The following is a 288358-nucleotide window of genomic DNA, read 5'->3' as shown; positions in this document are numbered from 1 at the left end:
TGCCTTTGGAGTGAAATAAAAGAGGAAGAAAGCAGATGAGCAGCTGAGGGAATGGTACGTTTGTTTAAATGCAAATAGCTTGGAAAGGAAGCAATTATGGGAAGGGAACTTAGGAAAATATACTAAAGAAAATGAATTTGGTTTTCTCTGATAAAATCCCTTTTCTCCTTCCCCTTACCTAGTGTGATAATCCTCAGTACAATCTTCTGCAAAAGTGGGTAACTAGAAGTCATAGACTATCAATAGAGACTCTACTCCCTCCTGACAAGATTCTCAAGAGCCAAGATATGGGGATATTTCATGATGGGAAGAGGTAAACATAGAAGCACAAAGTTAAATGTTGTTCATATTGCAATTTGAAATGTCAGAAATAAAGGCTGATTTTGAGGCTGTGTGGTATAGTAAAAAGATCTGGGTGTAGGAGTTAGAGGACCTAAGTTTCAGTCTTGGCTCTGCCTTGACTGTATGATCTTGGTCAAGTTTCTTCATCATGTCGAGCTTCAATTTCTCTACATTTAAAATGTAGATAATATCAGTACTACAATACCTACTATATGTAGTTATTGTGAGGATCTGAAGAGATGTTTTTAAAAAGTTCTATGTGTTCTGTAGTTTATATAGAAATATCAGTTTTTGTTATTGTTGTAGTTGTGGTTACTAAACTGAGGTTGAGATTGGTGTCCAACCAGATTAGATTAATGCAATCTGAAAGAGTATTAGACTGGGGCCTTGGAAAGAAAGAAAGGAGAAGGAAGGGGAAGGAGCCGGAGACTTGATGTCTCCTTTCCCCAGAAATCCTATTGTATTGCTAGGTCAGCATCATGGGGTAGCTGGTCAGTGCCACTATAGCATATCTGCATATTTCTCATAAAAGCTATCCCATGTCTGAGTAGACATTCAATAAATACATCATAAATGGCTGATTTCTGGCATGAAATTAATCACATGTATGTCATATGACCACCATATCATCTGTAGGGCATAACCTCCCTGGGATCATAGAAAGAGCATTTGACTTGGGAGTCAGAAAACTTGGGTTCAAGTCCCAATTATATGATTTTGAACAAAGTACTTCCCCTCTTCTGGAAATGTTTCCCCCTTTGTAAAATAAAGATAATCACTCTATTTCATATGATTACTGTATAATTGAATAAGGTAATTTATCTATGATCCAATGAAATGGGAAGCATTTTATAATGAAAGCTGTGATTATTATTTTTCATCCCAGGGTTCTTTCCCTTTCTTCCAAATGTAATGACATTTAGACGCTTAGATATTTGAACCTCATTTTGCAAGATTATGGGAGTTTTGATCTAATACCAGGGCATTCTTAACCACTGACCTTATAGGAAGCTAAGCAGACAAAAGTAGGGAATCTGTTCCAATAGACAGTCTTGGCATTTTTATTTCCTCTCTCCTAGTCATCTCTTCAGGATCTGTCTGACTTTCTTATTTTGGTCTTCTTTGGAAAGTGAAAGAATTTTGTTCATAGCGCAGATTGATTCCAATTTAGCACTTGAGCTTTGGGACCACCGATTATTTATGACTTCTCTCTCATAGAACAGCTGGATCCCCCAGGAGGCCTTTGGGGGCAGGAGGGGTCCTTTCTTGATATCTCTGAATGGATGTAAATGGCTTCATTAGGTTGGGACCATTTGAGAGGCTCAGCAGGATAATGTGTTTGTCTCTGATGCTCTGGGTTTTCAATTGCTGTCTGGGTTGTCGCCCAACTGTTTTTTCTTTATCACTGCAGCCAGATACAAACAAACATGGATGGAATTTCAAAGCTGGAAGGAATCCAAGAGGCCATCTCATTTATCCCTTGCCTCCCCCTCCTTGCCTTCCTGCCCCCTCTCAGAAAATAGTCTTAGAGAGAGGAAATGACTTGCTCAAGGTTATATGGCTTATTAGTGGTGCCATGACTCCTGGTCCAATACTCCCTCTATTTGACACACTGCTTCCTATGCACATTTGATGCACATTTGATTTTTGTTCTTCTTGATTTCTGGGAGTAATGTATTTATGAGGAATTATATGCACAACAATGACTATATCCATTATAAAACCGAAAAGAAAAGCAACTAGCTATCCTGCCCATTTTCATATATTTACTGATATACATTTCCTCCCTGCCCTTACCTCTGCCCCCATCCTTGCCATGACTAATGAGCAGAAATTCATCCAGGACTGGCAAATAGGTAAAGGAGAAAGGGGGTTGAGGAAGGAGCAATTTTCAGCTGCCTATGGAGAATATGAAAAGAACTAAAGAGACAAAAAAAGACAAGACATAGGACATCATAGGAAGAGGAGAAATCTCTCTGCATGCCTGGCCCATGCAATTACTGGTGAATGAGCCATGGGAAAGTGATGGGGTTCTAGATAGCCCAGCCAATCAGCCAGATGTAATGGTAAACTGTCAGAGTGGTCCCAACTAGTACAAGACTGCTACACAAAGGAAAAAAGTGGATAGAGGACAAAGCAGTTCCCTGAGTCCCAAGTTCCCTCAAATGAAGGGACATTGACTCTCCAAGACACCAATGGAGGGATAATATTAAGATGTTTGCTGGTTCTGGTAGAAGTGGATGATATGAGGTTTGAATCTAAGCACATAAACGGTGTTCCTGTAACTATGAATTTGTGATTCACCTAATGGGTAAATAAAAGGCTGCCTATGTCTCGGAGGAGCCATGGGCACACAGTCCCATAGTAATTATTTTCAATATATTTTATTTTATTCCTTTTACTGTTATGGTAGCTAAGTCACACAGTGCATAGAGTATTAGATCTAGAGACAAGGAAGACTTGAGTTTGAATCCAATCTCAGATATTTTTTTTTTTAGTTATGTGACCCTGGGCAAATCACTTAATATCTGTCCGCCTCAGTTTGCTCAACTGTAAAATGTGAATAATAATTGCACCTACTACCTAGGGTTGTGGTGAGGATCAAATGAGATAATATTTGTGAAGTGCTTAGCACAGTCCTTGGCACATAGTAGGTGGTTAATAAATGCTGTTCCCCTCTCCTCTCCCCATGGTTAGGTGCTGGGTCAAGAGTATTCTCACATAGATTGTCTTATAGACAAAGAATTCTTAACGACTTTTGTGTCGTGTGCCTCTCTAACAGTCTGATAAAACCTACAGAACCCTCTTCAGAATGTTTTAGATGCATAAAGTAAAATGCATAGGATTACAAAGGAACTCAGTTATATTGAAACAAAATTATCAACAATACTGAAAACAGCACCAACAAATTCACAGACTCGATTTAAGAAATCTGTTCTAGACTAACAGGGCAATCAGTGCCATCCACAAAAATGATGGAGTAAGGGGATAGAGGCAAAGAGATCTATGAGAACTGCAGAGTTTGGAATTTTCACCCCAGTGCTTTCTGGTGTTATATGAAAGGAAAAAATAACTACCAATTGAGCTTGTGATTGTCAGAATCTTGTCTGTGTTATTGAACAGGTAAAGGCAAATGACCAGAGGTGAACTTTAGAGGTTAAACGAATAATGTTCAAATACTGAACCAGAAGTAGTATGGGTAGACAACTATGTCCAAGATGCTGATGTCTCAGGAGACTCACCTCCTGGAATCCACCCTCAGTTGTTGCCACCTGATCCTCCTGCTCCATCTCCAGCTCTCTTGCTTAGCCCCTAAGCTGCCAAACCTTGTGTATCATGACCATCATGCCTCTCCACTAGATGCTTTCCTGCTAATTCCCACTATCCCTGTCCTGGCCTGGGGACCCACACCATGAGAGACACAAGGTTAGAAGGTGGATTTTGTCTTGATTCCAACTGTCACTTTCAAATCATTTCTCTGACACAATTACTCAGCAACAACTTCTTAAAAGTTTACTCTATCCTGTACCAATCCTTGTTACTGTCATTTATGAACTTCTAGGTCACCCTTTTTCATCTCCAAAAAATTTATTTATTTGTTTGTTTGTTCATTTATTTACTAAGTAAAGAGTAGAATTTGGTGCTATAAATAAAGGTTATTTTATTTTTAATTAATTAATTTATTTTTAGTTTTCAACATTCATTTTCACAAGATTTTGAGTTTCAAAATTTTCCCCCATCATTCCCCTCCCCCCACCCCAAGACACCATGCATTCTAATTACCCCTTTCCCCAATCCGCCCTCCCTTCTATCACACCCCTCCCTTCCTTTATCCCTACCTCCTCTATTTTCTTTTGGGGCAAGATAGTTTTCTACATCCTATTACCTGTATGTCTTATTTCCCAGTTGCATGTAAAAACAATTTTTAACATTCTTTTTTAAAACTTTGAGTTCCAACTTCTCTCCCTTCCTCCCTCCCCACCCATCCCCACTGAGAGGGCAAGCAATTCACTACAGGTTATGCATGTGTAGTTATGCAAAAGACTTCCATAAAAGTTATGTTGTGAAAGACTAACTATATTTCCTTCCATCTTATCCCACCCCCCATTTATTCTATTCTCTCTTTTGACTTTGTCCCTCCCCAAAAGTGTTTACTTATAATTACCCCTTCCTTCCATTTGCCTTCCCTTTTATCATCCCCCCCCCCCCCACTTATCCCTTTCCCCCCTACTTTCCTGTGGTGTAAGATAGATTTTCATGCCAAATTGAATGTTCAAGTTAAGCCAAATGTGATGAGAGTAAGCTTCCCTTCTTCCCTCTCACCTCCCCCCTTTCTGCAACATTGAAAAAGCTTTTTCTTGCCTCTTTTATGAGAGAGAATTTGCCCCATTCCATTTCTCCCTTTCTCCTCCCAATATATTCCTCTCTCACTCCTTAATTCTATTTTTTTTTATATCATCCGTTCCTATTCAACTCACCCTGTGCCCTCTGTCTATATGTATGTAATCCCTCCAACTACCCAAATACTGAGAAAAGTCTCAAGAGTTACAAGTATTATCTTTCCATGTAAGAATGTAAACAGTTCAACTTTAGTAAGTCCCTTATGATTTCTCTTTCCTGTTTACCTTTTCATGCTTTTCTTGATTCATGTGTTTGAAAGTCAAATTTTCTTTTCAGCTCTGGTCTTTTCATCAAGAATGCTTGAAAGTCCTCTATTTCATTGAAAGACCATTTTTTCCCCTGAAATATTATACTCAGTTTTGCTGGGTAGGTGATTCTTGGTTTTAATCCTAGCTCCTTTGACTTCTGGAATATTATATTCCAGGACCTTTGATCCCTTAATGTAGAAGCTGCTAGATCTTGTATTATCCTGATTATATTTCCACAATACTCAAATTGTTTGCTTCTGGCTGCTTGCAATATTTTCTTCTTGACCTGGGAACTCTGGAATTTGGCTGCAATATTCCTGGGAGTTTTTCTTTTGGGATCTCTTTCAAGAGGTGATCGGTGGATCTTTTCAATATTTATTTTACCTTCTTGTTCTAGAATATCAGGGCAGTTTTCCTTGATAATTTCATGAAAGATGATGTCTAAGCTCTTTTTTTGATCATGGCTTTCAGATAGTCCCATAATTTTTAAATTGTCTCTCCTGGATCTATTTCCCAGGTCAATTGTTTTCCAATGAGATATTTCATATTTTTTTCATTCTTTTCATTTTGTTTTGTAATTCTTGATTTTTTATAAAGTCATTAGCTTCCATCTGCTCTATTCTAATCTTTAAGGAGTAATTTTCTTCAGTGAGCTTTTGGATCTATTTTTCCATCTGACCAATTCTGCTTTTTAGGATATTCTTCTCCTCATTTGCTTTTTTGGAAAGGGGCAGCTAGGTGGTGCAGTGGATATAGAACCCGTGCAGCAGTCAAGAGGACCTGAGTTCAAATCTCACCTCAGATACTTGACACTCACTAGCTGTGTGACCTTGGGCAAGTCACTTAACCCCAATGTCATCTCCAGTTATCCTGATGAATATCTGGATCCAGATGACTCTGGAGGAGAAGGGAGGCTGGTGACCTGCACAGCCTTCCCTCACTCAAAAAAAAAAAAAACAAAGTCAAGTGCAAGTCATGTCATTATTTCTCTGATGGCATGGTCTTCTTCAGCAACGAAGGACAAACACACACACACAACACACACACTTTTTGGATTTCTTTTGCCATTTGGGTTCGTCTATTTTTTAAAGTGTTATTTTCTTCAGCATTGTTTTGAGTCTCCTTTAGCAAGCAGTTGACTTGTTTTTCATCATTTTCTTGTATCACTCTCATTTCTCTTCCCAATTTTTGCTCTACTTCTCTTACTTAATTTTCAAAATCCTTTTTGAGCTTTTCCATGGCCTAAAACCAATTCATATTTTTCTTGGAGGCTTTGGATGGAGGAGCTTTGACTTTGTTTTCTTCTGTTTGCATGCTTTGGTCTTCCTTGTGACCAAAATAAGATTCTCTAATCTGATTCTTTTCCCCAGCCATTTACTTGACTTTTGAGCTCTTTGTCAAGGTGGTTCTCTGCTTCCAGTAGGGGTGGAAGGTGTACTGTCAGCTGTTCAATTTCCCCCACAATCTGTGGGCCTAGAGCTCCAGAAACAGGGGCTGCAGCTGCCCCTGCTGCTGCTGCGGCTGCAATGGGTTTCTCCACCCCCTCCCCCCTCTGCTGCTCTAGGGCTAGTGCTGCACCACTCCACTCTCCTGCACTGGTCCCACAGGCTTTTTCCACTGACCTTACAATTTGTCATTGGTGTTTTGAGGTCATGAAGCCTGGAAACTGCCACAGGTGTGAGAGATTCAGATGCTTCCCAGCAACCTTCCTGGATGTCTTGTGCTAGAGATTTGCTTCCCTCCATCATTCTGTGAGTTCTCCAGCTCCAGAATTTGTTTAGAGCCATTTTTTACAAGTATTTTGCTGAACTTGGCAGGAGTGCTCTAAAAAGTTAGTGCTGTTACTCCGCCATCTTGGCTCTTCCCCATCTCCAATAAATTTAGTGTCTGGATGATAATTCTTTTCTCCATCCCTTCTGACTTTCACTGATTGGCCAATAATAGGTCTCAGCCCAAGCCTCATTTGCTCATTATTTGCATTTTGATGGCTCAGAGTGAGTGTAAATAGCAATTATTTCTGCTCTGGTCAGAAACTCTTAGGGTCTTCCCCTCCTAGATTGATTCTTTTGTTAAGGCAATGTAGGCCATCTTTTGCCTCAATTCTTACCTAGCCTTTAGTTATGGAGTGGGCATTGCCTCAGACAAACTGAGACATGAGAAAGACTTTAGCTTAAAAGGTCCTGGTCTCCCACTGCATCTGGGGCCATTACCGGCCATCTTGACCTATATCTTGACACTGGACTCTGATGACTGTGGAGGAGAGTGAGGCTGGTGACTGCACATCTCTGCCTAACTTAAATCCAATTCACTTGCAAGTCAATACATTCTCCTCCTGATGTCATTGGTCTTTTTCAAGAACAAAGGACAAACAACAACAACATTTCTCATTTCCTAGTACCTGAATTCCTGTAACCTCAGTCTTTGGTCTAACTAAAACATGGACAGATGTAATCATACCTTAGACAGTTTACTCCATCCCAACCTCTGCTCAACTGATTTTGCCCCTAGTATCAGAAATCTTAGTTTTATCTCTTCTAAAATACATAGATGAATTTGTCATTTCATACTTGTGAGTGCTGCTTTCATTGATAAAGACTGAAGCTCATTTATGACTTATCTCCTTGTTTTCCATGTCTTTCCATAAAATGTCCAAAGAGGAGCTATCCAACATGTGAGAGACCTTCTGCTGTTTTCTTAGAATTACGTGATTCCAAGTGCAGTTCTTGGGTTGGCCGTTTACTTATACTCATGGATCTGTGACCTCTTTGATGTGGGTACAGTATTTCCTTCAACAATGAAGACTAGATCAATTAATGACTATCTAACTCCCACAACTCTTGCCCATGTTTTCCCAAGAGTTTATAGGGCAACTTCTCTAGTTATCCTGAAATTTCAAGGATGCTAATAGAATACACAAGCTATTTGTCAGTTATTCCCTTGCTTTCCCCATATGACTAGTCCAATTTCTCTTGAGATTGGCTTTTTTTTAATGATATCCTTTTTTTTTTGCCATTTTTGCATTGCAGCTTTCCCATGGGGGCCATTTCCAGTCACCTTGATCTATGTCTTGCCACTGGACCCAGATGATTCTGGAGGAGAGAGTGAGGCTGGTGACTCTCCTGATGCCATTGACCCTCTTCGAGAATGAATGACAAACAACAATCTGTGAGCAGTAGTAGCTGCCCTACTGAGGGCCCAACTGATCAGTTCTGGTTGGGCAATGCTGCTCCTTTGCTCCCTGCTTCCTTCCTTCCCTTCCTTCCTTCCCTTCCTTCCTTCCTTCCTTCCTTCCTTCCTTCCTTCCTTCCTTCCTTCCTTCCTTCCTTCCTTCCTTCCTTCTTTCTTTCCTTCCTTCCTCCCTCTCTCTGTCCACAAGAAGAATCATACACTTACTTATGGGTGCCCTGTCCAAAGGAAAGTGGATTTTTTGAAATAGAGCTCAGAAAAAAACAGGCTTTGGTAAGACCCATTGGAGTTTAAATGGAGCAATTTAAGTATGTCTTAAACCCAAATCACTCTGCCTCTCACTGATTGGCCAATAAGCACCAGCCCAACTATCTGTTAGTCATTGTTTGTGTTTTTATGTCTCAGAAGAATGAATATAAACATCAGTCGTTTCTGTTCTGGCCAGAATCCTGAGGGTCTTTCCCTCTTAGACTGATATTTTTCTTTGAGGAAGTAAAAGAGGCTTCTTTTGCCTCATTTATTACCTAGTGTTAATCACTACATGGGTATAGCCTCAAACAAACTGAGACCTGGGAAAGACCTTAGGTCTCCCACTATATCTTATCACTGGACCCAGATAGCTCTGGAGGAGACAGTGAGGCTGGTGACCCTGCACAGCCCTGCCTCACTTAAATCCAAATCACTTGCAAGACAAGATATCAGCTTTCTGATGCCATTGGTCCCCTTCTAGACAAACAACAACAACAAGCCTTCCCATACTGACTATACTCCCTATTGTTTTTTGGGGGGACACTCAATTTTAATTCTTCAGAGTTAGTAATACTCCAGAACTTGAAGCCACACAACACAAAACACCACTGAATTAATAAACAGTGAAAAGGTAATAAAAATTAATGGTTCTTTGCTTTTAGAGAAAAGCTTTCTTCTTTTCCATAGGCAAAGGTAAAATTAGCCTCTTCTCTTCCTCATCTTCAATTTTGAGCCCAACTCTCTATTCAGTTATTATTGTATCTATCTCTATATCTGTATCTTTTTTACTTTTTTTCTGTCTTTTTTCCTACCTTTCCATTTATCTCCAAATCCCTATCTATATCTATACCTATGTCATTTATAGGCACTTAGGTGATATAGTAGATAGAGCACCAGCCCTGGAATCAGGAAAACCTGAGTTCAAATCCAACCTCATATATTTACTAGCTGTGTGACATTGGGTAAATCACTTAACCCTGTTTGCCTCAGTTTCCTTACCTGTAAAATGAGCTGGAAAAGGCAAAGTCAAATCACTCCAGTATCTATGACAAGAAAACCCCAAATGGGGTCATAAAGAGTTGGACATGACTGACAAACAACTGATGTCATCTATATTTCATCTATAACAAAAGATAATGTATAAATCAGAAGTGTGTTGTGAGGATCAAATGAAATAATGTTAAACTAGAAGAGAACTTAATTCTTTAACTATTATTGGCTTAGGGAGTGGAACTAAGAGCCAAGATGAAGAATTCTAGGGATAAGAAGAAAAGATGGAAAAGAAAAAGAGGAGGAAGGATAGTTCATGTTTAAAGTCAATAGTTTTTAACATTAGGACTTAGTGTGTAAAAGCTTTATCAACTAGTAAAAATTGCTATGGACAAGTAATTAGGAAACAATGCCTTAGAACACAAAAGGTAGAATGTTAGAGCTAGAAGATATTTCGGAATATCAAATATAGAATTTCTGAGTTAGAAGGCTTCTTAAACCATAAAACAGAATATTAGGGCTGAAAGAGATATTAGAAGTACAAAATATACAAGGTAAGGGAAGAGCACTTAAATAAATAGATGGTAATATCAGAAGGGAGGGGAAACTAATTTTAGAGACAGAGAGACAGGCTCAATGTCCGCCTCTCATATTGGCTATTGTTATGGATTCTCTTCTTTCAATGCTCTAAATGACATTCTATAACTATAAGTTTTACATCTATAAAATGAGGCCAGAAATATTGTATTCCTTATTTCATAATGCTGTTGTGGATAAAATACTTGGTAAGCTTTAAATTGCTTTACACAATATTTCTCTAAGGAAATGCAAAGCATTTATGAAAGAAAGTCAGAAATCTCTAATATTAAGAGAAATGCAAATAAAAAGAATGCTTAGCAAATTGGCAAAAATGGTAAAAGATGAGAATCATAAATGATAGAGGAGCTGTGGAAAGATAGGTGCACTAATGCATTGTGGATGGATATGTGAACTGGTTCAGTCTTTCTGGAAAGCAATTTGGAATTATGCTAAGAATGACAAAAATTTACATTCCCATTGACTCAGAGATCTCACTGCTGGACATATACTCCAAGGAGTTCATTGAGTGAAAGAAAGACTCCATATAGACCAAGATATTCATCTTTTTGTGGTAGCCAAGAATTGGAAACAAAGTAGATTCTCAGAAATTGAGAAAGGGTTAAACAATTTGTGGTACACGAACGTAATAGAATATTGCTATGCTGGAAGAAGTGATAAATGTAATGATACAGAGAAGCATGGAAAGCCTTACAGGAACTGATGCAAAGTGAAATAAAAAGAAAATAATATTATATACAACACTACAACAATGTAAATAGAAAGAATAATGGTAAAACAATTGAAACTGAATGATAAGAAATTCTAATACTTTTAAAGAAGAGACATGAGAAGATACAATTCCACATTTCTTTGGAGAAGTAAGAGTAGAAGGAGACTATGGGTATGGAAAACTGTATACAATGTCAAGCTTTTTGGATATGTTGATGGGTTTTGCTGATTTCCCCTCCTTTTTTTACATCTTTATTATAAGGATGTCTCCCTGGGAGGGGATAGGCAGAGGGATATACTGGGAAATGAAAGTGATATAAAAAATAAAAGATCTCAATAGTTTTTTTTAATTAAATGTGTCCCTTAGGACTTAAACCTTGAAAATAACTAGGGACTTAGAGAAGCAGAGGTGAAGTGGGAGTAAATTCTTATCATAGAGACAGGAAATGGAATATTGATTTTGGAATCGTTAATAGGTCTACTTGATAAGTGAATGTATATATAATATAGAATATTTATAATTGGGATGGCATTGAATATATAAATTAGTTTGAGTACAACCATCATTTTTATTATATTGGCCCTGCCTATCCATGGACCTTTAATATTTCTCCAATTATTTAAATATGATTTTATTTGTATAAATTTTTAAAAATAATTTTGTTCACATGGTTCCTGAGTTGTTTTATTTTTGCTTGTTTTATTTCTTAAGTTCAGAACAAAATAAATTAAATTTAAAAAGAATTTATAAAAGCAGGTGGGAGGTCAGAATGCAGAACATTTTAAATGCTAGGCTGAAAAGGACTGTATTTCATCTTAGAAGGAGTCATTGAAGATCTTTGATCAAGGAAGTGAATGATCAGTCATTTAGGAATATTGATTTGTATGGAGGATGATTTTGAGAAGAAAGAGAGCAGAAACAAAGGAGACTAATCATAATGTTACTGTAAACTTCCCTCACTTCTTTGAAGAGGTTGATGACTATGGTAAGGAACACTGCATAAATGTTAGACTTTTTTGTTGTTTGTTAGTTTTCTTGAACTGATTTGCTTTTTCCCTTTTCTTTTATTATTTGTTACAATGGATGGCAAGTTGGGCAGGGGGTAGGGCAGGGCATAATCTGGATATGAAGGTGATGTAAAAATGAAAGAAAACTTTAAAAACCCCTTAAATTTAAAAAGAAAAACTATTATGACACTTTAGGTCAGTGGTGGCTGTTTGAGTGGAGAGAAGGGAAGGATGTGGTAACTCATATTTATATAGCACCTACTATATGCCAAGCATTGTGCTAAGCACTTTACAACTATTATCTCATTTAATTCTCACTCTCAATCCTGAGAGTGGCCTAGTGGAGATAGACTCTGGTATTTGCTTAGAGATTGTATGGGAAAGTTAAAGGAAAAGGTAATGAAAATGGCAATAATGGTGGGAGATGCTGATGCTTATCTTAGTACTCCCTTAATGGTTCCTCATAGGGATATAACAGTGAAATCTGTTCCTCCTGATAATAAGCACCTGAGTCTGACTATTAATTGAGGAAATAGGGCACCCTTTTTCAGAGGTGCTGGATAAGATTTCACAGGTGACTTATGGGAATGCGGAAAAGATAAATTTCCTCAACAGAAAAGAGCAAATAGTCAGTGGATTCAAAGTCAGAATAGATTAAAAAGGAAAGAATTATTTACTGCTTTATTAAGAGCAGGGATAGATTTTGGAAGAATAGATGGTATTCCAACTAATGAACTATGTAAAAAATATGCTGAGAAAAGGGACTTTAGATGGAATAGGTAAATAAGAACTGCCTCTACAGGTCTTCCTGAATCATTGTATCCAAGTTTGTCACATCTTCAGTGGGAATAGGAAATTGGACAAGTCCCAGCCCAGATTAGAGAAATACATAGATGGTATTACAGACCCTGTATCAGTTTAACCACATACTGAAAAAATGGATCAACTATGATAACTAGGGCATTAATAGATACTTGGGTGGAGGCCTCTCTTACATAGAGAAACCTTGCAGAAGGAAGATAGAAATTAATGCAGTTCCAGCGGATTCATGGACTCCAGAAGCGTGACTGTTTCTGGTTATCATCTCCTTATTCTTTCTGGCTTTTGTCTGTTCAGCTTGTTTGCTAGATTTGTCTCCTGCAGATTTAGTACCCTCCACTTGTAGAGGAATAACTCCTTAAGCTGGATGTCACCCTCAGTCCAAGACCTGGCATCAACCAAGCTCCAGATACTGGCTAAAGAACTGACCCCTTGAATGAGACATTGTGAAGCAGGGACAGCTCTATGTCCAATATCAGCAGGAAGTAGTTATAGAAGAAGAGACTTTCTCCCCTCACCCCAAGGAATTTGTCCCATTTGTCTGAGGGGGGAATGATGGGGTACTTCTGCTCAAGCCCCCACCCTAAAACATTTTTATGTGTTTATTTTGTGTTATAGCTGTTATATTGTTGTGAATTTATGTTGCTACCAGCTACCCTCAAAGTCCCATTGACCTGTTAATGGACACAAAAGATCTTGGGGCTGGATGTAATGGAAAGGGAATCTGAAGATCTTCCCTGCCCCTTAATAGGTCCACAGCTTGAGTGACATGAAACCCATGGTGGGAGAAGCTTGTCAAGGGGGTAGAGTAGGAAGGGTGCAGCAGGAAGAGAGAGTGAGGTGAAGATGAGAGAGAGGTAGCAGGCAGAGCAGAGCAGAGCAGCTGGCAGGGTGAGAGAGGGGCATTTTGCCTAACAGAGTTTATTTGTGGGGAGGTCTGATGGATGGAAGGCTTGGGGATGGCAGTCCTCATTCTGTTGGTAATGTGTACAAACCTCCGAAATGACTTTCTGGTATCTGAATAAATATTTTGGTTTTGTCTTTGAGGAAAACAGTTTATATTTTGTGAATTTACCCTGGAAATATGCCTGTATATCCATAGCGACTGCTCTGGGTATTGCATTGGCACTACATTCAGTCAGTTCATTCTTTATGACTCCATTTGGGGTTTTCTTCACAGAGATACTGGAGTATCTTGCCATTTCCTTCTCTAGCTCATTTTACAGGTGAGGAAACTGAGGCAAACCGGGTTAAGTGATTTGCCCAGGGTCTCATAGCTAGTAAGTGTCTGAGGCTGGACTTGGACTCAGCTCTTTCTTACTCTAGGTTCATCTATTGAGTCACTTAGCTGGCTCTCAGCTGGAGATGACATGAGAGATTTTGTATCTAGGACAATTTACTTTTTGTCCTGTGCAGTTTCAACTTTTGGTTTATTCAAATATATCTCCAGAAAAACAGGCTTTAAAAAAGCCCATTGTGTTTTAAATGGAGTTATTGACTATACCTTTAAACCTAAATCACTCTGGCTTTTACTGAATGTCCAATACTGAATGGCTCCAACCCAAGCCTCTGTGGCTCATTGTTAGGTTTTGATGGCTTAGAATGAGTGTAAATATCAATTGTTTTTTGTTCTTGCCAGAAACTCTTGAGGGTCTTCCCCTCACTATTAATATCTTTGAGATGGTAAATTGGGCTGTCTTTTGTCTCAATTCTTACCAAGCCCTTAGTGGGTGAACGAATGTGGCCTCAGACAAACTGAGACCTGGAAAAGACCTCAATTTAGAAAGGCCAAGGTCACCCAGTACATCCTGGGCCATGTCCAGTTGTCTTGACCTTTGTCTTACTGGACTTTGATGAATCTGAAGGAGAGAGTGATGCTGATAACTTTGTGCAGCTCTGCCTCACTTAAATCCAGTCTATGTGCAAGTCAAGACATCACCCTCATGATAGCATTGGTCCTCTTTGAGAATGAAGGACAAACAACAGAGATGTAATGGAAGCAAGTTGGTGATGACTTAACAACTAATTGGATGTGGGAGAGAGAAAAGCCAAGGATGCTTTGGGTTGTCAATCTTGGTGGCTAGGATAACTAGGAAGATGATAGTACCCTCAATAGAAATAGGGTAGACAGAAACCTCATCTCTTGTCACTCTTTCCAGTGCTGATTGCTTCTTTTCTCATGGTCTTGATATACTAGACCAAATGGAAGAATAGGCACACTTTTTGTTTTCCACTGCCACTTCCAGAAGCCTCCTTTTCTGTCCCCACTAAGCAGTCTCTGTGTACTCTATCAATCTATATCAACCTGACCCATATTTCTGTCATCTGTTTGCCTCTAGGTCATTCTACCTTCTTTCTCAAAGAGTTTGATACCTGGCTCACAATCTTCTTTTCCATCCCAACTTCTTCCCTCATCTTTGAGGATTTCAATATTTCTATGGCTATCCCTTGGAATATCCTTACCTCACAATTCATCTCTTCTTAAATCCCCTGACTTACATTTCCATTCTATCCTAGCTAGTCATAGGGATATTAATGCCCCATATTTCATCATCATGTGAAACTGTTTCTTTTTTATTATTTTCAACTCATAAATTCACCCCTTTCTCTCTCTTTTTCCCTCTCTCCTCTCTTTCTCTCTCCCTTTCTTTCTGTCCTTTTCACTACCTCCCTTCCCTCCCTTATTCTGCTAACATCTATTTTGGTTTTTTCATTCTTGCTTTAGTCCTTTCATTACTCATGAATCCTAGTTTCACATTTGGCCATGTAAGACCATAGTCTTTACTCCATACTTAAAAAGCCCAATAATACACAGCCTTTCACTCCAAGCACTTGCCTTTTTGATGCCCCCATTTATATCCCACCAGTCCTCAATTTGGAATCACAGCCACTATCTACTTTGTCTGTTACTAATTCCCAGTACAGAAAGTAAGAAGCCATGAAACTGTGCTGAGAGAATTAGTTACAAATTTATGTTATCTAATTCAATAATTCAATGAAACAAACATTATTAAGCACCTATTTGACCCTCACTGCTACACGGAGACTCTCTTATTTGTCCCTGATTTGTTCTCACTTACACTGCTGGAAGCACCTGCTTAGTGGCTTTCTCTCTTCTCAAGCCTTGAATACCACCTCACTCCACTCTCTCTAAGTATAAAATTTTGCTTCTACTTTACTGAAAACTGAAGCCATCTTTTCTGAGTTTCCTTACCTTCCTTGCTCCCCATCTCAATCCTTTTCACCTGCCTTCTCCTCTGTTCAAACAGGTTCAAAAGATGATGGATCAGAGGTGGGCCTTCTCTATCTCAAAACTAATCCCTACTAGTACATTAAATCTTATTTCTTCTAAGCTCCTCTGGGGGCTTGTTCATTGATCCTTCCCTCTCTCTTCTTTTATCCATTGGTTTCTTCCCTGTTTACAAAAATGTTCATTTCCTCTCTCTTGAGAGAAAAAATCCCCACCAACCTTCACTTCATCTGGTGATCCCCTAAGCTATTATCCAATATATTTCCTTACTTTTATAGCCAAATTTCCAGAAAGAATAGTCTATACTTGTTATCATCACTTCCTCACCAGTTTTCAACCTATTTCAACTTGGCTTCACACCCTACCATTCTATGGTTACTAATGATCCCTTTAAAAATGAATTTAATATCTTTTGTTTTTAGATCACCAACATTCCCTTCCTCTCTACTCTCTTGTAGAGAGCAATGATTTATAGTAACAAAGAAAAAAAGAGGAAGAAAAGAAAGGTCAGTCAACCTAACCAACATATCAAATAAGTATGATATTATATGGAATGTTTCACATCCATAATCTCCCACATCTGCAAAGAAGTAGGGGGAAATGTTTTATATCTTTTCTTTGGAGCCAAGTTCATTCATTATAATTTTGTAGTATTCAACTTTGATGCTTTTGTGGTAATGGTGGTAGTGATTCTTTCATTTACGTTGTTGCAATCATGTGTATTGCTTTTCTGGTTCTGATTGCTTTGCTTTGCATTAGTTCATATAAGTTTTCCCATGGTTCTCTATAATCATTATATTCATCATATCTTAAAGGGGTAGTAATATTCCATTACATCCATATACCATAATTTGTTTAGCCATTTTGTAATCAATTAGCATTGATTTTGTTTCCAATTCTTTACTATTACAAAAGTGTTGCTATAAATATATTCGTGTATACAGGGCCTTTTGTTTTGTTAACTTGTGATCTCTTAACTGATAAATCTGATGTCTTTACCCTTCTTGGCCTTGATTCAGTTTCTGATATTGTTAATAACCTTCTCCTTATTTGCTTTCTATGGTACTGCTCTTCCATGACTTTCCTCTTACCTGTTTGACCAATTCAATTCAATTTAATAAACATTTATTAAACTCCTAGAATGTATCAGGCACCATCCTAAGTGCTGGAGATAAAAATAAGAACAAGAAATATAATCTTTGCCCTCAAGTAGTTTATAATCTAAGAGGGGAAGACAACATACAAAAAAGGAGTGTTGGGGCTGGGGGAAGCACCAGGGGCATCATGTTTCTTGGAATTCAGCTGATGCAAAACTGTGGACTGAAAGCAGACAGTTAGTTAGAGAATCCAGATTTTGCTCTCTATATTATAAGGGAAGGCTTTGGGAAGAGTTTTTCTACCCTTTAGCTCTCCAGTCAGTGGACAGAGGAAGCTGAGAGGGTTAGGAAAATGTTGAGTATCCAAGCCTGAGTTAAACAACATTATGATGAGATTTCAGGTGGTCAGTTCATCTTGGGCAGGGTATCATGTTCCTTGGAATTCAATCCAAGCAGAGCTGCAAATGGAAAGTAGAGAGTTAACTGGAGAGTCCAGATCTAGCCCTTTATAAAGAGAGCCTGGAGAGGAGCTGAGTGCTCCACCACTTGTAATAGGCAGGCCTAACTCAGTTTACGTTAGTTTAGGTTCTGGTTGGAATAAAATGAGACATTTATGTAGGTTATTCAACAGTTAACAAAAGGAAGTTTACTTAGCCATAGAAAAGGAAGCTTATTCAAAAAGGATACAGCAGCACTTACCTTAGGTAGATGTACCATCACTCTCCCTCAAATATGGAAAGGAATCTCATCAGCAGGGCAGTATGGGGTGACTCTGGCTTCTTGCTATTGGAATATCCATCAAGTCTGAAAGATACTGACACCCTGTGGATGGGCTTTTTATGCCCTTAGGTGACCAGAAAGCCATGTAAATATGGCCATAGGCTACTAGAAAGCTACATTATAGGAGACACAACTTAAGCTTTGAGGTACTATTGTTGTCCTTCAGAGGAAAAGCTAGCCCAACCCACATTGGAGAGAGGGAAGGGGGAAGAGTTTGGCATGGGGAGAAACCCTGGGAGATGGTGATCCTACCATCACTTCACAGTCTCATTAGCAGCTCTCTTCCTCTCCCTTATCTTGGGCATCCTTAAAGGAGCTGTCCTGGGTTCTCTTCTCTTCTGTATATTTTCTCACTCTTTGGTGACCTGTTTGATGAGTACAATTGTCATCTCTATAAAGATGACACTCAAATCTATCTGTCTATCTATTTATCTCTCAGTTTAAATCTCTCTCGTGAACTTCAATTCCATATGTCTAACTGATCATTGGATGTGTCTGCCTATATGTCCAATCAGCCTTGATATTATCACATAATTGGTGGAAGTTACGAAGGGTCAATTTAGGCTTCATGTCAGGAAATATTTCCTAACAATGATAGTTGTCCAGAAGTATAAAGGCCTAGTGATGGTGGGTTCCTTCACCTTGGAGGTCCTCAAGCAGGTACTTGGTGATTGCTTGTTGGGTATGTATTATACTGGGGATGCCTTTTGTACAGAAGTTGGACTAAAGGGTCACCAAAGTACCTTCTACTCAAATTCCATGATTCTGAGATTTTGATTCAGTGTTGAATTGAAATGAATCTAATAGCAATGCTGTTGTTGGCAGCTCTCCCTATAAAAGTGACCAATGAGCCCTTGAATGTTTGATATAGAATAGGCATATAACAGAGACCATGAATCCATCTAACTTGCCTTCCCAGGGAGGGTGTCATGTAATGTTCATTGCTCAATGCTGGACACCCTTATTTAGGCATAAGAACTCCAGGTCAAGCTCAGCTTGTACCTTTCAAGTAAGCTGTGCTAGATTGACTCTCACCACAATTCTGATGGTATGATGTGCTATTCTGGAGCTTATTGCCTGAGAAGCATAAATCAGTGTCAGATGAGCACCTGTGAACAGCACTCTTTCCCTAACACTACAGGGATGACACATAAGGGGAAAGAAATATGAGTAAACACAAGCTCCTACCTCAGACTCAGCTCTTTGCTGTGCTCAATTCTAGTGGGTTACCACTGGCTCTACACACCACTATGTATTGGCTGTTTTCCACATACACTACCCCCCTTGCTGCTGTCTGGCACCCATATGTGGTGCAGAGGAATAGTCTGTCCCATCTGCTTCCCCTCATCTCAGTGATTTCCTGCAGAGATAGGAGCACAAGCATTGGAGAAGAGTCTCCCCTCCACCACCTGTGCTCTCTACTCCTTAGCTCTGTAGATCTTCAATCTCTCTACTAGAATGACAGAGGGACATTTGGACTTGATGTTTCAAAGTTCTTAAGAACACATTTGGAATTCTTTCATCCTTCTACTCAGCAGTGGTCACATGTTCTGACCATTTCCTGGCAGGGTGCACAGAACAGTGTTCAGCTGGATCCCTGAAGGTGAATAACTTCCCCTTTGGAGATTCTGCAAAAAGCAAGCTGGGGTGTGCCTGTATTTGGTCCCTGGACTCTAATTAAAAGAGCCCCATCTGCAAACTGAGAATAAAGAGAGCTACAGAGTCACATGCAAGCATGTGGGAGCCCTGAGGGGGCACATTAGGGAAGGATGCTTGTCAGTGAGCTCAGGATGGGGTTCCAGTTTTAGATGTGAATAGCTAAAGCTATCCTCACAAAAGACAATGACAAATATATTGCCGAGTGTTTTGAAATATCATCCAGTGGTATTTGGGCACAACAAAACCCACCTGTAACCCTTCAAATTTCCACTGTTGATTTGATTCCATAAATCCAAGCTTGGAAGCAGCATGAAATTCATTTGTTCACTCAACAGGCATTTGTCAAAGAAGTGGAAACAAGTAGACTATTGGGGGCAGATACAAAGATGAGTAAGTTGTTATGATGTTGCCTTCAAAAAGCTTCAATAAAATCTAGTCTAACTCCTTAGTTTACAGTCGGAGAAGATAAGGCCTTAAAAGCCCTGTCCAATGTCACACAGTAAGTTAGTAGCAAAGTAAGAACCAGAGCTCAAGAGTCTTTATCAGCAGACCCGTGAGGCCACTTTCACTATGTGAGGCTCTCTTTCTCCTCTTCTCTGGCTTGTAGGATTCCTAGGATTTTCAGACATATTAGACATTAGTCTCTCTTGGATCATTATTCTCTCACATCTAGGCAACCAGGTAAAAGGATCCTGCACTGACTGAAAATCCCATAGATAATCTCTCTCCATATCCTTGTAGTCACATGCATATTCCTGGAAGATGAGCTGAGATCCACTCCACAGAAGACGGTTACTAATGCCAGAGACACAGCAGGAGTTGGCATTGTTTTGACAGTATAAAAAAGGCACTGCAACTTAAATAGCCTAAATTTAACATTCCATCTATGTGAGCTGTCACTCAGAAACTTTGCTACAAACCATTGATCTGACATTAGCTCCTTCACTGGAAGACAGATCAATGGGATAGAGTTTAGTTCCCAAGCCGTAGCTGAACAGGGGGAAAAATCCACCATTCATACATACTGCATTTCCTCATGACCCAGCATGCTGGGAAGTTTATTTAAAACCCCTCTCTTTCTCTTGAAGACATTCTTTCTTTCTCCTCCCCCTAACTTAATAGTTTATTTTTTCCAATTACATGGAAAGATAGTTTTCAACATTCATTTTTATAAGATTTTGAGTTCCAAATTTCCTCTTTCCCTTCCTCTCCACAAGGCAGCAATCTGATATAGTTTACATACGCATAATCATATTAAACATATTTCCACATTAGGCATATTGTGAAAGAAGAATCAAAACAAATGGGGAAACCATGAGAAAGAAAAAAACACAAAAGAAAAGTGAAAATAGTCTACTTTGATCTACACTCAGACTCCATAGTTCTTTCCCTGGGTGTGGATGGCATTTTCCATTATGAGTCTTTTGAAATTGTATTAGATCATTTCATTTCTCAGATAAGCTAAGTATAACAAAGCTGGTCATCTCACAATGTTGCTGTTACTGTGTACAATATTCTGGTTCTGCTCACTTCACTCAGCATCATTTCATGTAAGTCTTTCCAGGTTTTTCTGAAATCTACCTGCTCATCATTTCCTGTAGCACAATAGTATTCCATTATATTCATATACTACAACTTGGTCAAACATTCCTAAATTTATGGGCATCTCTTCATTTTCTGATTCTTTGCCACCACAAAAAGAGCTGCTATAAATGTTTTTGAAAATCTGGATCCTTTTCCTTTATTTATGATCTTTTTGGGATATGGACCTAGTAGTGGTATTGCTAGATGAAAGGGTATGCAGTTTTATAGACCTTTAGGCATAGTTCCAAATTGCTCTCCAGAATGATTGGATCAAGTTCACAACTCCACCAATAATGCACTCATGTTCCAATTTTCCCATATCTTCTCTACATTTATCATTTTCCTTTTCTGTAATACTAGCAAATCTGATAGGTATGAGGTGGTACCACAGAGTTGTTTTAATTTACATTTCTCTAATCAGTAGTGATTTAGAGTATTTTTACTATGTCGTTAGATAGTTTTAATTTCTTCATCTGAAAACTGACTGTCCATATCCTTTGACCATATGTCAATTGGAGAATGACTTCTATTTTTATAAATTTGACTCAGTTCTCTATATATTTCAGAAATGAGACCTTTATCTTGCATTGCTCTCATTTCTCTTCCCAATTCTTCCTCCACCTCTCTTATTTGGTTTTCAAAATCCTTTTTGAGCTCTTCCATGGTCTGAGACCACTGCGTATTTATTTTGCAGATGCCTTGATTTTTATGTCTTCCCCTGATGGTAAGCATTGTTCTTCCTCATCTGAAAGGATGGTAGAAAATAGCTGTTCAGCAAGAAAGTAACCTTCTATTGTCTTATTTTTTCCCCTTTTTTGGGTATTTTCCCAGCCAGTTACTTGACTTTTGAGTCCTTTATCAAGAGGGGGTTATACTCTGGGGACCTGTAAGTTCTCAGTTCATCCCTTGACACAATCAAGGGAGAGGAGTTTACTTCTCTCCTGGCCTGTGCTCTGGTCTGGGAGCTACCAAAGCTTTTCTGTCCAGGATCTGCAAGTAGAATTCCCTTTCCAGAGCCTCCACTAGCTCCACCACACCAGCCAGCACTCTTCCTCACCCCTGGGCTGTCAATCAGGGCTGAGACCCATATCAGCAGCTCAATTCCCTCAGGGGCTTTAGGCCGAGGGCTCCAAAATTGGACTCTGCTGCTGCTTCCGCTGCTGCCTGGGACTGGGGCTAGGGGAGGACCCTGCTCCCTTCTCACTTAGGTGAAAAAACTTTCTCACTGGCCTTTGAAGTTGTCTTTGGAGTTTGTAGGTTGAGAGATCTGAGAACCACAGCTGCTGCCAGAGATTCTGCCTCCAAGACTTGTTCTGGTCCTGTTCCTGCAGGTGCCAGAGGCCAAGGCTGGGCTGAGCTCCATGGATTGTGCTTCGCTTCATGCCCCAAGGGATAGACCTTTCCTGTCAGCCTACCTTGGGCTGGAAATCTCTTTTACTCTGTCGTTTTGCAGCTTCTGCTGCTCTAGAATTAGAGTCAATTTTTACAGGTATTTTATGGGCTGTGGGAGAAGAGATAGAGTGTATGTGTCTTTCTACTCTGCCACCTTGCAAAATGAGGCTTTTGTCAGAGACACTGGCTATAAAAATTATTTCCAATCTTTTTGCTTCCCTTCTAATTCTGGTTGCATTGGTTTTGTTTGTGCAGACCATTTTAAATTTAATGTAATCAAAATTATCCACTTTGCATTTCATAATGTTCTCTATCTCTTGTTTGGTCATAAATTCTTCCCCTCTCCTTAAATCTCACAGGTAAACTATTCCTTGTTCTCCTAAATTGCTTTTGGTATCACCCTTTTTGTCTAAATCATACCCATTTTGAAGTAGAAAGACACACATACACACAGCTCCGAACCCACAAACCACAGAACGGCTAGAGGGGACCAACCCAGGGCGAATTCTGCACCCAGAGACCACGGAATATTGGAGCGAGGGAGATTTCTGTTCCAGAGAGACCTCCAAACCTCTCGCGGGGGTTCCTTCACACCGTGGACTGGGCGCCGGGACGGGGAGCAGAGGGCAGCCCTGCCGCAGCAGCGACACCGTGAGGAAAAGATCCGAGCGGGCTACGGGGACGGGATCTCCAGCGGTGGCACAAGCCCCCCCACCAACAGGTGACTGATGGGGGTAGGTGAGAGAGTGTCTTTGGCGGGTCGAGAGTGGAGTGGGGTGCCCCCATGGCTCGGGCCCCCCCAGGAGATAGAAGCTGAGAGGATGCTACAGACAGGGGCTCCCCAAACGGGCGGGAGCCTGGATCCATTGTGGAAGGTCTGTGCATAAACCCCCAGAGGGAACTGAGCCAGAGAGGCGGCCCTGCCCCTGACCACCTGAACTTAATTCTCACACTGAATAGCAGCCCTGCCCCCGCCAAAAATCCTAAGGTGGGAAGCAGCATTTGAATCTCAGTTCCCAAACGCTGGCTGGGAGGACCAGGAGGTGAGGAGGGTGTGAGGAGAACATTCAGAGGTCAGGTCACTGGCTGGGGAGAATGCCCAGAAAAGGGAAAAGAGATAAAACTATTGAAGGGTACTTTCTCGGAGAAAAGACACTTCCTCCCTTCCTTTCTGATGGGGAGGAACAATGCTTGCCATCAGGCAAAGACACAGAAATCGAGGATTCTGTGTCCCAGCCCACTCAATGGGCTCGGGCCATGGAAGAGCTCAAGAGGAATTTTGAAAATCAGGTTAGAGAGGTGGAGGAAAGACTGGGAAGAGAAATCAGAGGGATGAGAGAGAAGCATGAAAAGCAGATCAGCTCCCTGCTAAAGGAGAACCAAAAAAATCTTGAAGAAATTGGCACCTTGAGAACTAGCCTAACTCAGTTGGCAAGAGAGGTGCAAGGGGCCAATGAGGAGAAGAATGCTTTCAAAAGCAGAATTAACCAAATGGAAATCAAAAGCTCACTGAAGAAAATAGATCTTTCAAAACTGGAATGGTACAGATGGACGCTAAGGACTTTATGAGAAAGACAGATATCACAGAACATAGCGTGCAGATTCGAAAAATGGAAGATAATGTGAAATATCTTATTGGAAAAACAACTGACCTGGAAAATAGAATCAGGAGAGACAATGTAAAAATTCTGGGACTACCTGAAAACCATGATCAAAAGAAGAGCCTAGACATCATCTTCCATGAAATTATCAAGGAAAACTGCCCTGACATTCTAGAACCAGAGGGCAAAATAAATATTCAAGGAATCCGCAGAACACCGCATGAAAGAGATCCAAAAAGAGAAACTCCTAGGAGCATTGTGGCCAAATTCCAGAATTCCCAGGTGAAAGAGAAAATATTGCAAGCAGCTAGAAAGAAACAATTCAAGTATTGTGGAAATACAATCAGGATAACACAAGATCTAGCTCCCTCTACATTAAGGGATCGAAGGGAATGGAATAGGATATTCCAGAAGTCAAAGGAACTAGGACTAAAACCAAGAATCACCTACCCAGCAAAACTGAGTATAATACTTCAGGAGAAAAAATGGTCTTTCAATGAAATAGAGGATTTTCAAATTTTCCTGATGAAAAGACCAGAGCTAGAAAGAAAATTTGACTTTCTAACACAAGAATGAAGAGAACCATGAAAAGGTGAACAGCAAAGAGAAGTCATAAGGGACTTACTAAAGTTGAACTGTTTACATTCCTACATGGAAAGACAATATTTGTAACTCTTGAAACATTTCAGTATCTGGGTACTGGGTGGGAGTACATACACACACATGCACACACGCACACATACATAGAGACAGAGTGCACAGAGTGAATTGAAGAGGATGGGATCATATCTTAAAAAAAAAATGAAATCAAGCAGTGAGAGAGAAATATTGGGAGGAGAAAGGGAGAAGTTATATGGGGCAAATTATCTCTCATAAAAGAGGCAAGCAAAAGACTCATTAGTGGAGGGATAAAGAGGGGAGGCAAGAGAAAAACATGAGGTTTTTCACATTCCACTAAAGGAAAGAATAGAATGCACACTCATTTTGATAGGAAAACCTATCTCATAATACAGGAGAGTGTGGGACAGGGGCACAAGCAGGGTGGGGGGGAGGATGGAGGGGAGGGCATGGGGAGGAGAATGCAATCCGAGGTCGACACTCATGGGGAGGGAAAGGACCATAAGAAAATAGAAGTAATGGGGGACAGGATAGGATGGAGGGAAATATAGTTAGTCCTATACAACACAACCAGTATGGAAATCATTTGCAAAACTAAACAGATTTGGCCTATATTGAATTGCTTGTCTTCCAAGGGGAAGGGGTGGAGAGGGAGGGAGCTAAAGAAGTTGGAACTCAAAGTGTTAGGACCAAATGTAATGTTCTTACCACTGGGTAACAAGAAATACAGGTTAAGGGGTCAAGAAAGCTATCTGGCCCTACAGGACAAAAGAGAAGACGGAGACATGGACAGGGAGAGAGGATAGAGGAGAGAGCAGATTGGTCACAGGGGCAATTAGAATGCTTCGGTTTGGGGGGGGGAGGGGATAAAAGGGGAGAAAATTTGTAACCCAAAATTTTGTGAAAATAAATGTTAAAAGTTAAATAAAAAAAAAATAAATCATACCCATTTTGATCTTATCTTGTTACAGAGTGTGAGATGTTGGCCTATGTCTAGTTTCTACCATACTATTTCCCAGTTTTCCCAGTAGTTTTTGCTAATGAGTTCTTATCCAAGAAGCTGTAATCTTTAGGTTATCCAACAGTAGATTCCTATGGTCATTGACTACTGTGTCTTGTATATCTAACCTATTCCATTGATCTACCACTCTGTTTCTTAGCCAGTACCAAATAGCTTTTTGATGATTGTCACTTTATAATATAGTTTTAGATCTGGTATGGCTAGGTCACTTTCCTTTGCATTTCTTTTCATTAATCCCCTAGTTATTCTGGACCTTTTGTTTTGCCAAATGAATTTTATTATTTTTTCTAGTTCTATAAAATATTTTTTGTTAGTTTGTTTGGTATGTCCCGGAAAAAGTAAATTAATTTAGGTAGAATTGCCATTTTTATTATTTTACCTTGGCCTACCCCTGAGCAAGACATTTTTCTAACTATTTACATTTGACTTTATTAGTGTGAAAAGTGTTTTGTAATTGTGTTCATATAGTCCCTGGGTTTGTTTTAGCAGGTACACTCCCAAGTACTTTATATTATCTATAGTTATTTTAAATGGAATTTCTTTTTCTATTTCTTGCTGCTGGGGTTTGTTGATAATATATAGAAATGTTGATGACTTATGTGGGTTTATTTTATATCCTGCAACTTTGCTAAAATTGTTAATTATTTCAAGTAATTTTTAAAATTGAATCTGTAGGACTCTCTAAGTACAACATCATATGATCTGCAAAGAGAAATAGGTTTGTTTTCTTAATTGACTATTTTCTAATTTCTAAGTCTTTGCTTTTTTTTTCCTGTTATTGTTAAAGCTAATATTTCTAGTACAATGCTAAATAACAATGTTGATAATGGGCTTCTTATTGGATCTTATTGGAAAAGCTTCTAGCTTGTCCCTGTTATATATAAATGCTTGTTGATGGTTTTGGATAGATACTACTTATCATTTTAAGGAAAAGTCCATTTATTCCTATGCTCTCTAGTGTTTTTAATAGGAATGGGTACTATATTTTGTCAAATGCTTTTTCTGCATCTGTTGAGATAATCATATGATTTCTGTTTTGTTATTGATATGGTCAATTATGTTGATAGTTTTTCTAATATTGGATCAGCCCTGTATTCCTAGTATAAATCCCACCTGGTCATAGTGTATTATTCTTGTGATGAGTTGCTGTAATCTCTTGGCCAATATTTTATTTTTAAAAGTTTTACACCAATATTCATCAGGGAAATTGGCCTATAATTTTCTTTCTCTGTTTTGGCTCTTCCTGATTTAGGTATCAGCACCATACATGTATCATAAAAGGAAATTGGTAGGACTCCTTCATCTATTTTTCCAAACAGTTTATATAGTATTGGAATTAATTGTTCTTTAAATGCTTGGTAGAATTCACTTGTAAATCCATCTGACTCTGGAAATTTTTTCTTAGGGAGTTCATTAATGACTTTTTCAATTTCTTTTTCTAAAACAGGGTTATTTAATTTCCTTTCTAAAAATTTCTAAAACAGGGTTGTTTTATTTCCTTTTCTATTATTCTGGGCAATTTATATTTTTGTAAATAGTCATCCATCTCACTTAGATTGTCAGATTTATTGGTATACAACTGGACAAAATAGCTCTTAATTATGGATTTAATTTTCTCTTCATTGATTTTTGATACTGGTAATTTGGTTTTCTTCTTCCTTTTTTTTAAAATCACATTAACCAAAGGTTTATCTATTTTTACTTTTTTTTCATAAAACCAGCTCTTTATTTTTTTCAATACTTTCCTTACTTCAATAGTTTCCTTACTTTCAATTTTATTAATCTCTCCTTTGATTTTCAGAATTTCTGACTTGGTGTTTAATTGGGGATTTTTAATTTATTCTTTTTCTAGCTTTTTTAATTGCATGCCCAATTCATTAACCTGCTATTAATCTATTTTATTTATGGAAGCATTTAGATACATAAAATTTCCCCTAAGAACTCCCTTGGCTGCATCCCATAAATATTGGTATATTGTTTCATTATTGTAATTTTTTTGATGAAATTATTGATTATTTCTATGATTTCTTGTTTGGCCTACTCATTCTTTAGGATTAGATTATTTAGTTTCCAATTAATTTTTAATCTACCCTTCCATGGTCCTTTATTACATGTAAACTTTACTGCATCATGATCTGAAAAGGATACATTTAATATTTCTGCCTTTCTGCATTGGATTATGAGGTTTTTATGCTCCAGTACATGGTCAATTTTTATGTAAATGCAGTATACCCCTGAGAAAAAGGTGTATCCCTTTTGACCTCCATTCAGTTTTCTCTATCCATTCTCTATCATATCTAACTTTAAAAAAAAATTTATTCACTTCCTTAACTTCTTATTTATTTTGTGGCTACATTTATCCAGTTCTTAGAGAGGGAGATTGAGGCCCCACATTAATATAGTTTTGCGTCTATTTCTTCCTGTAACTCACTTAACTTTTCATTTAAGAATTTGGATGCTAAACCACTTAGTGCATATATGTTTAGTAATGATATTATTTCATTGTCTACAGTACCTTTTAGCAAGATGTGGTTTCCTTCCTCATCTATTTTAGTTAGATTTATTTTTGCTTTTGCTTTGTCTGAGATCAGGATTGCTACCCCTGCTTTTTAAAAACTTCAGCTGAAGCATAATATATTCTTCTCCAGCCTTTTACCTTTACTCTGTGTATCTCTCTACTTCAGATGTGTTTCTTATAAATAACATATTGTAGGATTGTGTTTTTTAATCCACTCTGCTATCGACTTCTGTTTTATGGAATAGTTCATCCCATTCACATTCAAAGTTATGATTACTAACTATATTTCCCTCCATCCTCTTTTCCCCCTGTTTATAATTTTCTCTCTCCTTTCACCCTGTCTCTCCTCATCAGTGTTTTGCTTCTGATCACTGTCCCCTATTTCATTGAATGTCCATCTTTTCCCCTGAAAGGTTATGCTCAGTTTTGCTGGGTAGTTGATTTTTAATTGTAATCCAAGCTCCTTTGTCTCCTGGACTATCACATTCCAAGCCCTCCAATCCTTTAATGTACAAGCTACTAAGTCCTGTGTAAACTGTGACTCCTTGACATTTGAGTTGTTTATTTCTTTCTGGCTCTTGCAATATTTTCTCCTTGACCTGATAATTCTGGAATTTAGCTATAATATTTCTTGGAGTTTTCATTTTGGGATATCTTTCAGGAGGTGAATGGTAGATTCTTTCAGACTATTTTCCTCTCTGGTCCTAGGATATTAGGGAAGTTTTCCTTGATAATTTCTTGAAAGATGTTGTCCAGGATCTTTTTTGATTATGACTTTTATAGGTAGTCCAATAATTCTTAAATTAGTTCTTCTGAATCTATTTTCCAGGTTAGTTGCTTTTCCAATGAGGTGTTTAAAATTTTCTCTTTTTTCATTCTTTTGATTTTGTTTGACTGATTTTTCATGTCTCATAGAGTCATTAACTAACACTTGCCCAATTCTAATTTTTAAGTAATTATTTTCTTCAGTTAGCTTTGGTACCTCCTTTTTCATTTGGCCAATTGTATTTTTTAAGGAGTTGTTTTCTTCAGATAATTTTTGTCCTTCCTTTTCTAAGCTGTTGCCTCTCTCTTGCATAACTCTCATTTCTTTTCTCAATTCTTCTTTTACCTCTCATTTCATTTTTTAAATTTTTTGAGCTCTTCCAAGATGGTCTTTTGGATTTGAGACCAATTCATCTTCCCATTTGAGACTTTGCATGTAGGCATTTTGATATTGTTGTCCTCTTCTAAGTTTATGTTTTGATCTTCCCTGTCTCCATAATAGCTTTCTATGGTCAGAGATCTTTTCTGTTTTTTACTCATTTTTAGCTTATTTTATCACTTTTAAAGTTGAGCTTTTCTCCTGGGGCACAGGGGGCACTGTCCCAAGCTTCTTGTGTGGGGGCTTGGGGTCTGGTCATTGGCTTTCTATGATGGAGCCTTGAGGGTTGTTGGCTTGCCCACTGCACTGGGGTGCCTGGCCTAGTCACTTTTGTTGTGCTGGGGGATTCCTCTGCTGGCAATTTGCCTTCTATGCTCAGGCTGGAGGCCTCATAGTTGGCCTGCTGTGCCACTAGCCTGCTGAGTCAAGACCCAGGGGCCTCAGTTGCTGATCTATGCTGTGACCAAGGTTCTCCTGCTGGCTTGCCCTGATACTACCTGTGCTGGGTTGCCCGCCCCTTTTTCCCAAGAGATACAGACCTTCTAAGTTATTTTGTTAGAAAATTATCTCAACCTGTCTTTTTATAAGTTCTGTTGCTCCAGAATCCATTTAGAGACTTGATTTAAGGTTGTTACTGAAGGAAACTGGGGAGAGCTCAGGCAACTTTCTGACTTCTCTCTGCCATTTTGGCTCTGCCCCACCCTGCAAAGACATTCTTTCTTTAATCTCCTTCCACCCCTCACCTGGTTTCCTACCCTGAGTCAAATTTACTAGGGGCAGTAATGTTTTAGCAAGCAAGCAGGCGTGCACATACACACGTTTTGTCTTTCTGGAATTTTGGAGGCCTTATTTATGTGCTTGAGAAACAAATTCAATCATTTCTATTTTAATTATTCCTTTGTTTCCACCTTTTCTTATCTAGGAAGTGAAAACTGGATTCTGGTCACTGCTTTGCTACTACCTCAGTGTACAACCTTGTACAAGTCACTTTTTCTCACTGAACCTGTTTCTACACCTATAAATCAAAGGGTTGGACTAGATGATTTCTAAGGACCCTATCTATGTTGCAAGGTCCCCTGTAGTTATAACATTCCATGTTCTAATGCTTACAGATTCTTCTAGGTCTAGCATGTATTGATGTTGGGAGCCTTGAGTGGAATGACCTTTCCAGCATAGGAGCATGGAGATCACTCTGGGCTCTGAAGGCCATTCTAGTGAAGTGCAAGCTCTGGCAGGGCTTACCAAGTAGAAAAGCTTTTGAGCACAAAACCAGTGATGCACTGTACTTAGGTTATGCCTAGTTAGGTTGGCAGAGTTTTGGGAACATTAAGTAGGGAAAGTGATTATCTTCTACATAGGAAGAGGATGACATAAAAATAAAGGCATGGAGAATGCTATCTTTTGATCACAGTATGACCCTTTATCAGAAATTCTCCATATTCTATTTGTAGGTTCCAGAAATTGTCACTGTCTGCTCCCTAAGCTTAGAATGCTCTTCCTGTTCATCTCTGCCTTGTTGCTTCCTTGGCTTCCTTCAAATCCTACTAAAATTCTATCTTCTACAGAAAGCCCTTCCCAATTTCTCTTCATTTTAGTGTCTTTTTTATGTTGATTATTTCCAATTTATTCTTTATATAGCTTCTTTGTACATCGTTTGCCTGCTATCTCCCCATTAGAGCAAGGGACTGTCTTTTCCTTTTCTTTCTATCTCTAGTGCTTAGAACAGTCTCTGGCATATGGGAAGCACTTAATAAATGTTAATTGACTGACTGGCAGAGATTCTTTAGTTCATAGTCATAAGAATATAGAATTTGGAGTTGGAAGCAATTTGGGAATTACCTAGGCCTGTTCATTTGTAGAAAAGGAAAAAGCGACAGGGAGATAAGGTAACTTCTTCAAGGCTGAATAAGTAATAAATAGTGGTAAAATCAGTATTTGAATACAAGCTGTCAGACTCAAACTTCATTGTTTTTCTGTGCACAGTGCTATCTCAGTTTTCAAAGCACTGGGTATGTGCAAATTTGTCTTGAAATTAGAAATGGATAATATGATGATCAACTGTGAGTGACTTAGCTATTGTCAACAATACAATGACCCAAGACAATTCCAAAGGATTTGTTATGAAAATGCTATCCACCTCCAGAGAAAGAACTGATACAGTCTGAATGCAAATCAGAGAATATTTTCCATTTTATTTTTTGTGGGGTTTTTTTTGGACTATGTTTTCCATCACAACATGACTAATATAGAAATATGTTTTGCATGATTGCACATGTATAACCTATATCAAATTGTTTACTATCTTAGGGAGAAAGGAGGGGAGGGAGGAAGAGAATTTTGAACTCAAAATTTTGAAAAATGAATGTTAAAATGTTTTTTTGCAGGTAATTGGGAAAAAATAAAATGTTACTGAAATTGGAACTTTTTAAAAAAAGAGGGTGCTCAATCTCACATCTGGTGATATTATCTCTATCTTGCTCTTTCTGTCGATAGAGCAACAGAACTTGCTACATAGAATGAATTGACTGTTCTAGCCTTCCATTTCAATCATGAGAATGATGAACAAAACTAGATTTTGGTGTCTGGAATGTAGAAGTTGCCAAATCCTGTTTATACATCTACAACCTCTCTCATATCCCTCTTCTTCTACTCTTCAAGAAGCCACCACCTTAGTTCAGTCCCTCACCCCTTCTCTCCAACACTATTCAAGAGCCTCCTAATTGGTCTCTTAATTAAGTCTCTACTCTACTCTAATTCGTCCTCTATTAAAATGCAAAAATGATTTTTCCTTAAGGACAGGTCTGATCCGTCACTAATCTACTCAATAAACTGCAGTGGTTCCCTATTGCCTCTAGGAGCAAATACAAATTCCTCTTTTATTTAAAGTCATTTGCAACCTGGCCTCAATCTTTATTTTTCAACTTCATTATATATTACCATTCTTCACATATTCTGTGGTCCAGCTGAATCTGATGTTGTTCACACAGCACTCCATCTCCCCTCTCTTTACTTTTATACTGATTGTTCCCAGTGCCTGGAATATACTCTCTTCCCATTTTTGCTTTAAAGAACAAATCCTTTTATTAAGGGGATTTGTTCTGGGAAGTTTGGATTTAGTCAAAGGGCTGCATTTGAGGACCTAGAGACCTAGAGGGCCACATGTGTCCTCTAGATCACAGATTCCCCACCCTTGCTTTAAAGGATTCCTTTATTTTCTTGAATATCTGGCTCAAGCTCCACTTTTCTTGATCTCTCCAGCTACTGGTCTCCTCAAAATTGCTTTGTATTTATTCTGTATGGATTTATGCATTTCCACATTGTCTCCTCCTGATAGAATATAAGTTCCTTGATGGCATAAACTTTTCAATTTTTATCTCTGTGCAAGCAGAGAGCCATCCCTTCAAATGAGACATGAATAAATTGATACAATGGCAGAAGGTTTCCAAGTGATGCCTAGCATCATGGTTGCCTGGCAGTACTTTCTGATTGATTTATCTCACCCACTTAAACACTTTCACATAATGTGTTGTTATTAGAGGCTATAGAGTAGGTGCTAGGCAAGTTAAACCACCACCGTCACCTCTAGACCCTGATGGAGACAGTCAGAGACCCTCAACCCGAGTCTTGAGAATAGCAGTGACCTCTGGCCTCAATATCACCAGACTTGCTTCAAACTCTGCTCCTACAGGCACCATCTGAGGAGAGCAATCATTCTGGAGAAGAAGCCCACCTTTCTTACCAGCAGCAACTGCTGACCAACTGCCACCAACAGGTAGGTAGGTGCAAGATCTCTGGGAGTGGTGGCACCTCCCAGCCCACTGGCCCAGTCCTTATAACCACCATTCTGGGGGCAACCCCTGTGGTGAGGGTAGCTTGGCATCTGCTCTTGCAGGTGCTACAGCTACAGTCACAGTTATTGAAGACTGGGAAAGGAAAGTTCTTGTCACTAAAGTCCCTGGCACTGTCAAATGGTTCAACATCAGAAACTGATATGAATGTATCCATGGAAATGACATTAAAAGAGGGACTTTACATTCCATTTGCCACTGCACTCCAAGGGCCATGGGACCTTTCCCTCCACATTGCTCTCTTCTCTTGAGCCTCTTGTCCCTTTATGCTATCACTGATCTTGCCGGGCCAAATCTCAACACTGGAATACTCCCACCATCTGTTGCCTTTGCTCCTACTCATTTGATGCTGAATGAAACTGGAGAAAATAATGAAACTGTGCTGAGTTCACTACAAATTTATATTACATAATCTCAGTTGGACCCTCATTGTATCAAGGCAATTTTTTATACTATCTTAATTGACCCATTCATTACAAAAACTTTTCCAAACCTTCTTCTTCTCCCCTTACCTTCTCCGCTTGACTCATATTTTACTCAAATAATTGAAGCCATTAGCTGCAATTTCCTTCTTCTCCCTTCCTCCTCATCTTACATCACTCATATGCTTTCCACTGCTATCTCTTCCTTCATCTCTCTCTCACAAGATGGCCCTCTACCATCACAAGTGATCTTATTCCATCTGATCTTCTCTGTCATCCCTATTTTTACTGCTCTTCAATTTCTCCCTCTCTATTGGCTTCTTCTCCACCTATAAACATGCTCATGTATCTTCATCCTCAAAAAAATCTTTGCTTGATCCATTTATCCCTGCTAATTATTATCCCACAGCTCTCCTTCTTTCTGTGGTTAAACCACTTGTTTAAATTCCTGTGGTCATCTACAATTAGTGCCTTCTCTACCTTTCCTCTTAATCTCTTCTTAACTCTCTTGCAGTCTGACTTCTGATCTCAAAGGTTGTTCTCATCATCATTACCAATGGTCTCTAAATTGTCACATCATATCCTCATCCTTCTTGACCTCTCTCTTTTTAGCCTTTGTCACAGTACAACAGCCTCTTTTCCTCGCTATTTTCTCCTCCCTAGGTTTCTGTGACACTGCTCTAGCCTGGTTCTCCTTTTATAGTCTAGGTATTACTTCTCAGTGTCCTTTGTTGGATCTTTGTCCAGGTCAAATGTGCTAAATGTGGGTGTTCTCTGTTCTGGGCCATCTTCTCTCTATACTGTTTTACCTGGTGATCTCATCAGCTCCTATGGTTTCAATGATCATCTCTATTAGAATGACTATCAGATCTATTTGTTCAGCCTTAACTGCTCTCCTAACTTCCAGACTCAAATCAATCAAAAAAACATTTATTAAGCACCTACTATGTGTCAGACCCTGTGCTAAGCACACATGTACCTATTCTCAAACTGGATATCTTCAAATATCTACTGGACATTTCAAATTGGATATCTCAGAGACATCTTAAACTCAACGTGTCCAAAACCAAACTCATCTTCTCTCTTCCCCCTTCCTCCAGCTATCTTCAATTTCTAATTTCCCTATTATTGTCCAGGATACCATCATTGTCACAGTCACCTAGTATCACAACGTAGTTGATTCCTCACTCTCTCACCACCTCTCCTCCCTCCCCCCATAATCCCCATATCCAATCTATTCCTTAATCTTGTCAATTTTACCTTTGGAACATCTCTCATCTATGCCTATTTCACTCCTCTGGAACTTCATCCTCCATGGGGCAAACCCCCATTACCTCCCACCTGGACTATTACAATAGCCTTTTTGGTTGATGTCCCTGCCACAAATCTCCCCCTACTCCTATCTATCCTGAATTCAGTTGTCAAATTATTCTTCCTAAAATACAGGTCTAGCCAAGGTCATCCCCTATTCAATAACCTTTAATGGCATCCTATTACCATTAGGATCAAATATAAAATCCGATATTTTGATTTCAATGCTCTCCATAACGTGCCCCCCAGCTTTCCAGTTATAGAAGGCCCCCATGTGTAGTGAGGGATGTTCCCCCAATATGTAGCATGGGAGTGTCACTGTGTAACTTGAAGGGAGGCAGAGGAGACATGTCTAGTCTCTTCTCCCTCCTTAGCCCTCTAATTTTGTTTTCCAAGGGAGAATTAAATTCCTACCACGAGGGGAAGCAGGGAATTGGGGCCAGAGGCCACTCTGCTCTCCTCAGGGAAAGGGAATGCCAGGCTAGAGTTATATCTGTTTATTCCCTTAAATATCCTAAGTCTAGGGGATGAGGTTTTCAGGTCCAGTCTCACTTCTGATTGCTGTTTCGATATTGGGAGGAGGAACAAAAGCTTTATAGCCAAGTCTTGACCCCCTTCCCACTGACCACCAGTTCTACAGTGAACACACATAGCAATTAACCAAGAAATCCATTTATCCAAATTGGTAGCAAAATAGAAGTCCGAGAAAGTATATATAAGGGAATATATAGCAGACAATACAGAATGAGAAAGCTCTCCCATTGGAAGAGGTAACTCAGGTCAATCAAGACTCACTCAAGGGGAAGTTCCCTGAAGACTGTAGTATAGCAAGCTGGGGAAAAGGAAACAATAGAGATTGCCAGCTCCTGCCATATCTTCCCAGAATCGTTTTCTTAAGCAATCTAAAGTGAGGCTGACCTGCTCCATCTTCCCTCTCAGAACTGGAAGCCAGAAGCACCTGGTGTGTTTGTGGGGCCCAAAGAAACTGGAAGCTTGAAGAAAATTTGGAGAGGGTTCCTCTCTCCTGTTCTCACCAATTGGGTCTCCCCCTTGACATAGGCATGAGACATGATCCACTATGGGTTCTGGGACTGGGGTACTCTATTCACCCTCATATACTCTTTGATCTAGTGACACTGGTCTCCTTGCTCCACACATAAGACACTCTATCACCTAATTCTATGAATTTTCACTGTGCTTCAGTTCAGCTGCTGAACTGAAAGTTGTGTCTGACCCTTCATGACCCTCTTTGGAGTTTTCTTGGCAAAGATACTGGAGTGATTTAACATGTCCTCCTCCAGCTCATTTTATAGATGTGGAAATTGAGGCAAACAAGGTTAAGTGACTTGCCCAGGGTCACACAGCTAGTATTTGAGGTCAGATTTGAACTCAGGAAGATGAGTCTTTCTGACCCCAGGACTGGCACCTCTATGCACAGCGCCACCTAGCTACTCCTTTCACTGTGGTACTCCATTCCTAAAAATTCTCTCCCTTCTCATCTCTCCCTCCTATTCCTTCAAGTCTCAGCTAAAATCCTACCTTCTACAAGAAGGCTTTCCTGCTCCCTTTTCATGCTAGTGTCTTCCCTCTTTAATTATTTTCAATTTATTTTCTGTACCTTTTGTTTTTACGTAGTTGTTGGCATGTTGTCTCCCCTTAGATTGTGAATTCCTTGACAGGAGATTGTTTTTGCCTTTCTTTGTAGCCCTAGTTCTTATCACAGTGCCTAGAATGTAGCAGGCACTTAATAAATACTTGACTGATTGGTATATGATTTGTAGTTGAAACATTCCTTGTATGTTGTCTCCCCCATTAGAATATTGCTCATTGAGAACAGGAACTGTCTCCCTTTTTCTGTCTGTACACTCAGCACTTAGCACAGTACTTTGCACATAGTAAGACCTTAATAAATGCTTTTCATTCATTCATTCATTCATTCATATGCATTGATAATGTTTAATATAAAATTTTGGAATAATCTCTTTGTTCTCTCTGAAGTAAACTCAGAGAATGCCTCTTCCTATGTCAGCAAAAGCCAGCCAAAGCTGACTCTGCATTCCTTGGAGACCTTTAACCTATGACATATCTTGAATAATGGGACTTTCCTTTGTATCTTATTATCTATAGACACATACTATGTTATGGCATATTAATGATAAGGAAAAAATAGGCATCCTGGGTTTCTATTGAACATTGTTTGCCCCTTCCTGTGTCAGTTATCTGTTTAGGGCAGGAAGCCTGCCACTCACTAGTGGTGGGATTTCCTTCCTTGTCACCGAGACATGTGTTTGCCCAGCTTGGAATCCCAACATTTGATTGACATTGCTTTGTTAATTGTCTTGTCTTTCTAAATTTATGATTTGTTCAACTAGGAGAGTTCCTTTCTCACGGCAAAATGTATATAAGTCAGAAGATTTCTGCACTGGGTAGCCAGAACATTTCTGGCTCCATAATGCATTATGTAACTTTTCTTTATGGGGAATTGATCAATTAATTAATTAAATCATGAAATGTATGCAATTAGCCTGTTGCCTTTTCTTAACCAAGTTTTCAGGTCAACAGCATGTTTCTTGGGGACATTGCGTTTTCTGTTCTAATGGCATTTCTTATTTCAATGATAGCAACTTTTACTAATTATCATATTTCCAGGGTTGCTTTAAGAGCCTAAGATGAAAATACTTGTTAAAAATAGGGGGAAAAATGTTTCATCCTCAGAAAATATCACAGAATCACAGCATGTTAGAGCTGGAAAGAATCTGAAAAATCATCTTGTACAACTTCTTCTTCCTATGTTAAATGCTAAATTTCTCTAGAGATAAAATGAGGAGGAAGCAGGGAAGACCCATTATTAGAGGTGATGAAATCCCATATTTAGAATGTCAAATTGCCCCCACTTTTGCCACTCTACTCCTACAAGATTTTTTTTATGTTTTAAGGTAGTGAAAAGAGCACAAAATTAGAAATAAACTGCAGTGAGTTTTTTTGTTTGTTTGTTTGTTTTTGACCTTGACTCTGCTACTTACTGGCTATGTGAATTTAGGAATGTAAAGACCTCTCTGGGCCCCAGTTTCTTCATTGGTTAAGTGAGGAGATTGGATGAGATGATCCTTCCTTTTAGGGCCCTATTTAGCGCTAAAATTTTATCATTTTATAAGATATAGAGAGAGTAGGCCTCTCTAGCTAATACAGGCCTTCGTAACCATGCTGCCCTGGGCTTCTTATGCCCGCAGGCTGCTTGTGGCACACCAAAAGATTTCAGGCAGCCTTTGAAAAATGTAGAGGTAAACATCCTTTGTATGTAGAAGAAATCCTTTGGTATACTGAAAGAGGTTGTGCTGGTCTGAGCTAATATAATTACCTATTAGGAAATAATGGTTTTTTTATTGTTCCAAATGCTGATTGGACAATAATTTGTCCCATAATTATTTTTAGTGAACATGTTGCATCCTTTCTCTCCCCCCACCCCAGTAGAAGGTAAGCTTCTTGAGAGCAAAGAATGTCTTACTTGTATACCCAATACTTAACAAAATGCCTGACACATAGTAGGTACTTTATAGATGATTCCTGATTAACATTATGGATCATTTACTTACCAGATTTCATTATTTTATCTCAGTTTTCATCTTCATTGATCTTCTTGTAACATCTGACATGGTTAACTACTCTCTCCTCTTAGATACTTTTTATTCTCTAGCTTTTCATGATATTCTGACAGTCTTTCTCAATTCCTTTTACAGGTTCATCTTCAATATTGAACCCCCAACCTTGGATATTTCTCAAGGTTCTGAAATAGTGTCTTCTCTCTTTTCCCTTTGCAGTCTTTCTTTTGAAAACCTTGACGACTCCCATTGATTTACCAAATTATCTCTACACAGAAGACTTACAGAGATTCATATGTATGTCACCTATGTTGATATCTATCATCTCTCTCATCTATCTATCTATCTATCTATCTATCTATCTATCTATCTATCTATCTATCTATCTATCTATCCATCCATCCCCAGGCTTTCTCTTGACAGAAGTACTATCAACTACTTATTGAATATTTCAGATTGGATACTTAAACTCAACACATCCCAAATAGAATTTATTATTACTGCCCCAACACTCTCTTCTCCCAAACTTACCTATTTATTTTGAAAGCATCTTCATTCTTTTGGTCATCCAGGTTTATAACCTCTGTATTATCCTGGTCTCTTCCCTCTCACCCCACACAGTCAATCATTTACCTTTTAGGTAATAAATTTACCCATAAGCAATAGTCCTCTATTCTGCTAGATTTTATGTCATCTGCTTTTCCTTGTATGAATTTTTAGTGAATTAATATTATTTTCTTAGAGGTTTTCAATTATCTCCAATATATAACTTGCATGTGGCAAAGCAGTGGTACTCTGGTAAATGTTTAACAACCTGCCCTCTGAGAAACAAAATTAGTTAAGATAACATTTTCTTCATCCTTTTAAGTCTAGGCATTCAACAAAGCAATAAATCAAACCTAGATTTGTAGCATTTGCTGATTGTTGAGGTGTACATGATTACACTGAAAATTCAATAATAGGCTCTTATGAGCTGAGTTGAGCTGGCTCCAGCACACCCCTGGGCAAAATTCACCTGACAAGTTGGTGTACCAGAGAGGGCACTAAAATTAGAGTGAGAAGACCTGAGTTTAAGTCCCAGCTCTGACACTTACTAGCTGAATGACCTTGGACAAGTCCCTCTAACCTAACTGTATCTGAGCCCTTCTACCTGGAAAGCAGGTATAATAATCCTTGGATTACTTACATCACAGGGTTGCCATGACAAAACTGTTTAGTAAACTGTAAACTGGTCCAGACGTGGGACTTACTGCTATCAAAAGGAAGAGAAAAAAAAGCAAAAACAATCATGTACCTCCATCCTAAAATCTCTGTGAATCTACTAATACCTGAAATGGTGCTTTTAATAGGCAATTAATAAATGATTTTGGATGAATTAGCAAGCACTTAATAAATGGTTTTGAATCAATTAATGGCTTAGTGAAAGATTAACCTTGGCAGTGCCATGGAGTTTTTCTTTGGAGTGGGGGGTAGGTAATGGCAAGTTTGTGTGTGGGCCCAAGTGTTCCTAGCTAATGAATTCAAAGGCACGAACTGGGGCTTACAAAAGGCAGCAGTCTCCCAGAATAGTTTCTAAGGAACATTTCATTGACTTCAATACCATCTCAGATGTGCCCTCTGTGATCAAATTAATGAGGAGGAGCACACACACACAAAGTCCCTTGGTGGAAGATAAAAAAGGCATCACACTCACCAGAACCAGCAAGGGAGAAAAAAGCAATAAATGATTGAAGTTTTTCTATGATTCACAGTCACACATAATCTTTGCAGGAAGGTTGTATTTTTTCCTTTTTTGGGGGTGGAATGCAAAGAGCAGGGAAGAAATTGCTGTCTGATTGAGTATATTATAATGAATCGTTGTACAAAGGGAAGGGCTGTGACTCTTGCCAATTTGTTTAGTCTAATCTATCAAATACTTTTATGCACTGTTTACTCCTTTGCTGAGGCTTTCAAGTTGGCTGGGCATGAAGTGGGTAAGGGAAGGATCTAGGACCCATGCCAGTAGAAGCCATACTACTTCTTTCATGATGCCTTTCCACATCCCTCCTCCTGGAAGTGCTATTCTGCTTCATCTGATCACACGGAACTGTGTATTCTACTTAGGCACTTATTCTAATCTTTAATAAGAGTTCTAATATGTGCATTTGTCTAATCACCCCCTGCCAATTAAGCTATAACCTCCACAAGGGTGGGAATCTTTTCTTGCCTTTATGTCTCTCCCAGTGTCTAGTACAACATGCCACACATAGCAGATGCTTAATAAATATTTATTAAATGAATGAAAAAAGTGAATAAATGACCTGCTGCACTATTTGCACTTTTTCCAGGGGAGGAGAGAAGAATAAAAGGGAATAGAAGGAAGCAACCATCTGAATCCTGAAAATGCTACCAATTGGATACTAATCTTTGCAATTTGCCTGCTTTGTCAAGGTCTTTTGACCCTGAGCCATTTAGAGGATATATGCCACGTTTAGGTAACCACATGGCAAAGACAACAGTAAGAGGCAGTGAAGACTACTGAACGGGGCTCTTAAATTCTCCATTTCCAAAATATCACGTTCTATGTATGAAACAGTCTTTGTTGTTTCCACACATAGGAAAATGAGAGTATCACCAGTATCTGCCTTCATCAGACCTCATCTGGAGTATCCTGTTCAGTGCTGGGAACCACTGTTTAAGACAGATAATAACAAAATGGGAAAATATCTAGAGGAAGACATCCAGGGATGGACTGGAAGCCAGCTTTAATTTCTGAAAGCTGACTGCTAAATTTTAAGTGTGTGGTCATTTACACCTTGGAAATCAGCATGCTACAGATGAGGACTTGATTTATTGTTTTCTTAATTATGTATCCTAGACTTAAGAAAGTTATAGAGAAAACGTTTGTAATACAGATTAAACTGAAAAGTGTGCTATCATAGAGTTTTGCTATTTGGGTTTTTTCCCTGAAAAGCCAGTTGTTTAATATCGACCAACATACCTCTGAAATCAAGCAAGACAGTTAAGGGTCTTAAGACCACATGACATGAAGACTGTTTGAAAGAACAGAAGAGAAGGCTTGTCAGGGCCATTATACCTGTGCTGGAGCATTTGAAAAGCTGCCACATGGAAGGGGGATTAGACTTATTTTGCTTGCCTCCAGGAGGCAGAACCAGAGACAATGAGTGTAAGTTGCTAAAAGGCAAATTTAAGCTTGATGTAAAAAAAAATCCCTAAAAATAATAGCTAACATTTATATAGTGACTACTATGTACTACTCCCTTTAGAAATATTATCTCATTTGATCCTCACAACAACTCTGGGAAGCAGATGTGATTTTTACCCCTGTTTTTACAAATGAGGGAACTGAGGCAGAAATTAAGTGACTTGCCAAGGGTCACACATCTGGTAAGTATCTGAGGCTGGATTTGAACTCACGTCAGGAAGACTCCAGGCCTGGAATTTCATCCACTGTATCACCTAGTTGCCTAAGTATGAGAGCTGTCCCAAAGTAGAAAGGCTGTTTCAAGAGGTGGTGGCTTCTTTCTCCTTGAAGGTCTTTAAACATGGCTACTTAGGTATATTACAGTGGAAATTTTTGTGTGTGTGTATGGAATGGTTTAGATAGCTGCTGTGATCCCTGCTCACTCTCAATTTTCATGCCTATGATAGTGGTGGTGGTGTATTTCTGCTGAGGCTGTCTGGCACAGTGAAAATGGCACCAAACTGGACTTTGGGAAGCCTTCGCTTCTAGTTTTGCTATTAACTTGCTGTATGATCCTGGCCCAGTCACTTAAACTCAGACTTTTGGACCTTTCTCTTCTGTGACACTATGAACTGGAACAGCTTTCAGTTCCTTTTCAGATCTAACATTCTATGGCCTAAGGTCTCTTTCACAGTGATTGCATTTTATGTTCTATATCTTTACACATCTTCTGGTTCTAACACCCTAGGTTCCATGTTCTAGCATCTCTTCTTGCTATAACACATTATGATTCTGTGGTTCTATCTTTAAAGTATGTTGTTCAGAAAGATCTGGGTGGGGTCTATATATGAAGTGACTCTTTGTCTAGATCGATGGTATCAAACTAAAGTAGAAACAGGCCACTGAACTATACAAAAAGATCCTTGTGGTCACTTACTGTCTTAGAGAAGTACATATTAACATTATCTAGCACTTGATTTAAAAACACTATGTTTTATTTATTTAAAATGTTTCCCAATTATCTTTTAATCTGGTTTTCTGCATTCAAGAGACAGGGAGCTTGGGATTTAACACTGTTGGTTTAAATGGCAAGTGACCCAGGCTTCACTCTAGCAAATAAAATGGGCTGCTCAAATAAAAATACTAGGTGGTGTAGTGGATAGAGCACCAGTGCAGGAGTCTGGAGGACCTGAGTTCAAATCTCACTTCAGACACTTGACACTCACTAGCTGTGTGACCTTGGGCAAGTCACTTAACCCCAATTGCCTCATCCTGGGTCATCTCCAGTTATCCTAATGAATATCTGGTCACTGGATTCAGATGACTCTGGAGGATAAGTGAGGCTGGTGACCTGCACAGCCCTCCCTTACTCAAAACAAAAGTCAAGTGCAAGTCATGCCATTATTTCTCTGATGGCATGGTCTTATTTGGCAACGAAGGATGAACACACACTATTTTAACACCTGTCTTAAAGTGAAATAAGTTCATGAAGCAGACAAGGCAAGTATTATTATTCTCTCCATTTCATATATGCTCAAAATGGTTAAGTAACTTGTACAAAATAGCATGAGTGACAAAGGCAAGACTCCAAAGCAAGTATCCTAACTATAAGTTTAGGGGTCTCTCTGTTATATCAGTTAATCAATCTCTCAGAAAGCGTTGCTCGAATATATTCTATATGTCTAGCTTTGTACTGTGGGATCAACTGGAGAAGAAAATATTCGTCCTTGAGGACTTTACAACTTAGTGGAGAGAAAAGAAAGTGAAGGAAGTGAAACATAATGTTTTGACTCTTCTCTTTTTGCTAAATTGGGACCTTTGGACAAAAGGATTGAGAAGCACAAGGTCCTAGTGGAGCAATCCCAAAGCAATGACATTAAAATGGAAAAGCTGAAGGTTTCCACGTGGAAAAGGTTCAAGGGGAATTTTCCCATCTTGTCAAATTGGTATAATAGTGTCAACATCCTTTTTAGCATCACAGTCTGTTTTAACCCATTGACCTATCTCAGAGGTTTGGAAATTTCACAATAGTTTCAAAGCCATCAGAGATCCTTTTCCCAAGAGGGCACAAAGCCATCAGAGATCCTTTTCCCAAGCCATTTCCCTAATGGCTCTAAGTTACAAGAACCAAGTAATAACAGTGAAAGGAAAAACCAGAATAAGATTCATGTTTAATTTTTATTAAAATTCTTTTTTTTTTTTGGCTCATGTAACCCCTCCCTGGAGTCACACTATGTTGTCTTGAAAGTTTAGGTCAAGAGAATACTAGCTGATCCTTCCTGCTCTCTGGATACTCTCTGTTTCTGAAAAAGAACTCTGAGTTATCAGGTCTTCCAGTTTAGTTGCCAGTCAGGGGAAGCTGGCCCCCAACATTCCAACTAATTTCTTTCAGGTCCTTACACCGTAGACTAAGCTGCTTTGAATACTGCTATGTACAATCAGTGCAGGCAGTTAAGTTAGTTTAATGCAATTAAGCTGGTTTTCTCCCCAGTCTCATCTCTACTGGCAGAGCTGGTGTACTGACAAGAACACGGAGAAGATGTGCCTTCTAATCTAAGTTCTGTCACCGATTTAGTTATTGGACTAAACAAAACACTCTTTGGACCTGAGTTTTCTTATCTATAAGATGAATGTTTGAATCATGACATTTAAAGGTCTATGATTTTGTGATCTTGTATTTTAAATAAACAAGTTTCAGAGAACAAGTTGTTTCTTGAAGTGATCTTCATTGTTTCCAGAATCAAAGCCTTGAGCTACATGGAAGTTTTCCATGTGGTGGTCAGGGAAACTGATGACCCCTAGAAGTCATCAGGTTCAAGTGGCTTCTAGGTAGTACTAATCTGGAATTCATTTTTAAAAACCTTTTTGTTGTTGTTCAGTCACTTAAGTGGTCCCTGACTCTTTGTGATCCCAACTGAGGTTTTCTTGGCAATGATACTGGAGTGGTTTGCCATTTCTTTCTCCAGTGTGTTAAGTGGTTTAAAAACTTCTAGATCCAGATATTTCACCAGTTCCGGGAGTAACCTGTTCACATGTTTCTTTGGGTTTAACCTCAATCTCCCTATGCTGTATTTCTTCTGTTCATTTTTCTATGAAAACAAAGATGTTTGAGCATATGTAAACCAAATAAATAATAAATACCAACTAAATAAATAAGAATTAGCCCTGGTTTTTTTTTCTCCTTTCTCTTGGAGAAATTAATTATTAACCAAATGGCCTTGGTTCAAATTGGCTATGTTAAACTGTGGGAAAGAATGGCAACCAGAGTCTTCTTTATTCTTCTTTTATTTCCTAACTTCTTCCAAAATGTATCTTGATGGTGATGAACCCATTCACTGTAATAGGAAAGTCCCAGGGAATGTGCTCAAGTTCAAGCAGATAGTCTTAAAAGGATGAATTCTGACCAGGCTGCCTGTAGGAAACAAGGGTGATCAAGGCCACATTAATCTTAGTGCAAACTGAGTTTGGGGGATTAAAAACAGAAAGGGTAAGCCAACTCCCAAGTTTCTCTCTTTGTGTTATGAGCCAATTGAATTGTGACTGTGGGGAGGAAGCAATTCACCAGCACTACATATTTCTTGGCCTTTACAGTGAAATTTAAGAGCTGTGTGCTCAAATACTCACATAGAGCTGTGATTTCACTGATTTGGATGCTCTTTCTAATAATGCTGATCATAAATCTTTTGTGCCTGCTCATCCTGTGAAACTCCTATTTATGTACTCCCAGAAACCTGATAGAGCTTCTGTTAATGTGCTGGGGACCTTCCTGTTAGTCAAACCCACACAAGCCTGAGTGCTTCAGTACCAGATATAAAATGTAATTGGAAACGGTTTAACAAAATAAATGAAAAGATAACACAATGTAGATGATGCTAATTTATGATTTCCTAAGTCAATATGCTACCTTAGAGATCTCTTTTTATTTTAATTTGATGTCAATGAGTCGGTCAACAAGTATTTATTAAGCTTACTATGTACTAGGTACTTATTTCTCACCCAGCTGCACTACTTGAGGATCTCTCTGTCTGACTTCACCATATCCCAGGATGCTATTATTGGAATAACCTCATCATCTGGTGAGATCTCATCCACTTTGGTACTCCACCTCATCACTACCCTCTGCTTTTCTGATTGGAGGACGGGTCTGTGAACTCCTAAATTCAATTCATTGAACATTTATGTGCCTGCTATGTAAGAGGCACTGTGCTAAGCACTAGGGATACAAAAAGAGGTAAAAGATGCTGTCTGTCCTCAAGAAGTTTGCAATCTAATGCAAAAAATATAAACAAAGTAAGTTATATATATAGAGAGAGAATAAATAGACAATAATTAACAGAGGGAGGGCATTGGAATTAAGAGGTATTAGGGAAGGCTTTCTGTAGAAGGCAGGATTTTAGTTAGAACTTAAAAGAAGTCAGGGAATTCAGTAGTCAGAGCAGAGGAGGGAGAGAGGCCTGGGAGACAGTCAGAGAAAATATCTGGAGCTGCCAGATGGAGTGTTCTGTCTGTGGAACAGCCAGGAAGCCAGTGATGCTGGATCCAAGGGTCCGTATTAGGGAGTAGGAAGACTGGAAAGATAGGAGGGGATTACGTTATAAAGGACTTTGAAAAATGCCAAACAGAGCATTTTGCATTTGCTCCTAGAGGCAATAGGGAGTCACTGGAGTTTACTGAGTAGGGAGAGTGATTTGATCAAAACTTTTAGGAAAACCACTTTAGTGCCTAGATGGAGAATAGATTAGGATGAGAAGTGACTTGAGGCAGGCAGACCCGCCAGCAGGGCTAATGCAATAGTCCAGGTATGAAGTGGTAGGGGCCTTCACCAGAATAGCAACAGTGTCAGAGGAAAGAAGGGGGAAATTGACAGGCCTTGGCAACAGCTTGGATGTGAGGGTAAGAGATAATGAGGAACCCAGGATGACTCCTAAGTTGTGAGTGTGAAGGACTGGGAGGATGGTGTTGTCCTCTATAGTAATAGGAAAGATAGAGGGGTGGACTGAGGGGGAGGGTTTAGGGGGAAGACAATGAGTTCTGTTTTAGACATATTATCTACTGGACAAGATGTTTGAAAGTTAGGTTGGAAACGCCAGATTGGAGTTCAGCATAGAGAGCATGACAGGAAAGGTAAATTTGAGAATCATTAGCATGTTGGTTGGTTGGTTAGTTGTTGTCCTTCTCGAAGAGGATCAAAATGACATCACTAGGATAAAGTGAAATTTCAGTGTGTATGACTGTGGCTGATCAGACCAATACGAGCTTGGAATGCTCTACCACAGGCTGGGCATAGATAATCCATATGAATATTTGGCGTGGATACTCCAAATTGTGCATCCTACATTGGCTATGTGCTGTCTCAATTCTGCTTTGCTCATAGAGCACAGCACCTTCTCTGATGAGAGCATGCCATGTTGAGCGGGCCTGTGCCAGTGTCTCTTGCACAGTCAAATCCAAAGTTCTTGAGAGAGACCTTGAAAGTGTCCTTGTATTGCTTCTTCTGACCACCATATGATCACCTGCCCCATGTGAGTTCTCCATGAAATAGTCTTTTCGGCAAGTGTACATTTTGCATTTGAACAGTGTGGCCAGTCCATAGAAGTTGTGCTATGGTAATTAAATCCATGGAAGCTGATGAGATCACCAAGTGAAGTCATATAGATAAGGGAAGGGTACCTAGAAAAGAACCGTCAGGGATGCTTAGAGTTAAAGGGGCATGATCTGGAGGAGGATCTGGCAAAGGAGGCAGAGAAGGGACAGTCACATAGGTAGGAGGAAAACTAGGAGAGAGTGGAGCCCCCAAAACCTGGAGAGAAGATAGTATCAAGGAGGAGTAAATGATCAATACTGTCAAGAGCTGCAGAGAGGTCAAGGAAAATAAGGATTAAGAAAAGGCTATTGGATTTGGCAGCCAAGAGATCATTGGATAGATCATAAGAAGAGAAGAGAGAAAGTGGAAGCTCCTATTGTAGATAGTCTTTTTGAGGAAATTAGCTATAAAAAGAGTAGAAGAAAAATAGGATAATAGTAGAGATGGAAGGATCAAGTGAGAGTTTTTTTAGGATTGGGGGAGACAAAGGAATGTTTGTAAGTCATAGAGAATGAACTAGTAGATGGGGGAGATTAAAAATAGTTGAAAGAGTGGGGATTATAGAGGGACAAATTGTCAGAGGAGATGGGATGGGATGGGATGGGATTACTTGAACAAGCAGAGGGGTTAGCCTTGGTAAGGACTAAGGTTGCTTTGTCATGTGAAAGAGGAGAAAGTGGAGGAAGGCATGAGTGATGGGAGATGAGGAAAAGGGGAGAAGAAGGCATTCATGGAGAATGGCCTCAAATTTTTTTCTGTAAAATATAAGGCAATATTTTTAGTTGAGACAGTGGGAGGAGGGAAAGCTATGGGAAGTTCGAAGAGGGGTGAAAAGGTTTGGAAGAGCCACTGTGGAGAGTTGGATAGTGAGTTGATAAGGAACGTATAGTAGGATTACTTAGCAGCACGGAGGACCCGGTTGAGGGTATTAATATAAATATGTAGCAGACCCAATCAGAATGGCTATGTGATTTTCTCCACTTTTGTTGAGTGATGCGTGTATAGGTGGGCATGATCTAAGGCTGAGGCTTGTCTGGACATAATTTTCAATATGATAAGGGGTCTAGGAATTCAAGGAAGAAGGACAGTGTGGAGTTTAGTTGGTTTACCAAGGAAACAACATGGGGAGAAAAGGAGAGTGTGGTTAGAGCAGAGGAGAAGGTCTGGGAAGGAACTGAGGGGTCAAGGGATTGGAGGTCATGGTGAGGATGAAAAGTAGGGTTATACATGGGAAGGTAGACGGAGAGATAAAAAGCCAACAGATTATGGTTGGATATATGGATTTCAGAATTCTTGAAAATGGAGGTAGTACATTTGTGGGTGATGGCAAGAGTGAGAATATGACCATCTTTGTCTATGGCTGAAGTAGAGTGGAAGAGTAGGTCAGGGGAGGTGAGTAGGTTCAGGAACAGGGTAGTTAAGGTATTGGAGGTAGAATCAATATGTATGCTGAAGTTCCCTACTATGAGGGCAGGAATTGGGAAGGAGAGAAAAATTGTAAGCCAGATATTGAACTCATGGAAGAAGTAAGGGGACTAACTTAAGAATCTGTAGACAACAGCTACCAGAATTTTGATTGAATGGTAGATATGAATTGCATAAGCCTCAAAGGAAGAGTGAAAGAGGAAAGGGGAAAACCTGGAAGTGACAATGGGGAACAAGGAGTATTCCAACTCCCCTGCCTTGTCAACCAGCAAGCCAAACAGAATTAAAGTGCAACCAGTACTTTGAAAGGGTGGCCAGGGAGGCTTTTGAGGAAATTGTGGGAACTGAGTGAACCACACTGATTCCATCTTGTGACTCAATTCTGAAGCTATCTCAGTTCCCTTTCTATTCAGTTATGGGCCTAGTTCCATTTCTGTCTTGTGAGAAAACATTTTTCAATTGTGAGAAAATTTTATTGCATTGTTTGAACCTAGCCCTACATGGCTGGGAAGCTGGAGCATCTCTCCCTGCTGTTTAGAGACTCTTAAGTAAGGACCTAGTTTATGTTCTCCAGAAATTCAGTCAGATCCAAAGACTGATGCAAGGAGTTTTCTCACAATTATATATCTCAAGCAACCTATACGTCTTATGCAAAAACTGGCACCAAACTGGTTAATCAATTATTGTTCCCATTTTCCTTTGATTGAATACAGATACTTGGTGGGAGTGGGACCCTCTTTTTCTGATTTCAGAGAATTGCACCTGTTTACTCCCCTCCTTCCAACTTGGAAAGTCCTTAATGTTTCCTCCAATTAGAAATCAGATTACTTAATTTTGTATCCTGGTTAATTGTTTTCTCCTAATTAGTTGATCTTGTTTGATTGATTGTTTTTAATGCATAAAAATCCGACTCACCTTGCATTTGGGGTCCAGTGTCAAACCCCTGGTTCTGATTTGTTATGCAACCAGCACACACATTGCTTAATAAATCGATATTCTCAGAAGCTTGAACCTTTGTTTCCTCAGTGTTTCAGTTTTCACCTGCCACACTGTGTTATCAGGGGAAAGCCAGATTTCAGCAAGAGCTAATAGATGGAAGGAGTAGGAGAGGCAAAGATTTAAGGTGACGGGAAGTTTGCTGCCTATGGAACTGGCAATTCAGAGGGCACAGTAGAAATGCTGGGTGGAGTTAGGATATACTAGGGTGGAAGGGTTGAAGGGGATGGGAATGAGCAATCAGTGGTAGGGGCTGTGGAGTGGGGTTTGGATGATGATCCACAGGAGTTCAGAGTTACTGGGATGTGAAAGGCATGACCAGGGGTAAGAATGTTCATCATTGAGTGGAGGGCACCACACTCTACCCTCAAAGGACAGGGGTAGCAGGAGTGGGGAAGATTGTGCTTGAGGTTTTCCATTTAACAGGAGAGCTCAGCTCAAACATCTCATTTCTCTGATTGACTTCTCCACCATATATCCAGTTGGGTACCTTCCCTCCCCCTTTCCATTCTCCTTTTGTGTTTTGTCTTCCTACCTTAGATTGTAAGTGCCTTGAGGGCAAGGACTGTCTTTTTTTTTTTTTTTCACATTTGTATCCCCAGAGCTTGGCACAGTGCCTGATGTATAGTAAACCTTTAATAAATGTTTATTGACTATTGACTCTGCTAATCTCTGGGGATACAAAGAAAGGCTACAGGAGCACCCTTCTTTTGAATCGAATGAAGGAGATGACATGTGAATAACTTTGTACAAACAACACATACAGGACAAAGTGGAGATTATCAACAGAGGGAAGGTGCTTTGTCCAGTTGTCCCAAGGACACTAAGGAGCACATGGGCTGTCTGCCTGTCCTCTCCTGCCCTCACCACATGGTGAGCCCATCTTCTTCAAGCATTGTCCTTCTGATGACATCCTTTATTTACTTGTATTATCTTTTCAAGCTCCTTATTTGTGACATGTTGCAGCCTGTTTGCACCTTTATTTGCCTCTTCATTGCCTTCTGTATGTTCTTTTCTTCTGTGCAACCCATTACACAAAGAGACATGGCATTTTTAAGAAACGATGCACCTGAGACTCTGTTTTTGTAATCTTCAAGGGGAAACAATGTATTGGAGCGAAAAAAGCACTGGACTGAGCAATAGGAGACCTAAGTTCTAGCCCTGGCTTTGCAATTAACCTGTTATGTGACCCTGAGGAAGTCACTTCCCCTCTTGAGGTTTGTTTCCTCATCAGTAAAATGAAGATGGACACTAAGGTCAGTCTCTTTCTCTCATTCTGCTTTCTTCAGGAGTTCAATACCTGGTGAACAGTCTTCTCCACCCCAAACTCTGTCCTTATATTCAGTGATTTCAGCACATAACTTGATGTTCACTTAGGGCAGCTAGGTGATGTAGAGGATAGAGCACCAGTGCAGGAATCAGGAGGACCTGAGTTCAAATCTCACCTCAGACACTTGACACTCACTCGGCTGTGTGACCTTAAGCAAGTCACTTAACCCCAACCGCCTCATCCTGGGTCATCTCCAGTCATCCTGATGAATATCTGGTCACTGGATGCTGATGGCTCTGGAGGAGAAGTGAGGCTGATGACCTGGCACAGCCCTCCCTCACTCAAAACAAAGTCAAGTACAAGTCATGTCATCATTTCTCTGATGGCATGGTCTTCTTTGGCAACGAAGAATGAACACACACATGATGTTCACTTAAATGCCCTGGTCTCCCTTTAATCTCAGCTTCCATGGGAAGGCACACAAAGGGATAATCACACACTTGTTCTCAGTATTATCTACAAATATTCAACTTTCATAGTCAATCATTCTGAAAATCACTGGAATCTAACCCCCTTTCCTTCTCTCTATCCTGATCCCTCATTTCTCTCTGTCTCTCTCTTGTTCCATCACCTCTGTTTTCTTCTTTCCTCCTGCTCCTTTTTCTTCTCCTTCTTCTTCTCCTCTTCTTCTCTTCCTCTTCTCTCTCTGTCTCTGTCTCTGTCTCTGTCTCTCTCTCTCTCTCTCTCTCATTATAATGACTTCCATTCACTCCATTCCTCACTTCCAGGTCATCACTTCTGCTCTTGCTTCACTTTTCTCCCTCCCCAATACTAACCCAATAGTGTGAACCACTTCAGTGTTACACTGTCCCTTGCTCTCTTATCCTATCTTTGTTCATGCCTTGCCAAACTCCAGTCCTGGCTGCTTGTGGCCACCTGTATCCTTCATTCCTATACAGCTGGAGGGAATCAGAAGCGTGCTGACTAGGTCCACTACAAATTTATGTTTTCTAATTTCAGCAGGGCCCTCATTGTTACAAGGGAATTCTTTTAGTCTTCCCTATCTTTTCATTGCATTCCACATGTCAGCTACTCCAAACTTTCTCTTCTCCCATCAAACCACTGTACCACTCTTCTCACAACCCATTCAGTTGAGGAGCTTATGAGCCTTATTCTTTATTAAGAAAATAGAGTCCATTTGGCAGGAACTCTATCTTCTATCCGCCTCAGTATCTCAAAATCCCTTGACATCATCTCCCAACATCTTCTTTATTCAAGTCTGATTCAAGAGGATTGGGAACCCTTTTCCTCACCAAGGCCCTTTGTTGCATCCTTGATCTCCTACTTTCCTGTCTTCTCTGACAGACTAGCAATCATATCCTCTCCCTCCTTGCTTGCTGCCTATAAGCTCACTCAGTTTCTCCCATTCCTAAAAATTAGTTTATTTGTCCCTAACTTACCCTCAAGTTATCATCCTATTTTTTTCCCTTTCACTGCCAGATTCCTAAATAACAAAACATAAAAAACCCAACAACTGTCTACATTTGTTCCCCCAACTTTCTTCTTACTCAGTTCTCAGTTCCTTCCTATTTGTCTGGCTTCTCACTTCGTCACTCAGCTAAACTGATATTATTACTTCCTCCAAAGTTACCAGTGATTTCTTAATTGACAAATTCAGTGATTTTTCTCTATTTTTTCCCCTCATCCTTTTTGACCTCTCTAACATTTGACACTGTCAATTACCCTTCTCTCCTTGATATTCTCTGTTTTCTGGGTTTTCATGCTGGTGCTCTTTCTTGGTTCTCCATCTACCTGTCCGACTTCTCCTTAGTCTCCTTTGCTCAATCATCACCTGTACCCATTTCCTAATTGTGGGAGTACAACAAGGCCCTGTCCTGGGCCTTCTTCTCTCTCTACATCCTTTCTGGTGACCTTATCTGCCACATTAGGTTCTTTTATCATCTTTATACAGATGAATCACAGCTGCAAGTCCCTCCTGAGCTCTGGTCTCTCCCCACCAAGAGCTTATTAAACATTTTCAATGGGATGTCCCATAGGCATCTCAAACTAACACATATTTTAAACAAAACCCTTATAATCCACTCTCTCCCTGCAGTGAAACAGCATCTTATCATGGTCTCCTGACCACACTACTAGTTAGTATACTAAGTAGGTACTTATACCTGTACTACTTATGAAGGGAGTGTAAGGAAATAATAAACGGTAAATAGGAATTAAGAGAATAAAGGGCAACACAGAAGCCATTTGCAAAAGAATTGCCTCCTAAATTAATTAAAGCCACATCCAGAAACTATGTGCTAAATTAGAAAAAGCCAGCTAGACCCCAGTATAATGGTCCCTTCGAACCACTAACAACCCTTTAGTTTGTAAGCTGCAGAGAAGCTACAGATATGAGTAGTAAAACCAGAGAAACATTATGTTAATTAAGGAACCGTAAGCTGGCACTGATCATTTTGAGATGATATGATATGTTAATGAAAACCACTAAGGTGGACTGTAAAAGGTTGGATCATTCTCCTTCACCCCCCCAAATCCTTTAAGCTTGGGACCTCGTAGCTGTCTGAGGCCTGATTTGAGTTCAGGTCTTCTTACTCCACTTCCAACACTCAATCCAAACACTACTCCCCTTAATTGCCTCACTAAAGATTTATAAAGTGCCGTCTATTGAAGATAACACACAACAGGAAGAGGAAGAGAAGGGGGCAAAGTAAGGGAGAAGGGAGTCCATGATGGAGAAATCCAGAGGACAGCCAGGTGGGAAATGAAGCTACTCAGTCACCCAGATTTACAAACCCAGTATATCTGACACCTTCTCCATTGCCCACCTATTCATTTAATTACCAACTCTCATGGAGTCTATCTTCATGACTTTTTTCATATCCTTCTCCTTCTTTTCACTTTTATGGCTACAAGTCTAGGTTAGGCCCTTGTTACTTCTCCCTAGTATTTCTTCTCTAGTTGACCTTCTGACTCATCTCCATTGGACTTTGTCTACCATGCCTCCAGGTACCTTTTCAACTCCCTTTTATGTTTTTGTTTTCCTTATAATATAAGGTCCTTGAGGGCAAAGACTCACTTTCTGATTGCTTTGCTTTTTCCTGCATATAGCACATTGCTTATTTTGGCCTAACAATTAATACCAAGAAAACACAGGTGCTCCATCAGCCACCACTGCATCATCCACACGTGGAACCATTGGTTACAGCAGATAGAGAAGTTTTGAATGCTGTGGAGAAGTTTACTTACCTTGGTAGTGTACTTTCCAGGGATGTACACATTGATAATGAGGTTTATACAGGCATTGCCAGAGCTAGCTCAGTGTTTGGGAGACTCAGAAGGCAAGTATGGGAGAGAAGAGGTATTAGACTGACCACCAAACTGAAGGTCTACAGAGCAGTTGTACTGACCTCATTGTGTATGCCTGTGAAACATGGACAGCCTATCAGTGCCATGCCAGGAAACTGAATCGCTTCCATTTGAACTGTCTTAGGAAGATTCTGAAGATCACCTGGCAGGATAAGGTACCAGACACTGAGATCCTTACTAGAACTAAACTGCCAAGAATTCAAACTATGCTTCAGAGAGAGCAACTCTGATGGGCTGGCCATGTTGTTCAAATGCAAAACATACATTTGCCAAAAAGACTATTTTATGAAGAACTTGCATGTGGCAAGCAATAACATGGTGGTCAGAAGAGGTGATACAAGGACACTCTCAATGTCTCTCTCAAGAACTTTGGAATTGATTGTGTGACATGGGTGACTCTGGCACAGGATCACTCAGCATGCCCGCATCAGAGAAGGTGCTGTGCTCTATGAGCAAAGCAGAATGGAAACTGTTCAAAGGACACATAGGATGCACAAATCTAGAGAATCCACCCCAAATGTTCACATGGACAATCTGTGTCCAATCTGTGGCAGAGCATTCCAAGCTTGTATTGGTCTGATCAGCCACAGTCGGACACATTGAAACTTGACTTAATCATAGTGATGTCATTTGGTCCTCTTTGAGAACAAAGGACAACAACCTAACCATAAGCATTTAATAAATGGATCTCGATGACTATCTTCTCATGTATTTCACTGCCTTAGGCACCGCCCCCCCCCCCATTCTTTCATATAGCTGCTAGTTGTTTTCATACTCCCTCCTCAAAATTATTGCCACAATAGGCAATTGATATATGTTTATTGATTGATTGGAACTCTATTGCTTGGCATTTAAATCCTTTTACAACTTGTCTCCTGCCTTCTTTCCAATCTTATTCCACATTCATTCTCTTCAAGTATTCTATGGTCCAGCCAAATTAGTCTTACTGCTGTTTTTCACACATGGATTCCATCTCCCCCTTTCTAGTCTTTGCACTCTATGCCCTATACCAGGACTGCATTTTTTTCACATTTATATCTTGAGCCCAGCTCACGTCCCCTCTTACATGAAGCTTTTCATAATTTCCCCATCTTCTTTTGCTCCCCAACAAAAAACAGACAAAAAAAAACCCAAAAGAAAAAACAACATTGCAGTTACTTTGTATGTATTTGTATATACTTATCTCTACATATTTGTCACTTATGTAGGAGTCCCTGGCAGGGACTTCTGAAACTGAGGGATCCACACCTTCAGCTGGTCACAAGCAGCTGATTAATTTTTTTTGGCCATCAAGCTTACCAAGAGCTAGTAAACACTTTCAGCCCCTTAGCTGGGAACTCCTGGTCCATAGAGATTTAGTCTCTTACTATTCAAACACAAAGATATTATCAACTCAGTCTGACTGCGGAAGGTCAGCAGTCTCCCATTCATTCTACAAAACAGCAGCGGCCTCTAGAGTCCAATAAACAGAACTACAGGTTTTAAATTCTCAAGTTCCCATTTTGAAGGATGCCTGTTCATAGACAAGAGGTGAAAAGGCCCTAAAGAATAAAGATCTATGGATCTGAAAAGGAACCTATAGACCTTAGAACACAAATGATCTGAGAGATCTTATAGATTAACTAGTTCAGACTTACTTTAAAGGTAAAAGTGATACCCATTTTGGGGATGTGACGTGAGTCCAAGGTCCAATGGCAAGGAATTGACTAGGTTCATCCATGAATCTGGTTATCATATGCAATTGACTTCTCTCCCTGGTGGAATATTCCTCTATTGGAGTTCTTTATTAGAACTGTTTTCTGATAGTAATTCCATTGCATGGAAAGGATACTCAGCAAGGATGAAGCAACGATTCAGTTGGGTGAAGCTAATTTGCCTATTCATAGGGATAGTCAGCTGTGGGAGAGCAAAGACTGCCTCCTCATGGGTTGGCTTTTGTGCTTAGGTCACCAGAAAGAGAATGCTGATATCATACCACAAGGTTCATTGGAATTGAAGAACCAGGATAAAAAGGAATCATCTATCCATATTTAAGCAGTAATCCCTCCTGCTATAATAATTTACAAGTGGTAATCTAGCCTCTTCTGAAATTCCTCCAGTGAAGAAGATCCCACTAGTTACTAAGGCATGCTATTCAATTGCTGAGCAACTCCTGTTAAGACTTTTTTTTTTTTAATACTGAACCAAATCTCAATTTCAGTTAATTCTCTTAATTGCTCCTGGCTTTGCCATTTGTGCTCAAGAAAGATAGATATGGGAGGCAGCGGAACCAAGATGGTGGAGTAGAAAGATACACAAATGCAGGCTCTCCTCACACAGCCCATAAAATACCTGCACAGAGGGACTCTCAACAAATTTTGGAGCAGCAGAAGTGGAGAACAACAGAGTAGAGAAGATTTCCAGCCCAGGGTGACCTGAAAGGCCCATGGGAAACGTCTGTTGCACCCAAGGTGGAGCGGAACCCAGCCTTGGCTGCTGGGCCCATGGTTAACAAACAGCCCCTGGGGGTGGAATCTCCAGTCGTGGAATCCCCAGTTCCAGTAGCAGTGGATTCGCAGGTCCCTCAACCCACAGGCGCCAAAGGTCAGTGATGGGGTTTTTTCAGCTGACCAGGAAGGGAGAAGGGGCTTCCCATAGCTCCGACCTCAGGCAGCGGCTGCAGAGGCCACATCGGGCAGGCGGCAGCAGTTCCCACCTCAGCGCCTAGAGTAGCCTGCATCCATTGTTGGATCATAAAACGCCTGGGGGCACAGAGGAGCTAATTACTACCTTGGCCCTTCATACAGGCCCTGAGGGAGCTGGTCTTTGTCTCGCACTGAATGGTGGCCCTGCCCCCACAGCTTCACTGAATCCCAGCCCCCCCAGGGCTGGTTTGGCAGAACTGGAGGCCAGGTGGCTGTGGAGAGGAAACTGTTAAGATTCTGGGAACAAAAATCTCTAATTGCTCCCAGACCAGTATACACGATTGACTGTGCCACCTTGGAGGAACTGAGATTTCACAGATTCCCAGAGTATACCCTACTTTTGACAAAGGTCAAGTAATTTGTTGGGAAAATGCCCCAAAAGGGAAAAAAAATAAGACCATAGAAGGTTACTTTCTTGGTGAACAGATATCTCCTCCCATCCTTTCAGATGAGGAAGAACAATGCTTACTATCAGGGAAAGACATAAAAGTCAAGGCTTCTGTATCCCAAACAAGAAAGATAGTTATGATCCCTCTTTCACTTGACAGATTCAGATATTTGAAGAAAACATTATTGGTAGTTGGGTGACACAGTGAATAGAGCACTGGGCCTGGAGTCAGGAAGATTAGAATTCAGATCTGGTCTCAGACACTTTCTGACTGTGTGACCCTGAGCAAGTCACTTAATCCTGCTTGCCTCAGTTTCCACATTTGTAAAATGAGCTGCAGAAGGAAATGGCAAATCACTCTAGCATCTTTCTCAAAAAAAAAAAAAAACCCAAATAGGGTCACAAAGAGTCAGACATGACTGAAATGACTGAATGAACCACAGCTACAACAACAATTTTGTCCCTTTAAGTCTTCTCTTCTCAAGGCTAAATATCTCCAGTTCTTTCAACTGATTCATGTATGACATGGTTTCAAATCCCCTGATCACCATCACTGTGCCCCCTGGGAACCTTAGAATTTGTCAATGCCATTTCTAAAATGTAGCATACAGTATTAGGCACCATAATCCAAGTAGGATCAAGACAGAACTTTTTATTAATGAAGCCTAAGAGAGTGTTAGCTTTTTTGGCTGCCATATCATACAGTTAACTCATATTAAATGTATAGCCCACTCCAATGATCAGGTCCTTTTCACATGAATTACTACCAGAAAACAGTTCTAATAAAGAGCTCCAATAGTGGAATATTCCACTAGAAATGGAAGTCAATTGCACATGATAAACAAGCAGATTCATGGTTGAACCTGGTCAATTTCTTTTCTTCCAGTCTCCCAAAGGAGCCTGCTCTAACAAATGAAAGACCAATAAATAGTAATGATGACTTAACATTTAATTAGTTCTTTATGGCTACAAAACCCTTTAGGTCAGATATCTCACTTGATTCTTACAATGACCCTATAAGGTAAGTGGTGCAGGGATTAATTTTATTTCTATTTTACATATGGGAAAATTGACCTCCTATGACTTCCCTAAGGTCACAGGATTAGTAAGTAGGTAAAACCAGACTTAACTACAGGTCTTCTGATTCTAAGGATATTCGCTCTTTCTAACCTACTGCAATGGCTTGAAATGACAGCGTTCTAGCAAGTTGCTGATAAATATTAAGGTTGGTTGTTTTAAAAGGGTTGGATGCTTTTAACAACCACTAATAACACTGGAGGGTGTATAGTTGAAGGCAACGAAAAAGGCAAATCAAATTTCATGGTCCACAACATAAACGATTTGCCAACAGGAAGTCATATGCTGTTGGGGATCCAGGGAAGGAATTACTTAATAGAATATATAGGGTTCCAAGTCGTGGCTTTGAATTCCCTAAAAGGATCTGTTCTGGGAGGCATGGCACTGATCGTGACATACAGATGACATAGTGCTGACATAAAATTGTTTGATGACCATAAAATGTCAGAGCTGTAAGAGACTTTAGACATCATGTGGTCCAGCTCCTTCCTACTTTCTCACAACTTGTGTACACAAGTTTGCATATGAAAACTTACCTGGGAAATGAAGGATTAAAACTAGATGATCTCAAAGGTGTCTTCTAGTTCTAAAATCCTATGATCAAATCAAACTGAGGCCCAGCGTGGGAGAGTAACTTGCCCAGTGGTTCAAAATAGACACTAAATTTAGCTAGGCACAGTATGGCAGAGCAGAAAGGACCCAGGATTTAGAATCAGAAGATTTGCATTTGAGTGTTGACTCTATCACTGATGAGCTGTATTATGGTGGGCAAGTGACATCCCTTCCTGAGACTTAGTTTTCTTACTTGTAAAATGGAGGGCCAGTCCAGTAGGCACTTATTAAGTGTTTATTAATGTTTTAATACAGACTTAAAGAGGGCTGGAATATCAGTTCACATACAAGGAAAAGTTGTACTCTATCTTATCCACCATTTATGTTGTCAAGGGAAAAAAGCCTTTGGGGCCACAGTTGACTGAAGGGTGCCTTGTAACAGCCCTAGGGTTGGGGAGAAGGGGAGGACACATGGTTCAAGACCCATGATTCCTTATGCAGCCCTTGTTTCCTTATGTTCCCTAAGCCCAAAACTTGAGATATAGACACAGCTACTGAATCATTAGTCACAGTCCCGTATGACAGCACATGCTTGTAAAGAGCAAACTCTCATAGTTGGAAGCACAGCATCACCAGACAAGCAACAGGGACAGAGAGTGTTAGCAAGCAAAATTTATTACAGGGATATGCTCACATAATGGAGCAGTGGTCAGGGAAGAGAAACACAGGGCAGTCCACTGGATCCTGGATGGAGTTAGCTATTAAGTGTGGGAGAAGCGGCTGTTAGATCATGTACTAAGCAGTGGGATTGGAGGCAGGAAGACCTGAGTTCAAATACAGCCTCAGGAGGGAGGAGCCAAGATGGCGGAGTAGAAAGACACACATATGCTAGCTCCGAATCCACAGTCCATAAAATATCTGTAAAGAAGAACTCCCAACAAATTCTGGAGCAGCAGAAGCCACAGAACAACAGAGCAGAAGAGATTTCTGTTCCAGAGAGAACTGAAAACCTGACGCGAAAGGTCCATCACACACCGGACCCCAAGCAGAGCCCAGCTCTGCCTTGGCGATGCGGCCCAAGAGGAGCAGATCCCAGCAGGCTTCAGGGACAGAATCTCCAGTGGCCACGTAGGTCCCTCCACACACAGGTGAGGGACTGGTGAGAGGGTCTCTTTGGCTGGTCGAGAGGAGAGTGGGGTGTCCCCATAACTCAGGCCCCCTAGGGAGGCAGCAGTGGGGGTAGCGGCAGACAAGGGCTCCCAGGGCAGGCAGGAGCTCAGATCTATTGTTGAAGGTCTCTGCATAAACCCCTTGAGGGAACTGAGCCCCTTGTGGCTGCCCTGCCCCCACCTGAGCACCTGAACTTAATCTCACACTGAATAGCAGCCCCGCCCCCACCCAAAGCCCTGAGGCTGGGAAGTAGCATTTGAATCTCAGACCCTAAGCGCTGGCTGGGTGGATCTGGAGGCGAGGTGTGTATGGAAAGAAAACTCAGAAGTCAAGTCACTGGCTGGGAAAATGCCCAGAAAAGGGAAAAAAAATAAGACTATAGAAGGTTACTTTCCTGGTGAACAGATAATTCCTCCCTTCCTTTCAGATGAGTAAGAACAATACTTACCATCAGGGAAAGACACAGAAGTCAAGGCTTCTGTATCCCACACATCCAAAATAAATATACCATGGGCTCAGGCTATGGAAGAGCTCAAAAAGGATTTTGAAAATCAAGTAAGAGAGGTGGAGGAAAAACTGGGAAGAGAAATGAGAGAGATGAAAGAAAAGCATGAAAAGCAGGTCAACACCTCGCTAAAAGAGACCCAAAAAAATGCTGAAGAAAATAACACCTTGAAAAATAGGCTAACTCAATTAGCAAAAGAGGTTCAAAAAGCCAATGAGGAGAAGAATGCTTTCAAAAGCAGAATTAACCAAATGGAAAAGGAGGTTCAAAAGCTCACTGAAGAAAATAGTTCTTTCAAAATTAGAATGGAACAGATGGAGGCTAATGACTTTAGGAGAAACCAAGAAATCACAAAACAAAACCAAAAGAATGAAAAAATGGAAGATAATGTGAAATATCTCATTGGAAAAACAACTGACCTGGAAAATAGATCCAGGAGAGACAATTTAAAAATTATGGGACTACCTGAAATCCATGATGAAAGAAAGAGCCTAGACATCATCTTTCATGAAATTATCAAGGAAAACTGCACTGAGATTCTAGAACCAAAGGGCAAAATAAGTATCCAAGGAATCCACTGATCACCGCCTGAAAGAGATCCAAAAAGAGAAACTCCTAGGAACATTGTGGCCAAATTCCAGAGTTCCCAGGTCAAGGAGAAAATATTGCAAGCAGCTAGAAAGAAACAATTCAAGTATTGTGGAAATACAATCAGGATAACACAAGATCTAGCAGCTTCTACATTAAGGGATCGAAGGGTGTGGAATATGATATTCCAGAAGTCAAAGGAACTAGGACTAAAACCAAGAATCACCTACCCAGCAAAACTGAGTATAATACTTCAGGGGAAACAATGGTCTTTCAATGAAATTGGGGACTTTCAAGCATTCTTTATGAAAAGACCAGAGCTGAAAAGAAAATTTGACTTTCAAACACAAGAATGAAGAGAAGCATGAAAAGGTAAATAGCAAAGAGAAGTCATAAGGGACTTACTAAAGTTGAACTGTTTACATTCCTACATGGAAAGACAATATTTGTAACTCTTGAAACTTTTCAATATCTGGGTAGTGGGTGGGATTACACACACACACACACACACACACACACACACAGAGAGCACAGAGTGAATTAATAGGATGGGATCATATCTTTAAAAAATGAAATTAAGTGGTGAGAAAGAAATATATTGGGAGGAGAAAGGGAGAAATGGAATGGGGCAAATTATCTCTCATAAAAGAGGCAAGCAAAAAGACTTTTTAGTGGAGGGAAAAAGAAGGGAGGTGTGAGAAAAACATGAAGTTTACTCTCATCTCATTCCACTAAAGGAAGGAATAAAATGCACACTCATTTTGGTATGAAAACCTATCTTACAATACAGGAAAGTGGGGGAAAAGGGGATACGCAGGGTGGGGGGGAGGATGGAAGGGAGGGCAATGGGAGGAGGGAGCAATTTGAAGTCTTGGGGAGGGACAGGATCAAAAGAGAGAATAGAAGCAATGGGGGGCAGGATAGGATGGAGGGAAATATAGTTAGTCTTACACAATACGACTATTATGGAAGTCATTTGCAAAACTACACAGATATGGCCTATATTGAATTGCTTGCCTTCCAAAGGGAATGGGTGGGGAGGGAGGGATGAAGAGAAGTTGGAACTCAAAGTTTTAGGAACAACTGTCGAGTACTGTTCTTGCTACTAGGAAATAAGAAATACAGATAATGGGGTATAGAAAGTTATCTGGCCCTACAGGACAAAAGAGAAGATGGGGACAAGGGAAGGGAGGGATGATAGAGGAGAGGGCAGATTGGTGATAGGGGCAATTAGAATGCTTGGTGTTTTGGGGTGGGGGGAAGGGACAAAAGGGGAGAAAATGTGGAACCCAAAATTTTGTGAAAATGTATGTTAAAAGTTAAATAAATTAAAGAAAAAAAGAAAAAAAAATAATACAAATATAGCCTCAGACACTTAGCAGCTGGGTCTGCATCAGTTTCCTGAACTGTAAAATGGGAATAATAGCACCTACTTCCCAGGATTGTTGTGGGATTAAATGGGATAATAATTTTAAAGTGTTTAGCACAGTGCCTAGCATATACTAAGCACTATATAAAGGTTAGTTACTATGAAGTGGGTTAGGTTTTCATAAGGTTCCTATCTGGGGTAAATTGGGACCAGACAGGTTCCATTGCCTGGGACCAGTCCCCCAGGCACTTAAGGAAGGAAGCATTGAGGTCAGATCTGGCGTGTAAGCCAAGGCTCAGGACTGGTGTTGACACAGGTCGGGAAGGAACACAGGGAGGAAATTGGAAATTGGTAGATAGAACTCCCAAATTGTGGGAAAGGCAACTTCAGTTTTTTCTATAGGTTTTATTTTTATAGAGTGAATAAGCATTGTTATTATTGCTGCTTTTTAAACTTTCCCAGTGTTTCTTCATTTAGGGGGACAGGAAGGCTATTTTGTTTTTTATATACCATATGCAAGACACTGTGCCAAGCTCTGAGGATACAAAGACAAAATTGTAAAGTCTGTGTCACGAAGAAACTTCTGTTCTATTTGAGTGTGGGAAGAGAGAGGAGGGAGGAAAAATTAAATATGTAAATATATTATATATAGTATAAATAAATGTATCTATCTATATATATATATTGTTGTTGAGTCATTTTTCAGTCGTATCTGACTCTATGTGACCCCATTTGGTGTTTTCTTGGTAAAGATACTGGAGTGGTTTACCATTTCCTTTTCCAACTCATTTTACAGACAAGATAACTGAGGCAAACAGGGTTAAATGACTTACACAAGGTTATACAGCTACTGAGTGTCTAAGACCAGATTTGAACTCAGGAGGATGAGGCTTTTTGACTTCAGGGAAGTACTCTATTCATTCTGCCACCCATATATAATTTGAGGAGGAGGGAGCGAGCACTAACAATTAGGGGATGGCATAATGGCTAAGACTGGAGGGAAGCTAGGGAGTCTGGGGGGAGATGAGGAGTGCTTTCTAAGCATAAGCCTGTGTAAACATTCTTGGAGCCTTTTGGGATGGGATGACAAGCTTGAGGAACATTGAATTGGCCAGGATGTGGAATGTATGAAGGGAAGCAATCCCAAAAAGGTAAACTGGCCCGTTTGTGAAGGTCTTTAAATGCCAGATTGAGTGGTTTATATTTAGTCCTAAAGACAGCTAAAGCCACATGAAGCTTCTTGGCCAGGTGAGGGATATGGTAAGACTTCTGCTTTAGGAAGATCATCCCAGCAGCTGGCTGTGTAGATCAGTGTCAAACACTTGGCAGACCACAGCAATCCCACTATAGGGTCAAACCAGACTAATGCATAATTGGGAAATATTAAATTAAATTAAATAAATAAAACAAAAAATGAAGTAAAACATAGATAATGGAACAGGGAAGCTTATGGATGGATTATGAGGTTTCTATTTGAGTCTGACACCATTGGTATAAGAGGATAGATTGGGGGAGGGGAGTAAATGGAAACTGGGATTCCAGTTTGGAAGCTATTGCCATAATCTACTTGAGAAATGACCAAGGCCTGAACTGTGGTGGTGGCTAAGTGAATGGAGAGGAGACAAATGCAATAGATGGATGGTGAGTAATAGAGAGGGATTGAAAGTGACTTGAGATTGTAACCTGGGTGACTGGGAGGAGAAATAAGGAGTTTGGAGAGGAAGTGGGTCTGGGGAGAAAGAGAGTGAATTCTGTTTTAGACATGTTGAATCTGAGATGCCTATGGGACCTTAGTTGGAGATGTGTAATAGGTAGTTGTTGAGGTAAAACTAGAATTTAGGATGGAAATCAGGGTGGGACATGTAGAAGTTGGAATCATTTACACAGAGATGATAATTGAACCCATATTGTGTGTGTGTGTGTGTGTGTGTGTGTGTGTGTGTGTGTTAAGATTATCAAGAGAGAGGTTATGGGAAAAGAAGATAAAAGGGCTCAGGAGAGAGCCTTGGGAGACTCTTACAGTTAGAGGAACTTGGATGATGATCCAACAAAGGAGACAGAATGAGTGGTCAGATGGGTAGTAAGAGAACCAGGAGACAGCAGTGCTACAAAGATCCTGAGTGCAGAGAGGGTCCAGGAAGTGGTGGGGGTGGAAGGATAGATCAATAATATCATATGATTCAGGTTGTTGCTGTGGCTATTTGTCCTTTATTCTTGAAGAGGACCATGACATCAGGGAGGTGATGCCATGATGTACAAGTGAATTGGGCATGCCCCAGCAGGTGGCTAATTGTATGATTCAGAGAAGTCAAGAAGGATAAGGAAAGACCACTGAATTTAGCAATTAAGAGATAATTAGAAGATCCCAGCTATTGAGACAAGAACTCACTATCAGACAAAAACTGCTGGAAAAACTGGAAAATAGTCTGACTTAAAGTAGTCTAACTGGAAAGGGCAAATTGAGCATAAACCAACATTTCACACCATATACCAAGATAAGCTTAAAAAGGGTACATGATTTAGATATAAAGGGTGGTATCATAAGCAAATTAGGGGAGCGTTAAAGAAATTGTTTGTCAGATTTATAGATGGGGAAGAGTTCATGACCAAGCAAGAGATAGAGAAGTTTATAGGAGGCAAAATAAATAATTTTGATTTTTTATTGTTGTTCAGTTGTTTCAGTTGTGTCCAACTCTTCATGATCCCATTTTGGGGCTTTCTTGGCAAAGACGTTGAAGTGGTTTGTCATTTCCTTCTCCAGCTCATTTTACAGATGAGGAACTGAGGTAAACAGAGTGAAGTGACTTGCCCAGGATCACACAGTTAGGCAGTATCTGTGGTCAGATTGTACTCATGAAGATGAATCTCCCTGGTTCTAAACCCAGTGCTCTATCCACTGTACCACCTAGCTGTTCTTGGTAGAAGTCTTAGGGCTGGAAAGAACCTTGGAGATGACCTAATCCAACCCCTTTATTTCATAGATGAGACAAAGGCCCAGAGAGGAAATGATTTGTGCAAAGTTAGATAGCAAGTCACTGGCAGAGAAAAGAGGAAAAAAGCAGCTGTCTCCTGATTCCCAGACCAGTGGCTTGTTCGCTACAATGGGTCACCTCTTTCTGAGAGACCTTTCATCTATATAATTTTAGGATTTTTGTAGCTGATACACTTGCAGGTCCTATAGAACCATGAGAAGTAACTTTTGGAACTTCATTTTTTTCTTTCTTCCCTAAACTGTCTTGTCCGTTTTCTACCCTCCATGAATTTAGAATTCATGTTTCATCTTTATGTTTCTCCATATCCTGTGACACAAAGTAACATTTAGAAAAGCTTCCCCCAAGTACCCATCTGTCTAACAGTTGTACCTTAGAATGAATGCCTTTCCTCTAACAGCTTGCTCAACTCTGTTTGGAATCTGTTCACTGAGGCTGTATCTAGTCTGTTCCACACATGTTAATTAGCCTGTGCTTGTGTATATTATTCATTAATTCCACTAGAGCCACTTTTTTCTCTTAGTTCATTTCCTTTTCAAGCTGATGTTTTAGAAACAAATGGGAAGGTTGGCAAGATGACCATTTATTAAGGATATTATAGAAAGGATTGACTTAAAAAGAATATTTATGAAGTACCAACTCTGTTCAAAGCACTGAGTGTGTAAAGCTAAAATCACACACAGAGATAAGAATGATACAAGGTAGGAAGTGATGGGGCAAAGGATGGATCTAGATAAAATGCTCTAAGAAAATCTGAGGCTAGAGAGATCACTTCCCGCTGTTGAGGAATGGGGAAATCAAGGAAGATTATATAGAGGAAGACTCAAAGACAAAGATGAATTGAGATTCCCTGTTCTAGGGATAGGAGATGTCTTATATGAATGCATGGAAGTGAGCGATGGTGTGTTGAGTTCAAGAAGTCCAGTGGCCATAATTTGGACTGCATTAAGAGTGGGGAATATGAAATGAGGCTAGAAAAGGAGGCTGGAAGCACATTGTTGTATGATCTTAAATGCCATCCTAATGAAGGCTGGGTAGCTTAGTCTAGAGGGGAGGAAATGACTAGCAGTTTTTGACCAGGCAGTGACTTGTATCTTAGGGAGGTGACTTTAAGAGTTACGTGAAGGCAACAGGTTTGGAGAAGGAAGTTACTAAAGGCTTTTAGGAAGATGTTACAACACTGGAAGTGAGGTCAGCCTGAGTAATAGTGGTGACAGTATAAGTGAAAACAAAGGGACAAATGCAAGACAGGATATGGAGAACTGACAAAGCTTGGCAACTGATTGTAAGGGACTGGGGACTGGGGATGGAGACGGGGAAAGAAATGATCCATTTTAACAGTGTGTTACTGGAGTGCTAGTCTATTTCTGACAGTGGCAGGAATAGGTAAGGTGGAAGAAGAGGAGGTTTAGGGGGAGAAGATAAGTTCAGTTGGAATAGATATCTCTCAGCATTCTACTAAGCCTTTTTTATAGGACTCTACTGAATCACTCTGTCTCTTTTTGGAATTCATCTCAATGCAATTCTATGTTAAAAACTAGGATACCTTAGCCCTAAACCCAAAGCCCAATCATTAAGCTTCATTAAATATATTTTCCTATTTATTGAAGATACCACTCAAAGTGGTATCTTCTAGGGCTCTGTTCTAGGTTCTCTTTCATTTCTTTGGAAGACTCATTTGTTCCCATTGGTTCAAATTTGTTTATGCAGATAGCTCCCACATCTCTACACCTGGCCCTGATCTCTCTCTCTTGGACTCTATTTCTACTTCATTAACTGCCTGTTGGATATTTCTTGGATATTCCACAAGCATCTCAACCTCAAAACCACAGGCTTAAAAAGAGAGCTCACTGTCTTCTCCAAGCTTCCCTGTTTCTGTTGAGGGTGCCATCAATTTTCCAGTCAACCAGGTTGGAATTATTTTTGGCTCTACTCTCTTTCTAACTCTCCATATCAATCACTTGCCAAATTTTGTCAAGACTCAACACCACCTCAACACCAATTCTTTCTATCATCCTTACTTATATGGTTGAAATCTACTTCCAACCTACCCTCCCCCCACCTCAAGTAGATTATTGTGGTAGCCTCCTGATTGCTGTCCAAGCTCCCATTCATTCCCTTCTTCAATCCATCCTCTACAGAGCCTCCAAAATAATCTTCCTAAGGCATAGGACTGTGACTCTCCCTCTCCCAGCTAAAAATAAAATAAAAATCCTACAGTATCCCTTAATGACTATAGAATAAAATACAGACTCTTTGCCTGGCATCTAATGCACTCCACAGTCTGACTCCTCCTTACATCTTGAGTTGTATTTTATACTATTCCAGCCAAGTTGGACCATTCATTTCTCATCTCTGTGCATTCATGATGCACCCCCCTCCTCATCTCTTCCCCCTCTGAATTCTTATCTTCCTTTAATGCTCAGCTCAGGTGCCAAGTCCTCCATGAAGCCTCTCCTCACCCTTCCCTCTAGCAATTAATAACTCTTCTTCTCGATTTTCCTTATACTACATTAAATTCCATGCCCATTTCACCAGTCTGGCCAGTACAACGTAATCTCTTCGAGTGTTGAGTCTGTTGTTTTGTCTTTGTAGCCTCAGCAACAAGCACAATGTCTACCACACAGAAGGCACTAATACATGCCATCATCATCATCATGCCATCTTCATAAGATACTATAACTTGACTCATATTTATCAAGGTGCTTGGGTGTTTCAGGCATAAGGTACTCCCTTCTCTCTCTTAAAAGGACCTCTTTTCACAATCAATCTTGTGGACTAGATATTGTTAATATTCTTACTTTAAAGATGAAGAAACTGAGGCAGATTGAAGTTAAGTGACTTTCCTAAGGTCACACAGCTAGTAAGTATCCAAGTCAGGATCTAAACTGAGGAATTTCTAATTCCAGGGCTAGCACTCTATTGACTCTGCCACACAACTGCCCTCTTGAAGCAAACAGGCTGCATGGTGGTTTAAAATGATCAATTATGAGGCCTTGGTCCCAACGGTGCTCTTTCTTATAGCATTTCAAACCATATTGCCTGGGCCTTAAGAGGCTGGGGACCTGGGTTCCAGTCTTAACTCTGCCACTAATTCATTGGCTTGACTTTAGAAAGTCACTTGAACCTCCAATCAAAAAAAACCTCCTGCTAACACTGTTTTTCCAAGCCAAATTGGACTACTTGCCATTTTCTGCACATACCTGGGCAGAAATATACCTTTGCTCATGTTTTCCCCTATTTGTGGAATACCCTCTGCTTGTTGGAATGCTCTCCATCCTTGAAATCCCAGCTCAAATAACACTTCCTCCAGGAAGCCTCTATGACCATCCTGGGCCATATTGATCTATTCCCATTGGAACTTCAGCTAACATTTGGTACCTCTCTCATGTAATTTTTGAGTTCTAAAAGCATCCAGTTATTTATATTATCTAGTCTTTGTATCTCCTCCATCACAGAGCAGCTGTTTGGTACATTAGGTACTTAAGAAATATTTGAACTGAAGTGAAAAGGCTAAGCTAGATGATGTCATGATGTAGGTGGCATCAGAGGATATGGGTTCAAATACTACTACTTCTATTGCTTACCTTAGTAGCCCTAGGGCATGTCACTTAAATTTTCTTTGCCTCAGTTTCCTCATCTGTTTAATGAGGTTGGGCCAGAAGACTTCTAAGGACTCTTCCATCTCTAGATCTATGAGTTTATGTTCCTAAATTCAGCACTGTCAGGTAATAAAGTATATTTCCATCATCCCATGGTATCTTTCTCTCATGATTTCTCATAAATTATTATCACTTTCACATGGTTCTCATTCATTTTCTCATTTTATGTACTCCCATAGGGATTCCTGACAGTCTGAAATATGAGATTGTCTCTGGTCTCAGAGCTGACTGTGTTGTTCCACAGTGTAGGGGAAAGCACATATTCCTCTCAGTGCCCATGGAGCACATACCTTACTTAAACCTAAGGATGAGTTCAAATAGGATTTCAAAATGGCAACGAAGTATAACCAGCAGCTGTGCCAATACTTATTTTCTCTGACACATTTCATGATCATGGAATAAAAATAGCAATGGCCCCGGAGTTAGAAGTTGTTGTATTCTTGCCCTGACCCTAGCCACAACTTTAGGATGTAACTTCTCCCCTCAAGTAACCCCTTAATTTCTTCATGTCTCAGATGAGGATGACAATAATTACACTAAGTACCTCAGGGTTTCTTTTTTAAGTGAAGATCAAATTAGAATGTCTGAAAATCACTTAAGAAATATGAGCTATTATTAGGAGGCACCCAATTTATGATTATTCATTATTGAGTTCCTTGTCATGAGAAGTTTTCAAATGGAGGATGGGGGAGTTGTAGAGGGAATTCATGCTTCAGTTACAGGTTGGACTAGGTAATCTCTAATATACTTTTGAATGTGAATAAAGAATGATGTTAAGTGGATAGTGTTGCAGACTTAGAATCGGGAGAGGCTTGGGTTCAAATCCCATCACTGACCTTAACTGTGTGATCATAATCAAGTTTCAGTTTCCTCATCTTTAAAATGACATTAATGAATTTGCTAGTAAATGTTTAACAATTAGCTCTCTGAACACACACAATACACTTTTGAGATAAATCTGCATTTTTAACATTTTCTCCATCACTTTCTTAAATCTAGGCAATCAACAGAACAGTAAATCAAACCATGATTTGTAGAGCTTGGTGATATCCAAGATCTAAATGCTCACATTGAGAATTTAAAAATGGATGCTCATGAGACATGACTCCAGCATACCTCTGCCTATGGTAGTTACAACTTAAGTTTCTTGTTTCACTTTCTTAAGTGAGATAATGTACATGAAGTGGTTTATTGTTGTTTAGTAGTATTCAACTCTACGTGACTCCATGGATCATAGTACACCAATACTGTCTGGGTCTTGGCAAAGATGCTGGAGAGATTTGCCACTTCCTTCTCCAGTGAATTGCAGCGAACAGAGGTTAAGTGACTTGCCCAGGGTCATAGAACCAATAAGTGTCTGAGGCTAGATTTGAACTCAGGTCTTCCTGACTCCTGACTCGACTAAGTCACCTAGCTCCCTCTGCATAAAGTGCTTTATCAATCTTAAATCATTTATATAAATGTCAGCTATTATTACTATCTTCCCTAAACCAGTCTTGCCAACATCACAACATAGTGGATGTCCTTGGACGTACATGGGAAAAAGCAATGAATTTGGCTGGAATAATGCAGACAACCCAGTTTATGACTTTTCAAAGTGAAATAGTATAAGGGACCTAATATAGGTCATGTCAGAATAGGTTTGACTGATCACTAGCAATGTCTAAATTCGGCGTAAAATGTAACTGCTTGAACTGCTTGCTTCACAGGAAGACCCTCTCTTGAGGAAAGTCCTGTCTTTTCTTTGTATGTCATTGCCTTCATCTGGAAAATAAAGGAACTGTAGAATCAAATTGCTAAGGTCCTCTATGATCTAAGGTTGCATCTGGTTCTGACATCCTATATTTTAAAGTCATTTCAGGCCCTGATATTCTGTTGTTCTAAGGTCCCTTCTACTTCTGAGGGTATAAAAATTCTTCAAAATCACTTCTGCTAGGGACCAATTATTTCCCAGAGAGAGGATCTTTTAATCAAAACATCTGATTCACTAGCGTCTAGGACACTTTAGTCCTCCTATTTGTTGATACAAAGCCAAAATGAAGACAAAACAAAGGGCTGCCAACTGTTAAGATGACTAAGCCACGTGTAACAGTTTGGATCCTCCAAGCAGATGGATAGACATATGTATATTTACATATATATTTCTAATCAATTGAGTCCCAGTGAAAACATTAAAACTCAAGAGCATGATGGGAATTTGCCACATTATGGAGGTTTAGTACAATCCTTTTTCAGCTTTATACTTCTACATTTTGATCCATCAGGATCTGTGATGTCATCAATATGTATTTTCTCTAACAGTACAAATCACAAATTATGCACACCCTGTTGTCCTAAGTGACTTTTGTCAGATCCTATAAATCTTAAAAAGGGGGTTCACCCAACATGCTGGAGCCTTCTTCTGGATTTCCTTACATTGTGTGGGTTGTCAATGAGGCAATGAGTCATCCATTAATTATCACTTGCTCTTATTTTAAGATTGGTCTACCTCCTTTTTCGTTCATTTGTTTCCTTGATAAAGTCTTTCAGGCTGGTCCTCCTACCCAATTCTTTGTTGGCAATATATTTCAGCCTACTCATATCCAGCTAATTCTTCAGAGACTGATATTCCATGCTTCTCAACATACTTGAGAGCATCACTGCAAGAATACTGGTGTTAAAAAGATGGGCCTCAACATTTGAGTAATGTCTTGACAAATGGCAGTATATGTATGTAAGAGATTCTTATTGTAACACAAGGAATGATAAGCATATGAGAGAAACATGGGTAGTTTTGTATGAAGGGTTAGGAAGTGAACAAAGCTGAGCTGGAAGAACAATCCACACAATGAATAAAAACTACAAGGTAAATAACTCAGGGCACTCTGGTTGTTGCTCAGTGGTTAGAGCTCTGGGCCTAGAAAAAAGAATACTTGTATACAAATGTGGCCTCAGATACTTTCTAGCTGTGTGACCTTGGTCAAGGTACTTTACTTCTGTTCTTCTGTTTACCTCAATTTCTTTACTTGTAAAATGAGGTTAATGATTGTACCCAACTCCCATAACTGTGAAGATCAAAGTGAGATATTTCTAAAGTGCCTAGGCAAATAGTAGGTGCTTGTCTCTTTCTATCTCTGTAGCCTTTGACATATTTTGACAAGGAGAACAAGTGTTTACTAAGGCAATTTCTAGGCTCTGAGGGAATTGAGGAGATTAGGATAAGTGGTTAATTGTGGGAACTGAGTGAACCACATTTACTCCATCTTGTGACTCAATTCTGGAGCTAGTTCAGTTCCCTTTCTATTCAATTATGGGTCTAATCCAATTTATTTCTTATGAGAAAATTTTATTTAATTATGAGAATTGGGAAAAACTTTATTTTGTTGTTTGAATGGGAAGCTGGACTTCATCTACCTGCTGCTTAGAGACCCTTTAATTAAGGCTTAATTTATACTGACCAGGAACTTGATCAGCTCCAAAGATTGATGCAAGGAGTTTTCTCACAATCATATATTTCCAACAACCTGCAAGTTCATCTGAAAACTGACCCTGTACTAGACAGTTATTATTTCCACATTCCTTTGACTGAATACAGGTACTTGAGGGGAGTGAGATGTCTTTTTCTGATTTCAGGGAATTGCACCTGACTGTTCTCCCCTTCCAACTTGGAAAGTCCCTAATCTTTCTTCCATTTAGAAATCAGATTACCTAATGTTGTATTGCTTCCCTTTAATCAATTGGTCTTATTTCCTTGTTTTTAAGGTACAAAAATCTTTCTCAACTTGCGTTTGGAGTTCAGTGCCAAAACTCAGGAAGGCTGCTGGTCCTGATTGGATGGGCCATTGGTATGCACTGCTTAATAAATCTGTATGCTTCTAAGCTCGAACTTTTGTTTCCTCAGTCACTTCATCTTTCACCTGCCATGCCTCTTTTGGTATCTTCATTATAGTGACTGATTTCAATTGGCTAAGCTTCTTCAGGAAATGACAGCCTGTATCATGTTCTTGATTCACTCCCCATTTTTCTATTAATAGTTCATTTAAATAGGTTGATTGGAGTTGTTTTAATTGTTTGGCATATGCCCTCAATTTTATTCCTTTTGTTACTGATCTTGATCTTCGCTCTGAAAAGTCAGTGATCTGACAACCATGTCACCATCCAGTTCTGCCTCACCCATTCACTGTACCCTTCATCTTAGACAGATCTCTACCTCTACATGCCCATCCATTTTCTGACACTCGAAGGCTTGGTTCCTTACTGGCCATCCATTTTAGAGCTGGTTGCACCTTTACTCCTTCATCCTTCCCCTGCCCCCTTCTCCCATCCCACAGGTGGGTACCAGAATATTCTTTGCTCCTCATTGCCACTTCCAGATCCTCCATCTGCCACCCTGATTGAGTCTCCTCTCCTTTGAAGTTTACACTAGTCAGAAATACCATGCAATATGGATCTTGGTAGCAGTTAAATACTGACACTTAGGTCATTCTTCTTCCTTTTGAAAAGAATTCAGTACCTTGCTTGGTTTTCCTATCTACTCAGATACTAGGAGATTTTAAGATACATGTTGATATTTCCTCAAATACCCTGGCCTCCTAATTCCTTAATTTCCTCAGATCCTATGACCTTTGCCTTCATTCTATTTCAGTCACATCCTTAATATTTCCATCATGCAAAACTGTTTACTTCCACAATAAAGAATTCTGAAATTTCTCACTCTTCCTAAACCATTTTTTTTTTTTGGTTTTATTCTTACCATGATCTTCAGGTTTTCTATCCCTCAGTACACTCACTGCCATCATCTCTGCTCTGGCTGCATTTTATGTCCTTTCCAATTTTGACTCTATAGCTGACCAGTTCAAATTTGCCCTGTTCTCTCTTCTTGAATATTCATGGGCTGACCGCTGCCCTTGACACTTTCCCCCCAAAATTATTGGAAGTAGATAAAATGTAATTGGGAAATTTTTGACAAATAAATAAAAATACTAAGTCAACATGCAGCCTGTGGGGAATCCTTTATGTATGGTTTATTGGCCCCATTTCTACTTGACACCACTGACCTATAAGACATTGGCCACTTTCATTAATGCTGAGCCATATTTTCTATATTTTTCACCATAAAAGTAGAAAGGTGGTGCAGTGGATAGAATACTGGGTCTGGGGTCAGGAGGACCTGAGTTCAGATTTAGTCCTCAGACATGTACTAGCTGTGTGACCTTGAACAAGTCACAACTTCTGTTTGCCTCAGTTTCCTTATCTATAAAATGGGGATGATAGCACCTACCTCACAGTGTTGTTACAAATGAGATATTTGTAAATTGCTTAGCCTAGTATATGATACATAGTTGGTGCCATATAAATGCTTATTTCTTCATCCTCCCTTATAACGACTCTTGCATTGATGGCAACAAATATTAAAGTACAGGCTGATTTATTTTGGGAGGTCTTATTGAGTTTTTCATCAAGTTTTCTGGCCTCTTTGTCCTCTGCAAAAGGTGGTGGTGTTTACAATTATTTTACAGTAAGGTTGAGGTTGCTACGAGAAATGTATAGAACTAGATTTGGAGTCAAGTAAACTTGGGTTCAAATCTGACACCTACTAGCTGTGTGGCCCTAGATAAGTCACAACTCTTTGAGCCTTTCCCCTCATTTGGAAAATGGGAAGAATATGTCTTAAATCACTATATTAATGCCAGCTGCATGCTGACCAGATGATCTCCAATGCCTCTTCCGTCTCAAAATCTATGAAGCTAGGATCTTCATGTTTTTGAAACAAATGTTCATCTGGGTTACTGAATTATATGACTTAGTGTCCCACAAAATGTCATTTCTCATTTTTTTTTTGGTCCACATAATAAACCATCCTTGCTAATTCCTTTATTTGTCTCTCCTAGGACAACTTATGAGCCTGGGCTACAGCTTTTTCATCTTCTGGTTATATTTATGGCAAGAATGTCTATATTGATAAGACTGAGTCCCCAGGAGGATGTCCGCTCACTGTGACACAAAAGTTCCACTTAGAGTACCATTAGTTAAATCAATATTTATAAATGGTCTAATCCAAGATATTTTTTCTTTTAGAACCCTCTGCCTCTTTTTCTGCCACAATCACTACAGAAGAAGAGGGAGTTGTTGAGGCCAAAGGACACTTTTGGGTTGTCATAGCTAAAGAATGTATTATTTAATGACCAGGCTATTGGTTTCAAGTCTCCTTGTTTTCAGAAAGTGATTTCCAGTGCTTTTACAGTGTGGTAGAAACTGCTAGAGTTTGCACTTAACTGGTATATAGTCTGAGAACCCAGGTCCATTTCCGTATCACAGTCAAAAACTTTGTGTGTCCACTCAAAAAAAAAGTTTTGTCCAACTTGATAACTGTGAATATGTAATACAAAGAGTCCACATTTGTACACTTCGTGGTGCTAAAGTCTTACATTCATCATCTCATTTGTGAAAGGCAGGTTAGTTATTTCCCTTTTTTAGGTCAGTGGGCTATCATTACCTCAAGGGGTAACCAACTGTAGGGCAGGAAGATGGGCTGAACCCCACCCCCCAAAGTAAGCAACCTCAGGCAACTCCCCATACTCTCCCAAGCCATTCCCTCCCCACAAAGTTGCCCTCTCAGTGGCTTACAAGTCAGCTCTAAACCTCTCCTTTTTATCACTGTGTCAATCAGGGAAGGGACCTGAGCATCTGTCGCAGCTGAGCAAGTTGTATTGAGAAAAAGCTCTCCCCCATTTCCATCCCCTTGTGGCTCCAGGAGATTTCCTTGTAGGTGGTTCTCTGAACTCCAGAAAAGTAGTTGGGAAGAATGATCTCTGCTCTGCCCATTCCCTCATCCCCTCCTGTTTTATTTTTGATGAGGCAGAGTTAGACAAGTAGATATGGATGGGTTGCAATGTGCATAGCAGATCTCAACATGTTCTTTCCCTTAGCTACCTTAGCTGATGAACCAAATTCGTGTAAAAAGAAAGAAAAGACTGAATACAAAGTCCATGGAACAATATGATGTGGCAACAAAAAGATTATTTTGCCCATACCTGTGTATTTCATTCATCCCTGCAATGATGCAGATCTACAATTTGTTAGTAACTTAAAATCTTAGTTGTCTGGGGGCACTGGGGGCTTAAGGGACTTGCCTACGGTCATGTGTGGGAAAAGGAAGAACCTGAACCCAGGTCTTCCTGACACCAAGGCCAGCTCCCTGTCCATTCTGCTATAGTCTCTCAATGTGATCATGAAGTGCATTAATAGAAGCATAGGCATTCGTAGTGTTGTAGTCAGATACGGTGAGATCAGTGCAGGAGCAGCGATGAGGAGAGTGTGCAGATATATCTGAAAGTAGTCAGTGAAGAGAGAGAGAGAGAGAGAGAGAGAGAGAGAGAGAGAGAGAGAGAGAGCGCATTTAAATAACTACATGTTAGGTACTGTGATAAATACTTTACGAATATCTCATTTGATCTCACAATAACTGTGGGAGGTACATGCTATTATTTCCCCCCATTCTATAGTTGTGGACAATGAGGCAGAGGTTAAGTGACTTTCTCAGGGTCACACAGTTTGGACTGTATTCAGGTTTTCCTGACTCCAAGCCCTGAACTCTATCCATTGGGCTTTCTACTGCCTCAAATATCTCCAACATCAACACTTGCAAACAGAATGAGGACTTTTTTTACTCTGGTATAAGTCGGTATGCACTCTCCCAGGTGTTTACATCTTTCAATGTTCAAACATGAGATCGGGTGGTCGATCACCTACAGTGTAACTGAACTTGAAACTATTATGAAAATACTAATTTCTTCCATCCACTTCCCAACAGGCTGAAAAATTTCCAAATTCCCAGTATAAGAAGGAATAGAATGATTTTTTTGACAGCTTCTTTGAGCTGGAGGGAGTTTATAGGTCAGCTGGAACAAATCCTTTCCTTTTACAGATCAGCAAACTGAGCCCCAACCAGGTTGTGACTTGCGAAAGTTCATTTGGCAGGTTAACAGCTAAGGTAGGACGTGAATCTAGGTCTCCTAGGTCCTAGTACAATGCTCTTTTCACAAGGCTAGACTGTCTATTAGATATGAAGGAATATAAAACAAAGAACTAGATTTGGAATCAGAGGACTGAAATTTAAACTCTGCTCTGCTACTTCTTTGCTATGAGATCTCTGCAAAGTCATGTGGCATGAACTGTTCCCTTGTCTTTACGAAATATGGCTAATACTTGCCTTATCAAGCTTACAGCAAAGTTGTAAGTGTTATGTAAACCTTCCAGGATTAATGTTCTGGACATAGCAAACATAGGAAATTATTTTTCTTGACTATGCGTTTGTTATAAGGGTTCCCCTCTCTCTCTCCCTTCTCCCCCACAGGGGAAGAAGTGGGAAATATTTGTTAATTGAAAAAGAAATTAAGCCATCTATATATTAAGAAGTGGTTACTATGACATACAGGGCGCACGTGTGCGTGTGCGTCAGTAACATTTACTGAATAACAAAATTATACACACAGCCACTAGGATTACTAAGAAGTGAAAAGCTGGGGTCTGAACTTATCTCCTGATTCCTCATTCACTGCTCTATCAACTTCCTGCTCCCTGTCTCTAACACTAAAGAAGAAATGGTCAAAGATAAATTTTTAAAAATAGATTTTGAGAATTGCCTAGGGAACTGCTAGGGATTAAGTGATTTGTCTAGGGTTACAGACAGGACTTGAATGCTGGTCTTAACTCCAACACCATCTATCTACTGTAATATGCTGCTTCTCCTAATAACAAATCAAAATCGGAACAACTTTGAGGTATGAACTGACAATCAAATTAGCAAAACCTATATAGTACAATGTTGCCAGGCTCATGGGGAGATAAGACTCTGTTGTGCTATTAAGCGGGACTGTAGATACGTGCAAGCTTTCTGGAAAAATCAATTATGAAACTGAACCTATCTTCTCACTCAAAAATCCTACTGGGACTACATGCATATTCTAAAGACATCATTAAAACATAAAAAGTGCTTATCTGCATAAAAATATGCCCAGTTGGATCATCTGCAATTGTAAAACACTGTCCAAAGCCTAGAGAATGACTTGCTAAAATGTGATAAAAGGAAGTAACTGAATACTTTATTGCCAAAAAAATTACTTATATAAACTATTTTTTAAAAAATATACTTAACGTAAAGTGATGAAAAACAAAGTCAGCAATATATGTTGAATATGATTACAATACAGACCACAAAACCCAAATAACAAAACTTAAGTACCCCTTAGATCAGAGGTTATAAAGGGTACACCGGAAATAAATTGAAAATGGTATGGAACTCATTTTATTTGGGGCTCAACTTCACATACTGATTATTTGTGTGCACTGAAACTGTTATTGCTTTGTAATAACCAATTAGTTAAAAAGAATTCTTTTTCTAATAAGTTGATAAAAAACAAATTGTCAAGAGAGGCCTGAGGCTAGAACACTAAAACATGACAAAATGTTGTATTAGCAACATTTCTGTTGTAACAACACAACAAAAAGCCTGATGCCACAAATTGGACAGCACACAAACAGGACCAGTATCTTCTTGAAAGACAGTGCTCTAAATTGATTTAATGAGAAGAGAAAATGCTTCATTTTTTGTAAAATTTATTCAGTAAGCTTACCAATGATAAACAACATCTCTGGTTGTTCATAAATCACAATACAATTTAAAAATTACAAATGCTCATGATGAAACTATTTTAGAAATATTAATGTAACAGCATTTTATATTATTTAAAAAAAATTGTCAGGCTAAAAAGATAAATACACCACAGTGATTGTCCAAAAACTGTAGTTTAAGTTCAGAAAGTTAAGAATTTTACAAAAAGTTAAAACCCAAATATAAGAATAATAAATACAAAGAATAATAATAAACTTGGTTTCTTCTTCCTGAAAATATGTGCTACGCAGTGTAGGGTTACTTTGCATAACATTGCCCAGGTCAGACTTTTGATGTCACCAATGTGATAATTGAACCTTAATATTGGAATATTCCAAAATAAAACCTCATTTTTCCGTTTGCCTGAGATGCAACGTAGCTGGCAATGATTTAAATTTGAGCTGGAGCTATGAATCTGATTTCCTCATAACATAATTCTGTCCAATGTATTTTCCTGGAATCAGTTAGTAATGCTGGTGGGGAATTGGGAAGGGAGAATGATGCCTGAGATAACAACTTTGTTTAAATGCTGACTTATAGTAACTGCCAAGAGGACCACTATCTCCAGGTTGTTCACAATTATCTAGCACCATTTGCTTCAAAACCAAGTTACTCTTGTATACCTTCAAAATAGCTCGCATTTCTGAGTTAGCTACCTTGCATCAAGCGGTATGTTTTAGTCTAAAACTCTGCAGACAAAAAAAATCCATCAAACTGGGGTATCATTTTATTGGACATTAATCATTAGGGACCATATATTAGCATTCCTAAAACATTTCAATTTCTATTATCAAAATATTCCATATAAAGCTATTTTTCTGTAACATGGCAGTTGTGTTCTAGAAAACCATCTATTTTCTGATCAAGCTGCATTTTAGGTCAAAGTCAGCATCTGAGACATAAAACAGAATGTACCAGGTCACCTAAAAAAAAGCATTTAAAAAAATTCTTCTAACATTAGGGTAATAGTGGGAAAACAGAAGTGTTCTGAAACTTTCAGATGTTCAAAAACAAAAACCTTTGGCCCATGGCCAAATATATGGGGAAAAAAATACGTGGGAAAAATTTTTTTTTAGATTTTATAGGTCTATCAGCTAGTACCCAATCTTTCACTAAATTTTCACTGGTTCAGAAATGGCTACATCATCTCTTTTTATCCTTAATGGCATCTGATACAAACTGTGCGTGGATCTATTCCTGTCTAGGGCAGATGGGTTACTCCTGATGAAGCAAGACAAATGGAACAATGAAATTTATCAGGTTATTTTTTTTTTTCTACCCTCCTGAAACCAGAAATTAAATTCTGATCACATCTTCTTTAAAAGTTCCTCTTATGAAACATTCTTTTCAGGTATGTTTCAATAATTGGAAGCCAAATGAGAGAAATGTGAGGTACTGAAAGGCATTTATTTGCCAAGTTCTTAAAATTATGTGGCACTGTACTTTCTGGAACTGAAATAATAACACCACATCTCAAACAAGAAATGCAATCTGAATGGTTCATATAAACAGCTGAACCACAAATCCCACATCATAAAATTCATGCTTTGAGATAATTCCAAGACCAACTGGCATTTTATTTTTATACAGTAATACAATTGACTCCCAGTAAAATCCTAATGCCATGGCTTCACTATGTCATGGAGGTGAGCCTGGATCCTTTAAAACCAAACCTAGTAGCCCCACAGCAGGTTCTATTGAGCTGAAAGGGACCACTGACAGATTATGTATCAATAAGCCCAGGAAATTCAGGAAAGGCTTATTATCAAAAGGCTGGTTTTCCAGGTAATGAATTTCTGTGGCCACAGCAACCATGTGTTGGTGGAAGATATATACACATTAATGGAATAATTGACTCTTTGAAATATCAAAGTAAACATAACACAGACTTTATTATCTTTTTTATTAAAGGCTTATGACTCCTTGGCAAACCACTCATCTTCTAATTGGTCACTAATGCAATCCTGTCTCCAAATTCAAATAGGAGTATAATTTGAGGGGTGAAGGTTGACAGAAGACGTGGAAAGACAATCTTCATTGCCATATTTAAATGACTAAGGAGAGATATTCTACAGATTTTCAAAGACTGAAAAATTGGTTCCATGTTCTTGATTAGAATGGGACTTCTCCCACACAATTTTTTCCAAAGCTTAGAATACCTGAAAAAAAGTTGTCTGAAAAATTATTTTAAAATCTTTATATCTCATGATTTACACCAGAGAAAGAAGGCAGCTGGATACTGTATCTTGTTCAAAGAAAATATTTTTCAGGTGAAATTACCTTTGTGAATAAACTATTTTGTAAATGACTACTTCAATGCATTAAATAGTAACCTAAAAAAGATACCTATCAAATGGGGGCAACTTATTCAGAGTAATTTATTCGTGGATTAAAATTAAGTTTCCCATTTTATCTGTGTATTTTATCTGTATATTAACAAATATATAAGCACAGTTCATCATACAGATTTAACCAAGATCATGCAATTTCACTATCCATGTGATAAAATATTTGGGAAAAAAACCCCAAAACCCTCCTAAATCCTATCTCTTGGCATCATGGCATTAGGAACAAAGTCAAGATCTAGTCCCTTCTCTAAACTGGTAGTGAAAGAGTCAGGGAAGGATTTTTTATTGGGATGTCTGAAAGATCTTGCTGGTTTACAGATGATGGCTAAAGGAATTCTAGAGTTTGAAAGTGGCTTAGGGATCATCTAGTTTGATCCTCTTATTTTTACAGAGGCCTGGAGAGGTAAATTAATTGTTTGTGGCTACAGAACTAATCAATAGAAGGGCAACAAGGACTACAATTCTAAGAGTCTTGTGACTTCTAGTCTGATTTTTCACTGTGGCACACTGATTTCTAAGATCTCTTGCAGCTCTAAAATTCTAGGAGTCTATGCCTGAATAAAATTTGGGGAGCTGATATCCATGAATATCAAACAAGAAAAAAATTTGTGTTTCCCCCCATTTAATTTGGCAATTTTCATTCTGCAAAAAAGTCCAGTAATTTCTGTCATTGTTGACAGAGACAGGTGTTCTCCTAGATACCTTCCCCTTTGTGGTGAGAAGAGATCAAAGGTTAATTTCAGATGCCCCATCTTTGCACCCAGAGTTGAATTCAGGTGATCCTACCTCTTCAGATGGACTGGAATGACAACTGTTATGAGAATCTGTACCAATGCTTTGAGTTTCTGACTGAGGATGAACAGAAACCTGGACTGCTATCTCCTGACCCTGCTCATTCAGAGAGCCATCCTCTGAATCTCCTTCTGGTGAATTACTACGCCCAATATCTGAAGTGATAACATAGATACCATCTTGGGCACTGAGGGCTGGTCTTTCTTTGATTCTTTCTCCCAAGTCATCAGGATCATCCACTCGCACTGCCTCAAACATCTCCTCTACAAATGCTCTACAGTTAAGAATGAGAGGTGGAAGAGGAACACTTCTTGCCAGTTCTTCAATATAGCGGGCAAACTCCATGGTCTTAAACTGTGTAACTTTGGCCAGTTCCAGGGTCTTGGCTGAAGTAATGATGGGAATACGCTTAGCAATCTCAAAGGCCTTCTGAAGCTTCTCTGCACCTTCTGTCCTAAAGAATTCATTGATGGCTTTCTCAGTCTTTCGAAGGTGGCTACTCATCATGCACAGGCGTGTAATATTCAAGATAAGCGTTATTGTGAAGGCAATCAGGCAAACAATCATGTAATAGATGCTCATGTCTCCTGAAGTGAAGATAACTCTTAGGGTGACAGAGTAAGAGGCATGGACTGGAGAGGTGACTAGGCAAGTATAAAGCCCACGGTCACCAAAGGTTACGCTGGTAATATTCAGGTGGTTTTTGAAGATCAGCCATTTTCCACCTAGTAACCCAAGAGGAAATTTAAAAAAAAAATGGTATCATAAAGTGTAATAAGAACAAGTAAATTTTTTAAAAGTTATATTGTAATACAAAAAGTTCTTCAGGAAAATATTCTACCCAAAGGAAGTGTTGTTTGAATAATATAAACCATGGATTTATGAACTGGGCTGAAAAAGAAACCTGGCATAAGACAAATGAAAATCTGACCACAAACTAAAAATGTGATTCCTTCAGGCTAGTAATTTTTGTAGCTACCAGATGCTTCATTGCTCGACAATGAGAATAATTTGCAGTTTTCACATTTTTTTGAAACTTAGAAAATTGTTAGATTGTCTACCCAAAGAAAATGATTTGACTTGATATATCAGAGACTAAGCCTTTTTTCAGGTCAATATCACTGATATGACTCAGTTTTCAGCAGACTGTTCTGACACAGACAGTAAAGACTACAGGTGATTTTCTTAGAAAAAGATTCTGATTATGAAATTGATTTTTTAAAGCAGGTTATACTATTTTCAAAATATAAATTACATAATTTTAGCAGAATTTATAAAATTTCATAGCTGGAAGTGATTTTAGAAGTCATCTATTCCATCTACTCCACCTCAAGCAAGATCTCTTTCAGAGCAAGTAACAGTTATCATCCTCTTGAAGACTTTTAGGGATGGGGAAGCCCATGCTCAGTTTTCACTGTAAGGAAATTCTTGTATATTGAGCAGAAATCTAGCTACCTCTAACTTCATATGCACCAGTCCTAGCTCTACCAACTGGGGCTAAGAAGAAATCTAATCTTGCTTCTACATGGAAGTTATTTGAATATTTGATGACAGAAATCATATTCCACCTAAATCTTTTCTTACCAGAGTAAATATCTTTAGGTCATTCAAATGACCTTCCTCTGGTTATGGTTTAAAGCCTCTTCATCATTCTGGTTGTCCTCTCTGGACATGTTGTGTTTTTTAATGTCACCAAGAGCTGAAATACAAAACAACTGCCTGTCCATAAGTCACTGTGAATAAGCAGCCTAGCAGGTGGAATAAAAGCTATTTTAACTCTAGGTCACATTTCACCTAAAGATCGAACTAATGGATGTAGACATACATATGAGTTACACATACAGATTCCATACCTTCACAAGTAGCTAAAGAAACTGAGGATGATTAGCACAGAGTAGATATGGGGGTCGGGTGATGGTAGAAGAGAACATCAGTTTGAAGGTCTATCATTTGTAAGAGGGTACTAATTTATTCTGTGAGACTGGTGGAGTAGGGGAAAGGTGATGGAGTAGAAAACTAAAGGCAAAAGGTAAAAATTCAAGGAAGGCAGATTTCAGATAGATACATTAGAAATTCCTAACAATTAAAACTAGTCAATAAAAGAACAAGTGGCCTTGAGAGGAAATGACTTTTCTGGAGTTGTTGCTATAAGATCATTTTCTGGGGATTTTGGAAAAGAGCTGGCCGTGGTGACCTCTAAGATCCATTACAACTCTGAGGGTAGTTGCAAAGTATGGCAACTGTGCTACACAGTTCTCAGAAGGACATGACAATTTAGATTGATTTTTTCAATAGTTTTCACCTGACTTCTTAATCTCTAGAAAGCACAGACTGTTTTAGGTACAAATAAATGGCAAGAGTAAAAAATGTTGGAACTGTCTTTAGTTTTGCCACACTTTTGCCTGGCTTTATGTTTATTTTAAAAATCTCTCTCTTCATCTACTTGTTAAGAAAAAACACATCAAAGAGTATGAAGCTATGAATGTGACCATCATTCCTTAAAATTCTACTTTTTCCCTCTGAACTTTGAGCCTTGCATGGAACACTGACTAGGTTACCTGACTAGGTTGATGAAGGAGGAAATAAAAGGGACAACACAGAGTGAGATGGGAAGGACAAAGAAAAAAAGAGGAAGAAGGGATGAGGAGGTGATAGCTGCCTTCTGTGACTAAGACCTGATTTGTACAGTCTTACTCAGGAACAATTCCTTTGAGACAACGAGGACTTGGAGACTCTGCTATTGTTGCAGAACTGTTTAAAGCCTTCAGAGATACCCAGACAGAGTTGTTCTGAAGGCCATCCTTGTTGTTTACATAGGAGAAAACCTGACTGGGAGCTGACCCTCTCTTTAAATATGGTAATGGAAGAAAAAGGGGACAGAAGTTCTCCTAATAGTCAAATTCTAAGCTCTGAAGAAATTATTTCTTAAAGGTTCCCTCTTCCCCTTCAGAAGTTGGCTTAGCTATTACATGTAATAGTAGCTATCAAAAGAAAACAAACATTTTAGGAAGATTTGAGATAGCTGACCATGTACTCTGAAACTAATATCTACTTTGGAGTTGTCTACTGGATCATAGGCTCTAGAAAGAACATCTGGGCCCCGCCCAGGTGGGGGCCTGTGCTCCCTCCCAGGAACAGGGAGCTCAGTCTGCCTTCCCACCCTCCCCCCCGAAACCTTACCTGGCTACCAGATCACAGTGGAACCTGGTCTTCCCATCTCATTTCCACAGGTTCCCCCTTCCACTGGTGGAATCCCCGCTACATCTCTGTGATAATGATTATCCCTCAACAAACCAGATTTCTGCAGGGTGACCAGATTCATTTCTGGGACTGGATTGTCAGTGATCAAGTCTCAGGATCTGTACCCCCAGTCTGTGTGACAGCACCCTGCAGCTCACCATGCTGGCCCTTCTGGAATAACCCAAGATCTCTAATGCCAGGTCCAGGGCATTGCATCTATTGACACATAATGATGGAGCAGGAGAGGAAGAGACAAGAGAAAGAGGAGGTAGACAAGATGATAGAACAGAAAAGGAGAAAGAAAAAGGAAATGAAAGAAAGGATGTCACTGGAAGAGACCAAAGAACAGATCCTTAAACTGCAAGAGAAGCTCCTGGCCCTATAAGAGGAGACATACCAGCTCTTCTATAAGTTCAAGAAAGTTTTAAATGAGGAGGAGAAAAAGCACTGTAAGGAGCAAAGTGACCTGACAACACTTACATCTGCAGCATACCAACAAAGTCTGGCTGTGCACACAGGGACACATCTTCTCAGCATGCAGGGTAGCCCTGGAGGACACAGAAGACCAGGAACTCTTATGTCTGCTGACAGGGCCAAGCTGATATTTGGACCCCAAATGCTCAAGACCTGTCATTTTGTGAGGTCAACAGCTTTTCCAGGAATCTCAGAACATAGGCAATTCCAGGGTAGCCCAGGAGGGGCCTATGGGGCAGCCCAGCTCCCACCTCACTATGGACCTACTCAACCAGGTTATGGTCCCAGCCAACAGCTCAGAGCTCCTTTAGCTTTTCCTGCTATTCAGTACCTGTCCCAACCTCAGCCACAGTTCTATGCAGTACACAGCCACTACCAGCCCACACAAACAGGGTTCCTGCAACCTGGTAATGCCTTGTCTCTTCAAAAACAGCTGGAATATGCTAACCAGAAATCTGATTTCTCTAGTTTGTCTTCTATGCGCCCCATGCACCCCCAGGCTCTGTACCCAACCCCTGGGTTAGGCCACACCCCAGCTTCCTGTACAGATGCAACCATCAGGACAGTCAAGCTTTGCAGCCACCAGCCAACCAGGTCCCCATCTCCCTTTTATTCAGCACAGCCAGAACTAATGCTTTTATCACAAGTGACTTTTTTCAGGGCAATGTCCTATTCTCCCCAGCTCTCCCGACTAACAAAGTTAAACTGCCATCAAAAAAACACAAAAAAACATTCGGTCCAACTTTCCACCCATGTATAAATGAGGGAATTGAGGTCCTGAGCAGAGAAGTAACTTGCCCAAGGTCACACATAGTTAGCTTATAAGCATCAAAGTCAGGATTCTAATCTAAGTCCTCAGATAGCAAATCCAGTGTTCTGTTCTATTACTCTAGTTTTTTACTTAAGTTTACTAGTTAGTAAAATCCTATTCTTCTTTTCCTAGGAACACTATATTTTTAAAGTTTTTTTCAGTTCCAAATTCTCTTGTTCCCTTAAACCACCCGTTGAAAAGGCAAGAAATGTGATACCCGTTATACATATTAAGTCTTGCAGAACATATTTCTGCATTAACCATCTTCTGAAAGCAAAAAGAAGAAAAATAAAGGAAAAAGATATGGTTCAATCTGTACTGAGTTCATCAATTCTCTCTTTGGAAGTAGAGATAACATTTTTCATCAGAATTGCCAAGTCTTTCACAGTTAATCACGTTACAATATTGCAGTTACTGTATACATTGTTCTGGTTCTGCTCATTTCACTTTGTATGAGTCCATATAAGTTTTCTTAGCTTTTTCTGAAACTACCCCCTTCATCATTTCTCACAGTACAATAGTATTATTCCATTACATTCATAACTTGTTCAGTCATTCCCAAATTGAAGAGCATCCCCTCAGCTTTTAATTCTTTGCCTCTACAAAAAGAGCTGCTATAAATATTTTTGAACTGATGGATTCTTTTCCTTTTATCTCCTTGGGGTATAGACCCAGGAATGGTATTGCTGGGTCAAAGGGGTATGTATAGTTTTATAGTCCTTTGGGCATAATTCCAAATTGTTCTCCAGAATGGCTGGAATAGTTTACAAGCTCCACTGACAGTGATTTAGTATCCCTATTTTCCTACATTCCCTCTAATATTTGTCATTTTCCTATTTTGTCATCTCAGTCAGTCTGATGAGTATGAGGTGGGACATTAGACTTGCTTTAATTTGCATTTCTTTATTAGTAGCTAACAGTTTTTATATGACTACTGATAGTTTTTATTTCTTCCTCTGAAAACTTTCTGTTTATAAGCTTTGACCACTTTTCAACTAGGGAATGGTTCTTATTTTTATAAATATAGATTGGCTCTCTATGTATTTGAGAAATGAGACCTTCATCAGAGAGATTTGCTATAAAAATTTCTCCCCAGTTTCCTACTTTTCTTCTAATTTTGGCTGCACTGGCTTTGTGCAAAAAATCTTTTATTTAATCAAAATTATCCATTTTACCTCCTGTGAATATCTCTCTTGTTTGATCATGGATACTTTCTCTATCCACAGATCTGACAAGTAATTTCTTCTGTGCTCCCTTAACTTGTTTATGATAGTATTATGTCAAAATCATAAATCCATTTAGGCCTTATTTTGTGATGTTGGTTTATGCCTAGTTTGTCATATTTTCTAGTTTGCTTACCAGTTTTTGCTAAATAGTGAGTTCTTGCACCCAAAGTTGGGATTTTGGGGTTTACCAATTACCAGGTGACTGTTCACTTGCTTATCTATTCCACTGAACAACCATTCTATCATATCCAGTATCTGTTTGATGATTACCACTTTGTAATAAGAGTATGACATCTGGTACTACTAGGTCCCTTTAACATTTTTTTCCCTGATTTTCTTGATATTCTTGACTTTTTGTTCCTCTGGGTGAATTTTATTATTTCTAGCTCTATAAAGTAATTCTTTGGTAGTTTGTTTGGTATGGTAAATTAAGTAAATTAAAAGTAGATTAATTTAAGGAGTACTGTCACTTTTATTATATTGGTTTGGCCTATTCATGAGCAATTCATATTTAGATCTTTCTTTGTGTGAAGTGTTTTGTAGTTGTGTTCATATAGTTCCTGAGTGTGTCTTCATAGGTAGACTCCCAAGTATTTTACAATGCCTAAAGTCTTTTAATGGAATTTCTTTTTCTGTCTCTTCCTCCTGGGTTTTGTTGGTAATATGGAATCCTATCAGAGTCAAAACCTCTAACTTTGTGCAAATCAGTTCCCTTGCTGGCTGCAATTTAAAAAGGGAAAGTTTTGAAAATGAGGATTAAATTCCTATTGTTTGCTATCTTTTCTTTCTCTATGGACACAACTTCTAGGTCAGGATACTTTGCATGATGGGGGTGGAGGAGGAAACTGAAAGACGGTTACTTGGCAAATAACACTTTGGGTGGCAGGGAGAGAAACCTTTCTGAAAATTTTGCTTAGGAGCTCAGAATTTAACCTTTATATCCCAGGAGTAACATGTTTATTTTGGGGGATACAGCAGTTTAATTTCTTGCTATTCTTTCTTGAGCAGAGACCCAAGTGAGTACTGGTAGGGAAACAATGTTCTACATTAAAATGGTGGTTTCATTAAAACTACAGTGAGTTCAGCAAAAGAAATAATCTATTTCATTAACACTGTATTTGTATAGTTTTAAAAGATGAAGGGAAATGACAAAAAAGGAAAGGGAATATCCCTTGTCAAATTTGCAAAAGTATTATAAAATCTTAGAGCAGCCTAGGACCATCTTCCTGCTTCCAGGTGGGAAGCCCCTTCACAGAGATGACTATCTTAAAACTCTCCTGGGAAGCTAGTTAAATAATCTCCTAAGGCAGCCCATTTCAAGGCTATTTAAATACTTTATTTATAATTTATGACATTTTCACTTATGTTTAACCTAGTTCCTTCCTGCTACATTTCCTTTTAGTCTATCTACAATATAAAACAATTGGTCACTTCCTTTTTATTTCCTACCTTTTCTTCACTGTAAATGATTATAATGTCTTTCCCTTAGACAATCTTGCATTAAGTGGATAACATTCAAGCTATGGTTGTGGAATTCAAAGAGGAAATGCAAACCGTTCAGAAGCTCCTTTGATAGCAGAGGAATATCAAGAAAAGTCTTGTAGAAGAGGAAGATAACTTCTCAGGGCCAGACATCCCAGCTTCCCTTGCTAGTCTAGAGTGCATCACTGTAAAACTGGGTATATGTGCTTCTCTCTTCCCAGGATATTCTTGGGATTACTAACACTCAAGCTGCCAATTCTAAGGCAACAAGATGCCTATTAACAGGACAAAATAACTTTTATTATTATTTTTGTTACTTACTAAAGGGTTTTGTCCAGAAGGAAGCATGTCTAGCAACAAACTGTCTTCCATAAGGAATATTATTAACCCTGTACATTTTTGCTGGGATGAAGAGAATATATACCTTGAGTACCTGTTCCCAAGTTTAGCACTTTACTTCCTCCCCACATATTCCTGCTTTTCAAGGTTTCATAATTGTTTCAAATGTTCCTTAGGTTTTATCTGTACATTTTCCATATGCTATTTCATAATAGGCACCTGAAGCTGAATAGAGTAAAACAGATCAAAGTTTAGCACTGCTTACCTCCTCCTTCTTGATCAAGCAACAGCCCTTTGGAATTGTACCAAAGAATGTCTTCATAATGGCTGGTGGTGAGAAGACATTCAATCAAAACACTGGTTCCCTCTTTGGCTATGACGAAATCACCGCTTGTGTGGGAATTAGATGAGATTTCAAAGGTTGGTTGAAAGGAGACATTGTAAGTGGTATGATTTGCTTCTACTGCTATTGTTCCATTGTATTCTATATCATCCAGGAAAAATGCAGCAGGAATGATAGCACTCACCACCAAAGTGAACAAGCAGTAGTGTGGCTTCATGAGAAATTAGAAAGAACTTTTGCTTTTCATTGAATTTGGAGCCTTAATCAAAAAGTTGAATAGGAAGCTAGAGCATGTGTATTGTCATCACAGGAGTACATCTATTTCTCAACATTACAGTTTCCTGGGGAAAAGATGCATCCCAAATGTACTTGGAAAACTTCGAGTTTAACAGAGATGACCAGGAACTAACCTAGAAGAAAACCGTAATTAAATTTTAGAAGACCAAGATATATCTATCAATCATTTAATAAAAAGTAAGCACCTATAGTGTGCAATAGTGACAAATACAGAGATGTGCTACTAGCCTTCAAGGGACCATGCACGGGTGACATCTACCCAGAAAAACAAAATACAAATTAAAGTAATGCGAAGGGTATGAGAATTTAAAATATTGTGGCTACAGAAGTTTAGGGAAGGCTTACAGAAGAAATGTATTTGAAATAGACATTAAATATAGCTATGAAGTATGAAGCAGACATTGGGTAGAGAAGAGGGAGGGATGTAAGGGCATGTGTGGGAATAGGGAAGAGCAAGAGCAAAGGTAAAGTGGTACAGGGAGTGTTTTACATGAAAGGAAGCAGTTTGAGATAAGGCTGAAAACGTAATCTAGAGTCATATTGTAGTCATTTTGTATCTCTTTGAACACAAAGATCAAGAGTATATACTTCATATTCAGTAGGTACCAAGGAACCACTGAAGGTACAATGGGATGACAATTATAAAACTTCCAGAAATATTAATATGAAGTACTCAAAGTAAGTGGCACAGACACTTGGTAGTATAAGAAGAGTCAAAGGAGAAAGAAAAATCTCACTATAGAAAAGCAGCGTGGTATAGTAGGAAGATCAATGCATTCAGGAAAATTGGATTCTAAATCTGGTTTTCCCACTACCTGTGTGACCTTGTACAGTTTCTCTCTGGGCCTCAATTTCTTCATCTGTAAAATGAGAGGGTTGAAATACAAGATTTCAAAAGTCCTTTTCAGATCTAAGACTGTTTCTAAAATTCACAGTGCTGACTCTGTCTGCTAATAGGCTCTGTGAATTTTGGTCAGTTTCATCATGCAGGCTGAATGAATTTCATCTTGAAGGTCCCTTCCAGGTTAAAAAAAAATTTATGATTCTATAATTCTATTTCACTGTAACAAAAATCTATATAATGGGAACCAAATGCCAGATAAAATATTTAGAATAACGATATTTTATGAAACTACACCTTTGCCATCTGATGGTGTATCAACAGAAGTGTTTTTCATAACCATAGCAATGAATTATTTAAATACATAAACATATTAAGAATAAATAATGCAGTAGTTCAAATTGTCTCACTCTTTGATTTAGGAAGAAAGTTACATATAAAATATACGCAAATATTTACTGTTTTCCGAAGTTATAAAGTTCCATTTCACAAAAATCCTAGGAGCATAGATATTTTTAGTTTTTCCATTAATCAGGAATGAATATATTTATAACATTTGCAACAGAGAAATAACAAATTCCAAGCTCAAGGTCTACAATCATACTTTCCTATCCTAGGAAACTTTTCTTTCCTTTGAAGTTCTGCCCTCGCCAACTTCCTTGCCACTTGTGGACTGGGCAGGAAGCTCTAGCTGAAAATGAAAAATCAAGAGAAAAGCAGTACTGTAGGAAGAAAAAGGTCGGTCTTTTCTAGTTAACCATAGCCTGGAATTCAGATGGGAAAAAAGAGTGCTTCGGGTTGCATTTATTCATAATTGGCATTTCCAGGAGTTTGACTGTAATGATATGGTAAATGGTGAAGCAATGTGGTGCTATAGAGGGTGCTGAACTTAAAGGAGTTAAGAGGATTCCTATCCTGGTTCTTTCATTTGCTTCCGTTGTATGTTATTTCACCTCTCTTAGCCTCAGCTGTGAGGGAAGATGGGGGTGGGAAGGAAGAGTAAGGGAAGCCAAATGCTTATGAAAACCTGTCCTGAAAATGTCCTAAGCATAAGAACAACTGATTGCATACATACAGTGCTTGTACTTCCTGTCTGCTTCCTATTTCAATAATGCCATTTGCCAGCCAAGATGAAGAACGGGAATGGTCTTTCCCCTCCCATCCCTTTATGCCCCTCACTAGATGTATTTCTCCACTTCTTTTCAAGCACAGCTCAAAGCTTTCTTACCTATACATTCCCATGTTGCCTCTTTAATTTCCTGCCTCCATATGTGAACATCCTATTCTTTCTACTGGACTGTAAGTTCCATGATGGCAGAGATACCAGAAGTGAGAGGTGGGACATGTTTTATAATTCTTTGTACCTCATGCTTACTGAAGTGTTATGCATACAGTAGGTACTTAATATAACCATAGAGCATTAGAACAAGAAAAGACCTCAGATATAATGTTTGTTGAACCGAATTCTCTATTTCCTTTCATACTGTGTAGTTACTTCAGACAAATCTCTTCCTATCTTTTTCTATTAGAAGTCTATTTTAGACTAGTTGTGAATTTTTAAAACAGTAAAGCTAATGAAACTAAGAAATGAGCTTATCAATAAGCATTTTTTGCTTACTCTGTGCCAGACAACTGAGTAAGCACTCAGGATTCTGCTTTCAAGAAGCTTGAATTCTAATGTGGAAGATAACATGCAAAAAAATCATGCACATAAGATATAGTTTAAATGGAAGATAATCTTTGAGGGAAGGCACTAGTGGGCTTGCTGCACAAAAAGGGATTTGAGCTGAGCTAGAGGAATTAGGGGTAAGGAGAGAGAGCATTCCAGGTACTGAGAAAAGCCAAGGAAAAGACATGCAGTCTATGGAATGTCCCCGTGAGGGCAAACAAGCAGGCCATTGTCCCTGGCTTGCAGAAAATATTGAATAGAATAAAAAAGAGGATCTGGAAAAGTAGGAAGAGGCCAGGCTCTAAAAAGCTTTAAAAAGACAAGTAGATTTTATAATTGATCCTGGAGTTAATAGGAAGCTGATCTGACTTGCCCTTTAGGGAATCGCTTTGAAAGCAGAGTAGAAGATGGACTGGAAGGGAGAGAGAAATGAAACATGACCAACTAGAAGGTTACTGCAATAGCATAGGAGTGAGGCGATGAAGCTCTATACCAGGATGGTGGCTATGTGGAGAAGGAAACGTATACCAGAGCTATTGTGAAGGCAGAAGCAACAATATGTGTAAACAGATTAAATAAGTGAGATCAAAGGGAAGAGTTGAAGATGACATTGAGGTTGTGATCCTGGGTGACTGGAAGAATGGTGGTCCCCTCAATATCTGCTGTTTAGAATTCAAACTCATATGAATTATTATAAATGCTAGTTAGTTTCTCCTGTTATTTCAAAAAAAGCCTATTTAACCTAAAATATATCAGAAATAGCCTATATTTGCAATGAAAAATAGTAGAAAAAACCCTACTGCAAAATTTAACAAAAACAAGCTTATTTTGAGTTCTAAACAATTAACATGAATCATAAAATTTGAGAATTAGAAGGAACCTGAGGGATTATCTAATTGTTTAACCATTAACCCTGGCAAATTTTTAATGTGTGTATGAAAAGATTCGTATTTTCTAAAACCCATAAAGTTAAATAAAATTATTCCCCATTGGCTTGGGTCTTTCCTCCCTCTTTACCTCTTGGTTCTTACTTAACCCAGAGAAACATTAGTCTGAAGTTCCAGAATAAAGAACAGTTCACTGCAGAAAATTTAAATAGTTTATCCATCTGTAGTATAGTTTAGATTGGTAAACACTGAACTAGTTCTGGTGTGTGTATATGTGTTCATCCTTCATTGCCGAAGAAGACCATGCCATCAGAGAATTAATGACATGCACCTGACTTTGTTTTGAGTGAGGGAGGGCTGTGCAGGTCACCAGCCTCACTTCTCCTCCAGAGCCATCTGAATTCAGTGACCAGATATTCATCAGGATGACTGGAGATGACCCAGGATGAGGCAATTGGGGTTAAGTGACTTGTCCAAGGTCACACAGCTAGTGAGTGTCAAGTTCTGGTAAGTGCTTAATGAATGTAACCTCATGTCTAATGCCCGAACCCCCTCTACAAGATTCCTAACAATTTTTCACCCTGCTCTTCTCCTTGCACACCTTCAGAGACAGAGACCCCATTTTCTAAACTGGCAGCCTATTATAGTTCTGGACAACTATACTTGTTAAGACTTACAAGTTTTTTATACTGAAAATCTGCCATCAACTCAGCGGTTCTAATTCTCTGTACTAGAGCTACACAGAGTGAGTCTAACCTCTCTTTGAGTAACAAACCTTTGGAAAGCAAAAAATTTCTAAACTGGAAACCTTTCATAACTATTTTTATAAATATTTACAGATATTATACACATTTATGAAAATACTTGAGATATAGTTATCATAGAAGAAACCCGGTTTCATAAAGAAAGTCAAAACATAGTTTGTAAATAGTTAACAGTAGCTGGGCTAAACTTGTTCTGATATTCCAAGTTACTCTGCAAATATTTTATCTTACTTGCCGTATGTTAACAAGAGTAAAATGATGAGCATTGCACCAACAATTAAATTTTTTCTTCCAAGTATAATGGAATTAAATATAATTTAATAAATAAAATAAAAATGCAGAATATTTTAACCTTGGAGGGCAACTCTGATTAAGCTAACTTATTGAAAAGATGAAAGGAATCTAAAGCTTTTATTCTATACAGATTTTCCTATTCCTATTTTTGCCAACTTTAAAAACATTTCCTTTCTGAAAAACTAAAAACAAGGAAGTAACATGACTAATTTCTGTTTCTGGTGGCTTAGTAAACACAATTGGTTAGGAAAACTGATGTTTGCAGACATGATTCAAGAAAAATTCACAGTTGCCAAGATTCTTTTAAGCCTCCAAATACTTTGGAATATGTAATTCCAGGCTCTATTTAATTTCCAACTTCTCCTTGTCTACTGGGTACAAATATGCCCATGTCTCTCAGAAAGAAATCAGCACTTTATTCATCAATCTCTACCAGCTATCACTTCCTATCTCTCCTTCTTTTAAGGCTAAACTCCAGAAGACTGGACAATAATAGATGTCCCCATTTCTTTTCCTCTCACTTTTAACCCCCTACAGTCTAGTTTTCATTCAACTGGAACTACTCTCTCTAAAGTTTTCTGAAATCTTGTCTAATCTAATGGCCTTTTCCCAATCTCCACCATTCTGGACCTTTCTGTAGCCTCTGACGCTGCTGATCACTTTTTCCTTTATATTCTCTTCTCTCTAGGTCTCTGTGACACTCCTCTGTCTGGGTTCCCTTACTCCATCTGACCACTCCTAAGTCTCTTTTCCTGGGTTTCTATCCAGGTGATACCAGAAGACTCACAAATCCCACAGGACTATGCCTTGTGATATTTCCTTTGTTTCCTTTATACTACCTCACTCCCATGATCTCACCGGCTCCCAAGGATTCAAGCGTCATCTTTATACTGATGATTCTCAAACCTACTGATCTAGGCCTAATCTTTGCCTCAACCTCCAGGCTAGCATCTCCAATTGCCTACTGGACATCTTGAACTGAATATTCCAGACATATTAAACTCAAACATGTTTAAAACTGAACTTATCTTTCCCCACAGACATTCCCTGCTTCCTCGTTTTCTTATTACTGTTGAGGGTGTACTGCTATCCTCCCAATCACCCAGACTCTCAATTTAGGTGTCATCCTCAATTTCTTACCTTCACATCTCTCCCCACCCCCAAATGACCCATATTCAATCTGTAGTCAGTGCCTGTCAATTTTATCCTTTTAACCATCTCTTCCATATACCCCCTTTTTTTCCCTTCTCACACTGCAACCACCCTGACAGGCCCATTATCTCAGGCCTGGACTACAGCAATAGCCTACTGGTTGATCTATCTGCCACAAATCTTTCAATCTAGCCCATGCCTCCACTTAGCTGTCAAAGTGATTTTCCTGAAGTACAAATCTGAGAATATTGCACCCCTCACCCTCTTCTACTCAATAAACTCCAGTGGCTCACTATCACCTCTAGGATCAAATATACATTTTCTTTCTGATGGCATTAATAGCTTTTTATAACCTATCTACCCCCCCTCCAGTTTTCTGATACTTTATGCCCCTCCCTTTAACCCAGTGATACTAGTTTCCCTTTATTCAAAAGAGACTCCACCTTACAGCTCTGGGCATTTTCATTGGCTGGTCCCCTTTAGAGTGCTTTCCCTTCTCATCTCTCCATCCCGGCTTCAAGTCTCTACTGAAATCCCAACTTCTACAGGAAGTCTTTCCTGAGCCCTCTTAATTCTAGTGCCTTTCCTCCATTGATTATTTCCTACTTATTCTGTTTATATTTTGTTTGCACATAGTTGTTTGCCTATTGCCTCCCCCATCAGACTGCTAGTTCCCTGAGAGCAGGGACTCTTTTTACCTTCCTTTGTATCCCAGTGCTCAGCATGGTGCCTGGCACATGAGTGTTTAATAAGTGCTTAAGAGATTGACTGGTTTGGGAAACTTTGTAGAAGGTAACTGGTATGTTCTCGATGGGGAAGTGGTTAGACTGCCCTTCCTGGAGTCAGGTATTCAGACACTTATTTGTTATGTGACTCTGGGAAGTCACTTAACCTGTTTCCTCATCTGTAAAATCAGCTAGGGAAGGAAATGGCAAACTACTCCAGTATCTCTGTCAATAAAACCTCAAATGGGGTCACAGAGAGTTGGCTATGGCTAATCAGCCAAAAAAAAGGTTTCCAAACAATTCTTTTGTAATTTCACACTCGGAATTAACAGTTTGGAGGCTTTCAGATACAGCTTTGAAAAAACACGGAGATCAGGATTTTTAAATCAGAAGACCCTTGTTTAATTCCCCTCCTCCCTCTCCACTTATTAAAAATGTGAGCTTAGACAAAGTTCTCACCTTTCTGAAGTATTATTTCTTCCTCTGTCAAATAAGGAAATAATACTTATTCTAATGGTAAGTTATTTCACTTTCCTAAGTCCTAGTTTTGTCATTTAAAAAATGAAGGTTCTATTCCACAGAAGTTGTGAAATTGCTTCAAAATCACAACACACTAAAAAAGTTGTGTTATTATAGCTTCTTCAAGTTTATTTTCAGAAAGTGATCATTTAACATTTTACTGTGGTAATCAGCTTACAGTGACCACTTCTGAGGTTTTTCTGACAAGTTCTTTTCCAAATTCTAGTCAAGTCTGAGGTGAGAAAGTTGCTGCCACCTGAAAATATTCTCCAGTCTTACACTAGGAAACTTTTACTGCTTATTGATGACTTTTGACTAATTTTTAAAAAATCATTAGCAAAATAACGTAGGCCCATGTTGGAAGTGTAAGTGTAGACCTGGATTTTAGTTCTAACTCTGTCACACACTAACAAAGTGATTTGGGATGTTGATTTCATTAAAAAAAAAAAACTAAAGAATTAGACTAGATCAGGGATTCTTAACTCTGGGTCCTGTGAATATATCTTTAAAAATCGTATTTCAATATAATTAGTTTCCTTTGCAATTCTACATATTTTGTTTTATGCATTAAAAACATTCTGCGAAGGGGTTCCTAAGTTTCACCAGAAAGCTAGGCATCATAAAAAAAGACCCCCTGGCCATCTCTAAGGGTCCCTTCCAGTTTTACAAAACCGTAATTCTACCAGTAAAACAGTTCGAAGACAACTTAGACACATCCTTGAAATACAATACTGCAAACATTAAATGCCTATTGTGAACAGAGCACCTGGAAGATTAACAAACATCTCCATTCCATTCAAGCCATCATGGCACCTATCGTGCAAGGTAACAAGAAGAAATGAAAATGAACAAGTGCCCTCCTATTTTAGATAAAATACGGGCACAGATTCACATCTATGCGATGAAGTGTGGGGAGAGGCACCCACGGCTTTCCACATAAGATGACACCTGAGCTGTGTCTGGAAGGAAAGATTCCCAGAAAGCCGAGGGACAGGTGAGGGGCAGCCTGCGCACGGAGGTGGGAGATGAAAGGCTGAGCTCCTTACAATTAATTATATGAATGAATAAGTAAATAAACACGCCTCAGATCTTGGCCACATTGACTTCTTTAAAAATAAACAAATCTCTGATCTCGGCCAGGCTTTTGGGAGGCAGCCTGTCACGCTGACAAGGGACCACCGACCAATCCGTATCATTCTCTAACTTGGTCCCCAAAGAACTGTTCAGTCAAGGAGAGGCAGGGGAAGGGGGCGGGAGGGAGAATGAAAGCGAAGGGAGGCAGGAGGATGAGGACGTGGGAAAGACAGAGAGAAGGTCACCTCCGCCGTCCCCCCTGCTGAGGCACCCCTGCCCCCACAGGGGAAGGGGGGAGCGGGCTTGGGCTAGACCAACGAGAAGCAGGCAGGCAGGTAGAGGGGCCGGGGGGACGAAGGGCAGGCCCTGGGCTCTCCCGCCGCTCCGCTCGCGCGCTCCCGCGGCCGTTACCTCACCGGCTTTAACTGACCCCCTCCGCGCCTTCCCAACAGAAACACCGACCTGCCTGGAGACGGGGGACCGACAACGTTCCTTCCGGCAGCGGCTGCCTCGGCAGCGGTGCCCCCGGAAACACTTACGCGAGAGGAAAGGCGGGTCGGTCGGAAGTCGGGCTGGGAGCGAGGCGCTCCCTCCCCTCCGACTCCCCGAGGTGACAATCCACTTCCGGGACGTCGGAGGTTGCTTTAGTCGGCCGCAGCTGCTCTCTTTGGTGCGGACCCCCGCCCCCCCGGGGAGGGGGATTGGGGTGGCGAGGCTGGAATAGGAGAATGGTAAAAGAGGGAAGGGACGCGGTGTGTGGGAGGCGGCAGATGGTGGATAAGGGACCGCCCCGCCTCCCGCAGGGGTCTGCGGTGGGGAGGGAGAGAGGCTGGCAGCATCTCGGCCTCTGGAGGCCGGCCGGGCACGTCAAGGCTACGGAAGTGCGTGTGGGGGCGGGGCACGCACCTTCGTGGGTATCTATGACGCCTTGGCTTGGGGGAGAGGGTGTGCCCCTAAAATGCCAAGGAAGCGTTCCGAGACCCTGAGACTCTCCCCTTGGCATCTCTCCCCTCCCCTTCCTTTAGAGAGCATCTGTTTCAATCCCCAACATTTTACAAATGAGGAATGCCCACTTCCCGGGGTCACCAAGCGAGTTAGTGGCAAAGTCGGGACTAGAACCCAGGGCTTTTCCTCCAGCCTTAAGAGCCTCCTCCCGCCAACATTCTGCTCCTGGGCGGAGACCCACTAGGACTTAACTTGTGCGATCTAGCAAGGCTCTTGCTTCCCCGAGACTCAGTTTCTCTATTTGAAAACGATGAGTAAGACCTAGGTGATCTCTAAGGGCCCAGCCAGCTCTTCCAGGTGATGAATCTGTGATTCCCGGATTGCTTTTCAACTCCTTAATTCCTGTCTCTCAAGCCGGATTCTACTTCACTTCTGCAAAAACTGGAGGTTGAAATGCTTATTTTAGGTTCTGAGTATCCAGAGAGCTATAGGAAAGAAGCATTCCCTTCACGGGAAGATAATCTGGGTCCTCAGAAGGAAAAATCGAACAATTAGAACTGTCCCCAAATGGGACAGTTATCCACCATCACTGTCCTGTAGAGTGAGCTCCTCTCCTTCGAGATGAGTGGGACAGGTTTAGTGAAGACTTCTCAGATTGTAGTTCTTCTCCCAGGGCTGAGTTAAGACTGAGAGGCTCAAGGTTACTATACTTTTAGAACAGAATAATTCCGCATAAGGATATAAAACTGTGTAGTACATTAGGGTCTCAATGATTGGATAAAGTTTACCTAATTCTTCAATGTCTTCATTTCAAAAGGGATTGGTTAGATCTCGTGTCTAGAACAAGATCATATTCTCAGCTAATGAGAATAATGGTCAGTGGGGGGGGGGGGAGGGACTTGCATTAGGGTCTATATAAATCACTGCCTTTTCTTTGTCTTCAGCTTTCCTACTCCAAGTGAACTGCTGTAGGACTGTCCCGATTCTCGAGAATCTAGTAGATAAACTTTCTGTCATCACTTTGAGAGGCCTCTGAGTAATTGATTTATGTAGGGACCTGAGCCATCCCACACAGAGACCTTCAGTGATGAGAAGCTTACTACCGCTTCTTTTTTGGATAGTTCTAATTATTGAATTAAATGCCACTGGGTTAAATGTTAGGTAACATTTACATCTACAAGATGGGTTATAGGTGACAGACTCATTATTACTCATGCTTATGGATTGTTAGAGCTGGATGGAACCGTAGAGATCACTTATGTCAACTTTCATTTTAAAGATTTTAAAGGAAACTGAGCTTCAAAGAACAAAATAAGACACTGGCATATAATAGGTAGTGTGGAGACTTAAAAAATTGCGCATTTCTTGAGTCCTAGCCAATTGCTTTTGCTTGTACATCAAACTGCCTTTCTTTCAGGTGGCTTCCATTTGGAAGAGTCTGATTCTGTGCAGTTCACAGACTTCAAGTGTTTATGTCTGTAGAATTTAATTTTGTGCCTTTGCTTTATCACTCCCTCCGTAGAGGAATATCAATTCCTTGGAAGTAAACTATGCTTTTATAGTTTGCCCCAAAACTTTGCTTTGGTGCTTAGTAGTGGGGTTGGAGTAGGTTCTGGGGAGGGAGGGAGGTTTGATGGATTGCAGAGCAGATCAAACAATAAGATGGGAAAATTATCATCCTTGATCCAAGAGCTGATTTTCATCCTAAAATTATCATAGATTAAAACTTGTCACCTCATTTCCCTCAACTGCAAATGTAGATACCAATTCAGAATCATGATTGTTTTCTTTCCCCTGGGAGATTTGAACTGTTATTCCCTCTTTAACAATGGAGAAAAAGAAGTTACTAAAGTATATGTATATCTGTAACTGTGGATGGGTTGTAAAAAAGGTTTTTAAAAGTGTTTACCCAGAAAAAGTCATATTATAATGTTAAATGAAAAAATCTTGATTTTTGTTCTTGGGATATAATTTTTATTAGGAGATGTTCTAATCATGTCTGAAAATGATGGTGTCATGAATATGGCAACAGTAGAAGAAATTCCCAGTTTCGAGAGTGGAAACAGTGGGCCAAACAAGGAACTGCATTCTGCTGATCCTAGTGCCAAGCAAGTGTCTGAATCAGAGCCTATTGCCCCTACTCGTAAAAGACCTGAAATAAAGCCACCTAGTGAGCCTGTGACTTCAGAAGTTCCTCCAGATGAAGGACCAAAGTCTGTAGGCAAGGTAGAGTGTCCATTATAATTTGAAGTAAAAAACTTCTGAAGAAGAATATATGATATATATTTATCCAAATATATATATATTTATCCAAATATATATATATATAATCCAAATATATACATTTCTTAGAATCATAAAAAAGCATCTATTAAGCACTATTTAATATCTCCCCACACCTAAGAAATCTTGCATAATGTAGAGAAATTAAATGCTATTTTTTTAAAGGAATCCTGGACCAGCTAAACAGCATTTAAAAGCACACTACTTAGAATCAGAATCACAAGACCTGGGTTTTAGTATCAGTTTCTTTTCTTATTAGCTATGTGAACTTGGGCAAATCATTTCTAAGTTTTAGTTGTCATCTTTAAAGTGGGAGAAATAATATAAATTACATTAGTATCAAATCAATCTGTTTCCCCTCAGTTTTGTCATCTGTAAAATGGGGATGATAATAGCACCCACCTCCCAGGGTGGTTATGTGGATCAAGTGCGATAATAATTGTAAAATGCTTAGCACAGTGCCTCCCCATATATATTAAGTGTTATATAAAATTAACTATTATTGTTATTATTTCTCTCCCTGAGTTGTTTAGTTGATCAAATCAGTATATGTATGAAGTGCTTTGGATATTTAAAGTGTCATTTGTGCAGTATGTGTTGTTTTAATCATAATTATACTTGCTGTTCTGTTAAGAGGCCTTTGATATGTGTATGCTGTGAAAGATAAGGAAAAAAATGGAAGGCATTCATATTCACATTTCTTATCTCTCTCTCTCTCTTTTTTTTTTTTTTAACTTTTCTGCTTGTTTGAAAAAAAAAAATAGGATCCTACTTCTAAAGAAGTACCCCAGACAGGATGGGGATACTGGGGAAGCTGGGGCAAGTCTTTACTTTCTTCTGCTTCAGCTACCGTAGCTACTGTAGGTAAGTTCTGAAGTCATTTTGTTAGTTGTTGCTTATGTTTTGTGTAAACATTCTTATGATTTCTGTGCCTTTAACTTTGTAGGAAAAAGTTTCATTATATGAAGAAATAGAGAATAGTAGGAAATGATTGTGATATAAAAATAAAGATTTCAGTGAAACATTTTTTTAAAAGAAGAAAACATTGGCACATTAGGTAGCTGACTAGTAAGTTAGCCAAATATTGCATAGGTTCCATATTGTAATAGTAGGGATTACTGAATTTTTACCAGTAATTTGATATCTAAGAATTCCTAGTATCCTAAAATCACTTCTTCCTATTAAAATAAAAAATGAATTAAGTTTTTCAAGGAATAAGCCAGATAACCTGGAATAGCATATACTCAGCATGCCCTACCTATTTGTGTTGATTTTTAAAATCTGGGTGGTTCATTTAGAATTTGGGTTTGTTTTGCTATTTATGTAGTTTTGGTGACTATGGTCACATATATTATGTGTAATAGAAGTGTCATTTTCCCTCATTAGGACAAGGTATTTCAAATGTGATTGAGAAAGCAGAGACTTCCCTTGGCATCCCTAGCCCCACTGAAATTTCCTCTGAAGCTCAAAACACAGGTCAGTATACTGAAGTGTTAGAAACTGCATTTTTCTGTTGAAGCAGAATACTTAAAGTCATCCTTCATTTGGCAAATAACTTATTGCAACAGGAAATAATGGACTATCATAGTAATAGATTATATTTTTATTGTGTTAAATTTTGGTATATTCAGAGTACCATGTGATTGGTTTCAAAAAGATTTTTTTCCAAGAAGATATTTTAAGTTGTATGTGTATTTAATTTAATATAATTTATTTAATATAATTAATAGAATAATTTAATATAACCATATTAAATTGGAATACATCTAGAAGAGGTGGCCAAGGTGGCGAAATGTCTAGAAGCTAGATCACGTGAAGGAGTTGAGGTTATTTATTTAGTCTGGATAAACATGGTTGATAAATTCAAATATTTTTATGTCATGTGGAAGAAGGATCATATTTCTTCTGCATGCCCCTCAGAGGGTTGAAAGATAATGGAGATGGAGATTTTAGATCATTAAAGAAAAAATTACTAATTATTAGAGGTGCCCAAAAGCCTAATTTCTCTGATGGTACATAGATAGAATATTGACTTGAGTCAGGACTATCTGAGTTTAAATCCTGCCTCAGTTTTCTTAACTTAGAAATAATAGTAGTACTTATATCACAGAGTTGATTATGAGGATCAAATGAGATAATACAGAGTGTCCCAAAAGTCTTAGTCTCATTCTTAAGCTTGGCTTAAAATTGTACTGACAGTTTTAAGCTATTAAAGCTTAAAACTTCACCAAGACTTTTGGGAAACCATAAATATAAAGGGCTATATAAACTAGTTACTTGCCAGGTAGTTAAGTTCCACTTCATTAGAGACATTCTAACAGAACCTGGATGATGACTTCTTGGGCATTTTACAGACAAAATTCATTCTTCGTGCAAATTCATTCATCTTGAATTATACACCCTTTTGAGGTTACTTTTTATGAAATTCGGCCACATTCACTGTGGTTAAACAGAGTTTTTAGGATGGAATTTCAAGCTCAACATACGTTCCAAAAGAGAACACATTATTTTCTCCCAAAATACAACCTTCTTTTGAAATTCTCTATTACTGTCAAGGGCACTGTCAATCTCCCACTCACCCATTTTTTAATCTCTGTCCTTCTTGGTCACATCACATAGGCAATAAATAACCAAATCTTGTGATTTCTTCCTTTATAACATTTCTTGCATATCTCTTTCCACTAGCAACTACTGCCTTAGTTCAAGAATTAAGGCAGTAGTTATTAGTGGAAAGTCTGTAAAGTATGCAAAACTTGCCTGATTTATTGCAATAACCTTGTAATTGGACTTCCTGACTCATATCTCTCTCCACTCCAATTCATATTTAGAGTCAGCTGCCAAAATGTTTTTCCTAAAGTGTGGGTCTGACCATGTCACCTCCCAAACTCAGTAAACTTCACTTGCTCCCTTGCCTCAAGGATCAAATATAAATTCCTCTTTTTTGCCTGTCCCCTTCCTACTTTCAAATGTTTCTTACATATTACCCCTCTCATCATACTCCTTAATCCAGCTATACTTGCCTTTCTGTTTCTTATGATGCTCCGTCTCTCCCTGTCTGGGCATTTGCACCAGCTCTCTTCTGTGCCTCAAATGCTCTTTCTTCTCACTTACTTCTTTTTGGATCCCTGACTTGCTTTAAGACTTACTTCAAGTGGTACCTCTGGTAGAAGGCTTTTCTTCATTCCCCTTCTGTGTGTGCCTTCTCCAAAGTTACCTTCTATTACTCTTTATTTATTTTATATGTACTGACTTATGTGTATGTTGTCTTTCCTATTTGAATTTGAGGTAAGGTATTGTTTTTACCTTTTTTTTTTGTATCCCCACAACTTACATAGTGCCTGACATAATAATAAGCAGTTAATAAATTTGCTTATTGATTGAGTGAATGAGACTGCTCTTATGAAACTCATTGTCTAGTAAGACATAAAGTGGAAAAAGCACTGGATTTGGAATTGGAAGATCTGGGTTCAATTCAACAAAATTTCATTAAATATCTACTGTGTTCTGAGTTCAAGTCTGTTCTGCCACATGCTTTTTCTATGACCTTGGGTGAATCAGTGTAATTCTCTGAACTTCATTTTTTTGATCTGTAAAGTAAGATGGGTTAAACTAGATGACTTATTAAGAGACCTTTTAAGGTATGGGGTCCATTGATATTTATGTAGTTTCCATTCCTCCAACCTTTTCTCTCCCTGTGAAATACAGGAGACCCTAATATCAAAGCAGGCAGCATTAATAAAGAGGATGGAAATACCTCACCGATGGGTGCAGCACTTGGTGTATTCTCAACTATTTCTACAGCAGTTCAGAGTACAGTGAGTATGAAAGGGTGTGCTTCCTTCATCCTTCACATAAGATGTAGTTTTGAGTAGAGGAAAAGGGGATGGACTTGTCTAGGAGATCTAGGCTTTATCTCAGGCTCTAATACTTACCAGCTTAATATTCCTGAGCCTATAGTGTTCATCTATGTAAATCAGGATACTGATGATTATGCTACCTTCTACATTATTGTTATTGTAAGGAAAGTACTTTGTAAAGCTTACACTATTATAAAAATGTCAGTTATTTTGAAAACTAGCATTTTCAAACTTTTCGTTCTACCTTTTTATTTAAAGACCATGGTGGGGGCATTTAGGTGGCACAGAGAATAGAGCAATTGCCCTAAAGTCAAGAGGACTTGAGATCAAATGTGGCCAGAGACACTTAACATTTACTAGCTATGTGACCCTAGACAACTCACTTAATCCCGAGTACTTTGCCAAAAACAAACAAATAAACAACCATGGTGAATTATACTATTTATATTTATGACATTTCATACTAGAGATTATATACCATGACTTGCATTTAAGTCTGGGGTTAAAAACATCTGTAAGAAAAAGTGGTGATAGATGTGTGGCCAGAAATAGTGTGAAGGCAAGAAAGACAACATTTTTCATATTTGGAGTTTAAAAAGTTTGTAAGTAGACTAGACTTTCCCCCTTAAAAATATTGTTCACATGTTACAAACTATAAAACTTCATATCGTTTCATCTAGTAATTTTGTTTTAGGGAGCATGCTTCAAGAATAACCTAAAAGAAAAAAAAATGTATATAGCAATACATTGTTCATAGCAATGCCAGTCATAATGATGAAAACTGGAAATAACCAAAATGTCTGACAGTAGTAAGTATAGACTCAAATTTTTATAATCCTTTCCACAAGAACCTTTTATAGTCCTCACAATAACCCCATATGGTAAGTATGTAAAGTATTATTATCTTCTTTTCACAGTTAAGAAAACAGACTCTAGTAAGATGACTTGCCAAAGTTCATATAAGCTATATAAATGACAGTCCTCTTGAACTTAGGCCTTCTGACAAGTTTGGGACGCTTTTTATCATGTTAGATATTGTATATTAACACAAAGCTCACTTTTAATAACAATACAATATTGCTGATAAATAATCCATGTGTTAATATATAGAAGTGTTTCTTTAAATAAGCAGCTCTTTGTGGTGGCAAAGAACTGGAAAATGAAGGGATGCCCATCCATTGGGGAGTGGCTAAACAAGTTGTGGCATGTGATTGTACTGTAAGAAATGATGAATGGGTTGATTTTAGAAAAACAGAGAAAGTCATGTATGAAATAATAAATAGCAAAGTGAGGAATACCAAGGGAATGTTGTATATGATAGCAGCAATATTGTTTGAAGAATAATTGTGAACAGCCAAATTATTCTGAATACTATAAATACTCAGATCAGCTATAAAGAATCTTTAAAGGAAAATGCTTTCTCCAGAGAAAGAACTGATAAATAGAAGTGTGCATAGTATGGTTTTACATATATTTATAAATCTACCTCAAGTGGTGGACTTCTCTCGTGCATGGTGGGGAAGGAAGGAGACAATTTGGAAGTTAAGATGCAATAAAAAAATAAAGAAAAAAGTAGTTTGCCTTTGCTATATTGCTGTCATTGTATATATTGTTTCTCTTCACTTCATTCAGCATGAGCTCATACAAATCTTTCCATGTTTCTCTGATACCATCCCTTTCATCATTTTTTACAATGCAGTAGTATTGCATCATATTTTATACTTGCTCATCCATTCCCCAATTAATACTCCCCCACCCGATTCCCATTCTCTGTTACCTCAATAGAGCTTTAAATGTTTTTTTGTACCCTTAGAGTTTGTTTTGTTTAGGACTCTAAATCTGCCCTCCCCCTACCCCCTTCTCCCCTTTCTCTTCTGTTTCCATGTTAAATGAAATATTTCTATACCAAACTGTCCCTCCCTCTCTCTCCCTCCCCTCCTCTCTTCCTCCTTCTGTATTATACCTTCTTTTAGTCAGTTCATATGAGAGTGGAGTTGAAGTTTCAGCTGTTCCCCATCCACTCCTCTTTGTATAGCTGTCTACTTGTGCACCCTAATTATGTGAGATAATTCCCCTAACCTTCCTTCTCTCCTCCCCCACAATATTCCTCTTCCCCTCTCTTTCCATTCTTCCCTTAAGATCATCAGGATATAACAGAACCATTCCCAGGCCTAGTCTAATTAGACTCTCTCTGGGATTCTTGACAAAGATAGAATTCAGAGAGGAAAAATGTATCATCCCGTAATTGAATGTAAGCAGTTTTTCCTTGCTTAGTCCTTTATCTTTGTTTGCTCGTGTTTACCTTTTCATGATTCTCTTTACTCCTTTGAACTTTAAAGTTTCTATGCAACTGTTGTCTTTTCATAAGAAATGCTTGGAAGCCCTGTGTTTCATTAAAGGTTCATTTCCCCACTTTTAGCATTTTACTCAGTTTTGCTGGGTAAGCTATTCTTGACTGTAAGCCCATATCCCTTGTCTCCTGGAATATCATATTCCAGGTTCACCACTCCTTTATCCACTGCTCTAAATCCTGTGTAATCCTGAGTATGGGTCTGCAGTGCTTGAATTCTTTCTGGTTGCTTTGAAGTATTTTATCTTTGACATGAAAACTCTGGATTTTGGCTATGATGTTTCTAGGAGTTTTTATTTTGGGGTTTCTTTTAGGAAGTGACTGATGGATTCTTTCTATTTTCAATTTGCTCTTTGGTTTTAAGAGATCTGGACAGTCTTAGACTTCTTGAAATAGAATGTCTAGACTTCTTTTTTGGACATAGTGTTCAGGTAGTCAATAATTTTAAAATTTTTTTCTCCTTGATCTCTTTTTCAGATCAGTTGTTTTTGCTATGAGATACTTTGCTTTTCCCCCCCAGCCTTTTGACTGTATTTTAATATTTCTTTTTGTCTCATAGAATCCTTGCTTTCTTTTTGGTCTGTTCTAATTTTCAGAAAATTTGTTGCTTGGGCAAGGTTTTGTACTGCTTGTGTCAAGCTGTTAATTATGTTTCCAATTCTTTCTTCCATAGCTCTCATTTCTTTTCCAGTTTTTTCCTCAAGTGTTCTTATTTCATTTATAAACAAATGTCTTTTAAACTTTTAAAAAAAAAATTCTTGCTTCATCTTCTGGAATTCTAGTTGAGTTTGTATTCAAGCTGTGGTTTTACCTGAGGCATTACTTATAAATGTTCTGGAATCATTCTTTTCTTCATTATTTGTGTCTTATTCATCTCTGCCATCTTAATAATTTTTATGGTTTGGTTTTTTTTTTTTTTTTGCTTGTTTTCAGAACCCATTAGTCCAGGCTTCTTCCTGACTTGAGATTTCGTATTAGGACTGGATTCTGCCTCACTTCTGGAGGAAATGTCTGGGGTGCTATAGCTGCTTTCTTGGCAGTATTGAGTGTTTTGTTATTCCAGGATCTCAGCCTCAGCTCAAGCTAGGGACCTGCAAGCTTTCATTGCCCCCAAAGTGGTCTGATACAGGGTAAAATCTGATTCCTACCCCCTGGTATGAGTTCTGTAAGTTCTTGACCTGAGTTTTGGTTAGAACAACAGTAGAGTGCTAATAGAATTAGCCATCATCTGCCAGATAGGAAGTTCTGCTGGTTCAGCGACAACTTCATTGTCCCCTTTGGTCTGGGATTCCTGTCCTGGTGGTTCTTCTGCAGGCTGGGCTTGATGCTAGAACTGAGATCTGAGACTCAGGTCCAGGGCAGATAGAGAAAGGGATGTGCACACACTTGGATAGGGAGGTGCTGTGCACTGAGAAAGAAGGAAGTTCAGAAGCCAACAGCAACAGTGATGTGGCTCAGATCCCAGAAGCAGAACAGGATTCCTTCCATCCCTTTCCTGAACATCATTTTCCTCATCTCTTCTTTGCACTACGTAGGAGTGTTGTGAACAAAGTACTGTGAAGAGAAAATACATTATAAAAATATGAGCTAATGTTTTCATGATTATCATCAACATACTGATTTTAGCATTTAAACAAGTCTTGTAGAAGAAGCATGACATTACTAGATGTGGGTAGATTTTGTCTACATTTATACAATTAGTAGATACAGATTCATTTTCCTAATGCCGTACTGAGATCTGTACATCTTTTTTTTTCCAGGGAAAGAGCGTTATTAGTGGAGGCTTAGATGCTTTGGAGTTCATTGGGAAAAAAACAATGGATGTGATAGCTGAAGGTGATCCTGGATTTAAAAAAACCAAGGGCTTAATGAACCGAACTTCTACATTATCTCAGGTACTACATGTTCTGTAATTTTTTCTTTTCCCATTGTGATTTCTATCGTTACCTGTAGTAGAAATCTTTGGCCCTTCTGATTTTTCTTTTTGACTTGTTTTTAGTCACTATTTCTCTAGGCAACCAAAACTGATATAATCTTAGTACCTTAGTATTCTGATTTCATCAGTGTGGGTACTATTTCCACTGATTCACATAGCAGTCAGTGTTCACTTTCTAACAACAAATGAAGGTATTATTAATATAGTAATGATAAAATATAAAAATGAACTAGTGATAATTTGTTTATATGATGATTTAATAATAGCTGGTATTCATATAGTGCACTTCATACCTGTGTAACCTTGGGCAAATCACTTAACCTCTCTAGGCACTCAGTTTCCTCATCTGTAAAATGAGGAGATTGGACTAGATTACCTGTAAGGTCCCTTCTAACTCTAAATCTAAGATCTTTTGATTCCTACTTTTTCCTGGAGGTGGGAGAGTGTTGGACTAAATAATCTCTGAGGTCTCTTACAGTGCTGAGATTCTGTAAATCTATGGTTAGAGAGCTAATGGTCTGAAATGGGGCTGGTTCTTATTTTTCTTTTCAGTTTTTGCCCTTGCATATTTCTATTTTATTAGTACATTCTACACTTTGAGGTGTATGTGTACTTTAGGTTCATGTTAAAGCCATTTTCCTGAAAAATATCTGGTTTCTCAAGTATTCATTTTGCTGTTCATTGTCAAAATACTTGTGACCATTTCTACAGTCTTTCCATCTTCAATGTTCCATGAATTAAAAGGTTAGTGCTTTGTACTGTTAATACTCTTCCTGCCTATCTTGGCTTCTATTTCCTCTGCTTTTAGAAGTCACCCTTGAGCTACCATTGTGCATGCTTAATACCCCTATTTCTTTTCAGGTTTTGCGAGAGGCAAAAGATAAGGAAGAGCTGAGGACAACCAATGAGGTTACCATGGATACGGACAAGAAAGCTCATTATGGATTACTCTTTGATGAATTTCAAGGCCTTTCACATCTAGAAGCTTTGGAGATGCTTTCTCGAGAGAGTGAAATAAAGGTACTGTAATAGTTTGAATAGAGAATGCTCCTCAAAGTAGGTAGCTCACTCTTTAAATGAGATCTCTTTGAAGAGGGGTTAACTGTATAATATAAACTGAAAAATAATTTTGTATACTCCAGTGATTTTTTTTTGGATACTCTGACTTTTTCAGTATGGTGCATTATGACACCTCCATACTCCATACGTAGACAGTCTTCATTAATTTCTGTGGCTTAAAAAATATCATCCTCATGCAACCAATCTTTAGGTGAGGCATCTGTCCATACTTTGGTTGATTCTAGCAATCTGTTGCCAGGGCTGTACTTAAAGCTTTCCAGTTAAATAGTAGCTATAGAGCATGCACACCAATGGCATAGTTTTCAAGAACTACACCATGGTAGTACATTGAAATGCACACATTTAATAGATATAAAAGCCACAGTTAATGTGGAAGTTGGGTGATGGAGTGTCATGGTGAGGAATGTGGAGAGAAGAGAGATAGGTCATGTAGTCTGGGGCTGTGGGGACATAACCCAGGGTCTGCAAGTGAGTACCATTGTCAAACTCACAGACCCATATTTAAGTAGATAGAAAGAAAAAAATAGTTGGGACCTATTGAAAATATTATGGTTTTGACTATTAACTGACTGTGGGAACTACAGGGCTGAGGTAGTTTAAAAAACGTGAGGCAGAACATGATTAGAAATTACTACATTCAGGTTTTGGATTTGTTAACTTTTGAAGGAACTTGGTTTTTGTTTGACCCAAGTTGTAAGGCACAAATGAAACTGGAAGTCAGTCTTCAATGAGGAAGGGAAGGCATTTCAAGGATGGAGCTCTAGATTTCTTAAATCATGTCAGTAAATAATGACCACTACCACATGCCAGGCACTGTGCTAAACACTAGGGATACAAAGAAAGGGCAAAAACAGTCTCTGTCCTCAAGAAACTCACAATCCAATGGGGAGAGGAAACATGCAAACATCTATATATGAACAAGATATATACAGAGATAATCACAGAGAAGGAGTCACAAGCTTTAAAGGAGATTAAGAAAGGCTTTCTTGCAGAAGATGGAATTTTAACTGAGACTTGAAAGCAGCCAGAAATCAGAGGCAAGGAGGAAGAGAATTCCACACTTGGAGGACAACCAGTGAAAATTCGTGAAACAATATCTGAACCTTATATTTGAAATAGAACAACTGAAGTGTTGTCTCTCAGTGGTCCTGGGAACAGAGATCTCAATAGCCTAATTGTTATTTTTTCCTTTACCTTGACCTGCTGTTTCCATAAAATGAGCTGCTTTGTTATTAATTGATTCAGTATTATTTCACATGTATTTCTAAAACAGTTATTAGGCACTAAAAATTTTCTAGACTTCTCTGATCTAGGCTATAATTGAATTTACTGCATATAGTTGAAAAGCCTCATACTAACAAAACAAACAAAGAAATATGTATACATGTTATCTCCCTATCTTCTGAAAGGGCCAGCCAACCTTCCATCCTTAAACTTCGGTAAACACAACTATTGTTGACCAATGAACTGTTGCTGTTACTGCACAATTGATCTTTAGCCCCTTAATCTGTAAAATGGTTATATAATACTTTTCTTATCTGTAAAATTTCCTTATCAGTAAGAATTTCATTGGAATTCTTTATCCAATTTCAGTTTTTTTTATGTTTATGTATATTTTGTGAATATCTTGTTTGTAACCAGGTGAAATCCCTCACTAACTCTTTGTCTGGTGAAGAACTAGAGAATCTAAAACTTGAATTGGAGCAACTCAAAGAAGCTTTTTCATTAGCTGAGTTCAGTGATGAAGAAGAAGATGAAAAAAAGGGTAATATACAAATTCACTTATTTGGTACTAAAGTATAATTACCATTGAGAAAATCTGAATTTAGAATTCTAGACCACTGGAGTTAATCTCACCTACTCTGGGTTAAATATTCTGGTCCTTACAATGAAATCATATTTCCTACTGTAATATAGCAAGTTGACATTCTGGTTTATCAGTCAATCTTTGATGAGTTTAGTTAGTATCATTCAGCTCTTCAACTCTGATGTGAACCAGCTGAGTTAAGTTTGTGAACATTCAGGGTTCACAAACATTCAGGGTTCCATGGGCAACCTTTCCAAAGTGCATATATCTCATAATAACCATTTTTCTTTTTTTTAATAATTAATTAATAATTAATTAATTAATTTGTTTTAAGTTTTCAACAATCACTTCTATAAGTTTTAAATTTTCTTCCCCTTTCTCCCTGCTCCTGCTCCAAGACAGCATGTAATCTTATATGGGTTCTACACAAAAATTGTTGTTAACACAATTTCACATTAGTCATGTTGCATAGAAGAACTAAAATGAATGGAAGAAACCATAAGGAAAACCAAACCAAAACAAAACATAACAAAAGAGAATAGTCTGCTTCATTCTGTGTTTTGACTATAGTGCTTTCTCTGGCTGTAGAAGGCATTTTGCATCATGAGTCCTTTGGAAATGTTTTAGGTCCTTGCATTGCTGTGAAGGGCTAAGTCTATCAGACACAGTCTTTGTACACTGTGACTCTTACTGTGTATAATGTCCTGGTTCTGCTCACTTCACTCAGCATCAATTCGTGTAAATCTTTCCAGGTTTTTCTAAAGTCCTCCTATTTGTCATAATAACCATTTTCCCCCTTGCACTTTCCTGTGAATTTTTGTCAATGCTTAAAGTTATAGATAAGATAGAACACAATACCAACTGACTGTTCAGACTGGATTTTACTAGTAGTCTTCACTTTGGTAGGGTTGTTGTTGGACCAGGATCTAGATCCCAGCCTTGCATATTCAGCATCTTAATGTAATCACTCTTTGCACTAAACTCTGCTGCCTCTTTTAGACAATGTACTACTGTATAGTACACCACCAGCTTCTTGAGGGCATGTCTTATTCAACTTAACAAATATTTTAAAGCATTTATTTGATGCATAACAGTGCACTACATTCTTATATTTCATTTTACCACCCAGAGAAACTTGAGGTTAGTAGACCCTTCTTCAGAGACTGTGTTGTCACTTCTTACTCAGGCTCTGGGGACCTAAAATATGGTGAAGATCGCTGCTATACATAAAGGGTATTCAACTGTACTTTAGCTATCCATGGGTTTTCCTATGAAGTTCTTGGTTATGCCTGAGAACAAGATGAATAAGTGTTGCTGTACATAAATGTATATAATCATGCTTGACATGATTAGAAAGCAGTTATTTTGAAACAGATTTACAGAGCTAGCTATTGTTCTTGACACAGTTTTTGGGAACTAATAAAGATTTCACTTTTAAATGGTTGTATAGTGTGCCCCTAAATCTGATTTGAGTTACCCTAAGTCACTGAGTGATAACCCCATTGATATTAACCATACTGTGATAATCTCCATTTTTTTTTGTAAACTTCATTTAAGTTATTGGTACAGGATGCCACTAACAATTTTTGTTTCATCTAGTCGACATCTGCCCTTGCATAAGTAATAAGAAACTATAATCTTTAAACTGTTTAAAGTGCTCAAAGGAATTTTCTAAACAGATGTGCAGGATTTATATCTCTAATTAGCTCCCTTACCTGTCTACTGAAAATCAAGATTCTGAAATGGTAGATATGGGATTTTTGTGATAAGCTTTGATTGAGTATGCTACTGTGATGTTTGTGGACCCCTCCCTTACAAAGCCATCTCAGTGGGGTAGAGAAGTAGCACTGAGGCCATCAGGGACCACAGTGTTCACCACAGGGGAGCTAAGTGTTCACTGCTTTTGTAGGTTTCAGTTTCCGTTAGCATCCTCAGTCCTATTCCTTAATCCTTGATATCAGGGAAAGCAATGCTGGACTTGAATCATACATTTAGAGCTCAAAGGTGCCTGAGAGGTTGTCTAGTCCATTCATAGATTCAGAGACTGAGGTGCAAGGTCCTGTAGATTACACGTGACAGATATGGGCTTTGGACCTATGTTCTCTTAACTTGAAATCCAACACTCTTTCCAGTTCCTCATATAATTTCCTTTACTTTGCTTCAAAATTTCCCTTTATCCAAGTTTTCCATATCCCTGAACCAGCATTTATAGGTTTTGCCAATATATTTCAAACTCCAAAGAATCCCAAATGAATTTGGGAAACATTGGGGTAGACTGTCAGTGCTAAAGATGATCAGAGAAGGACTTTGAAAGATAAATGCTTTTGGATGGGCAGAGAGGAACAGAGTAGGCATTCCAGGTGACTTCCTGTTTGCATTTCAGTTATGTGCATCTCGTGCTCTTTTGTGATGGGCCTGATGACCTGTTACAGATTGTGAGCTTTGGGAGAACACACATTCTCCTTTGATAGAAACAGTGGCTTCACAGTGCCCTCTGGACTGCACACAAGCTGCATACCCTGGGCATAATGTATGGTAATTGTTGCTGACATGTGTTACTGGTCTATGTAGTGTTTTCAGTGTCATTATTTGTCTTTCAGAAGATGAAGATTTCTCTCCAGAGATAACAGAGCTGTTTTCCCAGCTGCATGTTTCCACCAGACCTGACAAACTGACCAAAGTGAGTCACTTCATCCTGGTCATTTTTTTTCTAAGTATGAATAGGACAGACATACAAGATTTTGAACAGATGATTCTAAACTTCTGGTAGACATCACAAAGATTAAGGGTTTATTATTTTGTTTCCTATCTAGTACATTCCATAATATTTTTCTTTTTATTCACCCACTGATTAGCACAGTGCGCTGCATATGGTGGGCACTTAATAAATGATGGTTATTATCCTTATCATCACTTCTGTTACTTCACTTTTATGTAGTGCTTTCTTCATCACAATCCTGTAAAGTAGATATTCCAGTATTAGGGAGATAGGGATTTTGCTTGTGATTTCATTGGTATAGGCAATTCTCAGATGAGGAAACCTTTACCAGTTCAGTTGGCCTCTTCTCTGCAACCACAGACTTAGAGAGTAACCTAGAACACTTTGAGGTTACATAACTTGCCCAAGATTGCTCATCTAGTATATGTCACAGATAAGACTTGTACTCTGGTCTTCCTGCCTCCAAGGCCATCCTGCCTTCAAGGCCAGCTCTTTATTCACATCAGCTTTCTGGTAGTCCAAGTATTATTATTTTAATGCAAAGGGATGTTTACTTAAAATAAAATTGCAACTTCCCCACCCCTCAAGAAAATTAAAATGCAGCAACCATACTAAACATCCAGTCCTTGAGCTGCCTTCTGCAGTACATAGCAGGAATTGCTCTTGACAAGTTGCTTGTGACTGGATGTTAAAAATCAGCATCAGGAATAGTCTCTGCCTAGTCAAAGACCTAGAGGGCATTATAGAACAACACATTGTCTAAGAAAGGTAGGAGCACTGGACTGGGAGATAACTTTTTTAGGGGAATTTGGGTTTGTGTCCTTGCTCTGCTTTTTGCAAGCAGTATGACTGTGGATAATTCACATAAATTGTATGACCTCTGGTAGCTTTCTTTGCCTCTGTGAAACTCAGTTCTTATCTATAAAATGAGGATAATAATTCCTGTCTTGTAACATTGAGCTGATTACTTAGCTTCTCTGAGATTGTTTTCTTAGCTAGGAAATAAATTTAGTAATCCATGCCTTCTGTCTCTCAGAGATGTTGTGAGGATCAAATGAGATAAAGTGTATGAAAGAACTTTGAACAGTATAGCTCTCTGGGTGAGGCAGCACACACCCATAATCCCTGCTCCTGGGGAGGCTGAGGCTGGTAGATCACTTGAGCTCTGGAGTTCTGAGCTGCAGTGAGCCAAATCAGCCCATCAGGTGCCTGCACTATAATGGTGAGCCCTGGGAGCAGGGAGCCATCAGGCTGCCCAAGAAAGGAGAACCAGCCTGGGTCCAGGCTCCTGTGCCAGTGAACAGTGGGATCAGGTCTCTGAGGGGCTGCTTACACTTCCAGCCTGGGTGGGATAGGGAGACCCAATCTCAAAAGATAAAGAAAAAAAGAAAAGTATAGAGCATTGTGCAAATGTCAAGTATTATTACAATTGAGGCAATGTGGAGTAATGCATAGAAAACTAGACTTGGAGGCAACACACCTGGATTCAAATCCTGCTCCAGATACATACTTGTTATGTGATACCAGTACGTTACTTATCCTTTCTCAGCATCAGTTTCTTCATTTGTAAAATAGAGATGATAATAATACCCACCTCACAGAGTTACAAGAATAAATGAGGTTATATATGTGAAGTGCTTTGTTTTTTTTTTTTTTTTTTAATTTTTATTTTTTTAATGTTTAACAATCACTGCCATACAATTGCGATTTTATCCCTCCCCACCCACCCCCCACTACCTCCCTCCCTCCCCACGACTGCATACAATTCTGTATAGATTCTACATATACTTTCCTATTGAGTATATTTTCACTATAGTCATGCTATGTAGTCAGACTAAGATAAATGAAAGAATCCGTATAACAAATCAGAACATGATACACAAACAGATACACATACACAAACATGATCTGCTACATTATGTGAGTGACTTCCATATTTCTCTCTCTGAGTGTGGAAGGCATTTTGCCTTGAGGTCCACCATTGGGATTTTTTTTTTTTTCAGAAGTTCTTGTGTTATTACAAAAATCTAAGTCTACCAGAAAAAACTCTCACACACTGTGGTTGTTGCTGTGCATAAAGTTCTCCTGGTTCTGCTCCTTTCACTCAGCATCAGGTCATATAAGTCCTTCCAGGCCTCTCTGAAGTCTTCTTGTTCATCATTTCTTATGGCACAATAGTACTCCATTACATTCATATACCATAATTTATTCAGCCATTCCCCAATTGATGGACATCCCCTTGACTTCCAGTTTTTGGCAACTACATAGAGTGCTGCTATAAATATTTTTGTACATGTGGGACCCTTTCCCATTTTTATGATCTCTTGGGGATATAGTCCTAGTAGCGATATTGCTGGGTCAAAGGGTATGCACATTTTTGTAGCCCTTTGGGCATAGTTCCAAATTGCTCTCCAGAATGGTTGGATGCGCTCACAGCTCCACCAACAATGAATTAGTGTTCCAACTCTCCCACATCCTCTCCAGCATTTATCATTTTCTTGTTCTGTCATGTTTGCCAATCTTATAGGTGTGATGTGGTACCTCAGAGTTGTTTTGATTTGCATCTCTCTAACCAATAGTGATTTAGAGCATTTTTTCATATGATTATAGATAGCTTTAATTTCTTCCTCTGAAAATTGCCTGTTCATATCCTTTGACCATTTATCAATTGGGGAATGACTTGTATGATTATACAGTTGAGTCAGTTCTCTATATATTCTAGAAATGAGGCCTTTATCCCCGAGCTTAGCTGTAAAAATTTTTTCCCAATTTACTACATCCCTCCGGATTTTGGTTGCATTGGGTTTGGTTGTGCAAAAACTTCTCAGTTTAATGTACTCAAAGTTATCCATTTTGCATTTCATAATGCATTCTATCTCTCCTTTAGTAAAGAATTCTTCCCTTCTCCATAGATCTGATAAATACACTCTTCCTTGCTTCTCCAGTTTATTCATGGTATCAATCTTTATACCTAAATCATGTACCCATTTGGACTTTATTCTTGTGTACGGTGTCAGGTATGGGTCTATGCCTAATTTCCGCCACACTGTTATCCAGTTTTCCCAGCAATTTTTGTCAAACAATGAGTTCTTATCCCAGAAGCTGGGGTCCTTGGGTTTATCAAACAGAAGGTTGCTATATTCCTTGCCTACTGCAGCTTGAGTGCCAAGTCTATTCCACTTGTCTACCTCTCTGTTTCTTAGCCAATACCAAGTGGTTTTGATAATTGCTGCTTTATAGTACAGTTTAAGGTCTGGTAGCGCTAGGCCACCTTCCCAAGCATTTCTTTTCATTAGTCCCTTTGATATTCTGGACCTTTTGTTTTTCCAAATGAATTTTGATATTATTTTATCCAGCTCTAGAAAGTAATTGTCTGATAGTTTAATTGGTATGGCACTAAATAAGTATATTAATTTGGGTAGAATTGTCATTTTTATTATATTAGCACGGCCTACCCATGAGCAACTAATGTTTTTCCACTTACTTAAATCTGACTTTATTTGTGCAAAAAGTGTCTTGTAATTGTGTTCATATAGTCCCTGTGTTTGTTTTGGCAGGTAGACTCCTAAGTATTTTATACTGTCTACCCTAACTTTAAATGGGATTTCTCTTTCTATCTCTTGCTGTTGAACTTTGTTGCTAATATATAGGAATGCAGAGGATTTGTGTGGGTTTATTTTGTACCCTGCAACTTTGCCAAAATTGTTTATTAATTCAAGTAATTTTTTACTTGAATCTCTGGGATTCCCTAGGTAAATCATCATATCATCTGCAAAGAGTGATAACTTAGTTTCTTCTTTGGCTATTCTAATTCCTTGAATATCTTTATCTTGTCTAATTGCTACAGCTAACATTTCTAGTACCATATTGAATAATAGTGGTGATAATGGACAACCTTGTTTCACCCCTGATCTTATTGGGCATGCATCTAGCTTATCCCCATTGCATATAATGCTTGCTGAAGGTTTTAGATAGATACTGCTTATTATTTTATGGAAAGTTCCCTTTATTCCTACGTTCTCCAATGTTTTTAGTAGGAATGGATGTTGTATTTTGTCAAAAGCTTTTTCTGCATCTATTGAGATAATCATGTGGTTTTTGTTAGCTTTGTTGTTGATGTGATCGATAATGCTAATAGTTTTCCTAATATTGAACCAGCCCTGTAGTCCTGGTATGAATCCTACCTGATCATAATGTATTAATCTCGTGATAAGATGCTGTATTCGTTTTGCTAAAATCTTATTTAAAATTTTTGCATCTATATTCATTAGGGAAATTGGTCTATAATTTTCTTTCTCTGTTTTGTCTCTTCCTGGTTTGGGTATCAAAACCATATTTGTATCATAGAAAGAATTTGGGAGGACTCCTTCTTCCCCAATTTTCAAGAATAGTGTATGTAGTATTGGAATTAACTGTTCTTTAAATGTTTGATAGAATTCACTTGTGAATCCATCTGGCCCTGGAGATTTTTTCCTAGGGAGTTCATTGATGGCTTGTTCAATTTCTTTTTCTGAGATGGGGTTGTTTAAGTATTCAACTTCCTCTTCTGTTAATCTGGGCAATTTGTATTTTTTAAAATATTCATCCATCTCGTTTAGATTGTCGAATTTGTGGGCATAAAGTTGGGCAAAGTAGTTTCTAATTATTGTTTTAATTTCCTCCTCATTGGAGGTGAGTTCACCCCTTTCATTTTTAATGTTAGTAATTTGGTTTTCTTCTTTCTTTTTTTTGATCAGATTAACCAAAGGTTTATCAATTTTATTAGTTTTTTCATAAAACCAACTATTGGTTTTATTTATTAATTCAATAGTTTTCTTTATTTCAATTTTATTAATCTCTCCTCTGGTTTTCAGTATTTCTAATTTGGTATTTACTTGGGGATTTTCAATTTGTTCTTTTTCTAGCTTTTTCAACTGCAAGCCTAAGTCATTGATCTCCTCTTTCTCTATTTTATTTATGTAAGCATTCAGAGATATAAAACTTCCCCTAATAACTGCTTTTGCAGTGTCCCATAAGTTTTGGTACGTTGTCTCACTATTGTCATTCTCTTGAATGAAGTTGTTGATTGTTTCTATGATTTCTTCTTTAACCCAATCCTTCTTTAGAATTAGATTATTTAGTTTCCAATTGATTTTTGGTTTCTCTTTCCATGGCCTTTTATTACATGTAATTTTTAATGCATTATGATCTGAAAAGGATGCATTGATTATCTCTACCTTTCTGCACTGGATTGTGAGATTTTTATGTCCTAGTACATGGTCAATTTTTGTAAATGTTCCATGTACCGCTGAGAAAAAGGTATATTCCTTTCTATTCCCATTTAATTTTCTCCAAAGATCTATCATATCTACCTTATCCAGAGTTTTATTTACCTCCTTAACCTCTTTCTTGTTTATTTTAAGGTTGGATTTATCTAGTTCAGAGAGGGGGAGGTTGAGGTCCCCCACTAGTATAGTTTTGCTATCAATTTCTTCCTTCAGCTCCCGTAACCTCTCCTCTAAGAATCTGGATGCTATACCACTTGGAGCATACATGTTTAGTAATGATATTGCTTCATTGTCTATGGTGCCTTTTAGTAGGATATAGTTTCCATCCTTATCCCTTTTGATTAGATCTATTTCTGCTTTTGCTTTGTCTGAGATTAGGATTGCTACTCCTGCCTTTCTTACATGAGCTGAAGCACAATATATTCTGCTCCATCCTTTGACCTTTATCCTATGTGTATCCCCCCGTTTCAAATGTGTTTCTTGTAAGCAGCATATTGTTGGATTATGGCTTTTAATCCATTCTGCTATCCGTCTCCGTTTTATGGGAGAGTTCATTCCATTCACATTCACAGTTATGATTACAATCTGTGCATTTCCCTCCACCCTCTTTCCCACCATTTGTGCTTTTAGCTCTCCCGTCTCCCTTCCCCTCCTCAATAGTATTCACTTTTCTCCCCCTCCTCCTGCAGCCTTCCCCTCCTTCTTTTAGCCCCCCTCCCTTTTAGTCCCCTTTACTCTTATTGCTTCTTTCCTCCCTTTTAGCCACCCTCCCCTTTCTTCCCCCTTCCCCTCCTACTACCTATAGAGCTAGTTAGGCTTATCTACTTAAGATTATTGTTCCCTCCTTTGAACAAATCAGATGAGAGTACCTCTCAAACAATGCTCATCTCCCTCCCCTCCTTCCCTCTACTATAGTTTTGTACTTCTTCCTGTGATATAATTTGCCATTGTCTGCTTCCCCCTTTCCACACCTCCTATTACATTCCCTTCTCATACTTAAATCATATTTTTGTGAAGTGCTTTGTAAACCTTAAGTTGTTATATAAATTTTAGCTCTTCTTTTTATTATTATTGCTAATAATAAAATAATAGGAAGTATGTCTAAAGGATAGAAGACTGGACTTAGACTGAAGTTAGGATGATCTTCCTATGACCCTTACTAGATGTGTGACTATGGACAGGTCATTTTTTTGAGCCTCGATTTCCTCATTTGTAATCTGAGAATAATAATACCCTGTAGTTCCTACTCCAAAGGGTTTGTTGGAAAGCTTAAATGAGATGTGAAGTGCTTTGAAAACTTTAGATTGCTATAGAAATAATTGTTATTGTTAGATGGTAGCACTAGGTAACCATTGTAGATATGACATGGAACTGGGAGTCAGAAAGACCTGAGTTTGAATTCCGCCATAGATACTTATTATCTGTGTGACCCTGGGCAAGTCATATATTTAACTTCTCATCTCAAAAATAGGATTAATAATAGCACCTACCTCATAGACTTGTGAAGATCAAATCAGGTAACATATGTAAAGTGCTTTGCTTAAAGCATCATGTAAATGTTGTCATCATCCTCATTGGCTTAGTAGTGAGCCATTTTCTAATTGTTGGTTTTTGTGACTGATTGCTGAGGTTCCTGCCATCATGTTTTTGGGATTTGGAGGTGCTTTTAATCTGAGCTCAGAGTTTGTAATAATATAGAAGGCTTATTTTTAGTGTACTTAACAGATAGATGAATAGTTTATGAAAGGACTCAAACTGTAGTATGTTCATGATGGCAGGCAGGCCAGTTTTCATTGGCATTTGAATTAGTTGATATCTGTGGGCTGTCCTTGTAAGAGCCATCGTAGTCCATAGGTGTCACAGGTAGGTGTCACATGCTTTTTATTAATTGATCCCCCTCCCCCTCTGTATTTTATACTAACTTCCCTTTGTTCTCAAAAGGGTAGAAAGAAAGGGCTCAAATGTTCTTGCCACTAGGAAATAAGAAAAACAGGTAAAGGGGTATAGAAAGCTATCTGCCCCTACAGGACAAAAGAGAAGATGGAGACAAGGGCAGAGAGGGATGATAGAAGAGAGAGCAGATTGGTCATAGGGGCAATTAGAATGCTTGGTGTTTGGGGGGGGAGGGGATAAAAGGGGAGAAAATTTGTAACCCAAAATTTTGTGAAAATGAATGTTAAAAGTTAAATAAATAAATTTAATAATAAAAAATAAAAAAAAAAAATAAGAAAGGGCTCAGAAACTTACACAACATTTTAAAAAGCTACTTGTTCTATAAAATTTTTTTAGAAGCAGCATAGTAGGATAGAAAGAGCATGATGATGGGAGTCAGAAGACCAGGGTTTGAGTTCAGGCACTGAGACTTAAAATCTAGCTCTTCATAGACAAATCCTTTAGCCTCTCCCTTCATAGGGTTATTGTGAGTAAAGTACTTAATGTAAACTGTGAAGCATTATAAAAATGTGAACTTTTTATTATTTTTCTTTTGAAAAATTAAGTCTTAAGATTTATTCTGTCTTCACAACATTTCTTTTCTATATCCAGTTTGTTTTCATTCAGCCACAACCCTACAGCAGCTAGGTGGCCCAGTGGTTAGAGCATTTGGGCCTGGAGTCAGGAAAACCTGTGTTCATATCTTCAGACTTCCTAGCTGTGTGACCCTGGACAGTCAGTCATTTAACCCCTGTTTGCCTCGGTTTCCTCATCTACAAAAATTGGAGATAACAGTAGCACTTATCTCCCAGGATTGTTGTGAGGATCAAATGAAAAAATAATTGTAAGGCACTTAGCATAGCACCTGGAACATAGTGAGTGCTATATAAATGTTGTTATTTATTTTCAGTCCTCATCACCTTTTGCCTGGGTTAATTCATTAGCCTTCTAACTGTTCTGCCTGCCTCTGGTCTCTCCCCACTTCACTCCATCCTTCACTTAGTGGTGTAGCAGCAAGCCTTCTCACATACATCCAGGATGACCTGCTGCACAGGTTCTTAGATCTGCTTTTCTAAGGAAAGCAACTTTTGAGGGGTCAGCAATCTACTTCAATAACATTCACCGACAGAGAAAATACAAACAGAGGAGTAAAGACCAACAGACAGGGCTTCTAACTGGCTTCCCAGAGTCTCATCTGGCACATGGACTTTCTTCTAAGTCCCCATAGCAAAACCTCACCTCTGTATGTACACACTTTTCAGAGCCAGAGGGCATTACTACCCTCCATGACCCAGTACCTCATTAGCAATTAACAAAAGGTGTGGGCCTACCTGCCATACAAGCCTCCCCTAATCAAGCTTCCCTTATTGGTCTCCACCACAAGCCTATTACTGAGTGGGGGAAGATCTTTAATTGGCATTGTGTAACAAGCCTTCCCCTAATCCAGCTAACATTACAAGTGGCCAGCATTATTTTTCTAAAGCATAAGGGTCTAACTGTTCTCCACTTTCTCTCCCTTTGCTCAGTGAGGTCCAAAGGTTCCCAGTCACCCTCAGGATCAAATGTGAACTCCTCTAGCATTTAAAGCTCTTTGTCATCTAGCCTCTTCCTCCCTTTCTAGCTTTCTTATACATTACTCTCCTTACACTCTACGCATAGCTACACAAACCTATTTACAGTTACTCAAACCTGACATTCCATCTTCCATGTCTATGCCTTTTGCACTGGTTATAACCCATGCCTGGAATACTCTGTCCCCTCATCCCTGTCTCTTACTTTTCCTGGCTTCCTTCATGACTCAGCTTAAATCCCACTTTCTGCAAGAATCCTTTCTCAGTGTTCTTAGCTGTTAACGCCCTCCTGTTTAAGGCTACCTTCATCTATTTCATACATATCTTGCATGTACTTAGTTATTTACATGTTGTTTCTTTCATTAGAATGTATGCTGAGGACAAAGATTGTTTTTTGCCTTTTTTTTGTCTATCCAGTGTGTGGCACTGTACCTGGTCCAAGGTCAAAATCTCAAAGAATGCTCGTTGATTGACTGATAAAAATTTTTGTTTACTTTATCAGGTGGAGAGAGCTTCCAGATTGGTAGCCTTCATATTTCAATGAAATATGGTGCAGTCCCTATCCCTTCACCTAGTACTAATTGTACTTATGTATAGTTTATATGAGAGGTCATATATGTAGTAGAAAGAATATTAGATAGACAGTCCCCAAAACTGGGGTCTAAAGGTGATACTTTCTATGAGTCTTTGTGCCTCCTGGGCCTTAGTATCCTCATCTGAAAAAATGAGGGATTCATACTTGAAAATTTCTAAGGTAATTACAATTCTAGGATTCTGGAAGGGATTTCTCCTGTTCTTATCAACAGGCAATAGCAGGCAATACTGTTTTAAGCCACTGGGTGGCATTAGTAGTATGAGAAAATTGATCATTTGTCTTGGGCTAGATTTTTTGGCCACAGTGTTTTTATTGTAAGGTGGTGGCTTTATGCCAACACGTAATGCCTATGAAAAATGTGTTCTGTAACCACAGGCATGGTGTGGACTTTCTTTGTGGCTTTATATAGTCATTTAGAACTGAAAGGGGAACGTCAGAGATCACTGAGTTCAACCTTTTTGTTATATGGGTATGAGTTTGTTCTGCTATTGAGTCAGGAAGCCTACTCAAGGGTTTGATGGGCGTTTATCTTTTTTTTTTAATACATATGTAGGCAAGAAATACTGTTCATGAGTGGATCAGAATGTCTAGTTCCAAACCTTTAACAGAAGAAGAAGAAGAAAGCAAGCAGGTAGAGCTGGAGAATCCAGAGCAAGAAGATAAAAAAACAATAGAGGTAAGTAATAAGACAGAAAAGAACCCTTTTAGTATATGTTTGAAATGTAAGTACTGTATTTAGCTTTGTACTTAGAAGGAATGATTTAGAATGATTTAGAAGAGCATTACATTTTTGTTTACTAGCTATGTGGCTTTAGACAAGTATCATCAGCTCTGCAATGAAGGCATTAGGCTAAATTATACCCCTGTCCTCTAATAGCTCTTACATTTTATATTTTAAGGTCTTTTCCTGCTCTGACGTTCTATGTTCTGTGGTCATCTTCTATTCACATGTTTACTATGTTTCAAGATGTTGGATATCAAATTATTTACCACATAGTGAAAAGATCGCTGATTTTTCATAGAGAAAAATGACCTACTTACAGAAAATAAGTGGTTTTCTCTGTCTCCCAGGATATTCATACATTTGCCATTCAAAGCCTGGCAGAACTGACAGCCTACTCCATTGAAATGTTCCATAAAACAGCAGCATTGATTCTACATGGTCAAAAACAGGAGATAAGTGCTCTAAAGAGAAGCAAAACCCTTTCCCAGTGAGTATAATGAGTATTCCTTGTAAAATCAAAACTCTTGTCAAGTTTTTGTGTTGCCCCCACCTAGTGCACTTCCAGTCACATAGGGACCAGTCCCATAAGAACACTCCAGGAACCTTATAAATGCTTTGATTTATTGAGTAAATGTTGGTCAACTTGAACCTGTGATGTTAGGGAAGGAGGGAGCATGTTCTAGGGAATGCATAAGGTACAGGTTGAAGAAAGGCGTAAAGATGTGAGAGTATAGGCCAAGTTGGGGGTTGTGGTAGAAAAGTAGCTTAGTTTGGCTGGAGTGTAGCCTTGAATGCAAGGCAAAGGCATTTAAATTCAGTAGGCAATAGGGAGCCACTAAAACCTTTTTTAGTGGGAAAGTGACACCGTCAGACCTATGCATGAAAGATGGTATTTACAGTGGTTTGAATAGAGGAGAGGCTAGAAACCCTCTAAAAAGGGTGTCATGTAAGTCAAGGCATTTGGTAATGAGGGCCTGCACTAGGGTGCTGCCTAGGAATAGGGATGGATGGGATTGTAGTTATCATCAAGACTTTGATTTAATATGAGAGGTAAGGGGGAACAAAGAGTCAAAAATAACTCTGAGATTTTGAATATTGGAAATTGGATGAAGTGGTGTCAAGGATAGAAATGGTGAAATCATAAAGAGGAGCACATGTTTGGAGGGAAAAGAAGATTAGTTTTAGAATATCATTTGAGCTTAAGCTATGGTAGGTCAGGCACATGAGTAACCGAAGATTGTGGATCCAGAAGTCAGAAGAGAAGTCAGATCTGGAAATTTAAAAATCATGTGCATGGAGAAAGTGGAGGCATTGGGTATAGACAACTTTTTAAAGAAGCTTACCAATGAATGGTAAGGCCTGGAAGAGGCAGGAGAGAATGGAATCAAGGCTTTAGGTAGAGGTATTATTAGTCTTAGTAATGAATAGGGATATCTATTCTTTGATATGGAGAGAGAAAAACAAAGAAAGAGAGAGAGAGAGAGAATATATTGACATTTAAGGAATAGAGAAGGAAGGGTGAGGCTGCTTGAGCCAAATGACTTCAAGCTTCTCGGTGAAGTTGGAGGCCAGGTCATCTGTTAATTTTGGTGGTGAGAGGAGAGAAGAAAATGAGATAGGAAGTCTATTATGTGGCAGGGAGAACCTAGCTGATGTGTCCTAAACTTTTACTGTATATAGTAGTTACTTAAGATATATTTGTTGAATTGAATTTCAGGAGGCCACCCTTTGGAAATATGTTTGTGAGGTAGACATGGTGACGTGTGCCTATAATTCCTATTACTGAGGTGGCTGAGGCTGGTGGATTGCTTGAATTGGAGTTTCTGAGCTTCAGTGGGTGCTCACACTAAGTCTGGCACCAGTATGGTGAGACCCTTCCTAGAGTGGGGGCCACCAGGTTGCGTAAGAAATGGTGACCTGTCCAAGTTGGAAATGGAGAAAGGCAAACCTTCCCTGAAGATCAGTAGATGAGACTGAGCCTAGGGGTGGGTTCAATCTGGGCAAGACAGAGAGACTTAGTTCAGAAAACAAAATCTTGAAATGACTCATATATTTGATTTTTGAGCTAGACAATTCTGTCTCCTTAAAAAACTTTTATTGTTCACGTTTGGCACACATGGAGATGATTTGTTTTCTTTTTGAGGTTTTAAAATGCATTCCATAAGTATAGGAATCACTTGATTTTTCCTTTTTACTTCCTCAGAATGACAGTTTTATTGTGTAAAGAATTGTCTTCAATGTCTAAAGAGTTTGCCACATGCCTGACAACTGTTGGGGTAAGAATTACTTCTTTTCATTGGATTGAAATGTCTGACTTTTTTATAATTCTTCTGCTGTCTTTGCTTGATATATTCAGTATATATTTGAAGATATTTTGCTGTCTGTAACTAAAACTTAGAACCTGGGAAAGATCTTTGATCCTTGCATTTTTCCATTTCTAGTATAGTAAATCAGCTATTGTTTCTTTGGATATTTTAAGGTTTTTAATTGTCAGTAATTTTATTCTCTGTTCCTTTTTTTTTTTTTGCTTATCTTTAATTCTCAAATTTTATTTTCTGCTTTGCTTTCTTTACACTCTTCTTTTATTGTCTTATGTTTATTTTTGTTTCTTTTGCATTGCCAGTTCTCACTTGGTTCCTTTGAATGCAACATTTATTGATCTGAGAACATCTCTTGAAATATCTTTTCTGATTTCTCATTTTTTTTGTTTTTAGTATATTATCTGATTCAGTTGTCCTTTAATGCTTTAAAATTGTGTCATTCTTTTTTCTTTGTTCATTTTTATTTTGGTTATATTTTTCTTATAGTTTTGTCTCTTTTTTGGTGTTTCTACTTATTATTTTTCATGGGGTTTGTGAGGAGTTTTGGCCTCTTTGATTTTGTCACTCTGGCATCTTGTATCAGGCTCTGACCCTTATATTTTTTTTAAAGTCCTCCATATACTTAGAATTTGATTCATGCCTAGTATCAATAGCCAGTGAAAGTGCTATAGTTACAATGCAAATTGTGAAAATAAAAATTTAAAATCTTAACTTTGCAGAAGATATTTGTGTGTTTATCTCTTTAAGTCTCAGATTCTTCCTCTAGAAAATGATGGAATTGGACTACTAAATTACCTCTCTAATGTTCTTTGTTTCCTATATTACATGTCCTAAGTTTTAAGCACCCTTCCAGTTTTTACATTCTATATTTTTGGATATGGCCAGCGTGGGAATTTATTTTGCTTGATTACACATATTTGTCTTTTTTTATTTTATTTTTAAAATTTAATTTGTTTGCAGTTTTCAACAATCATTTCTATACATTTTAAATTTTCTCCCCCACTATCTTCCCTCCCTTCCCAAGATGGCATGCAATCTTATATGGGTTCTACACTTATGGTATTAAACACATTTTCACATTAGTCATGTTGCATAGAAGAATTAAAACTAATAGGAGAAACCATGAGAAAAACCAAACCTAAACATAACACAAGAGAAAATAGTCTGCTTCATCCTGTGTTCTGATTCCATAGTTCTTTCTCTGGGTGTGGATGGCATTTTGCTTCAAGAGTCTTTTGGGAATGTTTTAGGTCCTTGGATTGCTGTGAAGGGCTAAGTCTATCAGAAGCAGTCCTTGCACACTATGGCTGTTACTACATATATTTGTCTTAAGGGTTTTGTTTTTCTTCTTTTTTTTTCAATTGTGTGGGGACTGGGAAGAGGGGAAAAAATTTCTCTGTTTTAAGGTGTCCTTGAGCTCCAACATTCTATATTTTATGTTCCAGAATTTCTTCTAGTGTTTCTAGATGTGTGTTAATCATGTGTTCAGCATGTCTTTTCCTTACAAGGAGCTCAACTGTAATACTTGCTTAAAATTAGGGGGCAGCATTTTCATCCTAAAATTTTCCAAACAGCCTATCTGAAAAGTTACTGATTGTATTCTTCAATATTTCATATTTTAATTTACTTCCTTTAGAGATGACACTAAAGTATTCTAGGAAATGCATTAGACTTGGAATCAGAAGACCATAATTTGAGTCCCAATTTTATTATTTACCAGCTTTTTAACCATTGACAAGTCACTTTCCATCTCTGGGCCTTAATTCTTTCCTCTGTAATATGGCAGTAATAGTAGTTATACTACCTGTCTTTCAGAGTTGTTTTGAGAAAAATACCTTATGAACTATAAAAAGTATGGAAAAGGGAGCTGCCATTATTACTTTAATTATGTGCTATGAAAATTAATTTTTCTTACATTTTTTTCAGGTCAAAGAAAAGGCAGATGTGCTTAATCCACTAATAACTGGTGTGTTTCTAGAGGTTAGTTTTAATTTTTTTTAAAACCCATAACTTTAAGTCTTTGCTTTAAAAGCACTTTCTGATTCTTTCCTTGTGGCTTTTTTTCATACTCAGATAATAATTTAGGTGAATTTATAGATGTTGATTCAGTTATTTATTCACTCTATCTATTTACCTGTCTCCTGCATATTAATTAAAAGCATAAAGTTGAAAATACAATGTAAAGTGTATATATGTTGGGGAAGATATCATCTTGCTGCTCCAGTAATGAAACATTACCTAGAAGTCAGCTGGTAAACATTATTAGAGCAGAAAATCATAAATAGACTAACTTCCAAAGGGGATAAAGTTTCATGAGAAGGATTTTTTTTTCCAAAAATTTTCCAGGATCCCCTTGCTAAAAAAAAAAAAAAAAGGGCCTTGTTTTTTAAAGACCATGTCTGTGCTGTGTCCTACAACTGTGTTCTTCAGAACCGTTCTGTGTATTCTGTGCTATATGGAATCCTGTGTAGAACTTCATGTTACTTGAGAAAGTATTGATGATAACCATTTAGAAGGAGTATCCCTTCCACTAAATTTAGAGGAAGAGTGACCTTTTCTATATGAATTTCATCAATACTGACTCGGTGGACTACTGCCCTGTCTTAGGCCTACCTCCTCTCCCTAACCCACAGGAGCCTAGTGTTCACGGGGAAAGATACATGCCAGAGGGATTTCCCACTCTTGCTGTTGGTGTCCACTAGGAGTGATGCAAACAACCTTCCTGCCCCAGATTTTTTACATTCCTCTGTCCTTTCATACACATATTCCTGCCCTTCTCACAAAAGACAAGAGGGAAGCTAAAGAAGAGAAAAATGCTATAGCTCTGACCTCTTTCAGACAAACATTGGCCCTGTCATAATTTTGCCCAGGCTAATACACTGTCCTAGACAATTTCCTCTACTATTCTGCCCCAAGTAGCTCTTGGTCGTGACCTTAGAAGTCTGCACTCATGGGTTCTGTAAGTTTATTTCAGGCTCCAAATTGTTCTGTGGATAGATTTCTTTGGGAAATGCTATTCTTCAGGAAATTAAAACAACATCACCTGAGATTATATTGTCTCAAAATGTCAGGAAGGTTTATATTCTCCTTGTTAGAAACTGTAGCTTATAAATCAGTATGACCCAATATTTAAAGAATTTAGAAGAAATTAATTTTCTTAAAGTTTTAAAATCAGAGTCTGGATTGGGAAAGAATGTGCTTGATTATTGGTTTAAACTCTTAACAGAAAATGGCCACAGTTTGGCAATGCTCATCAGAAGACTTTCTGATTTACCTTTTAACTGTTAACACAGTTCCCAACGCAGCTGTGTAACTTAACAGTTAAAATGTAAATTATTAAAATTAAAAAATTTTAAATTAAAATTAAAAGCCTAATTTTTATGGAAACCATTCATCTATTTACCTCTCTCTTTCTTAGATTCATCATCTGTTAAATATGAGGTTGGACTTAGAGGACCTCTAGTCATTTTTACTCTCTGAGCTTCAGTTTTCTCATCTACAGAGTGGTCACAATAATATTTGTGATACCTAGTCTCTGCTTCCTGAGAGTTGTGAGGATGAAATGAAAGTATTTGAAAGTGCCTGTGAAAACACTTCACTTTGGAGTCACAGGACCTTGGTTTGAATCCTGGCTCTAGTTCTTACCAGTATGACCTTGGACAAGCCATTTGACCTCAACCCTTAGTTTCCTCCTCCATATAATGAGGTGGGACTAGAGAACCTCTGAAGTTCCTTCAAGCTCCAAATCTATGTGGATACTGTAATAGTAGACAGTCATTTTGTCACCACAAAGCACTCTATAATATGAATCAATATTATTATTGTCATTAATGCTACTCTTATTATTACAGTGTTCCATTAAAGTCCTCCCCTGAGGCCTCTTCATTGCACTTCCCCAATCTTGAGTCCTTAAAGGACTATACGAAGAAAACACAAACACTGGTATGTCCTGTCAAAGTGTAAAAGCCTTCAAGTTCAGCCCAACAACAGATTGGCATGTTTCATCTGAAAGCTAGCCCAGCTAAATTGGGAGAGATTCATTACTGGAAGGTTGGCTACCAAGTGATGAATTGTATTTTTTTTTGATTGCTGAATTCATGACAGCTGCCTACTTAGATATGGAAGGGTTGTGACTTGCATTGATGGAAGATAGACACACCTCATAGAAGTAAAAACATTCTTGAAGTATATAATTATTATTTTCCTTTATAAAGCTAATTTCACTGAAAAAGATGAGATTGATGTGAATTAAATCACCAGGTACAAAAGTAATCTACTCTTGGATTTTTTTCTTTGAAGTGATCATCTTTTCTTTTTTGTTTCAATCTCAACAGGCATCCAACAGTGCTTCATATGTCCAAGATGCCTTTCAATTACTTCTTCCGGTGCTTGAAATCTCCCTCATTCAGAGCCATATTGAATCATCACAGTCACAGTGAGCTCCATACTAGCAGAAGAGAGGGGATTCCTCATTTACAGAAGCCAATGTGAAGAAATGTTTAAGGATAATAAGTTTTGACCTTGAGCTTCCCGCAGTGGCTATAAAGTGCCAGACCACTTTTAGGCCTTATTTGTCCTGATGATGCAGAAGCAAAAGAGAGGGTAATGAGAAATTTCTGTAGTCTAGACAACCAGGCAGTCTAGCAGGTTAAAAGAGTAAATTTGTTGCCTTCATTGTTTGACCAAGACTGTCCGGTTCCTCTTTCCACTATGGCAGATAGTTATGTGCATTAATAAATTCTTTGAAAGAAGACTTTTGGAGAAGATCCAAGATAAATAGCTCTTGAGAAAAGGTTAGCATCTTCTGCTAATATGATATTTAACCAAAAACATCTGTTCCACTTTGACATGATGCATACAGTCCAAACACTACAAATCCTTGCTAAAGAAAAAACTGGATATTTGAAAACAGCTTTTTCTCTAAAGGCAGCACACACAGATCTTTTGTTGTATGAGTGAAAAAGAATTTAATTTTGTATGCCCAGATCCTATTGTTTCATCTGGAAATGTCACCTACTTTTTTCTTCCCAGAATAAAAATTCAGTTATATGATGGTTGTTGGACTTTATTATGTACTCTAATGATTATACCTTGTCACCCAAGCCTTGAATATCATTACAGTCCATACCCCAAATGCTCTTTTCCTTCCCAGGAAACATTTAGCATGATGAGAGATTCATAGAGTGTTACATTCGAACTTAAATTAATCTTACTGTGGGTGAGGACTAGCTTCTGGTGCCATAAAAATGAAAAACTCACTTCATCTTTAGCCCTTACTCTTAATTACATGTCAGGAAGAAAAGTAAACCTAGGAAATGTAGGAGCGTAGTCTTTCTTGGGCTTACTTTTGAATGTCAGAGAGGTCATGTTGGCTTAGCTTTTATGTCAGTATGTGCCTCTTTCCTTATTTATGTAAATTGCTAATGATGATCTATTTTTAAAAAGAAATCACTGACAGATTCCCAGAGACAGATGGTTATTTATTACCTTTCAACTTCCAAACAACAAACTAGATGGGGTTACTTTTTAAGTACAACTTTAATAAATTGTTTTACCTATATAAATATGGTGTGAACCATTCCAGGATATTTCATGTATAAGTTGAATTCCATTATAGATAACTTTAAATTGGTTTCCAGATTCTTCCATTCAGTATTGCAATTTTGTCCTGTCAAATATGAGCACGACCCATAGATTTTCATTGTGTATAGTCTTCAAACAGTCAATCAGCAATCATTTATTAAGTACCTAGTATATGCTAGCCATTGTGCTAGGTGCTGAGGATATACATAGAAATGAAACGAACTCTACTCTCAGTGAGTTTATCTGTTACTGGCTGTAACAGAATCTTTCATATGATATATCTTATACTCTCCTATCCCTCCACCTCCTGTTGAATCAGATCCATGGCAATGTGATGTTGGGCAAGTCTCTTTCCCATACTAGGCTTCAGTTTCCCCATCTATAAAATACAAGGAGTTGAATGATCTCCAAGGTCCCTCCCAGTTCTTAACTTGTGAGCTTTATGATGTCCTTTCCATCTCTAGATTTATACAGTTTATGTATGCTAATGAGTAGCAGCATAGCATAATAACAGATATAAGATCCACTTTGACCCTGGACGGAATTTTTTTTTTAACCTTTGAAACTATAAGATGCAGAACAGTTGTCAATCTGCATGAATAAAAGGAAGATTCCTTACCAGGAACCTCCTATGTCAGTGGAATCATAGGCCTGGATCATAAACACATGTTTTGTGTATATGTACGTGTGTGTGTTAAAATTGTTTCAACATAGTCTCTTCATTTAGGAATAATCCATAGGCAAGGGAAAAATAAGATGCTTTACGTGAAAAAAATTCCTATTTTGGTGAGAGTTCAAATATTTCATAATTGCAATCGATAGATGAATGACCATGCACTTCAGCTAGATGTCTTTGCTAAAATGTGACATCTGAACTGAAAACAACATTCATATTCAGTCTGGCAATGCATAGTATAGTGGAGTTATCACTTTCTTAATCCTGGACATCTGCCTCTTATAATGTATTAGTGATTTTTTTTTATGGGAGTTGCCATATTAAGCTTGTATCCACTAAAACCCTCAGTTTATTTAGTTGAACTGTATCTAGTCACATCTCTTGTGGTTGTGATCTTTTTTAAACCTAGTAGTAATCTTTCAAACCTAATGTAAATTATGACTTTACATTAATGCCTGTTGAATTTAGTTGCATTAGATTTGTCCCAGTGCCCTGATCTGTCAAGACTTTTGTCAGTCCCAACTTTGTCAACCAGTGTTAACTTTGCCTTCAAGCACTGTATCATTGAGATTAATACATGCACCAACTATGCCTATAGTTGAAATTAATACATATACAAATTGTGCCTGTAGTCAGTTGCAAAAAGGGCAAGTTTAGGCTTGATAATAGGAAAAATGAATAATTAGAGTTGTCAAAAAGTTGAATGAATTGCTTTAGAAGTAGTGAATTTCCTCTCCTTGGTGGTCTTTGCGCAGAGGTTGACTATGCATCAGGCATATTATGGAAGAGATTCCTTTTGGGTTATGGTTTAGACTAGATAGCCATTGAAGCCCCTTTAAACTCAAACTGAGTGATTCTATGAATAATATTCCTTTACATTTATGTACCAAAGCTCATCTATTTCCCAGATGGTAGACACTCAATTTTCTACTTCTTTGCTATCACAAGTAAATTTGAAGTAACTTCCCCCTTTCTTCCTCATTGAAATTGTTTCTCTTTGCATCTTTATAATTTCATTCCTGAGAGCTTCCTATCCTTTCTGGGGTGACCTTTATAAAATTTTTGACCATGGCATATCTGTCCTTTCTTGGAACCCCTGGAAATCTGCTTCCCTGAAATCAAGGGTGCATGACAGACAATGTCCAAATTATCTCTCTTTATCATAGATTCTAAGCTGGAGTGATAACTTCTCCCTAAGGTCTCTGTTATTTCAACTTCTACAACTGTGTTGGCGAGAATCAGATACAGAATAGAATTTTCCCCCACTGAATTGTCAAGAAGTGATTAGCTGTTCTACTTTTGGCAAAGAGTGCTCTAGCAGATGTCGGGTTAATTGAAGCCTCCTGTAACTACTACATCACATATCTTTACCAAGCTTAAGCTCTATTTCCTGAATTCCTCATCCACTTCCTTTTTCCTGGTGGTCCTGTTACATCTTTCAGTTACATACTTTTTGTTTCTGCCTCAGGTTCATCACTCAAATATTCTCTATTTCCTTGATTTGTTCACAATTTATTTTATTAATAAACAATGCTAATTTTCCTCCTCTCTCCCTTATCTATCCTGTTTCTTTTGATTAAGATATATCCTTCCAGAGCTATTCAAGTTATTAAATCTGATACCTTTGAGTTCAAATTTGCCTTTTTGGTTTAGAAACTGTAATCAAGTGGCTTGTTTCCCATACACTGTGTGTAGATATGCATAATGTTATCACCATGGTGACATATTCATGGTCTTATTGGTGTTTCCTTTGTTTAATTAACCTTTTATGCATTTCTAGGCAAGTCGACTGCTATTTTTCTTCCAACATTATAGCTGTCCTCTGTGATGAGTTAGTTTAGTGGACATATATAGTCATTTTTCTCTCCCCACCCTACCCCTGCCCCTTTTCAATTTAAAGTTCTTTTAATTAAATTTGAAAGATTCCAGGCAAACACCTTCTTACCAGTCCTTATAGATACACTCCATCCTTGATTAGGAACCCATTATTTTTAACATTTAAGCCATGATCCAAGATTCCAAAACTAATTCTCAAACATCTTTTTACTTAGTTATTTATTTCCCAGCTCTACATTTCTCTTTTGAAGCCCTTGCCTTTGATCAGTAGAAGTGATGAAAAGACACTCTCTGTGCCCTTAAAAGTCCTCAGCACATTGCCCAAGACTTTATAGTTTTAAAGCAGTGTTTCACAAAATTCTTTCCAGCATCATTTATAAATCATCAAAAAATGGGTAGTGGTCATCTAGTTTGAAACCTTGAGAAGATCATGTTCTGGACACATCCCAGAAGGATACCAGACCTCTGTTGTTATTAGGTCAACAAATATCTACCTGATTACTTCTCAGAAGTGAATCACCAACCATCCCCACTCATTGCTTCTTTTTTTTTTAATTTTTATTGTGTGATCGTTCACCTCTGACATCAGCTATGACTCCATGTCATTTGTTATTCTTTATAGAATAAGAGGGAGCAGTTGTTTCTTCCTCAGTCATCTTTAGAGAAAGTTTTTGATTATATCTGTTAGTTTCATATGTTCAATGGTCTTTCTTTTCTGTGTCACATTCTTCAACCCTCCTACCATACTCCCCTCTACATCTCCAAATCCATTTGTTATCACATTAGAGGCCTTCTAATTTAAATCAGTCAGTCAACAAATAGTAAATTCTACCTAATAACCTGGAGTGTGAAGGTGCATTCCTATAGTCCCTTCATCTTTTCTTTAGAGGGAAATCAACCTTAACTTTGAGCATATATAACAGTTGCTCAGCTGTGATAGACCTAGAACCTTTCACCTCACACCTGGACTATTGCAATAGCCTGCTGATGGATTTGCCTGCCTCAAGTGTCTCTCCACTCCAATCTATCCTCCAATCAGCTCCTAAAGTGATTTTCCTAAAGTGTAGGTTTAACCATGTCACAATGAGCTCCCCCACCTCTGCTTCTCCCTTACCCCCCTCAAAACACACACACACACATACTCAATAAACTCCAATAGCCCCCTATAGCCTCCAGGATCAAATATAAAACCCTTTGTGTGGCATTCAGTAATCTAACCACCTCTGACCATCCTGGTCTTCTTATACATTACTTTCTGCCATATATTTTTCTAACCAGTGACACTGACCTCCTGGTTGTTCCACAAACAAGACACTCCATCTCTCGGCTCTGGGCAATTTCTCTGGCTGTCGCTTTGTGCTTGGAATGCTCTCCCTCCTCAGATCCACCTAATGACTTCCCTAACTTCCTTTCAGTCCCAGCTCAAATCCCATCCTGTACAATAAACCTTTCCCAATACCTCTTAATTCTATTGCCTTCCCTCTGGTAATCATTTCCTATTCATCCTGTATATAGGTTGTTTGCACATATTTCCTTGCATGTTGTTATCCCCATTTAGAAAGTGATTTCCTAGCGGGTAGGACTACCTTTTGTCTTTTTTTTTCGTACTTTCAGCATTTAGCACAGTACCTGTCACATAGTAGGTGCTTAATAAATGTTGATTAATTGATATTGATTGACAGAAATACAAATATGATACACCTTGCAAAGTCCTTCTTGTTTCTATTTTTTGTTGGAAACGAAATCTTCAGTTCTTTGCTCTTTTTGCTAATAGCTCCCCAGGAGAAAAACTGTGGCCAACAGTTTGTTGGGACTGTTCCATTTTGGAGTTGTCAGTCTTCTCTCTGAGGAGCCTGAGGAAACACATAGATACTAATGAGGAGTTTGTGCCCATTTACTCATTATACCTTCTTGACAACCATGCTCAACTTCCTGTCCTTTGTTTTGTTAACTTCTTGTCCTGCCTTACCAATTTTGTCCTTCCTTTTAGACTCCTTTTATTCTTCCTTTAGCCAGCCCCATTTCTCATCCTTATATCCCTCTTCGGATTTGTCTCCTACACCATCTCCTATCAGAATTCTTTTCTGAAATCTCTCTCCTTCAGTTTGACTCTTTTCAACTCAAATTATTTTCTTTTAGCTTTATTCCTTCCTCCTTTCAATTTTTCACCCCAAAATTCAATCTCTGGATTTTATGGTTTCAGATTTTTATAATACTCATATTTTTCTCGTGATTCTCAAATTTTCATGATTCCTTATTTTTCCAGCTTGAATCATACTGATTTTTTTTCCTTCTCACCCAGCCTTTTCTCACTGAAACTAGAAATAGGAGGCTTAAACCTCTGGGTTTCCTGACTTCCAGGCCAGGTGTCTTTCAGCAATATCCCGTTTTCTTGCAATGTTCCTCTTCTTCTTGCCCAATTTCATACACTAAATTTGTTACAGATCTGGATTGGGAGGTGGAAACATCAGAAATAATTTCAGAATTTTGATATGAAGTTATAGGCAGAGTACTCCCATAATACTCCTTTATTATTCTGTTCTATGTACATGTATGTACACTCTGATCTAATCTTTAATAACTTTTTGGTTCTACTTGTGTGCATCTTACTCCTAGGACTTACTTATTTTTAATGTCTTGCACCTAAATCTCGTTTAACTTAACTACCAGAAGGCCAAAATACTTATGATTCTTTGTTATATGCCATTATATTTAGGCTTTTAAGCCACAGTTATAAAGAGACGCCTTATATTATGACCTGCAGTTAAAAACTAATGGACAGAACAATCCTAAACATTACTTTCAATTTGTCAAGAAATGTGGAAATTCCCAAATGTCACACAACAATTTGGTCACTGACTCACTGTTTTTTAGAAAACAGACAAAGAAAATTTCACCACTTTCAAATGGATAAATTTTATCAAAACACAAATCTGGTTAGGCATAGAGACAAATGTCTATAATCCCTACTACCTGGGAAGCTGAGGCTGGTGGATGGTTTGAGCTAAGGAGGTTTGATAGAGTGGGCTGAAGCCAGTTAGGAGTCCTCTTTAAGTCCTCAGTCTGTCATTAATATGTATGGTGAGCCTCTGTGAGTGGAGGCAGAGAGAGACACCAGGCTGCCTAAGAAGGGGAGAACTGGCCCAGATCTCAACTGCCCAGTAGTGGGATCAGGTGTGGGAGTGGCCATTGCACTTCCAGCCTGAGCAAGATAGGGAGATCTAGTCTCAAAAAAAAAAAAAAAAGGTACATTTATATGTATATGTATATATACATATATATTCTGCACTGAAGTTATACTTATATTGGTAAGAATGTCAGCATGAGTGCAGGTCTTAAATCAGCTTCCCTGCAAAAACATGCTAATTTGTTAGATTAAGGAGTAATTTGTGTTTTGTCCTTGTCATCTGAATTCTTATTTGGAGAGAGGGGAATTTTACAGATTATTACTATCAGAGGCACCTTTTTCAGTAATAAAATTTTCCTTATTGCTTTCAGATCAATTTTCCTGATAGATATGAATCTCAAAAGAAAAAAAAACACCTTAAAGGAGAATATATTCTTTATTTTAGGAGAACTCCATTCTACATTTTTTTGTACAATAGTATGCTCAGTAAATATTTATTGAATGAATGCTTTAAAATCCCTGTTGCTATTAGTGGTGTCAAGTCTATTTGGTTTCATGAGGGATTTTGAAATTATGTCTAAGAAGCGATGAAACTCTTAAGTATTTGTGTAATGGCATCATCTTGAGATTTGAGTGATAGGAACTTTGAAAACTGTTCTTCTAAGGTGCAACTTTCTGGTTTTTTTTCCTTAGTTCAACTGCACTCCTCATCTTTATTCATCATTTTACTGTAAAAATCATCATTGCAAAAATTACCAAGGTGCAGTGGAATGATCATAGAATTAGGAATAAGAAGAACCAGAGTTCTACTCATGGTTGTGCCATTAATTGACATGCTATATTTGATTTAAGGCAAGATATTTCACCTTCCTGGCTCTTGGTTTCCTGATCTGTGAAAAGGGGTTGGGGTGGGCTTTGACTAGATGATCACTAAGGCATTTGCCTTAGTGATTCAATGCATTACAGTATTCAATGTATTGTGGTCCCTTTCTAGATTTGTTTTTTTCTATTTTAATATTTTTTCAGTTAGCAAACATGTTTTCTCTCCCTTTCCCCCCCCAACCCCTAAAGAATGTAAAGTTCTTTTACATTCTTAATGTTATATGTACAAAGACCCACCCAGTTCTCACATAATTTGCTCCAGTGTTCTTATTTCTAATTTCTTTGTAGGTTTAATATGCCATTTTCTATTTTTTAAAGTATTTCTAAGCTCTATGATTCTATGTCTTTATGTCCCTTTTAAGTTTTCCGAGGAAAAAAATATAATCTGAATTTTCTCTTACCTCCCCTTTCCTAAGATTGTAAGAGAACAGGAAACTGCTCTAGATATGTCACCTTTACAAGTGAATGCTCGAAGTATCAATGCACAGAAGGAAGTTTTCGCCTTAATTTATTCTGGCTCCTGAAGGTAGAAGAGAAGTTAATTATGTTAGTAAAATCAACATCCATCTGTGACTGTTTGTCTGACAGATATTGTTAGTCTTTTCCTTCTTTTTAGGAAATGCAGTCAAACTGATTCTAAAGAAGCAATCATCTTTCTAGCTTTTCTGTGATTCCACCAATTTGTGGTTGTGTATTTTTTTTAACCCCAGCGGCTTAATAGGAACATAGTGCCTTAGGTATTTCTGTATCAACCAAACAAAGCATATAACCAAAGTACTTATCTGGAAACTTTCATGCACTCTCTTAGACTTGAATAAGAGCAAGAATAGCTGATGCTTATATAATGCTTGATGATTTACAAAGGTCTTTACTTTTGTCACTCACAACAATGTAATGGGGATAGATAGTACAAGTTTTATCGTTTCCATTTTGCAGATGAGGAAACTGAGGCTCAGAGAGGGAAAAGGCTTTATCTAATTACCTAGTTTTTAGATGGCTGAGCCCAGGCTTTTTCTCTTCTAATCCAGCTCCTACTTATCATAGAGAGTGGTGATTGTAATATGGAGGAGCGTAGAGTATGGAATATTGGTAATATGCTTAGTACTGGTATCATTGGACCAAAAGGTATGCACAGTTTAGTGACATTTTGAATATAATCAACTAGCTTTAGGTGGGACGATGGATAGAGCATTTGGCCTAGAGTCAGGAAGACCTGAGTTCAAATACTGGATGGGCAAATCACTAAAAAACAAACAAACAAACAAAACCTTCTGTTTGCCTCAGTTTCTCCAACTGTAAAATGAAAACAATAATAGTATCTACCTTAAAGTGATGTTGTGAGAATCAAATAAGAAAATGTTGGTAAAGTGCTTATCACACTGCCTGGCACATAGCAAGTACTATATAGATTCCACTTGTTATTATATAGTCTCACATTGCTTTATGGAATGTGTTGGATCAATTCACAGCTCTCCTTAACGATATACGAGTGTGCCTAATTCCCTCATTCCATCCAACAGCTGCCATTTTCCATTTTTGTCAACTTTCACAGTCAGATGGGTATTTACAGCAGAACCTCAGAGTGGCTTTAATGTACATTTCTCTTTATTAGTAACTTGGACCTTCTCCTCCTTTTCATTGTTCCAATGAGATCTGTATTCTATTGCTAAGAAACTTCTCTTCATCTTCTGCATCTTTACATTAACTGAACTGTGGCTTTTCCTTGGGTATTCCATATCTTTGAGAGTTTCTACTTCAGTGGTAATCAGTCCTCTATCTAATCAGTCAGCATCCCCCTTGGGACCTTTGTTCTGATACCAACACTGAAAAGTGTATCCTTTGATTTTCATTCTATCAGTTTTCATCATCCTTTCATAATCTTCGCAGCTATTAGCCGTTATCCTCCTGGATACCCTCCTCACCTCCCATTTCTTTGCCAAATAGTCTTCTGCCCCAATTCCTAGTTTGTCATAATCCTTTGAGACCAGTAATTTTTCCAATGACTCTTCTAATAATTTCTTTCATTTCTTTGAGCCTCTCAGTGTCTATGGCTTCTTTACCATCCTACTTCAGCACCAGGGTGGCCAATCCTTAGCATTCATAATCCCTTGAAGCTACTTCATGTTCAAGATCTTAAATTCTGAAGTTTCCTTCTCCTGCTATAATCTCTTGTATTTCTGTCTCTTCTTCTTCCTCCTCTTTTCATACCTGTTCTTCACCCTCATCATGACTTCTAATCCTTTCAGCTCCTTATTCTTCCAGTTTGCTAACTATTCTGGTGGCACTTTCTATCATGAGTAGAAAGGCTATGAAGTTGTTATAACCAGCCATTTTATGAATGCCTTCCTCACTCTTAAGTCCACTGCTCTTTTGACTTCTCTCTACCTCTTATGTCTGAATTCCTACCATCTGCTTTTTATGTTCTTAATCCCAAGAAGTATACTCTACTGGAGAAAGACCCTAAAATATGCTGATTAAATTCACTACAACGATATGCTATAGAAACTCAATTAGGCCCTGCCTATTGTATAAGAATCCATATTCATCTTTTGCTGAATTTTGTGATTCCCACAATGGCTATCTTTTTTGCCCCATCTCCCTTAACCCCATTACTTTTAGTAAATAATTACTTTTTTTAAAAGTAAATTACTTTTAGTAAATAATTGCTTTTTTTCTCCTTCAAAATTTGAAGGCAATTTAATATAACCTCAACTTTTCTCAACTCTTCCAAAACTTTTAATGTCCTTGTGCATTCTTTTCTCACATTCTCACAGAATCACAGAATTTGAGTTATATGGGACTTCAGCAATCATCTAGAGCACCTCATGTGCAAAAGGAATCCTTGCTACAATATATCTGCAAGTGGTTATTGAACTTAAAGACTTCCAAGAAAAGGAAGGACCCACCATCTCTCAGAACAGCTCACTCCACTTGTGGCCAGCCCAAAATTTTAAGAATATATTTATATATATGTATGCATGTACATACACATACATACATACATATATACGTATGTACATATATACGTATATATGTATGTATATATGTATATGTATGTATTTCTTGATATCAATTACAAATTTACTTCCTTGTAGCTTCCACTCATTGTTCCTGATTCTGCCCCCATGAGGCTATATAGAACAAACCTGTTTCTTCGTTCACATGACAATCCTTTAAATACTTGAAAAAAGGTATCATGTTCCTTCTGGATTTTCTCTTCAGTGGTCTAAATATTCTCATTGTGAGAAGATGAGGCGATTCTCCTCGACAAAGCATCTCCCCCAAATCTCTTCAACCCATCCCTTGTTACCTGTTCCATAATCTTTCTCCTTCAATCATTTCTTCCCACATAATTGTCAGTCTTTTCTCACTATTGAATCCTTATCTTTTGCCTACAAATATGCTCAGGTCTCCCATGACTGACTGATCTTAGACACTTTCAGGGTTCCACATTATCTCTTGAATAAAATATGGACTTTCCCAATCTTGGCTTTCAAGGCCTTCCACAACCAGATCCAATCTCTCTTCTCAGAATTATCTGATACTACTCCTTTCCCTTTACCCTGTTCCCCTTATTCTAGCCCAACTAGAATACTTACCATCTCTCATTCTTGTCCTCCATTGTTTTTCTCATATCATATCTCCATTCCTTAAATGAAATCTGCTTGGCTTCTCTTTCTAACCTAATTCAGGTTCAAACTATTTCGTGAAAGTTTTCCCATTCTCTCTATCCCAAGTCAAAGCAATTGCTTCCTCCTTTTACTTCTAATGAATTGCAGTGACCTATTCTTTGGTGTATTATTTTCTACTTTGTATCACAATTATTTATATATGTATTTTTTTCTTATTAGATTATAAGTTCTTTGAGAGCAGTATGTGTGTTGTATCACTTTTTTTATACGCCAGTAGTGTCTCACATAATACATGGTACTTGATGGTACTTAAATATTTGTTAATATTGAAATGATTTATCCAGAACCAGACCTCAATACTTTTCCTTCTAAATCCTCCAACTCCACCATATTCAATTCAAAGTCATAATGTACATTTAGGTTCTTATTATAGGGCATATATCCATGTCTTGGATTTGCATTATTCATAGTATTCATTAGAATAGATTTTTATTGATTTTTTTGTATTTAATATCATCTACATTTTTCCTGTATCTTTTGCCATTCCATCCCTCCTCCCCCACCATTTCCAGGAAGAGGAGAAATCAATTAAGCAAAACTAATCAACACAATGAATAAAATCTGATGTTATATGCAATGATGCAGACCTATGGACCCTCTTTACTTCTTCAAAGGAGTGGAGAGAAGTATCTTCTCATAGCCCTTCTTTGGAGTCATTTGGTGTTTATAGTTTTATAAAATTCAATTTCAACTTCTTTGTTATTGTTCTTCTATCCATTTACATTATTACAGTCACTTGTCTACATTATTTTTGTGGTTCTGCTTACTTCACATTGCATCAGTTCGTATAAGTCTTTTCAGGCTTCTCTCTATTCATAATGCTTGTCATTTCTTACAGGGCAGTAATATTCCTACATTCATGTACCACGATTTACTTAGTCATTCCCCATCTGATTTGTTTCTACTTTGTTTCCAATTTTTTGCTACCACAAACAGTACCGCTATAAATATTTTGTTGTATACATAGAGCCTTTCTTTTTATTAATGAGCTCCTTGGAGTATTTATCTAACAGTGGAATCTCTAGGTCAAAGGGATTGGATGTTTTAACCACTTAATTTGTATAATATCAAATTGTTTTCCCGAATGGTTGTACTAATTCATAGTTCCATCAATAATAACTTAATGTGCTTGTCTTACCACAACATCTCCTTAATTGGCCTATTTACTGCAGATATTTTCAGTATTATTTATATTTGGTATATTTAATTAGGGAATGCAATTATTTTAAAATTTTTCTTTTTTTATTATGAATTTGACAAGTAGTAAACACTAACCTTTTCATATACAAAGAACAGAAAAGAGAATTGTATATGAAAACACAAATCTCTATTATATAAAGTCTATTTTTAAAAGGCATATGCTAAATTTATCATGGTAGTACCAGTTCTGCCCTGCATATCTAGATTCTCCATATCCTCTTTTCAATTTCTTCCTGTTTTTTTCTGTATATTTTAAAAAATTTTAATTGTTCCTCTTTCTTTTTATTTTCTTTTATTTGTAGCAACATATAATATCACTACCCATACTCTTTATTCCTACTTTGTTTTAATATTTCTTGTTTTTATGGAATCATTGAGTTGTATTTGTTACCTTCTGGTCTTTAAGGGAATCTGTTACATGGTATGGTTTGCCCCTTTCTGATTTAAACCATTTATTCTCTTTCCAGTTTTTTCCCCCTCAAAAATTTTAATTTCACTTTTTAATCTCATGTTTCATGTCTTCTAGCCATTCTTGGTCATTGAGACCAAGTTCTTGTGGAATTACTCTTTCCTAAGTTCATCTCTTATGCTTCCCCTAACCCATAGTATTTCTTCATTGTTATTTTCTTTTGTTTCTTCATATATCCAGGTTCAATTCCTGGATTCAGACTTTATGCTAGAGTCAGGCTCTGCTCTCCCCTCTTCTCTTTCTTAAATAGGCCTTTATTCATCCCTTCTTTTCTGTAGTTTGGATGTTGTTGGTATTACAGTTCAGGATGGGGGGACTGGGACCAGGCTCAATGCCTTGCTATAGTCTCTGATTTCTGCTTCCTTTCCTGGTAGTCCAATGCAGGTATTGACCTTTTCTCTTTTTAGTCTCCTTATCCTTTGATGAGATCTCTACTGGAAGTTGATTCTGTTCACTGCTGTGGCCCTGACAGGCCCTGGTTGGATATTAGAGCTCACAGTGGTCTCAGGTCTCTTGCAAAGCCCCTAGGCACCTGTGTTCTGTGGTTGAAATGGTCTTTTTTCCTGCTATGTCTCTGAGTGTTTTGAGACACACATTGCAGTCTCCCTGAGTAGTGACTTATGGAAGCTGGCTCTATTCTCCATGTTCCTCTAACAGGCCAGGGCTGAGATCCCATTGGCTTTAGGCCCTGATTACCAAAATTCATGCTGGCTTCTGCTTGCCTTGGTACATTTTTGCTCAGACGGCCCACAGGCTTCTAAACCTACGAGATAAAGACCTACTCACCCACATATACTACAGCAAATATGGATTATGACTTTTCATGTCACTATCCTTACCAGAAGTATGCAATAATTTGAAAAATGATACCAGGATAGATGAAAGCACAGAGTACCTTATCTAAACAGCAGATAAATTCCTTGACATAGCTATGAGGGAGAAAGACAGAGGTCCCCTGCTCTTGAAAATTTCCTCAAAATGCATTTGAGCATGGAAGAGAACAATAGTTTTTGAAGTGTTGTCTGGGAATCCCCAGGATTCCCTGAGGTCCTTTCAGGGAGTTTGTGAGGTATAAACTATTTTTATAATAGTACTAAGAAATTTTAATTTTGAACATGGTAAATATTGATGGATAAATAAGAGATCTTTGGGGAGTACTCAATAATTTTTAGGTGTATAGTGGGGTCCCAAGGCCAAAAAGTTTGATAATCATGGGCATATAACAAAGCAGGAGAGTTTTCAAATCATTTTCCTTGCAATTCTTCTCAATTAGATATGGCAGGAATTATAGTCTTTGTTTCCCAAATGAGGAGACTAAAAGGATGAGGGCATGACTTACTCAAACTAACAGAACAAGTAAGTGTTGGATCTGGAACATAAAAATAGGTCTTTTACTTCTCAGTCTAATGACTTTTTTTCATTCTAGAAATTTAATTACAGCCATGTAATTTTTATCTTGCATTTTCTCATTCGTTTCTTCCTTATATTTTCTCTTTTCCTTTCCTACTTGGTGAGATTTGGCTTTTCACTCAAGGATCTTTTTGTGATCTTTGTCCAACTTTTGCCTTGTGATAACCACCTTGGTGGGATGAATGCCCACGTGAACAGTTGTACCATTAGCCTTCTTCAGTTGCACACACTCAATGTAGATCACATATTTGTTTTTGTAAACCTGGCCTACCTTGCCAATTTGCTGTCTTTTGTAGTATCCTTAAACAACCTGGATTTCATCATCTTTTCAAATGGTCATGGAGTGGACATTGTACTTTTGCCTCAGCTCCTTAGAAGGAGGAGAAGACATAATTTTCCTTCATATGTGGAAAGGATCATTGAAATAGTTCTTGTTTTGGTCAGTGGTCACAAAGGGACTGAACCTTATTTTGACCTTAGAGCTACCATGGAAGAGAAGTCTAATGACTTCTTCACTACACCAGAGATGCCAAACATCCAGCTTGCATTATCCTGTAACATTGCCAAGTATGGCCCACACTAGATTAAAATATAATTGGGAAATATTTAGCAAAATTAATTTTAAAAAATAAATACAAGTAATATTACATTTTAATACTAAGTCAATACACAGTCCATAGAGCCCCTTATGTATGATTAAGGGGACCCCTGTTCTATTATAGTTACATTTTACTGCACAATGCTACTGGGGCCCTAAGGATGTAAGAAGGCCAGTCTAGAAATGTGCTGTTTAAGACAACTCTGGTGATAATGGGAGTACAGATGAGAAGAAGCATACACAAAGAGTAAGAAACATAAATACTGCTCATCTAAAAATCATTTCTCAGGATGTAAGAAAGCTCTGCAGGAGGTTCCAGCTCAATTCTGCCAGGCCCATAGCTCTTGTCTGGCAGCTTTGGAACTCAAAGGCCTAAGTAGGTTACGTTCTCATTTCCAGGGTCATATGACCACAGACAAGTTACTTCCTGTTTTTGATCCTGATTCCTTTTGATTCTTCATTGTGGAATGGCGATGACCTTGGCTTTCTAAAGGCTAGGATGACGGACCAGAAGCTCTTGGAGGTTTTTGTGGTGTTATTGAATGAGTGCCAAATTTGGAGGCATGGGAACTAAATTAAAATACTGTATCTACCATTTACTGTTTGTGTGTACTAGGACAAGTCACTTATTTTCTTTAGGCCTTGTTCCCAGCTATAAAAAGAGAGGGGACTAGGCAAGCTCTGTTGTTCATTCGTTTCCTGTCTGTATCTTTGTGACCCCATTTGAGGTTTACTTGGAAAAGACACTGGAGTGCTTTGCCATTTTCTTCTTCAACTCATTTTACAGATAAGGAACCAAGGCAAACAGGGTTAAGTGACTTGCCCAGGGTCACATAGCTAATAAGTGTCTAAGGTTGGATTTAAACTTAGGAGATGAGCCTTCCTAACTCCAGCCCTACTACTCTATACACTGAGCCACCTAGTTGCCCAATTTCTAGTTTTCCATCAATTCTAGCTGCTTCTTGGTTTATTGTTTACAATCTATCCTATGATCCTAAATAATAGTCTCAGAACTGGATTTTTCTTCTGATTTTCAAGGAATAGACTAGTTAAGTATGGAGAGAGGCTCATTAACTATAGGTGGACACATTTTTAAAGCCACAATAACCCTTTCTTCAAATTTATTTATTTTTAGTTTTCAACATTCATTTCCACAAGATTTTGAGTTCCAAATTTTCTCCCCATCTCTCCCCTCCCCCACCACCAAAGACCATGCATTCTGATTACCCCCTTCCTCCAATCTGTCCTCTATTCTATCACATCGCTCCCTTCCTTTATCCCCATTTTCTCTCTTTTCTTGTAGGGCAAGATAGATTTCTATGCCCCATTACCTGTATTTCTTATTTCCCAGTTGCATGCAAAAACAACTCTCAACATTCAGTCTTACAACTTTGAGCTCCAACTTCTCTCCCTTCCTCCCTCCACACCCATCCCTACTGAGAAGGCAAGCAATTCAATATAGGCTATATATGTGTAGTTTTGCTAAAGACTTCCATAATAGTCACATTGTGAAAGATTAACTATATTTCACTCCATTCTATCCTGCCCTCTATTTATTCTGTTCTCTCTTATACCTTGTCCCTCCCCTAAAGAGCCACAATAACTCTTAAATGTTGACTACTGAGGGACTGGTTATCTGCATCCTTGATGAGAGTTGCCACATTGATGAGATCACAGATCTTTGAAATTCTGAAGAAGTGACTTACCTGACAGGGCAATGGTGAGATGAAATGGGATTACAAAGCTCTTCTATATGTCCACTCATCTGCCTTGTTACTGATCCAGGAATCCTGCATCTCTCTAAGCTTTGCTTGTACTTTGCTTTTGATGGAATTAAATGCTGCCTTCTTAGAGGTGGATGAACTATCTTGCTGGTATATATCCTGTGGAGTTCTTGTTTTTTGTTTAGCAGCTTCTAAATTTCCCCATCATTTTCATCAAAACAATCTTAGTGTTTGTGAGTGTTCTGACCCAGATGGGCAAATGCAGTGCTGCACACCAAATCTCTGAAAGCTGTCCACTCTTTATCTGCTCCACTGTTTCCAACTATATGTTGGCTCAACTTTCCCTCCAAGTTAGCAAACAAATTCAGTTTTATGCTGATAGTAACAATCCAAAGCACTTTTATGATTCCCTGAAAGCTATTTGTGGACCAAAAATCTATGGTGCATCACAACTACTCAGTGCTGATGGAGCCACGTTGATTAGTGACTAAGAACATGATCCTAGAGAGATGGGCTGAATACTTTCATAGTGTTCTCAATAGACCATCACCAATCAATGCTGAGGCCATTGACTGTTTACCTCAGGTTGAAGTCAATCCCTCCTTAGCTGAACTTCCAAGTGAAGAAGAGGTTTTGAGGGCCATTAGGCTCCTTTCATGTGGCAAAGCACCTGCTGCTGATTCTATTCCAGCTGAGATTTACAAGGTAGAGAGACCATTGCTCTTACAAAAGCTGACTGAAATTTTCCGGGTTATATGGCAAGAGAAGGTTATCTTCCAGGAGTTCAAGAATGCCTCCATTGTCCATCTTTATAAAGGTAAAGGGAATAGATTGTCTTGTGACAATCACAGGGGTATCTCTCTCAATCATTCCTGGCAAAGTTCTTGCTAGATCTTCCTTAATAGGCTGATTCTTCACCTGGAAGATGGTCATATACCTGAGAGCCAGTGTGGCTTCAGAAAGGGCCTGGGGGCAGTCAATATGGTATTTGCTGCCCAACAACTCCAGGAGAAATGCCAGGAGCAGAACAGAGGTCTGTACACAATGCTTGTATATCTGACCAAGGCCTTTGACACTGTTAGTCATGAGGACTTGTGGAAAATTATGTCAAAATTTGGTTGCCCAGAGAAGTTCATCAATATTGTATGTCAATTTCATGATGGCATGTTTGCCTGCGTTCTGGATAGTGGACAATGCTCTCGTGCCTTTCCGGTCACCAATGGAGTGAAACAGGACTGTGTGCTTGCTTCCATGCTTTTTAGCATGATGTTTTCAGACGTTGTCAAATACTTTCAATGAGGATGAAAATGGCATCAAAGTCAAGTACTGTACTGATGGCAAGCTCTTCAATTTGAAAAGACTACAAGCCAGGACCAAAGTGGAGTGAGTGTTGGTACGTGATTTTCTGTTTGCATATGACTGTGTACTCAATGCAGCCTCTGAAACTGAGATGCAACAAAAGTATGGATCAATTCTCTACTGCCTGTGCTAATTTTGCCTAAATAATTAACACCAAGAAAACACAGGTGCTCCATCAGCCACCATCACACCATCCATATGTGGAACCATCGGTTACAACAAATGGAGAAGTTTTGAATGCTGTGGATAAGTTCACTTACCTTGGTAGTTTACCTTCCAGGGATGTACACATTGAAAATGAGGCTGATGCACGTGTTGCCAGAGCTAGCTCAGTGTTTGGGAGGTTCTGAAGAAAAGTTTGGGAGAGGAGAGGTATTAGACTGACTACCAAGCTGAAGATCTACAGAGCCGTTGTGCTGATCTCATTGTAGGATGACAGTGAAACATGGAAAGTCTACCAGTGCCATACTAGGAAACTGAATTGCTTCCATTTGAACTATCTTAGGAAGATTCTGAGGATAACCTGCCAGGATAAGGTACCAGACACTGAAGTCCTTGCTAGAGCTGAACTGCCAAGCATTCAAACTATATTTCAGAGAAAGCAACTCTGATGGGCTGGCCATGTTGTTCGAATGCAAAATGTATGCTTGCCAAAAAAATTATTTTATGGAAAACTCACGTGGGGCAGGTGATCACATGGTGGTCAGAAGAAGCGGTACAAAGACACTCTCAAGGTCTCTTTCAAGAACTTTGAATTTGACTGTGAGGCCTGGGAGACATTGGCACTGGACCATTCAGCATGGCATGCCCACATTAGAAAGGGTGCTGTGCTCTATGAGCAAAGCAGAATTGAGACAACACAAAGCAAATGTAGGATGTGCAAGTTTGGAGTATCCATCTCAAATATTTACATGGACTATCTGTGCTCAACCTATGGTAGAGCATTCTGAGCTCATATTGGTCTGATCAGCCACAGTCAGACACGATGAAATTTCACTTTATCACAGTGATGCCATTTTGGTCCTCTTTGAGAACGAAGGACAACAACCAACCAACCAACATGTCCACTCTAAAGCAAAATACTTTAATAGTCTACTAGATTGTATCAACCTAACCTAATCTAATCTCCCTCAAAAAGGAGGGAAGCTTCCAAACTATCTTCTATTTTAATCATATCTCATCTGAAGTATTGTGGCCAGTTCTGAGTATTGTGACCAATTTAGAGTATCACAATTAGGAAGGACATTGACTAGTTAAATTGCATTTATTAATTGCCTCCTATGTGCCAGACACTGAGCTAAATGCAGGGAATAAAAAAACAAGAAAACAAGATGGTCCCTTCTGTCAAGAAGTTTACATTCCAATAGGTGAAGACAAAACACAAAAGAGAACATAGGTCCCAGGCAAGTCCCTGTAAAGCTTCCTATCGTCTTTTGACACAACTTGATCTCTCCAGGGATATGCTGGCAAATGTTTAATAAGTGGCTCTCTGAAAAAAAAAATGTACACATGGCACACTTTTATTTGACCTGCATTGTTAACATTTTCTCCTTCACTTTCTTAGTTCTAGGCAATCACAACAAACTAAACTCCAATTTGTAGCATTTGCTGATTTCTGAGAGGTTGTTTACACTGAAAATTTCACAACCCTCTTGAGTTGATTCAAGCTGGCTCCAGTTTATCCCTGGATCTCTCTCCTCTTCTTCTTTTCCTTATTGTGTGTTTGTAAGGTTTTTCTTTGATGGTTAGGGGCTGGATGGGGAGGAGAACAATGACCAGAATCAGTTTATCCCCCATTGTCTTGGGAGAAGGGGAAGGAAGATAAGGCACTGGAGCATTTTCTACCATTGACCTCTTTCTTCAAGGATAGAACAGCCTATCATCATGTCTGCACAGAAAGCTGAGGCCACCACCATCTTTACTTCCTGATTAGGCTTTTGGAGAGTGAGCGGTCAGAGATGGACCTCTGAAATATCCTAGAGCTTAAAAAGCTATTTCAAGTCAAGTCAAATCAACTCAATAAGCATTTATTAAATACTACTATGTGTCAGGCACTATGCCAAGTACAAAGAAATGAGATAGTGCTCTCCCTAAAGGAGATTCTACTTGGTTGATGATCATTAAAGGAAATAAAAACCAGCTGATATTTCTATTTGTACTTTGAAGCTCATAAAGTGAACTTTCTCCCATCAACCTTGTTAGGTGGGCAGTTCAATTATTATTATTATTATTAATTATTATTATCATCTTACATATGAGGAAACTGAGGTTCAATGAGGAGAAGTGACTTTCCTGAATTGACATATCTTGGAAGTGACTAAGGTAGGATTAGAACTCATCTCTTCTGATTCTAAATTCATCACTTTCTATTACACCCCAGTTGCCTTTGTTTAGATATTGTTATAATTGCTACATCTGTTTTATGTGTTTTAATTGACCATTTCCCACTGTGCACTTGTCCCAGCAAAGAGATTGAGTGAGAAGAGTTCATTCTAATAAATTCTTTCGCTAACTGAAATGTGTGAATGAGATGCTCAGAAGGACAGACAGTCCCTCAGGTGCTTTTGGCCAGAATTTCTTAATTAGTTCATTTTGAGATGTGTCATACTTGGAACATAATTGGTGTCTGAGGAAAGTAAGGCAGTGAGAAAGGAGGAGGAGGGTTTACACCTAAGGCTTTCATAGGAACATCAGTTCCCATCTGACTAAGATTCCTCAGAATGCTGAGAGCCAGTTTTTCTACTCTTGAAGGAGGAGATCTGGAGGAGACAGTACAAAAGGACAAAACCAGCATTGAGGAAACGCCTGCCATCTGGCTGTGGAGATAGCAACTCATCTCTCTACATCTCAGCAAGGTAAGTGAATGTTTCTTCTTTTCTCTTGGTTTTTGCTGCCACTGACTGGAAACTCTTGACCCTAGACAGGGGAAGTAGGTATGAAAATAGAAGTAGAGGAGGGTAAGAGCATGTCTCCAGTGACCAAGACACAGAAGAAAGTTCTGTCATTTAAAAAATGGTTCCATCTAATTGGTTTAAGAACTTCACCCTGAGTTAAGAAACTCCCTAGAATGTAAGGAAATTACAAAAAGTAGGCTTTAACCTGTATCCATACCTAAATCCTTCTTTTCCCTTACCCCATCTCAGAGCAAAATTTGGAGAAAAATTACTCACTTCTGTTACTTTGATCTTCAAGAGGTTCTGTACCTTCCTGTTTCCAGTCTCTTATCATTTCTTTTGCTGCAGATGGTGATCAGAATCCTTCTTTTCCTTTGAGGAAGGGAATTGCCAATGCTTTCCTTTTTCGATTGGGTGAGAACATCCCAACTCTGGTAGGTAGTAGTGCCCCTTCAAAAAGACAACCAACTACAATGGGAGTAGTGTCCTTTATCCATCTTCTGCTCCTGTCCCATCACTTTCAGCCTTCTCTACCAACCAAGAGGCAACTAAAATTCAACAATGTCCTTTAAATCGTCTGACTGTATTCCTTGAATGGAAGAAAGGAGGCTGTAGTTTTGGGAAATGTGTGGTAGAAGATGCTATTAGTTGATAAAAAGTCTCAGCTGAGGCCCAGACTCCTTCAACCTGCATTTTGCCCAAGCAGAGTCATGCAGAGCCATAGCTTTTCAAAGACAGAAGAGACTTTAGTACATTGTACATCAGAGTTGGAAGGTTCTTGGGAAACCAACTAGTCAAATATTTCCTCTATGTCATTGTTGGGAAAATAGGCCCAGAGATGGTAAATGCCTTTCCCAGAGTCATAAGGACATTACAAAAAGGTCATGAAGAATGGTTCCCCTACTCTAAGAGGACTGGCTAGAGAATACTATGATGCCCTCCTTCAGCTGTACAATTAATTTGAAAGCTTTCTAATGCCGATCTGCCTCCCTGTCTCTCTCTTAGCTACAGAATCAGTCATCTTCTTGGAGTGCCTTGAAGCTCATAGGAGGGTTGAATGAGGGGCAAAATTGCTGGAGACCCACTACACTGGACCATACAGGCTGATGTGGTTTTAGGTGGATTCATTCATGGAACTTGAGGAACTGGTGGCCACAATGGTGTGTGTCCAAAGGTCCTTGTTCCCAATACCCTGTACTGGGCTCTCTTTCAAGCAGGTCTCTATCAGCAGACAACGGGAATCTCAAGCAAGATGTTTTGAAATGTGAGTTTTGAGGGCACCCATTTTTGTCAGATTCTTAAAGCAAATATTTACAACTTTTCTCAGGATGGTCTTAGGTCTTTTAGTATTTTGGGGGAAATGAAGGGAGGTGAGGATGAACAGGAAATTACGCTAAGATCTGAAACATTCCCGAAGTGTCGAAATTTCAAGGAATTATAAAAAATGAAATGTCAGAACTGACATTTCTAATTCATTTTATTCAAACCTAATTCATTTTGAGAAACATTTATTAAGCATCCACTATGTGCAAAGTACTATGCTAGACACTAGGGATACCGAGATTAAAATGAAACTGGCCTGACCCTCTAGGACCTCACATTCTACTAGATACCACTTCTAGATCACAGCATCTGATTCACTTATTTTTTCAGAGAAGGAAACTGAGGCCCAGAAAAAGGAAATGATTTATCTAGCCTGTCCATATTGAACTTAGGTCTCCTGAATTCAATTCTAATGTTCTTTCTTCTATGCCAAGATGCCTCCTAATTTAGAAGAAGGGCTGGGAGTAAGCAATGTGGAGATAATGGAGATTACGCAGAATCTCAAGTCAGAGGACATGGTACTGACTACCTGCGTGATCCTGAATAAGTTACTTCCCTTCTCAGGGCTTCAGTTTTCTCATTTGTAATATAAGGTGGGTTGGACCACCAGATGATCTTTAAGATTCCTCATAATTCTTAACTTCCACGAGCTGAAGTAGACATTGCAGTCTTTTTTACATATGGGCCAAGCAGACTAGCCTCACTTTTAGCACTGAATCTTGGATTCAGAGCTGGTAGGAACCTTCAAGGTCATCTAGTCTGACTCCTTCATTTTAAGGTTGAAGAAACTGAGGTCCAGAGACATTAGATGACTCACCCAAGGTCATGCAGGCAGGAAGAGGCAGAACCTAGATTTGAATAGAAGTCTTTATTCTAAATCTAGCTCTCTTTCCACTGAAGCTTTCTTTCTGCTTTCCTTGACATAGCCCTGCCTCCATCTGCAGGGTTTGGCAAAGCTGATGACAAGTACAAGGAAAAAGATCAGGAAAAAGAGAAGAGGAAGGTAAAATGTAAGAAGGATGGTGTACAGCCACAGCAATAGCAGCAGCAGCAACTTGAACTAAGGGTGAACAAAGGTAGTCAGCACCAGGAAAGCAAAGGCCAGGGCTGTCCCCATCATTTGTCCCCATCATAGCCCTATTGCTATCACTTGTTGAACCACGACTGCTCTCACTTGATTGGAGGGATCTCTGTGGTGACTGCACTATGTGAGTGTAAAAGACCATGGCCTATACCACAGCCAGGAACCTGTGCCTGGATAATGTCATTGAGTCCCTAGACTTGCTCACTTAGCTGAACTAATCTTTAACTGAATATGGGTTTCCCACCCTGCGTGAATATGAAGTCTTCTCTAGCTCTCCTCACCTAGGCTGACAATGATAATTCTTTCTCTTGCCTTTTAAGCCATTCAATTGGTTGTTAGCATTTTGGGATCCCTGTTTCTCCTTTAAATAAGGAGGTGGTCTCTGTGCCACCTACCTGGGATAGGAGGACAGATCATTGACATTCAGGAACCCTCAACAAGCTCTTAGAAATCTTTATAGTAAGGTCATAGGATCATAGGTCATAATGCCAGAGCTGGAAAAGACTTCAGAAACTGAAACAGGGTCAGAGCTGGATACGATTTTGTACATTATTTTTTTTTCAAACCTCTCATTTTATAGAGAAAACTGAAGCTCAGAAGGGAAGTGATTAACCGAAGACCATACAATGAGTTGGTAATAGAGCCAAGAGTATAATCTAGTTCTCTCTTTTTCTAAAATTTTATTTGTTTTCAGTGTTCTACAATCACTTCCATATAACTTAGATTTTCCCCTTCCCCCTCCTTTCTTTTCTCCCCTTCCCCCTCCTTCCCTGAGATGGCATACAATTTTATATACATACACTGCTATTGAATACATTTATATACACACACATACACTGCTACTGAATACATTTTCACCTTAGTCATGTTGCATAGAAGAATTAAAATGAATGGGAGAAATCATAAAATAAACCAAAACATAATACAAAAGAAAATGATCTGCTACATTCTGTGATCGAATTCCATAGTTCTTTTTCTGGATGTGGAAGGCATTTTGCCTTAAGAGACCATTGGGAATGTTTTAAGTCCTGGCATTGCAATGAAGTACTAAGTTTACCAGAAAAAAATCCTTGCACACTGTGGTTGTTGCTGTGTACAAAGTTCTTCTGATTCTGCTCATTTTGCTCGGCATCACTTCATGCAAGTCCTTTCAGGCCTCTCTGAAGTCTTCTTATTCTTATGCTGTATTTCTTACAGCACAGTAGTATTCCATTACATTCTTATACCACAATTTATTCAGTTATTCCCCCATTGATGGGCATCCTCTTGATTTCCAGTTTTCGACCACCACAAAGAGAGCTGCTACAAATATTTTTGTACATGTGGGACCCTTTCCCATTTTTATGATCTCTTTGGGATACAGTCCTAGAAGCACTATTGCTGTGTCAAAGGGTATGCACATTTTTATAGCCCTTTGGGCATAATTCCAAATTGCTCTTCAGAATGGTTGGATCAGCACAGCTCCACCAACCATGAATGTGTTCCAACTCTCCCACATCTTCTCCAACATTTATCATCATCCTGTTTTGTCATGTTAGCCAATCTGATAGGTGTGATGTGGTATCTCAGAGTTATTTTGATTTGTATCTCTCTAATCAATAGTGATTTAGAGCATTTTTTCATACGACTACAAATAGTTTTAATTTCTTCCTCTGACAACTGCCTGTTCATATCGTTTGACAAAATCTAGTTCTCTTAAAATAAATTTACATAGTGCTTTGCATATATTGTCTGATTTGAATGCCAGAACAACTCTGAGCACTGCAGATATTACTATCCCCACCTATTTTTTTTTAACTAAGTAATCAAACTGAAGCTCAGAGAGGTTAAATGTCTTGATTATGGTCTCATGGCTAGTGTCCGAGGTAGGGATTTAAGCCTGGGTCTTCTTGACATCAAATGCAACACTATCCACTACAACAGACTTCTTCTCTGGGACTCCTCCACAAGATGGGATGGGGAAGGGAGGTGTTTTTAAGGAGGGAGAGAGGAAAGACTCATGATGGATAAAAAGGGGCTTGATAGGGTGTCCTACACAATTGAACAATTTGACCAGCTTCATCCTAAGGTCTTCCTGGGAGTGAGAGTGAGAGCAACAGCAGCAGCAGCAATGATGGGGAGACTGAGAAGGTAAGGAGCTTTATGACTAGGATCATAAAAGCTAAGATTTTAGAGCTTAAAGGGACCCTGAGATCATCTCACCTCAACTGGGTCATTATACAGATAAGGAAACTGAGACGCAGAGAGGGTAACTGACTTACCCAATGTCATAGAGTCAGTGGCAGAATTGGGATTGGAACCTCAGCCTCATCTCATGGTCTAGGGCATTTCTGATTTTATCACACCATCCTTTCTGTGAATTCAAGTCAGGTTAACGAGTATTGACTGAACTGATACTGTATGTCCACACTTGTACTAAATGCTGGGAGGATACAAACAAGGGAAAAGTAGGCCCTCTGATCTTGCAGGGTTTAGTTGAGTAGAATGGACAGTCTCACCTGAATCAGTTATAGAGCAAGACAAATTAATGTAATATCAAGTGTTGGATTATGGGTCAGTCTATGATACCAGACTTCTGAAAGGGGAGATCATTAGCAGTGAACTTCCTGGAGGAAATGGGATTTGATCTTCATCCTAAAAGCTAAATTTGGTTGAGTGGAAGAGGGTAGAAGATGGCATTCCTAAGGGAGAGCATAGACAATACTCCAATTTTTTTTTTGAATGAGGGGGCTTGGAAAATCAAAATGCCTAATATCTTCTATAGAATCAGCATTCTTGAGAGGTAAGTCATTAATTTACACCATCTATCCATTTATTGATTTGTCAATCCATCCATCCATCCACACATCCAATCCATCTACCCACTTATCCATCTATGTATCCAAACAACCATTTATTACATTCCTACTATTGCAGGAGATACAAAGATGAATCCTTTCTAAAGTCTTGATCCTTAACTCTTCTTCCTCAGACTCTGTCATGCCCTACCCCCTCATGAACTAAATTACAAAGAAGAAGAAGAGCCACAGTCAGCCCTGAAGGATTCAGTTGGCTCTCATGGAGGAAAAATAAAAGACACAAATTAGAGTATGGAAATGAAATAGTAACTCAATAAAGTTGTCTGTGTTCCCCATCCCAATGACCATCGGTCTTCATTATTATGTGCATTTCTACCATGTCTACCTTCCTATTTTAATCAGGTGTGGTGGAGGCAATGTGGTATGGTAGATGACACTAAAAATCCAGATACCTGGCTTCCAGTTCTATCTCTGTCGCTGCATTTTTCTTTGGGCCTTAATGGCCTCATCTGTAAAATGAGGGAGTTAGAACAGGTGGTATGCAAGGTCTTGTTCTTATTCAAAGTTCTAGGAGTCTGTGATTTTCATTCAGGCTCCTTCCTTTTGTAAAACCGTATTTCTGAGCCTTCATTGTTAAAGGTCACTGAGAAGTAGAATGTGCTATTCTAGGGGTCCAGGAACCCCAGGTCAGTGTTTTCTTGAGTTTCTTCCTCATATATGATGGCAGAGCCTTGGTTTTCTCTTCCTGTGTCCATATGCCATTCTTGTCCTATCTCCCAGGGACCTCGTTCTGCCTCCTGACTGCACTGCCATGTCCGCTGGACTTTATCTTCCCAGAAGCTCCCTCTACTCCAAAACATGTGCTTCCCTTTGACCCCCAGAAAATTTCTTCAACCAAGATTATAATCCCATTCAGTCACACTCTGTGTCAATATATTCCCTGCTATTCTCACTCCTTCACTAATCTTGTCTTGTTCAGGAGACAATTATCAAAATCAATATTACTATACTACAGGTCACATTTCCCATCTCATCCCATCACCCTTCCCAACTATCTTTTTGACATCTACCCTGCTACTCACTACATTCCCTGCTCCCCAAATACCATCCCTATCCCTTTCTACTTTTTGCTCTGGGAACCTGAAAGGACATTCCAGTTGACTCCTTTCTGACTCTGTTAACCATCCCTGACATTTTTCAGATCAATACACTTTTCTACTCTTCCCTGGAGACCATTTCCTTATATTTGTTATTTCCTTTATTAGGATACAAGCTCTTATTTTGTATTTTTATCCCAGTGCACTGCTTAGCTAATGGTAACTGCTTAATATATGCTTTTCATTCATTCATTCATTTATTCATTTATGCCAATGAACTTGTCCCATCACTCTACTCGCTCTCCCTGTGACTATCTAGATTCTAGACTCAAGCTTCCTCCCCTGTCCACCATTCCCAATTATTTGTTGTATCCCCCTCATAGAATGTGTGTTTCTTGAGGGCAAAGACTATCTCACTTTTATGTTTGTATTCCAAGAACATAACCCAGGGACTAGTATGTAGGAGGTACTTAAAATATGGGTTTATTGAATAAAGCTATCAGTTTTGAACCCTTCCTTTAGGACCTTAATGGGTAACTGGCTGCTAACCTCATATTAAGTCATTGGTGAAGTCTCTAAGCCCTTAATATGGGATTTCCTCACAAGAAAGTCTCTCTGTATTTTGATAATCATTCCATTGAAACTGAGACAGCACAGTGTGATGGAAACACGATAGGCCTAGGAATCAGGACACCTGAGTTTGAGTTCTTGTTTTGTCTACTGACTTGTGCTGAGTGACCTCGGGCAAGTCATTTCCCAGGGTCTGATATGTAAAATAAAGGGATAGTTATAGACAATTTCTGGAGTGCCTAGGTGGAGCAGTGGACCTGGAGTTAGGAGAATCTGAGCTCAAGTCTGATCTTAGATGCTTACTAGTTGTGTGACCCTGGGCAAGTTACTTAACAAGTTAGTTAAGTTTTTACCTCAGATTCCTCATCTGTAAAATGAGCTGGAGAAGGAAATGGCAAATCAATGTTTTTGCCAAGAAAACCCCAAATGGGGTCATAAAGAATCAGACAGGACTGAAACAACTGAACAAAACTAGATCATCTCAAACATCCCTTCCAGATCTGCCATTTTGTATTGCAGCTTTAACTATCTGAACATAAGCTTTGGAAGACGGCCTAGAGAAGATAACCTTCATTATATAGATTCCAGGTTTCCTACTTCCTCCCACAAATAACACTCAAATATGCTTCACACAGACTCCTTATGTCTCATTCTTTCCACAACCCAAATAAATCCTTAACTCTATGCTCCTTGGTGTCTCCAGCTCTGAATTACCATAAGGGATTATGGAATTCCTTCTCCCTTTTTACCTTCAGAGCAGCCAAATAGCATAGCTGAACTTAAAAGCCAGAGTTCAGATGCTGCCTCACACTGACCCAGCTGTGTGACACTGAGAAAGTCACTTACCCTCTCTGTGCCTCAGTTTCCTTGGACTCAATGGTTTTTGAGGTCCCTATCACCCCTAGACCCAGAATTTTTTCATCCCACCTGGGAACACAAAAAATATTTATAGTAGTAGTATTCAAGACTCTGTCCTGAGCCCCCTTTCCTTCTATATTCTCTCACTTGATCCATATCACCAGCCCTAAAATCTCTCTTGGGTTTCAGTCCCTTACCATGAACTGCCTTTTGGTCATCTCATGTTGGGTGCCTGTAGACATCTGAAACTCAACATGTCCAAAGCAAAACTCATTATCTCTCCCCCTGAACCCTCTCCTATTACTCATTTTACTCTTAGTCTAGGGAACTTCTGCCATCCTAGACACCCAGGCTCACAACACCAGTGTTATGCTGGTGCCAAAAAGTCATGAGTTCAAATCCAACCTCAGACACTTCCTAATCATATAGCCACCAGTCTTGTAAGGCTCTCATCACATGCCTAAACATTCACATGTAATGCTTTATACAGTAGCTTGATTTGAAAACAGATTGGATATGTAGAGTAAATGAAAGTGGAGCATAGAGGATAACACTGACATTGTGAATCTAGGTGTCTAGGATGATAGAAGTGCCCCAGACTAATAGGACAATTAGTAACAGGAGAGGATTTGGAGGGGGGAGATAATGAGTTTTACTTTGGACATGTTGAATTCCAGATGTAGGGCAAATCATCTCACTGCTGCTTGCCTCAGTTTTCCTTAATTGTAAAAAAGGGATAATAATAGCTCCTACTTTTCAGGGTTGTGAAATCAAGTGAGATGTTTGTAAACCTTAAGGGAATATATAAATGCTATTATTATTTTTAATACCTTTAGAACATCTCATATATGTCCCCTTAGCTCCACTCATACAGCTACCACCATTGCCTGAACTATTGCAATAGTCTCTTCCCATGTCAATCCACCCTCCTCCACCCAGATGCCAAAAGAATTTTCCTAAAGCACTAATCTACCCATGCCCAACCTCCACTCACCTCAATGAGCTCCGGTGACATTCTATGACTTCCAAGATCACATAGAACCTCATCCATTTAATGCTCTTTACAACATGGCTCCTTCATATCTTTCAGCCCTTCTCATACTTGACTATCCTCCATTTACCTTAGGGTCCAACTCACAGGATTATTTGCTGTTCCTCACATAGGACCCTCCATTTCACAACTCTGTGCATTTGTATTGGCTATTTTTCTACAACTGGAATTCTCTACTTCCTCATCTCTGCTTTTTAGTTTCTCTGAATTCCTTCAAGACTTAGTTTAAATATCCTAATCTGAAGAAGACATTTCCCAGTCTTACCCATCCCTACCCCTCACTTTCTAGTGCCTTCCCTCTGAGATTAACTTTCATCTATTCTCTATATATTTTGCATTTACTTCCATATTGTCTCCCTCGTTAGAATATAAACTCCTTGAGAGCACAGGACATGTTTTTGCCTTTCTTTGTATCTTTAGAGCTTATCACATAGATCAACATGCTTGTTGACTGACTTATTACAGCCTTCAAAAGTCAAATAGTGTCATCTAGTGGTCATTCACTATCATTCCAGCTGATCGCAGGATTGTATATTGAGAACTGTTCAATGTTCCCTTCAAGCTTTAGTATTGTATTTTTAGTATTCTAAAGTCTTTTTACATCTTGACATTTCGCATTCTAAAGCCCTTTACAGCCCAACTTTCCATATTCTGTGAGACAAATTTTATTTTGAGATGACTGGCCCCTCATTAACACCTTTGCTGAGGGCTGGCCCTATTTGATTGATCCTAAATAGAATTTGAGCGAGAACCTCCTCTAACGTGTTGGGTCACTTGCCTTTAGTCTCACCTGCTGAATACTCATCACTGCCCTGTCCTCTAATTATGGCTGTACACCAGAGCTCTGTCCTGGGCCCTCTTCTCTCTCTATGTACATTCCTGCTTGGGGATCTCATCAGTTCCAATTAGTTCAGTTGTCATTTGTATGCTGGTGGCTCCCTGACCTATATATCCAGCCCTCATTTCTCTGAAGCTCGTTCCTACATTACCGCTCAACTTCGCCACTTGGAAGCTCCATAGAAATCCTCAATTCAGTATAACCAAATCAGAACTCATTATCTTTATCCTGAAAACTGAGCCTCCACTTGACTTTTTCCTATTTCTATAGCGAGCACTATCATTTTTTTCAGGTTCAGCAATCTCAGAGTTATCCATAGCTCTTCCCTTTCCCTCTCCTTCATAGGCAAGTCTTGTGGATTTTACCTCCACAGCACCTATTGTAGCTGTTCCATTCTCTCCTGTTGAATATGGCTACTGCTCTAGTTTAGGCCCTCACCATTCCTGATCTAACTCTTGCAATAGTTTCTTAATTCACTCCCTCCCCACTCCCCATCTCTCCCTTGTACAACCCACCCTCCATACAGCTGCCAATTAATATTCCTAAAGGTCAGATGCGACTATGTCATTCCCTTGCTAGGTGGTGCAATGGAGAGAATGCTGGCCTTGGTGTCAGAAAGACCTGAATCCAAATCTGGCCTTAGATACTTTCTAGCTTTGTGACCAGAATGGGGGAAACATGGCTTGAAATCAGAACTGTGAAAAAGAACTGGATTTTTTAGTTGCCTGCAAGCTTTAATCAAAGCTATTACTTAACACTGTGAGATGGAAGCCAAGGGAGATATGTACATAGGGCAGAGAAGCACAGTGTTCAAAAGGAAGGAGGAAAAGGAAGAAAGAAAAAAATGAAAGGAAGAAAGAATAGTCCAGCTGTCTCTTGCCTTGTCAAGCTGATCATGTCTAGCGGAGGGAGACTGGGACCATGTCACATAGGCAGTGGTGTGCTGTCGGTTCTAGAGAGGTGAGTGGCTGTTAAGTTTTTAGTGTGAGCATTTATAGCTTGGAAATTGGCAAAAGCTTCGTACAGAGTTTCTTTTTTATTGTTTTGTTGATTGTCTAGACTGAAGAAAGTGATAGGGACATTAAACTGAAAAGGGTGTCTTGAGTACACCCCTCTCCCCCAACCCCTGGAGAGGCCAGTTGTTAAACATTTAACCAGCACATCTCTGCACATAAGGATCTGTTGAAGGACCTTAGATTGCTTCATCTGGAAAAGAGAAAACTTAAGGAGCTGTAGGCAACAGGGGATATAATAGTTGTCTACAAATATTCGGAGAGCAGTTACATGGAACAGGGATTGGACTTGGTCTGCATGACTCCAGAGGGCAGAACTAAGACCAGTACAGGGAAGTTGCAGATGGAGATTTTGACTTCATGTAAAAAAAAAACAAATAAAAACAAAAACAACACCAAAAACCTCCTTAAAAATGAGAGCTGTCCAAAAATGGAATAGGTTGACTTAATAGATCAGCAGTGTGTTCTCCATCTCTGGAAGTCTTTAGGAAGAGACTTGATGGCTGCATGTTGGGAGTGTTGTGGAGGGATTCCTGCTCAGTAACGAGTTGGACTGGATGTGTTCAAGTCTCCTTCTTATGTATTGATTCCTAAAATCCTCCAGGTGGCACCCTGGGACTGAAAACACTTTCCACAGTTCTGAAAAAATGTACAGCTATTAGTCATAATAATTACTACAGCTAACACGGATATACCTCTTATACGTCCTTTGAGGCAGCTATTGGAATAATCCCATTTTGCAGAGGAGAAAATTGAGACTTTGAAAAATGAAGCGATTTGTCCAAGTTCACATAATACTGGTAAATATGTAATCAAGGATTCAAATCCAGATCCTTTTACTCTAAGCCTGTGTAATTCCTAATGAGGAATTAGAGTTCCCCAAGCGCTGAATGAATTGCCCCATGAGTTCAAATGGAGGCTATCTGACTGCTTATTGAGTGATGGAGTTTTATATAATGAAGGTTTCTATGACCCCTCTCTCTACCTTTCCCAATAATTCCTAGCTCCTCACCAGTTAGGAGAACTTGTTTCCTTTTTTTCCCCTGGGTTCCATAGCAGGAGTTAGGTAGTTGGGTGTAGAGACCGTCCTAGTATGTCTTGTTTTTATACAACCAAATATATTCTAACTACACCACTTCCCCATCCCTTATCCAGTTCCAATTCCTTGTAACAAGGAATATAAAAAAAGCAGTTGAGGAAAACCGGAGAATTCATTGTTGCCTGTGTTAGAATAGGTAACATTCCATACCCTAATCTATTACCTCTGTAAAGGGGGGAAAGAGTTGTGCTTTTTCAACTCTCCTCTGAGACCAAGCTTGGTCATCACGATCTGTGCAGTTTCTAATAACTGAAAGTGTTGTTATCAGACCAGTGATTGGACTGGAATCTACATTTAATTCCAGTTTTATGCATAGGTGGGATAGAAGGCAGTTTTGTTTGATAGTGTCAGCAGTTCCAGGAAAGAAAGCATCTTTAGTTTAATGTAAGAAATTAGGGTTCTTCGAGGGTTGAATGAGTTGCTCCAGGAGTGAGTTTCCCACTACTTGGAAGTGTTCAAATGGTGCAGTCAAGTGTGACTGCTCACTGGTTGATGATATAAAGAGATCACAGAATTTGGAGCTGGGAGGGACCTTAGCAATCATTTATCCAAACTTCTCATTTTAAAAAAGAAGAAAATTGAAGAGCAGAGAGGGGGATTTCCTTGTCTAGGTAGTACATAGGGAGTTAAGATTTAAGTTTTTGTCCTTTGATTCCATATTTAATGTTCTTCCCACTTTATCATATTGCTTATCTAGATCAAGCTTGGACTAGATGTCATCCTAGGTCACTACCATTCTATGCTTTTTGACCTAAATTCTCTGCTCCTACTAGCCTACTGCTATGCCTGAATGTTTACCATTTGTCACTTTGGAGTTTGGCATTGAAAGTTTCTCTTAAAATGTAAACATCTCTGGAAGAAGGAACACTTTGTATCTTAAATGTCCACATCTTAGTTTCTTGGATGAGCACTAATGAATTGGCATAGAACAAAATTCAAGTGGGTTTTAATAGCTGAAAAATGGGAGAGTTAATTCCATTGCTATATCCTACCATATGCTGCCCTGGGAGGCCATGCTGGAGAGGAGCTGAAGTGAGGGAGTCTGACTTATGTGGAGGGAGAACATAAAGGTTAATGGGAGAAGTTTAAGGGAGGAGAGAAGATAGATCTGGGTCTTAAAGGGGGTATAGAGTAGGAATAGTTCAAAATGAGGTGGGGGGGATAGGAGGCATTGCAGACAGCAGGAATTATACCCATGGAAGCACGGAGGCAGGGATTTGGCTGATGTCTTTGGATGACAGTGTCCTACTTGGAGAGACAAAGTTGGGCCAGGCTCTTGTGGTCCTTGAATGCTGGGCTTATGAGTTGAGCTTTAATCTATTTCACAGATGAAACTGAGGCAGCATAGTAGACAGCAGTTTGTTGAACTCATATAGAAATGAGCCACTAAACTCATAAACAAGGATCCCTGTGGGCAACACACTGACTTAGAAAATTAGGTGACTTGCTCAGAGTTTCACAGCTAGGTCTGAACTCAGGTCTTCCAGACTCCAAGTCTAGTGAACTATCTACTGCAGTTCCATGACTGGGTCAGGCAATCTGCCTTTAGGTGAATCATTTTTATTCTCTAATGTGAAATTGGCACAATAATTTTGGTGCTATCTGCCATATAGAGTTGGAGTGATATGTCAAATGATAGAAAATCCTGTAACAGGAAAAATAGCTGCCAGCATCATTCCTCCCCCACCAAGTGGCCTGCACTTGTTTTGATCATTAAAAGGAATTGAAACTATCCTTGTGATTTGATTGGCTCAGAGAACTCAGGCTCAGGTTATTGGAAGCACTATCCAGAGGAGTCCTTAAGATTGATTCATCATCACCATGGACAGCACCAAGGCTGGGCAGGTTCATTCAACTGAATTAATACCTTTTTCTACTCTGAATGTTCTTCCCCTGATAGGGCTAAATAAACCTCCATTTGTTAACTATCATATAGAATAAAAGTATCTAATTTCTTTCAATCTTGAACGTGGGGTACCAGTCTGACCTGGCTAACCTTGTCCTATTTATCTACCTCAGGTATATAAAAATAAACATTTATTTTCATTATTGTTTCTGAAGTATTTACCAAACAGATAATACAATGCTAGGCACTGGGGAGAGGAGGATAAAAAAAATGATTGATCCAGTCTTTGTGACCTATTCCTCTATTTATATCTGAGCCCATTGAGGATAGACTGACAAATGTCTTGTTACAGAAGTAAAACATTTGAATCGTCTGTGACCGAGTTGGGATTGGGAAAGACTGGTGCATTGGACTGGTAATGAGGAGATGTGAATTTTAGATCCAGCTCTGATCTTGAATCACCCTCATTTTTCCACTCTGAGGTTTAATTTCTTCCTCTATAAAACTCTGGGGAAGGAGTTGGGTGACACAGTAGATGGATTTGGAGTCAGGAAGACTCAGTTCAAATCTTGAGGGACCTTAAAGGTCATCTAATAATAATTATTACTAGCATTTATGGCTTTTATGTAAATTTTATATAGTCTATATAAATTACATATATGGCTTTAAGATTTACCAAATGCTTTACATGTATTACCTCATTTGATTCTCAAAACAGCTCTTGAGATAGGTGTTATTATTAGTCTCATTTTGCAAATGAGGAAGTTGAGTCTGAGAGAAGTTATATGTCTTGTTCAAGTTCCTATGGTTAGTAGGTAACTGATGTTCAAGAGATGATCAACATATTTTAAACTCCATTTGCATTGTTCAAGGCCAGAATGCTTGGGGATGCTGCCATCTTGTGTTTTTCTTAAGTAATAACAGTCCATGAGTCCCAGAATTTCCATTGTTCCCAATGAATCAAATCCAATCGAAAAACTAAAAAAAGGTAGAGAGAATGGTGCGGGGTGGGGAGACAGAGAAAGTGCTCCTGTCACAATCTTTTCCCTCCTCCTCATGGTTGTTACACAGATGAAGCTTATTTCTAGCACCTGGAAAGGAAGGGGGGAGAACAGGCCAGAATTAGTCAAATGGATGGGTAATTAATAGAGCAAGTGCTTTGTGGGTGGTTCCAGGGTCTTCAGGCATCTGGCTCACTGCCCTGGTCATTAGCCTAGAGTCGGGGACAGAAGCTCCCTCTGTGTCTGGGACCCACACTGCAATTAGGCTAGGTGAAGAGAAAAGCCAGATTTCTGTGGTTCACAGAAGGAAGAAAAGGGCAATATGGATGATTGTCCTTCTCCTGCTACCCTGCCTGTGCTCCCTGCTCTCTCCCTGTATCCTTGGCCAAGACAGTCACCTTGCTGGGCTTCAGTTTTCTTGTGTGTAAAATGAGGGGCTTGGAGGTGACTTTTCTGTCTCTGTATTTGATCTTTGATCTCTCTGTGCCTCCTTGCCCTTTCTTTCTCCTTTCTTCTGTTTATTGACTGCCTTTTTCTTTTTCCTTCCTTTCTGCTTTTCTCTAATCCTTGAGGGCAAGGGTTATACCATTTATAGAGAGTCTAGATACCCCCAAACACCTTTAAAGTTTGAACCCTGGGGGAGGAGTGAAATATAATCTGCATGGCTTTCAGACAGTGGGACCAGAGTAGTTCAGTGCTACATACATATATACATATATACAACATACATGTATGTTATATACGTATAAATAAATATACATATAAATATATATAGATAATATATAATATGCAAACTTTTATACTACATACAAGCACACACACATATATACTCACATACACATACATATGCGTGTCCTCTTCATTCACTGTACCCCCCTAGAATGTAAGCTTTCTGAAGGCAAACCTCTATTTCTGAACATATGGAGGGATCAATCTCTGTAGTTAAATAAGATAAACTCCCAGGATTATTTATTCATTTAGGTCTAGAGACATAGAAATGTGATAAAAAGGGCACATTATTATTAAATGATAATAACTACTTGTATTTTTATAGTCTTTAGGGTGAGTGGCCTGGGAATCAGAAGTAATGGGTTCAAGTTCTCTGCATTGACACTGACTGAGAAATCTTCAGGACTCTAGGCAAATCATTTCTCATCTTTGGGGACTAGATGGTTCTAAGATCCTGCTCTGCTGGCAAGGGTGCAGGACCTGGAGGTCTGAGGACCCAGGGATCAGGCTTGAGAAATGCTTAATTGAACTGGAATAAGATACTGGGTCTAACATTCTCTGTGTGACCCTGGAAAAGAGATATAATTCCTCTGGGCCTCCATTTCCCCATCTGTAAAATGAGAGGTTTGGACTAGATAACTCCTAAGGTCTCTTTCACTTTCAAATCAATGAAGCTATGATCCTTCCATCTCTGCTATCCTATAGTCTTTGTTATAATGTCTTTACTACCTCTTTTTAAAAATAATAATACTTTTTAAATTTATGGAATAAGCATTTCCATAATATAGTATGATTAAAAAAGGTTATTACCACTTGATCTTGTAAGTCCAGTGTTTTAAGGTTCTGTCCAGCTCTGTGATTATGACATTTGGGTTCTCATTTAGGTTATTGCCCTTTCCCTGGAGGGTTTCTGGTACCTGTAAAATTATTATATCTGCCCCACATACATGTACCAACTTTGGAAAGACCAACCTAGAGGGGCATCAGTCAAATCTGGGGGTATTACTTAGAGGTTTTGGATGCCTCCCCACTGATTATCAGGTGAAATGACTAGGCTAACTTGTCCAAAAGACAAGAAACTAGATTATAGAATCCCTAGAATTCTGTGTCCTAACTTACCTTGGAATAGGTCTGAGCCACTGTGAAGCCTTGTTCAGGCATGGTGACTAGTCTGTGATCACTAACATGGCCAAGATCTAACTTCCATTCTGTTCAGCAGACTAAAAACTGCTATTCTGAGCTCTCTTTGGACCTTGAGATTCCTCTCCCTCCTTCTGAATATTCTGGGAGTTTTCAGGCCCTTAATATCTCAGGATTAAACATTTATTTTGGGCCATAGCAGTGAGCCAGAAGGATGGAAGCTGCAGAATGATTCCTGAGGTTGGAGATTAGCCAGTCTTAGAGCCCTTCCAGAACTGTCCTAAGGGGATGGAGGCCTGGGTTAATAATACTAACAATAAGGATAATAACTATTCACATTAATCCAATCTTTAAGGGTTATAAAGTGCTTTTCATACTCATTTTCATTTGGTCGGAGGTAGGCAAGGCAAACACTATTATAGTCATTTGCTCAATAAAGAAGCCAAGACTCAGCATGAGGAAATGGCTTGCCTAGAGTCCCAGGGCTGCCCGGCTCTGGACACTGGTGAAAGCGAACTTTGAAGAGATCCAACACTGATTTGGTCAGAACCACTGCCTTGAGTCTGCAAGACAGAGGAAAAAGAGCAGGCAGGGGCAGCTCCCCTAAGAAGAGATAATTCACCTCCTGTGCAATGCTGGTAGCAAGTGTTTGCGTATTACGCAGTTCAAGGGATCATAAGTTTATAGGAAGAGACCTCACAAGTCTACTATTATAACCCCTGCCTTTCTGAGATGAGCTCACAGAGGCCAAGAGAGGTGAAGGGACTTGTCCAAGGTTACAGGGGTAGCAAATGACAGATTTAGAATTTGAATCTGGGTTTTCTGAGTCCAAACCCAGCACCCTTTGAATTGCACTGTACTCATCACCATGAGATGGCTGGATTTGGAAGTCAGAGAGAACCAGATGTGCTGGTGAGAGGGGTCCTCCTTCTTCCTTCTGTAAGTATTTCATATTCTTAGTGCTAATTCAGGACTGGGATACCATTCATTCAGCAAATATGAATTACTTTTTATTATGTTCAAAATCCTATGCTCAATGCGGGAGGAGATAAAAAGATTAATGAGATAAGATTCCTACCCTCAAGAAACTTACAGTCTGGTAAAGAGAAATAAGACAGGGAAATGTAATTATGATACTTTGATCGATTTCCCTGCTTCAAGTTTGTTACTACTCCAGACTGTCCTATACACTGGCAGCAAATGTTTTTCCTTAAATGCAGAACTGACCATGTCACTCTCTTACTCAGTGTCTCCCTATTGCCTCCTCTGTTTAGCTTTAGAGTGTAAACTCCTCTGTTTAGCTTTAGAAGCCCTTCACAATCTGGACCCAGTCCATCTTTCCAGCACGATTGAACATTACTTTTCTCTCACTTACCAATCCTGTCAAACTGTCCTCTCTGTCCTCTGAAGCTCATCTCCAATCTCTGTGTCTTTGTACTGGCCATTCATTCCCTAAACCAGAAATGCATTCCTCCTTCTTCATAGAATCCCTTTCTTCCCTCAAGATATAGCTCAAGAACCATCATCTACATCAAGTCTTTCCTGATCCCCCCAAATGCAAATTTCTTTCTTCTCCAACTACCTTGTATTCAACAATGTGCTAATTTCCTTTATATGTAATCTGTATATACTTAACTATGCATTTTTGGGGTTGTTTTTATTAAAATTTAAGAATTCTTGTATATTATTACATATTAATAGAATATAAGCCCCTTGGGAGTCAATATTGTTTCATTGATTGTTTTTGCCACCCCAGGTCAAAACTCAGTGCCTGGAACATAATAGGCACTTAAATGTTTGTTGGTTGATAGGTCAACGTGGGTTCTCTCTCTCTCTCTCTCTCTCTCTCTCTCTCTCTCTCTCTCTCTCTCTCTCTCCAGATTTCATTCCAGTTATACCTTCTTATCCCTTGTAATTGTTTGCTTTCTCCTCCTTTAAACCTTTCCCAGAGACTCTGCCTAACAAGCCTGGGCTTTCTTTTAGATTATTTGACTATGGACTCCATCTGAGCCCTTTGGCAGCCCATAAGTTATCCCTCTCTCTCACTACCTGACCAGCCCACCTCTTTTTTTCTGCTGTGTATCTCTCTCATGACATCATTACATAGCTTCTCCTGCACAATCTTTGTCGATGATATGTTGCTATCTGCTCATCTTCCACCACGAGGCTCTCTATTGTCCTCCGTGTGACCTAAAGCTTATCATTATTTATAGATGGTGGCATTTCATTGCTCACAGTCATACCACATTTCTGGAAGAATACTGATGTTAAAAGCATAAAAAAAATTATTCTGGTCAAGACAATGATCCAAGACATAGGACTCATGCTGAAAAATCTATCTCCAGAGAGACAACTAATGAACTCTGAGTGCAGATTGGAGCATGCTTAAAAAACAGATATGTCTTTGTTTCAGGGAGAAATGTGAGATCATTGGAGATACTATATAATTTTCCAAAGGCCACCTAGACTACTTTCCCCTGCTTTTCAATTCTAGACCCGGACTAGTCCTGGAAGATATGATTCAAAACAAAATATGAGAAAGTGATTAAGAGGTGAAAACAAAATTCCTCATTCTGGAAAGCTCTTTTGAGTTTACTAGGGTATCAGGGAACTCAAATCAATGGAATTCAGTAAGTATTTGTTAAACCCCTACTATGGGCCAGGTACTGGGGATGCAAAGTCAAAAATGAAACAGTTTTTGCCCCCAAGAAGCTTATCTTCTACTATAGGGAGTAGGGGAGAGGGAAGAGGGAACTTCTTAAGGGAATTTTTGTTCTTGTTTCTCCAGTTAGAGCAGTTGCTTAACAAATGCTTATTGGGACAAGAAGAAACAAAATCATTTCTGGTTGAGAGAGTAATGAACCCCAATATTAATTAGGAAAAGACTTGTTCTCCCAAGCAGCCTTGAAACATAGAACTAGGCACATAGTAAGTGTGTAAAACATTCCAGGTTTAGGACCCAGAGGTTACAAAGGCAGAGGTGGGAGACAGAATGTCATGTTTAGAGAACAACAAGTACACTTGTTTGCTTGGGATGTAAAGCACACGTGGAAAACGAAAGTGTCTTCAGCCTGGAAAGAGAGTCTGGTTGTGAAAAGTTTTTGTTGTTGTTTTGCTTTTTGAAGGGGGAAAAGCAAGGTGATTGGAGTTAAGTGACTTGCCCAAGGTCACACAGCTGGTAAGTGTCAAGCATCTGAGGCTGGATTTGAACTCAGGTCCTCCTGACTCCAGAGCAGGTGTTCTATTCCCTGAGCCACCTACCTTCCCCCTGTGAAAGGTTTTAAATGACAAATAGGATCATAGCATGTTAGAACTGGAAAGAATTTCAGAGGTCATTTAGTCTAATTCATATCTGAAAAGTGAATTTCTTTGACAATATTTTCCTTGTTTTATAATTTATTATTTGATCCAGGAAGTAGTAGGAAGCCATTGGACTTTGTTGAGTAGGATGGTAACACTGTCTGCTCAAAACTTTAGGAAAATCATTTTAGCAGCTGTGTGGATGATGGATTCAGGTGGGGAGAGGCCTGAGGGACACCAAACAAAAAGCTCTGATATCAATAGCTCAGCCTTCCCTTTGGTTTTATAGAGGAGGAACATGAAGCTCACAGAGGTGACCTGACTTTCCACAGTCTCCTCACTGAATTAAGGTCATGTCCAGGCCTAGAATTGACTTATCCTGACTCTTTGCCCAATGACTTTGCATTGTACTGCACTGCTTTGATGGATGCCATGGAGACTGAAGAATTGCCTAGATACTTGAGATGGGAAGGAAAGCTGTGAAAACAATGCTGGGGGAATAGGAGTGGCTTTTTTCAACAGTGAGCAGAATTTCAGCCAGTAGTTGGTTTCCATGGTAATAACTCAGATTTATAGAGGATTTAATAATTACAAAGTGTTCTCTGTTATCTAATTTTATCCTTACAATAGACTTTGGAGGCAAGCAGGGCAAGGATAATTATCCCCATTTTACAGATGAGGCAGCCAAGGCCCCAATAGGCTAAGTGACTTATCCAAAGTTACACAGCTAACAGGCATCAAAACTGGGGATTAAACTCGCCTTCCGACTTCTAATCTAATGTTCTTTCTACTCCACAAGACTCTCCCACATCTCCTGGCTGTTCTTTCTGGGCTTATAGCTGATTCATGATTTCACAGAAACATCCTGGCCCAGGCCAAATATTTACAGGGCTAATAGGATGCAGAGAAAGTGGGAGCGAAGTGGGAAAGTGCCTGTGGGGGGCTTGTATTTAAATAGGACGTTCTTTAAATCAGCTATGCCTTTTAGCAAGGACATAGCTCTCTGTTTACCCTCATTATCTACTCCTACTCCCAAATTAATTATAATTTGAGAGGGAGACTGGAGTAAATTAAAATAAATTAATGGAATTTGTTGATTCTTTTATGGTGCTAGCTCTGGCAGCTCTGAAGCAAATGGGCATGTTTGGGAAGGGGCACAGTTTGGGTGAAAGAGTTTATTAAATCTTCATTACTCACTTAATGATTCTTGGCATTAATCAATCAATAAACATTTATTAAGTGCCTGCTATGTTCTGGGCACCGTGTAAACACTGGGGACAAAAAAAGAGGCAAAAGTTCCTGTCTTCAAGGAACTTACAATCTGAAGGGGGAGACAACATGCAGATAAAGCAAGCTATAAATAGGATGGATACAAAATGACAGAGTGAAAGCTCTAGAATTAAGAGGGGGTGAGGAAGCCTTCAAATAAAAGACAGGATTTTAGCAGGGACTTCAAAGACTCAAGGGAACTTAGTAGTTGGAGTGGAGAAGGAATGCTGTTCCAGTATGGAGTTAAGGGCCAGAGAAAGGGGAGGCAAAGGAGCTACTGAACGTTGTTGACCATTCCTTTAAGGTGCAGTTCCAACCCCACCTTCAATGAATAGCCTTTCCTGGTCTACCCTCCCCATAACTGCTAATGGCTCCCTTCTGAGATTACCTCCCACTTGCCTTGCACAACTTGTATGTATAGTTGTTTCTGTGTTGTCCCTCTCATCAAAATGTGAGCTCCATGGGGGCAGAGTCTGTGTTTTTGCCTTTCTTTGTGTCTTCAGCCCTTAGTATAGTGCCTGGCACATCGTAGGCACTTGATTAATGTTTATGGCATTGAATGGAATTAAAATGTGAGCTGTATACGGGCAAGGACTGTGTTTTTGCCTTTCTTTAGAACTCCAGTACTTAGTACAGTGCTTGGACTTGTTGATGCTGCCGATGACAAGGAAGTCCAGCAACTGATTCTGGGAAAGCTAGAAACAGGGTGAGACATGGCACTTTGGAACTTAACAAAGTGTTATTTGCTGAATATTGAATGAATGCAATACTCTACATTTACAATGCACTTTTACATTTGTTTTTCATTTTATTCCCATAATAGCCTTAAGAAGTCCCATTTTGTAGCTGAGAAAATCGAGGTATGGGGAGATCGAAGGACAGTAAATGACAGTCATGATCTGAATCCCAGGTTCTTTTGCCTCCTAAATTTCATCCATTATTCCACATAGCTTCAATTTATATCATAATTGGATTTTTCCTTAAGAGTAGGTTTTGATGGGGTGTGCAGGGTAGAGATTATGGGTGAAATTGAGGTGGCAGGATGAGGAGGAGAAAAGGAACACCAAAACTTTACCCCCTTCACAAATTTGTCTTGATAGGTGGACAGAGAAAATGCACTTAACATCTCATCTCTGTAAAATCTATATGTGCATGATATAGGTACATACTGAGGGTATAGTTGGTGAAAATATGTGAACCAAACAAACGGGCTCTTTTACAAATGATGCTCTAAAGCAAACTACATCTTCACCTTCACATTATTGATCGAAATGTGCAGAGACTAGAAGGCCCCATGGTGCTTTGGCTGTCGTCCAAAAAAGCATCTCCTATGTACATGTCAAGATCATAAGCAAATTCCTGATAGATGTAATGGCAGAGGTACCTTGACTTAATAATTCTCTGATTACCAGTATCAAGTGAGGCATAAAACAGGGAAAAGTACACTCAGCAAAGGTGTTTGCCATGGTTGTGGCAGACACCCAGTGCAGCATTCAAAAAGAAGAGAGAATCCCTTCACATCTTACGTAACAAAAGAGGGACAACACAATGCCTTGACCAGTCAGTCTCCATGGCTCAGGATGAAAAAGCATTGCTGTCAGCCAGTGATGTCCTTCCTCTAAAGGCTATGTCCTAGCTGAGAAGGAGAGAAAACACTTCAGAAACTGCTCATGGGTAATCTATGGCCATACCTGAGGTCTGATATCACTATAGACAATTCCCTCAATGATAAGAATGGATTCAGGTCATATTCCTGGCTCATTCTCTCAATTCCCAGGCAAATTAGGAATTACCTTAGAGATCAACTAATTCCATAGCATTTTTCTTTCTCCTCTCCCCCACTTCTGTCCTGTTTGTTTTTTTTTTTTCAGATGGGGAAAAAATTGAAATACGACGAGGGGAAATGACTTATCCAAGTAATACAGTGGTGTCAAACTCTAAAAGAAATGGGGCCATTGAACTATTCATAAGGATCTCTGTGGACCACATTTTTTAAAAAATCACATGTTAATATTACCCAGGTTCTATTATATTTCTTATTTATTTTGTTAAATATTTCCCAATTACATTTTAATCTGTTTTACTCCCACTGGCCACATATTTGACACCTCTGGAAGCAGGAGACAGACTCAAATCCATATCTAAATGCAGCATTCTTTTTTTTCCACTGTATCCTACTGACTAATGAGATCTCTCCAGAGAAATTCTCCCCTTCTTACTCTACACTCTACATAGCATCCTGGGGCTCAGATCCATTGAGCTCTGTGACTTTCCCAAGAAGAAAGAAAAGGATGGGACTCTGTTCCATTTCACATATGGGACCTGTGCTGAGTCCTTGACCTGGCCACAATTTGTAACTCCTGTTCTGCCTCAGCTAAATAATAGGATTACTCTGAACAATCCCTGGTGTGAATCTTTTCCATGAGCTACAACTAGTACTGTGAGTCTGCTGCCAAAATTTCCCTTTTGCTTACAATGATAGCTCCTATGTTGGGGTATGTGGCTGCTCTACCTCTACATGGCCCAACATTCTTTACTGCCATTCTTACAAGGTAATTTCTACCATTTTCTTCCTGTTCTACGACAAACTTCATTATAGCTTTAGCTTGGAAAAAATCAAAATTTCATTAAAAAACTGAGCAATTTTTTTGGGGAAATAGTTTTCTGGAAAGGTGGTCATCATTCCTATAATACTTGAGAGTGTTGTTGCCCTAGATGAGATTTTTCATTTTGTACTGGCTCATTCAGCACAGGAGGATGGCAAAAGATTACAGATAACTCAGATGGCATCCAATACAGTTTGGGAACCTGGTAGGAAAGAAAACCCTTTTTACTAAGTGGCCCAGCTGAAAGAGAGAGATAACTTCATCAGGGTTCCTGCATCTATTCTACAAACCTCCCTCCCCATCACCTTTCCTCAATTTTCCATTTAGAACAAAAAATAATTTTCCCATGCTGCCATGCTTTATGTCTTTACACAGAGATCTATGGCAGATAGCATCACAGAGAACATTTTAGCATAACAAAATTTCCTCCCAATGGTAAACATCAAGCAATCTACTTCCCACCACGTGTTAGTGATAATAAAGATAAAGACTTAAGAAACACAGGATGATGAGCCTCTAAAATACCTCTCCCATGAGTAGGGAATGTGGTGCTATTTATTGGGTGATTACATCTGCAGAAAGGATCTTTTATCATTTCATTCCAGCCAATAGACTAAGGCAGAAATTCCTTCTACCCGAGTCCCCAGAGAATGTTTTGGCTTAAGAATAAGCAATGATGGTAGTTTCTCTTGAAATTCAAACATTTAAATTTTTCATATTTAAAAATTAATTGGGATCAATTGGTTATCCATAGTCAATTCAATTCAATTTATTAACTGGGTACTATGGGTATAATGAAATCCTGGGGAGATATAGACTTTTAAATAAGAAACAGTCTTTGCCCTCATGGAACTTATATTCCAGTAGGGATATATGGCATATACATGTTAATACTTCAAGAAATCTCCTCCTATCAGCACAAGACAAAGACCCTTTTGGACCTTTGTAAATAATTTTAAGTGAGTGGATGGGATGAATATAACTTTGTGCTTAGTAGACAAGTTCTCAGATGAGAGACACATAGCTGATTGTTGGACTTGTATGCTAAGCCTTTCTGCTTGGCAGGTGATCTGTCAACTTTTTACTGGCAAAGCCATCCAGTGCCCAAGGTCACCTTCATATTTCAATGGGACATCAGATGACTATTTTCACATTTGTGACATATATGCAAATAACCATAATAAAAATAATAGATGATAAGGACATAAAACATACAGTCAAAATCCTATGTGAGTCTGGAGGGTGGAACCATCATTATTGACTAGGGATAATCCTGGAGAAAGAGGCATTTGAATTAGAATTTAAATGATGGCAGGAATTCAGAAGGAGTGGGTCAAGGGAATATAATCTAGTCTAACAGAGAATAGCATGGACAAAGTCAGAGGCAAAGTAAGACCAGTTTAGTCCTCCAGATATTTGGAACTAGCTATCACATCCCCTCAAAGTCTTCTCTTCTCCAGGCTAAACATTCTTTCAACTGAATTTTGAATAGCATTGTTTCAAATACCCTCATCATCCTGGTCACCCTTCTACTTATTAATACCCTTTCTAAAGTATAACATCCAGACCTGGACATAATACTCCAGATAGGATCTGAGAGATCTACAGAACTAAAACTAGAGAGCAGGGAACTATTTTAGTCATTAACATTAGGCATTAACATAAAAGCCACATTAGCTCTTTTGGTGATCAGCACAACTGTATTGCTGACACTTATTGAGCTTGAAGTTATTAAAGCCCTTAAGTCTTTTTCATGTGAAGCTATGTAGAAGGCAATGCTATACAATGAAAAGAACACTGGATTTGGAGTCAAAGGGTTTGGGTTTTGAATCTTGGCTATGACAACTTTTGCCGACGTGACCTTGGGTAAGACACTTACTTTTTATGGGCCTTAGTTTTGTCATTTACAAAATGAGGGAGTTGGACTAGAAAACTTTTAAGGCGCCTTCTGATTCTAAATCTATATTCCTGTCTCTTCTATCCTGTACTTGTGCAGCTGGCATTTTGCAATTGTTTGTATATTTACAATTTTCACATACTCTTACTATTGACACACTACAATTAATTTTTTTACGTGTGTTATTTTACTATTAAAGAATCATTTCTGTAAATGGTCACTTCTAACAATTTCATAAAACACAGTAAATTCCAATTTTCTTTTGTTCTTCTCTTGGTTTCTTCCTCTTTTTTACAGTGATTAATTGCTAGTGCTTTCTCTCTATTGATTATTTCTAACTTATCCTATATCTTATGGGTACGTAGTTGTATGCATGCTGCTCCTTCATTAGATTGTGAGCTCCTTGAAAGCAAGGATTGTTTTTGTCTTTTTTTGTACCTTCAGTGCTTAGTATTTTGTCTGGCAAATAATGGGTGTTTTGTTGTTGTTTAGTTATTTTCAGTTGTGTCTGACTCTTCATGACCCCATTTGGGATTTTCTTGGAAAAGATACTAGACCCGTTTGCCATTTTCTTCTCCAGCTTAATTTACAGATGAGGGAACTGAGGCAAACAGGGTTAAGTGACTTGGGTCACACATCTAGTCTGAGGCCAGAGTTTAAACTTGGGTCTTGCTGACACTAGGCCCAGTGTGCTATTCACTGAACCATCTAACAGCACCTTTATAGGTGCTTAATAAATGCTTGTTGACTGACCAACTGATTTAGTCTTCTAGCAATTCCTTTTCTTGACTTTTATTTACTTCTACTCTTCAACAGTTCTTCTATTCCAGAGAATCTTAGAGTTATAGAATCCCAGAGATGGAAGAGTCCTCAAGAGGTATGCCTTCTATACCATCCTTAACTAATGGCCAACTAGCTCTGGCTTGAATACCTCCAGTTATGAGGTGCTCACTAACTTCTGAGAAAGCTCATTTAATTGTTTTATTTTTTTATTTCTATTTTTTTATTTTTTATTTTTTACTTTATTTATTTAACTTTTAACATTTATTTTCACAAAGTTTTGGGTTCCAAATTTTCTCCCCATTTGTCCCCTCCCCCACCCTAAAACACCGAGCATTCTAATTGCCCCTATCACCAATCTGCCCTCTCTTCTATCATCCCTCCCTTCCCTTGTCCCTATCTTCTCTTTTGTCCTGTAGGGCCAGATAACTTTCTATACCCCATTGCCTGTATTTCTTATTTCCCAGTAGCAAAAACAGTACTCAGCAGTTGTTCCTAAAACTTTGAGTTACAACTTCTTTTCCTCCCTCCCTCCCCACCCCCTCCCTTTGGAAGGCAAGCAATTCAATATAGGCCATATCTGTGTAGTTTTGCAAATGACTTCCATAATAGTCGTGTTGTGTAAGACTAACTATATTTCCCTCCATCCTATCCTGCCCCCCATTGCTTCTATTCTCTCTTTTGATCCTGTCCCTCCCCAAGTGTTGACTTCGAATTGCTCCCTCCTCCCATTGCCCTCCCTTCCATCCTCCCCCCGACCCTGCTTATCCCCTTCTCCCCCAATTTTCCTGTATTGTAAGATAGGTTTTCATACCAGAATGAGTGTGCATTTTATTCCTTCCTTTAGTGCAATGTGATGAGAGTAAACTCCATGTTTTTCTCTCACCTCCCCTCTTTTTTCCTCCACTTGAAAAGTCTTTTGCTTGCCTCTTTTATGAGAGATAATTTGCCCCATTCCATTTCTCCCTTTCTCCTACCAATATATTTCTTTCTCACCCCTTAATTTCATTTTTTAAAGATATGATCCCATCCTATTCAATTCACTCTGTGCTCTCTGTCTCTGTGTGTGTGTGTGTGTGTGTCTGTGTGTGTAATCCCACCCACTACCCAGATACTGAAAAGTTTCAAGAGTTATAAATATTATCTTTCCATGTAGGAATGTAAACAGTTCAACTTTAGTAAGTCCCTTATGACTTCTCTTTGCTGTTTACCTTTTCATGCTTCTCTTCATTCTTGTGTTTGAAAGTCAAATTTTCTTTTCAGCTCTGGTCTTTTCATCAAGAATGCTTGAAAGTCCCCAATTTCATTGAAAGACCATTGTTTCCCCTGAAGTATTATACTCAGTTTTGCTGGGTAGGTGATTCTTGGTTTTAGTCCTAGTTCCTTTGACTTCTGGAATATGATATTCCACGCCCTTCGATCCCTTAATGTAGAAGCTGCTAGATCTTGTGTTATCCTGATTATATTTCCACAATACTTGAATTGTTTCTTTCTAGCTGCTTGCAATATTTTCTCCTTGATCTGGGAACTCTGGAATTTGGCCACAATGTTCCTAGGAGTTTCTCTTTTTGGATCTCTTTCAGGCGGTGATCTGTGGATTTCTTGAATACTTATTTTGCCCTCTGGTTCTAGAATCTCAGTGCAGTTTTCCTTGATAATTTCATGAAAGATGATGTCTAGGCTCTTTTTTTCATCATGGATTTCAGGTAGTCCCATAATTTTAAAATTGTCTCTCCTGGATCTATTTTCCAGGTCAGTTGTTTTTCCAATGAGATATTTCACATTATCTTCCATTTTTTCATTCTTTTGGTTTTGTTTTGTGATTTCTTGGTTTCTCATAAAGTCATTAGCCTCCATCTGTTCCATTCTAATTTTGAAAGAACTATTTTCTTCAGTGAGCTTTTGAACCTCCTTTTCCATTTGGTTAATTCTGCTTTTGAAAGCATTCTTCTCCTCATTGGCTTTTTGAACCTCTTTTGCTGATTGAGTTAGCCTATTTTTCAAGGTGTTATTTTCTTCAGCATTTTTTTGGGTCTCTTTTAGCAAGGTGTTGACCTGCTTTTCATGCTTTTCTTTCATCTCTCTCATTTCTCTTCCCAGTTTTTCCTCCACCTCTCTTACTTGATTTTCAAAATCCTTTTTGAGCTCTTCCATAGCCTGAGCCCATGGTATATTTATTTTGGATGTGTGGGATACAGAAGCCTTGACTTCTGTGTCTTTTCCTGATGGTAAGTATTGTTCTTACTCATCTGAAAGGAAGGGAGGAATTATCTGTTCACCAAGAAAGTAACCTTCTATAGTCTTATTTTTTTCCCTTTTCTAGGCGTTTTCCCAGCCAGTGACTTGACCTCTGAATATTCTCCTCACACCCACCTCGCCTCCAGATCCACCCAGCCAGCGCTTAGGGTCTGAGATTCAAATGCTGCTTCCCAGCTTCAGGGCTTTGGATGGGGGCGGGGCTGCTATTCAGTGTGAGATTAAGTTCAGGTGCTCAGGTGGGGGCAGGGCTGCCACTGGGGGCTCAGTTCCCTCAGGGGTTTATGCTGAGACCTTCAACAATGAATTCGGGCTCCTGGCTGCTTGGGGAGTCCCCATATGCTGCCGCCTCCTCTGCTGCCTCCCGAGCCATGGAGACACCCCACTCCCTTCCTGGTGAGCCAAAGAGACTCTTTCACTCACCCCCAGCGCCTGTGTGTGGAGGGACCTGCGTGGCCGCTGGAGATTCTGTCCCTGAAGCCCACTCGGATCTGCTCCTCTCGGTGCCACATGGCCAAGGCAGGGCTGGGCTCCACTCTGGGTCCAGTGCGTGATGGACTTTTCGCATCTGTTTTTCAGGTCTCTCTGGAACAGAAATCTCCTCTACTCCATTGCTCCGTGGCTTCCACTGCTTCAGAACCCGTTGGGAGCTCCTCCTTACAGATATTTTATGCGCTGTGGATTTGGAGCTAGCATATGTGTGTCTTTCTACTCAGCCATCTTGGCTCCTCCAGCTCATTTAATTGTTGAGCAGCTCTGAGTATTAGAAAAATGTCCTCATATTGAATCCATTCTCTAACTTCCTGTAACTATCTCCTATTACTCATACTGTCACTTTCTGGGGCAAAGCAGAACAAATCGATTCTCCATCTGAATGTCAGTCTTTCAGATATTTGAAGTTGCACATCATGTTCCTCTAAGTCTTCTCTTCTCTAGGTTAAATGTGGAAGATCTTTGGACATTATGGCATGTTCCACAATCTCTAGCAGTTTTGTGTTCCTCAGCCTTTATGATCAGAGACTTTATTCAGAGTTGGAAGCAAACCTCATTTTATAGATGAGAAAACTGAGACCATAAGACAGGAAAGTAAGTTGGCTAAGATCCTCAGAGTGACTTGAAGTAGTGAGTAATAGATCCTGGATTTGAACCCACGTCTTCTGACTCCTGATTCCAGGTTGAAAACTTGGTTGTCAGGGAGAGGAGGGCAGGAGAGAAAAAAAACTCAGAACACAAATCCCAAACCCCTGATGTAATGAGGTAGGGTTTTACTCCCTAAAATACAAAACAAAGGCATATCAGACTGAAGGAAGATGAAAGCAGCCCGAGCAGATTCACAACTCTAAAGTCATGATCAAGGAATTTTGACGGTAGCATCAGCCTCCTATTCATACACTTTTAGAACATTCAGAACAATGGAGAGCTCCCAACAAAGTGACAGGTCCTAAATCTGCCAGACCAGTTTTGTCCCCTCAAAACTAACTGTTAGACTTAAAGAGGCTTTATCTGTAAATAACAATAATGGACAATAACAATCAATTAACATTTCTACATCACATTAAGATTTGCAAGACACCCTCCTCCTGAGAAGCCTGAGAATAATGCAAGTAGCGAGAATATTCTTCAATCAATTAATCATCAATCAAATAAACTTTTTAAAAATTCATGCTTTGTGTCAGGCACTGTGCTAGACTCTAGAAATACAAAGTCTATGCCCTCAATGAACCCTTTCCCTTAATAATGACAATGATGATGACAACTAACACTTACATAGTGCTTACTCTCTACATGGGGTTAATTAGTTCTGTCCTGCTCCATGGACATGGATGGAAACCCAAGCCAGAATCCTTGATGACTGATTCTTTCTTCAGGTCAAGATGGCATATAAAGATTACTCTGAAGATTACTTGGAAACATGGTATTTTTTTCCAGTTGGAATTCTCTTATAGTACTTCTCCTGTTTTCTCAATTTCTGTGGATTTTTTATTAACTGTTTTCTTGGCCAAATGGTCATGTATTCAATCCTATGTCTTTGGTTCCAGGAATAATCATTAATTATTTTTCTAGGTTTTGACCATTTTACTTTATTCATCCCATTGTTATTTATGTAAAATCAGCAAATATCAGAGCTAGAATGGACAGTAGAATACAGAACACAGAGCAGAAAATGTCCTAGATCAAAGAGACTTTAGACCATAGACTGCCCAACTGCTTGCTGGACTCATCTCAAAAATCAACATGTCCAAATTTGAACTTGTTATTACTACCCCGCCCCCCCTCAATTTTCTCCACTCTCTGACTTCCTTATTTATGATGAAGTTTCTACTATTCTTCTTGTCACCCAGTGTCAGGGATCACAATCCTGTATCTGGTACAATAGATCACTCAGAGCCAGAGGGTTTAACCAACCAGTCCTTTTATTGAAATTGTTCCAATACCCTCAGGTAGAAGCAATTCTCAAAGGTGATTTTAAAACAGTTCAGACAATAAAAACAAATAAATACTACAGGCAAGAGGGTTTAAAAAAGTCAGTCAGCTAGGAGGCTCCCTGGGGTTTCAGGAGCTCCCTAAGAGTATCCCCAAAAATGACTTTTATATTTCTCTTGCCCAACAGGCCTACACCTGGGTCTCAGATCATTCCATGGAAGGAGAGGGATGCAAAAATGAACCCAAACCACCCTAGATATGTGCTACAACTTTCTAGCTTGCAATAGTCGGGATTGATGTTGTGGGAGTATGGGAGGGCTGATTTACCCCTCCCCAGGTTTTGGTCCATTATATATAGGTTTACAACAAGACATCATCCTCATCTCTTCCCTCTTAATCACCCCTACAAATCTAATAGATGGAAAAGTCTTTTCAATTCTATCTCTTCACCTCATGTATATCTGTCCCATTTTCTCCACTCACAACCACCCTCTAGTTTGGGTCTCATTACCCCTCCCTAGTACTAATGCAATCTTGGGGCTATAGCAATGTTTTCCTAATCCATCTATCTGTATCCAATATTTCTCCCCTCCAATTCATTCTCCATACAGCTAACAGGTTAATATATCTAAAAGCACAGGTTTGACCATGTTACTCCAATATCCAGAAGTTCCTAGGACAAAATATCACATGTTTTATTGGGCATTTTAAACTCTTCCCAATCATGATTCAATCTATTGTTCAAGACTAATTCTGTTTCACTTCCCCTTAAGCACTTTGCGTTGTAGTCAAGTGAACCTCAGAAACAACATTCCATCTCCTGACTCTGTACATTTGCAATGCAGTTTCTCATGCCTAGAATGCCACCGTGCCTTTGCTCTTCAAGGTTCAGCTGGTGATACATCCTATACTTTATATTCCCTGATATGAACCTTTGGATCCAGTGACACTGGCCTCCCTGCTTTTCTTGAAGAAGACACTATTTCTGGATGCTGGGCCTTTTCTTTGACTGTTCTCCATGCTTAGAATGTTCCTCCCTCATCTTCTGTACTTACTGACCGACCCCCCCCCCCCAAATAAAATCCCATCTTCTACAGAAAGCTTTTCACAACTCTTCTTAATTTCAGCACCTTGCCTCTGTTAATCCTTTCCTATTTATCCTGTTGTAACCCAGGTTTGTCTGGGCATGCTGAGTTTTTCTAATATGGAGGAACCCTGAAGGAGCCTTTGGAGCATGCCCAGATGGCCTAACATGGAGACCTCTGCATCCTTTACCAAGTGGGCAGGTATAACCTCCTTTGATTGTTTGTCTTTGTCTTTAAGACTAGTGAGATTCTACTAGGTCTATATCCCAAAGAGATCACAAAAAAAGGGGAGAGGACCTCCATCTACAAAAATATTTATGGCAGCTCTTTTTGTGATGGCAAAGAATTGGAAATTGAAGGGATGCCCAACAATTTGGGAATGGCTGAACAAGTTATGGTATATGAATGTAATGGAATACTATTGTGCTCTAAGAAATGATGAGCAAGCATATTTCAGAAAAACCTGGAAAGACTTGTATGAACTGATGCTGAGTGAAAAGAACCAGGAGAACATTATATCCAGTAACAACAATATTGTGTGATGATCAACTATGACTGACTTAACTTATCTCAGCAATACAATGATCCAAGATAATTCCAAAAGACTCTTGATGGAAAATGCTATGTACATCCGGAAAAAGAACTGATTGAGTCTGAATGCAGAAGGAAGCATACTATTTTCATTTTTTGGTTTTTTTCATTTTTTCCCCTTATGTTCTATTTCTTCTTTCACAACATGACTAATGTGGAAATATGTTTTACAAGATTGCACATGTATAATCTATATCAGTTTGCTTGCCATCTTGGGAAGGGGAAAAGGGAGGGAGAAAAATTTGGAACTCACAATCTTTCAAAAATGAATGCTGAAAATTGTCTTTACATGTAATTGGAAAAAATATTAGATAAAAAAAACAAGAAAACTAGTGAGATTGAGGCTTCCTGTCCTGTCCTTCCTGCTGTGCATTCACTCACAGCTTGGGTGCTCTGAACTGAATCAGTGAGGGGCGGAAGGATTTCTTTCCCCTGTTCTCCCTCTGTTACCCTGGCTCTGAGAGAAATTGATCTGTTTCTGTTGTGCATTGTTTGTCCTTAATTTCAGGTTCCAAAAGTGATCCCCAGAGGATCTTGGTATTGGAACCAGGATTGAAGACAGTAAGGTATAGCAAGTCAGGCCAGAGTGGAAGCCCTGAGAGGCCAGGTTACCTGGGACTCAACCCTGAGGGAGTTTTCTGACTTGGAAGTGGGACTGTGCTCTTGGAACTGAGGTAAACCATGAAATCTAATCTAATCTACTCCCCTTTCCCTCCCCAGAGACTGAGGTGGTACAAAAAGGGAGAGGATTGTGCCTCCCATGTGTTGAGGGAGTAAGTTTCTAATATTTGTGATTATATCTTTTGATGTAAATGTTTCTCTGTAAAAGCTAATCTGATAGTGAGTGGATAAATGCAGCTGGGTCGCAGGGGACCCTACCTCCCACATTTGAGGGAACATCATTAATGGGGAACTGAAGCCATTTGCAAAGAACCTAGATACCCCTCTCCCTCAATCCCCTAAAGGATAATGGAGAATCCTGGAGGGAAGAATGAAATCTAACTTACTTGGCCTTCCACACATGGTTCTTCCAGATTGTGTAACTCTGTAGACAACTTGTCTGAATGTACTTGTTTGCTTCCCCATTAGACTGTAAATTCCTTGAGTTCCTTTCTTTCTTTTTTTGTATCTTCAGTACTTAACACAGTGTCTGCACACACTAAGTGCTCAATAAATGTTTATTGTCTACTGACTGTAGAGGACTTTTCCTGACCCTCTGATAGGAGTTGGCATCCTAAGAATACCAGACCATTTTTTGTTGTTGGTGTTGGCAGGGGTCTCTGCTGTTTAACTCCCCTTTCCTTTCCACCACTCTGTGATATTTTCACTGCTTTGTTAGAACTGTCAGTACAGTTATGTTTGATCACCTGACAGTCTGCTGGAAGACCTCCCTTTATGATCTTATAACTGGACTGGGATGATCTGTTCTCACCTCAGACCCCTTTCCCCCCCCCCCCCCCCCCTTCGAAGGGGTGGGGTGTGGAGTTATATACTTGAGGTGTGGTCCCTGACCAGCCCACAGGTCAGATCTTTAGTGGTTTTTATGTGCAGAATAAAAGTATTCAGTAAACCACTGGAAAAAAAATTGCCCCTCTCCCTAATAACCTTGCATTTATTTCTGATTTATTCTGCATTTATTTATCCATGAACATCTTGTACCTTCTCATTAGAATGTACACTCTTGGAAAACAGAAACTATCTCCCTTTTGTGCTTATATATCCAGGACCCACCACCATACTTGGCATATCATAGTTGTTTAATAAATGCTTGTTGGTTGACTAACAGAATATAAGGGTAGCAGGGACCTTAGAATTTAGTAACTTGGGAATAGAGCAGAGTATGTCAGAGCTGGAAAGAACTTGACAGCCTTAAAAATAGAATGTCAGAGCTAGAAAAAAAATCTTAGAACATAAAATCTTACAACTAGAAGGTACCTTAGAGGGAACTTATTTTAACCTATTTATTTTACAGATGAGGAAATGAATAAGTCAAATCACTTCACACAGCAGATAGAGTGCCTGCCTTGGGCTTAGGAAGCCCTGATTTCAAATCTGACCTCAGACACTTAGCTATGTTGAGCAAGTCACTTAACCCATGTCAACCTTAGTTTCCTCAATTGTTAAAAAAAAAGGGGATAAAAACTTGTAAAATGCTTAGCACAGTGCCTGGCACATAGTAGGCATTATATAAATGCTTCTTCCCTTCCTTCACTTCCCCAAGGGCATAAAGCTGAGAAGCAGTGGCAGAAGACTAAAACTCAGGTTTCTGACTTATAGTTCTGCGTTCTTTGCATTATAGTACCCTCACCTTGAATGAATAATAATTGGCATCATAGGATTATAAAAATATAAAATATCTAACATATATATACATATACATATACTATATATATGTGTATATATGTATATATATATATACATATACATATATATGTGGAGAGAGAGAGAGGGAGGGAGGGAGAGAGAGAGAGAGAGAGAGAGAGAGAGAGAGAGAGAGAGAGAGAGAGAGAGAGAGAGAGAGAGAGAGAGAAAGAAAGGAACCTCAGAGAACATCTAGTTTAATGCCCTCATTTTAAATTTGTGGCATCTGAAGCCTAGAAAACTCTGAAGTCACACAGGGAGAAAGTAACAGAAGGATTTAAATTCGAATCTCCTAGCACCAGAGTTAGCACTCTTTATATATGATTGCTTCTATTGTCTACCTAGCTTCTGGCCCATTGTCATCCAACCCTCAAATTTCACAAAATCACATGATCATGGGACAACTAGGTAGTGCAGTGGATTGAGCACCAGGTCAGGAGGATCTGAGTTCAAATTTCACCCCAGCAGACACTTACTAGCTGTGTGAAACTGAGCAAGTCACTTAATTCTGATTACTTCCAAAATAAAAAAGAAATCACAAGATCACACATTCAGAGCTAGAAGGACCCTTGAAGGTCACTTAGTGCAATCTCATTTTAGAGAAAAAGAATCTGAGGTCCAAAGAGGTTAAATGACTAGTTTGAGTTCACACAGCTAATAGGTGGCAGGTGATGTTTGAATCCAGCTCTTTTAATTCCAAATCCAACACTCTTCACTGAATCACTCTGGGTCCCTGTTCTATTTATCACAAGTCATAGATTTTGACCTGAAAGAGAACTCTCTTAGAGACCATTGAATCCAACTCTCATTTTATAGAAGAGATTGAGATTCAGAGGAATTAAGGTCACATAACTGGTGTTCTTGAGTCCAAATACACTGTTCTATCCACTGTCCCACCTAGCTTACTTTCCCAGGGTTCAGCATCTTCCACTCAAATGGGTTTGAACAAAGGTCAAATTCTTTTTGCCTCCAGTTTTAAATCCTTCCTCTTACTTTTCCTCCCCATGCCCCACATAAAACATCTAACAGAGAGGTTTCTGCAGGCGCCTGCATCCTGACAGACTGAAGATAGGGCAGGAAACAAGTCCCTGGATCCCTTTGGGCACAGGGGACCACAAGTGGCTAAAGTCTTATCTATTTGCCTGCTGCCACTGCTGAAAAGGTGCAGCAGAGCTTGGCATAGTGCTCAAAACTGCTTTGACTCTGGCAAATGTGGCCGGAGGCAAGGAGCTCTTATGGGACTTCACTTTCTCACTGCAGACACTGATCTTTTTGCTTTGCCCTGAAACAGAGTCCCCAAGAGCATAATTGTTTGCCACTAACCTTTTACTGGAGACACAGGCAAATACGGAGCCGGGATTAACCCTGAACGATATGGAGTCACTCAATGAGGCACAGCCTGATTTCCTGGTAGTCCTTGCTGATACAAATCAAGCCTGATAGAAACTCACTTAAAGAGTCCACTTGGGCAATGAGACATCATAGAATCATGGAATCATAGCATGTTACTGCTAGGAGGGACCTTAGATTACAGCGTCTGAAGTCACAGAGGGCAAAGGAATTATCAAGTTAAACATTAAAATTTGACAGATGTGGAAACTGAGACCCAGAAAGGCTGAAGAGACTTACTCAAAGTCTCAAAGAAACAAATGAAACTGGAACCCAGATCTCCTGAATCCCACTTCTTTGGATTTTTAAAATATACTATATTCATTTTCTAAAGAAACCCACAGGGTGGGGTGTGTGTGTGTGTGTGTGTGTGTGTGTGTGTGTGTGTGTGTGTGTGTGTGTGTGTGTACGTGCACTTTGAAGTTAAACTTTACTCCAAAAGGAACGATGATAAAGATCTGAGGGTTTTAATGGACTGATAGCTTAGTATGAGTCGAAAGCATGGTATACCAGCCAAAAAAGCTGACTTGATCTTAGGTTGCATTAAGAGAGACATTGTATCTAGAGATGGCTTCGCGATAGTCCTATTGTACTCTGTCCTGGTCAGATCCCATCTGACAAATATTTTGTTGTGAGTGCTACACTATAAGAAAAATGATAAGATGGAGAATAACCAGAGGACGGCACTCAGGATAGTTTAGGGTCTTTGGGATTAGGTTGTCACCAACTGATCATTTAACATATTTATTAAGCACCTACTACATGCTGGATACAGTGTTAAGCCAAAGGGCACAAAGACAGAAATAAAATAATCCTTGCATTCAAGGATGTTATGTTCTATGAGAGAGATAGCAGAGTTCTTTTACCTCTTAAATACTTTGTTTTTCTTGGAAACAGCTCAACTGCCACATTTTATGAGACTTTTACTAATTCCCTCAGCTGCTAGTGCCTATCACTCCTCCATATTACCTTGCAATTATTTTGTATTAACCATATATTTGTATAAGCATAAGTATACACTATATTTGTGTACATATATATACACATATATGTGTATGTGTATACTCATATCCATCCATCCATCCATCCATCCATCCATCCATCCATCCATCCATCCATCCATCCATCCACACACATAGTGTCTTCCCCAAAAGATATTTGAGGCTTGGAAGTTCTTCATTTTTGTTTGGGTTTGTATCCTCAGCTACCAGCACAATGCCTAGCACATTGTAGGAGTTTGATAAATGCTTGTTGATTGGTTGATCAATTTTATATATAAATATATGAAACATACAAAATAAATGCAAATCTTTTATTAAAGAGTGGAGAAAGGCACTAGTAGCTGGGCAGTAACAGAATCTAACATTTAGAGGTTACCTCTGTAGTAGTCTAGTTCAAACGAATAACTAAAAGAATCCTTACTGTAACTTAGCTGATGAGTGATTAGGCAGCCTCTTCATGAAGACCCTCTCCTACCTCTAGTAAAGAAGAACCAATCACCTCCCAAGGCAGCCAGTTTCACTTTTGGATATCAACTAATTGTTAGGAAGTTTTTCCTGACATCAAGCCTAAAATGGCTTTTTAAAAAAATTCTACCCATTATTTCTGGTTCTCTCCTCTGGGGCCAAATAGAACAAATTTAATTTCTCCTTCACATGAAAGCTCTTCACATACCTGAAGACAGCTATCACACATCCCTCCAGGGTCTTCTTTTCTTCAAGTTAAATATCCCCAGTTCCTTGAACCTAACCTTGTTTGACATGGATTGAAGGCCTTTCACTACTTTGGTTTCCTTTCTTTACACACTTTTCAGATCATCAGTGTTCTTCTTAAACTATAGACTGCAGAAACTAAGTCAACAACCATGTACTAAGTGCCAGGCACTGTGTTATGTATAGCAGATAAAGGCAAACAAAACAGAAGAAAAAACCAATCCTTTCTCTCAAGGAGCTCATAGTTTAATGTGTGTGTGTGTGTGTGTGTGTGTGTGTGTGTGTGTGTAAGACAATATACAAGCAACTATATAAAAACAAGATATATGCAGGATACATTATATGAGGTCTAATGAAGACAGATTATAATGAAACTTTCACCTTAGCCCTGGAAGCTATGCCTCTCTTAATGCAGTTCCAAACTGCATGAGCAAGGCAGAGCCAAAATAAGAGTAAGAGGTAAGTTTTAAAACCTTAGCTCCTCTGTGAATTTCTCCACAACAGCATAGAAAGTGTGCCAGACTGAATTCTGATTGTGGGAAAACCACAAAAAAGTAAATGAGTCATTTTTTTTCAGCCCAGGATGGCTTATAAAGATAAATAGGGAAGTCTGCAGATGCTGTGGCAGAGGCTGACCAGCAAAGCAACACCGAAGGAACGGGATGGCGGCGATAGTAGCAAAACTGAAGAGCGCCCAGACTATACACCAGAGCAGGAAACACCTAAACAGAAAAATGATCCCGGGGGCCCTAGATTAGCATCAGGAGCAGGAATAGATGCCAAATGGCAGTTCTGCTGCCCATTGCCCAGACCCACACCACAATTTTAGGATGAAGAATGGTACTGAAGGAGCACGGAATTTACCTGTATAAGGAGCAAGGAACAAGTTCCAGAAACTTAGCTTTGTGGCTCTGAGTTCAAGATCAGAGGGGAGACTCAGTTCTAACATTTATTCCTTCACGTAAATCTCCAGTGGAATAAGCCAAAGCAGAAGACCAAAACCAAGGGGGAGCTAAAGATAATCAATCTCAACCTGCAGAACTTCCTAGAAGGTTAATTGACTAAGGCTAAGAGTAGTCTATATGAACTCAAGCACACACATACCCAGGAACTTGCAGAGAGCAGACCAGGAAGGCAATGACCAGATCTGTCTTTGGATACGGCAACTTAAAGACACCCAGACTGACCTGTAAAAGCAGCAGAAGGACAAGGGAGACAGAACCTTAGGCCACACATTTCCTCAAAATATGAGCAGAGTTTAACATTAATATAAAGTCTAAAGGCAAAAAGGAGACCGAAAAAATAAGCCAGCAAAAAAAAAAAAAAAAAGAACTTAACCATAAAAATCTACCACAGTGACAAAGAAATTCAAAGTAACTACAGAAAAAGGCAATAATTTGAAGAAAACTCCAAGCAAAGCTTCAAAGAAAAATGCAGAGTGCACACAAGTCCAACAAGAATTCTTAGAACCTTTAAAAGAAAGAGTTAAAAAAAGGAAAAATGATTTTAAGAATCAAATGGGAGCAGTAGAGGAAAAATTGGAAAAAAAAGGTGAGAGCCATGCAATAATATCATGAAAAGAGTATCAATAACCATGATAAAAGAGGTACAAAACAGTACTAAAGAAAATAACTCCTTAAAAATTAGATTTGGCCAAATGGAAGCTAATGATTCTGTGAGGTACCAAATACATATATGTATGTATTTAGTCTTTTGACTTTATTTTTTATGCATATATACACACACATAGTAAAATATCCCATAGGAGAAACAACTGACCTGGAAAATAGATCAAAAAGAGATAATTTAAGAATTTTGCCTGATTCAGAAATATCTGAAAGCCATAAACAAAAAATATCATTGACAACATATTTGAAAGAGGATTCTGAGAAGATGACAGAATAGGTCAGAAAACTTTTGTCTGTCCAAATTTTCTCTGCAAAAAAAAAGAAAAGTGGGGAGGTGAGGGGAGGTGAGGACTGCTAGTGCTGGAACCTTACTTTCATTGGAAATGGGTTAAATTGGAAGTAGCATATACATTTAGAAGGGTTGTGTTCATCCTTCGTTGCTGAAGAAGACCATGTCAAAGAAATGATGACAGGATTTGCACTTGACTTTGTTTTGAGTGAGGGAGGGCTGCATAAGGTCACCAGCCTCACTTCTCCTCAGGAGTCATCTGAATCCAATGACCAGATACTCATCAAGACGATGGGAGATTATCCAGGATGCACTGGGAGACCTTGGCTCCTTTATGTGTTTATGTACGTTTATAGATATGTATGTATATATTCACACATACATATTATATATAGATATATATACGTATATATATATATGTGTGTGTGTATGTGTTTAATTGAAGTCTTCTCTGCAGTGGGGTGGGACGGGGGAGGGAGGGAGAGAGAAAAATAAAGTAAAAAGTACATAGAGAACAAAAGAAAACTTAGAAGGAAGCAAAGCTGGGTAGCTTTGACAAAAAAGTCTAATGAATGGCAACATTTTAAATGGAAATTTTGAATATGGGAAAAAACCTTCATAGACAATATCTCAGATAGGATATGATTGTGTTGGTATACTGCTGTGATATAAGAAATGATGAGCTGGTTGATTTAGACAAACATGGAAAGAAAACATAGAAAGATTTGGACCTATGAAGGAACATGCTATCTACTTCCAGAAAAAGAAATGACAAATAGAAATATGCAAAGTATGGTCTTACATATATGTGTATGTGTATGTATATATGTATGTTTATAGATATCTATGTATATATACATATAGTATGGATTCAATATGGATTCCCATATTGAATGCTGTCTTATGTTCTGCTGTGTACATGGAAATGTTCTTTTTTTCATTTTGTATTTAAGTTTAAAATGAATAAAAAATTTGCACACACACAATTCAAAGAGAAAAACATCTGAATTCTAAGCACTGAGATCAGGAAGTGATTCTTCAGAAGATTCTGCTAATATCTGTAATGCTGAATATATGTATATGGTAAATACACAATACATTTTGCTGTTAAAGATAAAAAAAACCTCAAATGCAATTACATGAATAAAAACAATTGAAGACTGATTTTAAGAGACAAACCAACAAACGAAAAAATTGTATTTCAAGAAATTATAAAGGGAAACTGTCCAGATATCTTAGAATCAGAGGGCAAAGTAGTGATTGAAAAAAATCCACTTGTTATTTCCTGAAAGAAATCACAAAATGAAAATTCACAGGAATATTATAGCCACAGTCTAGGGCTTCCATGGTTAATCTAGCAATTTGTTTTGCATAGTTTCATATTTATAATGTTTGTATTTCTTGTCTTCTTGGTGGGTGGAGAAGAGAGAGAATTTGAAACTGAAAATAAAATAAAATTTAAAAAAATCAAAAACAAATATGCATTAATTTTTGGTTGCTACATCACACTACTAACTCATTGAATCTACAGTTTTTTTTGGCACCAACTGCTGTTTTCCATATCCTGTCTCAATATTATATTTGTGAAGATGATTTTTATATCCAAGTATAAGAACATTACATTCTGCCCCATTGAACTGCATTTTATTAGATTTAACTTGATGTTCCCACTTTATCAAGATCTTTTTGGAACTGTTGTTCAGTATATTAGCCATCCCTTCTCTGAACTTTGTATCATTAGTAAATTCAATTTAAGTAACTGATCAAAAGGCTAACTAGTGCTGGACATTGAATGGTTAACAGCTATTCTTTGAGTCTAATCATCTGGTGAGTTCTGAATTCTAGTTGTATTATTATCTAGTCTATATTCCTTCATTTTCTCTACAAGAACAGTAGGATCATCCATCCACTTGAGCTGAACTTAAAAGGAGACTAGAATTATAAGAGGTGGAGGGGAGTATTGCTTGAAGAAACTGGGGGGGGGGGGCAGTTTTTAGTCTGAAGAAGACTTAGAGGAGACTTCTAGCAGTCTTTAAGTATTTTGAAGGGCCATCACCTGGAAAGATTAAATTTGTTCTTCATGGTTTCACAGGTCAGAAGTAGGAGCAATGAGTGGGAGCTTCAAAGAGGCAAATTTAGGTTTGACGTTAGGAAACATGTTTTAATAATTAGAATTATCCCAAAATGAAATGGGTTACATAAGAGATATCATGGATAGTGGAGAGTGTGCTAAACTAGGAATCAGGAAGACCTTGGTTCAAATCATGTCTCAGACACTTATTAGCTGTGTGACCCTGGGTAACTCTCTTGCAGAAGCTGGTTATTTTTTGTCATTAGAATTGTCAGATTTAACCTCTATATGTGTTAGACTCTCTCTTTCTCACTGTATGGATGTGTGTGTGTATATATGCATATACACACACACATACATACACATACACACACATCTCTCTCTCTGTGCTTGTGTGCACCTTTTTTTTCCTTGAGGCAACCTCTGGATTCTTTCAAAGGTCACTTTGCTTTCTGTGTTCAGAAGTTCGGGGCAGTTTTCCTACATTATGGCATTCAGGTTTTTTGATTTGTGTCCTGGGAGATCTATGATTCTTAATAATTTTCTCTACAATTTGGCTTTGAGATCAATATGTTTTACTCACGTAGAAATTGTTTTTTTTAATGGTATTGCTTTTTTCTTTTCTTCCTCTAGATAATCCTTCACTTCTGTGTATTTTTATTCCTAATCTATTGTTCTTTTTCTGTTTCTTTGGAGACACTTGTCACTAAAGATTCAAGTTTTTTTTTTTATTCTGCTGATTATTTCTGCTATTTAGGTGATATGTTCTTTTTTTATGATTATTTTTCTTTCTTGAACCATTCAGAATAATCCTGCCCTCATTATATGTCCTCTTGGGAATCCATGGAGTATTCTGCCACATCAGATATTGATTCTTTTTACTTTGCTTTGCAATATATTTATTCATAGATATCTGGACTCATTAAGGTGATCCAGAGGCCATATGTCCTTCTGTTATTAATACCTTTCCCTGTTGGTTTATCTACTCATGCACAAGGTCTTTATCTGAATTTTCTTCCCCCTGACTCTTTGGTAATTCCAGTCTTTTTTTCTTTGTATTGCCCTTTGGCTCATTTACTGACTGCTTCCCATTTGATAATAGTTATAGTCAAAGCTCTCTCAGTCCCTTCCCAAGCTGGAGAATTCACTTTTCATAGACCTCATTCCTTGCCACAAGTGACTACTGGGGTAGACATACCTATTGGAACCTTATCCTGGTTCCTTCTATTGCTTTTTCTTATTTTTTCCCTTGTATTTTTATTTGTTCAGTTGTTTTTTTCTTTATGTTGTTCTTTCTCTTTCCCTTGGTACTTACACCTCTTCTCTTGTTCTTGACTGTTTTTCCTTTTTTGCTCATTTAATCTTCTTTTTCCTTTTCTCAGTCCTACTTTTTTTCTCCCTGCTCCATCTTCTTGCTCTTTCTCTTCTCTGAATATTTTTTAAAATTTTATTTTTTAATTTATGAAGTAAAACAAGCATTTCCATAACATATTGCAATAAAAGATTATTACATGTGAAACTGAAAATCTATTATGTACAACTTGCTATATTCCTTTCAAATACAGAATAAAATTTTCATGTAACTTTTTTCTTCTGTTTCCTGCCCCCCTTCCAGAGATGTTTACTATTAGATACATACACAGACACACACAGACACATATATGTACATGTATGTAAAATCATTCTATACGTACTTCTATTTATCAGCTCTTTGTATGTAGATAGCATCTTCCTTCATTGATCCTTTGTAGTTAATTTGAATATTTATAATAGTCAAAATAACTTAATCAGTCAAAGTTGTTCTTAAAACAATATTGTTGTTACTGGATACAATATTCTCTTGGTTCTCTGCTCATTTTGTTATTCATTATTTCATCCAAGTCTATCCATGTTTTTCTAAAATCAATGAGTTTATCATTTCTTATAGTATAGTAGTATTCCATCACAATCACATACTACAACTTGTTCAGCTATTCTCCAGTTGTTGGGTATCCCTGTAATATCCAGATCTTTGCCACTACAGGACAGGCTTCCCTTTCTTATACCTCTACCTCCTCCATGAGATAGTTGTATAGGGACAGAGTTGGGTTGCTTTGTTTGTTGCCACAGAAGAATGGGGTGAGAGTGGGTGCAGGAGGAGTTGCTGGCAGAGACCCTGGCAACAGCAAGAAGGGAATTATTGAGTGGATCTCAGAGCATAGGCCCCTGGCCCCATTGTGCAGCCCTGTTAGAGTTTAGGGGCAGGTAGAGGAAGGGGCAAGTGCATTAGGGATTAGGAAGTAGTTGTTAATTCAGCAAGCTGTTACCTCCTTAGGGCTAATGGAGTCTTAGCCTACATAGGAAGCTTTAATGTAATTCTATTTTAGAGAGTTTTGAGAGGTTATGAGGATGGGAAAAAAGGTCTAATCCTCGGTCTTCTTGGTTACATGATTCATGAGTTGACTCTGAGCAGATCAATTGCCCTCTTGATGTCTTATATGTAGGTAAAATGAGGCAGTTGCAATCAATCAATGGCATCTAAATTCTTTTCCACCTCTAAATCTATGATCCTATTGTCTTAAGAAGCAACAGGCTCCCCATCCCTAGAGGTCTTCAACCAGAAGCTGGATACCTAGTAGTTGAGTATTTGGTTGGAAGGGCTTTTGTCCAGGTAGAAGTTGACATAAATGGCCTCTAAGGAGACTTTCAACTCTTGAGATTCTGTAAAGAGGCCTTTAAAGAATGATAACATTAACTCAACTTTCAAAACCAGAAAAGTCGTCCCTCCTGTCAGTGCTTGCTCCTAAATATTGGGCCCACAGATTACAAACCAATCCTGGGCTCTTACAGAAATCCTTCATCAATGACCTCCCCCTCTTCCCCCCCCTCCACCCCCTTCCCCTCTTGCAGACGACAAATCCCTAGGAAGGAAAGAGGGATAATTTTTATTCCCTTTTTTTAGGGGCTACTTAATTGAACCAGAAACATTTCCCATGTTTGAGCTTTGGATTTTCAAGTGTAAATCTTCTCCAGGGCCAGGTGTGCCTCCAAAGATAAGTGTGTTAGGAGGGGTATTTCCATGCTGCCCATATCCACAGATTAATTTGAAGCAGCTTTTTAATAACTAAACATTTCTACATTCGGATTACTGTGACCATGCCTTCAGCTAACAACTTCTGAAAATATCAAGCCATTTGGCTTAAAATGCTTTCCCCAATCTCCCTGGAAGTCAATAAATAAAACCCTGATGTTCAGCTTGTTGTAAGACAAGGGCTTTTGTCAAAAAAGCCCACAGGGCCTGGGTAACCTGGAAAGGTAGGCTAGGTGAATGGCTTGGGCTAAGAGAGCCTGAGACCTTAAGTTTATAGGTTTCATAGAATGTAAGAGCTGAAATGGATTTTTGTTATTATTATTAATAAGACTATTTGTTACTATTATTGACAACAACAATAACTTGAATTTTCATAGTACTTTAAGAAACCTACAAAATGCTTTTTCCACAACTACCTTTGTAAGTGTTATCATATCTACAAGTGTTATTATACCTGCTTTATAGATGAAGAAACTGAGGCTGGAAGGTTAGGAGATGTTTTTAATAGAAACTTTTTTAGGTTTTAATGAGATATTAGATGATTTGTCCATAATCCCAAAGCTAGCAAGAATTAGAGCTGGATTTTGAATTTAGATCTCCTGGTTTTAAGCCTACTACATGCCTTCCAAAGCCTTAGAACATAGAATGTCAATGCTGAAAGGAACCTTATAACAACACATACTACGGCTATTACTACAACTAATAAAATTATTCATGTTTATATAGCACGTTGAGGTTTTAAAAATTTTATTTAAAAAACAAACCCAATCTTGATACCTTTTGCTTTGACACAGAGCAATAACTAACTGAAATTGTATCTGGGAAAAATTCATTTGAGGGGCAGAACAAGATATCACAGAGGACACCCCAAACATGGGTGTGCCAGGAGGGGCTGGTTTATCCCCCAGAAAGTCACAGTCCTTGCCCAGCTAGAGCTGGGAGTTGGGGGGAAGAGTGAGAGGCAAGGAGGAATCACAGGCATAGGATTGTGGGGGAGTGTGCCACCTGTGTTTCTGGAGGCAAGGTATAGGGAAAGATCCTCTGCACTCTGTCCCCCTGGCCCTCCTCCCTATGTATATCAATTCTCTGGTCAAAAAGCTCAATTCTTCCCAGAATTATGTATGGCTCTGCATACATATCCCCCAAAACACCCAAATACCAACCCTTAGAACATTTCCTGAAGATAGTTTAAGTCTTGCAAAAGTATTTTTCTGACAATAACTTGTAGAAAGTACAAATGATTTTACTTCAATTTTACATCTGAGGAAAATAAGGCTCAGAGAAATAAATGACTTGCCCAAGGTTTGACACAGGTAGCAAGCCTCCAAGGCAAGCTTTAAAACAAAGTTTTCTGCCTGTGGTCCAACACTCTTTCCATCTCTTACATAGAATATTAAAACTTAAAAGCTCCAGAGTTGGAAGGGCCCTTAGACAAAGAATGTAGAGTGTTCATGTTAGAATAGGCTTTAGCAAAGAGAGCATAGGAAAACAGATCTGCAAGAGCCCTAAGATATAAAAAATAGACTATCAGAATTAGAAGGAACTTTAGGGCCATAGTCCGCCCCTTAGGTTTACAGATGAGGAATAAAATGAGAAATAAAATGAACCTGTTCAAGATCAGATGAAAAGTTACTGGCAAAAGTAGGATTACAATGCAGGTCTCCTCACTCCTGGTGTGAGTGAGTTCTCCACTAAATTACAAATATATTTACTAGGCTTTGGAGGATCTGGCAATTTCGGGAGACTGTTCCAAATGGACAATGCTATCAGAGATACATCCATGAATCTATGATTTTCTGTGTTCCAGGGTCCACAGAGATATAAGATACTGCTATTGTCTTCTAAGAGCTTACACTTACAGTTATGTTCCTGACAGGAGACAACTGAAAAGATAATGAAACAGACCAACTGGGGTACCAACTATAAGTATGGTAAGGCTTCAAGAGAAGGAAACAATCACTGTGGGAAAGAGAAGTCAAGAGAAGCTTCTTGGAGGAAATGTGGCTCAAATTGGAGACTAGGGCCCATTTGGGTAGATACAGAGGATAGGAAGAGAAGGCAACTTGAATGCAGCCTGTGTTGGCGACCCTTTGGGGAATGTTTTGGGGACCTGGGAGAGGTTGCTTGTCACCTCTCTTCTTACTCCCAGCTGCAATGGGAGGATTTTCAGAAAGCACATTTTGAAAACCCAGACTTATTTTTTGCTGGGAGCTGTGACTGCTTTCCTTCGACTCTCACAGTGGAGGTAAATGCCATCCTGTTGGGTGGCAGCAGTTGAACAGTCAGTGGTGATTCAGACAATTACTGACCTGGACTTGTTTCAAGATTTTTAACACTGATTAGTCTAAGGGCTCTGACATTACTCAAGGCAACTTGCATGTGTTCTATGTAATCCCTGTTTCCCTCTGCACCTTATCCTTGCCAACAGAAATGAGGTGTATGGGAGGGTTCCAAGTGCACTCTGGGAAGGAAAGGCCTCTTTAAAAAATGGTGTGCCCGAGGAATTGCACGTAGTACTGAGTGCGTTTCTTCTCTTTGTATCCAGGTATTCTAATGCCTCCCCAAGTAGAAAATTATAAATAGAGAGCAACCTCTTTATAGGAAGGAGGGAGACAGTGTGGTTCAGTGAAAACTGAACTTGGCTTTGGAGGCAGAAGACTTGGATTCAGATCCTACCTCTGATACTCTTTGACCTTGGCCAAGTTGCTTACCCTCCCTGGGTCTCCCTGGATCTGTAAATTGAGAGGATTTGACTGGAGATCTATGGTCCTTTGAATGACAGATTCAGATAATATCAGAGCTGGAAACTGACCTTCCAGGACATGGGGTTCAACCCTTACCTTACAGAAGAACAAGAAGAGGCTGAGCGCACAGTAAAGTCCTGCAGCTCATTAATCTTAGATTCAAAATCTTTTCACTCTTAATTTATATTATATTTACATTTGTGCTTTATGATTACAATCATTACAATGACCCAGTGAGGCAGCTAGTGCAAATATCTTTTTTTTTTTATGGATGAGAAACTGAAGCGAGTTCATATAGCTTGTGGCAGACCTTGTGACACAAGGCCATTATGAAGGTACAACGTGCCTATCCTGTGCTAGGACGCACTGCCTACTGATTTAGAGTTGTCACTTCAGCCATCATAAGAACATGGGATTTAGAGCTGGAAGGGAACTTAAGGGTCATCTCTGACATCTTTGATCCTTCATCCTTTGCCTGAAAACTCCAGGATCCTGGTGACTTTACAAGACAGCCCTTCCTCTTTACAGATACCTCTGTGGGGATTAGTAGGAAAGATGCTTGATGGGGATGGGGATAGGGATGGGGGTGGAGAGGACTCAGGCAGCAGGAGGGAGGGAAGAAGTCTGCATAGGATATGCTGTAGCATTCTAAAAAAAACCAAGTGTAGGCTCATCGATTTAGAACTGGAACAACATGAGAAATGGTAATCTGTTCCAATTCCCTTATATTTACAAATAGGGAAATCAAGGGCATAGAGGTTAAATCATTTCCTCAAGGTCACCCAGGATATCCAACACTTTCCACTGTGCCAAAGTGTTCATCTACATAATTTCTTTGCCCAGGGTCACCCTGCTTCTGGTCAGACAAACTGATTTCTTATTCTCATTTTGCATCACACCCTTCTTTGCTTTTGTGTGTTTATTTCCTTTCACTTGTGTTCTATAGAATGCTTCTGGCATCAGTTATCATAGAATAAACCATTCCTCCAATCTCTCTTTCCTCCTGGGAGGCAAAATCAATCAATAAACGATAATAAACAACATGCAAACCCCTAATGGTTTTCCATTTCCCATAAATGTCAGTGAACCCTGGAGGTGTGGAAGGACTCGAATTTCACATTTATTAGATAGTCCTCCTGTTTCTTCCACTTGGCCATGAGCTTTCTTCTGCGCAATTATTTTTCCACCAAGTTTTTGTGCCTTCTGGTTTGGTGGAGAAATGGGGCTGGCTGGCTGAGTGAGCAAGGCCTCAGGCCCCTGGTCTGGTTTCTTTCTCTGTCTTTCTCTGTCCCTCTTTTTCTCTGTTGTTGTGTCTCTCTTTCTCTGCCTGTTTCTCTGTCTCTGTTTCTCTCTGTATCTGTCTCTCTGTCTGTTTCTCCCTCTCTCTCTTTGCCTGTCTTTCTCTCTCTCTGTGTCACTGTGTTTATCTGTCTCTGTCTCTTTCTTTGTCTATCTCTCTGGCTAAGTCAGGTAAGAATATCATCTTAGGATTTTGGCTTCAGGCTCCTGATTCTGTCTCTGTCTCTGTCTGTCTCCCTGTTTCTCTCTCAGATTTGGGATTGAAAGTTCGGTAGAGTGTTGCAGGGACCCTTAAAGGGTGAGGGGGTGGTGGGGTGGAAAGGGAGGGTTATGCAATCTAAGGTGAGAACTTGGAGGCAAATAAAGCAAAAGTTTGGAGTTTGATCTCTTTGGGGTCCACTTGGCTCTGCTTGCTACAGATTGCATACATCCTGGGCAATCACTTTGCAGATGGTGGCTGTACTAGGAGTAGGAAATTGGATGGCTCAGTACAATCTCTCCTCCAGGGAAACAAAACTTAAACTGCATTGGTAAGGGAGGTGTAGAGGAAAGCCACAACACTTACATTTTAATAGTTCTGTCTCTCACTAGTTGCTTAAACATGGGCAAGTCTTAAACATGACAAAGAAGATAATGAATTGAAGGTGCTTTGAATCCATAAAGTGCTATTGAGACAATGGCTCCTATGATTATGGTCCCCTAACAATTGGTGGGCCAGTACTATTATCTTCATAGAGGGACACCACATTAGAAAAGACATAAGAACAATCTAACAAGCCTAGAGGACCTCCTTTATCCTCAGCACATTCCTAAACCATTATTCTTAAATCTCAGTTTCTCTTCATTTTTAGTAAATCAAGTCCAAAATGGCTAAAAAATGTGACTCAGCCTTACTCTTAAGGTCTCTTCCAATTTTAATATTACATGATTCCGATAAAAAATTCACGGATACCAAGATTCCAAATTCTATGATTCAACAACTATAATATTTTAAACTGTTATACTTCTAAGGTTCCATGATTCTATGAATAAACAAGGTGTCTTCTCCAGCACTTGACCCAATAAGTTAGCCCTAATATTTTGAGCATTACCTGGGGGAAATCCCTTTTTCTCATTAGTCCTCAGTTTTCTCATCTGTCAATCAGGGGTTTGTGCTAGATGGGCTCTAAGTCTCTTCCAGCACTAAATCCTATGATTTCCCCTCTTGTACCCAACCTCCTCCCCTTTCTCCCTTCATGCTGCCAATGCCCCATTTGTATCTGCTACAGCTGTTGAGCTTAGCCCTACTAGAGTGAGGCAGCTGTCTGCTTTATCAAGTGCATAATTAATAGGTACACCCCCAGTGGCCACAAAGGGGTAACAAGCGTTGGAAATCAATGGTGTCTTTTAAGTGCCTGTTTGCAACATACAAAAGGTGGAAAGGAGGAGGCAGAAAGAGAAGTGCAGACATTTCAAAGTAGGAACTCAAGGTGATGCCCCACCCCCCTTCCTTACCCCAGCTCTCCCAAAGATAAGCTTTGCAACAAATAAAATTTTTCCTCCTGTCTTAGGTTTGCAGTGAAGTATATGGAGAATCGGCCCAAGGAAGCAGAAAGAGGACTCAACTTGGGGTCCTGGATTTTAGTCCTGATTCTGACATGTACTGCTCTATGACTTTGCTCAAGGCACTTCAAGTCATTTCACTCTGAATTTCAATTTTCCTAAATATAAACTGAGAGTTATAGTAACAATAAAAACAAGTCTATCATCTAGTCCATCAAATAGTCCCTTAGGATTATGGTGGAGATCAAGCGAGGTAAAAGGGGTGTGTGTGTGTGTGTGTGTGTGTGTGTGTGTGTGTGTGTGTGTGCGCGTGTGTGTGTGTGGTATGTGTGAGCTGTTTGTCAACTCTGACATAGAAGCATCTACTTTGATATTGCAACATACCTATCTACCCACCAGGGTGGGAAGTCTCTCCACCAGTACAAATCATTGCTCAGATATACCCTTTTTATGTTGAGCCTAAATTCTGCCTCACATGCTTACTAGTGGTGTGAATCTGGCCAAGTCACTTAATCCCTGCCTCAATCGGAATGATAATAACAGTACTTTACTTCCCAAGGTGGTTGTGAGGATCCCATGAGATAATATTTGTAAAGCGCTTAGCACAATGCTTGGCATATAGTAGGAACTAAATAAATGCTTGTTTCTCCTTCCTTTCTCTTTCCTGTGTGAATCTTTCCCAGGCAGTTTGGTATATTGGACAGGGTACTGGATTTGGAGTTATTGGACACCCAGGATTGAATCTAATCTATATGACCCTGGGTTAGTCATTACTTAACTTTTCTGACTCTCAGTTTCCTCATTTGTAAAATAAAGGTAATAATATCTGTAGCAGTATCTCACAAAAATTTAATGAAGCTCAAATGAGAAAGTATGTAAAAAGCTCTTTGAAAACTTTAAAGCACTACCTTAATGCCAGATGGGGCAGTTAGGTGGCGCAGTGGGTAGAGCACCAGGTATGGAATCAGAAAGGCTCAAATCCAGCCTTAAATACTTAGTAGCTATGTGACCCTGCGGAAGTCACTTAACCCTGTTTGTCTCAGTTTCGTCCTCTGTAAAATGAGTTGGAGAAGGAAATGGCAAAGCACTCCAGTATGTTTGTCAAGAAAACCCCAAATAGGGTCACAGAGTCAGTTACAGCTGAACAACAACAAAATGCCAGCTATGATATCAATTGTTATATAATTAATATTACAATATATAGTTACTACATATTATTTTTATTATTAGAGAAAGGGACTAGACCTGTGATTTTATTGGTATAGGGACTCCTTGGGGAGGAAACTCCCTGTACCCATGCAGGTTGGTACCTTTCTGCAGTTTACAGTATCAGCAGATTATCTAGAGTGCTGAGAAATTATGAATTCCCTAGGGTCACATAATCAACAGATTTCAAAGGTGGGACTCGAATTCGGGTCTTTCTGGTTTTGAGGGAGGCTCTTTCTTCACTATGCCATGCTGCTTCTCATTATCATTATTTTAATAAATTCTACAGAGAGAGTCTTCTCTGACAGAGAGTGCTCCAAAGAATCACAAATCAGACAGTTTATTACTCACATATACGCAAACATGGAGCTCCCCAGCCCTTTGGTTCCACAGGCAAGTACTGGCAGTAGTGGCACAGGAGTATGGGAGGATGAGTATCTGGTTGAGAACTCAGAACTCTGGGTCTTGGTCCTTACATCTGATTGTTGTTGCTGGGCAGATTCACAGGGACCAAGTAGAAGGGGAGTCAATTGATAGGTGTTCTGGACAATATCCTCCACTCGTTCCCTCCCCCATTATTGATCACAAAGGCCTTATGATTAGGAAAGTTTGCTAATCTTGCCTACTTGGATCAGAACCTGATTATGATCAAGAGAGCTTTGCATTCCTTGCCTAAATGAAACTGACTAAACCAGTTACTGGGTACATAGGAACTTCCCAGTACATAGGTAGGTCAATTAGTCATCAGGTCTTAGGTCCTAGAGAAAGACCAATCTTCACAGTTGGTCATAAATCTAGGTAAGTCACAGTCTTCTGTCTCAAACTAGCCCCTTCCTACAGACCCCATAGAAATAACAGCTGGTCTTCTTCTGTTAACTTGAATGGGATCACTCCTGTGTCTGTATTCCCAGCCCCATTCACTTCTCTGAAGTTTAGGCATGCATCACCAATTGCATACCCTTTGACCTAGCAATACCACTACTAGGTTTGTATTTCAAAGAGACCATAAAAAAGGCAAAAGGACCTGCATGTACAAAAATATTTATAGCAGCTCTTTTTGTGGTGACAAAGAATTGGAGATTGAGGGGATACCTATCAATTGGGGAATGGTTGAACAAGTTGTGGTATATAAATGTAATGGAATAGTACTATTGTTCCATAAGAAATGATGAGCATGTGGATTTCAGAAAAACCTGGAAAGATTTACATGAACTGATGCTAAGTGAAGTGAGGAGAGCCAGGAGAACATTGCACACAGTAATAGCAATATTTTGAAGTGATCAACTCTGATAGACTTGATTCTTCTCAGCAACCCAATGATCTAAGACAATTCCAAAAGATTCAAGATAGAAAATGCTATCCACATCCGGAGAAAGAACTATGGTGTCTAAATTCAGTTAGAAGCATGCTATTTTCTCTTTTTTTCTTTCTTGTGGTTTTTCCCTTTTGTCCTGATTCTTCTTTTACAACATGATGATGTGGAAATATGTATAATATGATTGTACACAGATAGCCTATATCAGATTGCAGGCCATCTTAGAGGGAAGGGAGAAAGGGAGAAAAAAATTTGCAACTCAAAATCTTAAAAAAGTGAGTATTAAAAATTATCTTTACATGTAATTGGAAAAAATAAAATACTATTAAGAAAAAATACTATGTTCCATCCAAATTATCCTAAGAGCTGCTCTCTGAACTCAATGTTCTATCTCTCATCTCTCAGAATCCCTCTTTTTCAAGTGTCATCTCCTCTGTGAAGCCTTCCCTGATTCTCCCAGTTGCTACTGTTTTCCTCTTTCTCTTTTTCTCCTTTTCATTATCTTATCCATATACACAATGTCACCCCTGTAGAATGTAAACTTCTTGAGGGCAAGTACTACCTCATTTTTGTCCCTGTGTGTCTACCATCTGGTACAATATATTGACTGTGGCAGACATACTTTTTTAAAAATTGAATTGAAAAAAAGACAAAGAAATATGTTCACACAAATGAATCACATTCAAATATATACATACACAGCTGCCAACCTACCCATACCCAAACTGGGTGATATTAATAGCAATAATCGCAATTTAAAAAAAATCAATTATTATCTTTTATTTTCTAAGTAAATCTAGCTCTATCCATGGTATTAGACATATATCTAGTTCTAAAATTACTTCATGCTGGTAACAAAATACTCAGAGGGCTTTTGACAGATTCAGATTTGGAGAAAACAAAGACATGTTTAAAATATTGACTAAGTTAAGGAATTATTTACTTTGTATTATTTAAAATAATTCTATTAAAAAATTTAAAAATCATGAATGCTTCTGGAAAAGGGCAGAATATTCTTTTTCTATACATGGTATCTCTTCAAGAAGGCTTTCTCTTGAATTTAAATATTTCAACTTGGAAGTGGAGAGACAGGTTATTTCCCCACTTTTACTGTTTTTGTTGTTGAGTTGTTTCAGTTGTGTCCAACTCTTGGTGACCCCACTTGGGGTTTTCTTGGCAAAGATACTGGAATGGTTTACCATTTCCTTCTCCAGATCATTTTACAGATGAGGAAACTGAGGCAAACAGGGCAAAGTGCCTAGGATCACATAGCTAATAAATATCTGAGGCTGGATTTAAAATAAGGAAAATGTCTTCTCAACTTCAGGCCCAGCACTCTATCTACTGCACCATCTAGCTTCTCTTCTTTAAGTTAAGATTAAATATTTTCCCTCTTCCCACTTATAGGCCATGGGTGGAGAACACACTTAGGTTTGGCAGAATGTAGAAATGGTCCTAGAATTTCAGGACCCCAGTGGTGGAAATCATCCAATCCAGTCCTCCTAAATCCTTTTCTATAATATCCTGGACATATATAAATACAGATGGTAATCCAGCCTCTATCTGAAGGTCTCTAGTCATAGATGACAGTGACTTAGAACCTTCCAAGACAGCCTTTCCACTTTTGGGCAACTTTAATTGAAGATTTTTCCATAAGATGAAGAGAAATCTTTATTCATAGCATGCCATCTGAGACCAAGCAGAGCAAGTCAAATTCTTCTTGCCAAGGCAAATCTTTAGATATCTGAAGACAATGATCTAAGTCTTCTTTTCTCTGAGACAAATATCCCTGGCTCTCTCTGCATATCCACACCTGGCACATTTTTTTTCGTTTTGAAAACAATAAATGTTGTTGACATTTTGTTTTTCTTTCATCTGCATTTCCCAATGCATTCCCTCCTCTCCCCAGTCCCAGAGAGTCATTCCTTATGATGAAAAATAAAAAAGAGGGGAAAAAATTTCAGTAAAGCAAACATATTGAGAAAGTCTGACATTACATTCAGTGTTACACATCCACAATCCCCTAGCTTTGCCCAGAAGTGGAGGGAGATTGTCTTCTCATAATTTGTCTTTGGGGCCAAACTTGTTTTTTGTACTTCCGCGGCATTTAGTTTTGATTGGTTTGTTGTGGTTCTTTCTATTTACATTGTAATCCTAGTTCCTTTTACTTCATTTTGCATTAGTCCATATAAATCTTCCTATGCCTCTCTGTATTTATCATATTTATAATTTCTTATAACATGGTAATATTACATTATATTCACATGAGGACCTGGAGTCAGGAGGGCAGCTAGGTGGCATAATGGATAGAGCACCAGGCCTGTAGTCAGAAAGATCTAAGTTCAAATTTAGCCTCAGATACTAGCTGTGTGACCCTGGGCAAGTCAATTAACCTTGCTTGCCTCAGTTTCCCCAGCTGTAAAATGAGCTGAAAGGGCAAACCTCTAGTATCTTTGCCAAGAACACCCCAAATAAGGTCACAAAGAGTTGGAAACAATCAAACAATGACAATTGGAGTCAGGAAGACCTGTGTTCAAATCTAACCTCAGGGCTGTGTTCATCCTTCATGGCCAAAGAAGACTATGCCATCAGAGAAATGATGACACGACTTGCACTTGACTTTGTTTTGAGTGAGGGAGGGCTGTGCAGGTCACCAGCCTCACTTGTCCTCTAGAGCCATCTGAATCCAGTGACCAGGATGACTGGAGATGACCCAGGATGCACTGGGAGACCTTGGTCTATGTAGGTACTCACTTAGGGTGAGTTAACGCCTTACACATTTATTAGCTGTGTGACCCTGAACAATTTACTTAATTCTGTTTGCCTCAGTTTCCTCATCTGTAAAATGGGGATCATAATAACACCTACCTTTAAGAGTTATGAGGCTGAAATGAGAAAATAATTACAAAGCATTTAGCACAGTACCTGGCACACAGTAAGCACTACATAAATGTTAACTATCATGTCTCTTTGCATTCATCATGATCATCATTTTTTTTTTATTTTTTTTATTTTTTATTTAACTTTTAACATTCATTTTCACAAAATTTTGGGTTCCAAATTTTCTGCCCTTTTGTCCCCTCCCCCCACCCCAAAACACCGAGTGTTCTAATTGCCCTTGTCTGCCAATCTGCCCTCTCTTCTATCATCCCTCTCTGCCCTTGTCTCCATCTTCTCGTTTGTCCTTAAGGGCCAAATAACTTTCTATACCCCTTTACCTGTATTTCTTATTTCCTAGTAGCAAGAACATTACTCAACAGTTGTTCCTAAAACTTTGAGTTCCAACTTCTCTTCCTCCCTCCCTCCCCACCCCTTCCCTTTGGAAGGCAGGCAATTCAATATAGGCCATATCTGTGTAGTTTTGCAAATGACTTCTATAATAGTCGTGTTGTATAAGACTAACTATATTTCCCTCCATCCTATCCTGTCCCCCATTACTTCTATTCTCTCTTTTGATCCTGTCCCTCCCCATGAGTGTTGACCTCAAATTGTTCCTTCCTCCCCATGCCCTCCCTTCCATCATCCCCCCTACCCTGCTTATCCCCTTATCCCCCACTTTCCTGTATTGTAAGGTAGGTTTTCATACCAAAATGAGTGTGCATTTTATTCCTTCCCTTAGTGCAATGTGATGAGAGTAAACTTCATGTTTTTCTCTCACCTCCCCTCTTTTTCCCTCCACTAAAAAGTCTTTTGCTTGCCTCTTTTATGAGAGATAATTTGCCTCATTCCATTTCTCCCTTTCTCCTCCCAATATATTTCTCTCTCACTGCTTGATTTCATTTTTTTTTAAGATATGATCCCATCCTCTTCAATTCACTCTGTGCACTCTGTCTCTATGAGTGTGTGCGTGTGCATGTGTGTGTGTATAATTCCACCAAGTACCCAGATACTGAAGAGTTTCAAGAGTTACAAATATTGTCTTTCCATGTAGGAATGTAAACAGTTCAACTTTAGTAAGTCCCTTATGACTTCTCTTTGCTGTTTACCTTTTCATGCTTCTCTTCATTCTTGTGTTTGAAATTCAAATTTTCTTTTCATCTCTGGTCTTTTCATCAAGAATGCTTGAAAGTCCTCTATTTCATTGAAAGACCAATTTTTCCTCTGAAGTATTATACTCAGTTTTGCTGGGTAGGTGATTCTTAGTTTTAGTCCTAGTTCCTTTGACTTCTGGAATATGATACTCCACACCCTTCTATCCCTTAATGTAGAAGCTGCTAGATCTTGTGTTATCCTGATTGTATTTCCACAATACTTGAATTGTTTCTTTCTAGCTGCTTGCAATATTTTCTCCTTGACCTGAGAACTCTGGAATTTGGCCACAATGTTCCTAGGAGTTTCTCTTTTTGGATCTCTTTCAGGCGGTGATCAGTGGATTCCTTGAATACTTATTTTGCTCTCTGGTTCTAGAATCTCAGGGCAGTTTTCCTTGATAATTTCATGAAAGATGATGTCTAGGCTCTTTTTTTGATCATGGCTTTCAGGTAGGCCCATAATTTTTAAATTGTCTCTCCTGGATGTATTTTCCAGGTCAGTTGTTTTTCCAATGAGATATTTCACATTATCTTCCATTTTTTCATTCTTTTGGTTTTGTTTTGTGATTTCTTGGTTTCTCATAAAGTCATTGGCCTCCATCTGTTTCATTCTAATTTTGAAAGAACTATTTTCTTCAGTGAGCTTTTGAACCACCTTTTCCATTTGGCTAATTCTGCTTTTGAAAGCATTCTTCTCCTCATTGGCTTTTTGAAGCTCTTTTGCCAAATGAGTTAGCCTATTTTTCAAGGTGTTATTTTCTTCAGCATTTTTTTTGGGTCTCCTTTAGCAGGGTGTGGACCTGCTTTTCATGCTTTTCTTTCATCTCTCTCATTTCTCTTCCCAGTTTTTCCTCCACCTCTCTAACTTGATTTTCAAAATCCTTTTTGAGCTCTTCCATGGCCTGAGACTATTGGGTGGGCTTGGATACAGAAGCCTTGACTTTGGTGTCTTTCCCTGATGGTAAGCATTGTTCTTCCTCATCAGAAAGGAAGGGAGGAAGTACCTGTTCACTAAGAAAGTAACCTTCTATCATCTTATTTTTTTTTCCCTTTTCTGGGCATTTTCCCAGCCAGTGACTTGACTTCTGAGTATTCTCTTCACACCCACTTTGCCTCCAGATCCACCCAGCCAGCACTTGGGGTCTGAGATTCAAATGCTGCTTCCCAGCCTCAGGGCTTTGGATGGGGGTGGGGCTGCTATTCAGTGTGAGATTAAGTTCAGGTGCTCAGGTTGGGGCAGGGCCACCTCATGGGCTCAGTTCCCTCAGGGGGTTTATGCAGAGACTTTCAACAATAGATATGAGCTCCTGCCTGCTTGGGGAGCGCTGGTCTGCTGCCTCCTCTGCTGCCTCCTGAGGGGGCCTGAGTTATGGGGGGACCCCACTCCTCTCTCGGCAAGCTGAGAAGACCCTGTCACCAATCTTTGGGGCCTGTGGGTGGAGGGACCTGCACGGCCACTGGAGATTCTGTCCCTGAAGCCCACTTGGATCCGCTCCTCTCTGTGCCATGGGGCCAAGGCACGGCTGGGCTCAGCTCCAGGTCCAGGGCATGATGGACCTTTTGCGAGAAGTTTTCAGGGCTCTCTGGAACAGAAATCTCCTCTGCTCCATTGTTCTGTGGCTTCTGCTGCTCCAGAATTTGTTGGGAGTTCTTCTTTACAGATATTTTATGGGCTGTAGGTTCGGAGCTAGCATATGTGTGTCTTTCTACTCCGCCATCTTGGCTCCGCCCCCATGATCATCATTTCTTATAGCATGATAATATTACATTATATTAACATGAAAGGCTGCTAGGTGGTAAAGTGTATATAGAGTGTTGGAACTGGAGTCAGGAAAAGTTGACGGGAAATCTGGCTTCAGATGATTATTAGCTGTCTGTCCCTCATCAAGTCACTCAACTGCTATTTGCCTCAGTTTTCTCATCTGTAAAATGGGAATAAAAATAGCATTTCCCTCCCAGGGGTGTCATGAGGATCAAATGAGGTGATAATTGCAGAGTGTTTAGCATAGAAAGAACTATATAAAGTTCTTCTTCTTCTACTCCTCCTCCTTCTCCTTCATCTTCTTCTCCTTTTCCTTGTTCTTCTTTGCCAGTTTCCTTAGCCATTTCTCAATAGATAGGCTTGTACTTTATTTCTAGTTTTTTGCTTCTATAAACGAAACAAAACAAAACATTGCTGTAACTATTTCTGTACATTGCTTTTTGTCATTGACGTCTTTGGGGTATTGCCTAGCAATGACAATGTCTAGTTCAAAAAGTGTGAACATTTTAGGCACTCTTCAATAATTCAACATAGCTTCCACAATGGTTGGACCAGTTCATAGCTCCATCAACAATGCAATATTGTAGTACAATTTTGTTAACAAAATAAAACAAAACAAAACAACTATCTTATTTGTTCTCCTCAACAAGTTGACATTAAATGTTTGTGAGATCAATCTTTTTAGCTTGGGAAGTACAAGAAAAGGATAAAGCAGAAGATTGATTTTCCCATCTAGCAATAAATTCTAAACCTTTTTTTTATTATCTGAGCTAGATGTGAAATGAAATTCTGGGTCCACAATGAGATTGTCAAAGATTCAAAAGCTTCACCATCCTTATCATCATAACTGAAATTTTTGATCACTTTAAAAATGTAGAATTTTTTTTTTTAATCATAACCATCCTGTGAAGTAGGCAATGCCTCAGAGATGCTTATAGAAAATATTCTTGCTTACTAGCTGAGTATGGGTTGGACTTGATGGACTTTGTGGTTTCTTCTAACTCTAAGATTCTTTGAAATATTAACCCCATTTTACCAATGAAAAGACTGAGCCTCTAAGAAGTTGCCTAGGGTCAAAAAACTAGGACCTAACCAAGGTGGCCCTGGAGCCCAGGTTGTTTCTATTGTTATTTTATTCTAAATTTATGGCTCATTGCCCCACAATACATCTGCTATTCTCATTTGTGATGTCTCTTCAGATATATAAACCTATTTCCAGAAATACAATTGACTATCTGCCATCACACATTATTCTTCCAAGTATAATTTAAGATAAGGTTCTGGTGAAAGGAATTTCCAGCCCCTCAAAAAGTGTCTATTGGTGGAATAATTGTCAAGAGCCCCTGACTGAGGATGAGACCTTGAATCTGTTAATTTTGTCACAAATGGTGTAATATTTTAGATAAGCTGCTTTCCCTCTCCTGAGCTCAGTTTTCTCCTCTAAAATGAATTGGTAATAAAAATTATTATTATTATATTATATAATTATTTTCCTTGTAATTAGATGAGTATTTGTTGGACTAGATTTCCTTTGAGGTCTCTTCCAACTCTAAGACTCTATGAAATGTTATTTTCATTTTACAGATGAGGAAGCTGAGATTCTAAGAGATGAGGTGGCTTGTCTAAGGTCAAACAGCTAGATGACTCTTGAACAAGGGTGGAACTTGAATTAGAAAATATTTGTTATGCAGTAATTATTATGCAATAATTTTATATTTAATGATACATAATGATTATGATACATAATTATTAATAACTATTTGATATATAATAATTAACTTTAAGGAGAATTTGGATGTTTACAAAGCACTTTATATGTTATCTAATTTGGTCCTGACCACAACCATGAGATGTACGTATTATTATTATGTCCATTTTACAAATTAGGGAAATTAAATTCAGAAAGATAAAATAATTTGCCTTGGGTCACTCAACTAGCAAATATTGGAGACAATATTTGAAGCTAGTTTTTTTTTTTCCTTTGTCAAACTGTGGCAGAGCTAGGTGAACTTTAAGGTCCCTTCCAACACTCATGTTCTATGTTGTGTGTTCTAATATCCTGTCCAGTTCCAACACTCTATGTTTTAACATCTCCTAATTCTAAAATTCTAAGTTCTCTGCTTCTACGATCTTCATAATTAATAGCTAATTCTTGTTTTCTCCATCTCATCTGGTTGTCTTGTTCTTTAAAAGTAATCTGAATACATGTTTTCTGCAGTTTTGGGCAACATAAAATATGTAGAAAGGACAGTTTATAACAGACTGACAGGGAGAAAAGAATTCAAAACGTCCCAAAGGGAACCCCAAACAGGGAAGAGTAGAAATCCCCAATTTAAAAAGCTCTGTACATGCTCTCCCACAAATCCTAGTGATCATTTAAGTGATGCAGTAGATAATTTAATAAGCCTTCTGTTCTGCCTCCCCTCTCTCAGCAGGTGCTCAATGAAAGCTCTTGCATAGTAATTGTGAAGAGTGATCTCTCCCCTTTTCTGGCACCTTGTGTGATAATTTGCATGGCCTGGCTCTCTACCAGGCAGCACAGCAGGGAGGCTGGTGAGGGCCAGGTCATGACTGGACCTGGGGAGATCTTCTTGACTATCAAGCGTGCCTTTTGGTAGTCCCCTCCCCCACTTCCTAGCCCCAAAGGGTCTCTGATGATAATAGCTAATACATGTTTTGATTTATATATAAAATAACAATTTGAGGTTTGCACAGCACTATTCATGTATTATGTCACTTGATCCCTACAACAATCCTATGTAAGAGATGATGTTATTTTCCTCATTGCACAGATGAGGAAACTGAGGCAGAGAGAAATTAAGAACCTTGCCCAGTGTCACACAGCCAGAAAGCACTTAAAGTAGGATTCGGGTAGCATTTTTATCTATTCTGATACCTCACCATCTCAATAAGTGGTAACAAGCATCATATTGGAAAGAATAGTGACTTTGGAGTCAGAGGATCTGGGTTTGAATCTTGGCCCTACCATCTTACTGGATGTGTGTGTGTGTGACCTTGAGCAAGTCACTGCCTGCTGCTGGGCCTCAGTTTCCTATTCTGCAACATGAGAGGGTTGGATTAGATGACCTCTATGGTTTCTTCTCTCCCTAAATCTATGAACCTATGGTCCTAATAGGTGATACTTGCATTCCAATTTATCATTACAAAGCTCTTGTTTCTCACAACACACCAGAGAAGTAAGGGAGGTATCAGTTTCATTTTACTTGGAAGGAAACCAAAGCTCAGAAAAGTCAAGTTACTTGCCCAATGTCACACAACTGATAAATAGCAGAATCATGACTGAAACTTGGATCTTTTGATTCGTAGTCTAGTAGTCTTTTTGCTGAATTTTCTCTCTTTCCTTCCGTTCTCCACCAAAATTTTGTTGTTCAATTGTGTCGGACTTTTTGTGACCCCACTTGGGGTTTTCTTGGCAAAGATACTGGAGTGATTTACCATTTCATTCTCCAGGTAATTTTTATAGATAAAGAAACTGAGGCAAACAGAGCTAAGTGACTTACCCAGGGTCACACGTCTTGCAAGTGTCTGAGGCCAGATATGAACTCAGGAAGTCTTCCTTACTTTAGGCCCTGCACTCTTTGCCCTGTGCCAAAATTTACCCCATCTACATGCTATCCCTTGTGAGTCCTGGGCAAAGGTATAATTGGTGCTTAAATTAGTTAACTGAATAAACAAATCCCTTCCAGCACTGTGTCTTGTTTCCCAGGTAGCATAATCATGGATTACTAGTTAGAATCTTAAAATACCAGAACTTCAGTCTTAGAAGAGACACCAAAGTTTACTGTGGTTTAAAGATGGAGAAGCTAAGGCTCTGATAAAGGAAGAGATTCACTGAACAACACACAGGAAGCCAGAATTCAAGCCCAGGTCCTCTGACTCCAGAGCAGGGTCTCTTCACTGAATTAAACATCTAGTGTTCTTCTTGAAGGTCGAGAGTGGTGGTCTCATTCTTCTTTCAAATAATCAAATGCAGTGTTAGTTTCGTGAGGTAGGTTGGGCCAGATGACTGATCTCCAAAGTCCTGCTTCATCTCTAACCTTCTATGAGTCTTGCAGTTCCTAGGTTTTAATATTCTCTCCAGCTCTCACTTTCTCTTCTGTGTTCTAAGGTACCATTTACATTCTGTGTCCTAAGATCCTTTCCTGTTGATTGTCCATGTTCTATATTAAAGATGAAGGGGATGGTGGTGGGGGTGGGGGATGGGAAGGGAAGGTGCACATTGACTCCGTATTTCTAGAGAAGAGGTCTGAAGTCTTGGTTCCCTATCCCTGTTACTCAGGCTTGATTGGCTTATCCTGGGAATAATGCAGTAGTTGTTTCTAAAGAGCCCGCATACAGCTCTAGCAAAAGAGCCTTATTCCTTATCTCCTCCCCCCGCCTCCTCTCTTGACTGTGCTCAGTGACATCGTTTCCATGGTGCTTGGGAGTTTCAGAACTGGGGCAGGGGCTGGCTTCCTTCAGGGGCCTCCTCCCTGCAGTCAGAGATATTGCTTGGGATAATGACAGGGAGCCAAGAAAACCAAAACGGGGTGGGGAGAGGGAGGAGAACCAGTGTGCATGTGGAGGGTGGGATGGGGAGGCAGGAGGGAGATGGAGAAAGAGTAACGGGGATGGTCTTTCCTGCTGTCATTTCTTGCTGGAAGCAAGCTCTGTAGAAAACTGCTTTGAAGGAAGGCACCCATCTGGGAAAGATCAGTCCCTTTCCTCCATTTCTCCTCTAGTGCTGCCCTATATCACTTTCCTACAGCTCCAAGTCCTTTTCCCCTACTGTGCAATTATTAGTAATAGGGACAGCTCATATTTATGTAGGTGTGGTCATTACAAAGCATTTAATTTCCATTGTCTCTTTCAATTCTCACAACAACCCTATGAGGCAGGTAGTAAAAGTATTCTACTTAATATTCCTATTATTCCTATTATAATTGCTATTATTTCTCCCCCCTCTTTCTTTTTAATCTATGAGGAAACCAAAGCTCAGCAGGTGAAATGACTTCCCCAGAGTAACAAAACTAGTGAGTGGGGAAGCCAGCCCAGTTTATGGGAGAAAGACTTGAGGATTCTAGTGCATTTCAAGATCAATGTGAGTTAACTCTAGTGGTCAAAAGAGCTTACATGATCTTGACCTTCATGAATTGGAGCAGAACATTTGAAGTTATAGTCTCATCGTTCTGGTCAGTGCCCATCTGGAATATTGTCTTTAGTTTGGGGTGCCACATTTTAAGGAATGCATTGACAAACTAGAATCCTCTAGAACATGACCTGGATGGTGGATGACTTCAAGCCATGCCTTGATCCAAGGAAGAAACTGGAGTCATAGTGTTGAGGTTTGAGGGGTGCTGGGGACCCTGAAATACCAACACACTGGGTCCTGCTCAAATGAATTCAACACAAGCCTTCTTAAAGTCAAAGAAAAACAAAGTTTATTAAAGATTCACCATATTGGGTTGACTCTTAAGGAACCTAAGCATTTGTAACACTTGTATTAACGAGCAGGCCAGATACAATCTCAGCTAGACAGAGTCTGAGCTGGATTGAATCTGAGTACCTTCATGGAGGCAAGATGGACCTTAAATACAGAAAAAGACTGAGGGAAGAATCCAGGTGCTGCCAAGTAGTCTGGAGCTCCAGGGATGATCTTGATAGGGGAGGTCAACCTGGAATGTCTAGAGGTCCTGATGGGAATGACCAGTACCCTGGGGTGAATACAGATGGAATCTAGGGATGATCTTGATGGAAGCGGCTGGCAGCCTGGGGAATGGGATTTTGATAGGATCAAGGGTGGGGAGTACAACAGAGACTTAGGCACAGTGATAATAAAAAGCTTATGGGCCCCAAGAGACTGCTCAAAGATTCAAGGAGAGTTCAAGGTGGTTCTCAGAGTCTGTACCCCATCAATAGATTCACAAGGTTTAGTTTTAGAGCTGAAGGGACCTCAGATGCCATCTGGTTCAATCCCCTCATTTTACAGATGAAGAAACTGAGATGTAGAGAGGTTAAGTGACTTCCCCAACTTCACACAAGCAGTACTGCATCAGAGGAGTGTTTGAAATGAAGTCTTCTGACTCTAGGGCCAGTATTATTCCTGCTGTATACGCTGCTTCTCCACAGGGGAGGACAACACTTGGGGTAGGGGGGGTGTCCTGGCAGCCTAGCAGGATTCAAATATCTGAAGGGCTGCCTCATAGAAGAAGAATTAGGCTCTATTTGGTCCCAAAGGGCAAAACTAGTAATAATGGATAGAAATTTGCCAAGAGGCAGATTTTCACTAAAAAAAAGGAAAACTTGTTAACTATTAAAGTTGTCCCAAAGTGAAAAGGGGCTGCTCCATGAAGTAATGAGTTACCTGTTACTGGGAATATTCAGCTGAAGGCCAGATGACAGAAATGTTGTTGAAGAGATTTTTGCTCGGGTATTAGTTAGACCATATGACCTCTGAAGAGCCCCTTCCAGCCCTGAGATTCTCTACAATTCCAAGGCTGTTGCCCTTTTCATTCCAGTCACACTGGGGAGGCCCACAGAGCCTTGTAGAGCTAATGAGGGGCGGGGCTTGCAGGGACTCATCTTGAGGGCCCTTGGGACCAGATCTTCCACAGCTGTGTTTTCTCCCAGAGGCAACTTTTCTCCTCCTGGCATGGCTGGAAACCAGCCAGGTGCCCGGGGGCCAACCCTATTTATTTCCACTGAACAAAAGAAAAACTCCAGGAAGCAATGGATCTGATTTGGGACTTGGCAGCTCATCAGGGCAGAGGAAAAGGAACAGATTATATTTTCAGGCTGAGTTCCCTCCTGCTGCTTGATTGCAGTGAAAGGGTTGTTAACAAGAGAGTGAGAACCCTGGATAGTGCCCACCCCCCTCAACTCTTAATTTGCCCTTCCATTCTTTCTCCTGCTTTTCCCCATCCTCCACCTTTACCTCTTATACTTTCTTATCTTCTTCTGTAGCTTTGGGAATCTTGTCTTGAAAAAGAGCTTCTGAACTAGGGAAAGCTGGGTTCCATTCTCCACCCTGCTACTGTATAACTATAAGCAGGCCACTTCTCTCTGGGACCTCAGTTTTCTCTCTGTAAAATGGGGGTGATTACCTGGGGTTCACGAACTTGTGTTTTAAAAGTATATTTTAATTGTATTTTGATAAAATTGATTTCCTTTGTAAGTCTTTGTGTTTTGTTTTGTGCACATTTAAAAAAACATTATTCTGAAAAGGGAAATATGTTTATATTTCAATATAATATACATATATGTATGTATGTAGTCTACTATGTGCTAGGAACTATGCTCAGCCATATATATTATGTATGTATATATATATATGTATATACATATATATATATATTTTAATTATTGTCTCACTTGATGCCTAACCTCCCCCATGCTATCGAAGGGGTCCGTGATATAGAAAAGGTTAAGAATTCCTGGATGAGATGAGTCTTCAGTATCTTTCAGCTTTATAATCTTGTCCTATGAGGCATTATCAAATCTCTCCCCCATATAAGAAGAAAAATACTGAGCTACTATAGGCCCATTCAAAGCAATGTCAAATCGTGATTTCAACAAGTCTATTTCATAAAACATTTATTAAGCATCTGAGATACTTAAGATTTTGTACAAGGCACTGGGGAAGGCATAGTGATGAATAAGCCAGACACTGCCCTCCAGGTGCTTACATTCTAGTAGGGGGAAATAATATATATATGACATGTAGAAAAATAACTGCAACCCAAGACAGAATGGGAGAAGTACAAAGGGAAAGATAGATTCAAGAGCTTACAATTTATTGGAGTGAAACAAAATGAACACAGATAAACAAATATAATTTCCAGAAAGTAGGGCACTAAAACCAAGAAAGAGATTGGAGAGATGGATTAGAAAGGGCTCAGAGCAGATCCCTAGGAGGCTTTCACAAGCAGAGGGGTAGCAGATGAATGCTGATCCAGCAAAATAACCTGAGAAGAAATGATCAGGTAGGTAGGAGAACCAGGAACAGGAGAGAACAATGCCATGGAAGCCTGTTTCCTCAGCCACAAAATGGGGGTAATAATGGCACCTACCTCCCAGGGTGGTTGTGAGGATCAAATGAGATCATATTTTGAAAATCACTTAGCATAGTGCCTGGCATATAGGAGGTGCTAGATAAATGCTTATTCCCTTCTTTTTATCCCCTTCCCAAGATAGCCAAATATCTGTATTAGGACCTGCTTTTTAGTCTCTGGATTTTCAAACTGAAGATAAAAAAACTCAAGGCTGTTCACTTCTCTTTATCATTTCCCTCTTGCACAAAATCCTATATTATAGAATGTAATATATATAATACATAATTAGAATATCCAATCACACTATAAGCTCTTTAAGAACAAGTACCATATCTTTTGGACATTTGGACATTGGTAGTTGTTCTCACAGAGAGGAGAACCCATAGTCATTGATCCATAAATATTTCTTTGAATCACTTCTTTTTTACAAATTATTCTATTTGTTTTCAATGTTCTACAATCACTTCCATATATCTTAGATTATTTCCCCCCTCCCTTCCCCTCCTTCTCCTCTCATTCCTTCCCTGAGACAGCATACAATTTTATATGGGTTCTACACATATATTCCTATTAAATACATTTTCACCTTAGTCATGTTGCATAGAAGAATTAAAATGAATGGGAAAAATCATAAAACAAAACGTAATACAAAAGAAAATGATCTGCTTCATTCTGCAATCAAATTCTATAATTCTTTCTTTGGATGTGGAAGGCATTTTGCCTCGAGTCCATTGGGAATTTTTTAAGTCCTTACATTGCTATGAAGTAATAGGTCTATCAGAAAAATTCCTCTCACAGTGTGGTTGTGGCTGTGTACAAAGTTCTCCTGGTTCTGCTCCTTTCACTCAGCATCAGTTCATATCTGAACTTCTTAACCTACACTGTCTGGCTTTTGACCCCACTTTTTGAATGAAATAATTCTCTTAGGGGTAACCAATGTGTTTTTTGTTTGTTTTTAACTCGAGTCCAAAGGACCTTTTCTCATTGATTCTTACCTTCCTTAACATCCCATAGCTTTTGACTCTTGACTACTCACCTCTCCTCTTCCTCATCTTTGGCTTCCATGGCACTGCTCTCTCTTATCCCTGCTTCTCTCTCATGCTCGATCATTTCTTCTTAGTCTCTTTTGCTGCATCAGTATCTGGGTCTTTCCCAATTTGTTCTACAATCTCTTTCTTGGTTTTAATACCCTCCTTTCTGGAAATAGTTTATTTATCTGTATTCATTTTGTTTCACTCCAATAGCACTTAGTAAGCTCATTGAGGCCAGGGACATTTTGTCTTTGTATCCTTATCATTTAATATGGTGCCTAGAATATGGTAAGAATATAATACATTTTTGATGAATGAATGAATTGGTTATCTCCTTAGCTCCCATGGGTTCAAGTATCATATATATGCTGATGACTCACAAATCTGTGTAACTAGATGTCTTCTCTTTCTTAAACTCCAGTACCACATCATCAATTGTCTGCCAGACATCTCCTCTTGGATGTCCTGTAGGCACTTCAAATTTGGTATGCTCTAAACAGAACTCATCGTGTTTCACTCCAAATCCACTTCTTATTTAATCTTCCTTTTTCTCATTGAAAGCACCATCATCCTTACAGAGTTCTTAAGTCTTTCAAAGTTATTTGTCTTTGCGGTGTTGTTGTTTCCATATAAATTGTCCTTCTGGTTCTTCTCACTTCACTCTGCATCAGTTCATACAAATCTTTTTTCACAGGTGTCTCTGAAACCATGCCTCGTAATTTCTTATGGCACAGTAATATTTCATTACATTGAATATTAGCTGTGGAGCAACCAAGTACCTTGTTGAATCACTGCCCAACCAACAATAGCCTAGAGTTCTTCAAAGTGGAACCATAGAGTAACAGAATCTCTTGCCTAAAAGGAATCTCAGATAGCATCCAGTACAACCTACCCAACAAATGGTTATCAAACTTTTACTTCATCCTTTAGTTATGGAAATCTTGCTACTTCCTGGAGTTATCTCTTTCATTGTTGACAATAGCTTTGATTATTAGGGACTTCTTCCTTATACTGAGCTGAAATCAGACTCTTAACTTCTCATCAGTCTTAGTTCTGTCCCCTGGATCCAAGGTAAACAACTATAATTTCTCTTGCATATAACAGGTCTCAGGTATTTGAAAGGAGGGATTATTTCTTTTTTTTCTTCCTTTCTCTCTCCCTTCCTGGCTGGCCACAAGTCTTTTTTTTTTTTTCCTCCAGCATAAATCTTGTCAGTTCCTTCAATTGCTCCTTGATATGACATGGTGTCAAGTCTTCCCAACTGGTTATTGAGGGGGTTCAGCCAGATTCAGGGTCACCTTTTTGCTGTAACCAAACCAAAATAAAGGGAATGGCAGTAGAGTGGGGAGTTAAAAAACATTTCTTCAAAACCAAGCATTAAAGTGATCACTTAGGATCGATGTTGCCCTTTTGCTCCCAATTCAGCTCAGTATTATGATTGATTAGAAAGACATAGAAGCTTATCAGCATTCCACTGGAACAACTCTCCATTGCCTAGGCTGGTGAAGACCTCATTTTGGGATGAGGATGATGGTTATTACTATTAATAACTGTAATGCTTTGGGATGACAGTTGATACATAAAAATAAATCTATTTGGGAGTCAGCGTAATGAACCCTGGCTTCCCCTTGATGGGTAGGGCCTTCTTTCTTTCTGTTTTCCCCATTGACCTCCTTATCATTCTTTCTTAAGTCACCTGCATTGGGTTTGGTCCAATGGATGGGAGGTGGAGGAACTTGCTGAGTTTCTCTTCCTCTGAAAGTTGCAATGCCTCTTTCCTTCCTCCAGACCTCCTGCCCCTTACTCTGCAGTGATGACAGGAACTTATTAAGACAGAGGGGGATTTTCCATATGGTGCTTTCAAAGGGCTGGGCCAGGAGTTTTAATTGGCAGATTTCGTACTGAGAGTGTTAACATTTATTAAAGTCAGCTCCTCTGATTGCCTTTTAACAAGGCAGTGACTGTGCACAGGAGATAACATTAGGTTTGGCCAGTGGGGCTTCCTAGGCGGCTTAAAATAATCAGGCCAGGGAAAAATAGAAACGGCTTAAGGAATGACACTGCTAGTCCCACTGTAGCTGCCAGCGAGATCATTACCATGTGACATGATGACCTGGGGGGCTGGGTGGCCAGGCAGGGGGTTTTGAGATAGGGAGTGATATCATAGGAACATAGATTTAGAACTGGGAAAGGACCTCAGAGAGCATTTAATGCAACCCCTCCATCTGACAAAGGAGGAAACTGAGGCTCATGACCTGTTCACAAAAGCAGTAAAAGAGGAATTAAAACCCAAGTCACCTGACTACAGATCCCACATATTTTCCACTAACTCATCCTGTAGTGGGACATGAGGAGAAAGCAAAAGTCTCCATTGCTGCTACACAAACAGATGACCCTGGAGCCCTGTGCTACAAAGTGTCCTTGGGAGTATTTGTCCTGGAATCAGGAGGTTTATATCCCGATTCGGTCATAAGCTCACTGTGTGATCTTGTGAAAGACACTGTACCTCTAAGTCTCAACTTCCTTATCTGTAAAATGGGAATAGTAATATTTATGAAACCTGCTTCCCAGGGTTTTCCTGAGGAAAGCACTTTTAAAACTATAAAGTGCTATATCAGGGTGAACTATTGTTATTATCAGTAATATTTATAGATAACTAAAGTGTGTTGGTGAGAACATCTGCTCAGCCTTTGGCAAAGTGAGGCATTGTGATATGTGGGTGTTGTGCAGAGTGCTGGGGAGTGTGTTTGTGTGTGTGTGTGTGTGTGTATGTGCGTGTGTGCATGCATGTAAAAAGGACAGGAAACACCAAAGGCGATTTGACTAACCTATCAACTTAGTGCGGGTTGCCTGGTGTCATATGGTCACAGACTTAACAAACATCAGAGTTGGAAGGGATCTTAGGGTTCATTCAGTTGATTTCTGCCATTCTACAGAAGGGAAAACTGACTCAGATAGAGATGGTGACTTTTTCATGGTGACGTAGTTAGCGACAGATCTAGGACTGAGACCATAGGTCTCCTGCTTCCCAGATCATTGGCTCATTGGAATAGAATACTTTGCTCCCTCTCCAGGTGGGTGAGTCACTCACTCTGTGAAAGGGGAGTCCTTTGAAAGCTCCTGAAGGGCAGATGCTATTCCGGGGCTCCCCTGAGCCATTAGCCATTCAGAAGTTCTTACTTTTTCTCTCTGATTCTCTCTTCAATTTCTCAAGACATGGGCTTGGTGGGCTCAGGGGTCTCTCAGCTAAAGTGAAGTGGTATTTCCTTCCTAGCACACGCAACACTTCCTGTCACAGGCCTGTCCTTTGGGAAATTTCAGGAGTGGGATATTATGTGATTGTAGATTTGAGTCTGAAAGAGAATGGAGAGTTCATCTAATTTTACAGTATTGCAGGTGAGGAAAGTGAGGTCTAAAGGGGTTAAGTGCTTCATTCAGTCATACAGGTAATATCAGAGGTAGGATTTGAAACCATATCCTGCCACTCCATAGAAAGCACTCTTGACACTAGACCACATACACTCATTGCTACTTCTTCTAAACCATGCTGCTATAGGTATGTGGAATAGTTACAGTTTGGGCCTTAATCTTTTAAAAATGTTTTTCTTTAAAACTTAAAAAAATTACCAAATGGAGAGATGCCTTCATTTCAGATTCAGATTGTCATGTATGGTATATTCTGAGGAACTTAACTCCACTTAAATTAGAAGACTGGAAACCTTGTTAAACAATGATTAATTGAAAGAGCTGGTGATGTTTCCCATGGTGAAGAGAAGACCTGTATAAGATGACCTATATGCTGGGGTTGCATAGAATTTCCTGGCTTGCTTCCAGTGAACCACGTGTGCTGTATTGTCACTCGAGACATTTGGGGATGATGAAGCAGTCCCTTTATTTGCTCCAAAAGAGGAAGAGCTGATTACTCAGCAGACCTTTAAAAAGAGGAGAGGCTTTGCTCTTGGTCTTCTCATATAGCAAGTATCTTTTCTTTTTTTAATTATGCTTCCCATATAGAGATGATGGAGTGATTTTGCCCTCCCCCTTACCCCTACAGCAGGGCAATTGTTCCCAGCTAAAGCAGGAGGACTCAACTAGGTGAGCTTCAGATTGGCCAACATTTGTGTTTCCTGTTTCCAGGGTAGGTGACCAAACATAGATCTCAAGATAGATGTCTCTAGGCTTGGAGGTGACCTTGTGGGTTTTAAAGGCACAGAAGTCCTGGGTCTATCAGGTGGAACTTATTGTCAACAGAGAGGAGTATTTTTGTTGAGGGGGATGACTACCACCAAGAGGAGAACAAGTCTCGGCTTGGCTGCCCAAAAGATATGAACTTTGAAGGGACAGTGTAGAGTTAAGGTTATGTAACATTTGTTCAGCAACCCTGAAAGCTGCTTTCTAATTCTGATGAGGTTGAAGTCTTAAACTGCCAGATTCTAACAGTCATTTTGCTAAGTTATTGAATCTTGTTTTAAGTCTTCCTGTCAATATAATGTGATTATTTCATGTTTCACATTTTTCTTTCTAGTTTGTAGGAAATAAATATCTGTCCCATACCTGATTCATCTTGATATTGAACACCTTTCTACTCTTCACTTTTGGAACACAAAGCAAAACCTTAATCAATTTTGCTTCAGGCACTGAGGTCAGTGTTTAATGAGCCAAAGCATGTGGGAAGTTAGATCCTTCTTGAAGATGGTCAGCCCCACTAACCCAGCCCTCCTTCCTCCTCCCCCTTCCCTCCCCCCACCAGGACTAAACTTAGTTTGATGACGCATCTGGGTCCAAAACACATGGGTTGCTTAGTGAAAAGGAAGTTAGGTTTAGTGCTCTACCCCTTGTGCCCAGTAACAGTTAATATTACTGATATGTTCAAATACTTGAAAGTCTGTTGAAAGACTTATTCAAGTCCCGCACATTCCCCAATAAATTGCAGAGAAGGGGTTAACTTACATTAGTAGGGGGAGTGTTGAGAGTTCCCTATGCCAATCCAAATCCCTATCTCGTTATGAAGAAGAGATATTAGATTTGCTTTATGTAACCCCATAGGGCAGAATAAGAAGAAATGAGTTATAGAGAAGCAAATTTTGACTTGATTAAAAAAAAAGAACTTCCTGAAAATTTGGTGGCTTCTTAAAGTAGTGAGTTTCTCATCATTAGAAATTTAGGTATCATTTGAACTAGATGTTCTCTGAGGTCCCTTCCAGTTCTGATTGTCAGTGGTTCCAGTTGGAGTGAATTGAAATGAGAATGTTCAGTATCAAAACAAGGAACAGCTTGCATCTTTGTCTCTGGCACCGGGGTTTATGATAGATTGTTACCCTGGAGCTAAGATCAAGTTTTTCTTTGGAAAACTGTTAAAAAAAACATGCTTTATTTGAAACAGTGTCTGGTTCAGCATAATGATTTTATTTTAATTATTGCTATGCTCTGATCAAGACGTTTTGAACCTGTTTTATTTGTACTCCATTAAAAGCCCTTAGAGATGCAATATGGTGTAGCAGATAGAGAGTCTGCCCCAGAGCTGGGAAGATGTGGGCTCAAATCTTGTCTCTCACATATGGCAATATCACTATGGTCAAGTCACTTAATCTGTCACTGCTTGAGGCGGCTCTTTAAGACCATAGGCTGCAAAGAAGTTGCTGATCTGCATTAATAGAGGGGGTTTCCTCATCCTGGATTTCTCTGTGCCAGTGGAATAGAAGGCTCAATCCTTGTCCCTATCCTGAAAGCCTCTACATTTGAGCCTCTATAGTGAGTCTTTGAAGAGGAGACATGAAAAGTTTGCTCCAAGAAGACCTACTGAAATAGTGTGATCATGAAGTGATCTTGAGTCTCATTACCCAATTAAAGAATGACTATCCTTTGAAGAATATGGCACAGGTGAAAGAAATTCTGCTCTAAAGAATTTCCCTGCTTTTGCTCGTAGACACAAATCATTTTCTCCTTATTCTCCAGGCACTTGAAAGTCGGGGATTTAGGAGACTTCAGATGTCAAACACTACATCCCACTCAAGTTATATTTATGAGATGTTAGAACTGAAAAGGACCTTAGAATATAGGTAGGTAGGCAGATATAGATGACAGATAGATAAATGGATTGATTATAGAAAGGTAAGTAGATATAGATGACATGTAAATAAATGGACTATAGATAGATAAGTAGATATAGATGACAGATAAATGGATGGGTTATAGATAGTTAAGTAAATGGATGGATAATAGATAGCTAGATTGATAAATAGAAAATGTATTAAGTGCTGAGTGTGCCAGGCTCTTACTAAGAACTGAAGATACAAATACAAGCAAAGAAGCTGTCCCTTCTCTCAAGGGGGAACACAACACATGAAGAAGAAAAGGAAAGGGAGAAAGGAGAAAGGAGCCTAGGACAGGGGCAAAAAGGCTATAGAGGAGATAAAATCTGAAGAGTAAGTCAAGCAAGGTTTAGAACATCATCACTGGAAGACTGATTCTACATATGAAGAAAATGAGACTTAGGGAAGCAATGTATCTTGATCAATGTCCTTTATCCAGTTAGAACTAGAAGCTGGGTCTGTTGGCCCCAGTCCAAAGCTCCTTCCCCTATGTCATTTTAGAAGTGCATCCTTCTAGGTGAGGATCAAAAGAGATAATATTTGTAAAAAGCACTTGGCATGATGCCTGACACATAGTAGGTGTTATATAAATGCTTATTTCCCTTCCATTCATGGCCTGAGAAGAGCATTCTGGATTTTGAGTTAATTCTCCTTGAGCTGATTCCTTATATTTTTTGAGGCTATTTGCTTATGCCTGGCTGCTCAGGAGGTTCTCTCTCTCTCTCTCTCTCTCTCTCTCTCTCTCTCTCTCTCTCGTTCAATTAAGCTCATGCCTGCTTTTCAGCCTGCTAAATGAAGCCTTTGATCGCAATGGAGAATTCACTATTTCAGCTGGTATTAACAGTTCTAAATCTGCACATTTCCAACAGCCACTGATTTTAATTGAAATGGAAGGGCTATGTTTTTCCCCCTCTTGGGGTTTCATTGTATTTTTCTGCATATGAATTGCTGACTGTTGGTATCTTTTATGAAAGAAAGAACCATGGAGGGAGAGAAGAAAAATGAAATCCTGCATCTCTGGGCTGAGGCAGGAAGGAATAACTTGTTTCTTCTGGTGTAGCAGGATCCCAAAGCCAGGACTAGACACACTCTAATTTTAATCCTGATTCTGTTATATGGTTCACTATGTGACCAAATGACCTTGGCCAACTCACATCTTCTCAGGGTCTCCGTTTTCCCATTTGATCAATGATGGGTTTGAGAAATCTCTAAATTCCCTTGGCTCTGAGATCCTATGCTCTGTCCTCTATAGTGCTCCCACTGGGCTACCAAGATACAAATTCATAAAGGTGTAGAATTGGACCTCAGAGATTGCCTTGTTCTATAGGGAACACTCCTAACAAGTGATCATCCAGCATTTGCTTGGGAACTACCTATGTTGGGGAACTTACTACCCATCAATTAATTCTATCCATTAGATCCAAGCACAAATTTAATTCCTTTTCTTCATGATAACCTCTGTCAGAAATTATGAAAACAACCTTAGTCTCTCCTTAGTCTTTGTTTCTCCATCCTAAATAGTCACAGTTCCTCCAACAAATCCTTTTAGGATGACTACAATTCTTCTCTCTCCCTTGATCACTCTTCCCTCTTAATGCCCTTCTTAATGTAAGGGTGTTTAATTGAGTAGTATATCAATTAACTCTCCCCAATCCATTTAAAGTAAGTGCAGAAATGACAGGTTCAGATATTAACTGAGAATGCATGTGGATTGAGTTAGTCAAATCAGACGTATGAACAAAGTCTCAATGTTTCTATTTAATCAGCCAATCAAAATCTTTAGATTAAATTTAGCCCGAGATCAACTGGAATAACAATGCAGAGGAAGTATGTTTAGATTGGCTGAGGAAATTTGACAATTTCCTTCTCCCCCTTCTTCCTCCCCCTCAGGCATGCATAGAACTAGGGATCTGGCTTAGAATCCAGGAAATTTGATTAAACTAAGTATAATGAATGCTCTAGCTAACCCCTCAAGACAGAATGGTTTAGGAAAGGGAATCAGAGTTGGAACTTTAGTCTCAGTCTTGGGCTCTTCTTTTTTTCCTTCCTTCCTTCCTTCCTTCCTTCCTTCCTTCCTTCCTTCCTTCCTTCCTTCCTTCCTTCCTTCCTTCCTTCCTTCCTCCCTTCCTTCCTCCCTCCCTTCCTTCCTTCCTCTTTCTTTCTTTCTTTCTTTCTTTCTTTCTTTCTTTCTTTCTTTCTTTCTTTCTTTCTTTCTTTCTTTCTTTCTTTCTTTCTTTCTTTCTTTCTTTCTTTCTTTCTTTTTCCTTCTTTCTCTCTCTCTCTTTCTTTCTTTCCTTTCTTTCTTTCTTTCTTTCTTTTTTTCTTTCTTTCTTCCTTCCTTCCTTCCTTCCTTCCTTCCTTCCTTCCTTCCTTCCTTCCTTCCTTCCTTCCTCCCTTCCTCCCTCCCTCCCTTCCTTCCTCTTTCTTTCTTTCTTTCTTTCTTTCTTTCTTTCTTTCTTTCTTTCTTTCTTCTTCTTTCTTTCTTTTTCCTTCTTTCTCTCTCTCTCTTTCTTTCCTTTCTTTCTTTCTTTCTTCCTTCCTTCCTTCCTTCCTTCCTTCCCTTCCTTCCTTCCTTCCTTCCTTCCTTCCTCTCTCTCTCTCTCTCTCTCTCTCTCTTCCTTCCTTCCTTCCTTCCTTCCTTCCTTCCTCTCTCTCTCTCTCTCTCTCTCTCTCTCTCTCTCTCTCTCTCTCTCTCTCTCTCTCTCTTCCTTCCTTCCTTCCTCCCTTCCTCCCTCCCTCCCCCCTCTCTTATTCCTCCCTCCCCCTGGAGAATCTTATGAACTTTAGATGTTTTGAGAACTTACCATTGATGTCCTAACAGCTTTCCTGAATCAGCAGTGGCTGCATTGGGATCCATGTTCACACTATACACAGAGTCAAGGCTCTAAGAATACAGCAGAAAAACTATGCCATACCTAAAGGGAAATATCTTGAATCTAGCCAAGAGACATATAGAAGTTTTGTCACAACGGTGCCACATGTACCTGCTAAGCATTAGCCCATTTTACCTTATACTCTATATGTATTTGTGGGAAAACATTTCATAGATTTTTTGGGGGATACTACCCCAGTAAATACTTTTTCTAAATGCTAATAGATCTGATTGACCGACTAATTATCACATCAAGGAGTATACCTGTGGGGGTTCATGAGCTCTAGCACTGGAAAAGACAATCTCCCCAAATCCTCAGGGTTACCCTTAGGCCCTGAAGAGAGATAGTTATAGTCACGCTCTGAGGAAATTTTATTACAAAAAAATTTTGTATTTAGATTTGGCATAGTTACCCTAGGGCATGTACTTCACTAAAATGTGGTGCCCAGTGTAGGGTACAATCTTCCCTAAGGCAGATCAAGACAGAGTCTGGAGAATTATCTTGCCTTGAATAGCTTACCTCTGTTATTGCAAGGTGAGATTGCGTTAGCTAATTTAGTTGCCATGTCATGTTCATACTGAGCTTGCAGTACCAAAGTTTTTAAAAAATAAGTTTTTATTGATATCTTCTTTATATTTTACATCATCATAGCTATCTGTAGTATCCCTCCCCATCTCTGAGAGTCATTCTAATTAACAAATAGGATTTTTTAAAGACAAAAAAAGAAAAAGAAGAGAAAAATTAATATATCTGATAAATACTTAAAAAGTCTGAAAATGTGTGTAGTGTGTATAATACCTGTGGATCTCCCACCTCTGTGAAAGTATGGGTTAGAGGTATCACCTCATATTTCTTCCTTAGAGTCCTCCTTGTCCTTATAATTTTGTTACATTCATTTTTAATTTCTTATATGTGACTATTCTTTCCATTTATATTGTTTTAGTTATTGTGCATATTTTTTCTTGGTTCTGCTTCACCTCTGCTTCAATTCATGTAGATCATCCCATGCTTCTCTGTTACTCATCACATGAATTTTTTACATCACAACAATATTTTATTACATTCATGTGCCACAATATATAGCCATTCATATACCACAACATAAAGCCATCCTTTAATTAATTGCCATATATTTTGTTTCCAATTCTTTGCTTTCATAGTGTTGCTATAATGTTTTGCTGTATATGGAAACTTCTTCTTACTGGTGGCTTCATTGTAGCCTAGGCTTAATAATGGACTCCCTGGTTCAAAGTGTATGAATATTTTAGTCACTTTATTTGATTACTTTCCAAAATGGTTTTATTACTTCATAGCTCTGCCAACAATGTATTAGTGTGCCTGCCATTCCACAAGCCTTCCAATATTAACTAGTCCCATTTTTTGCCATTTTTGCCAATTTGAAGGTATGAGGTGAGACCTTAGGGTTGTTTTGATTTGCATTTCTCTTCTTATTAGTGATTTTGAACATTCTTTTGTGTGGTTGTAAATACTTTACAATTTTTTTTTGATAATTGTTCAAATCCTTTGATCATTTATCTGTTGGGGGAATAGCTCTCTCTCTCTCTCTCTCTCTCTCTCTCTCTCTCTCTCTCTGTACAGAATTTGTATATTTTGGATACCAAACCCTTATAAGAAAAATTTGATACAAAGAGTTTTTCCTCACACGCTGCTTCACTTCTTATCTTAGGTGCATTAATTTTGTCTGTGCAGAAGCTTTTGCACTTCATGTAATAAAACTATTTTATCTTTTGTCATTGCTTCATGTCTTGTTTGGTTAAGAATCTCCTGCCAATAGTTGTGTGATATATATGATCTTTAACATTAAGTTCATATATTTGTTTAAAATGTATTATGGAATATGGTGTGTAAGGTGTTGGTTTAAGCCTAATTTCTGCCAATTGTTTTCTATTTCAGAGTTCATTTTTACAAAAAAACCTTAGCTAGCAATGTCCTCCCCATTCTGTTCTTTGTAAGCGTTGGTTTTTTTTTTAAACCCAAGTATAAGACTTTGCACTTATTCTTACTATATGTCATCTCATTAGTATTTAAAAACCAATGGACTTATGGTTCCCTGAAGTATGGAGTAGTATCAGGACTGGTCCTACCAAACAGAAACAGAAAAGTGTTTTCAATGAACAAGATTTCATTGTTGAGAATAGTTTGAGTGAGTTCTAGTGGAGCAATGGAACTTAGATAAAAGCCAGACTACTTATTGGAGGGTTGCTATAGCTATTTCCTCTGACCAAGGACACCACCATCCATGAGGTCAGAATCTTAGAAATGTTCTGTCGAAGAGCAGAGTATCTTTTTTGCCCAAGTCCCTATCTAGTGCATTGGTCTTAGTTTCTCAGGACCTAATATTGTAACTTTTGGCATCTGTTTTGAGCAGCCAAGTTGTCAGGCAACCTTTTAAAAAGTCTAATTTGCAAACTTAATCCAGAATTTTAGAATTGGAAGGGAACTTGGAGATCATCTAATTAGGAAATTGGGACCAAGGAAGCAGGTAACTTATCCAAGTTCGGAGAGAGGTATTTGTGGCACCAGAGTAAAGGCTCAAACCCAGGTGTCCTAAATCCTAGGTCTAGTGATCTTTCCATTTTTTCATGTCAGGTTGTCTGGCCCTCCCCACTAGAAGTCTCTATGTGGAAGTTAGCCTAGGAATTTAGCAATATCCAGTTCTAATGTTGTGTTCCTGAATTTTAATTTCATCTGGGCCACTGAGCACTCAGAAGAAAAAGTGCTGACCCAAGAAAAAAGCCTCAGTATCCTCATCCATAAAATGAAAGGTCTGGCCTAGAAGATGTCTAACTCTAAAGTTTTTACTTCTATATTCCAAGTATGAAAGTGGTGGACACTTTGTGTGCACATGATGGTGCTACAATAGTAATGTCTCCCTTCCCCAATAACTATTCATTCTGTATTTAATTAAGTATGAGCATACTGCAATCTCTCCTAGTAAAATGTAGGATCTTTGAGAGAAGATTTGTATTTTACTACAGTGTCTTGCATAATGCTTAGCAGGTAATAGGTATTTAATAAAATGGATTGATTGAGTTTAGTTTATAGCCTTTTCCCACTAGGTGTCACTCAACACAAGCCAGCAGCCTACCTGCCCCAAGTCTCCTTTGACAGATGCACAAAAGATTCTCTTTTTGCGCATGTGCTGGCAGCCTAACCCTGCCAAACTGCCAGTTTCTAAAGGCGCAGCAAGATAAAAACTCTTGCTAAGGCAGGTTTTGAATGAATCTAAGCAATGATACAAAATTAGTGCTTAGGATTATAAAAAAATAGTACAATATATAGCTCTAGATCCCCTCTATCCCACTGTCTTAATTTCCCAGCTTTGTCTTGACCCTCTGTGTTAATATTACACAGTCAACTTTTCCATGTATGTGTGGTTTATTAAATGTAGTAAAATGACAAAGACACTGCCAAGTGCTTCCCTAGCATTGAGTGCTTTGCCTCATAGAAAGAGAAGTAAGGGGACCAGTGCTAACCAGTGGTCAGGTGTGGGGTTCACTTCTAAGTTCTGCACAGAAGTTATTTTTGAGGTGGGAAGGTAAGAGAGTGCTGGGATATTCTCACAAGCTGCTGAGGTTTTTGAAAAATTTTCCAGTTTGCTACCTGGTCTGGAAATGATTCTTCTCATGCTCTCCCTAACTGGGATGTTCTGGTTCTCCACTTGGTCTGGACTTGGCTCATCAAATTCTAGTCACCTATGGGCAGCTGTGGTACCCAGCCCAATCCAGCTCTTCCGTTAGGGTTTCCAATGCAAATTTAGCTTTCCTAGTGAGTCTCCCAGGTAGGAAGTCAGATTTCAGCCATCATTCACCAGTTTAGGAGCTTCTGGCCCAATTCCTGAGATTTTCCCTGTCCCCATGCCCAAGTGGTCACTAGTATCTCTCTTCAGTTATGGCATCCATAGCTTCCAGGATCCAAATGTTATGATTCTCAAAATTAGTCATCATTTACCTGACCTGGCAGTTGCCTGACTCAGCTTTATCTAATAATTTCCGAGAACATCCATTTCTTTGAAGAGTGAAGAAGGCAATTCTGAATTTCAAGGGCAACTAACAAGAAGGGAAAAACATCCCAGTTATGCCTGAATACTAATTTTTTACTTCTGTGTCTTTTAGTGTGGCCTTCTGTCCACTGGGGCCACATGTTCCCCAACTACAGGGGAAGGGAAGGCGGTGGACTCTTAGGGTGGGAGTATAAGGAAAATGATCCTCAGCACCTCAGTTGGCACTTGCTCATTCAAAATCATCATCATCATACCTAGGGCCCAGAAGGAAAATCGTAGTAATTTGAATAGATACGAGGGCAATGTGTGGGGTGCTGATTGCATGGTTTTCTTCCAGTTTTGACATTTTGCATTCTGAGTTCTAAAATCTCTTCTGTCTCTGATGTTCTATTACTAGGCATAATGATTAATCAATTTAATAGTTAATCAAGTTAATTATTAATAATTTACCTCATCTGACCCTCTGAAGCCTCAGGACACTGATTGCAGTATCTAGTTTAGGCCTAGTCTTCACAGTATCTCCCTATGTTTTTCATTTTTCTCTTCCCCCACCACAACCCAATAGTCCTATGTCTCATTCATTTTTTTCTTCAATATATAATTTATTTATTTTTCAGTTCTTAACATTCACTTCCACAAGAATTTGAATTCAAAATTTTCTCATCATCTCTCCCCACCCCCCACCCTGGGACAGCCTGCATCCATTCTCACCCCTTCCTCCAGTTTGTCCTCCCTTCTATTACCCTTCTTCCATCCCCCTTCCCCTTTATTTTCCTGTAGGGCAAAATAGATTTCTATACTCTATTGCCTGTGTAGCTTAATTTCCAGTTGCATGCTAAAACAATTTTTAACATCCATTCTTAAAGCTTTGAATTCCATACTCTCTCCTTCCCTTACCACCCACCCTCATTGAGAAAACAAGCAATTCAACATAGGTCATACATGTGTAACAATGCAAAGCACTTCCATAATAGTTATGTTGTAAAAGACTAACCACATTCCCCTCTGTCCTGCTATCCTGCCCTTCATTTATTCCATTTTATCCCTTGACCTGTTGTCCCACAATAGTATTTGCTTCTGATTACGCCTTTGCACAATTTGCTGTCCCTTCTCCTGTCCCCTTCACCATTGCCTGCTGCAGGGTAAAATAGATTTCCATATCCAATTGAGAGTGTGTTATTCCCTCCTTAAGCCAAATCCCATGAGAGTAAGGCTCAATTATTTCCTTTCATTTCCCACCTCTTCCCCTCCATTGTAAAAGCCCTTTCTTCTCTCTTTTATGTGAGATGATTTGCTACATTCTACCTTTTCCTTTCTCTTACTCCTAGTATATTCCATTCAACATAAAATGTTATTTTTTAGGTATTCTCCCTTCATATTCAGCTCATCCTGTGCCCTCTGTCTATGTTTGTGTATATACACACGCACACATATACATATATATATACACACACATACATATACACACACATACATACATACACCCATGTATGTATACATACCTACACACACGCACATTATATATATACATACACATACATACATACCCATACACACCTACACATATATATATATTCCCTCTAACTACCCTAATACTGAAAAAGGTCTCATGAGTTGCAAATAACATCTTTCCATGTAGGCATGTAAACAGTTCAACCTTAATGAGTTCCTTAAAGCTTCTCTTTCCATTTACCTTTTCATGTTTCTCTTGATTCTTATATTTGAAAGTCAAATTTTCTAAACAACTCTGGTCTTTTCAATAAGAATGCTTAGAAGTCCTCTATTTCATTGAAATTCTATTTTTTGCCTTAAAGTATTATACTCTGTTTTGCTGGGTAGGTGATTCTTGGTTTTAATCCTAGATCCTCTGACCTCTGGAATATCATATTCCAAGCTCTTTGATCCCTTAGTGTAGAAGCTGCTAAATTCTGTGTTATCCTGATTGTATTTCCACAATACTTGAATTGCTTCTTTCTGACTAGTTGTAATATTTTCTCCTTGACCTGGGAACTCTGGAATTTGGCTACAATATTCCTAGGAGTTTTCCTTTTGATGTCTCTTTCAGAAGGTGATCAGCAAATTCTTTCCATTTCTGTCTTGCCCTCTGTTTCTAGAATATCAGGGCAGTTTTCCTTGATAATTTTTTGAAAGATGATGTCTAGGCTCTTTGTTTGATCATGGTTTTCATTTAGACCAATAATTTTAAAATTATCACTCCTGGATCTATTTTCCAGGCCAGTTGTCTTCTATTTTTTCATTCTTTTGGTTTTGTTTTATAATTCTTTGGTTTCTTATGAAGTCATTAGCCTCTATCTGCTCCACTCTAATTTTTAAAGAACTATTTTCTTCAGTGAGCTTTTGAACCTCCTTTTCCATTTGGCCAGCTCTGCTTTTTGAAGCATTCTCCTTGTTCACTTTTTGGACCTCTTTTGTCATTTGGGTTACTCTATTTTTAAAGTTATTATTTTCTTCAGCATTTTTTTGGATCTCCTTTAGCAAGGTGTTGACTGGCTTATCATGATTTTCTTGTATCACTCTCATTTCTCTTCCCAATTATTCCTCCACCTCTCTTATTTGATTTTCAAAATCCTTTTTGAGCTCTTACATGGCCTGCATATTTATTTTGGAGGTTTTGGATATAGAAGCCTTGACTTTTATGTCTTCCTCTGATGGTATGCTTTGCTCTTCCTCATCTGAAAGTATAGAAGAAAATACCTGTTCGCCAAGAAAGTAACCTTCCATAGCCTTATTTTTTTCCCTTTTTGGGCATTTTCCCAGCCAATTACTTGACTTTTGAGTCTTTGTCAAGTTCTCAGTTCCTCCAAAGTGATACAATCAAAGGAGAAGAGTTTACTCCTCTCCTGGCCTGCACTCTGGTCTGTGAACAAGCACAAATACTCTTTTCTGCCCAGGAATTGTGAGTAGGATTCCCTCTCCACAGCCACCACCAGCTCCACCATGCCAGCCAATTCTCCTCCTCACTCCAGGACCTCCACTCAGGGCTAAGATCCAGATCAGCTGCTTGATTTCCCCAGGTTAAGTCTTTAGACCAAGGGCTCCAAAAGTGGACACTACTGCAGAGACTGCCACTGTCCTGGGGCTGCGCCCACGCCCCCCTCTCACCCAGGTGATAGAGCTTTCTTACTGATCTTTGAAGCTGTCTTTGGCGTATGTGGGTTGAGAAATCTGAGAGCAGCAGCTACTACCCACGATTCTATACCCTGAAGTCTGCTCCACTCCTGTCCCTGCCATGGGGCATGGCCAAGGCTGAGCTGCACTCCACTCTGAGCTTGGTGTGATAGACCTTTCCTGTCAGCCTTCCAGGCTCTCTTGGGCTGGAAATCTCTTTCACTCTGTCATTTTGTGGCTGCTCTAAAATTTGTTCAGGGTCATTTTTTACAGGTTATTTTATGGGCTATGGGGGGAGAATTAGAGCAGGTTTGTCCTTCTACTCTGCCATCTTGGCACCACCCCTCCATGTTCCATTCTTTACAGGGCTTCCTTTTGTTAATGTGATATGTGATAAAGGGAAATAATGTATTAGTCCTCTCAAGAATTATGTTCACCTTCACTCCTTGATCTTTGGGTTTAAGTAATAAGAAATTATAGCAGCTATTCACATTTATAAAGTACCTTCTTTTTTCTTAAACAGTTAAAATGAAATTAACTTAGCCATAGCAGGATATTCAACAAAGTTATCCATTGAGGATACTCAGTTGATTCAGTTGATTGAAGCTCATCTCTGAATTGCTGATCTTGGGACAGCAGCCAAGCTCAAAGTACCTTCCCCATACTAATTGTGGAAGAAAGGTAGAAGAAGTGTTATTATATTCACAGATAAGAAAATTCAGTCTCAGAGAGGCAGTGACTTGCCTATGGTCACATAGCTGGGACATATCAGAGCTAGGACACAAATCCAATCTCTGACTCTGAATCTAGTGCTCTTTCCATGATAGCAGGATGGATCTTGCACAGAGATAAATTAAATAAAACAAATTATTTTGATACCATCTTAGATGCTCTTAGAGCATCTTGTTTGACCCTTATATGAAGCATGAATTCATTCTATAACATCAATGACCAATGGTTCAGGAAGTATTGGATATTTTTCAATGACTGAACTTAGGTGAATTATTTCTAGTGTAGTTAATCTATTAGATAACAGAGAGGTAATCCAAAAAAAAATTCTACAGACTGGAATCTAATAACATGAAATTTAATAAGGATAAATGTGAAGTTCTACACTTGGATTAAGGAAGTAAACTACTTAAGTTCAAGATCGGGGAGACAAGGCTAGACAATAATTTGTGTACTCTGGGGTTTTAGGACTGCAGGCTCATTCAGAATTGACAGTGTGGTGTGATAGTCAAAACACCAACAAGAGCTTAGTCTGTGTGAATAGAGGAATACTGTCTCTAGAATGGAGAGAATGATATGCTACCATTGTTTTGTGTCTTGGTAAAATCATATTTGGAGTACTATGTCCAGTTTTTGGTGTTATATTTAAGGAGGACATTTTTAACTTGGACCTAGTCCAAAGGCAACTAGAATGGTGAAGGGGTTCAAAAGCACGTCATGTGAAGATTTCTTGAAGGGACTAAAGATGGTTAGCCTAGTAAATGTGTGTGTGTGTGCACACATGCTCACGTGAGTGCATGCACATAATAGCTATCTCAACATATTTGTGAATAAAGATAAACTAGAATTATTGTGATTTGCCCAAAAAGGCAGCAGTAGGAACAATAGGTAGAAATGAAAGGAAGATAGGTTGTAGTTCATTAAGGAAAGAATTTCTAAAAACTAATGTCATCCAACAATGGAACAGGCTGCTTTGCAAGGTAGCTTGCTGTAAGTGGAGGTCTTTAAGAGAAGGCCACATCACCACTTTTCATGGCTCTTATAAAGGAGAATTTATGGTGAGGTTGGACTGTATCACCTAGCTATCCCATTCTTTACTGATAGAGTATAGAATCTCTCTCAGTGAAGAGGATCCCCTCACTGATGAAATTATGATTCTTTGAAGTAAAAAAACATATTTGTCAAGTACTAGGGCTTCAATAATGGATGCAAAACAGTAAGTCCCCTGCCCTCGAGGAGAATTCGATCTGACTGGAAGGGTAAAGCAGACCCTTACAATGCAGTGGATAGAGCACTGGGCCTGGAATCAGGAAGCCCTGAGTTTAAATTTGACCTCAGACGTGTACTAGCTATGTGACCCTGGGTAAATCACTTAACCTCTATATGCCTCAGTTTCCTCATCTATAAGATGGGAATAATAATAGCACCTATCTCCCAGAGTTGTTGCAAGGAGTAAATGAAATAATTGTAATTGTAAACGACACAGTTCTTGGCACATGATAAGCACTATATGAGTGCTAACCATTCTTATTATTAGACAAGTACATTGGAGAGGCTCTAGTAAAAAGATGGGAGAAATATGGGGAGGGATAACTCCTTTGTCCTGACTTTCTTTTACGGAGCCTTCCTGGACGATTCTGGCTGGCAGCCCTTAAAAGGTCAACCTTTCTTAGTGCAGATTCGGCATGAATGGGGAAAAAAGAGAGAAACCCCAAAACAATAGGTCTCAGCTCACACTGTCATAGTAAGAGCACAGGAAGGTCTGACTTTTGTTTTCCCAAGGCAATCTAATTGCTTAAAAGCCAGCTGGCAGCTAAGACCTCTGTGCTACCATATAAGTGAAGTTCATCTCCACCCAGTTCATTCTCTTCCTGCTTGGGCCAAGAGAAGCCTCTGAAGACAAGTGGAAGGTTTCCAAGACAATTACAATGGGGATTGTTCCAAGTACCAAGTTTCATGAGCCAGAGAACATGTTAATATAGGGGCTCATCTATTATCTTCAAGCCTCCTTGACACAGGAAGCCTGAAACAGGCTCTGAGATAGAATTCCTCTACCCCTATTCTATTAGGCAAGGAAAGGGTCTGCTCCAAGAAGGCTGACAGAAATGAAGGCCAGGGGCAGGAGTGGGGAATCTGTGGTCCTGAGACCACATGTGGTTTTCTAGATCCTTAAGTACGGCCTTTTGACTGAATCCAAATTTTATAGAACAAATAAAATTTAGATTCAGTCAAAAGACTGCATTTAGGATCTAGAAGACCACATGTGACCTCACAACCACAGGCTTTCCCCCTGGCCTGCAGGATGCAGTAAGACTTGTACCTTTAGATCTCAGGATGGTCTTGAAAAAAAAATTACTTGCTATTAGAAGAGCTTCTCAAAGGTAAGTGACCATGTTTTTGGCTTTCTTTGTATCTCCAGCCATTGTACACCAGAATAAAGTCCAAATGGGTACACAATCTAGGTAAAAAAGGCTGATACTATAAGCAAATGAGGGGAGCAAGGGATAGTGTATTGGTCAGATTTATGGAGAATGGAGAAATTTATGACCAAATAAGATAGATAACATTATGAAATGCAAAATGGATAATTTTGATTACATTAAATTGAAAAGTTTTTGCACAAACAAACTCAATGCAACCAAGATTAGGAAGGAAGCAGAAAACTGGGAAAGAATTTTTACAACTAGTATCTGTGATAAAGGCCTAATTTCTAAAATATATAAAGAACTGAATCAAATTTACAAGAATACAAGTCATTCCCCAGTTGATAAATGGTCAAAGGATATGAACAGGCAGTTTTCAGAGGAATAAATCAAAGCTGTCTACAGTCATATGAAAAAATGTTCTAAATCACTATTGATTACAGAGATGCAAATCAAAACAACACTGAGGTCCCACATTACACCTATCAGATTGGCTAACATGACAAACAGGAAGATGATAAATGTTGGAGAAGATGTGGGAGAGCTGGAACACTAATTCATTGTTGGTGGAACTGTGAGCTGATCCAACCATTCTGGAGAGCAATTTGGAACTATGCCCAAAGGGCTATAAAAATGTGCATACCTTTTGACCCAGCAATATTACTTCTAGGTCTGTATCCCAAAGAGATCATGAAAATGGGAAAGGGTCCCACATGTACAAAAATATTTATAGCAGCTCTTTTTGTGGTGGCCAAGAACTGGAAATTGAGGGAATGCCTATCAGCTGGGGAATGGCTAAACAAGTTGCAGTATATGAATGTAATGGAATACTATTGTGCTATAAGAAATGATGAACAGGAGGACTTCAGAGAGGCCTGGAAGGACTTATATGAACTGATGCTGAGTGAAAGGAGCAGAACCAGGAGAACATTATACACAATAACAGCTACAGAGTGTGAGGACTGTTTCTGATAGACTTAACCCTTCACAGTAATGCAAGAACCTAAAACATTCCCAAAGGACTCGAGGCAAAATGCCATGCACATCCAGGGAAAGAACTATGGAATCAGAATGCAGAATGAAGCAGACTATTTTCTCTTGTGTCATGTTTTGATTTGGTTTGGTTTTTCTCATGGTTTCTCCCATTCATTTTAATTCTTCTATGCAACATGACTAATATGAAAATGTATCTAATAAGAATGTAAGTGTAGAGCCCATACAAGATTGCATGCCATCTTGGGGAGGGAGAAGAAGAAAATTTAAAACTTATGGAAGTGATTGTTGAAAACTGAAAACAACTTAATTAAATTAAAAAATATATTGAAAATATTTGTTAATGGACCAGTTGTTAATGTAAGGCATTGTGGATTTTAGTTCTCTGAGATCTATTGTGTTTTATAAAACTGATTGACTCAGGTATCTACTCTTCAAAGCTGCAAATCTCAGTCTCTCACTTGGTTTCTTTTCCTTTTCAAGGCTCCATTCTTTGTCATAGGATCCTAGATGAAGGACTAGAAGAAAAACAGAGGCTGTACAGTCCAACCTTCTAATTTTACATCTGGGGAAAGTGAGGCCTGCAGAGGTTGTGACTTACTGAGAGAGGGGGGAAGAGGAGAAAGAGGCGGAAGGACGGAGAGAGGGAGAGAGAAAGAAGGAAGGAGGAAGGGAAGGGAGGGGGAGAGAGAGAGAGAGAGAGAGAGAGAGAGAGAGAGAGAGAGAGAGAGAGAGAGAGAGAGAGAGAGAAAGAGAGAGAGAGAGAGAGAGAGAGAGAGAGAGAGAGAGAGAGAGAGAGAGAGAGAGAGAGAGAGAGAGAGAGAGAGAGAGGAGTGTAGCAGGGAAGCTTGGAGTCATGGGTCCAAATCCCATCACTATTTAAATGACGGGGCATGTCACTTCATGTTAATGATTTAGTTTCCACAATGATATTTGCACTGTGTATCTAAGAGGATTACCATTGGAAAGTGCCTGGTTAACTATAAAAACCTATGAAATGTGAATTCTATTTCTGTTGAGGTAGGGACTTTTAGGTCTTACCTAAAAACTGTATCTTCCGTGTTGCCTGACGAAGAATTCAGTGCCCAACAGATGTGTAAGTTGAGTTGAATTCAATTCTACGTGTGGTGGGTTTTGACATTCTGTATTCCCAGGTCTCTTCCACTTCTAACATTCTATGGTCTGTGTTTTAAGATCTCATCCAGCACTAACATTCTATATTGTTCATTTAAGGTTTTTTTCCTTAACATTCTATATTCCAGAGGGATGGGCAATGACCTCAGATGCCCCAGCTGCTAATCATCCCAAACTCCAGATGTATAACATAAACCTCATTATCATCCTTCTCAAACCCACTTCCCTGTTTCTGTTTAGAGTACCACCTTCTGAGTCCCACAGGTTTGCAATCTTGGAGCAATTTTCAGCTCTTCTCTCTTCCTTCCATATCTAATTAGTTCTCAAGTCTTATCAGTTTATTTTCATAATAAATTTTGTCTCTCTATTCGTTTTCTTTGCTCATTCCACAACCACCTTCATTCAGACCATCCTCATTTCTCACTTAGATTATTTGTGGTATCCTCTATTCTCTTCTCTTTTGAATCCATTCTCTCAACAGTTGTCAAACTGACATTCATAAAATGCAGGTCTCTCCTACTCAACAACCTTCAGTGCCTCCCAGTTACCCCCAGGTTAAAATACCAAATTCCTTTGCCCAGCGTTTGATCCCCTTCACGTTGTCAATTTAACCAATTCTTCTAAGTTGCTTACACATTACTCTCCATTATATACTCGATGTTCAATCCAACCTGGGCTACTTGCTATTTCCCATCCATGATATTCCATCCTTCCTACTTTGAACCCTGAGGCAGCTAGGTGGTACAGTGGATAGAGCACCAATGCAGGAGTCACTTGACACTCACTAGCTATGTGACCTTGGGCAAGTCACTTAACCCCAATTGCCTCATCCTGGGTCATCTCCAGTCATACTGATGAATATCTGGTCACTGGAATCAGATGGCTCTGGATGAGAAGTGAGGCTGGTAACCTGTACAGCCCTCCCTCACTCAAAAACAAAAGTTAAGTGCAAGTCATGTCATCATTTCTCTGATGGTGTGGTCTTCTTCAGCAACAAAGGACAAACACATACACTTTGTACCCATGATGCCTAGGATGCTTGTCCTCCTTCCCTCTGCCTTGTAGAATTTTTAGCTTCCTTCAAAACACTGCTCAGGTACCACTTCCCAGGGGAATCCTTTCCTGCTCATCCCAGTGTTCTTCTCCCCAACCAAAATTTCTTTGCATTTTTATTATATTTAATATAATATATGTAAATATAATACATATATTTTATAATATATTATATATAATTATGTATTATTTGTTATGTATTATATATAATTTTATAATATATAATATTTTATAATATAAAATTATATACAATATAATATACTTTTATATTATTGCATAATATAATACATATAATATATATTATATAATAACATATGAATAACACAATATATATGATACCACATATGCATACACATGTGTACACAAATATATATTTGTGTCTATACACTTACCTATGTCCGTATTATTTTCCCCCAGGAAAATATTAGTTCTTTGTGAGCAAGAACTGTTTTGGTTTTATCTTAGTATCTGTAGTGCTTAGCAATATGTAGCTGCTTAATAAATTTTTATTGAATTGAATTACATGTTTTTATGTTATAATCTAGTTTCCAGTGATGACATTCGATGTCTTTTCCTGAGCTCCCCAGCTGGTGATGCCCCAGCTCCAATTACTTGGTACATCTTTCATATATACTTATGTGCATACATGTTTGTACTTTTTAGAATATATGATCCTAGTGGACTTTCATGTCTTTGTATTCCCAGCACCTGGTGTGGTGGCTGACACATAGTAGACACTTAATAAATGCTTGTTGATTGATTTGTAAGTCCCTTCTGGCTATAATAGTCCGTAATTCTGTGAATCTAGGTTTTGGTGACCATTGCGCTTTAAATGCAACATTTTGAGGGATCAAGCTTTCCAGAACCACAAACATGTCTTGCTTAGTGAGTCACATTATTTCTGTTCCATGGCTAGCCAGTCCCCCAAGGAAGCTATTGAGCAGTTCATGCTCTGTTTCTCTTTCCTTCTTCCAGGAACAACTTCACTTGAAAACTCAGTCCCTCCCCCTACCTTGTAAGATTTGGGGAGCTCCTCTAAGGATACAAGGTGTACCAAGGCTGGGGTTGTTGGAATCACTTGGAAATAAAAGGATCTTCCTTGTAGAAACCTGAAAGAGCTCTCTACAACTGACAAGGGACATTCTGTTTTCAACTGAATGCCTGGGAAGAAGGAAGCGAGAAATAGAATGTTTCCAGTCCTGTTTGTGATTCCAGAGAACTCAATTGCTAAAAATGTTTTATCTGAGGTACAGTTTTGACCAAAACATAAAATCAGAGAATTGTAGAATGTTATACCTGGATGGAACCTTAGAATATAGACCATGAGACATTAGAGTGAAAAGGGAGCTCACAGCGTGGAGTATAGCAAAGCCAGGGTCAATTACTGAATCTGATGGTCCAGAGGAGGGGAGGTTCATCTCTTGTCTACCCCTCCTGCCTCTGGACCATATGCTCTTCATCCCAGAAAAGATGAGATTTCCAGTCCCCCACATTTAATGATTCCCAAGAAAAGATTTCTTTCATCTGCCTTGATAGCCTGTTCTACTCTGAAAAAGAATTAGAGTGAGAAATGTCAGAACATCCTATCTAAATCACCCTTGCCCTACTTTAATAGATTTCCTTTTGTTCTTTCCTTAGTGGAGAGTAGCTGGGCATAATCCCTCATGCACTGAAAGTCATCATTATTACATTCACCCTTGGCCACCCCATCCCAATTCCTTTCCTTATAGGCTGTATGAGACTAGTTTTGCTGTAGAGCTTGGAAACAGTGAGTGAGCTCAACATTCCCTCTGGTACCTCCAGAGGAAGGTAAGTGTGGTTATTCAGAGGGCAAGGATGTTATAAGGTAAGTACAGACATCCTGGGAGTGACTGCTGATTCAGCTCCCAGATTGGCTTTCACAACCATCTATGAAGAGGTAAAGGGACCAACCATCCGAAACCAACTGTCAACCAAATTCCACCCACAGGAGAAGCAAACCAGATTAGTGGAAACAGCAAGGGACCCTGGGGAGAAGATAGGAGGCAGCATGTGCCACCACCATCACCTTGACCAACATGTCCCCTCAGACCCTCATAGAGACAACCCACATCTAAGAGCCCTGGGAATAGCAATGCTTCCTTTCTGGTGCCCATGGCCATCATCCTGAGAAGCAGTCCCAGTGGAGATAGAGTCTGGAAACTGCTCCTGCGGACGCTACAGCTACATTCAGCTTCCTTTTCTCCTCTTATCCTCAAATCAAATTTCCTAGATGCCTTCTGCCACCATTTCTTCCTTGACCCCTGTCTCTGAAGAGGTGATTCTCTTCCTTGCTAAGACAAATCCCTCTTTTTGCATGTGATCCCATTCTATCCAATCTTCTCCACCAGATTGCCTCATGCATCAACACATCTCTTACATCTCTTCAGTCTCTTTCTGTCTACTAGTTGCTTCCCTACTGTCTACAAACATGTCCATCTCTTCCCCCTCCTCAAAAATGCTCACTTGATCCATCCATCTCTGATAGCTATCATCCCATATTTCTTTTTACTTTTCTAGCTAAACTACTTGAGGTCACCTAGAATAGGTATCATTACTTCTTTCCTTTTCACTCTTTTCTTAACTCTCTACAGTCTGACTCCTGATTTTATCATTCAACCAAAACTGTTCTCTCCAGTTTCTAAAGATCTCTAAATTGCCATATCTGGTAACTTTTCTTAATCTTCCACTTCCTTGACTTCTTTTTATCCTTTTACACTGTCATCACCCTCTTATTGAAGTTCTCTTCTCTCTAGATTTCCATAACACTGATCTTTCCTGGTTCTACTCCTGTCCAATCAATCCTTCTCAGTATCCTTTGCTGGATCTTCATCCTGGTCTTGCTCAATAATTATGTGTTTCCCACAGGGCTCTGTCCTAGCCTTCTTCTCCTTATACCATTTCACATGGTGATCACATGAGCTCCCATGGATTCAACTGTCATATCTATGCTGATGATTCTCAAACCTACTTATCCAGCCCTAACCTTTCTGCTGACCTCCAGTTTTGCATCTCCAACTGCTTATTGAATATCTTGACCTGAGCATACCATTGACATCTTAAACTCAACATATCCACATCTAAACTTATTGTCTTTTGCCACAAATCCTCCTCTATTCCTAAGTTCCCTATTACTGGGGAAGGTACCATCATGCTCCCAGTCACTCAGGCTTGCAAGCTAGATGTCATCCTCTACTTCTCCTTTCCCCATCCGTATCTAATCTGCTGCTAGGACCTGTCAACTTTACCTTCTCTTATATCTCTTATATGTCCCCTTCTCTTCTTGGAGACAGACTCCAGCAGCCTTAATGCAGGTCTTCATCATCTCACACTTGGGATATTGGAATAGCCTTCTGGTTGGTCTACCTGCCACAAATCTTTCCCTACTTCCCTCCATCCTCCTTTCAGCTGCCAAAGTGATCTTCCTACAGTGAAGGTCTGACTATGCCAACCTCTACTAAATAAATTCCAGAGGATCCTTATTACCTCCAGGATCAAATACAAAATTATCCATTTGGCATTTAAAGCCCTTCATAATATGTCTCCCCCTTTCCAGTCTTCTTACATTTTAGACCACTTCTCCTCCTAGATTACTCTATGATCTGAGGAATAATTGTCTCTTTGCTGTTTCTCATACATATTCTATCTCCCTACTTCAGGTATTTTTATTAGTTGTCCCTGATGCCTGGAATTCTCTCCCTCCTCATCTTTACCTCCTGGCTTCCTTTAAGTTCCAGCTAAAATCCTATCATCTACAAGAAGCCTTTCTCTATTCCCATTATTCTAGTGCCTTCCCTCTATGGATCTTCTCCAATTCATCCTACATATATCTTGCTACTCATACATTGTCTCTCCCATTAGACTATGATTCATTTGGGAGTGGGGGCTGTGTTTTAACTTTCTTTGTATTCCCAGCACTTAGCATGATGCCTGAAACATATTAGGCACTTAAACATCTATCAATTGATTGATTCTGAAAAGAGAGCTCTCAGTACCAAAGACCTTGGCACTATCAAATGGTTCACCATTAGAAACTGATATGATTTTATCAGGGAAATGACATTAAAGAAGAGGCATTGCCATCTGTTTTGCTGTCACATCCTAAGGACCAGGAGTCCCTTCCATCCAACTTACAATTGAAATCCTTCTTATAGGTTGTCTTCATTATAATGTGAGCTTCTTGAGACTACAGACTGTTTAGCTTTTCTTTTTGTATCCTCGAGGCAGAGCCAAGATGGCAGACTACAAAGACACACTTATGCAGGATCCTCCCCACAGCCCATAAAATACCTGTAGAGAGGGACTCTCAACAAATTTTGGAGCAGCAGAAGTGGAGAACAACAGAGTGGAGGAGATTTCCAGCCCACGGTGACCTGGAAGGCCCATGGAAACATTGGTTGAGCCAGACGCAGAGCTGAGCGCAGAGCCCAGCCCAGCCTTGGCCAAGTGGCCCAGCGTGACAAGACTCTGGGAGGAGGACACCTTAGGGGCGGAATCTCCAGTCACAGTAGCGGGTCCTTAGATCCTTCGGCCCACAGGCACCAAAGGTCAGTGATGGGGTTTTATCAGCTGGCCAGGAAGGGAGAAGGGCTTTCCCATAGCTCTAGCAGCAGGCAGCGGCCACAGAGTCTGCACAGCAGCCTGTATAGAAGCTCCATTGTTGGAGTGTAAAAACCCCTGGGGGCATTGACTTTGCTGAGTCTTACCTCAGCCCTGGGTGAAGGCCCTGGCAGAGCTGGCCTTTGTCTCAGACTGAATGGTGGCCCTGACCATCCAGCTTATCTGAAAATCAGCCCCCAGTGCTGACTTAGTGGAACTGGAGGCCAAGTGGCTATGGAGAGGTATCTGCTAAGATTCTGGGCACAAAAATCCCTCTCTGCGTCCAGACCAGTACACACTTGATTGTGCTACCTTGGAGGAACTGAGATCTCACAGATTCTCAGAGTATACCCTACTCTTGACAAAGGACCCAAAAGTCAAGTAACTGGTTGGGAAAATGCCCAAAAAAGGGGAAAAAAATAAGACCATACAAGGTTACTTTCTTGGTGAACAGATATCTCCTCCCATCCTTTCGGATGAGGAAGAACAATGCTTACCATCAGGGAAAGACATAAAAGTCAAGGCTTCTGTATCCCAAACATCCAAAATAAATATTCAATGGACTCAGGCCATGGAAGAGCTCAAAAAGGATTTTGAAAATCAAGTTAGAGAGGTGGAGGAAACACTGGGAAGAGAAATGAGGGAGATGCAAGAAGAGCATGAAAAGCAGGTCAACACCTTGCTAAAGGAGACCCAAAAAAATGCTGAAGAAAATAACACCTTCAAAAATAGACTAACTCTTTTTGTATCCTCAATGTTTAGGATAGTGTTTTGTGCACAGTAAGTCCTTAGTAAATTCTTTATCATCAAGCTGAGTTGAACCTTAAAGGTTATAGGACCATGGAATTTATAATTGAAATGGGCCTTAGATATCACCTAGTTCATCAAATGAGGAAATCAGGGTCAACAAAGGTAAAATGACTTGCCTAAGATCTCACAAACAGTAAATAGTAGAGCTGAGATTTGATCCCAGGTTCTCTGACACCACATCCAATATGTTTTTTGTTGTTGTTGTTGTTTTTACCATACCTATAATACCTCTCTTAACTCCCTTATTTTCTAGAGGACAAAACTGACATGGAGAAAAAGCAAATAAATTCTTCAAGACCACTCAGTGAGAGAGTAACAGATCCAGTTCTTAAATCTGGGTCTTCTGACTCTCTACAGAAAACAATGATATGTGGGCATACTATTTGGGGTGGCATGGACATCTGATCAGGTTGCAATCAGTCAGGAGCAAGACTGAGCACTTTAAGGATTATAAAAGGTTAAACCCACAATAAATCCATGATAAAACATTACAAATATTGTCTCTATTTACAAATGAGGAAACCAAGGATCAGAGGGGAAGTTACTTGCTCATGTTCTCATAGCTAATTAGCACAATGGATAGAGGGATAGATCCCCAGATCTGGAGTTAGGAAGTTCTGAATTCAAATACAAACTTAGACATTCTAGCTGTGTGACTCTGGGCAAGTCACTCAACCTGTCTATCTCAGTTTCTTCATCTATAAAATACGGATAACAATAGCACTTACCTCTTCAGTTTGTTGTGAGGCTAGAATGAGATAATACTACAAAGCACTCTGTAAACCTTTAAGCACTATATAAATTTTAGCTATTATTATTACCAGTAGTAACAACAATTACTTAGCACTACTAACTGCTTAGAATAGTAGGGGGTGGTGGTATTACTAAATATAAGACAAAGACACATGCCTTCTAGGAGTTCAATCTAATTGGGAAAATGACTGATCCATAGGACGTCCACAAAACTTGTCCATTTGTCCACCTCAAAATATGCAGCAGGGAGGCTGGGTTGGTGCACTTCCCATGGAGAAGGTCCCCTTCTAGTGAAATGTGCACTGTGGCTCCCTGAAAGACATGTTGGGTCTGTTGGTCCTTGGCATTTTACAGAAGACTGATATAGATTAGATAACCTAATGATGTTTCTCATCATCATGGTTTTTTTTTTTTTTTGACTGGAATGGTCCCTTGATGTCAGAAGTCTCTGTTTATGCCTATCCTTCTAGTAAAGGGCCAGAGCACATGTCTCACTGGGAGGGGCTGTTTCAGGGGACAGGTTCCAATACAATTCCTCCTTCTCTCTTTCATTTTCCCTCTACTATGGATGACACTCATAGTAAGTATATAAATTCAGAATAGGGAGAGAGAGCTGTGAGCTTGAGGTAGGAATTACAGAGGGGACTAAAAAGCTTCATGGTGGAAGTGGTACTTTAGTTGGGTCTTGAAGAATGTACAGGAATTGAATAGGCAGGGGTAGAATAAGCAAAAATCTAGAGCAAGAGTTCTTAACCATTTTTGCCATGGATCTCTCTGGTAATCTGGTGAAGCCTCTGGACTGTTCTCAGAATACTGATTTTAAATGCATAAAATAAAGTGCATAGGACCACACAAGAAACCTATCATATTGAGATACAGTTATCAAAAAAAGTATTTTTTTTAAGATAACAGACCCCAGATTAAGAAGCCCTGGAATAGAGAATTGAAAGTATGAGATATAAGGTAAAGTCGAAGAAATATAGCTGAGCTCCTCCTCTTCAAAAGTCCCAATAATTCTTCCAAACAGATTTAGAAAATATACTAAACCAAATACTGATGGGGAAATCCAAGAAAAAAATCACAGTGAAGACTAGGGATGGATGGGATCAGGCTAGGAGTGGGTTGAGCACTCTAGTTGAAGGGAGAGGCTGTGCACCAGGGCAAGAGGTGGTCATAGACCCATATTGGGGCACTATTATGAGAACAGGCTTTAACTGGCAGCACTGTTGTTCACTACCTTATTCCAGGGTGGATAGGGGGAACAAGGGGAAAAGAACAAGCATTTATATAGTCTACTATGTGCTAGATACTGTGCTAAGAATATTTTATAAAGATTATCTCTTTTGATTCTCACAACACTGGGAGGTAGGTGCTATTATTATCCCAAGTTGAGGAAACTGAGGAAAACAAAGATAAGTGACTTACCCAGATTCACATAACTAGTAAGTTTCTGAGGCTGGATTTGAAAGCAGGTCTTCCTAATTCCCAGTCTACTCTATCCATCAGAAAAAGGGATCTGCTCCAAGGGGTGGCCTTGTAGGGGAAAGAGTATTTGCATCTGCTGTATAGTTAACCAAGCAAAAATCATTTTTAGGAACTAGAAGCAGTAGTGTGACTCTCATCCCAGGAGCAGAGCAGGATTTCAGTTCCACTTTAGAGACCAGTCTGAAACCTGGAGAGGAATGACTAAGGCAGGAATTCCAGAATAAAGAGAACTTTGTTTTTCCATCACTGGGAATCAGCAACATTTCCCATCTAGCCAACAATGGCTTAGTCCAGCTCACACCTAAATCAGAAACTCTAAGAGTTCAGACCAAGGTACCAGAAATCAGAATTTACTCTGCATCAGACTTACTTTGGGAGCATCGAAAACTTGTAGGTCCCCCACCTAAGCTTTCCCTGAGATCATAGAATAATAAAACATATAGTACCTCAAGAACACAGCAGCAAGACAGCCCAGATTCTCAGGAGTGAACCTGTGACCTTGTGGCCACATATGACCTTCTAAGTCCCTGGATATGGCCTTTTGATTGAGTCCAAGTCATAGAGAACAAATTCTTGGGATTTGTTCTGTGAAGTTTGGATTCAGTCAAAGGGCTGCACTTGAGGATCAAGAGGGCTACATATGACCTTGAGATCATAGGCTCCCCACCTCTGGCTCTAGACCTTCCCTCCAAAAGTATGAAGAGTCTGATCCTAGCATTATATTCAAAGTCAGAAAGTAGCCTGGAAGAATGAGCAAGCAAAAAAAATCTTATAATAAAAAGCTATTATGTTGATGGGGACACTCAAGGCACAAATCCAGAAGAAAATGACTCCAAAAACATCTACAAACAAAGCCTCAAAGAAAAATACAGGTTGGGTTGGGTAAAAGTTTAGCTAGCATATATATTGTTGTCCTTCATTTTAGAAGAGGACCAATGATGTCTTGAATCATGCATGAATTGGATTTAAGTTAGGCAGAGTTGCACAAAGTTATCAGTCAGCCTCATGTTCTGTTCCAAAGTCACTGAAGTCCGGCAGCAAGACAAAAGTCAAGGTGACCAGTGATGTCCTGAGATGCAATGGATGACTTTGGTGTCATGGATGTTTGACCAAGTATATCAGTAAGCACCCCAACATACATGGGGGGGGCCTGCTATCACTGGTTCTTAGATCTGCATTCATAAAAGGAATGTAACTTTCAAGGGGTTGACAATGACTTTAATCAAGCACATGTATCATTCCTTCAATCAAGCCCGTATATCATTCACCTAATTCAGGGGAATTAGCACCCTGAACTTCAAAGAAAATACAGAGAAATCAAAAGATCAACAGACATGGCTTCCTCTGCCTGAATTCAACAGACAACTGTCTGACCATAGTTATCAGAGACAGAAGCACAACATCTGGGTTCTCAAAGCTGGGGGGCTCCTTAGCTGCTTCCCAGAGTTCTCATCTGGCACTCAAACCTTTTTGCAAAAACTAAGCCCCAAAGTAAAACCTCAACTCAGATTATTTACAAGTTTTTTAGAGCCAGAGAGCATCACAATACTTGAGAACCAGCACCTCATTAAGAAAAGGCTCGGCCCTCTCTAATCAAACTTCCCTTAATGGGCAGGCCCTATTTTGATTGTCATAACACCAAGCTCTAAGCACTCCATAGCACCTGCTTCAGCCTCCTTCATGACCATTGGAACAAACTGTTCTCATCCTTCCATTCTGCTGGTGGAAATCTTCTCATGCTTGGGGAGACACACGCTAACTCAGGGACAGGTTTGGGGTCTGTTGGTTACTCTCAACCAGGTTTGGCCCATCTGCTGAGACAGTTTAAAGGTATGTGGCTGCTAGACATGCTACAACTCATTGGAGTCACAGGTGAGAGTTGAGTGCCAGGTAGACACCAAAAGTGGATGAGCAGACCTGAAAAGGACTCAGCAAACTCCCATACCAGAGGTGTCAATCTTCCTTGAATACCCCATACACCCTAGAGAATATGTGTGTGTGTGTGTGTGTGTGTGTGTGTGTGTGTATACACCTGCATGTATATTTGTGTAAATATATATGACTATATGTGTGTCTATATGTATACATGCTTAGGTATATTTATACCCATATATGTATACATATACACATGTGTGAATGCATGTGTACATGTGTGTATATATACATACACATATATGTGTGTATATATACATTTATGTGTATATATATATTCCTTTTGGATATGGCCAACATGGGATATGTTTTGCTTGACTACATGTTACAAAGATGTTTGTAACATGTGGTCAAGCATGCAGGTTTTTTTTTTTCATTCTTGGTTGAGAGAGTGGTGAGAAGGCATGGTCTGTTTGAGCAACAGTGGTGTTTGGATCAGTTGGAGGATGTCTGATGGTCAGGAGGAGGGCAATTAAAGTAGAAAGGCAGGTTGTGAGAGATTGTGGGGGGTTTGGAATGCCAGGCTGATGTTGTGTCTTAACTTTATCTTGTGGGAAAGAGCATTGTATTTAAAGCCAAAGACCTAGATTTGAACCCTGGTAATACCACTTAGTAGTTATGTCACCTCTATTTCCTTTCCCTAGGCCTTAATTTCTCCATCTATAAACTGAGGGGTTAGATGAAATTCAAGGACCCTTGAAGTATTCAATCCTTTGATTTAAACTCTTAGAAGCATCATAGATTAAGAGCTAAAAGGGATCTTAGAGGGCTACTTAATCTAAACTTTTAATTGTACAGATGGGAAAAAACCGAGGACTATAAGTGTTAAGCAATTTACTTAAGGTTATCCAAGTAGTAAATAGAAGATCCTGAATTTGAATCCAGGATCTCTATGGGAAGACACAGAATCTATCTGATTAGGGGATCAGAATGGGGCATCAAGATGACCAACTACTTACTTAATTAAGCTGCATATGCACATGGAATTGGAAGGGGAAGTCGCAAAGTAAGAGCCAAAGTTAAATAAGAGGAACAGGGTAGTCACAGTGTATGAGGAGACTAAGGGATCAGAGACTAGAAATTCTTTTCAGAGATTTGTTGGAGTGTTCTCTATCCAAAAGGAAGAGTTTTTTTTACTGACATGGTATTGGTGGACTCAGAGTATTTCCTATGGTGGCCTGTCTCTGAACCACACACAGCAAATTGGGACAGTCATACACTTTGTGCAGCAGCAAATATTCAGGTTACCCTGGGGAGACACATGAGAAAAGCTGGTGTTCCAGGGCTTCAAGTCCTTTTTGTCTTACTCAGCTGAGCGAAATACCCGTCACTGTGATTTCTTAGCCAATTATGGGAACTTGCACAGCGAACTCAGTGCATTTAATACAGGGCCACAAATCTGGGACAACTGGCTTCTTTGAAGATTTCCTTATTTCATCTGCAATTTTCTTTATATAGTGATGGCTTCTGGGAGGAAGCTTAATGGAGGTACATAGGGAAACCTGAGTGTGGGCCACCTTTTTCTCAGGCAAACCTCAGTCTGAAATCTTCTCTGTGTCCTAGTGACTCGTTCTTGGGCCTGTCAAACCAAGCCCTCTGACAAATGCAACAATAAAACCATCTCCTCAGGTCACATAACTCAGAGGGCTAGACCTGTCCAGGGCCAGAGTGAGTTGAAGGTAGGGGCTGGACTTGGGGGACACACATATACATATACACTTTTTCAAATAAAAAGGCCAAAGTTTTCAGAAAGGACCTGGATATTATGGTCATTTTCTTATATGTCCTATATCTTAGCACACTAATCTCAGACAAATTCTCTCAACTTTGAATTCTGTTGGAGCTTTGAACCACCTATCCCTCATCTTGGCTCATTGGATATTGGTCTTCCATGTGCAACATAGGTTTTTGAGTTTGCACTGCTGAGATTATCCTGTCTCTTGCTAATCACTGGCAGGTGGCAGGGTGAACTATAACACTGATCCTTAGAGTCACCAGGAAGTAAGGATTTCATGTTGCCTCTCAGCCTGTTCCCAAGGACAAAGTGCTGCTGACAGTGAGACACTTGATCATGGGATTTTAGAGTTGGAAGAGTCCTTTGGGATCATTTAGTCCAAACACCTCATTTAACAAATGATGAGACAGATGAAGTGTTTTTCCCTAAGGTCACATAGGTAGCAACGGTGAGATTTGAACTCAGGTCTCCTGGCTTCAATTCCAATCTCTGTCCACTCTGATATATTACAATAGAAGCTTTCTGATACTTGGAGCAACTGCCAATAAATAGAACAGACAGCATGAGGCCATGAAAAGAGCACTAGATTTGTAATCAGGAGCTATGGGTTCAAATCTCACTTTTCTGTATTCCAAACAATCTGGATTAGTAAAGGAGGGATATATAACGCAAAGTCAGCAACTGAGGCCTAGTGGTTTGTATGAATAGAATGGGGCCATGAAAGGAATGTTGGAGATGAGATTAGAAGACCTGGATTAAAATTCCAGTTTTGATGTTTGCTGGCTATTTGACCCTGGGCATGCAAACTAGCCTTACTTTTCTCATCTGCACAATGGGATAGAAGGGTCTCTCATCTGTTTCCTCATCTGTTTCACAGAATGGTTGAGGGTGGTGGTGGTGAAATTCTTTCGTAAACCAAGAAGCTTGTCTCTGAGGGTCACAATCTATCCTTTATTTTACAGATAAGGAAACTGAGACTCTGCGAAGGTCACGCAGTGAGTTTAGAGCAGAGTTGAGGCCTGGAAACCCAACTCCTGCCACTGCTAACCTCCCCTTCTATTCACTGCTCTGCTGCTCAATGTCTCCCTTCCACTGTAATCCAATTTAGATCTCCCTTGTGGGAGGCTAAAATTCTGCCCCAGAACCACCAGGGCCCACTGTAATGAAATGAAAGCCACATTTCACAATCGAACAAGCTTTGAGGAGCAAGGGGAGGGCTCCACTTTAGAAGCAAAGACAATTTCCTCAGCTAGTCATTGTGTCCATTCCCTTTGTTATCATCCATGCTGTCTGCAAGGAAGGTGAGCCAGCGTCTTTCTCTGGAGCTGGACGCCAGGTCATCATCATAACTTAGCATTTGCAAGATAGCTGTCTATTGCTGTGGATATGAAAGGGGAATGTGTCACAGAGGCCCAATTATTTACGATCTTACTTCACTGATTGATCTGGGGGGGAAAGGGAGGAGGAGGTGGTTTGGGAGGGCCCTTTAAGGACCTCATCTGGTTGTCTCACGTGGCTGTGGTGAAGAATTAAGGAAATACTATATATAAAGTTCTTAAATCTGCTGGTTTTGAGGAGGGGAGGGACAGTAAGATTTGAAAAAAACTGTTAAAAAAATAGGAAGTATGGCCAAGTAGGTTGGATTTCAACTCATTAAGTCATTTTCTTGAACTGGAAAATTATTCCTATGATATCACTTTGGAAGGATGACCAAACCTTACTCCTCCCCCGCTGCTCCCCATCCCTGTTGTACTTCAGCTTTGCATAGAATTTTCATTGGCTACATTTCCTACCTACGACCTTGGTTAAGTTACTTAGGCCTAGGCCTCAGTTTCCTCAGTTTTAACTTCAGGGGGTTGGGTTGGGCTGGGTGGGCTTTAAATTCCCTTTCAGTTTTAGACTCATGATTCTACTATGCCCTGGAACTTCGGTTTTCCTGTTGGATACAAGCTTCTTAGCTTCGACGGAAACTAATATATCATTTTGCGAATTCAAGGGGTCATAGTTAACTAGAATAGATCAGCAAAGAGCTAGCAAGGGTCCCAAATCCAGGGGACAAGACACGTAACTCTACAGTATCAAGAAGATGTATGGGTCTAAAAGTAGAGCTTATGATTGAGTGTGGAGATAGTTAACTAAGACAGACAGGGCCAAAGCAGGCATCACAGGACCAAGCAATTAGGGTCCAGAAACTGGGTGGAAATAGGGAAGAGAATGAGGGGGGAACGAGAGGGAGAGAGAGAGAGAGAGAGAGAGAGAGAGAGAGAGAGAGAGAGAGAGAGAGAGAGAGAGAGAGATTGAGAAACCAGGAAAGATCAATGTCATGGAAGCTGAGAGAAGAGAGAGAATACAGGACTGGGTTGGGTCAATAGTGTCACATACCATAGACTGAAGAAAGTACATTGGATTTGAAAATTAGGATGTTACTGGTGAACTCAGAGACAATGGTTTCAGTATTCAGTAGAAAGTCCTCTCTGATAGAAAGAGATTGAAGAGTGAGTGGGTTGTGAAGACACAAGAGGAAGCAGCCAGTGCAAACTATCTTACAGGAATTTGGTTAGATAGTCATAGGCTAAACAGAATCAGACTCCTAGGACATTACAGCTAGAAGAGGAAGAGACCTCAGTCATCATTTAATCAACCCTTTCATTTTACAGAAACTAATGTTCACAGAGTGGAAGTGACTTGGTCAAAGTGGCTTTGCTGGACTGAGTGTTCTGTGACCTAGTGGTAGGATTTGTCACCATCATCAGACTCCTTTGAAAAGGAGACAGTTTAACTCAGCTCAACAAGAATAAATAACCAGTTTAAATCAGTCAATAACTTGTTTCTGATCAGTTGTTCCTTTGTCTGTTACGCATTTCTGGTTGGTTTGGCTGCATTTGATTCTCTTTTCTAAGCCCAGCTGTGAATGCAGGCCTGGCCAATACACCATCACCATCTCTCTGCCTCCATTTTCTCCTCTGTTGGTGGAGAAAATTAAGCTTTTCACCTGCCTATGTCCGGAGGGGATTGTGAGTGTTAACCTATACATAATTGAAAACCCTCTTAAAAGATCTGGCGATGGGACACAGCGAATAGTAGCTCAAAACGGGTTTCCTTTGTCCATAAAGTTTTATTTTCTTCATTCTGTGAAAAGGAGTATATTAGCAGGACATTTCCCTATGTGCTCTCCTTGAATCATGCCAGATGTGTCCACAGTGGGAACAGTAAAGGGGACTTTTATAGTCTTTGTTCATGTTTATTGCTTCCAGCGCCAACAATGGACTTTGGCTGCCCTAGGGAATCTGTCCAGACTTCTTTTCTAGCACTAAATTTGCTGATTTCAATAGGAAGAAAGGCACCAAGATGACTGTTTTTGGAGAGGACTTCTAGACAGATTTTGTGGGCAACCACCTGTATGGGGAGAGGACCACTGCCACCCTGGTCTCTGCCACAATCTTAACCCTTTACTAGGCTTAAGGTGGAAAGAAGCAGTGGACTTGATTGGCCATGTTTTACCACAGACCAGAGGTCTGTCTTCTTCACTGCAGGACCCTCCTAGGCACCACTTCTGCAGGCTTCCTGTTTTGGCAATAGTCCTTTATAAGGATCATGATAGAGAGGGACCAATGAGGGAATGGGTGAATTAATAAAATGGAAACAAATTATCAAGTGCTTACTATGTTTCATTGCTATCTTTTCCAATGCTGACTGATACACCAAGCAAGGGGAAGAGTTAGCATGCTCCTGTCTCCTCCCTTCTCCTCACCCCCAGCCCTTCAAGACCCTGACTCTGACCCTGTCACTAGGTAACCTCTCTTCTTTTGAAGTTCACTCCCTCTGTCTGTATCAACTTGTCCTTATCTTTGTATCTGTTATCTATCACTCTCTATGTTCTCAGATTTTCTTTTTACCCCAATTCTGTACTCCTCCTAGCAGACTTCGATGCCTATACTTATATCCTCTCAGGTAGCCTAGCCTCTTGGGCCATTAATCTGCTCATTTCCCACGAGTTACATCACTACTCTACCTTAGCCACTAAGGGGCAAACATACCTTCCTGTTATCCCAAATAATTTTTACCTCCATGGTCTTGAACCTTGAACATTTCACAGCATCTCTTTTTCCTTCTCTCCTTGTTTTATTCCCCCTAAACCTAGGGTTCTTAACTCTTGGTCCACAGGGTTAATGTAGTTTTTTGTGGATAGATTTCAGGGGGTCCATGAACTTGGTTGGGAAAAATACATCTTTATTTTCACTAACTTCAAATTGAATTTTGTATTTCCATCAATTATTTAAAAAAATTCTGAGATGAGGTCCATAGGCTTTACCAGATTGCTATAGTAATCTGTGACATACAAAAAGGTTAAGAACCTGTCCTAAGCTCACTTTTCATCCTTACTTTTAGAGGCATTTGCCTTTAGCCACTTGTCAACTCTGACCCAACGCTACCTCCTTCTCTCTCAGTAGATGACCTCACCTATTTTCTGAGTTGAGGGGATTTGTTTCAAGTACCATTACCTCCACTACGTACATCAAAGGTTGTCTACATCTTCATCTGCATCCTTTCCTTTTGCTCCAGCCTTCAAAGAAGAGACAGGCCTTCTTATGGCCAGCATGAATCCCTCTACTTTTCCTCTCTGTCTGCCTGACCATCTGTCTCTGTCTGTATCTCTGTCTTGTCTTTCTCTTTGTTTTTCTGTTCTCTCATATTTGTCTCTCTCTGTCTCTGTCTGTCTCCCATTCTGTCTGTATCCTTCACAGCCTTTTTTAAATCCCCGTTCTCTTTATTGGCTCATTCCTCCTTGCCTGCAAGCATATACATTGGCATTTCTCCTTAAGAAAACAAACTTTCACTGGACTCTATTATGTCCTCAAGCTATTATCCTATAGCTCTTTTCCCTTTCGCTGATAAACTCCTAGATAGAACCATCCATATGCGTTGCCTTAACTTTCTCAACACCCACTCATTTCTCAATTCATTGACATCTGACATCTGACCCTATTATTTTACTGAAACGGTCTCTTAGAAGTTGCCAAAGATTTCTTAACTGCTAAATCTGATGGTCTTTTTTTTAGTCCTTAGTCCTTTTCTTACTGTATTCCTTATTTTTCCTTAACTTTTGACCCTACTGACCACCCTTTTCTCTTGTGTATCATTCCCTGTCCCCCTGCCCCTAACCCCACCCTGGGCTCCCTTGACTCTTACCTCTTTTGAATCTCCTCTTACGTGTCTGACTGTTCATTCTCATTTTTTTTCTACTAGATTGCCATCCCTCTCCCTCTCCCTTAAGCATAGATATCCTTCAAGATTCTGTGGGGCCCTCTTCTCCCTTTCTGTGCTCTCTCCCTTAGTAACCTCATGTGCCCCTGTGGTTTCAATTATCTTCTCTGCAAAGACAAATACCAAATATATGGATTGTTTTTTTTGTCAAGAGTACCATCATCTGCCTGGTTTCCCATATTTGTAACCTCTGAGTCATCCTTAGCTCTTCTTTCTTCTTCATGCTCCAAATCTAACCAGTTGCCAAATCTTGATGAACGTACCTCCACACCGCTGTTCCCATCTGCTCTCTTCTCTCCATGTACATGACCACTACACTACTGGTGTACCACTTTTTACCCATGCTATTGCTCTGGCATCCTCATTTGGCTGCTTACCTCCATTTTTTTCTCTCCTGATCTGTCCTCCTACCAACATATATTTGTGTCCTGTGAGTTTGACCAGGTTACTGCTCAAAAATCTTCAGTGGCTCCCTTTAATTTCTAGGGTTAAACATGATCCCATCATCTGGCATTTAAATCCAATCTCCATGTATTCACACAAGTTATGCCCTATGCCTGGAATATCTGCCTTCCTCATTTCTGTCTTTGAGATTCCTTATCTTTCTCAAAGTTTAACTCAGATGCTACCTTCTCCATAAAGGCCCATCAATTTGCTTCTGGCTATTAGTGTTCCCTCCATCCTCAAGGTTTCTTAGAACACTATGACTGATTTCTCCTTTGTCTGCTTCACTCTCTTCGTTATATGATACTTATCTGTGCTCATCTTCTATCTTCTCAGTAGAATGTAAGCTACTTGTGGTTGGAGATGATTTTGTTTTGTCTTTGTCTTTTTGAAGACAGCAGGCACTTAGAAAATGTTTGTTGAATTGCTTGGAATACACAAATGGGTCATGCCTCAAGAGGCTAATGCTGGAAGTCACAGACAACTGATATCAAGAGAAGCAGCACATCAGAGAGAACTGCCACTTACGGACTGTGTGACCTTAGCCAGCCTACTTCGCTTTGGTTAGCCTCAGTTTTCTCCTCTGTACAATGGAGATGATACTTTTACTGCCTACTTCACTGAGGTTGTGGTGAGGAAAGTACTCTGTAAGTTGTGACATTTCTTAGAAAAGTAGGCTGTTATTCCTTAAAAAAAAAATCAAATCCTGCTCATAAACCACCTGAAGAATCCCAATCAACCACTCATGATCCCCAGATCATATCCCAAACAATTTTTTTTTCAGGTAGATCCAATATAGAGTTAAGGAAAAATACTAAGTTCTCTCTTTACTAATCAATCAGGAAACATTATTTAACACCTGTATTGTTAATGTAAGGTTAATGGTGGGTGGGGGGAAGAGTTAAAGACCTTACCATTCATTAATAGGCTTCAGATACCTTTTTTAACTTCTAATGAGGCACTGGGTCATGGATTGTGTCCTCCATCTCTGAAAACTGTATATATACACTCTGAGGTGAGGTTTTACTTTGGGGCTTATTTTTTAGAAGGTTCATGTGCCAGTTGAGACTCTGAGTAGCCACAAAGGAGCTCCCTGGCTTTGAAAACCCAGATGTTGGTGCTTCTCTCTCTGGTAACAATGTATGTATCATCTATGGTCAGATAGTTGGCATCTCTGTCTGTTGGTCATTATTTCTCTTGGTATTTTCTCTGAAGTTCAGGATGCTTTTCCCCTTGAACTAAGTGAATGATATATGTGCTTGATATAAGTAGATTGTTGACCCCTCAAAAATTGCATTCCTTTAGAAAAGCAGATCTAAGAACCTGTGCAGCAGGTCCTCCTGCGTGTGCCAGGGTCCTTGCTATTACAACACCTCCTATGTTTAGCACTGTGAATGCAAGGACAAAACCCAAAATATTTTGTGCTCTCAAGAAGCATACATTTGATCAGGGAATTCATATACAAGTATGTAGAAGATAAGGGGCAGTTGGATGGCTCATTGGATAGAGTGCTGGGCCTAGACTAAGAAAGACTTGTGTTAAAATTGGACCTCAGACACTTACTAGCTGTGTGACCTTGGGCAAGTCACGTAACCTCTGTTTGCCTAGGAGGCAGCTAGTTGGCTCAGTGGATGGAGATGAGAGGAAACAAACTCAAATTTGGCTTCAGACTAGCTGTGTGACTTTGGCCAAGTCATTTAATTCTGTTTAACTCAGTTCCTCAAAGTGAGCTAGAGAAGGAAATGGCAAACCATTTCAATATCTTTGCCAAGAAAACCCCATGAACAGTATGGTTTTGTGAGGTCATGACTGAACTACTGAGTAAAACAACAATAGAAGATAAAGGCAGGGTGCTTTTTTTGAGAGAAGGCACTAGCAGCAGGGGTTGGGGAGGAGGAATGCTGGGGATTAGGAAATCCCTGGAGAAAGCCAGGATTCACTGAAGCAGCCGGAACTGCTTCCGCCTCCTCACCTAGAGGCAGGTGTCAGCAGCATCTCTCCCAATCAACAACTTGGAGTCCTTTGACCCTGAGAATTGAGATCAACCCACACTGAAATGCCCACATTTGGCTGGGCTCTTGTTGTGAATCCTTTCATCCCATTCTCACCTGTCTCCTGTTTGCTTTCGCCTTTTGAGTTTCCTGGCAGCCTGCCAGCACCAGTATGGCCTGGGTGTACCCCGCCTCCGACTTAATGAGTCAGCTCCCCCCACCACTCCCTTGGCCAGCTCGGCCTCACAAGCCTTGCAGTGGCAGGAAGCATATGTGGGCCTTGAGTCAGGAGAGTGCAGGCAGTGCCAGACACAAGGCTTGAGCTCCATGGAAACCAGTATTTGTATGGTTCTAATCTGATTATGAAGATACACTCCCTTCTGGCCTCCTTGTTTCAGGGAAGGAAAGAGAGGAAACAGGACCGGGACAGCTGCAATTGATGAACCGCTCATTCAGCAAGAACCGTGAGATGTTTTGGTCCAGGCATTTGGTTTTAATCCCTGAATCAGACTCAGTTTCTCACTCTGGCATCCCAAACCACCTTTTCTTGCCTTATTTCCTATGACTTCCAGTCTTTTAGAGACTCGTATACAGGAGGGCTTTAGACCTATTCTACTTGTCTCTGAATGGCAGAACTAGAACGATGAGTTGGTCAAGGAGCATCTACCGAGAGGCAGTTAGGCTTGATGGGATTAAAAGTGACAATTAGGTTGTTTTACAAGTCCAAGGGGTATCACTGGAGATATTCAAGTGAATAAACAAATGCTGAGGATGTTGTTGAGGGGATTCACTATCAGGTATCTCTAAGAATTTATCACTCTGTGATGCCCCAAAGAAACCTGGCACTCTGGCCATGTTGGCATAAATCTGATGTTTTCCAGTCATTGGGCCCTAGCTAACATGTTTCTCTTTATGTCCTCTCTTCTTCCTCTCTATATACTATCAGGTCTTCAACTCCAGTCTTCACTTCCTCTAGGAAACCTTCCCTGACTACTCTGGACCTAAGAGACTTTGCTGTCTCATATGGTATAGTTTACTTGTTTGAGACATTTTAAAAATGTTTTGTGGGTAGGGCTCAGGACATGGAGTCAGGAAAACCAGGGATCAAATTCCATCTGAAACATATAAGCTGTATGACCCTAGGCAAATCATTAGATCTCCCTGTGCCTTATTTTCCTCATCTGTAAAATGAGGGGATTGAACTTGAAAGCCTCTAAGCTCCTTTCTCCCTCTACCATCCTTTGATATCTTTTTGTTTGTTCACTTTTACATCCTGATTCTTCCCCATTATAAATGGTCCTTATGGATTCTTTCCTTATAACAAAGAATAAGAGGTAAGTCACTCACCATGTTGTTGTTTAGTTGTTTCAGTTGTAACTTCCTTTGGGGATTTCTTGCCATAGATAATGGAGTGTTTTGTCATTTCCTTCTTCAGCTCATTTTACAGATGAGGAAACTGAGGCAAACTGGGTTAAGTGACTTGCCCAGGGTCACACAGCTAGTAAGTGTCGGAGGCCAGATTTGAACTCAAGAAGGTGAGTCTTCCTGACTTTAGGTCTAGCATTCTATATCCACTGTGCCACCTAGCTGCCCCTGTCCATATCATTCTTAACCTATCCTATTCCTCCCTACCCCTACCCTGAGGAGGAAAGTATGTTTTTATTCCCCAAAATCAAGAGCAGTCATTTTAATTTATCTGAGTTCAGCTGCCTTTTCATGTATTTCATTATTGTGAGGTTGTCTGTTTCTCCTCTTCTGCTTTACATCAGGCCATACACATTTTCATGAATTTCTCAGATCTAGCGTTCTTCATAGTGCAATTATTTAATTTTTTGGGTCAGCCCTTCAATTGCATCGGGGTCAGGAAGTCTCAGTGAGGAAATGCTCTATCCGTGCAGATGGGCAAAGGTTATAGAACTTAGAAAACTATCTGAGAAACAGAGAAGGCAAGTGATTTGGTGAGGGCCACATAGCTTTTATATGTCAGAGATGGGCCTTGAACTCAGGTCTTTCTGATTTTCTGAATGACAGAGAGAGTTCTCTATTCACTTTGCCAGGTTGCTTCTCATGGAGCAGTAATACATATATCACTGCTTTTTTAGATCATGACTTAATAGATGGGCAACCATTTTCTTTCCCATTCAATGATATCACAAAATATTCATTCATTCAACAAAAATGCATTGATCCAAATACTGTTGGATGCTACAAATATTTTGATGTATCCTGGGTCTTTCTTTCTATCTTGACTCCTTGGGGACACGTGCCGTAGTTGAACTGCTGATTCAAAAGATGCGAATAGATCAGTGACTTTTCTTCTCTAATCTCTTCTGTTTGGAATGTGCCTTATTTACTGTAGCGTGAGGGAAAAGACACTAGAAAAAGGTTTAGGCAAAGCATTTTAGGAGTCAGGAAAGCTGTTTTAACAGCAGTTCTATCATTTACTAACAGTTTGACTTCAAATTACTTCATTTTTCTGAGTGTTTTCATCCAAAAAATGAGGATGATAATTCTGGCCACATTTACCGCAAAAGATTATTGTGAAGAAAGCAACTTTTAAATGAAAGAGCCATCTACATGAGTTTTTATTATGATTTACCTACCCCAATAATCCTGGAAGTTCTCAGAGGACAGGGACTTTGTCTCATTTATCTTTTGTTTCTATACGTGTAGCCTTGTCCGCAATAAGTGCCCAAGAACTCTATCATCACTGATAAGTTCAGTTCCCAGTGATATAGCACAATTAACTTCTCAAGGCAGCCCATTCCATTGGGCGTTAAACTGGGATTATTTGGAAATTCTTTATATTGAGGCTAACTGTGCCTCCAAGGGATCCCATTGGCTCCTCTGGAACCAAACTGGATGAACACACAAAGAACCCTTGGAGAACAATAGAAGGTACAAAGTGGATGATCTGTAGAAGGTGGAAGGATGCTGGATTTGAACCCTGAGTCTTGCCTGGATGACTTTGAGCAAATTCTTTCTCCTCTCTAGCCCTTAGTTTTCTCACCTGCAAAATAAAGGTGTTAGCTGTCTAGATGATAAGGTCATTATCAGCTAGAAATCCAGCAATTCTCTATGTACTAAATTCTGTGATGTGGATAATATATTCAGCATTCTGGGATCATAAGGGATCATAAGATTTAGATCTCACCTCAGGTAACCTAGTTCCATTCTCTTATTTTGCAAATGAGGAAGCTGTGGGCCACTTGCCCAAGGACACACAGGTAGTAAATAATGGAGCTGAGATTTGAGCTCAGATCCCTTGTCTCCAATTTCAGTGCTCTTTTCACTACACTGTACTACCACAGTCAGAAAAGGGTCTGTACCATAGTCTGATGAAATTTGGGAAGGAAACACCACATTTTTTTCTCAAAGAGATATTGGTTAATCTATAAGAATAATTTATATATTTATATAACACTTTTGGGTTTGCAAAGCACTTTACAAACATCTCATTTGATCCTTACAAAAACCCTGGGAAATGCATGTTATTATGCTCATTTTACAGATGGGGGGAACTGAAGCAGATAGTGGTTAAGTGACTTGCCCAGGGTCACACACCTGGTGAGTGCCTGAGATTGGATTTGAACTCAGGTCTTCTTGACTCCAGGTTCACTTTCCTACCTACTGTACTTCTAGCTGCCCACAATCTACACCACAGAAGATTCAGAATTGGGCCCTTAAAGTGTGTGTGTGTGTGTGTGTGTGTGTGTGTGTTACCAGGTGGCCTTGGTGTATAACTTGGTTATAGGTGTTATTACCTTCTAGGACTCCTGCTAGGAAACCAGCTGGTGAGCAAAAACTTCCAGGTGGCTGTGCTACCTTCCCTCCCTTTCCCCTGAGCTATCTTTCTCTCTCTCTCTCTCTCTCTCTCTCTCTCTCTCTCTCTCCATATCTATCTATCTATCTATCTATCTATCTATCTATCTATCTATCTATCTATCTATCTATCTATCTATCTATCATCTATATGTCTATATATATCTTTCTCTCTCTGTGTCTATCTCTCTGTCTCTCTGTCTCTGTCTTTCTCTCTTTGTCTCTGTCTCTCTCTGTCTATCTCTTACTCTGTCTAACTTTCTCTGTCTCATTTTTCTGTCTCTGTCTCTATCTATTTTTCTCTGTCTCTGTCTTTCTCTGTCTCTCTGTCTCAGTTTCTTTCTATCTCTCTGTCTCTATCTCTCTCTGTCTTTCTCTATCTCTCTCTTTCTCTCCTCCCCATCTCTCTCCTTACTTTCCCTGCTCCTCTCTCCCACATATCCCCTTTCCTCTCCCTCTTTCTTCCTTTCTCGCTCTCCATCCTTAGTAGAGCTGGCAAGAGATAGAAGAATGCTGGCTTCAACCCACGCTCTGTTCCCAACTCCCTTGGAAGCCAGTAGGACCTTTGGGAAGGAGACAAATGAGGGAGACCCAAGGGTCATTAAGAAGCCCTGTTGGGACATTGATTTGAAAAGCCTGCTTTTATTTAGGGAAAGGAGAAGGAGGGAGAAATGGAAGGAAGGAGAGAAACCTGTCATTGTGTGATAATAGAGCCAATTTATGATGATTACAGACACAGTAATAGGCAGGTTCCTCATATAGAAGGCCTTCCCCTGCTGAGGGAGTTATTTCTTTAAGGCTCAGAGGGGGTCAGGGGTATTGAAATCTTTCCCTCTGGTGTCTGCACCTCCCCATGAGATCAGGAGAAGTTGGTGTCATGTAAGGGAATGGTATTAATTACCTCAACTTGAACCTCCAAGATCATTGGCTAATTTGCTTAATATCAGCAGGGGTCAAGTAGGAGCATGAATGTGACAGAGCAAGTTTGGAGAAACCCTTCATTCTCTCTCCTTCCTGCCCCTGACTTTTCTGACAGTACCCACAGATTCTTTTTAATCAGCCCTTGCTCCTGTCAGAAAGGAGACCCTGGCCTGGAATACACCTCTCAGTGTCGTATAAGGATTAACCCTTCAGGAAAGGGAAAGACTAAGTCACAAGATGCCACACAGAACTGAGGGCTCTGCAAGGTCCAAGGCAGAAGTGCAAGGTGAAGAAAAACATACTCAAGATGATGGAAAATGTTGCAGAAAGCCTCAAAATAATGTATATTGCTACCCCAATACTAAGAAAAAAAATCATGTGCAAATAAATAATTGAATTGATCACATTAATCAACCAATTAATTCAGTGAGCATGCATTTAACAAAGTACCTAATATGTGAGATACAAAAAAGTATTAGATGAGGAGCTTGCCCTCAGGAAAATTACTGTCTAGCAAGTGCAGATGAAATATATGCCCAGTTATTTATGGTGCAAATTAGAAGTACATAAGAGAAGGAAAAAAATCTGTTTTGAGTTTAGATGAGGGAAATCACTGCCAGCTCCATCAACTGCTGTTAGAGCTGGAATGGAATTCAGACCATAACAAATAAATAGTTAGATAGATAACATTTACATAGTGCCTACTTGTGCCAGGTACTGTACTAAGCATTTTAGAATGTCATAGTTGGAAGGAAGTGTAGAGACATGGTTACTGGGGACAGTGATGGATGCACAGGCAGGACAATCTTGGTTCAAATCCCGCTAGTGGTATGACCATAGGTATGACTAAATCTCAGTTTTTCCGCTTCAGAAGTGGGTATAATTTTTGGCATCTATTCATATTGTTGGGACAAATGCATATAAAAACACGTTGAAAAGCTTAAAAGGACTATATGAATGTCAGTTATTATCTTATTCAGTCTCCTTATTTTATCAATGGGGAAACTGAGACCTAGCATACATAAATGATTTTGCTGAGATCATGAGCACTAGTCTAAATAAAAAATTGGCACTAGAACCTAGGTCTTCTGACTTTAAGCCTAGTTAGCTCTTTTTAGCCTTCTGGGAAGGCGACACAAGGTTTCTAACAAAAGGAATGGCATGCTGTCTTCTGTAAATTCTGACTTCCATGATGAAAGGGGAATGGTGGTGTCTGCCTGATGAATTATGGCATAAATAAATCAGTACTTGTCTACCCATAGGATTTGGCAATTTACCCAGTGTCAAGCCTGCTGTTCTGCCTGGTGATGAGTAGAGCGAGAAGTGAGAGCTTGGTTTGTGACATGCTGACTTTCATACCAGTTTAACAACCCAGTTCTGTGATGGATTTCCTTACTTTCAGCTGGGCAGGTGCTGGAAAAGGGCACCTTTGGCTTAGTAGGGTTGGAATTTCACTGACCTCATTGCTGCTGTTTCAAAATGTGCGATTTGAAAAAAATGCCCATGCTTGAGGAAAAACTGCTTTGTGAATTCTTTGAGAGATTCCTGGTATTGATGGGAAAGAAGATGTGGTCCTTAAAAAGGGGTACATTAGGTCAGAGACCACTGCTCTAAAAAGGTGAGTGAGGAAAGATCATTGCTTCAAGCTGGAAGGACAATAGAGGCCATTGTGGTCCAACCTTCTCATTTTACAGATGAAGAAACTGTGAGACAGAGAGGGTAAGTGATTTGTCCAGGATCACAACAGCTAGTAAGTAGACTAGGGGTAGGATGGAATGCAGGTCTTCCTGGTTCCCGGTACAGAATCTTATCTTCTGCACCATATTGCCTTTTGACAAAGTGCCAAAGTTTATGTTAAATGAATAAAACAGCATGTCTTTCTGAGCTCAGCTATTCTAAGCAGGGATGGGCCTGCCTGATATTTGGATGGGAGACAAATATCATGGTTTAGTTGGAAGGAGTTTCAAAAAGAGTCAGGAGATCTGGATTCTAATAGCTGTGGATCTGCGGCAAGTCACCTGTAAATTAGAAATGATAATCATTTATAGTGGGAAAATCCCCCCGTTAGATTTTAATTAAAGAAATCTGGGTTAGAATTCTGACATCTTTTACAAAGCAGATATTTATTAAATGGCCACCATGAGTGGAATTTTGAGGCAGTATGTGGTAAGGAGATAGTACTGAACTTTGGAGTCAAGCAAACTGACTTTCATAGTTACTTTCTATGTAATCCTGGATTTGCCACATGACCTGACAATGCCTCAGTTTCCCCAACTGTAAAATAGAGATAATAACAGTGACATGACTGACTTCACAGAACTTTGATAAAGAAACAGTATTGCAGGGGCGGAGCCAAGATGGCGTAGTAGAAAGACGCACATACACATAGCTCCGAACCCACAACCCATAGAACAACTACAAAGAAGTAACTCACGGCGAATTCTGCACCCAGAGGCCACAGAACATTGGAGCGAGGGAGATTTCTGTTCCGGAGAGACCTGCAAACCTCTCGTAAAAGGTCCTTCGTGCTGCGGACTGGGCGCCGGGACTGGGAGCTGAGTACAGCCCTGCCGTGGCCTCGGCACCGAGAGGAACAGATCCGAGCGGGCTTCAGGGACGGGATCTCCAGTGGCCGCACAAGTACCTCCACCCACAGGTGACGGGGGTCGGTGAGAGAGTCCCTTTGGCGGGTCGAGGGGGGAGTGGGGTGCCCCCATGGCTCGGGCCCCCTCGGGAGACAGAAGCTGAGGGGCAGCGGCAGACCAGAGCTCCCCAAGCAGGCAGGAGCCTGGATCCATTGTTGAAGGTCTGTGCATAAACTCCCTGAGGGAACTGAGCCTGAGAGGCAGCCCTGCCCTCACCTGAGCATCTGAATTTAATCTCACACTGAATAGCAGCCCTGCCCCCGCCCAAAGCCCTGAGGCTGGAAGCAGCATTTGAATCTCAGACCCCAAACACTGGCTGGGAGGATCAGGAGGTGAGGTGGGTGTGAGGAAAATATTCAGAGGTCAAGTCACTGGCTGGGAAAATGCCCAGAAAAGGGAAAAGAAATAAGACTATAGAAGGTTACTTTCTTGGTGAACAGGCATTTCCTCCCTTCCTTTCTGATGAGGAAGAACAATGCTTACCATCAGGCAAAGACACAGAAATCAAGGCTTCTGTGTCCCAGCCCACTCAATGGGCACAGGCCATGGAAGAGCTCAAAAAGAATTTTGAAAATCAAGTTAGAGAGGTGGAGGAAAAGCTGGGAAGAGAAATGAGAGACATGAAGTCAAAGCATGAACAGCAAGTCAGCTCCCTGCTAAAGGAGACCCAAAAAAATGTTGAAGAAAATAACACCTTGAAAACTAGCCTAACTCAATTGGCAAAAGAGGTTCAAAAAGCCAATGAGGAGAAGAATGCTTTCAAAAGCAGAATTAGCCAAATGGAAAAGGAGATTCAAAAGCTCACTGAAGAAAATAGTTCTTTCAAAATTAGAATGGAACAGATGGAGGCTAATGACTTTATGAGAAACCAAGAAATCACAGAACAAAACCAAAAGAATGAAAAAATGGAAGATAATGTGAAATATCTCATTGGAAAAACAACTGACCTGGAAAATAGAGCCAGGAGAGACAATTTAAAAATTATGGGCCAACCTGAAAGCCATGATCAGAAAAAGAGCCTAGACATCATCTTTCATGAAATTTTCAAGGAAAACTGCCCTGAGATTCTAGAACCAGAGGGCAAAATAAATATTCAAGGAATCCACAGAACACCGCCTGAAAGAGATCCAAAAAGAGAAACTCCTAGGAACATTGTGGCCAAATTCCAGAACTCCCAGGTGAAAGAGAAAATATTGCAAGCAGCTAGAAAGAAACAATTCAAGTATTGTGGAAATACAATCAGGATAACACAAGATCTAGCAGCTTCTACATTAAGGGATCGAAGGGAATGGAATAGGATATTCCAGAAGTCAAAGGAACTAGGACTAAAACCAAGAATCACCTACCCAGCAAAACTGAGTATAATACTTCAGGGGAAAAATTGGTCTTTCAATGAAATAGAGGATTTTCAAGCATTCTTGATGAAAAGACCAGAGCTGAAAAGAAAATTTGACTTCCAAACACAAGAATGAAGAGAACCATGAAAAGGTGAACAGCAAAGAGAAGTCATAAGGGACTTACTAAAGTTGAACTGTTTACATTCCTACATAGAAAGACAATATTTGTAACTCTTGAAACATTTCAGTATCTGGGTACTTTGTGGGATTACACACACACACATGCACACACGCACACACACATAGAGACAGAGTGCACAGAGTGAATTGAAGAGGATGGGATCATATCTTAAAAAAAAATGAAATCAAGCAGTGAGAGAGAAAGATATTGGGAGGAGAAAGGGAGAATTGAATGGGGCAAATTATCTCTCATAAAAGAGGCAAGCAAAAGACTCATTAGCGGAGGGATAAAGAGGGGAGGTGAGAGAAAAACATGAAGTCTACTCTCATCACATTCCACTAAAGGAAAGAATAAAATGCCTACTCATCTTGGTATGAAAACCTATCTTACAATACAGGAAAGTGGAGGATAAGGGGATAAGCAGAGTGGGGGGGGATGATAGAAGGGAGGGCATGGGGAGGAGAGTGCAATTTGAGGTCAACACTCATGGGGAGGGATAGGATCAAAAGAGAATAGAAGTAATGGGGGACAGGATAGGATGGAGGGAAATATAGTTAGTCCTATACAACACAACTATTATGGAAGTCATTTGCAAAACTACACAGATTTGGCCTATATTGAATTGCTTGCCTTCCAAAGGGAAGGGGTGGAGAGGGAGGGAGCTAAAGAAGTTGGAACTCAAAGTGTTAGGATCAACTATAATGTTCTTACCAATAGGAAATAAGAAATACAGGTAAAAGGGTATAGAAAGCTATCTGGCCCTACAGGACAAAAGAGAAGACAGAGACAAGGGCAGAGAGGGATGATAGAAGAGAGAGCAGATTGGTCATAGGGGCAATTAGAACGCTTGGCGTTTGGGGGGGGAGGGGAGAAAAGGGGAAAAATTTGTAACCCAAAATTTTGTGAAAATGAATGTTAAAAGCTAAATAAAAAAAAAAATTAAAAAAAAAAAAAGATACAGTATTGCACATCTTGAATATACACTTTATGTAAAAATGTGAATAATTAGAATGGTATGTATTTAGGGTTAACTAGATGGCATAATGGATTGGGCCTGAGGTTGGGAAGATCTGAATTCAACTGTGGCCTCAGACTCTTATTAACTGTGTGACCTTGGAGAAGTCACTTAACCTCTGTTTTTGCCTTGGTTTTTCTCAATTGTAAAATAAGGATAATAACAACACTCACCAAGGTGGTTGTGAGGATTAAATAATATTTATAAAGCACTTAGCGCCTAGCATAAAGAAGGTGATTGACAAATGATTGTCCCCCCTACCCCCTTTGGCACTAGGAGCTAGGGAGATACAAATTTGAGATCAGACATGATCCTCATCTTCAAAGGACTTCACCTCACTCAACCTCAGTTTCCTTCTGAGTAAAATGGGGATCAAAATACTCATGCTATATTTTGTGAGGGCTACAATGAGCACTCTTGGACATTTAAAAAAAAAGCACAGGTAGCAAAATAATACCAATTCTAGGATGCGCTCAGGTTTTACAGATGCTTGGTTTGGGAAAAAGTTATGGCCTATTTTTAACCAATAAGACACTTTCAGGTAAAAACCCTGAATTCATACAACACAACTATTGGAGAAACAATGAGCAAACGGATCCTATGGGGCAGAGGCCGTGCTTTATATCACCTGTGTCCCAGGAGAAATTCTTGTACATACTAGATACTTGATCAATATTTCTTGGTAATGGTACAGATAAAAAGTGTCTTCAAGTATAACCTCTATCACTTTTACTTGTCTGTCTCTCTCTCTCCTATTCTAGTTTACTTTGCTCACCTTGCCAGAGCAGTTTTTTAAAATGCATGGTTCTGAATACATCATTCCCCTACTCAGAAGCCTTCAATGGCTCTCCACATTGTGTACAGAATAGAGTACAAACTCCTTAGCCTGGCATTCTGTCCCATCCTTTCTCTACCCTGCCCCCCCCCCCCAAATCTGGGCGCCAACCTACTTTTACCGATTCATTTCACACACCCTTCATATATATCATATTCTATAGAGATGGAACTATTTACCAAACTTTGCTTTGTTTCAACATGACATAGTAGAAGAAGCATCAGATTTATAGACAGCAGATTTAGGTTTGAATCTTGGATCTGCTACTGTGTGACCTTGTCCAAATCATTTGCCCCCTCTGGACCTCAGTGTCTTCATCTTTGAAATGAGGAAGTTGGAGTAACTGATCTCTAAAGCCCTTTCCCTCTCTAATAATGATATACTGTCTAGAGTGCTACTCCTCCTCTATCTTCATCTCCAAATATTCTACTCATTCTTGCAGATTACTTAAATAACCTTTCCTTCAGGAAGTTCCCTCTCCTCTCCTCTCCTCTCCTCTCCTCTCCTCTCCTCTCCTCTCCTTTCCTTTCCTCTCCTCTTCTCTCCTCTCCTCTCCCCTCCCTCCCTCTCTCCCTCCCCCTCTCTCTCTCCCTCCCTCTCTCTCTCCCTCCCTCTCTCTCTCCCTCTCTCTCTCTCTCCATTCTTTTTAGGTGTGGGACCCTTAGCAACTTACTTCACCTCCCTTTGTCTCAGCTTCCTCATCTGAAAAAATGGAGAAACTAATAGCACTTACCTCACTGGACTATTGTGAGCATCAAATGAGATACTGGCCAAGTACTTAGGCCAGCGTCTGGCACATTGTAGGCACTATGTAAATGCTTACTCCTTTTCTTCCTTCCGTTCCCCTCCTCATCCCCAGAATTATTAGAAAAAGAGTTACTTATGGAATTGGAAGATTTGGGTTTGAATTCTAACTCTGCCCATATCCACCCTTCAAGAATTAGGTGTCTACTATGTTCCAGGTGTTGATGCAAAGAAAAAAAATGATATGGCACTGCCTTCAAGGAGCTTAAATTCTATTGAGGGAGACAACTTATCCATTTGGTGTGTGAGCTTGAACAAATTGCTGAACCTTTCTGGGCTTCAGTTTCCTTCTCTATATGAATAGCTGGGCTAGTCCATCTCTAAGGTTCCTTCCAGCCCAGCCTATATCTCTCTTGGGAGGTAGCCTAGGGGTGGTAAGAAGCTTGCTAGATTTGCAGTCAGGAGAGTTGCCTTTGAATCTTACTTCAAACATGTGCTTGTGCAAGAAACTTCACTTTGAAGAACTCTAATTTCCTCATTTGGATTATAGTGGAGGATAAAGTACATTGAAAATCTTAAAGTCCAGTGTAAATAAATGCAATCCATTATCTTGGGAGGGCACCCCAGATCTAACACTACATATTTGAAAGTCTCTTCCAGATCTAAAATTTTATGATTCCATAAATAATTACAGAGATTGCAGTCTAATGGGGGTATGTGACAAAAGTGTAGAAAGCTATCACATTGGATTGAGCAAGGGAACCCTTAAATACAACCTATATCCCTCAAATAAGATGCCTTTTATAGGTTAAAAAAACATAAAGTATATACCTTGAAAAAATAACATCAGTCTAAGGTTTCACTCATGTTTTATATAAGTAGCATGTAATTGGACCACTATAAATTAGAACATGGTAGAAATTCAAAATAGCAGACTGTGTGTGGCTGTAGGAAAGAAAGATCACTTTCAGATGGTCATGGTGGGTGCATGGAGATGGGGAAGATTTCCTTGAGGCAGTAGCATTTGAGTTGAGCCTCGGGCAGTGCGTGAGCCTTATCACTGGTCAATGCAGATGCCGCTCCATGTACTGATAGTGCCCTCTTCTCCCTCAGTGCAGGTGGAGAAGAGGGACCCTCTCGGCCCTGGAAGGACCACTGTTTTAGCGACTCAGCTTGACAGATGTGACAAGCATCCTTTGCCTGCAAGTCCCATTTGTGAACCGTGCAATCCAAACTGATTCGTATTTTGCAGGCTCCTCATCAGGAAGGAGGCCCAAACTGGGCTGATGGGGGCCAGTCTGCTTTTGATTCTAATCGCATTTGAATGCACGAGTTAAGAAGGCATCATTAAAAGTACATTAAGTTTAATTATGCCGGCAGCGACAGACAGTGGGCTTAATGCAGAATTCCTAATTAGATAAGGCCTAAATCATTAGGTTCTTGCTTGTAAAGAAAATGTATCTCATATACAAGCAGCAGTACAAGGTGTTTGGTGACAAATGGAAGGAAGTGATCAGTCTATGAATTTCTTGGTTCTTCTTTGCTTAGGAGGAGGATGTTCTCAACTCTTGCTATGTGACTTTTGACCAGTCAGCTGATGAACTCTCTGGACCTCAGTTTCAGCAACTTTGAAATTAAGGAGTTGAACTAGATCAGGAGTTCTTAACTTAACCATGAGAATCTTAAAGATATTTTGATAAATTTATTTCAAATGCAATTGGTTTCTTTTGTAATGCTATATATTTTATTTTATGTATTTAAAAGCATAACTCTGAGAAGTGCCCCATAGACTTCATCTGTCTGTCAAAAGGGTCCATGACTCACAAAAATATTAAGAACCTCTCGACTGGATGATCTTTGAGTTGCATTGCAATTTGAAAATATTATGATCCTCCATATTTTAGAGAAAGAAGTAGAGATCTGGGCTGATGTCTTAGCTCTGTCTCTAATTTGTTTTGTGACCTTTAGTAAGTCCCTCTCCTCCCATACCTGAGCTCCTGTGGTTGGCTTTGCTGGCTATGAGGAAAGTATTAGGTTCTCTGAACTCAACCAGCTTTAAAGAAGAAGGGATAGTTTCTAATGTATTGTTGATGTAGCTTTTACTGACTTAGGGATTGTCAAGGTCCCCTGGCCTTTGTCTTAGGCATACTTGAAGCAAAAAAGGCCTGAGAGGGTTGTGCCAAGGATGAAGTTATCACCTGCCTTGTAATATCATCACCCACATCCTTCTAGGTGGGGTTTATTTCCCCTGCCAAGACCTTGGGGAAGGGAATAAGCAATTATTGAGTACCTATTATGTTTCAAAAACTGTTAAGCACTTTAACAAATATTATCTCATACGATGCAATCCTCACAACAATCCTGCAGGGTAGGTACTGTAATTGTTCCTATTTTACAGTTGAGGAAACTGAGGTAAACGAAGGCTAAATGATTAGTCCAGGGTCACATAGCTTGTAAATGTCTGAAGTCAGATTTGAACTAGAATCTTCCTGATATAGACTCTCTCCACTGCACACTTAGCTGCCATGTCATATTAAGGCATACTCTGGAGCACAGAACTTTTTCACGAGCAAGCAGAATGCAGGAGAACAAAACCACAGACACCAAAGGAAAAAAATGCAGGTCCATCAGATAGTCTTGGAATCATATAACTTTGCCAAGAAGAGATCTTACCTAACTTTCTTGATTACCACCTTTTCAATCAATCAGTCAATCAGCAATCATTCATTAAGTGCCTACTGTGTGTCAGAGTACAGTATAAGGTACAGTTTAGCAAAACTGGCTTAGAAGTTGTCTGTCTTTCTCTTGTTATCTGCTGCCTTTCTACCTCCATAGCTCACTGAGCCTATCTCATTGTAGTAACAGTAATGTAAATTCCTTTTGATATTATCTGTATTTCAGACCTCAGGCAACTTGAGCCTCAGCATTCTGGCCTGTCTTACAAGATCCTTTAAAGGGAATGATGCATGGAACTCAGGAAACACATCCATAGTGACACAGGGAGAGAGACCCAGGAACACCTTGAGTCTTGCAACTGCATGCTGATCCCTACCTTGCCTGCTTTTCCTTACTCTAGCAGACAACGAACCTTGGGACAAATTTTGGCTCTGCTACTTCCTACCTGTGGTGCCATCGGCAAACTACTTAAGCTCTCTGGACCTCAGTTTGTTTATCTGTAAAATGAAGGAATTGATATGGGTCTCTCCGAGATTCCTTCCAACTCTGCATCCTTTAAGGTTTATACAAATAAAATGGGAAAGGCGAATCTTAGATACTGATTGGGAATGCCCTGTTTCTTTCTGTATATATGTGCTTCTTGTGGTCATCCAGAGCACAGGAGGAGAGGCTGGTGTCATCCCTGAGGCTACTAGCTGAAAGCTGCTGCTTTCTTGCCTCCATGGCCCAGCTGCCCTGGAAGCCTTACTATGCTAACAAAAGGTACCTTTGGAATGGTGTTAGAACAAAGCTTCTTGACAGGGAGAGGGATGGCCTGGAGTGGGGACTGCAAAAAATCAGAGGTTGGTGAAAATAGGCAGTACTACTTGCCAATGCAAGTCTCATTTCCCAGAGACCATAAAGGAGGCAGTCACTCAAAAGACATAGTCTGGGAGCACTGAGAATCCCAGCAGTGCAGAGCTTGGCAGGGTTGATGTGGGGAAAAGGGCTGGCTGCTTGAGCTTGATCACCTCCATGTCCCTGGGTCTCATCCCAGCCCTGCACATATGCTGGCCCAGATCCTAGAGGCTCAGAGCCCTACTCCTATTTGCCAAATAGACCTCCTCTTGGAAGGTATAATACAAACTAAGACCACAAAGCATTTCAGAAATGTCAGAAATGAGTGGGAATTGCAAATCCCTTTCTTGTACAGAAATTTTCTTAAGGGTCTTTCTTGTAATGAGAATCAGAGGGTGCTGAAGCTAGAAGGAACTTCAGAGGTACTCTCATTTTTACAAATGAGGAAACTGAGGCCAAGAGAGATTGAATAACTTGCCTAAGGTTGAAAAGGGAGTTAATTGCAGATTGGGACAAGAATTCGGTCTCTTAACTCCAGTGCTTTCTACTAGAATGAATCCAATCTATATTGAATTAGACCCCAAACTTTCAATAAATTTCAAATACCTTTATATCATTTTGGTTATTAATTCTTATGGCTGGCTCAATGACCTGGGGAAAATGTAGGTATTATTAAGCTTAATAGGGCTAGTCTAATAATCAGAGAGGTAGCATGATATATAAATTTACCAGGTAAGAAACCAAAATTCTAGTTTTTAGTTTATCTTTATTACTTATTGGTTGAATGTGACTTCCCTTCTCTAGGCTCTATTTTCTTCTCTATAGATCAAAAGGTTGGGAAGATGATCTCTCAGGTCCACTTCCATGTGTTTTTGACACAGCTGAGCAAAATATGTGGAGCATTCTGTATAAGAATAAATACATAAAGTGATAAATTGGGAGGCAGCCATATTTTATGGTTACACTCTAATGGAATGTTCAAGGACTGAGGGAATTGGGAATATTTTGGTTAACTGGAAATTAGCCAAAATCCTCTTTTCATGTCAGTTCTTATTAATGAACTTATTTCTAAAATGTCAGTCTTTTTAATAAGGAAAGGCAATGGAATATGAATCAATCTTTCCTGGCTGCCTGGAGAGTTTATAGGATGTCAGGTTGGTCATTCTCACTAACAGCAGTTCAAGGATAGAGATGAAAATGGAGAAGGTATAGGAGATTGTGTTGAGTATGGATTGGCTCTTGTGTTGTGCTCTGGGGTAGTATTTAGAGGAAGGAGAGTGGAGCTGGGAATAAGGAGACTTGGTTTCTTTTCTTGGTTTGGCTGTTAAGCTGTAATGTGAGCTTGGATAAATCCCTTCCTCTTTTGGAAACTGATTCTTCCTCATATGCAAAATAAGGAATTGATTAAAGCCTATTTTTGCTCCAATTGTCTGGGTTCTATGTTCTCAGGCTTCTTTTTTTTCTCATCTTCTATGTTCTAAAGTCCCTTCTTGTTCTATTAGAACTTGTTTTTGGACCAAAACACTAACATCAACTTGTTTCCTAACCATTTGCCTCTTTTTCCTTAAAGTTAAGTATAGAAAAAAATAACTCCACAATTGAAATTTTACTGAACATAGATCAATTAATACACTTGTATAGTCAGTCATTAAGTATGTTCCAGGCTCTGTACTAAACACTGGAGAATCAAAAATAAATAAGGAAAAGAACAATTTCTGCTTTCAAGGAATGTATGGTCTAATGGAGAGAAGAGAGTGTAAAAAAGGCCAGCTTGGGAGGGGTCATGTTGGGAAAATGAGGGATGAGTCTTTTCCTAAAATGAAGGTTCTGGAAAGAACTCCCCAATGGGAAAAGGGATTCACAGGGACTGAGGGAGGAGGCAGCTGAGTCATGGTGATGAAGTTCAAGAATGAGGGATGGTTGGTGTAGGTTCTTCCTCCAAAAGTAGTCTCTGTTTATAGTGTAGTCTCTGTTATAGCACTTACCTTACTGGACTATTGTGAGCATCAAATGAGATACTGGCCAAGTACTGAGGAAATTAGAGTTCTTCAAAGTGAAGTTTCTTGCACAAGCACATGTTTGAAGTAAGATTCAAAGGCAGCTCTCCTGACTCCAAATCTAGCAAGCTTCTTACCACCCCTAGGCTACCTCCCAAGAGATATAGGCTGGGCTGGAAGGAACCTTAGAGATGGACTAGCCCAGCTATTCATATAGAGAAGGAAACTGAAGCCCAGAAAGGTTCAGCAATTTGTTCAATCCTACACTATGTACTCTATTTTTAAGCCAAACTAGGTTTCTCTATCCTCAGGGTTTTCCTGTCTCCTTGCCTTTGCTCACCCTTGTCTTGGAGGGCTTATAGAAAAACCAAATAAGGGTACAAACAGTGTAATTACAATGATACTCTCCTAGTTCTCAGTTTCAAGACCTGATTGGTCCAGTACAGTACTGGTTTTGTACAGTGTGGTATAGTGCCAGGCAGCATCAGAAGACCTAGCCTCTCATCCCAATGCTGTTATTTATGAGTTTTATGGTCTTGGGAAAATAATTTTACCTTCACTGAGCTTCAGTTTTCTTCTTTTCAAAATGAAATAATTGGACTAGATAACCTTGGCTCTAAGTCCTTTGAAGTTTGACAACCTATCAGCTTATTTCACTTGGCTAGGAAAGCATTAGAAGAAAGCTCATCCATTCATCCATTCATCCATCCATTCATCCATCCATCCATCCATCCATCCATCCATCCATCCATCCATCTATCTGGTGTTGATGATGGAGGAGGTCTGGAACTGTGTTTTCAATGTGGAGAGAACTTTGATGTGTGGAAACTGACTTATTTATAATTTATAATCTTAAGGAGTTTTGGAGGACACTGGGAAGTTAAGGGACTTGTCAAGAGCCACATAATCAGTGTGTGTCAGGCCTTTGACTCAGGTCTTCCTGAATACAAGGTAAGAATTTCTCAAAGGTTTTGTTCTTAGATGCCTTTACACTCCAAAAAATTATTTGAGGATCCCCTGTTCCCAACAGTTTTTGTTTATGTGAGTTATATTTACTGATATCTATGACATTTACTGTAATAGAAATTAAAACATAGCATTATTACAGAAATAGTTTTGAATTCATTGACTCCTCCTGTAAGTCTACAGGTGAGCCTCCGTGATATCTGGACCACACTGTTGCCTCTCAAAAGTGCACCTGTTAAAAGAGAGCTAAACCCTGAGTTGATGATTTCCTAAGTGTAAATTAGATGGAAAAAACATTTTAAAAGGCACAGCTCCAGATAGAATTCTGGGTAATTGTCTGAAGATTTTTATTTTGAACTGAAAACACCTCCTTGGGCACATGCTGGCCGTATGACCCTAGGGAGGTCACTTAATCTTTCATGGTCAAGGCAACTCAATAGGATTATAAATCACAGGGAAAACACCCATCTGGATAGGCAGAGGAAAGTCCTCACCACAAGCTCCCTTCATTGGTGAAATCACAGGAACAGGTCTCTTCCCTCATTCCTTCCCCTCTACCAAAACAAATGCTCAAGTTTCTTTAAGTACAGGGGATCTCTTTCCAGTGGGAAGGGTTTTTCTATGTAATCGCCATACACTACTAAATATCAAATGAATGGTAGTCATAGTAGAAGGATTGTAGGATCATTAACTGAGCTGCAAGGGTCTCTGGAGGTCAATGGAATGCTTCAGTTATCTGGAAAGAAGCTTGGAGATCATTTAGTCCCACCAGCTCATCTCAAAATGGGGAAACAGAGGCCCAGAGGACATGGAAGTCATTAAGGTCTAGGTTGGTCAGAAAAGGTGGCAGGGTCATTAAGATGGGCAGAATTTGCTTAGGAGAGGTGCAGGCATTCCATCTGGCACCAATGAAAAGACTGTTGAGCACTCAGATTCCCAACTCAAATTTATCTAGTGTCCTATGGTTTTTAAATTTCCTTTTCCTTTAGTTCTCATAACAGAGATTTTGATGATGAAACTGAGGCTCAGAGAGGGGAGAGGACTGGTTCCACAGGCTCCAAGAGAGAAAATGGTTGGGCTGGGTCTTCTGACCCCAAATTGGACCTCTCCTTCAAAGATCCTGCATTGGTTCTATCTTGAGAATCTGGATCTTCTTGGAGGAGTCATCCTTCCAACCCATATATTGATGTCCTTTCTTTCCTAAGCCAAGGCACTTTGCTTTGTGTCAAAAGTTGGATAACATAAGTGTGTGTCCCAATGGTGATGCTAGTCGGAAGCCTCTGGAAATTGGCCCAGGGACTTAAAAAAGACAAAACTTAGCAGCAGCAGCATTCATCCACTCACAGAGAGAGGAAACAATTTGCCTTGCACAGCCCTTTCAAAATGTCAGTTTCTAGTCTTCTGGATCTTTTCCATTCGACATTTTTCACAGGGTAATCTAAATCTGAGGGTTAGATTGTGGACAGGGGAAGGACCAACAAAGGGAAGGATGAGTGCAAATTGCAATGAAAGGCTGGGGCAATCTTGGACTGCCCAGGACTTTGTCACTTCTGATCCTGAGATTGTTTTCTTGGGGCAATGGAATGGTAGAAAGAGTGCTGGTCCCAGTGTTCTAAGACCTAGGTTCTAATACTTTCTTGATCAGTTAGTGTCTTCCTCCCCTCCTTGGATGACTGATTGAGGTTAAAAATAGAAGAACTATTTGATGGCCACTAGTTCCCACTCCACTCCTTTTCCCCTCTTCCATCCAAATTCAACTCTGTGAATTTGTCAAGAGTGTTTGTTTGCTACTGCTGCAGTCAATACCGGGTTTGGGGGATTCTTCCCTTGTTCTCCGTGAGAACAGCTCCAGATTTCTTGAAATATAGTACTTGGGTGTCCTTGAGCAAGTGTCAGCCTCTCTCTGCCTCAGTTTATTCTTCTTTAGAGGAGTTATAAAAATATTTGCCTTATCTATCTTGAAGGGCATACTAAAAGTGTTTTATGAATCATAAAGTCTGGGAAAATGTGAGCTATTATTATTACAGGTAATATTGATATGAAATGAAGTTAAAATGAACATTGAATCCTAAATTCAGAGTTGGGGGAAAAGCCCTTAGAGATAATTTAGAGTCCTATTCATTAATTTTCTCACTAAATAGATAGTGAGGCTCAGGGAGGGTGACTCAGTAGGAGAGCTGGGATTCAGACCCAAGTTTTTCTACTTCCCTGTATCAGCCTCCACTTGTTGAAATGAATTGAGGAAGGAAAAGAAGTCTCCAAAGGCAACCTATAAGATCAGGGAGAAAGAGAACAGTGATTCACTAATCTTGAATTAATGAAACTAAGAGACAGTTAAAGGCTTATATTGCACATATATGAACCTAAGGTCTTTTAAAACATCAGCTCTAATGGCCAACTTCTTAATTACCAGACACAGGTGGGATAATAACTTCTTCATTTAGAACTGTAGAATGAGAGGGTCAAGTGAGCTGGGCTCTAGGCCTGGGATACAGCAATTACTTGGTGTATGAATTTGGGAAAATGACTTTCTTTCTTTGGACCTTGTTTTCTGATTTAGGAAAATGATGGGAAGTGAAAAAAAAAAGATCTTTGAAGCCTACAAAATTCCGATGGGTGCAGTGAAGACTTCAGGAGACTGCTAATGAAGTATGCCGCCTACATGTCTTGGCAGAAAGGTGATGAACTAGTGGAGCTGAAAGGGGACCTCCATTTCCAGATGTAGCCAGTATATGTTTCGCTTGTTATACTTATTTATTTCAATGGAGGGCTTCTGTTTGGGTGTGGGTGACTCAGTGGTAGTGGAGTGTAAAAAGAAAGGAAGAAAGGAACATCGATAAAATGCAAAAAGTCCACAAGAAGGATAAACAAAAGTTCAGAAGGGAACACAAGCAGCAATGGTGTCATTACCATGTTAAATTTAATATACATTTTAAAAAAACAAGCTGCATGTAACAGAGGTTCATGGTTTTGCATACAATCCTCTTTTTATTCTTCGTATATTGAAATGTTCATATTTGCAGATGAATGTTAAATTCATAATAAAAAAGAAAGATTAAATTAATGAAAGAGAAGGTGTTAGGATTAGACTAAATGATCAATAGTGTCCATTCTGGCTCTAAAATTCTGTGATTCTACTCTACATTAAAATGTTATGAATCTGTAACTAGTCTTTCTCTGGAACTCACCTGTTATTATATCTAGGAATTTAAGAGAGATGGCAAGAGAGGCTAAGGGCCATCGCAGAGGAGAACGTCTGATAACATCACTCTCTCACCCAGTAGGCTTGTTTTATCTCTCTTCCATCATTCTCTGCCAATGGAAAGTTACTAGTTCTTATAAAGTTTATAGTTCCTAAAGTGACTAGTTCAAGACAAGATAGGAAGCTGGAGGTGTAAGAGAGAAAGCCTGATGTGGTCTGACTCTAGTGCCATCCTTGAGGCAGTATGGGAGACTACAGAAAACCTCAGATTGGTAAAAAGGAGACCTGGGTTCTTGGTCCTGCCTGGCCACTGGCTTACCACCACCTCCATTTTGGGCCTCATCATTTCTCTTCTAGATTACTGCAATGGTCTCCTAATTAGATTCAAGTCTCATCCCACTCCAGTCAGTCCTCCTCAGTCCTACTAAAATTCACACCTGACCATATCACTCATCCAATCCTGCTCAAAAAACTCCAGTGACTTCTTGTTCCCTCTAGGATAAAATGGAAGTTCCTCTGTTTGGCCTTTAAAGCCTCTCACAACATGTTCCAACCTATTTTTCCCAGCCTAATTATATATTACTTCTCCGTTCCTGACCCTTTGATCCTTCCAGACTGACTTTGCTGCTTCTTACATGATGTTTGCTTATCTCTGTGGCTATATACTAGCATCCCTGTGCCTAGAACACACCCCCTCCTCACCCCTGCCTTCTACATGAAGTCTGTACTGCTGCCGTCTCCTCATGCTCTTTCTCTCAGACTTCTTTGTATTTAACTGCTTTGTATTTATATTTTATTTATTTTCTTTGCATTTATTGTGTATATATCTATATATCTATACACATAAAACTTCTGATCTCTCCATCAGAATGCAAGCTCTTGAGAGTAGGAATTGTTTCCTTTTTTTTTGCATTTGTACACCTAGAATTTAGCACATGGATTGGCACATAGAGCTCAAAAAAGTTTGTTGGATGACTGAAATATATATATATATATATGTAAATATTTTTATGTTCTTTTCTATCTTAGCTATATCCAGAGGAGAGTGGAACAGCCAGATGTGATAGGCATTTGAAGATACATCATAAAGGTATCAGTTGAAAGAACGGGAACATTTAGGTTAGAGAAATGAAGAAGTGCATTTTGGATGGGAGAGGGGTGGGATCAAGGTGTGATGTGAGAAGTGGGCAGGGTGTAGGGCAGGGCAAAATCAGTGTCTTTACAATTAGAGAGTTAGACTAAGTAATCTCTAAAGTCCCTTTTAATCCCATAATTTTATCCTAAATTTTTTTTTACAATTATGATGGAATATGTGCAATAATCAAGACCCAGCAAACAATATTTCATTGAAATGATTTCATCTTAAAAACAAACACAACTATACAAACAAAAAACACTGTCCAGTCACTTCCTAAGAGGCAGCATGCTGTGGTGAAAAGAGAGTTGGATATGGAATCAGAGACTCTGATTTTAAATCCAGCTCTGGTACCCTACTTCCTATGTGATTCTGGGCACATTACTTAGCCCATTCCTTGTATGTACAAAAAGAGAAGGCTGGACTAGATGAGCACTAAGGCTCCTTCCAACTCTAAATCTATTATTCTGGAATGTGGTAAAAGACCCGTCCTTTACTCAACTGTCTGGAGGACTCCAAGTCATCTGAATAGGAAGGAGATTTATTTTGATACCTGTGGATGAAAAGCTCCTAGCTGGCTACCATTTATTATATTGGACTGATAATGGCCTGAAGTAGGCAGATCAATAGGTTAGCTACTCAGTTCCCTGTCTCCTGAATGTTTGAAGTGGGTAAGATGGAGGAGTGGGGAGGTGTAGGAGAGGACAGGTGGCATCATGGGCTTCCTGGTGCCATCTGGGTACTATAGGGATTAAACAGAACTGTCAGTGCCCAGGTCTACCCACACTCGGTTGCTACCATGTGTCCCTCACCTCCCACTCCCAGTCTACCTTCAACTGCTCATGGGGTTGGGGTGTTTTTTCTTTAGTCAATTTTTCAATTTGTCCTGACTCTCAAAACCCTTCCTGATCTCCCTCCATAAGATGAAGACTCACAGTTCTAACTGGATGCTGAAGATGTCCACCTGTATATTCTTCTGGAAGTTTAAGCACAATATGTCCCTAAGGGAAATGATCACCCTCTACCCCAATCCCTATCACTCATTCTGTTACCAGCACCATCATTCTTTCAGGATGACCTGAGTACCGTCCTGAAGTCCTTCCTCTCTGTCTCCCTCTTCCCATCTGATTATTTGTCAAATTCCCACTGGTTGTGGTTGGCTTTTTTGGGGGGAGATAGCTATTCCCTCCCATTCCAATGGCTACCTTCAAAGTTTAGGCTTTGTCTTTGACAATTTCAGTAGCTTCCTAACTGGTCTCCTTCTTTCCTGCCTCTGGAACTCTACCTTACATAGCACTACAGATTAATCACTTCATAATATCACTTTGATTTTTATCATTCACCTATTTTAAAACTTTGATTCATTCTCCACTGTCAATTGAATAGAATACAGATTCCATATTGTACCATTTGGTAGCAACTCACCTTTCTATAGCGCTTTTAGGCTGACCACATATTTTCCTCATAACCTTCTGAGGTAGGGAGTGAAAATCTTATTATCTTTACTTTACGCATGTGGGAGCTGAGGATCACAGTTGAAGTGATTAGCCTTGGGTCACACAGGTAACTCGTCCCTAACTACCCAAGCCCACAGTGATTCATTGCCTCCTCCTCTGAACTCTTTTAGCACCTACTGTGTGAATCGTTTTCTGACTGCCTCTCTGAGTCCCAATATCCTACCCATGGTTTTGTCTCCCTGTAAGAAAGGATTGATGGTAAACATCAAAACTGTCAGCTTCACTGTCTAGGAAAGAAAATGACTTGACTAGAAGGAATGAAGATTCAAGCTGAGAAGCTTTATATCCAAGACTGGAAAACTGAAACAGGTCACGTATACAATGAATGAGGAAATAGAATTGCTGCTAGATTTAACCCTTAGGGATCAAGAGGCATATGCTTCTTGAATCCTGCATAGTACCTCAAAGGAAGCCTAGGTACATAGTAGGTCCTTAATGAATATTTATTAAAATTAACGAATATTTATTTATTAAATGGACAATGAAATAAACCAATATTTCACTTAAGGGAAGAAAGAGGGGAATCAGTAGGTCAATCAACAAATATTATTTTTTTTTGTCTTTGTATCTCCAGCACTTAGCACAGTGCCTGGCACATATGGTAGGGGCTTAATCTTAGATTTTACACCTGAAAGGGACCTTACAGGTTATTGAGTCCAATCCCTTCATTTTAAAAAGAAGGAAACTGAAGCCCAGGGAGGTGCTCATGGTTACACATTTAAAAAGTGTTTGAAGAGGGATTTATACCCAGATCTTCTTGACTCCAAGTCCAATTCTCTATCCACTACCCCACGCTGCCTCTTCAAATGTGGATGGACTGATTGACTAAGAGTCAGGAGATCTCTGTTTGAACTCCTGCTTTGTCCCTACTTTGCCATGGAGCTGTGGGCAAATTACTTCCCCTCCATGGGCCTCCACATCCTCATCTTTCATGAGGGGTCTGGAGAAGATGTTCTCATAGGTTTCTTCCAGCTCTAATAGTCTATGATTCCCAAATTAAAACAAAACCAGAAACACCTAATGCCTTTTTCATGGTATGGAACAAAGGGCCCAGGAGACATAGGGCCTTAATCCTACTTCTAATTTGTACTTTCTGTGCCAGTTTCTTATTCTCAGTTTCCTCTTTTATAACGTCAGAAGGTTGGACTGGATGTCTTACCCTAATTTCAAGGTGGTTCCTAAGATTCCTTTAGACTCCACTTTTATCCCTGACAGTTGATGTTCTGTGACATCAGTGTGTTAGACTACACCCCACAAAGGAAGTACTTTCAAGGTTGCCCCCAATCCCCAGTCCCCCATTTCCCTCTGTAAATACTGGACCAGCTGAAATTCAACCTGAATCCATTTATTTGACCGCTAATTGTAAGGCAGGAGAGGCAGTCACCAAGGGAGATTCCATTCAGTTGCAACCCAATCATACTGCCTTAGGGGTAACATTGTCTCCATTTGCAACAATTTTGGCACTGAATGGACAAAACTGAATAGACAAGTGTGAAAAATAGATCATGGATCCACAGTGATTTAATTCTCGGTAATATTTCCATTTTATGCAAATGATGGAAAGGAAAAGAAAAAAGTGATCTAAAAAGTTGACCATTTAAAAGAAAAACAAGAAAAGAGAAAGTATTTCAGTGTTTGATCACACAAGAATCCTTTTGCACATCTGCCAAGAGAGTTAAAACAAATAGAAATGTTAAATAAAAGCTCCAGGTACCAAAGAGCAAAATTTAATGAAAGTCACAACTATTAAATAGAGATTCCTGCTGAGAAAAATGTCAATGCCTTTACGAGTTTTCCCATTTCTCTATTTTTAAGAAAAGTGTAATAAAAATACATATTACAAGTTAACATTTTTTCTTGCTTTTTTTGTCCCATCCTTTTTTTTTTTTTTCAATTGA

General features: G+C 39.3%; 3 protein-coding genes, 1 long non-coding RNA gene and 1 pseudogene across 14 annotated transcripts in view; 2 read left to right on the top strand and 3 right to left on the bottom strand.

The window, feature by feature from the left end:
• Positions 1 to 80751: 80751 nt before the first annotated feature.
• Positions 80752 to 98706, bottom strand: MFAP3 (microfibril associated protein 3). 4 transcript variants are annotated; one of them, XM_072630797.1, is made up of 4 exons: positions 89856 to 90005; positions 85739 to 85806; positions 83603 to 83717; positions 80752 to 82743 (listed from the first exon to the last, which is right to left on the bottom strand). In XM_072630797.1, the coding sequence occupies exon 4, from the start codon at positions 82598 to 82600 to the stop codon at positions 81953 to 81955; it is 648 nt and encodes a 215-aa protein (XP_072486898.1). In that variant the 5' UTR covers positions 82601 to 82743; positions 83603 to 83717; positions 85739 to 85806; positions 89856 to 90005; the 3' UTR covers positions 80752 to 81952. The 4 variants fall into 4 exon arrangements, with proteins under 4 accessions (XP_072486898.1, XP_072486895.1, XP_072486896.1 ...); XM_072630794.1 differs by lacking the exons at positions 83603 to 83717; positions 85739 to 85806 and adding an exon at positions 98618 to 98706 and having other exon boundaries at positions 89856 to 90343; XM_072630795.1 differs by lacking the exons at positions 83603 to 83717; positions 85739 to 85806 and adding an exon at positions 98567 to 98640 and having other exon boundaries at positions 89856 to 90343.
• On the top strand, positions 98693 to 132591 carry FAM114A2 (family with sequence similarity 114 member A2). 4 transcript variants are annotated; one of them, XM_072630791.1, is made up of 14 exons: positions 98693 to 98825; positions 101082 to 101326; positions 102148 to 102247; positions 102770 to 102859; positions 105089 to 105198; positions 109351 to 109485; positions 110388 to 110546; positions 112248 to 112371; positions 115014 to 115093; positions 125051 to 125173; positions 125569 to 125708; positions 127425 to 127497; positions 129469 to 129522; positions 131877 to 132591. In XM_072630791.1, exons 2-14 carry the CDS (start codon positions 101096 to 101098, stop codon positions 131979 to 131981), a joined length of 1524 nt encoding a protein of 507 aa, XP_072486892.1. In that variant the 5' UTR covers positions 98693 to 98825; positions 101082 to 101095; the 3' UTR covers positions 131982 to 132591. The 4 variants fall into 4 exon arrangements, with proteins under 4 accessions (XP_072486892.1, XP_072486891.1, XP_072486894.1 ...); XM_072630790.1 differs by having other exon boundaries at positions 98717 to 98886; XM_072630792.1 differs by lacking the exon at positions 98693 to 98825 and adding an exon at positions 99093 to 99457.
• A 13833-nt stretch (positions 132592 to 146424) lies between these two features.
• LOC140517793 (large ribosomal subunit protein uL24 pseudogene) lies at positions 146425 to 262959 on the bottom strand (annotated as a pseudogene).
• Positions 262960 to 279898: 16939 nt separating this feature from the next.
• Positions 279899 to 288358, top strand: part of LOC140518538 (uncharacterized) — a 10470-nt gene continuing 2010 nt past the window's right edge. Inside the window, exons 1-3 of the long non-coding RNA XR_011971949.1 lie at positions 279899 to 280591; positions 283167 to 283284; positions 284838 to 288358. The exon at positions 284838 to 288358 is cut by the window's right edge and continues 2010 nt beyond it. This is a non-coding gene — a long non-coding RNA (uncharacterized lncRNA). The remainder of the gene's footprint in view (positions 280592 to 283166; positions 283285 to 284837) is intronic.
• GRIA1 (glutamate ionotropic receptor AMPA type subunit 1) overlaps positions 287964 to 288358 on the bottom strand; it is a 345686-nt gene continuing 345291 nt past the window's right edge. For all 5 annotated transcript variants that reach the window (XM_072630781.1, XM_072630780.1, XM_072630782.1 and 2 more), the window contains exon 16: positions 287964 to 288358. This exon is cut by the window's right edge and continues 2558 nt beyond it. The gene's annotated coding sequence lies outside the window, so the exon portion shown is untranslated.

Source organism: Notamacropus eugenii, chromosome 1, assembly GCF_028372415.1.
Source record: "Notamacropus eugenii isolate mMacEug1 chromosome 1, mMacEug1.pri_v2, whole genome shotgun sequence".
Classification (NCBI taxonomy): domain Eukaryota; kingdom Metazoa; phylum Chordata; class Mammalia; order Diprotodontia; family Macropodidae; genus Notamacropus; species Notamacropus eugenii.
The sequence above is the reverse complement of the archived record's forward strand: the minus strand, read 5'-3'. Positions and strand labels throughout refer to the sequence as shown.

Coding starts and splice junctions, on each gene's coding strand:
- MFAP3 (XM_072630794.1), bottom strand. CDS start 90,150: ATGAAGCCACACTACTGCTTGTTCACTTTGGTGGTGAGTGCTATCATT. Junction 82,744..89,855: donor GCTTGATCAAGAAGGAGGAG/GTAAGCAGTGCT, acceptor TTGGGTTACTAG/GTGGAAAATGGCTGATCTTC.
- FAM114A2 (XM_072630791.1), top strand. CDS start 101,096: ATGTCTGAAAATGATGGTGTCATGAATATGGCAACAGTAGAAGAAATT. Junction 101,327..102,147: donor GACCAAAGTCTGTAGGCAAG/GTAGAGTGTCCA, acceptor AAAAAAAAATAG/GATCCTACTTCTAAAGAAGT. Junction 129,523..131,876: donor TAACTGGTGTGTTTCTAGAG/GTTAGTTTTAAT, acceptor CAATCTCAACAG/GCATCCAACAGTGCTTCATA.